Source organism: Euleptes europaea, chromosome 7, assembly GCF_029931775.1.
Source record: "Euleptes europaea isolate rEulEur1 chromosome 7, rEulEur1.hap1, whole genome shotgun sequence".
NCBI classification, from domain to species: Eukaryota; Metazoa; Chordata; class Lepidosauria; order Squamata; family Sphaerodactylidae; genus Euleptes; species Euleptes europaea.
The window spans coordinates 8,799,190-9,087,547 of NC_079318.1; the positions used below are offsets into that span (position 1 = coordinate 8,799,190).

The 288,358-nt window shown below is 42.9% G+C and overlaps 1 protein-coding gene and 1 non-coding gene across 2 annotated transcripts; one reads left to right on the plus strand and one right to left on the minus strand.

Moving 5' to 3' along the window:
* The first annotated feature begins 858 nt into the window (after positions 1-858).
* On the plus strand, positions 859-166,886 carry SAMD5 (sterile alpha motif domain containing 5). Its single transcript, XM_056852615.1, has 3 exons — positions 859-1,323; positions 28,854-28,862; positions 166,779-166,886. Exons 1-3 carry the CDS (start codon positions 859-861, stop codon positions 166,884-166,886), a joined length of 582 nt encoding a protein of 193 aa, XP_056708593.1.
* Positions 166,887-199,107: 32,221 nt separating this feature from the next.
* On the minus strand, positions 199,108-199,209 carry LOC130481269 (U6 spliceosomal RNA). Its single transcript, XR_008933455.1, has one exon. It is a non-coding gene; the product is annotated as a U6 spliceosomal RNA (small nuclear RNA).
* Between the last annotated feature and the right edge of the window lie 89,149 nt (positions 199,210-288,358).

Here is a 288,358-nt window from a genome sequence, read left to right on the forward strand (position 1 = left end):
CGCGCGTTCTCGCCCAGGGAGAGCTGCCCCGCAGCCGCCACTCCGGCCCCGCGAAGGGGAGGCGGAGAGTTGGGAGCGCGCGACCCACCCCGGGGGGAGCCCCTTCTCTTCGGCCCCCGCGACCCGTCCCCAGAAATAACCGGCTCCGCGGGCAGAGCGCCCCCCACGCCCGCCCCAGGATTCCTCCCCCCTCCCCCGGCCGCGGAGGGAGGGAGGGAGGGAGGGAGGGGGCGCCCATTCCCCCTGAGGCGTGAGGAGGAGGCGGGTGGGCTTCTCCGACGCGCGTCAGGCGGGAGGCGGCCAAAGTGGGGCACGCCTGGGCTCCGCTTGCCGCCCGCCGCCCGCTTCCCTCGGTTGCGACGGGGTGGTTGGGGGGTCCTGAGGGGAGGGGGGGAGGGGGCGGCCGTCTGGGGCCGAGGAGGGCCCGGGCAGGGGGCGGCGGGGGCGAGGCGGGGCTGAGTCCCGCCGCCTTCCCTCGCGCGGGGCCGCCTGACCCTCCCCGCGCGCCGCGCACCACCCCGGCCAGCTGAGGCGCCGCGCGTGGCCCAGACCCGAGAGGCGGCGCGGGGGCAGCCAGCTGGGAGCCGGCAGGGGCTGCTGGAGGCTGGAGGGCGGCCGAGCCGAAGGCTTCGCGCTCCGATGCCGGAGGAGGACTCCTCTGCCCGCGCTGTGCTGCCGTTGCGGTTGCGGCCGCCGGGGTCTGGGCTGCCTCCCCCTGCCCGGGCGCAGGGGTCTGGCTGACGGCGCGCCCCTCCGCTCCTTTCGCGCCCGGGGAGCTGCCGGGGGGGCTACAAGTGGCCGGTCCTTCTGGATCTCCCCCCACCCCGCCCCCCCCAGCCCGCCTTTCTTCCATCCATCATGTGCGCCAACATCGTCTACGAGTGGCTGAAGACCCTGAAGCTCTCTCAGTACGCCGAGTCCTTTGTGGATAACGGCTACGACGACCTGGAGGTGTGCAAGCAGATTGGGGAGCCGGACCTGGACGCCATCGGGGTCTCGCTGCCCCAGCACCGGCGCCGCATCCACGAAGCCGTCCGAAGGCTGAAGGAGGAGGACGAGACGGCGGCTGGGCTTTACTTCACCTTGGAGCCTCGGCCGCAGGGCTCCCCCGCGCCCGAGATCTACACCAGCCACCTGGTGGAGGAGTACGAGGCCAAGGCTCGCAAGGGGCCACCTGCTCAGCGTCTTCGCGGGTTCCCCGGGAAAACAGACACTCGCAACAAGGGGCTAGTGACTTACCCCAAACTCCGACTGAAAATTATGATTAGGGATAAAGTCATCCGGGACGGGATCAACCTCAGCAAGCCGCCGTACTCCAACAAGGTAAGGTGGTGGTGTGCCTCTTTTACCATAAACTGTCATGTCTTCCTTGCTCCGAGACTCCGGTTGAGGTGTAAGATGCACCCTGAACTGATGAAGTTTTGCAAAAATGAACTAGAACTTTCTGTATAGTCACTGGCTGGAGTTTGCTTGCTCTGAGTTTGTCTGCAGCTCAAGGGATTTTGCTGCCCCAAGAACCCTCCTCCCTTGCTACCCTGCCAGGTGCGAGGCTTGGTGCAAAAGCAGCTCCCTTCCGGGGAGCTAGGCAGGGGTGCAGGGAGGGAGAGTGTTTGTGCTGCCCCTGCTGCTGATTTGGCAGTTACTTAGTCCTCAAACTGGCTTTTTTTTGGTGGGCTTTGAAAGTGTAACTTTGTCTTGATCTTGTGCTGCGAATTCTGTTTTTTGTGTATCCTGATGATGGTGGCGGTAATTAGATAAGTGAGGTTTGAACTTTTCTTCCATGGTGAGTTAAAGTTTGGAGTCTTTTTCAAAACTTGTAAGCATACTGTTTTCCATGTAGAGCCTTTTCTCCTCTGAGAGTTACTCAGTATGCCTTACCCACATTGGTTGGATGACGTTTGGTGGCCAGTGTTGGAACATTTGTGGAACAAGATGACAGCTTGATGGAAATGGTGATTTCTGTCTTACTACTTGCATCCCTGTCCTCTAAGACTTAAATGAATCTGTGAAGAAATTAGGCCCTCAGAGAAATTTCATCTTAAATCTATGATCCACTAGAGATGTCAGATTACAGATAGTCCTAGAGGTGTGAAATTACTGCAGGAAATCAACAATAATGACAGTACAGGAAAAAATCTGTTTTATGTTTTTCAAGATTTTGGAAAGTCACTTCTGAAAAATGTGAAATAGATATAACTGTGGAAACAAGATTAACATATTGCTATGGAATTTCAGTAGTTCCTTAAATGGATGGTAATTTACAACCTGATGCAGTTCATGTTTACTCAGAAGTCCTACTAAATGCCGTTGAACAAGTGAGTGTGTGTAGGACCCCGACCCAAGTGTAACTGCCTCTGTGTGTTGTCTTATGGGGAAAGAGTGTGTGTTGTCAGGTGCCACAGAGGAAGCTTTAGTGATAGCCAATATCTGCTTTAATTGTTTTTTTTTAAAAAGAAATGCCAAGCACCAGCAACTTTTCTACCCAGTTCAGTAATTGTCTTGAATTCTTAGCCTTCATGCAAGAGTAGACAACAGCTTAATGAGGTTTTCTGATTATCAGAGTAGCATTGTGGAGAAATTTCAGACTAATTTATTTTCACTGTAGGACTGGTTTATGTGGATGACAGGTGGAACTGGTATCTGTAATCTGGTAACTGTAATGTGATTCAATAATAGTCTCAGCTTTTTGTAGATGGGCTTTGAGCTCACAGGAAAATATTTCACAGTCATCATGGACAGCACAGTGGATGATGACTGGCCAGCGTGCAGCAAAAAACAGTTCTAAATGCAAATAGATGATGAATGCATTTGGAAGTAAAAATGTGTAGGAAATAATATACTGTCAACCAGTCAAACAGTAGTAGCGCATAAGGGAGAGTGCTATTTATAACCCCAGTCATTTAATGTTGTGAAAGTTGTAGATTAAATAAAAAGGTGTCAAATAAGGGCCATGTTGGTTGTCAAATATGTATCAAAACTAATACAGATATAACCATAAATAACCAAACTTACTCCCTCAGAAAGTTCTCAAAGACAGGAATTTTTGCAAATATGTCTGAAATTTAGGCAGAACTGTTTTATGTCTATGAAAACTATTTCTAATAGGAATGGGATATCATAATATAAAGGGATGCAGTGGTCCAGGAGCAAAGCATTTTCTTTCATACCATGTAATGTATTGCATAGATTGGTTTTGTCAGGGAGTAGCTACTGGCAGCGGCAATAAACCACATTCAGTGGACTGAGACTCTGATACGAATTGGCAAGGACTGTGTGAAGTCTTCCATCCTCTGCAAATAAATCACCCTCTGAAACAAATTAACAGTTACCTACTGTTACAACAATTTCCTTCCTTTTTTAAAAAAATAGGCATATTTACTGTATATGGCTTTATGGTTTAAACAATACTTCAGCAGCACTTTACCAAAGAAACACAACCTTCTCCTGCAACCAGTTTTGCTGTTGTGCACTCAGAAACGTACTGGAGATCTAAACCGTCCCCTTCCTTGATGACATTTTGCTGGCTGTTATGATTAGAGGTCAGATTTGTATTTTTCAAGCAAATGCCTCTTTCCTGCAATGATAATGATAAATCACTGTGACATATTTGGACAGCATCCGGAAAATTAGAGACACATTGCTGCTGTTGCTTCTTTTAAACACTCTACATTTTCTTAAGCAGAACATTGAATTTAGAATATTAGTAACAAATTTTCCATTTATGCAAGATGTCTAATTATGTCGCTCTGGTAACTAAACCAAGCAGTATTTTGCTTATGTGGAGGAGTATGTTAGCGTGCTGAACATAAATCAAGTTATTGTCGAAGGCTTTCACGGTCAGAGTTCATTGGTTCTTGTAGGTTATCCGGGCTGTGTAACCGTGGTCTTGGAATTTTCTTTCCTGACGTTTCGCCAGCAACTGTAGCCACAGTTGCTGGCGAAACGTCAGGAAAGAAAATTCCAAGACCACGGTTACACAGCCCGGATAACCTACAAGAACCAATAAATCAAGTTACTTTCATATTTCTTCAGTTTAGTGTATGATACTTCTGATATTTTTTGCAGTAATGGATAATAATAATAGGGTACATTCTGAGTGTTCAAAACCCTTCACTTGCTCTATCTCAGCAGTTCTTACTGGTTCACATGTTAATGAGTCTCTTAATTGTTCAGATGGAAAGTTGTTTTCTTGTTGTTTTTAGGAGAAAAATCTTAGTGAGTTACGTGTAATTGGGAAGGAATTTTCTTGCTGCTGCCTGAATCACAAATAGCATGATCAGAAAGACAGAAGATTTGAAACTGTACAGGGACAAGATAAAACCAGGATATCAGTAGGGGTCAAAGCAGATGAGGAATCTAATGTGCTTGGGACCAGGTATAAGGAGAGGGTGGGTTACATTCAGTTGCCTGATGGAAGTAATTATCTAAACCAACTTGCAGGCAAACAGAGGAAGGGTCCAGCCTTTCCCTGGGTTGAGGGATGGTATAGCTTAGTGATTAGAGTGTTGGACTAGGACCTGGTTTGAGTCCCCACCCTGCCATGGAAGCTCACCAGGTCACCTTGTGCCGGTCACAATCTCTCAGCCTAATTTACTTCCTACTAAGTGGATAAATTGGAAAAGGGAAATGATCTGATAGCCATTTTGGGTCCCATTAGGGAGAAGAATGGGATATGAATAATAAATAAATAATATGAAGCATAGAAGGATTGGTTCTGGAGAAGCCTTTTAACACATCACTAGCTGAAGTTGCTAGTCCACAGAATGCTTGTAACTTTTACCTGTGTTCACCTGATGCACACAGGCAGAGCTATTATAATCACATGAACCTTATTTAATGATTATTTTTGAATATGTTGACACAAGACAAAGTCAGAGGCTAGGCATGTACCTCCAGGGAATGGGGCAAAAGTGATTCTGCTGCCTCAGCATACATTGATGGATGCATAGACCTAAGATGCATGGATTTTTGAGTTGTGAAAACATAGCTTGTGAGTTGTAATGTGTCAGTCTTCTATCCAAAATAGACATGTGACTAATCTTAGGTTACATTCCAATGCACCTTACAGCATGGTGTTCACATATCTTCTACAAGTAACACAGAAGACAGCTTTCAGGTATGGGATACCTGGCTAGATTACTTAGAACCCAATACTAAATCCCACCACTCTGGCAACCACTGGAGTCCATAAAAACACTGCCAATAGTAACCAATCACAGATTGACTTGCCAATGACTTCCCCATGTTAGCCATACATGGAAGCAACCAAACAATGCATGGTGGCACCACCTGCCTCTGTGATATCTCTGTGCCCCATCCCATCTACCCACAAAACAGAACAAGGGAAGAAACCAAGCCAGCATAGTACCCTCCACTCTATGGGGGAATTTGTTATACCTCTTATGTGGCCTATGGACACCCAGATCCTGGGATCTCTCTACATGAAGGTTTGAATCTCCTTCTGCAAACAGCTACTCTTTTGACAAGAGGAGGCACATGGTACAAAGGTTAGAAGAGGAAATCTGCAGGAAATTGGCCTCTCCCTATCGGTTCCCACTGGGGGAATAATACCCTTTAGAGTAGATGCAGGCAAGGGGAACAGAGACATTAGGACAAATAAAATATAATTACATATTCGCAGAAGGTATCCCTGTCATTTCACCAATAGCTCACTGGGGGTCAAAAGCACCGAGGCAGGAAGTCGGTGTTACAGGCTTGAATTCTATAAAAAAAAAAGGTGAGCGTAAGGCAAATCTTCTGTCTAGCAGCAATCCTATCAGCAGCAAAATAGGAGGTGGAGCAGTACTAGAATTTACATCTTATATACATCTGTGTTCCCCAGACCACACAGCCAATTGGGCAGACAGAGCAAGGAAGCTTCATGGGGCATTTGGAACCTCCATTAGCTCTAGTGATGAAACCAGCCATGTATTAGGGCTGGAGAGACTAGTGAAAATGTTTGGTATTGTGGAACGAGGCAAGCTTAGCATATCTCAAGTCCCTTGTTCAGTACCTATCTGCAGTTATCTTCCAGAGAGAGCTGGCAAAAATTCTCCACATAGGCACATCTGAGATCCATTACAGCCGAACCCAATCAGTGGGGAAGGGGTGGTCAGGCTAACTGAAGTGTCCTCAGACTAGGTTCACATGGTATAGCATCTTTCCAGGCTTCTTTTCATTGGGATATTGCCTGCTGTGGATCATCCCTACATCCCTTGTTCTTCATTCTTCCTGTGAGTCATACAGCCTGCTTGATTATTGCACCAGGATTGATTGGGGTGGGGGGGCATTGTGAACTGTGAGTTGCCCCTGCCCCCCTGCCCCTTTGGTAAAATACAGCTGCCCAGAGAGTGGAAGATCCTCAGAGCTTCATCTCAGTAAGTCTGCCAACCTTAAGGAAGCTGAGATTAGAGCATTTGTTGCATGTTTTGGTGCTTTTCTATATATGTTTTCAAAAGAAAGGGCAATATAATCTTAGTAAGAGAACAGTGGGCTCTGAGGCACACATATGTTAAACAGAATTAATAGACATCATTTGTGAGAAAACTTTACAAAAGATTTCAGAGGAAGGCTACTCTCTTTCCAAAATACATAAAATTGTAAAATAATGTTTATTTGATAAGCACTTTTAAATGCAAATAATGTTAAAGGTGTAATTTAGGCTATTACTGGGAGTAAGAAATTAGTAGCATTTGCAAGTAACCGGTTTAATATAATCAAAAATATAATTAAAATCACTAAGACTACCCTTTCCCTAAAAACGTCTGCAGGAATGAACATAACCACACTAAGAACAAAGAATATAGATATAAACACAAAAATAAAGGGCTAAAAATAAGAGGGAAATGCCCCCAAAAAGTTTAAACAGGAAATGTTTAATCTCCGATCTGGAGGTTACTGCAGATGTTGCCAATTTTCTAGTGGATGCGATGAAAGCTCAAAAAGCCCAAAGTTTGTAATTTCTACTTTTGGAATTTACTGGCCTATGTTTGTATCTTAATGACTGCATATTTTATGTACCTTCTGTAACAATTGTAATATTACTTATGCCATTAAAGGTTTTTCATTCATTCATTCATTCAGGAAATATTTAAACCCAATATACCAGCATAAGCTAGCTGCTGAGGAAAGCAGACATGTATTTTCTAGGATTAGGATGCAGCTTCTTTTAATTCAGTGAGCGTGGCTCTGTTGGCCTCAGGGACTGACAGATAAATTTAATGGAACCTGTTTTCTCTATTCTGTTAGGCTTTTATGTGGCATCAGATTCAGGCTGTGACAGAAATCTGTTTTGGTTGAGTCATTAGGTTGATAGAGGCACTTGCCTCAGGGGCACTGGCTGGGCCCAAAATGTATTACTAGATTTTCAGTTATGGCTGCGGTCACTTTTGACCAAAATATGACTTTCTCAACATTTCAAGAAACAAATTAGTGGAATAAGGTTCTACTTCAGCAGTATATGGTGAAAGGGAAATGAATGTCTCTTTTTCTGGAACAATGTGAAAAATATGAGAGACAAAGTATCCATATTGAAGAAGATGAGTAGTCAGCCATTTAGGTATGATGAACTCAATTTTATTTTAGACCACAGAGGACTATATTGTATTTGAAAAGTATTAGTAATGGGAATCTGCCCAGCCTAATTAATAATTCATTATACAGCTAATAAAGAATTACCAAAATGGCTGACAAATTGTTAACACTGAATGGAAATGGGGGTTTATAATGTAAATATAAGGAAGTCAGGGTGGCCGAACTGTGGGACATGTCAAGAGGAATTAAGCATTCTATTTATCTCACATTTGGACTAACTGGTATCTAATAGTTTAGTGAAATTTCATTACTGCTACTAATTGAAATAAATGACCTGACCTGACCCATACTTGAGGAACTTTATTCAATTTTTTTCCCACTGAGAATTGTGCAGAGTGCTGTACGAGCAAAATAAAATCATTAAAGCACACACATACACATTAAAGAAACTCATCTCAATTAAGTTTATTTGCTTGACTTCAGTAAACATAAACTAATAGAGATTTCTGTATTTATAAAGACATATCCCGTAAACATGTGTGCTGTGACATAGGCATATGAGAGATTTTACTTACATTCACAGCATTGTTCACAAATGGTTATGATCAGGTAGCTATGATCCAGGTATCTGCATTCCCAGCATACTCTACTCAATGTGTCCAGTAGTATTTATACCATGTGTGTTACAATATCAAGTTTGACATTCTGGCCAAAAACGCATGGTCCCTTAACCCACTTTATTCCCCGTTTTAGCCAGGATCAAATTGACCCGGGCTGGGGGGAAACTGTATGCGAATCCATCCATGTAAACAGAAAGTGCGGGAGACGTGCACAGTTCCTGTTTAGCTTGCAACACCCCCGCCCCCGGTGATTGGTTATTTCCCGGGGCAGGGAAGGCCCTCATTGCTCAGGTTGAAACGACCAATCACCGGGGGTGTGGGGGGGGTGTCAAACTAAACAGGAACTGCATGTCTCCCGCACTTTCTGTTTACATGGATCCATTGGCACAGTTTCGTCCCTGCTTTTCAAGGTAATGGGTACAGTTTCCCCCCAAGCCCGGGTAAATTTGTTCCTGGCTGAAACGGGGGATAAAGTAAGTTAAGGGACCATGTGTTTTTGGCCTCTGTGTGATGAATTTCTTGACTTGCTTCTCTATTCTTATTCTATGTCGAGCAAAGGATTTTTTTGAAACATAAAATTTCAGATATATAGGAGGCTCCTGCCAACAATGCATTAATGTATTTTACCTTAATTTCTTTGGTCTAGAAAACAAAACATTTCTGTATTTTGTTGTAAGTAAAATATAGATTCTAGTATGCTGCTCTGCAGAACTTCCTTTCAGACCTGGCCCAAGTATAAATATGTTCAAATATATCTTGTGGAAGGCTTCGCATTGAAAAAAGTAGTTGTACATAAAAGTAGCTGTACAGTCTAGATCTCTCCTAGCACATTATTAGGAAAATATTATATTGTTACTGTTATCTTAATAATATGCTAGGAGAGATCCAGGCTGTGTTTGCTCAGTGAAAAAACAATTACGAACATTTCCTTAGCATATCTTTTGTGATAGTGCAGTCTTTTGCAGGTTTACAAATGGGCTTAGACTTGGAGTCACTCTGCATACGATTGCACTATAAGTAGCTCCGTTCCTTCAGTTTTGCTTCTACATTTTATTAAACATAGCATCTTTCTCTGAGGATTCATGTTGATTAACTGGGATATCAGCAGACATCGATCTTGTCTACCCTCACTAGTACTTGCATGCTGTTTGTATTTCCATAATTTGATTGCAAGGTTAGAGTTTATTTTGTGGCTTCTTGGTGCTCAAGACAAAATTGTGGTCTGAATTTTAACATCAGTCTGAATTTCATTATTTTGGCTGGAGTGAAAATTCACAACTATTTTCTGTATAAATGTCAAAACGTGGTTAAAAGGGAAAATCTGCCTGTCTCTCTCTGTGTGTGTATGTGTGTGTGTGCTTTAAACAGAGCTTCTAAATGCTTCCAAATACATCTAAGGATTAAAGATGCCATTGACATGAGAGGCTTGAATTTCTTGTATTAACATAATTTTACCTGCTCATTTGTAAGCTACACTGAAAGCATTTCTGTCTATGAAATTAGAGTTCCATTTGAGGTTTATTATTTAGTAATAAGTGGCTAAGTCATGTATTATGGCTATTTGGGAAATACATTTGGCATATGCTGCTCCAGATAATAATTCAACTTCACATTGCCCATAAGAGGAGCATGGAAAAGACAGTTATGTCCTATTTTTTAAAGTCTGACAGTTACTGGGGGGGTGGGGGGCGCTATGGCTCAGTGATAGAGTACCAAGGCATTGAAAGCTGAGCAGTATTGCCTAGCAATCTCTAAAATAGCCACTGAGAACTCAGTGAGCATTCTTAAACCTACAGGCGTTGTTCCTATTATTTTGGGGAGTTTTAATCATCATCATCATCATCCAAACCTTTATTGGCATAGAGACAATATTAACAATCATAAGCAAGGATTCATATTTACAAAAGACACATAAAATCAGTTAGATACCATTAGGAAAGTATATAAATAAATGAAACCGGCCCATCCACTAAGGGGAGGTCCAGACGATGTTCAAAATTTTAGGACAGTTCTCAGAAATCTGGCAACCTCCGCTGTGGTGTGCGAGCTAAAATCATTCATCAAATGGCGGACCATCCCCTCATCAGTTCCAGTAGTGAGTTTCTTCAAAAGCGGCTCAATAAATTGCTCACGAGGGTGGAATCCAAATTCACAGTGGAGCAGAACATGTGCTACAGATTCTACTTGTTTAGCAGAACAAGAGCATAGTCTCTTTTCATAGGGAAGCTTGATGTATCTGCCCCTGGTCACCGCTGTGGGTAGTAAATTGAGACGGGCCAGCATGACGTATCGTCTCAACTGCGGACAGGTCAGCAAGGAAAAATAGCTTAGGAGGGAGCCTGGAGAAGGGTAAATGCCAAAAGATAGAGGTGAGCAAGTTGTGTGTGTCCTGGCAAGGAGCAGCTGTCTTTCAGTGTCCATGATGTTTTGTTTTATGACTCTGAAGGCCTGGGTCTCCTCAAGAAGGAGGAGCGATTCCAAGGTGATTCCAAGAGATTCAATTTTCTTGCCCCAGGGAGAGATGAAGTGATCAGAAAGCATATGCCATGTGAGGCAAAGAGGAGTTGTTCTATAACAAAGCCGAAGCCAAAATTTGAAGATGAGTAACCAGGCTTTGGATTCAAGTAAACTTTGGCCAGTTTCCAGGCATAAAGCAGAATAGGAAACGCAATTAGGAATTCCCAGAAGTCTGCGCAAAAAGGTGGCTTGAGCTATCTCTATCTTCTGGCTAGCTTCTACTCCCCATAGGGGAATTCCATAAAGTAACTGGGGAAGTAGCTTCGCTGTAAAAAGTCTAATGGCTGCTGGCACATATCGTCCACCTTGTGTGTAGAAGAATCTAATAATAGCGTCGGATTTGTGTCTCAAGGAGTTTACTGCCTGCTTCACCTGGCTGGACCATTTGAGATTATATTGAAAATTTATGCCTAGATAATACCCCAATGTTTTTGTTTTGTTTGTTTTAGATTTCAGATTTTTCTGCAAACCTCATAAATCATAAAGAAATTTGCACTGGACCCAGACGAGATGAATAACTATTGTCCAGTCTCAAATGTAACATTCTTGAGTAAGGTGACTGAATGAGTGGTAGCTGGCTAACTTCAGAGGTTCCTGAATGAAGCGGATTGTATAGATCCATCCCAATATGGTTTGAGGCCTGTTATGGAACTGAAATGGCCTTGTTCGCCTTAGTGGATGACATGCACCAGGACAATGGGCAGAGGGAGTATGATCCAATTAATTCTACTGGACCTCTTGACAGCTTTAGATCATGGTATTTTTCTGGATCACTTTTTGGCCCTCCTAGTGCTGCTTGTTTATGTGTTTTTCATTTAATTTTAAAATTTAAAGTGTATTTTTAATTATTTGAATGTTTTAATGATTTTTTCTTCACTTGTGGATCCTGATAGGATGGAAAGGCAGCATTAAAAAGTTTTAAATAAATAAATATCCTCTAAGGTATGGGTTGCCCTGACCTGGATGGCCCAGGCTAGCCTGATGTCTTCAGATTTCAGAAGCTAAGCAGGGTCAGCCCTGGTTAGTATTTGGATGGGAGACCACCAAGGAAGTCCAGGGTTGCTGTGCAGAGGAAGGCACTGGCAAACCACCTCTGTTAATCTGTTGCCATGAACACCCCAAAAAGGGGTCGCCATAAGTCGGCTGCAACTTGACGGTATGGGTTGGACTTAGATAAATGGTATTCCTATGTATACTATAGACATACAGATCATTTTCAAGATTTCGTTTGTTTGAATGTAAATAGTTTTTTTAAAGTAGAGTTAAAGAGAATGAAAATAATAAGAGAAGAAATGTGTAAAGGTATAGAGTTAGTCTAAAAATAAAAGCCTGATAATTATGTCCTTGATTCCACTGGGTAATTCCCCACCTCCCAGATAACATTCTTCTTAAAACAGGAAGGAAGAATGTCATTATTATTTCAGTTTGATGATTTTTTTTTTTTTTGGTGCCTGAAGCAGGGGACATATTATCTCATGTGAAACTGAGAATATCTAAATACAGAGAAATCTGCTCTAGTTAAGCTTACTTAATTTCCACTTCTCTAGTTATGATTTGTTGTAAAATAAATGATGTAGCAGTCAACTAGCAGGCACGTTGATCTATGAATAGAGTTGTCTTCTCATTTCTTTGAAGTATGTTAGGGGCCAAAGGTCTTCTAGTAAAACGGATTAAAGATCTGCCCATTGCAAATCAATGCATGCAATTCAAATTAAGTGATATATTACAAACACAATGGCTGCATGGAAAAAGTAAAGCTATTTGAAGGAACTTGTCTTCTACAGATTGGGTTGATTTCACCCCAAAGAGAATCGGGCAAAACCCAAACTAGGCAAGAACTATTTCTGGAGAAGATCTAATATTTGCTGATTTCTGTGCCTGTTCCAGAGATAAAACGAGATGGGTGTAGCGTGTCCTATGGGCACTCCTTGTCCAGTCTGTGATCACCTTACATACCTAGAGGCTTCTAAGGAAAGTGAGGGACTGTTTTGTCAATTTGTTTTTGTTGCACTAGTAGCATGGGAACATAAGGTGAAGCTAGAATAGTCCAGGGCAAAGGCATTCCCAGGCTTGCATTATTTCCAAAAGCAGACTAGGTTGATGAGTGCTATTCTCCTTCATTTGACATTTCTTTAAGTACACATTGATACTCCTTTCCTACTACTTCAACAATTTTTTCCGCTCCTTTGCTATCTTCCAGTTTCTGATTTTTCTTTTCCATTCTGACTCCCCTCATACTATCCACCATGGAGTTCCACCACAGTAGCCTTTTATAAGAAATTGCCATCAAAATGTCCCACAAAGCTCCTTGTCTAGCCAGTGACAGCACAAAAATTACTGAGTGATGGAGCAAAATGAGATTAAGCAGGCTAAGACAAGCTCTTTCTCACATATTAAAGTTTCCCAAATGGAAACATCTCTGTATTTCACATTAATGCTCTGATTATAAATACATTTACTCAGAAGTAAGTTACACTGATTTCAATCCGAGTGAGCCTGTTAAGGATTTGCAGCCTTTATTAAAATGCTAATTTAAGATTCAATTAATTTTTTCATTTAGTTTTAGCCTCTAGGTGCTGCTAAAATTTCAAAGGGTTTTATGAATAGAGAGCAATAATAGGAACTCTCTCTTGTAGCAGATCTTTTCTGGTGAAAAGATTATTTTTAACAACTGCATGACAGAAATTCAACAAGAAAAGTCTTTCCAAGAATGGAGAAGCAGTAATAGAATGCTTCAGCTACTGAATATTTGCCTGCTTTGCAGCTGCAATGGTCCAGAAGCCTTGGCAGGAAAAAAAATGTCAACTAAAGGTACACACTTGGTGGGCATTGCCAATCGATTTAGTAAAACAATTCAGGTGGCTCAACTGAGCCACTCAAAACACCTCAGGTCAGTGAGGGAAATGAATCTTATAAGGTAACCCTGGAAACCAGTGAAGACCTTCCAGGTGAAAAGGAGACATACAGGAAGGAGAAAGGTTTTGGTGTGCTTTTCCACCTGTTTGCAGCTGCTTCTTTCCATGATGTGCAGCTCTTCCACTTCATTAAAAAAAAAAAACACCAGTAATTTCTTCCTAAAGTAAACCCAGCCAATCAGAGATCATATATGCAGTGTTTGAGCATCCAGTCAGATCTGGCTACAAGACAGTGCTGTCTTTGACCATGAACTGCTCTGGAAAGTTGCAAGCTCTAAACGTCTATATGACAAACTATTAAGGAGGAAAAGAAGAAGTAGAAGAATTGGTTTCTATACCCCACTTTTTCTCTACTTTTAAGGGGTCTCAAAGCGGCTTACAATCACCTTCCCTTCCTCTTCCCACAACAGACACCTTGTGAGGCAGGTGGGGCTGACAAAGTTCTGAGAGAACTATGACTAGCCCAAGGTCACCCAGCAGGTTTTATGTGGAAGAGTGGGGAAACCAACCTGGTTCACCAGATTAGAGTCTTCCACGCCTGACCAGTACACCACAGAAGCAACAAGCAGAAATCAGAAGCAACAAGTGGGAAGTTTGAACAGCAGATGCAATGGAGAAAGCAGTTCCTGGAGTCTGAACCAGAGATGAGATTAACTTCGGAGAAGCAGGCTTCTGTTTCTTGAGACCTTTCCAGGTGCCTTACTTGCTTGCTGTCTCTAAGTAATCCATACTTTCCCCCCCTCTCTCTGTCCAAGTGGTTTCCCATTCCGCTGATATTATTCTTTAAATTTTCTTCCTGAACCCCAGTAGTACCTGAAGCGCCCAACTGAACATCTGAAACTGTTTCATTCATTGTACCAAATAGTTTATCAGGAAGAAGGTGAACCACTTGCTCATAAACCACTTAGTACATAGTATCCGAGTTTCAGCTAGCAGCCAGATAAACAGCATGATTGGGAATGGAAGTCTGCCATGGCCCTTTGCCCTTGTGGTAACACTAGGGTTGCCAACCTCCAGGTACTGGCTGGCGATCTCCTGCTATTGCAACTGATCCCCAGCCAATAGAGATCAGTTCACCTGAAGAAAATGGCTGCTTTAGCAATTGGACTCTTTGGCATTGAAGTCCCTCCCCTCCCCAAATGCTGCCCTCCCCAGGCTCTGCCCCCAAAACCTCCCATTGGTGGCGAAGAGGGCCCTGGCAACCCTAGGTACCACCAGTGTTTCTATGCCAGTATAATCTCTTCTTCAAGGTACGGCCCTTATAGTTCTACCCAAGTATAACCTGTCTCAAAATCAACTGCATTCACCTTTTAAAATATATTAATGAAATATTAAGTGTCCTGATACGTGTGTTTCTAGAAATTCTAGTGAAACTATCCAGTGAAATCTGACCATCGCCTTTTCAGCTATTAACCATCTGACATGTAACCCATGGGGTCTTAACCTTTCAGTGGCAGTGACTGCTGAATAATGTGTTAATTTTTTCATGCCTTATTATAAAAATGTAGTCTAGATTTCTTCTGATGTCTTTTAAACTGCAACACAAAAAGGCTTTGCAGCAAATATACAGGGCTCTGAAAATTTGTATTGGTTCTGTCACAAACCTGAGAGAAATGTAAAGTAAACTCACTCAGTCATGTTAAACATAAGCTTAGACACAAATCACCAAGGTTATTTGTGCAATTTCAGCTTATCAAAACATGAAAATGGAATACGGGTCCTGTTGCCACAACCACTTTGCAAGGCAAAGTAAATATTTTCAAAGTCATTTCTGTATAACTGCAACTCTCAGTATCAAAATAACTTTGAATATTGGTAAGGAAATTTATGGATTTCAATTACAGCTTGTACTGCATCATAATTCCAGCTTTATATCCTATGCAGCTCAGTGTTTTGGATTTTTAATAGGTCTTGAGCAGTAACCATAAAAATGATTCAAAATGCACCCAGTAATTATACAGATTTGCTGTTGCTTTTGCATTAAAAGTGATGATGATTTACATTTTTTTAAAAGTGTGATCTATGGTAGTAGTTATGGTATTTTTTTGAAAATACACTGTTTATTACATATGGTCAAGTGATTTAAAGCTTAAGAGATGCACATTACAATACTATAAAATTATTTATTCTTCAATAGACAATAAATTGGAAACAGACACTATATTAATTACAGTCTTGTACGTTAAAGAATACATATGTATGCTTTTGCAACTCCTTTTGTTATTTTAAATTAATTAAAAGTTAAGTGATGGGATTATAATAACTAGAACAGTATACATAATATTTTTTCATGAATTATTTCCACTTTTAAAATGTCAGCATTGCCAAAAACAGTAGTTTTTGTAGCAAGTGCATTTTCATGGGTTTATGTTCCTTCCTGCTGCCCCGTTTCTCCAAAATTCTGGATATTGTTTTTGAAGTCAACATAATACATTTGCCCAGGGCCCCAGAATCAATAAGACCACCCCTCAGTACGTGGCAAATATTTCAAAGTGCAGAGAGGACACCCACGTCACTATATGGCCCCCATCGCATCCTCCCATGACTGGCTACAGTGTCATTGCAGCTTCCCCCTTCTCTAGCTGCTGGGTCTTAGTTTGCCTCTCTCCTCCAGACATAAACCCACATCGTCCTACTCAAAGAGAAGAGCCCTGACACTGCACTGAAATGTACTTATCCTCCGGTGTTAAAGTAGTGCTGATGCCCATGCTGTTCCCACTGGCCCACATATGTCAGCCATGCATTTCATAGAGCACAGAAAGCTACATTTGGAAACGTTTTGTGAATACAGCTGCATTCGCAGCACATAAGATCCATCCCATTGTAATCTGCCACCATCTAATCTTAAAATTCATGCTTTTAACCAAAGTGCCTGTTGGTTATTATGAAACATGAAAAAAATAGAATAGAATCTAGCAGTTCACCTATCTGCTCTAGAAAATGTTTACATCACAGTGTCAGCTTTGACTAATTTCCCCTCTAAATCAATGGGAACTCAGTATGGTGTTTATCTTGTGTTCACAGTTGTACTATATAGTCATGTCAACCTATTAACTTCTGAAAGTCATCATGCAGTTTATGATATTGTTTGTTTGAAGACAGCAGCTGCCACACTAGCTAAGCAAATAGTATCTGTACAGGGAGGCTGAATGCTAACGTGTGCTTAACTTCAGCATCCATTCTCTTACTAAAGCCATTTTCTTCAAACATTAAAATGCAATGGAAAGAGTACTTGTCATAACATTTTTATTTGGATTATGTTGTTTTGAAGTAGGATTATTTCTTTAAATTATCTTCTGAGAACTGAGAGTTACTAGACCATCAAAAAATGGCAGTAGCTATTTTTGGGGCTAATTTTTTAATTGTTATTTGTCAAGTAAATTTAATATATTCATCTGTAAAGATATTTCCTTTTGTTTTCTATTTTTAAAAATCAAGACTATATCAAAAATCAAAAATATAAATATGTACACAGTTTAGCCACCTTTTCAGTAATGTTGGAAGAATATAAACTTGTTCTTAAAACTTATTGAACAATGTAGAAGCAAGACACACCGCACAGGGGGGGAAATCTTTTAAAAAATCATCAAATTACTCTTGCATATTTTAGTTTATCTTCAGATTATATAAATCTTTTACCTTTTAGAAACCATGGTCATGAGAACCTGTGAGGTTCGTGTCAATTGCTGAGGTACATTTACTTCCCTGGTACTTGCTTCTAAGTACAAGGTCTCTGGATATGGTTGGATGGTACATAGTAATGCAACCTTGCTGAAGTTAGGCAGGTATAAATCTCATCAGTGCTGGATGGGAACCTTAAATTACATGACAGAAGACATGTGGGATATGAAATATACTTGTGTGCAGGATAAAAGATCTAACCTCTGCATTTATTATTTCATATTCATATTATTTCAAATGTTGTCATATAAATATTTTGGGATAGTTGTTTACGATGTGAGAATAAACTTTATCAGCCTGGCTTCTATGAGTGGAAATCTTGTACATAAGTTACAAGTATCACCTGTATCTCATATGGGTGCAGAAGAATAGCTGAAAGTCCAAATAATTTATTACCATCAACTGAAATTGTTCCTTTTCAGCCCAGGCTAGCCTGATCTCGTCAGATCTCAGAAGCTAAGCGGATCTTGTCAGATCTCAGAAGCTAAGCAGGGTCAGCCCTGTTTAGTATGTGGATGGGAATACCAGGGTTGCTGTGCAGAGGAAGGCACTGGCAAACCACCTCTGTAAGCCTCTTGCCATGAAAACCCCAAAAGGGGTCGCCATAAGTTGACTGCGACTTGAAGGCACTTCACACACACACACACACACACACACACACACACACACACACACACACGTGCAGTAAATAGGAAATGAAAAATAAATCCATACTTGAATAAGTGCTCAGATATATGGTTTGCTGCAAAAACTGTTCTAACGTTCACAAAGATTGGTGATCATTCTCAAGGACTAACAAAAACATTGCTAGTATAGATTAAAGATTCTTACGTGTAGTTTATTTAGGCATAGAAAGGTAGTTGATACTAGGGATGTGCATTCAGATATTCCCAGTCTGAAAATATATCAGAAAAATACCTTATGGACATTTTAAGATATATTGGGATAGTGCAAAAATGGGTACTAAAAATCCCGGAAATATTTGGGATTAACTAGGAATATCAGGAGCTGGTGTTTCCAGGCTCCCAGGACTTTTTCCTAAATAAAAGTGAATTACCTTTAGATGAAATTATCAGTCTCAAAGAACTATATAGAAATAACTATCAGCTTCTTCTTTGGAGTGGCATAGGATGGCACCTAACCCTATGCTAGTGTATCTTGTACTTATACCCATACCAAGCCATGCTGGTACCCTGCTGCTATATCTTTGGCACTGTTATAAAAATTGATTACATCAGAGGCATATAGGGGGTAGAACAGGACTTAGCTGGCATCCTAAGGCTCCTCAGCCTTAGTCACACCCTTGGACTATGATGTTACACTGGCAATAACCCTAGCCTATCTTTTTAAAAGTCCCATAGGGTATGTTTAGAATGAAAATAGAAGTGCCCCACCCACTCTTCCTCCATGCCCCCAAATTTTGGTAGTCAGTTACTGACTAGTCCTGCAGCCAAACACAGCTTTTGTAATCACTGTATGAACCCCAGCCAGGTCACACATAATACAGATGCTATGGGGCGGGGGCGGGGGGCGGGGAGAGAGAGACTTTGCACAAAAAGGGAGGGATTTTCAGCAACACCCAAGGGAAAGAACAAATGCTGTGGCATATGTCTAACATGGTGCTATTCAGAATAATTAAAGGTACCTCACCTCAGGACACAAATATGGCACTGGATCATTCACTCCCCCAACTGGGAATGCAAGGATAGTGCACCCCACACAGGTAAGTAATGGGGGGGGGGGGCTTACCTGAGTATTGGCTCAGTGAGTACGCTATGTCCCATTAATAGGGTAAGGCATGGGGAAGGGACTGCATGTCCATGTAAAGCCCACTTTCTGTAGCTGCTGCCCATGAATATTACTCATTAGTACTTGGTGCCCCTTTTGGCTCTTTGCAGAGCCATTCAACAGGAGTAAAGGCCAGAGTGGACTCCTTTCACTGTGCAGTGCCAACCACCTGCTGACACTGCAACACAGCTAACAGCTTCAGGGACCAGCATGCATCAAGCTGCTGGAGTTGCCAACTCACTTGTCTTAGCTGGGTTCTCATATCATATCATGGTCTGTATGGCTAGTATTAATGCCAGGGCTTCTGGGGTATTCCTGTCCATGCCAGGGCTTCTACCCATCACACCAGCCTATAGTGGAGGGTTTGTGTTCCCTCCTATGTTGTGTTCTGTATAAGGTGGTGGTGTCTAATGTCAGGGAATTGAGACAACATCAGCATGCACTGATTGGCTACTTTCCTGTCTTCCTGATATAGGGAGTATCATTGGCATACTGTGATTGGAGGGATTGGGGTTGAAATGAACTCTAGTGCAATTGTTAGACTCTACACCTTCCCTTGGTTGTGTGTGTGTGTGTGTGTGTGCGTGTGTGTGTTTGTTTCTCTTCTGCAAAGTGGGCATAGGCTAATGGTGCCAGCTCTGCATGAGGATCAGTGATGAACTGATGTCATTTTCTTAGGATGGAGCTGTCATCATCCTTTGCAGTTAAAATGTTGGAATGGTTAGGATATGGAAGGTTCAGAAAAATTGAGGGAGTCTTTTATGAGGTGCAGTCAAACTTTATTCATGTTCATTATTATATCATTCATTTTTATTTATTAATTTACCATTACCATATTTACCATATTTCTCATTACCATATTGAGAGCCAGCATGGTGTAGTGGTTAAGATCAATGGTTTGGAGCAGTGGACTCTGATCTGGAGAACCGGGTTTGATTCCCCACTCCTCCACATGAGTGGCAGAGGCTAATCTGGTGAACTGGGTTGGTTTCCCCACTCCTCCACATGAAACCAGCTGGGTGACCTTAGGCTAGTCACAGCTCTCTTAGAGCTTTCTCAGCCCCACCTACCTTACAGGGTGTCTCTTGTGGGGAGGGGAAGGGAAGGGATTGTAAACTGGTTTGATTCTGCCTTGGTAGAGAAAGTCGGTATATGAAAACCAACTTTTATTTTTCTTCCTCTTCCTCTTCTTTCTCTTCCTCCTCCTCTTCTTCCCCTTCCTCCTCCTAGTTTTTCTCTCCACGTAAGGGGAGCTTGCATGTCAGTTACATTATTTCTTTTTCCATCCCTTTGACCTCCATAGACTATAAGCCAGACAGCCAGGTTCTAGAATAATGATGAAATGTGAATATTAACTAATATTAATGGAGATTAACTCATTGCCATGATATTAATGTTAACAAAATGGTTTTTTGTTTCACTAGCTGAATACTTAATAGCTGAATAGTTAATAAACCCCCAGTGTGCATGTGTCAAAAAATCAGTAAAGGCACAGCTAAGTTCCCTGAGTCTGTGAGAAAGGCAGACTATAAATAACATAAATAAATAAAAGGTTAGACATGATGGCATATAGATGTGGATTGAGGCTTATAAGAAACATCTGTTTAAAGAAGAAATGGACTGAAGTTATACTGAATTTTCCATCGAAATTCCATTTTTAAAAAATGCCTAGTATTGCAGTATTCCACAGAAAATATTTGTTTCTCATGCCAGTTCTGCAGACCAGTGGCATAGAACAAGAACCATGGACCCAGAAATCCTGTTGTTTCTAAAACCTGGCAACCCTGGAGACCAGTAATGTCATTCAGAATCATTGTTTAATCTCCCTGCAGACCGAGACAAGCATCACAGTATTCTTGTTCGGTTGCCTCTGTAACAATTACAGCTTGAATAACAGTGTTAAGAATGACTGAATGCATGAAAACAAAAGGAATATATGGAGAATCTTTCCAGCTCTTCTAAAATCCCGCCATGGACTATGGGAGAATTGCATCTCCTGCTTAGTAGCACTTTATTCAGAATAACTGTAAACTCTTGTCCTCCTTGAATGGTTTTATTTTCACTTAAGGGGAACCCCCCCCCCTCAAATTTAGTATTCATTTTTTATTTTAATCTTTCTTGATAGATAGACTATGCCTCTGAAGAAGCTGTATTCGTGTACAATCAGTAATTGGTGTCCCTGTTTTTCCCCTAGTCATTCCACAAACCATGAAGATGCAGTACTTTGAAAAAAACTTTTTCTGTTCTGTACTGCATATATCTACAATGCCATCCTAAAGAGGTCTACTCAGAATCCTATTCAAGTCTACTCAATGCTGCTGTTCTCAGGAAATTGTCTTTAGGTTTGAAGTGCTAACCTGTAACATTAATTTCTCCAGCAAGGTGGGTGGAGGGGCTGTATCCAACTCCATCTGAATGTCTTCTTTAGCCTCTCCTGTGTGTGCTTTAAGCTGTATGTGTACTAAAGACCAACTAAGGTGTTTTGGCTTTTAAATAATGTTGAATATAATTTAGTGGCAGCATAAGAGAAGCCTAAACTGTTACGCTGCATCTGTGTATATAAATCACTCGTATTTTAAGGTGTTCTGTGGGCAGTGGTTTAATAGTGTCTCCCAGGGCATAAAAAATTAACATCTTGCAGGATGTAATTATATGCTACTTTGCCTGGATTCTTGGTCATCACAAATTATGGGTTCATTTCTGATAAAAACTGGGTGTTTTTTTTAAGGCTACTGTAGTACTTGGAAACCATGGCTTCAAAGTAGTATTTAATGTTAAAGTGGTCACATTTCAAGAGATTTGAGAAAGAGGCTGTTATAAGTTAATTAGTTTCTTGGCTTTACATTCTCCCCATCATGTTTTTGAAGCTCAAAGATACACAAATTGCTGCAATTACTTTTCTATTTGGCCTGATACAAATGAATTGTTTTTTTCCAGACAAGATACAAATAGGTTAGAAATGGCACTGTTAACAACAATAAAATCGAACTTTTCTAAATTTGAGGTTTTTAATAGTAGTAGTTTGTTTTAAAATAATTATACCAGGAATTATTCTCCCAGAGGCTCATAGAATGCTCTTCATTATTTCTTCTATACCACTGGTTGAATTGCTGAACCAATTAAGAAGAGGCATTAGACTCTTTCACTCTGTTTGCCTCTAATATATGAATAGTAAGGGTGTCAGTCTTCCAATATTTTTGTAATGACTATATAACTGCATCTAAAATTAAGGCTCTGCGTGTGTGCATGTGTGTGAGCAACTTGTTAATGCCAAAGTATCTTCATAAACATTTATCATCTCTCCCTTCAAGGCTGAGGTAATTACCACAAATATATGTTAAAAGTCTGCAAATGTTAACAGAGAAAATGTGTTGCGCGCCAGTTTACAACGTAAACAAAACTTAACACGTGTATATTTATGTACTCTTTATTTTATTTTTTAAATACAGGTAGAACTTCCCCCATCAGTCATGGTCAAGACTCCACTGATGTATTGAGGAGGATGCAACTTGTGTATCTAGCTACCTTCCATGTTAGCCAACTGCCAGGGAATTAGAGGCAGAATCTATATCTGGATAAACAAATAGTGCTGGGCCAACACCTCTTTCCTTTCCCCAGTAGAAGTGGTTGTGGAAGGCAGTCAGCTTCAGTCTATTATATTTTCCATCCATATACAGCCAACATATGGAGGGGCAGTAGTGCTGGCACACAGCATGCATACATGGTGTTGCATTGTACCTTTCTGGTAAAAAGAACTAAGGACAAATGTAATCCACTCTGAATGACCACAGTAAGACTTGCACGTGTTTCTTCTTTGACAGTAAATGCTGGCAGAACTGAAAGAGTAGTCAGGACAAACTTCCAACAGTAACATATTTAAATTAATTGGAGTGCTAGTACTGGTTTTCCCCCCCTCCTTGTTAGTGTGTTGCAGACTGCCTTTCCCTGGTATGATGCAGAGAGAAGTGAGCAGGTGATGACTTGATAAGATCCTTTTGGGTTTTAAGCGATCACTGTAAACTTAGCTCCACTGCTCTTTCGAGTTGATGTCTCTGGTACTGCTCCAAGTTCAGTTCTTTTGTACCAAACCAGAGCTTCAGGGTGCTGCAAATTTTAAAAAGGAGTGTCTTTTGCAATTGCACATCAGTATCTTTTCCCTTGTGTGAATTGTGCCACCAACACAGCCTGCTGTATTATGCATTCATCTGGAAAACCAATAAATGTGATAGCCTGACCAAGACTTAAGACCACACCTGAGCCTCTGGGTTTGAATGCTGTCTTTGTGTTTCTGGCTCAGCTGTCTAAAGCTCCACACATGCTGTAGCCTCTTTACAAAGAACCCCAGATTGTGCGGGTATAGAGTGGGCTATTTGCCTTATTATCATAGGTGCAGCACAAGGATCCTTCTGAGCATCAGTAACTGTGCTGGGGCTGAGAACCCACACTGTTCTCTGTATCATTTTTAGTTGGTTCAAGCCTCTATTTGAAAAATGGCAATGAGATTGGATTTCAGGTCAGGGCTTTTGTAAGGATTTCTCTAATAATGTTGAGAGTGTTTGTTCCTCTTCAAATTGTGGAGTTGCTGCAGTGATATATATTTATGAAGTGACCATGAGAATACCGTCTTGGACTTGTATTAAATCATCCAGAGCCACAAATTATAATTTAACCTATATGTCATTGCCATTAATACCGCTATTCAATCTGTCACCACCAAACCCCACCTCATGACATCAACAGGCCCTTGTGAATCTTAGAGCCTGAAATGCTGATACCTCATCAGCCCTAGATGTGGGTGAGCTGAATGTAGATGTAATGTAACTTGCTGCTGTCTAGAGAGCTGAATAACCACAGTAAAGGTGAAAAACCATAGTGTTACCGCGCTGAAGTGGTCAGAAAACTGATATTAGAATTGAACCCACAGTAGCCAGGATGGCATGGTTAGTGTTGACCTAGAATCTGGTAGACCTGGCTTTGAATTTCCACTGTGCCATTGAACCTTCCTGGTGATGTTAGGCTAGTTGCCTAACCTACCTCACAGGGTTTTTGTGAAGATAAAATAGAGGAGAGGAGAACAATGTAAGCCACTTTGGTTCCCCATTGGGGAGAAAGTATAAAGAAAGTAAATAAATGAATGGTATTGATTTTTTCCCCCAAGGTTGTAGGATTGTAGGACTCATTTTCAAAAATAGTTAATGTCCTGGCTGTCTTGTATGCTGCAGATCTGCTGGAGTTCAACATCATAATTAAAAATACTGCTCAGTTTGATGCTACAGTACCTTAATGGTATATAAAAGCAACAGATTCACTCAATGAATTACTGCCTAATAGAATGCTGGCTCCAGCAAGTGATTTTTCCTCTGAATTTTTTTTTTGCCTGACTTTTAGAGTATTGATTTTATTAGAACTGCAATGGTACATGGAAAGAGCTGCAAAGAAATGCTTACTTCAAATATAACTGAGGTTAATTTTCTGAAATTAATGTTCCCTATAAACAAATGCTAGTGCTTCAGAGGAAAAATATTAAGAGCTGTGTGTTACACTGTAGCACAAGGAGCATTTAATTATATGCCATGGTGGGATGGCATCACCACTTTCCATCTGAATTCTTTGAAATAAGCATTATTCCCTGTTATTCCTGTGGATTTTTCTTTGTAATGTATGATTCCTATTTAAATTCTTGTCATCAACTGCTTTAATGCTGCTCAAGTCATAAACATCTGTGAATCTCATACAGAAGTAAAAGCATTTTTTTCCTAAGCACAATTGGCAGAGGCCAATCTTAATATGTTTGCCACGTGTCTTTGTTTTGCTGGTGCTTTCTCCCCCTTTTCATCCATCTCTCATGAAAATGTCAAGGGGTACCACAACAAAGATATTTCTTAAGGACTGGTTTTCAGACTTGACAGATGGGCAGTACAAGTCATACTCTTGTTAGCATTCATTTTAGCAGGGATCATGGTTCCAATAAAGATGGTTAAAACTATCACCACCACTAAAGTGAGAAGACCAGTGCCAAGATTGACTTTCACTACAGTGCAGATGAAATCCCCTGGCTGTCCGCATTTCAAGAAATCCTCTTAATCCTGTTGAGACCTTTAAAACACAGCATGATATTTATTTATTTAAAAGGCTTCTAAGGCATATTTATAATTAGTGGTGAGCGTCTGTACAAAAAAAATGATTAACAAAGTAGTTAAAATCTAAGAAAATATGTCTTCCTGCTGTTCATTATTCTTGCCTTTGCTGTTTTAGCTATTATGGGAATGAAATCCTCCTTTAATAAAATCAGTCTTTCACTGGCTGTAGTAGAGAACACAAGTTAGTCCTATGCAGCATCCCTTTGAATCCTTAAGAGCAGAGACAGAATGCTTTAGCCATCTTCTTTTCTTATTAGAATGAACTAGTTACAGAGAGCAGCCATGTTGGTCTGCAGTAGAACAGCTAGATTCGAGTCCAGTAGCACCATAGAAACCAACAAGATTTGTGGGGTATAAGGTTTCAAGTGTCAAAGTTCCCTTCACCAGGAGTCCCTTCACCAGGAGTCTCTAAGCACAGACCCAGTCCTCTATGAGAAAGCAGGACTTTTTCCCCCCTGTCAAGTTGCAGTCAGCTTATGGTGACCCCACAGGGTTTTCAAGGCAAAGACATGTTCAGAGGTGGTTTCCCATTGCCTGCCTCTGTGTAGCAACCCTTGTATTCTTTGGTGGTCTCCTATCCAAATACTGACCAGGACTGACCCTGCTTAGATTCCGAGATCTGATGAGATCGGGCTAGCCTGGGATATCCAGGTCTGAGTGAAAGCAGAACTAGAAGTCATAAAATCTGACAGGATTAAAGAATATACACGCAGCTGCTGAGTGCTGTAAATCTGCTCCTCTTGGCTTTCTCCTGAGTTATTCTAAGGCCCCAATCCATGCCACCATTACTAAATATATTATTATCACAAAAGATATGACAGGGATAACAGATCACTTTGAGGAATAAAACACTATTTTTCTAATACGTCTGTAATATTTGCATAGGTACTTGATACTACAAACTGGAATACTAAATTCTGTTCTGATGAGATGAGCTGAAGGCTGAATGCTTTGTGAATATTTTCAGGAACTTCAGATTTGAAAGCACGAAACTGAGACATTTCCCCAAAAACATTCCAATTCAGATCAGGAATCTATGTTGAAAAATCTGTAAATTGCAGGAAAATAGTCTTCTCATTGTTTATCAACAGCATCTGTCAAATAGTACCTTATTAATACCCAGTTCAAAAGTAACAATATTTGGAAATGAGTCCTGCATTTTACTAATTGAAACTTACATCCAAGAAATGAGCAGAACCATTCTTCCGTAGCCTTGCAGTGATGTGGTTCTTTATGTACATCAGTGTTTTATACAACATTAATTTGTAATTTAGTTTTTCCAAAGTGTACCTTTTAAAATTATGTCACATAGCTAGCTACTGGCATTTTCTTAAATTCAAACAGCATAGGCAGTGTTCTAGATTTTAGTAAGCTGGAACTCCTCAGGGGAAAAATTAATTATCTAAAGTTTCTCTAGGGAATGTTTCAAGGACTTAAACTTGGAAGAGGGGTTGTGGATTTCATTGTTCAGCAAGAAAAATTAAAATGCGACAATTGTATCTAGAGTTTGTATTAAAAACAAGCCCTTGATGTAAAATATATCAGGGCCACACAAATACATGAAGGATGCTCTAATTTTTTAGGAACACACTAAGAGGAAATGCCTCTCTTTCCTTTGCATTCTCAGACAACCAAGTTGGCACATATAAACTTCTCTTCTGATGTCCTTGCTACATTACTTAAAAAAATTCTGAACACTTGAGGGTTCGGAAATAATATAGAGACCTATATACAATAAGGATATCCAAGAAGAAAAAGACTAGAGGGGCATACTTCCAGTGTTCATGGGAGCTCATGGGGCCTAGTAAGGTGATATGTTTTTATATGGTATTTAGGTTGGGTCTGGGTGTTGTGAGAAGGATGTTCCCAGAAGGAATATATGTCTGGGGTCTTCTGGTGATTCTTGGCAGCCTTGTGTCTAACCACACATTCTAAAAACATAAGTTGTCTTATGTTTTTAACAACTTATGTGGTAATTTCTGTTGACCCCCCCCCTTCCTAGTTTGCCACCCCCATGCTAGTCCTTTATGTTGTTCGTGAGGGTCTGCTGACCCCGAGAACAAAACCTGGGGGTGGGTGGAGGTTGAAGTTAAAGGAGGTTAAGAAAACACAAGTGCCCTTAAGCCTTCAGAAAAGCACTGTTGTATAGAGGACCAGGAGTGGCACATATATCACATTCATTATCTGAGAAATCTTTACAAGAGCCCTGTAAAGAAGGTCACTGTTAAGCAGACATTGGGAAATGAAGTCAGAGGCTGAGAAAACAGTGTACTATCTCAGACTGCTTTGTGATTTAATTTCTGATGTAAGATTTAAACTGAGCACTTTGCTCTTACTCTTAATCGTTATATTAAAGAAGGTCTCAGAAAACAATGTATAATTTCTCTCTAGATGAAGAGGATAATGCTGAAATAGAAAATAAACATTATTTTACAGACCCACATGTGTTTTAAATTTAAAATCTACTGTAAAAGACAATTCACATTATAGTCTTACAGTAATCTGAACAGCAATATTTATTTCAAAAGATTATCATAGAATAAACACCCAGATGAAAGTAATTTATGGTTGGATCATAGTACTGATGAACTAAGTGTAGAGCCCTCTTCTGGTGGTATTTTTTTTGGATAGGAGCAAGGGGCTATTATGCATGCTGCCATTAGTCCTTATTTTGTGGTGGCCGATCTGCAGTGATGAAGATTGGCTTGGTTACGAAAGCTCTGCCCCTCCCTGTTTCTCACAAAATTGACGATGAAGTGGATTCGGGGCTTTCCTGTTGAGCAGTCAACCTGTTGAAGAAAACATTACCGACAGCGTCACTGATGTCGTAGTTGGTGGCATCAAAAAGCTCCCCCCCTTTTTTTTGTTTGCGTAGGTGGCTGGCCAGCATTCCTGGGTCCAATGGAAAGATTCTGCAGGGAGTGGGGAGGACTCTTTGGGGAAAGGAATCTGAACAGCAAAGGCAGCACCCCAATTCACACCCAGTTGCCCAACCTCCTGTCAATTTAGTGCAGGCTTGTGCCCTCAGTACCCAGGAGGAAGCAGGGAGAGAGCTGGGGCAGATTAAAGTGCAAATGCATGCAGTATGGCTCATTTCATGGGAAGAAAAAAACCCAGTAGTTTTATATGTTGAAAACACAGGTAAGACAGGAGGGAGATGATTTGCCATGGGGCATCATTTGCTTGTTGGCTGAAGCTTTAGGACCATTGATGAAAATCTCAGTGCTTGCTGTTGGGGCTAAAATTGCTTCATTTGGGGGAAAAAACCATTTTTTGTGGCCACCCCGCTTGCATTAACAAAGTGTCACCAGTGCTTCTTGTAATTAAAAAAATTGCTGCGAACAATGTAGGGTGAGGAGAGGGGGAGGGGAAGGAACATGTAGGGTGCTGTGAGGGCTGGATTCTGGCGGTCCACATCAGGGGGTGTGGATTTTCAGAGAAAACAAATTCAGAAAAAAGATTGTGCACTGAAAGTCATGCCAATTCACTGACACTTTAAATGGAAGGATCACCATATAAGCACTTGGGAAAAAGCAGGAAAAATACAGAGCCCAAACTAGCCCTGGGATGGAGCCACACAGTTGCAGAATGTAAAAACAAACAAACTTGGTTACATGACAATAGAACAAGCAAAAATGTGACATGCAAAACAACCCAAGGCTCTGAAAGTAGCTGTAAAAATTGGTAGGATCCAATCTTATATGTTCACTGAAAAAAACCCTATTGCATTCATTTAAATCTCTGTTATTAGTTTTCAAAAGAATCCCAATGGAATCAGCTTGTCGTTAACTTTCCCCCCTTCAAAATAACTATCAGGCTCTCCTCCCCCTCTTTTCTCCATCTTCAGTTGAAAGGCAATGCACATGTGCTTTATTGGCTTTTACTAAGCAACCTTTTATTTTCGTATTAATACATTTTCTCACACTGGATGTCACAGTGAAACAGATACTGCTGTAATTGAATGAATAGTCACTAACTTTTATTTTTCTGTTGGTTTCTTTGACATGAAAAGTAAAAAGAGACCTTAAGCCTTATTGAATTCACGCCATTTCAGTCCTCATTTAGTGATGCATCCTGTCAGTGCTGGATTTACAGAAATCTTAAGAAATCGTTTCTAAATTTTAGAAATAATAATGAAGCTTTATTTGGGCACAGTCAGGGAAGTTAAGACAACGTGTTTCATGTTTCTGTTGTGATAAATAACAGCTTCTTTGCTGTGGCTAGACCATCCATGGTCTCAAAAAGGTCAGGGACCCCTGGTGTACATTATCCTACTAAGCTGATGGAATTCAATAACCTGACCCTAGTACATCACTAGTCAAAAGAGCATGTCAGATTCATTAAGATGTGGTATGAAATCACTAGGGATTTATGAATATATGTTCTGTCATTTCTTTTACTTTTCATTCCACCTATTTTCTTGAGCAAATTTTATGTTTTCATTTGTTTCTTTTACACCATTTATATGCAACTGAGGCAAAAACAGACATCAGTTTTGTGTGTGTGTGTGTGTGTATCATCAAGTCATTTCTGACTTATGGTGACCTGATGAATTCATGACTTCCTGCAATATTTCTATTTAATTTTGTTAATATGGTCTGGGAACAGGATTTGGAAAAATGGAATAGGTTGTAAATATTGTGGCTTGGTCGGATTGCAACCATTAAGATGAACGTACTGCCTAAAATAAACTTTCTATTTCAGACACTGCCAATTTGCATCAAGACATCTACCATCAGAAAGTGGCAACAAAAGATAAATTAATATGGAAAGGGAAGAAACCAAGAATCAGATTTAGCGTATTGCAGGATGGGGGAAAAAAAGAGGTGGATTGGCGTTACCAAATGTTAAACTATACTATCAGGTGGCTTCTTTAGTATCATTAACAGATTGGATATTATACCCAGAGGATAGGAAGATCAAATTGGAAAAAGCCAGAATGAATCGAGGCTTTCACTACCTTTTATGGAAAAAGAAAGACACTAAGACTATTGACTCCATATGATAAGAAGGTAATGCAAGAGGACATCTTCTGAAGATATGTTGAGTGGCTGTGGGGAATGGGAAATCCAGGGCAGGATTCCTGGCTTCCCTCTGAAATATTGCTCATCTGATCAAGAAGGAAGAGTAGGTTTGAAAAACAGATTACAGAAATATCTTGCCTACATTTAAAAAACAACTAAATATTCAACAAGCAGTTACAAATATTTTGTACTATCTCCTCCTGAAATCAGAAAGAAATCAATGAGGTCTAAAGCTCAACACAAGATGTTTTACATCTGCATTTTTACCAAGTCAGTAATACACCTGGAACATGAGCAGAATTAAGGAGAGATTGATTGTGACTGCTTTGCATATTTCTGCTCTTTGCCCATCCTGAAGAACCACACAGCTGAATGCATTCTATGTGAAATAATCTCTAGCAATCACGCTTGCGGTGTCCCGGTCTTCTTCTCCCCCCACCTTTTTTTTTCTTTTTACGCATCTTCAGCTTCTTAAATGGATCCTGAATTTTTGCATTAAATCAAAGGCCTCTATTCCTAATCAAAATAGTAACTGCCATTTAGACTATATTGTAATAAACAATAATGAGTTTATTGTGATTTTAGTTCTGTGTACCATATTTGCAGTGAATCAAATCATGCCATTTTTATTTTCTATATTTTCTTATAAAGGTAAGTAATGAGTTGTGGTATGAAATACAATAATAATATTTATTGGTACAGTCAATCTGACCAGTAAAGACTATACAACAATAAACCTCGCATGAACAATATAAAAAAAGTGTTAAAAAAATGAGACATGAAATACAGTAAAAAAAAAAAGTATCACCTTCTGTTGAAACAACGTTGTCAGGAGCGGGCCTGTTCTCGACGCTTCTCGACTCTCTGGGTTGTTTTGAATTTCTCGCAGCTTCTCACAGCTGCTTTGCTTTGCTCGTCTCAGCCAAGGATTGTTGATCTAACGGACATTTTATCTCGGACATTCCTTCAGGCTCTTCTCCCGTGGGAGAAGGGGTTGCCATGCCAACCTACACTATCTGCTATGCCAATATATATTACTGAATTGAACCAGCCAGCCATTCCTGGCTTAGTTATATGCAAGCCCTGTTTACCTGCATGATTTCCAATAAAGTCAACTTGCCTTAGGACCACCTGCCTGGGTTGTTGCTTTTGAGGATTCTACGGACCAAGGGCTTACAATTGTCACATTTAACTGAAAAAGTTGAACAAGTGTAGTCATTTTGTAGAACTTCCAGGAAGCAGTGTGTACTTACAAACTTATTAACACTTACTGAAAACTCTCTAAATCAAAATACCTCAGATTATTTAATTGCTGTTGTCTGAGCCTGGCAACTGTGTAAAGAAAAGTCCACGTTCCCTAATTACATGTAATTTATCACAAAACTGCAAGGAAGCTGTGTTGAATTTTTTTTTCTTGCAAAGGAAGTTCAAGTAATCGAGTATTTGGGAAACTTTTCACTTCATTTTCTGCTCTATGCTCCCCTGCCCCGCTCCAGTTGTAATCTTAGCATGCTTATTAATTCTTATAGAATTTAGTGGAGTTTGATCACTTGACTTGCACTTGTGTAAAGCGCCATCAAGTCGCAGCTGACTTATGGCAACCCCAGCAAGGGGCTTTTAAGGCCAGTGAGAAGCAGAAATGGATTGCCATTGCCTTCTTCAGAGTGTTCCTTGCTGGTCTCCCTTACAACTACTGAACTGCTTAGCTTCTGAGATCTGATGAGATTGGGCTACAACATGCCGCCTTCCCTCCTTGATCACTTGACTTACTTGAGACATAATAACCTGCTGTCCTGCTGACCATATGAATGGTGGTTTCACTGTTTCCAGACGAGAAAACTCATCCACAAACTTGTTGGCTCTAATCCAGATACAGTTATACTTAATGGAGCAAGTTAGATGCAACTAACTTTCTCTGGTTATGTGCCATTGACTTCAGTGAGATGTAAGCATAGAAGTACAGTGGTACCTTTCTGTAGAAATGCACACCATAATTTTGATATAAAGAGTTATTACTTTCAAAAGGAAAGCAATTCAGATGCATTGCCGAAAGGTAATACAAGGAAAATGAAATGTAGGTATACAAGAAAAACATTCCAATAATGCAAATAGTTCCAGGGTAAGTATATAAAAACTAAAATAGGTTAAACCTGTAGATCCCCTCCCCGTTTCACTCTGTTGAAATTTACAGCATGAACTCCATGCTCATGTTACTCTGTAAAGTTCCAGTATATTGATGTTTTACTAAATAATAACAGTAAGTAAGTAAAAAGATTTTGTATGTGGCCATAGGCCTTCACAAAACATCATCCTCAGAATAACACATTATAAACAAAAGGAAGAATTTATAAAAAAAATCTGAAAGGGACTACATAATAATAGTATAATATTAAGTAACATTAAATAATACTACATAATAGTATATCAATACATTGGGGTGGGACTGCTTGGCATGCAGAAAGTCTCAGGTGCAATCCCTGGTAACTCTAGTTTTTTAAAAAACAGAACTGGTCATAGGTGATGTGAAAGACCTTCCTGAGACCTTTGGAGACCCACTGCCAGCCTGGTTAGACAATACTGACATGATGGACCAGTGGTCTGATTCAGTGTAAGGCAGGTTCATATGATCAAGGAAGGATATGTAAACTCGATGACCACAACCTCAGCTTGAGGCCAAAGACACTCATATCCTTGTCTTTGCTTGGACTAGTTAGCAAGTTTTTGCCCATGGGGAGGAGCCATGGCTTTGTGATTGAGGATCTGCTTGGTTTGCTTCAACCCTTGACATCTCCAAGTAAAAGAATCCGGTAGTAGGTAATATGAAAGAACTCTGCCTGAAACCCTGGAGAGCCACTGCCAGTCTGAGTAGACAATATGGACCTTGATGGACTGATGGTCTGATTCAGTATAAGGCAACTTCATGACCACAATAAAAACAGAACCAGCAGAGTGAGCTGTATCATGATTAACCTTGTAACATTTACTGATTATAATGATAACTGCTGCAGAGAGAAACAGGACCTTGCTCAGTACATAGTTATTGGTTCTTTAATCAATGCCTCTGAGATATTCATCAGGACACTTAACCACAAAAGCGTATGTAAGCTATGTAAATATTTTGCCAGGGAAAGAACTATACCCACATTAGAATTCCTCACTAAAGGGTTTTTGATTTCAGATTCCCCCCAGCCCCCTCTTCTCAGAATACCTCCCTCCTAAGAACACCTGTGCCTGGCAATCCTGGGAGTTCTTGGGAGCAGGACATGAGGAGGAGAGTGTGGCACAATGTGGTTTCATCACTTCTGGGTGAAGACTGGAAGTGACATCACAACATTGAGCGATATGCTAAAGGCTAGAGAGTTTCTTGGTGTTGTGAATGTCACTTCTGGGTAGGTCTGTGCACATCTATAAACCTGAACCAAAAATAAACTCAAAATTAGTTGTTTCAGCAATATTCAGATTTTGTTTTGGCTGAATACCAAAACCTGGGAATCTACCCAAAGCCTAATAGATGATTCCCAAAAAGCTGAATAGATATTCGGCTTTTTAGGTTTCAGCTATTCACCTTTGCTCTGATGCACGACACTGTTCTTTCTCCCATTTTTCTATCTTTGACTGGTTTGGTAAGGGCCCCATAGTTGGGGCCATTTGAGGTAGGGGTCATGTAATCGGAGCCAACCATCAAACAAAACTATCCATCACCCTTCAGTGGATTAATCTGGATGACAGAAGGGTTGCTTTAAAAGAGGGGGCTTACCCAGTCCCGTCTGGAGGGACTGGGACTCCAACTAAAAGTACCAGCTTCAACAGCTGCTGATCCAGCTTCTGAAGAAGACTCCTCATTGTGAGGGTCTGTATGCCTTTGTCTGTAAGCCTTTGTGATCCCCCCCCCCCCTGGACTCGTAAAAGCAGTCCAGGCCTTGGTTCAGGTGCCGAGTCTGACAGGCCCCAGGTTGGAATGTCTCTTCCCACGTCCACCTCCCTTGCTCTCTCTGACTCCCTCCTGCTAGCAGTGGCCTTGGTGGGTAGATAGCCTTAACAAGCTCCCTGAGGTCTTTGATGTTCTGTACCATGCACAATTATCTGTAGTTCTCCCATAACATAGGTTTGACATCTGCTTTCCTGTAGGGGTTATAATTCTGTCTTTGTGAAACAGTAAGCACTTGCAACTTTACCAGTGTGTGGCTTGTACTACCTGAAGCTTCCAATAAAGTTCCTTGTTTCTGCATGACCGTCTGAGCAAGTGATTTTATGGAGTTTGCACAGGAAGGTTGGGAACCCTCACATTCATGAGCAATCTCCTTCAGAAGAGCTGCCTTGGTCATGACTGGCTGGCTCCAATGTCACCCCCCCCCCCATAAAAATCTGCTCTCAAACTGAAGGTTGCCCTGAGTTGTGGCTTCATTTCCCCACACTGTGACCATCTCTTGAAATCACATTTTTGATGACTATATTAAAGGACAGTTTACAGGGAGACATTTGCCACCAAAAGAAATGTTTTCCGTGCCTTATTTTTCTTGCATTTAAGCCATTTTCCTCAGTTTGGAAGCTAATTTGAATGGACATCATGCAAAGCAACACAGATACGAATGGTGCCCCAGACTCTTAGGTGCCAGCCTGCCAATCAGCTCTTTCTGCCAGTCCTCGGTGTGGGTATTTCGCTTATTTCAGGTTTACCAAAAAAATTCATGACCAATAAATTTACCGATTTTTTTTTTTTGCACACCCCTACGTCTGGGTGGTCACTGAAAGTAATGTAACCATGTATAATATTCCTTCACCCCATTTACCCCTTGTGGCTCCATTGAGCAACCTGCAAGGGAATGGAGAGCAGGGGTGGAAGTTTTCCCATAGAGGCCAGGCAAATGATAAGGCTACCTCCATGGGCTAGCTGAGCTCCAGCAGCTGCAAATTTGCTTGCTGATAAAGTTCCTGGGGATCTACGCCTGCCAAAACTATCTCCATTGGTACCCCGGATTGTGATGCAGTGGTATGACTTTAATGAGGTGCTGCTGCTATGGTGGCACCCTCAGGTGATGCTGGAAAGTGATGCCAGAAAGCTTTTCCTCTCATATTTAGGTACCTTTGTGTGGTTTGTTTTGGCCTTCTGAGGATATATTTGTTTTAGGGAGGGGAAATTTGGAGGAGGGAGTTTTTTGTGTGATGGGTGTGGAGGTGTGGAGGTCTTAGTTGCTATCTGTTTTCACTGGTCATTTCAGTTGGGTTCTGGGATGGGGCCTAGTATGTATGAGTACTGTATGAATTTGGGGAGGAACAAAGGCGAGAACGAAATGGGTATTGGAATGTAGATGGGCTGACATGTTGGGCTTGCTAGTTGTACAAGCTGAAGGGATGTGAGTGAAAAGGTTGTTTAACTCCCACTTCAACCTTGGTGTTGTGCAGTGCCAAATAAAATAAATTTGTTTATACATGATCCAGTGCTAGTGCAGAAGGCTCCAACCTCATTGGATCTAGGATTGTCAAATCTGTCTTGGGAAATTCCTGGAGATTTGGTGGTGGAGCCTGGGAAGAGCAGGGTTTGGGGAGGGGAGGAACTTCAGCAGGGTATAATGCTACACAGTCTACCCTCCAAAGCTGACATTTTCTCGAGGGGGACTGATCTCTGTAGTCTGGAAATCAGAATTCTGGAAGATATCCATGCCTTACCTGGAGAATGGTAACTCTAATTGGGTCTGTGGTTGGATTGCCACCCTCCACGTGGAGCCTTGAGTTCTCTTAGAATTATAAGTGATCTCCAGGCTACAGAGATCAATTCCCCTGGGGAAAATGGCAGCTTTTGAGGCTGAGCTCTGTACATCCCTGTTGAACTCGTTCCCCATCCCAAACTCTTCCCTTCAGTTCCTGAGGTAACTTCCAGTGCAATCCTAACCACGTTTATAACCTTTGTTGTCCATTGAAGGATTAGAATGGTACAACTCTGCTTAGGATTGCATTGTTCAGCTGTCTCCAAATATGCTTCTCTCCCACTGGAAACCTCCTTTCTCATTATGTATTTGCATTATCTGTTGTTTTGTAAGTCATTTCAAAACAGAGGGAAATTTTATTTAAACAACTGCAGCTGTCTTGGATAAACCTACCGGTTTATTATTTAATGTTTTATTAAAAGATAAACAATATATTAGTAGAACTTGCCTAAATTTGACTTGCAGGCTGCAAGGATAAGGGCTTGATAAGTAAACTGTAAATATACTGATTGGGCATATGGTCAGTATGTTTAATGGAGTTATTCTTTTTCTTTATAGTTTATATTGTCCAGAATGGTGTTCATGCTGCTAAATTCTGCTAATTGCAATGGTGGATAGCTGAAAAAGTTGTAATGATCTGTTTATCTATTTCCTTAACTGGGAATATTCCAAGGACCCTGTTTTGTCCCCTTCAGCCAATCAGGTTGTGTACCAGTTTATTCTACCTGGTCCCCTTCCCTTGTTCCTTCCCTGGAAAGAAAATCAGTCTTTGTTTATAACTTCAACCCCTTTCCCTATAATTGGGGACAAAATCCTTCACTAAATTAGACTGAGTTCTTGCAAAGCATGCCTTTGAGCAGCTCCACACCACCCATGTCTAGGGATGCAAAGTCTCTCTTCGCCACCGGTGGGAGGTTTTTGGGGCAGAGCCTGAGGAGGGTGGGGTTTTGGGGGGGCGGGACTTCAATGCCAATTGCCAAAGCAGCCATTTTTCTTCAGGCGAACTGATCTCTATCGGCTGGAGATCAGTTGTAATGGCAAGAGATCCCCAGCTACTACCGTACATCATTGAAACACCTGTTTGTGGATAAATCGCTATATTAGAATAATCATTGGGCTTTGTATTAACGGACATAAGAGTCAGACTCCATGAACTGCAAAGTTGCGGTCAGGTGAGTAGAAATTGCAAGAAGAAATATTGATGTTAGTTTCATTGTTTTGCTGAGAGAAGTGGATATTATTTTATTTTATTATTGTTTTAGATAAAAGGAAATATATAGTCTGAAGAAGCCAGCGAAACAAGATAAAAACCGGGGTCTTGTCATATTATATTTGGCAACGCTTAAGCTGTCCACAGCAGCAACAGCAACGCTTAGCTGGACACAGCAGCGCTATCTCTAAGGAACCTTGCCCGATTGGCCAGCAATGATCAGCTGACTACAGGAGCAAGTGCATCTCTTTGGCATTCGCAGCACGAAGGATCCACGCAGCTGCATTGAATTTAATGTTTAAAAATCCCTGGTGAACCACATTACTATACAGTGGATTACAATACAGTTAAGATTTTGATCTGCAAACGGCATGGGACTGCAACGGTATAGGATCTCGTTGATCTCAGGGGACTCTGTGTGTACTGTGTACAATCAATACCCGTTATATACTGTGTAACTGTATGAGAAATAGCTCACTGTATCATTATTTTGTACGTTGGCACTATTGTTTTGTATACATAAGAAAGTACCTCAAGAGTAGTAACACTAATTAGCATTCTAGTGGCTGCGTACTGATGATTTTTCCTTAGGGATTTTTGCATAACTGCCTGGAGGTTGGCAAACCTACCCATGTCTGTTCAATAGATTAATAATGCAATCCTACACAGTTACTCCAGCCTAAACCCATTGATTTCAGTGGGCTTGGACTGGTGTAACTTTGTTTAGAATCGCACTGTAAGCCCCCAGCGGCCATGATGTTAGTTGAGCTTGCATTTATTTTGAATTTCCAGTTATTGGCTGCCTAGATGTCAGACACCTGCCCTGCCTAAGTCAGTCAAATGTCTGCCAGACCTCCATTAATAGATGTTATATCCCCTGTTTTACCCTATTGCTCTATCTCTTGCTCTCTTGACTCCCCTTTCTTAGGTGGAGTACATTATAACTGTTTATGTGGTGATTGGGGGCTGGTGTAGAACCTAAACCAATAGCTGTTTTAACATGGGGTGAAACCTGATTAAAAGAAATTTTCCTCCTTTAATCTCAGGTTGCTTTTGTGTGGATTTGGGCTACAAATTAGATGAGCTACAATCAAATGTACTGTAAACTCTTCTTCTTCTAGGTTGCACTTCTTAATCTGTTTGATCTGGGGTCATCCTAACATATTCAGTGGGGCTTCCCTTTAGTAAGTGATTTGTGGCCTTAATTTATCACTTCCTGGGTTAGTTTATTTTAGTATTCTGCTGAAACTGAATACCAAATAATATAGCTGAGTAATTAGGACAATATTTCACTTCACATTGCATTATAATTTACACTTTGTTATTAAAGAGATCATTTCAGACTTCCTTTAAAAAAAACAATTTGGTCTGTTCCAGATAAAATTATAAAGAATGTTAATTAAGAAGATTAGAATGGTGTTAACTGATTAATATGATAATCTCGTGATTTGATTGCGGTCAGCAGCCACAGCGGAATAACCCAGCTGGTGATTCCTGCCTGATTCGTTTAATAAAGACAGATATGGTAATAGTGAGTCCTACTTCAGATAGTTTTGAGGATCTGTTTGCCAGGGATGTCTTTGAACTTCATAAATTAATTTATAAATGGAAAAATTCAAATAGGAGTATGGCAAGGGAAAAAGTCACAAAGTTTGTCACCTTCACAGGATCTCTTTAAATAATACAATAAGAATTGGTACTGAATTAAAGCTGATAAACATTGAACAGACATTCTAGTTGTATCTGAAGAAGTGAGCTGTGACTCACGAAAGCTCATACCCTGCCAGAAATTTTGTTTGTCTTTAAGGTGCTACTGGACTCTTGCTCTTTTCTACTGCTACTGACAGACTAACGCAGCTACCCATAGTAAAACACTGAACAGGCATGATACCCCAAAGTTTTAAGTTGCAGTGATTTGAACAGAAAATGAAACATATACTTATCTCTGTTCTGTTTATGTCAACATTAGAAGGATGCATTCTGAGTACATGCATACTCTAATGCCATCATATTTAAAGTACCTTTGCATCTTTTTCACTTCAGGTACACATTGGAAACACACTCATGCAGGTGTGGGGCTGTGACTAAGTTGGTAGAACATCTGCTTTGCAATGCAGGAGGTCCCACATTCAATCCCTGACATCTCCAGCAGATGATGTGAAAGACCTTTACTTGAGACCCTGGAGAGCTGCTGTCACTCAGAGTAATTAGACAGTGCTGACCTTGATAGCCCAATGCCCTGACTCTGTGAACGGCAGCTTCGTATATGTATTGGAGAACTGGAGCTATTTTGAGGATATCTGCCCCATTCTGTGTGGAAATGCTTTTGAAAAATTCTCAAAAACTTCAGCTGTTTTAAAGCACCCATTCACATATATCTCTATTGGTTCCCAGTTTGTTTCCAGTTCAAAGTGCTGTTTTTTTATACACCAAATTAATTCCTGCAGGCTAAAGAGATACAGCTTTTATTTTGCAGAAATCAGCTTGGCTTTTCTTAACACCATATGTTTATTTATAAGTTTAACAATTCTGGTCTTAAGAGGGCTTTATGCTGGTTTCTCTAGGACAGGGGCACCATGTCATCTACTGACACCTTGCCTGGCATCCACCATGTATTTTAGAAAGTGGGTGGACCTGGGTGGGACCCTTGCTCATCAGGGCTTCTGATTGGCCAGTGGAGAGGTAATTGCCTGTGCAGATTAAAATAATGTTTGGGTGGCAGTTGCAACCACAGCACTGATTTTGTTTGCCTTCCTCTTTCCTGGTATATTTTTAAATTACTGCTTTTCTCTTGTTTGTATCTGTGGCTCCACCTCTAGCAGTAGTCATTTTGTGGTTGGCTCTACGTTCTGTGGCAGCCATTTGTGGTTGTGTCCACCACTCTGAGTCAGATTCCAAAGGTGTCCACAAACTCAAAAAGGCTGGGGTCCCCTGGTCTAGGACATGTTTCACTGATAGATATGTACTTCTCTGGATCTTCCTGGTATTGCATTGGTTCCCTCCATCTGACTAGGAAGAGACTGATATCGATATATTACATATTTCATTAGATAGGCTTTCAATTTAACAATTGAATTATTTGATATTTTGAAGTGAATTCAAGCCACTCTCTGTCACTTATTTTTTAGTTCTAAGGTCTTTTCCTTTTCACATCTATTTGATAAGTTACCTTTAAAAAGGTTCATCTACTGTAATGATGAAGACTTATGCAAAGCAATTTCTGTGTTTTTCCAGTGCTGCTTTTACATTATTATAACCTTATGGTCACATAGGGCAGAGAAGCTTCAAGTATCTGAAGTAGCAAAATGACAGCAGAATACTTTATTTATTAAATGTTAACTTTACTACTGTGTAAAGTAATAGAAGAGAAATGCATTCAGTGAGACATTAGTCTGACATGATTGTGTAGATCAATCAAGATGAGATCAATTCAAGTAATTCACTGAGTTTTCGATTGATTAACAGGAGTATAGAACTCACCAGAGATCAAAGTAGGACAGCAAAACTCAAGAACTATGTCATATCAATCACTGTTAGATGTCAGAAAGAGATAAATTGGGTACCAAGAGGAAGGTGGTTGAGGGCAAATGGGAACATGGGAGTCATTATCAGTCAGCTAAGAAGACACTGTACATAAATTGAAGGGGATATTATTCCAAGTACATTGACCCGAATCTTAGTCTTTGCTCTAATATTATATTTCAATTTATGTTGGGGGGGGGGGTTAATTTGAATAACATGGAGGAAGAAGATCTGAATCCCCCTGACTAAATGGGAGGTGCTGGTGATTGGGTGGAGGCGGTTGCTGAGAAAATTATGCATATTTCTTTTGTGTTCTGATTTCTGTGTGAAGGGTTTAAAACTCCCTTCTCTAAAAATTTAGAGAAGGGAGTTTTCAAGTGAATCAGAATAATTAATGAACACTTAATCACTCAGAAAGTATAGCAAAGCTTGTTGCTGTGTCACAGTTTAAAATCCTGGCAGACAAATTTATCCTAAGCCTTAGAAGAAATTAAAAGGAAGTCAGCACTCACTAAGAATGTTCTTGAAACATATTTTTTTACCTTAGGACTATTATAAGAATCGTTCAAAAAGGGAAAATAGCCTATCCCTCTTTAAACTAAATGAAAAGTCTGTAACAAATGGAATACTTGATTAGAAATATCCTCTGAGGAGTTAGGCAGAGTACAGCAAACTGTATACCTTTAATGAAAAATCTATGAATCCTTCTCTTTGCACATAAAAATGCATCAGAATGACCAGCAGGAAGAAGGCTTAAAATTAATAAATAAAGTTAAATTACCTTTCAAGGTGACTGGTGTGGAAAAGTATTTCTTATGCCTGACTTAATCCTTTAAATACACTTACTATTGTGTAAGATTAATTTAAGTATCACTTTAACAATTATTTTTATCAGTACACATTTACAGGTAAATGACTACGGGTATGGCACTATGTTGTGCAACCGACAGCCTGATTTGAAACATATTTCCATGAAGTTGAGATCTGCTGAGAACAATTTTTTTTAGTTTGGTCTGTCAGACTGCCCATCTCTATTTAGTAACCTTGGAGCAATCCTTTGCATAGGCTGGAGTGCTGGATAGGGCCAAAGGTAAACTAAGTGGTGATCATTTAATGATGGAAGCACTGAAGTCCTTTGTCTCTGGAGGGCAGGAAACATATAACTTCCCTATTAATTGAGACTGCTAAGCTGTCAGTCAGTTGGTTATAAGCTGACTGTGTTAGAAAGGGTAGATGCTCTGGCTGTTTTGCCACAGTGATCATACAAATGCAGCTACTGCTCTTTCACAACCGCTGTTGGCAGCACTTGACATGCTGGCATGCCTCCATAATTCTGGGCAACCCGCCCATTTTTCTTCTCAACTCTGAGGTGAAGGAAGATAAGACATTCATTTCCCAAAGCAAATTCAAACAAAAAAGTGGTGCATTTTTAAAATATCTTTGAAAATGAATGATCCAGTACATTTCTATACTTTTTGTCTTATGTTGTCATGAAAGCTGTAACATAAAATATAAAAGATGAATATTTTTACATAAATCTAGAAGGTTATGGGAACATTGGAGCAACGTTATAGGTACACAAACAATGTGCTATACTGTCCATAGCTTCCATAATGACAATTGGGTTGTTGATGTACATCTCAACAAATTTTATATTTAGATGTTTACGCAATCCTTATGGTACAGATAACCCTGCCACATTGCTCTACACTTCTACAACATTAGCAGTGATATTGAATGACTATTGAACAACTATTGCATTTAACTTTCTTTGCAAACGATCTAGTTAGCTTGTCAATCCAATGGTATGTTAAAATAATTTTTTTGTTAATCATTGGTTCTATTTAGGCAGTGATATAGCTATTGAATTATTTGCACACACTTGAGATAAAAGAAGGGTATTTACATGCCAAAGCCTTTGTCTGTGTGAAGGATTAGCTGACTTCCAGAGTGTAGCAATGCATATAGATATTTTGTTCGATTTTGCTTCATGGGAATTTAAAGTTGGAACTCTTACAGAATTTTAAATGTGGTTGATTAGAGATGCAAAATGAACATTTCCTCATTCTGAAACAACAGCCCATATAGATGTTTCAGAGTGCACTTTTAATACCTGAGTTCTGTGCTTCAATTTTCACAGGGCATGAAATCTCTATATAAAATGCATGGTAAAGGATATGAAGGAACATTCAGCACAAGGCTGTATTTCTAGAAGGCTTAGCGACATGTTCTATGTCTTCTTGTTGCCAGACAAATTATGTAAAATTGCTAAAAGTTAATGTAGAATTTTACTTTTAGCCATGGCTGGTATCTTACCCTTAGCCATGGTAAAATGTAACTCTCTTAGCATGTGAAACAGAGTAAATTGCAGCTAAACACTGCCAAAATGTGAGCCATTTCTACATGGGTTATCTGCCCGGTGTCAATGCTGTTGGGAAGTGGGTTCTTTCCTGCTTCCCTACCGCATCATGGTGCACTTGTGCACCTCTGGGGTTTCTCCAGCTTTTCTCCAATCTTTCTCAAACCTGCTTTGTTGTGATGTTTTTGGAACAGTTGCAGTAAATCCTGGATGGCTGTCATGTGGGTGGGAAAGTTTATATTTTCCCTGCCCTGTAGTGGCCCCTTTCTCCCCCTACCACCAGGAAGCATCTTTTTTAAATCACCAATTTCATGATATTACATCTGTTTACTTTTATAACAATAATTGTAATAGGGTAGGGTTGCCAAAGCAGCCATTTTCTCCAGGTGAACTGATCTCTGTTGGCTTGAGATCAGTTCTAATAGCAGGAGATCTCCAGCTAGTACCTGGAGGTTGACAACCCTCGTAACAGGTTCTGCAGATTCCCAGCTTTCATTTTTTTTGAAAAAGTAAGTCACTGGTCCTTTCTGTTGTGGAGTTACAAGAGCAAAGGCATATCTCTGCAGCAGAAGTCTCTGCTAGAGGGATTTTTAAAATTGAAAGCTGGGAATCTGAAGAACCCATTACAGTTATTGTTATAATGGTTTATTGATATGTGAAATTGAAAAAGCCCCAGTGAACAAGAAGAAAGAAATGTCTCTTAATTCTGAAACAACATAAATATGCTTTATCAGCTAATGAGATCCAGTGTGGTGTAGGGTTAGAGTGTTGGACTAGGATCTAGAAGACCCAGGTTCGAATTTCCACTGTGCCAAGGAAGTTCACTGGGTGACCATGGGCCTGTCACTATCAGCCTAACCTTCCCTCACAGAGGATAAAATGGAGGAGAGGCAAATGATGGAATCTGCTTTGGTCCTTACTGGGGAGAAAAGCAAGGTATAAATATCTAAACAAATAATGGGCTTGAAGCCTGGCCTAGACCCCTGGGCTCCCAGATCCTGGTAAATGACACCCAAGTTTCCTCCTCCTAATCTTGGTCTTAGATTACGTGTAAATAGTAAACAGTACAAAACCCTGAAGTCTGTACATAACCGAACGGATTGGATGCCTGTAGTACCTTCCATAACCAGAGATACTAGTGATACAGTAATTTTCATTTGCAAACACTCCAAAATCCCTTGAAGATGAAGAGAGGCTGCTGCACAGCTGATCTAAAGTCCTTGTACAAAAATTAATTAATTCAGGTTTCCAACTTGGTCTTTAGGGTTTAAGAGATAAACTTTTAGAAATGAGAGGAAAAGATTAAATATGATGATTATTATGTATACTGAAAAACTATAATTAACAACAAATTCGTTAGGTACCTTCAGAAGTTAAAACGTGTAAATGGAAGCATACAATACTCTTTGGAGCAATCGAGCATTGCTAACCTGTTTTCCTAGCAATTAAGTAACTTCTCAGTCAGTGTTTCCAAAATTTGTAGTGATTCCCTTCTTTCCCAAACAGCCAAAGCAATCCTATGCAGTCTAACTAAGGTTGCCAACCTCCAGGTAGTTAAGGGAAAAAAGACTAGCGCAACTCACTATATTCAACAATTCATTAACAATGTGCTAACAGTGAAAAAAACCACAAAGTGTACAAGTATATACAGTATTTACAATAATAATCACAAGCCTAATAGCAAAGTCCAATAATCAATCCAAGGCAAGTATTCTTCTAATCCAAACGTGGTCGACAATATCAAATAGTTGGCACGAAGTCCGAAAAGAATCCAAAGGAGGAGGAAACGCTATTCCGGATACTCTGTAGCGCTTTCACCAAAGCATAGCTTCATCAGCCTATAAAATTTGTATATAAGAAGGAGGAAACGCTATTCCGGATACTCTGTAGCGCTTTCACCAAAGCATAGCTTCATCAGCCTATAAAATTTGTATATAGGTAAGCTGGTATTGTCCAATTTTTTACCAATTTTTAAAGTAATTTTTGTGATGTTTAGTAAATATACGATGGAGGCTAGAAGTATGTTGTAATATTTATACAAATTTTATAGGCTGATGAAGCTATGCTTTGGTGAAAGCAATACAGAGTATCCGGAATAGCGTTTCCTCCTTCTTTGGATTCTTTTCGGACTTCGTGCCAACTATTGTCGACCACGTTTGGATTAGAAGAATACTTTCCTTGGATTGGTTATTGGACTTTGCTATTAGGCTTGTGATTATTATTGTAAATACTGTATATACTTGTACACTTTGTGTTTTTTTTCACTGTTAGCACGTTGTTAATGAATTGTTGAATATAGTGAGTTGTGCTAGTCTTTTTCCCCTTAGCTTTTTGTTACTAGTAATGTGAGTATTTCCTACAACAACCTCCAGGTAGTAGCTGGAGATCTCCTGCTATTACAACTGATCTCCAGCCAATAGAGATCAGTTCACCAGGATAAAATGGCCGCTTTGGCAATTGGACTCTATGGCATTGAAGTCCCTCCCCTCCCAAAATCCCGACCTCCTCAGGCTCCACCCCAAAAACCTCCTGCCGGTAGTGAGCAGGAACCTGGCAGCCCTAAGTGTTATCCCATGGTAAATTGTACGTTTGTGCTTGATTATTCCATTTTCATTAAATTATTGGTGATGCATTGTTAACAGGTCAGGTATTAACGTTTGCTTTTAGTTTACTTAACTAGAAAATTCATTATTTCCATGTGATAGACAGAAACTATAAAAATGACTTTTAGCTTGATAAAAATGGTTTGTTTGTTTAGATAATTTATATGTGGCCTCTCCAGAGACCTGTTTAAAGCTGCTCAGAAGTAACACTAATGCCATACAATTATAAAAACAACATTCATTGTCAGTACTGAAAATAAGCCATAGGCATAAAAACAGCATGAAACACTGATCAGTCTAAAAAAAGAAAACCTAGAACAGTCCTCAGACTAGAAGCAGACCACAGAACAGTTATGAAGATTTTTTTAAAAAACCATTCGTTAAAAGTCTGGGTAAAAAGAAATGTTTTGGCCCAGCATGGGCATCAGGTGAGCCTCAATATGGAGGACATTATGAAGATGAGATGCCACCAGTGAAAAAGCCCTGTCTTTAGTTGCCACTCACCTCAGCAAGTGGGAGCAAAGAAAACAGTGCTTGGGAGGTATATCTTAGGAGATGGGCTGGACAGTATAGGAGGAAGTGGTCGTGCAGGTACTCTGGCCCCAAGCTGTTCAGGGCTTTAAAGGGAAGAGCCAGCACTTAGAATTGTTATTGGAAACAGACGAAAAGCCAATGTAGATGTTTTGACATAGGATGATATGATCCCTGTATATAGCCCCCAACAATAGCCTGGTTGCCATATTTTTGACCAGTTTAAGTTTCTGGGAAGTTTTTAATGTCAACTTAATGTAGAGTGCATTGCAGTAACATGACGGATGTTGTCAAAGCATGAATCATCTTGACCAATTCATACTTTTCAAGGAATGGCTGTAGCTAATGTATCACACTGGTTAAGTGCCTCCAATATAATAAAGGACTAAATCAAAACAGCTCAGAAGACAGCGGCAAATATAAATTTTGCTAGGCACTGGCACTGATGACTGGATACAGCTGGATGTAGCTATCACCAAGTTTTCTTCCCCTAATTACAGGAGACCTTGGCAAGAGGCTTAGAGATAACACCAGTATGGATCCCACATAATTGTAAACAGGCTGAGTTCATAAAACAGCAACTTACAATGAATTAGATTGCCTTCTTTCTCCTTTTAGACAGGAATCTTCTCACGGAGTCACCACAGCGAGTGTTAGATGTTTTTCGGGATGGAGCTCCATGTATTAGCATCCGCCTTCCTCATTGCCATCTTCAACACAGTGTTTATAAATTCTGGTTGCCTGACTAGTTTGCTCAGTCTTCAAACAGCTGGTGTCACATACTGACGATGATGGGGGTGACACCAGGACTCCCACTGCAGTTGTCAGCCCTGGGTTGGGAAATTCCTGAAGATTTTGGGGTGGGGTCTGGGGAGCTAGCCAATGTATCAGCCAAGGCTGATAAAAGAGGTTATGTGCCATGGAGAAGATCTGAGCCTCCAGCCACAGACCCGGGACCCAGCAGCATCCACAAAGTATGAACCTGTTTCTTCAGGTGGAATTCAAGCCCCTCCAGGACACGCTGAGTCCTTAGTCCTAAAGTGGCTTTGTCACTGATCAACAGCGCCTCAGTTTTACAGTGACTATAACTATTTCCTCAGAAGAGAAATTCCGCAACAGCTCTAAACACTAAGGCACGTATGGAACACTAAAGAGATCTTACAAAAAAGTTCCCCGTGGGATCAGCTACACTACTTTTTTGTCCATATCTCACTATATATGACAAATCTTGTTGCTTGTAAGCTCAGTCCATTTTGCAAATATAAAGGCTAAAGTATGTGACAACAAATAACTATAACAATATCATAATTAAATCAGAATATAATTTTGACCAATTTATTTTGTGAATTGAAAATTTCAAAATCATTAGTGAAGAAGCCCCCTTAACAAAATCAGATTCGGATGTTCTTTTTTCCACTCATCATACTGGAAAAGTGATCAGGAGTGGGAACTTATCCGCATTTTTTTTGTTTATTGATGCTATTGGAAAGTAGCTTTTTTCCCTACTTCCCCTCCACATCATGGTACATTTGTGCACCTCTGAGTTTATCCTATTTTTCTCTGATCTTTCCCAAAGCTTCTTGTTTTCTGACTTTTCTTTGATCTTTTTCAAAGCCAGGGTTGCTATCATGTGGGTAGGAAAATCCAGATTTTCACAGTCCCTCCCCCTGGGAGAGCCAGCATGGTGTAGTGGTTAAGAGTAGTGGTTTGGAGCAGTGGATTCTAATCTGGAGATTCGGGTTTGATTCCCCACTCCTACACATGGGTGACCTTGGGTTAGTCACAGCTCTCTTAGAACTCTCTCAGCCCCACCTACCTCACAGGATGTCTGTTGTGGGGAGGGAAAGGGAAGGTGATTGTAAGCCGGTTTGATTCTTCCTTAAGTGGTAGAGAAAGTCGACATATAATAACCAATTCTTCTCCTTCCCTAATCTCCCTCAGGGAGCTTTTTGATGTTTTTAAAGAAATTGACAATTAACATTCCATCATAACAATATAATGGTATATCACTATTAGCACTGGTGAACTGGGAGTGGAAAAATGTGGGAAAACCCACCATCTGGAAGCCCCAATGCCGAGGTGTTTCATTGGCAGGCACAGGGACAACAAGGCTTCCAGGAAAGATTGCTGGGTGGAAAAACACACAGACTTGTACTGACAGTGGAGAAAAATAAATAGCCATTATTAGAAATCCCACATTTATGTTAATAATGAGATCTTACTTGGTCTTGCGAGATTAAACCAAATAATTGTTTGTATGTGGTACACCCTTTATATTCAGAGGTGTTCATTTTATATTCATAATTTGAGAACAGGATAGATGAAGAAACTGAAGTTCTGTGTGACTGGTAACTAACCTTGCTTGCCCAGTTTTCAAAATGTGGGGAATTGCTTATTACAACCAGTTAGCATTTCAAAAGTTTCAGTGTTTATATACAATAGCATAATCACTTTATTATATCCGTTACAGAACTGCTAGAAGTATTCAGTTTTCAGTTGACATATTGCTAAGCACAGCAGTACTACTTTATCCTTCCTTATTGTGGTAATTAACTTGTTTCATATGCCATTGAAAGCCCTTGGCATTGCCTTGCACTCCTGTTCAACAGACCAGTTATCATCTCCTAATACTGACCAATTACTCATGCTGTAATGAATTCAATTTAAGTGAACATTTTTCCTTGAGAGTATTAACAAATACATCAGCACTTGAACATGCCTTTCCTGCGCCATTTTGCAATGACATACAGTCTTGTATAGTGTAAGCCTATGGCTAACTGCCTGTTGGTTTTCAGGCCGTGAATCTTACAGTGTATTGTCGAAGGCTTTCACGGTCAGAGTTCATTGGTTCTTGTAGGTTATCCGGGCTGTGTAACCGTGGTCTTGGGATTTTCTTTCCTGACGTTTCGCCAGCAGCTGTGGCCGGCATCTTCAGAGGAGTAACACTGAAGGACAGTGTCTCCTTCAGTGTGACTCCTCTGAAGATGCTTGCCACAGTTGCTGGCGAAACGTCAGGAAAGAAAATACCAAGACCACGGTTACACAGCCCGGATAACCTACAAGAACCAATCTTACAGTGTCTTATATACATAATGTACTTGATTTTTAAAATAAAGGTACAAAAGAGTTGAAATGTAATATAAAAAATACATAGGTCCCTAGGAATGAATGCCCTTCATTTACTGTTCGTATCTGACTTTTCAGTATCATGATTATCCATTACCTTCTGAGAGAACCTTGATTTAAGCATCAAATCCAAGACCCAGTTAAACAGACTTTTAACATTTCACAGATAGCAGTTTCTCTGTGAGGTGTCTCTTGTGTCTATTTTTATTTTATTGTATTTTATTGAAAACATTTCTATGCTGCCTTTCCACCCAAGGCGGTGAACATCAAACATTAAAGCCTGTCAACATTAAAAACATTAAAAATATACAAGTATATATACAATAACTCAATAAAAATATATAAACACACAGCACCAAAAACCAGAGAGGAGGCCAATAAAAGTTATAGGGGGTTTGCCCAACAGAAGAAAAAAGTCTTCACCTGCTAGTGGAAGACAACAACAGAGCGATAACAAGATTATGGCTGTGTAGGGTTGCCAGCTCCAGGTTGGGAAATACTAGATTTTGAGGGTGGAGCCTGAGGAGGATGGGGTTTGGAGAGGGGAGGGACTTCAATGCCATAGAGTCCAATTGCCAAAGCAGCCACTTTCTCCAGGGGAACTGATCTCTGTTGCCTCAAGATCAGTTGTAAGAGCAGGAGATCTCCAGCCACCACCTGGAGGTTGGCAACTGTATGGCTGTGTGATTTGATGCTCATTAAGGACTGGCAAACGGTCTAGATAAGGGGTCCCCAGTGTAGTGCCATGACTCCCACTGACACCTTTTCTGGTACCCACCCTCCAAAGCAACCATTTTCTCCAGGGGAACTGATATCTGTTGCCTGGAGATCAATTGTAATCCCAGGAGATCTCCAGCTACCACTTGGAGGTTGGCAGCCCTAGTTTAACAGAATGCCTTTAAAAATGAATATATTGTTTAAAAATATTTTCGTGTATAAACAGATTACCTGCAGTTACACAGAGAAGATCTTTGTGGTGTGATGGCACCTGCTGCCAAAGCAACTTAAAAAAAAATTGCACAGCCAATCAAAAGCCCTGCTGAGCAAAAGGCTTACCTGGCCCCACCCACTTTCTCTTTCACTCATCTGAGGATTCAGATTGAAAATCTGGATCTGATTAATTCCATGAATCATATTGTATGTGTGTGAGCAGAAGCAGCTCCTGCAAGATTTTCTCAGCCTTCTTTTCCCCTGAGCAACTCTTTGTTCACTGAAACCTCCCAGCTAAGGGTATGTAGATTCTCTATAAGCAAAATGCATATGAATCAGGGGGCTACAGTAAGGAGAAAGAATCAAGCGAACTCCCCACCCCTCATTCATCTAGCAGTGTAAGATTCAATTCTGTGGTAGAGAAATCGCTTGTTCTCCCACAATGCTGTAGTGATTGGCACTGTTAGGGTGTTCTCCTTGTTTTTGGAAGAAAACAGCCAGGCAAAGCCCTGTGAGAGCCACAAACTCTATTATACTGAGATACTGAGATGTAAGCATGGTGTGGGGGAGGGCAACAATATACAGATGTCACGCCTGGCTATCTGTCATAATGATCTGACACATGTCCACCCAGAGGGAATCAAAGAAAAATTCCTCTGGCCTCACACCCATTAATTCCTGTCTAAACCCAATCCTCTTCTTTTGCACTTTGTGCTGTTAAATCCCATGTGCAAACAACCACATGATACCAGTGAGATAATTTATTGGCCAGATGCTCATATAGAGTGAAGTTGGAATGAGCACCCCACTTTGTTATGGGCCAAGAAAAACTGTTTCTGAGAGGGGTGGGTACTTCAAATATTTTGGTATTAATTTTGGATCTGTATTTTGAGAAGGGCACTTCTTTCATTATCCCATATTTTTGCGGGTGCCATCATTATTTGTTTGGGTTTTTTTTCAGTCCCAAAATTTTAAGATCATTATTTTTATCATTTTTATCACTTCACAGGCAGCAGTAGGAGGGGAAAGGGAAGGAGGGAAAGAGAGGAAACCATCCCCAGACTTACCACAGCAGCATTGTCTCCCAGAGGATTCTCCCTGCCGTCAGCATCAGAACTGGAAGAGCCCATCTCACAACCAGAAAGTGGTGGGTGGGCTCCTGGATTTGCAAGTCTTAGCTGCCACAGTGGCCACCTCCTCCCCACCCCAGACTTTTTTTTTGTTAAAAAAAAATTGGCAATTGAATAATGTTATATCAAAACACCAGTATAGTGATATGTCTATCAGGTCCTCTGAATTCCCATCTTTTGTTTATTTTTTAAAGAGTCTCTAGCCACTTGAAGAGTATTAATATACTTATAATCTCAGTGTGGTGGAAAAAGTGACACTAAAGGTTATTTTGGGGTCCAGCAGAGTGGACTGTCCATATCACTCTTCATATGTACATTCTTAGCAAATCCAGAAAATGGGTAACCGTAGGCACTTTACAGCCTAATCGATTCCTGTGTTTTTAGTTTTGTTACCTTTCTGTACATCTGGTGTGTTGGTTTGGGACTGGAAATTCTTTGGTGATGAAACTGATTATTGCTTGGTTTCTGTACAGGGCCTTGCACACTAAACACCCACTTTGTGTTGGACTTCCAGTTCAATTGCAATTGCAATAAACATGATTGATAACATGATACAAGTATAAAAGAGAGCCCAACTTAAGTTAGGAGTTAAGGGAATCTATTTTTAAAAGAGCTGTATCATTGATTTATTTTTACCCACCTGGCCTATCTTTCTGAGTTTCAGTCAGTGGTCAATCTAATGCAGGCAATAAATCATTCTGTTTTCTCTTAATTCTTTTTATGCTTGTCAAAAACATTTCTGCAGGGATATTTGCTATTGCAAGAGTAGTGATGAAATGCATTTATTGACTGGACTCACAAGACTCTAAGTAGGTTCTATGTTTGTTCTGTTAAGCAATAATAAGACATTGGGGAAGGCATCCTTGAAATAACTCTTGCATCAATTTTCCTAAACCAAATCTGAAATTTTCAATTTCAGAATATTGGCAAAGGCAGCAAAGATCATTCCTCATACAATGACATTTTCTATCTCGCTTTTCATTTATTTCGGTGGTGTACAGTTTCTTCGGTTATTGATCCTAAGTGAAGAATACATACTGTAGATTCTTTGGATTAATTGTTTGTCCTTTGTTTTCCAATACAGTTGTTTCCCAATGAGACAAAAAGGAAATCAGCCCAAAGCTGGTATTTCAAATCTCATTTATCCCTGCAGTGTGAAACATGATTTCCTTGGTATTGTGTATTTATATATCTTTCTGATTTGCTTCTTTCAAACCATCTTGAAAATCAATCTATCTTAATATTCAGATAGTTCTCCTTGATGGTTCAAAATGTTTCACATCCATGTTCTCAGTAATCCTTCTGTCACCTTCTCATGTAAATAAGCATGATGTCCTTCACATATTACTTGAGCCACATGGGAATCCTTATGAAGACCCCTATATGAATGGATTAAGAATTGAATTACTTGGCTGTATGGGAAGGAGAAATCCTATACTACTTTTACCCAGAATCATCATGATTGGAAAGATCCAAATTATAAGCCCTTCCAATGTGGTTGGGCTTTTAACGTTACTCCTGCTTACAGATAAAGGGGTAATGTGTAAAGGATATAAATTATTAACACCATATTACAGAAGGTGGCCGTGAGGCTGTTCTGTACACTATCCAGTCCCTCCTGCCAAATATCACTCAAAATGTCTGTAGGCTATAATATGAAATGTGAAGTTGTGACATGGAATAATAGTTGATGTAAGTTTATGTTTGATTGTTTATATACTACTGCCCCTTTAAGACTGAACAATGTGGCATTCTGGGGAAAATGGAGATGGCAGTTAGCACACTTCAGTGCTGACATGATTTAGGTTCTGAAAGTGTTGCGCAGAGCAATCCTGAGGGGCGCCTGCACCATTGCAGCCAACCATGGCCCAGCTATGGCACCGCTAGTCAGGCTAGTCATGTCCCTATAGGGTTTAGTTACACAGTGGCTGGCAGGAAAACAGTGGGTTTGTGAGGCTTTCTTTGGGTGCAGCTGCATTAGCCTCCCCAGCAGCCATGCTGCTGCGTTCCGTGGAGGTGTTGGGGTGAGGTGGTGGGGCTCTGATGGACTGGGCAGCCAGAACCAATCAGGGGTCACTAGGCACAGGTGTTAAGCTAAGCACCCGTCAAAGTTCAGGGCTGGAGAGGAGCAGGCGCAAGGAGGCTTGCTTGCTGTCAGTGACACCCCTCCCTTAAAGAGACCAAGTTCAGTCTCAATGCCCTGGGCACCTGACAGTGGTGCAGGGGCCCGAGAATTCCTCCCTAGCACACCCCACATTGAGTGTGCGCGGGAGCACATCTGGTGAAGGAGGTGCCCTGCCTCCCAGGCTGACTTTTCAGGTCCTATACCCTCTGGCGCCCTTGGGGAGGGATGACCTGGCAAGCACAGAGTGATCATGGCCCCTTTGTCATTCTGCCATTTGCTGGTTTTTTTCACCATCCAAACACTCCTCTGCCCCCCCAATCCCATTCCAAAAGCATGCTCCACCCACATGTTTGGGAACATTCAGCATTAGCAGGGTAGCCAGATTACAGAAGACATCCCCATCAATGTCTCCTTGGCTTGCCACCCACACAGCTTGGCTGCAGGCATGTGTGCAAGAGTTTGGAGGAAAGAAGATGTCAGTATGCAAAATATCATATAATATGCAATAAGGTCAATGGTTTCTGCAAAGAAGTCAGACCCAGAGCCCTTTCAAGATAGCAAGTTAATAACAGATCAACAGAAGGCTGATATCTGGGGGTGGGGCAGGTCTCTTGGGTCAAGGAGTTACATAATCTGAGACAGTGCTTGACATGGATATGGTTGCCAAAAGCATGACAAAAAATGTTCTGTCCCTTTAATAAAAATTGAATGTGATGTTATTTATCAGGTGATTGTTATTTACCTCCATGTCATGGAAAGCTTCAACTGCCCATTCCCACAAATTAAGCAGAAAACAGAACCTTTATTGGCATTTACAGTAACAAAACAAACAAGGTAAAGCAGCTAGATATGGATCTAAAAAACGAATGAATACACAGTTCATCAGTAAATTTTATAATGAACAATTAAATGAGGGTTCCCCTCCTTCTTTCTCCCTCCTTTAGGACCTTGGCCAGGAACTCTGCTACCTGAGTGGTAACTTCGAAGCTTTTGTCATTAATTAAGCCTGGATTAAACAGATGGAACATTTCCCGTCAGTTTGTTGGGAGATTAAAAGAAGTTGGATGGCAATATTTCAAATTATGCTCGATTAAATTTAGCCTGTTGTCCATATAGGTATATAACTGGTGTGTGAACTATTTGCTAAGTAGCTTAAACGTTTACACATTGACATAATTACAGTGAGTTATCAATCATTGCCAAGAACAGAGTTAGTATTTATGAAGTAAAAAATGCTAATAAACATGGTATAGTATTAGGCATGGGGTGTGCACCATTTTTTTTTCCGGGTTTGGGTTTATTAGACCTGGAAATTTTAGAAAAAACTAGGAAAAGCCGAATACTTATTTTGGCTTTTTCTGAAAAATAGAAAATGTTTAGGTTAATAAACCCGAACCTGAAACATACGAAGCACAGAACTGAAGGCTGGGCTCCACGTGGAGTTCGGCTGCAGTGGAGAAGAACTGCGGGCCGGGCTCCCTCCCAGCTGGGAGCGAATGCAGCCTTCAGTTTAGTGTTGCTGCGGGTTCCGAAGTCCTGGATTTCGAAGCAGGTGGCAACGCTGAACTGAAGGCTGTGCTGCAGCCCTCAGTTTTGCGTCCCCGTCAGCTCCAAAGTGTCTTTCTTGGTTGATACTGATATGTACACTTTGAATGTAATGCCAGCTCGTTCCAGAAAGAAATATTTAAACTACATTCCTTGGAGCGATGCTTTTACAATTCAAAACATATTTTAGTAACATAGGCACAAAGTCCACTTGGAATACATCTTATGATACCTACCCAGGCTGACACAAAATCGTTCTCTTTGTTAATGAAAGTTTACGTTTGCATAATATGTTGTATTAGACCACTGAAGAAGACCTGGGGGCCAAAACATGTTTGGCATGTGGTTTTAGATGATCAACCTTGTGTTTGTTGCCATATGGGTTTGTTTTTTATACATGAGTGCTTTATGATAAATATATTTTATTGTTTAATTGAGTTTTATTTCACCCAACCTTTTGGGTACCCAACTTTGCTTTAGGTTGGGTCATTTCCCCTTCCGTTTTGTTCACTTAATTTTTGCAGGCCTTTGTGACACACTCAGAAAGAGATGTGAATTTCGCTTGTTAAGCATGCGGCTCCCCCATCATTAGCTATGATAGGAAACGGCAATTCTAGGGCTGTGGGATAAGAATTAATAGACATTTGCACCAAAAAGTAATAGATTGGTGCAAAAACAAAAAGAAGAATTGCATGAAAATACCTCCTTAAAAAAAGATCATCTTCAAACAATGTTACAGCCCATTCCTGAGCCGCGTTGGCGTCCGCGCCCAAAGGCCTTGGGAGGCCGGTGACGGCCCATGCCGGCGCAAGGACCCACAGTGCTGCCGTCAGGGAGGTGCACGCTGGTGTTTGTGGCCCCAGTGCCGGCGTGCCGAACTGGACGCTGGTCTCCAGCCGCTGGCGCAGCAGCACCAGGCCCAAACGGTGACGGAGCCTGCCGCCAGCATCCAGATGCCGGCAAAGGCCGCAGCGGCAACCCAGGAGGCATTCCCGGGGTGTTATGGCAGCCTCTTGTCCCGTTTTGCCTCAGGAACGCCCCCTTCCCTCCCCCCCGAGATACACCACCTTTTAGGTTTTTTTGCACCAGGCTGTGTTGCCTCCTAAGCCCGGCGCACGCATTCCTCTCAGGAATGCGCTGTTAGTTTCCATGAGTCCTATTTGGTGGGGAGAGAGGAGAGAGGTGGGTTATAAACATTTTAAATACATATGGAAAAACATTTTACCTATGTGGGGTTCTGTAATAAAGAGAACGCTTAAATGGGATGAAAATAAGGGAAACATGCCATGTGCATCTTTGTGTGTGCTGGTGTATTATTGTTGGTGTTGACTGTTATTTGATCACCAATATTTATTTATAAAATTATCACTTTCTCTTGGTGTTGTGTTCTTATATTTTTACACTATTGGAATATAGGTTATATACTCCACAGAAAAAAAAATTTGTTTCCCCAAGTTCACACATGGCTACATTTCTCTAAAAGCTTTACACACCCGAGACAGAATCATTGCACAGTTGTCATGGGGCTGTTCCTGTGTGTTCAGGAGACAAGGGTCATGATCCCTTTTAACAGGGTTCTGCAACAGTGTTCCCATATCACATATGGTGCTGTAAGTCACTCTATAGTTTCCTAGTATGCTTCCAAATAATGATGTTAATTACACAGATGGGCATTTAGGAAGTCAGCATTTTCTCAGCTATAAAGTTGTTAATTTTCTTTAGCATTAATTAGTAGGGTTATTAATCCAACAATTAAATTCTTTTCTAACAGTACAGCTGTCTAATTAATGATTCTATTAATTAATTAGTGAGTTTTCCAGATGTCTATTGAGGTATGGTCCCTTGAGAAGCAACATTAGTTGTTGGTCTTTTATGTTAAAAACAGCAGCAACAACATTATCCATTTAGTGAGTCGGTGTGATATTTGCTTCAGTTTAGAAAGTTGCATTATAGCATTTTATCTGAGCAATACTCTGTTTAAATTATAGTAATTACAATCCCATTCATGCTAACATGGCTGTAAACACATTGTGATAAAATCTAAACAGTTATTTATTTAGAGATGTTCCTGTTCACATTCAAAAAAATAGCTTGCAAAAATTGTAAAATGTAATGATTTTGTTTTATTTCATAAGACCTGCTGAAACTTGTGACATTCTCAGTGGCCCAGAATAGGCAAGTCAGTACCTTTTATTTGATGTACTAATTAAAAATATAAGTTTTAAAAATTACTCAGGATTCTTTGTCAAGACAGAGCACACCATAAAGCCCATTTGCAGGCTTATGAGGTGGTGGTTATGGCAGTGAAAGAGGCTTTTTTTTTCTTCACCACCATTGCCTCATCAGAATCTTGTTTAGCCCATTTATTTAAAGTGGTTTATGACATGGTAACACCTAAGTGTAGGGCTGCCAGCTCCCTCTTCACAACCAGCAGGAGGTTTTTGGGGCAGAACCTGAGGAGGGCAGGGTTTGGGGAGAGGAGGGACTTCAATGCAATAGAGTCCAATTGCCAAAGCTGCCATTTTCTCCTGGTGAACTGATCTCTATCAGCTGGAGATCAGTTGTAATAGCAGGAGATCTCCAGCTAGTACATGGAGGTTGGCAATCCTAACTAAGTCTGACCTTATCAGTGATGTTAATTTGGCTCTTAGCCGTGATGATTGTTGCTGACAAAATCTCTCTCATCCATTCCAATTTGGAGGTCAAGTTGAGAGCATATGCAGTTCCCGACATCTTAGTGGCAGACATGTCAGCCAGCTAAATGGATTCCCAGTGTTCAGAGACAGTCTAGCTCTGACTACCATATCAGAAATGTAAGAAGACAGAAGTAGTGTGAACTGAATAAGTAATAATTGGGTAACTGCAATCTTCATACATTACTTTTGAGCTTTCAGTGGGATCTAGCAGGAAGATACTAGAAATAGTATTGTGAAGTTAGCTCTGATTTTGCAGCTCTTATGGCTGGGGAAACTCTAAATGAATCAACAATATCTTCTTTTAGTTGCCTTGAGATGACAAGTGTAATTCTGTTTAGGATTGTACAGTTAGTGAAGTTTTGCTGAAGTCTGAAATGAAATCAATATGATTTTTCAAAGGAATTATAAATTGTTCTGTCACAATTTATTGTATGATTTTAGAATACAGTTAGAAGGACTGCATCAGACTCTATGTCATATGTCCAAACTATTCACTGTATACCTTCCTCCCCCAGAGAAGATGAAAATTTTGAAGGCTTGTTAAGTGCAAGCAGAATCTTAATCTCAGGGAAGAATTGCGCAACTGAATGAATTAATGAATGGTTTATTATGGTTAAAGACTAGTCAAAGCAATTATTTGTTTTTCCTAAGTGATTGTATCATGTCAAATTTAGAATTCTGTATCATTAAAGCAGTGATAGTTTGTGAAGTTCTAGTTTGTGGACTAGCGGTTAATAATCTGTTGGGTTCTGTTACTGTATCCTTTCTAGAGGATCTAGTTCCTCCTGCCCCAAACGGACCACACTGTCCGGACTTTTTGTACATGTGAATGATGAAGACTTGCATGAGTACATGAGGATTATATGATTCATTCCTGAACTAAATCAAATTGCTTGTCTTTCCACCCATGTGTACCAGTACCACACCACACCCTCCCCGAATGCTGTTAAATAAAATGACCTATAATCATATTTTGGAGTGATCCTCACCACAAATCTTTCAGAGATCAATCTGTCTGCCTGTCTTTTGTGGATGGAAGACATTTGCCTCTGTTTCTACTGTGCCTACATTCAAGAGAGTAGAAGGAAAACATAATGTCTGCCTCTATCCTTGCAGGCATGTCACCTCTTGTGGGCGTGTGTATGTGTGAGAAAATATATCCTCTGCCCTTCCCAACTACAGGCAAAGCTTTGCCATTTTGGCTGCTCACTTAGTGCAGCAGAGGACAGGGTAGCAAGCAAACAAGATCCACTGCTTTATACAGAAGCAGGAAGGCTTGCTTCAGATAGTGCAATGTTTGACAGAAAGATGAAATTCCTTGCATAAAAATGGCTATTGGAATGATTTATTGCTGCAGAAACATTTGGTAACTCTAATGGTTGGAAGCCACTCTTGTCAGTTAGTCTGCTGACTCTTCCCTTGCTGGCTCTCCCATTGCCCTCATCTTTGCAGCTGTGAAAAGCAGACAGGGACACTCTAGAATATTAGTGATTACTTATTTACATCCCACTTTTCTTCTGTCACAAGAGCTCCGGATGTTTCCATTCAAGGGCAGTGATCATACTTACAAATGCTTAGTTTCATCAAAGTTACTGTATCATGTGCCTTTCATATTTTGGAATAGTTTGTGGAGGGTATCAACTGTCATTGGTTTTAGCAATCAGATTTGGTAAATCTGATTCTCGATCAAGCAGGTGATTCCTTCATGAACCTTTGTACACAAATTGCCTTAGAACAATGATACTCATGCGGTGGCTCAGGAGCCACATGTGGTTGTTTGACATGCTACTTGTGGATCTTGTGAGCACTGTTTCCCAATGTGGCACATGCATGCCCCATGTTTCAGAAAATTGCGGGGGCCCTTGCCCAGTGGGGCTTATATTTGGCAAGTGGTTTGAATCTTGAAACAGCTGCTGCTGGAGGAATGAGTAAACAGCAAGTAAATGTGATCTTTTGGTTGATGGAAATTGAAAATGTGTCTCTCCGCAAATCGTGAAGTGAGTACCACTGCCTTAAAGTCTCCCCTAACTGTTCCATATAAGATTATTTAAATGGAAATTTTTCCAGCGCTTTTCCTATGTTCAATGTTTCATTGTATCAGAGTTTAATTTTCTACCTTGTGTGTGCGTGTAAAGTGCCTTCAAGTCGCAGCCGACTTATGGCGACTCCTTTTGGGGTTTTCATGGCAAGAGACTAACAGAGGTGGTTTGCCAGGGCCTTCCTCTGTATAGCAACCCTGGTATTCCTTGGTGGTCTCCCATCCAAATACTAACCAGGGCTGACCCTGCTTAGCTTCTGAGATCTGATGAGATCAGGCTAGCCTGGGCCATCCAGGTCAGGGTAATTTTCTACCTTAGCTGGTGATAAATTCTCCATTATGGAACGAAGCAGACTCTATTAAATGTTTGCATTTACAATATGTTATTAGCCAAAGAATTATTATATTGATGAGAGCAATTCATTACCTTCCATAACATTTTAGTAAGTTTATTTAGAGAACGTCATGTTAGTGGTTTAATACACACTACAGCTCACACATGTTGCTTAGCTAAAGGAGGAAAGGGGAATTCCACAACTGAACAAGAATATATCACACACATGATGGCATAAATTGTTGACTTTGCGTGGTACTGATGTTTGTGTAATTTTTGTCATTTGATATGTTGGTTAGAAAACCAAGGTTTAAATAGCTGTTTTTGTTGGTGATGTCAGGTTTTTCTTTAAGCTTAAATTACATAGAATGTGGACATTTGTATAGCTGCTGAAAAATATCTACAATACTGTGTCAATTTAGCCTTTTTATTAATTTTGTCTTAAGGATTTGATGGACAAAAAAGAGATCTTTACAACATAATTCATGAAAATATATAAATCGTTATTTTAAAAATTCACATTCCTCACTTGCAACATTACAGTTCCCAGGACTGCCTCAGAGGAGGTCATATTGGGATCTTGTATAAGTAATGCATCTTTAGAAAATAAAATTAGGTCACATGCACAAATTTAAAATTGACTTGATTCAAGCTGAGAAACTGGATCAGCTTCTTTTTACATCCTCTGATTTGGTCTTTAGAGCCCTAAGGATTTACTTTTGAATTTTCATTTTAGACTGTAAGTCATGATTACTACCCTTCCAGTTGAAGATGATTAGATTTAACTTCCTACAGAAGTAGAGTATTTGCTTCTGCTTCTCATGGGAGCATTATTTTGGTCTTGCTTTGAATAAACATGGACACTGTGCTAAACATGAGACTTCAGTAAGACCCCTTAATGCAACCAGCAATGTTGTATATCCCTTTCAATATTACTGATACCAATTCCTGTTCATTGTGAATAATAGCAACATTTAATATCGTAAGAGAAACTTTCTAATGTTTCACATAAGTGTATCTAGATTGTTTCAGAGTACGTAAGAACATAAGAAAAGCCCTGCTGGATCAGACCAAGGCCCATCAAGTCCAGCAGTCTGCTGACACAGTGGCCAACCAGGTGCCTCTAGGAAGCCCCCAAACTACAGCAGCACCATCCTGCTTGTGTTCCACAGCACCCAAGATAATAGGCATGCTCCTCTGATCCTGGAGAGGATTAGGGTTGCCACGTTCCTCTTTACCACTGGTGGGAGGTTTTTGGGGCGGAGCCTGAGGAAGGCAGGGTTTGGTGAGGGAAGGGACTTCAATGCCATAGAGTCCAATTGCCAAAGCGGCCATTTTCTCCAGATGAACTGATCTCTATCGGCTGTAGATCAGTTGTAATAGCAGGAGATCTCCAGCTAGTACCTGGAGGTTGGCAACCCTATTTCAGAGTTTTACCCTAAATCTGGTATGTGATGGGAGGAGTTAAACTTGAATGTTTCTGAATAATAGACAATATGAGTATAATTATTTAAATATCAAACTATTTATCCAAGTTTTCTTTTATTAAATACAATGTAATCCAATGCCTCTTATCCACTGCCAAGCAATTTCCTAGTGTCCAGGGTTGATAGAATGTGTTCTTGCATTAATGCATAGTTGCTAGTCTGTAATTTGTACCAGTATAACCCATTTCCTGCACAAGAAACGTCTCCTGCCAATAGGTTTTCCCTTCTGCACCCATTTTAGTGTCACTGTATTTGGCTACAGCACAGCATACTCTTGTATAGTTTTGTGTATTGTGATTTGCTGTACTGTGATTTGTAATATATGTGAGCTTTATTGTTAATAACTCTCTTTCCTTTTGTATGAGAATGATATATTCTAATACATTTGTTTTCTGTATGCCTCTGTTTTAGCAAAGGGGTTAGGGTTTGTTTTTTTAAACACCAATTAGAAATGTCATTCAGGTAAAATGGTGATGGCTGTTGGTGGAATTTCATGATGACTATATTGTCATAGTACTTCAATTGAAGCTAATTCCATAGCAACAGAACTGAATTAGGCCGTTAATGCTATTTTCATATATGATCACATATTTAATATGTAGATTTTGACAAGGAAATTGCTAAGTATAAAACTGCTTAATACAACTTTGTCTCAACAGAATTTTTCAGCACAGTTCATGAAATACTGCAGAATAGTATGATTCTGCCTCACAGGCTTGTTGTGAGGACAACATGGAGGAGAAAAGAATGATGTAAGCAGCTTTTGGTCCCCATTGTGGAGAAAGGCAGGGTATAAATGTAGTAAGTCAATAAATATAGTGGAAGATGAAGAAGGAAGATTTGTGGGTAGGCATGATGGAGAAAAGGAAGCAGGGAAAGGTGAGGATATGAGGGCTGCCAGGAAGAGGGAAAGAGAAAATAGTGTGCGGAGAGGATACATGGGAAAGTGAGGTGCCCCCCACAACTCCTTGCAGGTTCCCCACTGGGCAACTGGGCCATAGTTTTCCTGGGTAGACCCCTGCAGTGGGAGGGAAAGCTGAAGATAAGGGCAGATGGGAAGGAGAAAAGAAAGCAGGAAAAGGAGAGAGGGTGTGGGATCCTTCAGGAAAGGGAAAGATACACAACTGTGTCCTGACCATTACAGCAGAAGAAAAGATGTGTGTGGGTGGAGGAGGGCAGGTTAAGAAGAGAGGAATCTGCAGCTGCCCCTCAGTGGGTTGATGATACTGCAGGTGGGTGGGGAAAGAGAAACAGGATACTCAGGAACCACTGCCTTCCCTCCTGCTGCTGAAATGATGGCCCTGCAGGTAGGGAGGAGAAGAGAATGAAGTTTGGGAGCTGCCACCACATACCCTTCTACCACCAAGGTGGGCAGGCATAGCAGCAGCAGGGGGCAAACAGGCACAGCAGCACAGAGGGGGAGAGCATGCATAATGGATGGGCAAGCAAGTAAGCAAATGGGGCACCACTGGGATTGCCCATCCCACACAAGCTCCTTGTGAGTCCCTAAATGTAGCAGGTATAATTTTTTCAGCTAAAAGCATCACAAGACTGGACTTTCATATCTTTAGAAATGGTGAACAAAGAAGTGTGCCATACTACTGCCATACTTCACTTTGGCATTGGAATAGAAATGTGAAAGCCAGGGGAGGGGGGGACAGAATAAATGGGGAAAACATTGTTTTTCAGTTTTTTTTAACTAGGACCTTTCAGTTTTTTTATTTATTATGTTTTTACTCTGCCTTTCCTGACTAAAGTTGTCTCAGGGCAGCTAACAGCATAAAATTATTGCAGTTTAAACCATTAATAACATACATAATTAAAACATTAAATTATTACTGTATATACTCGCGTATAAGCCGGGTTTTTCAGCCCAAAAAAAGGGCTGAAAAAGCCGGCCTCGGCTTATACGCGGGTCAATACGGTAGGGGAGGGGGGAGGGAGGAGGGAGGAGGGAGGGGGCAACTTACCGCCCTGGGAGGGCCTCCTGTGGCCGCTGAAAGGGCTTGCCGCCGCCCCCGCCGGGCGCAGCACGGCTCCTGCCGGCCGGCACCGGCCTGGAAGGGCCTCTGGAGGCCCCGTCACCGCCCCCGCCGGGCGCAGCGCGGCTCCTGCCGGCCGGCACCGGCCTGGGAGGGCCTCCAGAGGCCTCTGGAGGCCCCGTCGCCGCCCCCGCCGGGCGCAGCGCGGCTCCTGCTGGCCAGCACCGGCCTGGGAGGGCCTCCGGAGGCCCCGTCGCCGCCCCCGCCGGGCGCAGCGCGGCTCCGGAGGCCTCTGGAGGCCCCGTCGCCCCCCCTGCCGGGCGCAGCGCGGCTCCTGCTGGCCAGCACCGGCCAGGGAGGGCCTCTGGAGGCCTCTGGAGGCCCTGTCGCCGCCTGTCAGGCTGTTATCTCGGTTCAGTTGTTTTCTTTCGTTTCTCTGCTGAACCGTCTAGACCTCAAGGACGGCTTCACATACCAAAGCCTGGGAACGCCACTCCTGGGAAATAACGCTCTGTTTATGCTTTGTAATCTCCCGCCATTTCTCTGCCTTATATTTCTGAATACTGAGCAAGACAGCTCATAGCTGTCATCTTATCCTTAATGCACTGTAATGCCTATTTGACCAGTAAAGCCATCTGCTTGGATTCTGACTGTCTCTGTGGTGATTTCTGGTTCAATGGGTCAAGAGCTGACACCGCCTCATCGCTGCCCCTGCTGGGCGTGCGCGGCTCCCCCCAGCCAGGAGCACCCGGGGGGGCCCTCCTGCGGCCGTGGGGGTGGCCGCTGCCGCCTTCGCCGGGCCTGGAGCGGCATAGGAGCGGTCTACGGGGCCTCCTGGGCCCCGGGGGGGGGGGCGCCGCCTGCCTGCGCACCTGGATTAAGGTAAACCTGCTGGGGGGGGAGGGGTTATAAGCCGACCCTCAGCTTATACACGGGTGCCTAATTTTTCCCAATTTTGGGGGAGAAATTAGGCACCTCGGCTTATACACGGGTATATATGGTAATAAACAATAACGATGTCCTGATCATTGGTCCCAGATGGTATGATTTCTGATTCATACCCAGTGTGGGGAGTATAAGGTGTTAATGAATGGGAAGCGCCTTTGGTGCAAGCTAAAGATCATGGGAATTGACCCACACCTGCTCTTCCTCATTCAGAGACTATGTACTGCTACCAGCTGCCAGATAAAATGTAAAAAAACAAGCCTACTCCCCGCATTATTTCCAACAAAGGAGTCAAGCAGGGCTGCGTTCTAGCTCCACCTTCTTTTCAATCTATACTTAGCTGTCCTTGCTTCCTACACCTAACACCAGCGAATGGCTACCCTCTAAAACTTGGCATCCGGCAATTTCCCTTGCTTCTTTATGTGGACGATGCAGTGATTTTATCTTGCACGGGGGTTGGGTCAAATCGTCTTCTGCAGGCTTTTGTGACCTTTTGCATTGAAAATGCCCTTGAGATAAATTATAATAAATCAGAAGTTTTGGCCTTTTCCAAATCCTGGAAGCCATTAACTTGGGAAATAAATGGACATCAAATTGAACAAGTCAAAGTCTTCAGCTATCTAGGCATAAATTTTCAATATAATCTAAAATGGTCCAGCCAGGTGAAGCAGGTAGTAAACTCCTTGAGACACAAATCCGACGCTGTTATTACATTCTTCTACACACAAGGTGGACGATATTTGCCAGCAGCCATTAGTCTTTTTACAGCGAAGCTACTTCCCCAGTTACTTTATGGAATTCCCCTATGGGGAGTAGAAGCTAGCCAGAAGATATAGATAGCTCAAGCCACCTTTTTGCGCAGACTTCTGGGAATTCCTAATTGCATTTCCTATTCTGCTTTATGCCTGGAAACTGGCCAAAGTTTACTTGAATCCAAAGCCTGGTTACTCATCTTCAAATTTTGGCTTCGACTTTGTTATAGAACAACTCCTCTTTGCCTCACATGGCATATGCTTTTTGATCACCATCTCTCCCTGGGGCAAGGCTATAGTTAAGAAAATTGAATCTCTTGGAATCACCTTGGGCGAGGGTTTGCATAAAGATGTTAAAGAGCGTAGGGTAGAGGATAGCCCTCTGAGGGACTCCATATACCAGAGGCAAGATCCTCCCCCTCTGTCCAAAGTTACAGATGTAAAAAAGATTGAAACAGATGAATTAACTATAATAACTTCATTAAAGAAAGTTAATACAAAATATTTTAAAAAATGAATCAAAAACTAGCTGAATAAAATTTCCGTGCACATCTCTAGTATTAATAACGCCAATAAATTAAGCTTATTTCAATTCATGTATTTTTCACATTCTTTAGTATTTATGTGTCATTAATATCAGGCTATATCTAGAATAGGGCTGTTGATTCGGTTTGTCCCAAACCAAAAAACAGCCAAATTTCCCCCTATTCGGCGGTTTTTAGTTCGGATGGAACCAAATTCAAAAAAAGGCGGGAAAACAATGAGCTGAATTTGGTGAGTTCAGGGCAATCGCTGAATAAATTTGGCAAATTCGGGGGCTCTGAATCAGCACCATAACCGTCAGTTAGTAAGCAACTAGCAGCATTCTCCTGCAGCCAATTGGTGGCCAAGCTGGGTCTTCTTCTGGCCAATCAGTCATGGTTGAGTGCATGAGCCCAGCTGCTGCGCGGCCTGGGGAGAGAAAGAGAGAGCATCTGTTTGTGTGTGAGAGAGATCTCCATGGGGGGGGTGTGCGTGTGCACATTCACGGATTTCCAGGGCTCCGGGGGGCATTTTTGGACGTAGACATCCCAAACTTTCAGGGTAGCTTGAGGGGTTCTTGCAAGAACCCCCAAGTTTTGTGAAGATTGATCAGAGGGTCCAGAGATATGGGGCCCGGAAGGGGTTCCCCCCAAAATCGCCCAAAGGAATAAAGCCATTTCAAGCAAATTGGTGCCATTCTGCAGCTCGGGGGGGGGCATTTTTGGAGGCAGACATCCCAAACTTTCAGGGTAGCTTGAGGGGACCCTTCTTGCAAGAACCCCCAAGTTTTGTGAAGATTGGATTAGAGGGTCCCGAGATATGGGGTCCCCCCAACTGCCCATTGGGATGAATGGGATCAGGCGATCCTGAATGTGCATCTCTACAGAGCGGCAAATCCAAGGCAAAACCTCCCGTGCATAAATGGCCAGAGAGTTGTGCATCCACAGTTCGTCTGGAGTTAACTGTGGGTCGGTGAGTCTCTTTTTGGCTGGCTGCTATTGTTTCCAGTGGACTGTGCAGCCGCTCCTGTTGTTTCTAATTGCTAGCCTGTCATTCGTTTTAGTGCATCCCTTGTAATGTATTTTCAATGGAGTCAATGCAAGTCAACCGACATTCCCCTCTCCCATTATCTTCAATGGGCTGGGCAGCCTCTCCCATTGTTTCCAATGGGCTGACTTGTCATTCCTTTTAATACATTTAATAAAGCCATTAAAAACATGTGTTTTTAATGGCTTTATTCGGCCAAATTTTTCCCCGAACTCGGAACTTGGCACCGAATTCCACGGATCCGAATCGGGGGAGTTCGGACTTCGGCATTTCCCAAATTAAAATGGGTTGAATTTTGCCGAATCTGAATTTTACCGAATTTTACCGAATTTCAACAGCCCTAATCTAGAATATGGTTTTTACAACCCAATTTGACACCAGTGCATGTTATCAGAAATCTCATGCAATACACGTATCAGTGTTTACTTATTCAGATTTTTATATCCTGCATTCCCTATGCAACATTGTTTTCCCCTCCTGTATTTCATCCCCACATCAACAACCCTGTAAGGTAGGTTAGGCTGAGAGAGAGAGCTACTGACTCAAGGTCACTCATAATGCAGACCTAAGCAGAGCTATACCCTTCTAAGACCAATGGTTTCAGCTCATTTAGAAGGGTGTAACTCCATAGGGTTAAACTGCCAGTGAGATTCTGTGGCTGAATGGGAATCTGAATCTGGGTCTCCTGAATTCTATACCAGTACTTTAGGCTGTAACACACTGGCTGTCAGTGCTAAATAACTAGCTATGTAAGCGGTATTGCCCAAGGCTTCCATTTGAGAATCAGTCTTTTAGTTTCCTTTTTCTTTCCCCATGAAAAATGAGGCACATGCCCATTTCTGTAATATTAATCTGTATGGACAATATAAAAATGTTATCAGATTACTGTATAAAATCATTCACCGAACACAATTGCATTATGGAATTTCCCCCATTTTTCAGATTGCCAAATTAAGAATAAAATGAGAATCAGTAGTAGCAATATTGACAGGCCAGCTTGTAAATTCATTATAACCTTCATGGGGAAAAATAACAATATTCCCTAATTATATTTGACCTGTCATGGTTGGACTGAGTTTGACACTTTCATATTTTTTGTGAAGATGGATCTTTACTTCTGTTTAAAGAAATAACATATCCTCATTGCTTCACATTTTTCTTCCAATTATTCATGGATTTCCATTGTATTTGTGCTGAATAGTAAAGTTGATGTGTATAAATACTATAAAAGTTGTATATATACATACAATAATATACTATGAAAAATATTGTATATAAACTTTTCACAGAGCGTGCTTTTGTTCTAAGCATTTTTGCATACAACTGAGTGCCACTGGTTTTGAAATATGTTCGATCAATTTCAGAACATGGCAGTAATTGTGAGGAGAGCCATTTCCATTAGTTTAACTTTTTTGTGGCAACATGCGTACATTTGAGAAAGTTTTCATTGAATTTCTAGTTCATACATGCTAGGGGATGACATCTGAGGTTTAAATTCCAGAAATGGTTTATAGCGCACATTTTTTTCACTCTGAGAAATGTGGAATTGAAAGGAAAATGATCTTGATGCTGCATGGTCCCATGGCCCGGGAGAGGTTGGTCCCTGCTGGGTGTCTGAGGCAGGGAAACTGTGTGAAAATTTGTTGTTACACAATATTGGTGTCTGCACCAACAATGGGGAAACTGCACAATCCTGTTCCTGTGTGGAAACTTCCAGACTCTTGCCCTTCATGCTGTTAAGTTCTATGTGAAACAACTTGAACAGGTTATCTAGAGCTTTGGCTGATGTGTCATCAATATGCTGATGACACACAGCTGGATTTTTCTTTTCCAGCAGATCCTGGGAGAGCATTAGAAGCCTTGACTCAGTGCCTGAAATTATTGATAGCTTGGATGGAGGTAAACAAATCTAGATTAGATGGAGGTACTGTTGGTTGGAAACTTTTCTCATTGCACCTACTCTTAAGATTGAGGTTCACACTTTGGAAGTACTACTGAAACTGCTGCTAATTTCAGAAGACCAAGTAGCTGTGTTGGTCACAATGCCTTTTTCTATCATTGGCATCCTTTGTGACAGTAACATTCTGACTGGATGACTGCAACACATTACATGTTTCTGCCACTCTCTCCAGCATTTATTTGTACTAATAGATAAACTCCCCTTTATTTTTATTTTTTCCCTTGTCACAGTAATGTACTCAAAGGTCTACATTATTTTGTTTCCTTTTCTCTTCCCTCCTCCTTCCTTATCCTTAAAGAACCTTTTATCTTAGTAGTCTCTTTTTATGTCTACATTATAGTGTCATCTTGACTTTCACTGTAACAAACATTGAGCCACTGTTTTAGTTCAATTATGTTACTCTAGTAATAGGCAGAACGTGGAAATGTTCTGTTTTACAAGTTTTTACATTGATTTCTATAGACCTTTTAAATCATGCCAGCACACCCATACCATACCTCTGGTAGCCCCTACTTAGCTATGTAAGACATGTACTATTCAGAATATATTATAGCAGAGCATTTCTGTCCTTTGAAATCTAAGTTAACCAGTACTAAATGTGAACACACATGAAACTGCCTTCTGCAGAATCAAACTATTGGTCTATCAAGGTCAGTATTGTCTGCTCAGACTGGCAGCAGTTCTCCAGGGTCTCAGGTAGAGGTCTTTCACATCACCTGGTCCTTTTAACTGGAGATGTGAAGTCTCACAGAAGTGAATGCAATTTAAATGAGCACTATTTATTTATTTTTTGCCTGAGTTGCAGGAAAAATATACTGCTATCAGATAGAAGACAGATATCTCTGGTCAGACTGGAATACAAGGAATTCACTAGACTACACAAACATTGTTACTAGTAAATTTACCTATTTGGCTTTCTGTAAGCCTCAGTTTTTTTCAGATGATATTCCTAATGATTTTCCATTGTGATAAGTTTCACAAAATATCCACTGTGCCTGCATTCAGACTGTTAAAATATTTTTGCACCATCTAAATGAAACCTTTACAAACGATACATTACACCAATTTATTCCATAGGTGGATAAATTGCAAATAAAATACAATTTCATTCTCTTGTGTCAAAATTGTATAAGAAAAAACTGCCACATTTTAACAAGTATGAGAGATTTCAGCTCAAGGCTATATTTATAGGATGTTAGAAGTATTGAAACTAGGATTTTGTAGTGCAAACCCTTTCCCAACCATAACATTGCCTAGAGAAGCTATCCATAAGTCCACCCATTACTAGATACACACAAGAATCTGGGCTCTGTTTTTTTGTGCTACTGCAACTCCGCTATCACTAGTCATCCTTAATGCCGTTTACTATAGCAGTTAGTTTGCTTCCTGGCCAAAGTGCTGACTTCAAACACCAATGTTTCTAACAAATAGATTATTTTTGCTGTTTAGGTTTGAAAAAATTAAACAAGATTTGCAGTTTCAGATACAATCTTTGCGAGCAGTGTTTCTATGTCCAAGTAAAATCTGAATAATGAGCGTGCCATTACATGATAACATATTATTGGGCAGTACCTGCTGATGCTGAGCCAAATTAATCCACTAGTTTTTTTTTTCTTTGGAGGGGACAGTGGTGGCTGTTTCATCAGTGTTGAATGCAGCTCATTATGCTTTTGTTACTACATTTTTTCCAGGCACAGATACCGGAAGGAATAGGGTGGATATACAGTCATTGATAACTTTCCTTTCTTACTTACTTTTTTTTGGGGTGTGTGTGTGCTGTTCCAATGATTCATTTTCCTATTTGACTACTTTCATTGAAGGAAATTATATAGTTTAGCAGATCCTTGGCACCATTCTCTTTACAAACTACATTGTGGAACAAAAAAAAAAGTTTTGTCCATTATACTTCTGATAACTGACAACATTGTGTTCACTTCAGTAGCCATGTCTGATATCCAAAAACATAATGGGCCCACTATGACTGAAAAGGGCAGAGTGGAGGGTGACACTTTCAAAAAAGGACAGCATTGACCAAACCACTGACAGTACCTAATAGCCTGCTTTTTTGTATATAGCTGAAGGGGTTCATGGAACAGTCTTCAAAATCATCATCCAAGAGAACAACCACTTTCCATAATAACCATGCTGAATATTTTTGGACTAATGTACATGAATTTTGGGCTCTTGTGGGAAGGCAATGAAACAAACAGTCTAATTTTGATTTACATCATAATCTTCGTAGAATGATAGAGTAGCATTTAGGTTTTTCTTGACTGTAAATCTAGGGAAACTGCAGCAAGAAAAAAAAATTAGATAAAGATTGCAAGCCTTCATAATCCAACCTACAGATGAGCTTAGTCCACTGAATCTCTGCAATATCACTTTACTGGTTGTGCCTCTTTCCTATTAGGATTTTCTGAGGGTGGAATAATTCTGTTCCATCTCTGCACCAGAAGTAATTTAATGATCACACCAGTTCCAATACCAGTTCTCAGAGAAGGCTTCTTATTTCTTCTCTGTTATAGTTCTGGACATTTTCCTTCTTATCAGGACACCCATTCAGTGTATGGTTCCTGCAGAGATAGCAGTATGTTGCCCCTAGGATTGCTAAGTTTTCTGCTGACTCTGTGGCCTTTTATGCAAGGATGTTTCCATCACGGTCAGCCCCCTGACTGCTTTGGGGCTTTGCTTTAATTATGCATGTCTTTTCCAACCATCAGAGGTCACCTCACTTTCCTTGCACGTTTCCACACATTTTGCCTGTGTTTTCTGGATGCTGTTTCAGCCAGCATCCAGAAAACTTGGGCAGAATGCCCAGAAACACACGGGGAGAGGGAGGTGACCTCTGACAGTGAGAAAAGGCATGCATAATCAAGCAAAGCCCTGAAGCAGTGGGGGGAGGAGTGACCGCGGGGAAACAGCCATGCATAAAAGACCTGTTCATCATGGCACAGAGGGAAGTGGCCAAATATTTTCTCTGGTTTGTTTCAACACTGGAGCAAGACAAGTTAAAACAACAGCAACAACTCAACCCGTCTAGAGAAGTAAATTCTTGTCACCTCAGGAGTATTCTAAGTGTGAACTGGGATGGGGGCAAGAGTAAACAGTGTGGCCAATTATTCACGCCTGAGTTTGCTGCTCTCTTGCGGCGGAGTGGGGAAAAAAGCGAATGTAAAAGGTTATTCATGGACGCGAATCATCGCCGTTAAGCCCGATGTTCTTTTGGTTATTCATGAAACAAAGCCCGCAGTATTCGACAACGGTTGGGTTTGTCCCCTGTTGTTGCAACCCTCCCCCTACCTGCCCCACTTCCGCCTCAACTCAGCCCCAACTCCGCCCATCGGATTACCACAGGCAGGGAGAAAGGTTCACCTCTGTGGATACGGCAATCATATTACAATGGTTTTTCCAATGTTCATAAATCACAATCTTGAACAGCTCACCTGGTGCTCTCCCCTTCTTTTCCCAGACTTTGCAAGGCGCTCCTTGGTGGGTTACCCCCCTGTACTTTGGCGGGGCATTACTCGGTTTCCCCCCGCTGCCCGTGCTTTGCCCCTTTTCCCTGCTCTGCAACTCCCATTAACCTAAACTGGGATGTACTAAAACGAATGACAGGCTAGCCCATTAGAAACAACGGGAGAGGCTGCACAGCCCATTTGAAATAATAGGCGCCTGGATTGTCCATAGACTTGCATTGGCTACATTGAAATACATTTGTGAGGGTCTCTGTCTTTGTGTCTCTGCTTTCCATCACCTGCGGTGTTATCAGTGAACTCGTAAAAGCAGTTCACACCTTCTGGTCTCAGGCGCCAGGCCTGATGGCCCATGTATCTTCCCCCCCGCTGTTCTTCCTGCCAGTACTCCCTCAGGCCGGTGCGGCCTTGGAAGTGTGATAGCCGCACCAGACTTCCTGGGATCCGTCTGATGTTTTGTATTATGCCAAGCTTGTAACTTCCCATAACAATAAGTGTGAACCCCAGTGCCCCAGTGCCCTGGAGTCAATATATTCTGTAAACCCGTATAGCCCCTCACTTGCAACTTTCTACCTGTGCCTGTCTCATCTCCTGAAGGCTTCAATAAATCTATTGTTTCTGTAGCAACGTCTGAGCAACTGATTTGGAGAAGCAAACTCAGAGAGGGGGATCTCTCACATTAAGTTGCAAGTCTTTGCCTCTCGGACTGCAGCTGTACCGCTTTGGACAGAATGTCAGCCGACGAGGACACCACCCCTAACCCCGATGCCCCCAAGGAACCGGACGAGCCGGAGAAGCCGGACCCGAAGGAGGAGGGAGCCAAGCCAAAGAAACCGAAGGGTCGCGCCCCCGACCAAGATCGGGACGGACGTCCCCGGGGGCTTACTTATTGGCTGGACTCTCCCAAGGGCTGGTCGCTCTCGCGGACTGCGGCGAAGGATCGCCGGTTGGCCTTCCCCAGCACGGGACTCGAAGGGGACCCGGCCCGCAAAGAGGCCCTCATGGAGGAAGAACGAAAGCAGTGGCAGGAAGACCGCCGGGCTATGCAGGAGCAGATGGAGATCATGCAACGCGTAATGGGTGAGATGGCCACGACCCTAGATGCGCTGAAGTTGCAACCTCCAGCCGGTGCTCCCCCAGACGGGGCGCCGGTAGTTCCGCCCGCAACCCCTGCCCCCCCGGCCCGTCGGGACCTGAAAGTCACGTATGACGGGTCGGGAGACCAGTTGACCTTTTTTATGGTCCAAGTAGACATTTTTATGCGGGAACAAGGCCGAACCTTCGTTTCTGAGGAGTCCCGGGTGCAGTACGTGGCTTCCTTACTGCAAGGGGAGGCGGCTGCCTGGATGGTGTTGCAGTATGAACTCCGCTCGCCGGTGCTGCGAACCCTGGACGAGTTCATGGTAGCACTCCGAAACCGTTTTGAGGACCCGACTCTGGGTGAGCGGGCTAAAGCCTCCCTGATGCAACTGCGCCAAGGGACTAAGTCGGTGGCGCAGTATGCAAGTGCGTTCCAGTCACTGGCTAGCCGAATTCTGGACTGGAGTGAAGCTACCTTGGTACAATGTTTCAGGGAGGGTCTCAACCCAGACCTCCAACATTGGGCCTTCATGCAAGGGAACCCCCCGGATGTGGAAGGTTGGGTTCGCCATGCTGCTGACATCGAGAATCGCAAACAACTCCTGAACTTGTCCAAGCAACGGCTTGGGCGAGACCCCAGGCCCCGAGGTGACCGTGGCCGGGAACTCCGGCAAGGGGGTGACGGGGGTCTCTCGGCCGCGGAACGCCGCAAGCGGTTCGAGGCCGGCGTCTGCCTGATCTGCGGGGGAAAGGGTCACTTTGCATCGCAATGCCCCTCTCGCTCAGGCCGTCCGACCCCCCCCCGCCGAACCCAGGCCGAGCCGACGAAACCGGCCGCCGACAGCCAGCCTCGCCGCAGAAGTGGACCACTGAGCCGGCGCTCCGGCGCACCCTCCGCTCTCCACGCGCGCCCCCAGGATGGGGCATCCGACTCTACGGTCCCATCGGGGTCCCGGATTACAAATACCGTCTTTGATTCGGACGGCTCCCCGGAAGCCACCACCCCGTCCCCCTCTTCCAGCGAGGAGGAAGAGTGGGAACAGCCGGCAAAAAACGCCGTCGGTCTGCTGTAGAGGGGGCTCCGCAGCAGACCGTCCCTATCGTTGTGCAAGGAGCTCCACCGATGGTAAGCGCCCAAGAGGACAATGTATTTGTGCGTGTTCATCTGTCCCTACCCAAAGGGGGTCCCCCGTTAGAGGTCCCCGCGTTGGTCGACTCGGGGTGTGCCCGCACCATGATAAATGAGGAAACTGCCAAGAAGTTGGGTGTCCGGCGCAAGCGGCTTCCGGGACCCCTCCGTTTTTCCCAAATGGACGGGAGTGACTTTAAACGGGGCCCTGTGACCCACAGAACTGCAGCCGTGATTATGTCCGTGGGGGAACATTGGGAACGGTTGTATTTCACCATCGCCCCTATTGTAACCCCTGTGGTGTTAGGGATGAACTGGTTAAGGGGACACAATCCCTCCATTGATTGGGTTAAACGGGTGCTTTCCTTCCCCGAAAACCCCTGTGAGTTGCATGACAAGGAACGGGTACTCAGAACTCCAGCCGCCGCACTGGTAGGGTCCCCCGCCCCAGTCTCTCCTCAATTACCCTCTGAGTACTCGCAGTTTACTGATGTTTTCGATGTTAGAGAGTGCGACGAACTGCCTCCCCACAGAGAAACGGACTGTGCCATCGAGATTGTAGGGGAAGGCAAACTGTCTAAGGGAAAGGTTTACCCCATGAGCCCTAGTGAAAAGACTGTATTGCGAGACTATCTGGATGTCAATCTGGCGAGGGGTTTCATACGCCCCTCCAAGGCTCCTTATTCAGCCCCAGCTTTCTTTGTAAAGAAAAAGACGGGAGATTTAAGACTGTGTATTGACTTTCGCAGACTGAACGCAGTCACCCAGTCTAATGCTTACCCCCTCCCTCTTATTCCTGACCTTCTAGCACAATTAAAGGAGGGCCGAATCTTCACCAAACTGGACTTGGTAGAAGCCTACCACCGCATTCGCATCAAAGAAGGAGACGAACCCAAAACGGCCTTTTCCAGTTGTTTTGGGATGTTTGAGTACCTGGTCATGCCGTTCGGACTTTCGGGGGCTCCGAGTGTCTTTATGCAATTAATTAATGAAGTTTTGCATGATTTACTGTTTCGGGGGGTGGTGGTATTTCTCGATGACATTCTTATTTACTCTGAGACCATGGAAGAACATGTGCGCCTAGTGCGAGAAGTGCTCCAGCGGCTGCGGGAGCACAAACTGTATGCTAAGGTGTCCAAGTGTGAATTCCACCAACCTTCTATTACATTTCTGGGGTATGTGATTTCCCACCAAGGGTTGGAAATGGACCCCGCCAAGGTCCAGGCGGTGCGGGACTGGGAAACCCCCACTACCCGCCGCCAACTTCAACAGTTTTTGGGGTTTGCCAACTTTTACCGGAATTTCATTCCCAACTTTGCCCAAGTTGCGCTTCCCCTCACTGCCCTGTTGCGTACCAAGGACAGGGGGGCTAGCGCCGCACTCCCCTCAGCCCGTCTGCAATGGTCTCCCCAGTGCCAGCAAGCTTTTGAACGTTTAAAGCTACTTTTTTCATCCGAACCCGTTTTGGCTCACCCGGATTGCACCAAGCCCTTCGTGGTGCAGGTGGATGCCTCGGATGTAGCCATGGGCGGGGCCCTATTGCAGAGGGATGAGGGGGGACGGTTGAGGCCATGCGCCTACTTCTCCAAGAAGTTTTCCCAGTCCGAAATCAACTGGGCCATTTGGGAGAAGGAGGCAGCAGCGGTCAAACATGCCCTTACCATATGGAGACACTTCTTGGAGGGGGCCGAGCTGCCGTTCGAAGTGTGCACAGATCACAAGAATCTTGAGGCTCTCAAGGGAGCTAGAAAACTCAATGCCAAACAAATTCGGTGGGCCCAATTTTTTGCAAAATTCCGGTTCACCCTCAAACATGTCCCTGGCAAAGAAAATGCCCTAGCTGATGCTTTGTCACGACTTCCCCAGTATCGCAACGATTTCGATCGCCCCGTCGACTCCCTGTTCACTCCCGAACAGCGAGGGGAAGTCCCTGGCTTGGCCGTCACCACCCGATCCCAAGCCCGCCAACCGGAGACCCCCCCTACGCTCAAAGGTATCCCGGAAGCATTCCAACAGCGACTCCGGGACGCCTCCTTACAGGAGGAGGAGCACCATCTCCTCCCCACTGGCTTGGAACGAACCAACACTTGGTGGGTGCAAGGGGGGAAACTATATGTCCCATCTTCCCTTCGCAAAGAAGTATTGGGACTTGTACATGGGGCCAGGCTAGCGGGTCATTTTGGTTTCATAAAAACGCTTCACCTGGTTCGAAGGCAATTCTGGTGGCCCGGTATGAGATCTGATGTAGAGTTGTATGTGCGCAGCTGCCCCACCTGCGCCACAGCCAAGAAACGGATGGGAAAACCCCCGGGGCTTCTCAAACCGCTTGAGAACCCCTCCCGTCCCTGGGAAGTCATCGCCATGGATTTTATCACCGACCTACCTCCAAGTCGGGGGAAAACGGTTCTCTGGGTTATCACAGACCTCTTTTCCAAACAGGTTCATTTCGTTCCATGTGCAGGTCTTCCTTCAGCCCAGGGCTTAGCTAAACTGTTCATCACGCACGTCCTCAGGCTACACTCGATCCCGAGGAAGGTCCTCTCCGACCGGGGGGTCCAGTTTGTTGCCAAATTCTGGCGGGCTTTCCTAAAGTTAATGGGAGTGGAGGAACAGGGCCTTTCTTCCGCCTATCACCCCCAGACGGATGGTCAAACGGAACGAGTAAATGCGGTAGTAGAATGTTATTTGCGTTGCTATGTAAATTTCCACCAGGACGACTGGGTCGACCTGCTGCCATTTGCCGAATATGCGTACAACAATGCGCCTCATTCCTCTACCGGCTTTAGTCCCTTCCAAGTTATATACGGGACGGATTTTGGCCCTTTCGGTTCTGCCCCCGTCTCGCCAGAGCTCCAGTCTACCCCTGATCTTCAGGAGTGGATTCAGATGGTTAAATCCACCTGGCCATGGTTGCTCAAAAATCTGGAAAGGGCAAAAAGCAAGTACAAGGAACAAGCAGACAAACACCGGTCTCCGGGATGGGAACTCAAGGTGGGGGAGCAAGTCTATCTGTCCACCAAAAACCTCCGCTCTCTTCGCCCCTGCAAAAAACTGAGCGACCGTTATGTAGGACCTTTCCCCATTACCAGAGTAATCAACGAGGTTACCGTGGAACTGAGTCTCCCTAAGACTCTCAAGGGAGTTCATCCAGTCTTCCATATAAGCCTCCTCAAACCTTATGTAGCAGCTCCCCAGTTCCACCCCCCTCCCGCTCATGAGATTCCTACCGTAGTAGGAGGGGATACCCATTTGGAAATATCCAAGGTTTTAGATTCCAAATGGAAGAAAGGGAAACTGTTTTACTTTGTTCGCTGGAAAAACCTTGGCTCCGCTCATGACGAATGGGTGGCCGCACCCCACATGGCAGCTCCTCGCTTGGTCCGAGAATTCCACCTCGCTTATCCCGATAAGCCTCGTCCTCTCGGAGGGGGGCCTTAAGGGGGGCAGAATGTGAGGGTCTCTGTCTTTGTGTCTCTGCTTTCCATCACCTGCGGTGTTATCAGTGAACTCGTAAAAGCAGTTCACACCTTCTGGTCTCAGGCGCCAGGCCTGATGGCCCATGTATCTTCCCCCCCGCTGTTCTTCCTGCCAGTACTCCCTCAGGCCGGTGCGGCCTTGGAAGTGTGATAGCCGCACCAGACTTCCTGGGATCCGTCTGATGTTTTGTATTATGCCAAGCTTGTAACTTCCCATAACAATAAGTGTGAACCCCAGTGCCCCAGTGCCCTGGAGTCAATATATTCTGTAAACCCGTATAGCCCCTCACTTGCAACTTTCTACCTGTGCCTGTCTCATCTCCTGAAGGCTTCAATAAATCTATTGTTTCTGTAGCAACGTCTGAGCAACTGATTTGGAGAAGCAAACTCAGAGAGGGGGATCTCTCACAACATTACAGCAAAAAAAGTTGCACATAAAATGTGGATTGGATTTTCCAAGGTCTCTAAACCCAGATACAATACTCTGGGACTGGATTGACAGCCCCTCCCCCAGTGGATTGACAGCCCCTGGGATGGGCACAAGTGTTTTAGGGGAGGATTGACAGCCCCCCAAGTGGATTGACAGCCCCTGTCAATCCTGCGCTAAAACACTTGTGCTTGTCCCATGGGCTGTCTGCCAAGCTTCATATGAGGCCTTTACAGAAGATATTGTACATTAATGTGTCCTGTTATCCTGTGGCAATGGTCAGTTTACATGGAAAAGACTGAAGTATTTTCTTTTTTTATCTGAGATTCTACTGAGTCTATTTTATAAATGACTGTATAAAAGAGATTAGGGGGTCACCAGTATCAGGGCAGATCATATATTGTAAGGGGGATACCAATACTTTCATAAGATCTTTATGAAATAACAGATTTTGCAGGAGTTGAAACAGAAAAAAAAGAGAGCTTAACTGTGATAAGGGCAAAGCTGGCTATTGTAATGAATTGGTCCTCCGCGAAATAAAAGAGCCGAATATATAGGCATAGACAGATAAACAGGGATACTTGCCTGAAATATCAGTCTTGCAAAGGGTTTGCTGTTATGGCTATAGCAGCCACCCACTAGCCTCTTGGGGAAAGGGAGAACAACATAGTCTTCATCTCCTGAGTAGGTTAATGTTTAGACCATCCTGAGTACTCTTGGGAAGTATGACGGTACATTTTCCCTGTGCACAGCCCCACCAGCCTGGTAAGGCAAAATATTAATGAGAGCAGTGCTAAACTGGTGAGGCAATGACAACCATTTATGGATGATGAGTGAATATTTCACTGTAGTGGCTAAAATTGCTTTAGCATCTGCACCAGCCACATTTTTTTATCCAGCAGGTGGGCTGCTGAGTGACGGGGCACAGAATTTGATTATGAATGTGCATTTGGGATTATCACTGGTGAGAAGTCTCAATTAATAAGGGGATTCCTTATTAATCAATTAACAAATCAATTAACAAAGTACCATGCAGCAGATATTTTCCCCATCTGCTTGTTAACACTACTAGTCCATGTTATTTAACATATTTACTTCAGGGAAGTCTGGTTAACTCTTAATAACAGGATTTGTGGACAATTTTTGCAGTAATTTTTCAGTATGTTTTATTGTTTCTAAGTGGTAGTTTTTGTGTTCATCTTAAAACATTTAATGTTCTGCAGATGAAATTTCATGTATATATAAAGACCCTTGATTCTCAGCTACTCAGCCAGCATGGTGTAGAGGTTAAAAGCGGTGGTTTGGAGCGGTGGACGCTAATCTGGAGACCTGGGTTTGATTCCCCGCTCCACCACATGAAGCCAGCTGGGTAACCTTGGGCTAGTCACAGCTTTCTTAGAGCTTTCTCAGCCCCACCTATCTCACAGGGTGCCTGTTGTGGGGAGTGGAAGGGAAAGTGATGGTAAGCAAGTTTGATTCTTCCTTAAGTGGTAGAGAAAGTCGGCATATAAAAACCAACTCTTCTTCTTCTTCTTCTTCTTCTTCTTTTCTTCTTCTTCTGTCTCTACATTAAACAAACAGGGTAGCCCCTGCACAAAAGAATAAATGGATATAAATCTGACATTAAAAATTGCAATACTCAGAAAACAGTGGGAGAACATTTTAATTTTCGAGGACATTCCATTGCTGACATAAGAGTGTCAGAAAAAGTTTCTACAGAAAGTTTCAAAGGAAGATTACAACACAAGACTGCTGAACAAGTTCATTAAAAAGTTCAGGACGATGGAACCCCCAGGGCTGAATAGAGACATAGAATTCATATCTCAATATAAATGCTAATTTTCTGCATTTACCACCTTCATGCATACTCATAGCTCTGATCAAGCTGATTACATTTTGAATTGTACCTGTACATCCTGACTTCAACTGGCCTGTCTTTATAATACACCTGTCACCTTCTGACCTGGATATAAGTCCTGCTGGATTTTCATTCTCCTTTATATCTGATGAAGTCAACTTAGACTTACTAACAGCCCAATCCTAATGGGGGAAGGCAAAAGGAGTTTGGAGCTGGTGTGAACCCAGCGCTGGTGTTAGTGCTACTTGCGCTGGCTAAAGTGGTACCAACACAGGTGCTGGGGCACTTACGCTGGCCCTGTGGAGCTCCACAGCAGCACAAGACTCAGGCGTCAGCACAGCCCCACCGGCAGCATTTTCCCAGTACAGAGGCTCGCTCTGGTGTCAAAGGGGGTGTACCTGGGGGCAGTACACCCTTTTTGCAGGCATCAGTTTATGGCTGCAAAAAGGCAGGCATAGCCCCATGCAACTCTATGGAGAGTTCCATCATGCGGTTTTCCTGAAAAAGGCATCTTTGGCTTGCTGCTCTTGGCCAAAAGCTGGTCAGGAGGCAGCGTGGCTACGCCACTCCTGGGGTAAGTATCCCCCTCATTAGGATTGCCCTCATAAGCTTATACCCTGGAAATGTTGTTGGTCTTTAGGGTGCTACTGCATTCAAATTTTGTTCTCCTACTACAGATTAACACAGCTATCTACCTGAAACTATCTTAATAAATTAGAATTTAGATTAAATTAGATTTAGATTTGAACTGGATTAATTTATACATCCAGCTGTCCCTTGTTCAGTTCAGGTACCTTTATTGGCATAACAAACATTTCACTAAATACAGTAAAACTGTCCCTAGTTCATCAACCTGAATATACTCTTCAGTTTGTGCCTGAAGGCTTTCCCTTATATCTATAAATATATTTGAATCACTTATATGTAACATAGCTGTTTGTCAATATTTACACGTCACAACTGCAAGTCTTATTTATCACTATTGCTCTGTTGAAATGTTTCTCCAGGCCTCATCCTTTGGGTTTCTATATTATAATACTCTTCCAAAAGCTAAAAAAGGTGATTAAAATTAGCTGATTGAAGGACGAAGGATTGCCTAAATTACACAAGTGTTTTAACTGTAGCAGTATAAAGACTGTATATCGTTTCGCAATTTTAGTTAATACATGAAACTATTATCCTAATCCGAAGTCCCATTGAGATCAGTAGGGTTTCTAGGATACACAGGTTTAAGATAAGGATTTCACTTTCTCCTGCTACTGACCCTAAGGTACTGAGTCCAAAAAAGAAAAAGGCTCCTGTTATTTACTCGTAAGTTCTGTGCAGCTTCATGACTTGTGATATGTACTGGGATGACAAAATGGTTTTACACCTCTGAAAACAACTACTGCTGTTGCTGAATTAGTTTTGTGTGATTAATACAAAGCAGTAAAGCACCATTAATCATTAAAAATTAGATAGGAACCTGATTAACAAGATGTGATCAACATTAGACCCATCTACATGCCATCATTCATTATTCAGGATTTTATGCTGGCATAGATTTGTAAACTCAATATGTGGCCCCCCCACAAAACTCATGGTGGGGGGAATGCACAGAGAATGCTTTTTTTATTTTGGGGTGGGAATTAAAACTCTCTGTTATTGTTTTTTAGTTTTCATATTTTTCTGCTAACTTGTGGAATACCCCAGGTTTGACAAAACATCTGTTTGGGGTAAGTGTGCTTCCTATCTGTGGATTTAAGTATCCGCAGATAGGGGGCACAGTTGGGAATTAGATATATAGATAACATATTAATGGGATTAGATTAGGGATGCCATGAATTTTGCAACAGATATGTTCAACAGTTGGATTTACTTGGTTCAACTGTGATATTGGACATGATCTGATCACCAAGTCAGTTTGGTGGGGCACCAAATGACCTGACTGCCTACCAAACAGATAAGCATCAAGTTTATTCAAAACTGCATATGTACCACAACACTACCAATCCGAACAGATTGGTAGCCATTAACAGTGCCAAGGATTACTTAGACAAACACTCAATGGTGAGATTTTTTTTAATATTGTGTTTAAGACTGATTTGTAGGATTTATGACTGATTTAACTGCCTGTGGTTGCTTCCACATGGGGACAGTTCTCCATGTAGCTTGGTGCAGAGGCATTTGTAGCAGCAAAGCAGTGTCCACACTGCAACTTTCCTTGCCTCAGCCCCCTGAATCACCATTCCCCACATACACCAGAAGGCTTTCTTGAGTTTAAAAACAAAACAGCAGTTGCTATTGGGCAAATGCATATTAACATTCAAATGATTTACTGCCATGCTGGGCTAGTTTCTCTGAGTTCCCAGTGGCTTTTAAAAAAATTAAATATCAATTCAGACCAAGGTTTTTCAAAAGTCTCTAGCCAGAGACTTACTTTTAGTAGATCATGGCGATAGATAGATGGAATGTTAGTGTGTACTAACACAGTAGCAATTATCAATTTGGGGGGGGGGAAAGCACACAGGGATGGGAGGGCAACCAATTTAAAAAGCCAGGTAGAGCAATAGTGCAGCAAGGGGGGAAAGCAGGCTTTGTGAGAAGACACATGCCAATGAAGAGCCAATTGCACTGGTCTGTACTGGAAGGAATATGGTGAAGCAATGTGCTGAACATGGGTTGGCAAACAGATGAACATTCCAGAGGCAGCTGTGTTAGTCTATTGTAGCAAAACAGAACAGAAGTCCAGTGGCACCTTAAAGACCAGCAGTATTTATTCCAGCACGAGCATTTATGAGTCAGATCTCATTTCCCCAGGTGCAATGAAAGAAAGAAAACAATTTTCCTCATTTTTATGCAGAAAACTACAGAAAAAGTAACTGCTGGTTCATGACTGGTGAACAAGATGTGAGCTGAACCAGTGGGTATTTGACCAGTCCTAGATCAGATGGCTGTGCAACATGGCACAACAGACTTCTCTATTTGTTTGCAGAGGCTGTTTCTAGGCGTTTATTAGATGAGAATGCTAAAAGACCTATTTATTTTTCAGCGGGATATTCAGAAAGAAGGTTTAACCATGCAATCCTGAAGGGTGGGCGGAGCTGCATAGGAGGCAGCATGACCCCTATGCTGGTATAAGTGCCACTTACGATGGCTACGTGGGCACGAATGCCGGCGCAAGTGCGATCCTGTGTGTGTGTGTTGGGGGGGCATCCTGAGAGCGGCAAATCCAAGCCAAAACTCCCACCACCCTTCTGAAGGGGGGCAGCCAGTCTGCCCTGGGTCTCCCTCCTGCCTGTGCGATCCTGTGTATGTTGGGGGGGGGGCATCCTGACAGCGGCAAATCAAAGCCAAAACTCCCGCCACCTTCTGAAGAGGGGCAGCAGGTCTGCTCTGGGTCTCCCTTCTCTATCTGGATGGAAGTTCCTGGCAATGGATGGCTGGAGCTGTACGGGGCAGGGGCACAATGATGACCCTCTGTCAAAGTCTAGGAAAGGGGGGGGTGGCCAAGTATGGGGGGAACAGGGAGCATAGTAAATAGAAAAGTTATATAAGGAAACCGGAGGGACTGGTGTTTTTTTTTTTGGCTGGGGCTGTGTCCACAGAGGTGAACTGCACTGGCTAATCCGCTGGGCGGAGTTGGGGCAGAGTTGGGGGCAGGCATAAACCATGAGCTTTTCAGAAGGGGACAGACCAAACCGTTGTAGAATACTGCTTGCTTTGTTCCCATGAAAAACCGAAACTACTTCTGGATTGACAGGGATATAAAAACATGAATTTAAATAGCCCCCATGAAAAATAAATTTAAATCGCTTTTTTTTTGCTCCGCAGCAAGAGAGCATCAAAATCTTCCGTGAAAAGTGGGCCACCGTGTTGTGCTTTACTAATCCTTTTGTTTTATTTTCTGTGCCTTTTGTATTAGTCTACAGTGTGAGTAGGTTATCGAAGCCCCATTATAATTTTCTTCATCACGCAGAACAGCAATGCAAAGAATTTCTGTTCAATTTATTTAGTTTAACTTTCATGCATTTCTGAAGTACATTAGCTAATCTGTATTAATGCACTTTGAAGGGTGGAAATGTTCTTTTAGAGGAACATTCTATTTTAATACAATTTATTTGTCTTCCTTTTATGCCTGTCTGTTTTAAAGGCTGTAAAGACACAAAAAGCAGTTGTAATGGTCTTCAAATGAGAATGATTTTATGGTGCCTTGACCTTTTCCTGGGAAAGCTTGACTTAAGAAGGGGGGAAATGTGGTGTGAAATATCCTTTTTCTTTACTATTTTAAAGATCCCAGCAATCAGCAATCATGAAATGCTCCTTCCTGCTCAATTTGTTGTCAGGTTCCAGTTAGAAGAGCAGCATTTGGGAGGCATACCACATGTATGTCCTGGACTACCAGGTATATTTTAAACACATTTTTAACCCTCTATTGGTTGACTTTTTGTAATGTTATTTTCTTTGAGATATGCAGGAGAAGTAATGACTGAATTATATTCTGCTCCACTTTGTAATCAAATATACTTGATTGTTCTGCAGTTAATAATATTGCACTGAAACATGTTTCAGACAAGCACAGCAAACACAAAGCAGTTCAATTTTTAATAGCATCTTTCACATAAATCTAGATTAGATTATTTTATAAACCCACTTAGATCCAGTTGATGTCAAACAATGAGCATACATACATGTCATCTGGGTAGAAAAGAAATTCTTCAAGTGTTAATCTTTGTGATACTAAATGAGAATTAGCAGTACCTGATTATCGCCATCACAACATTTATATAATTTGTTAATTGCAGTTCTGGTTCTCCTTTCCAGTTGTTGTATCAGATAAGCAAGAGTATTTTCAAACACCTACACATCATGTATCAAAATAAATTATTTTGCATTGTGCTCTAGCAGCAGGAATTAGTGAAAGGTGATCAAAATAAATATTAGCAACCTGTCTGTTAAAGACTGAGTAGGTGTACGTAGCAAGTGGGGGTTTTATACATGTGTTGACTAAATGCTTATATGTATCAAATATCAATAAGGTTGCTGAACAATGATTTATAGGGAGTAATCAGGACCTTTGACATCAAAGATTTGTGGTACAGTAAAGATGGATATTTATTACTTGAAATTATATCTGTGTTAAATATACAACAATAAACAGTGCACTCCTCATGCATGGGGTATTATCTCCCTCCCCAGCTGGCTTCCTTCCCACCCTATATGGTGCTTTTAAGAGATCTCAGCTGGTGAGGTGGAGGTCCAGGTGTGGATCAAGTACGGGAAAGCTTCTTTCCTTAGACCAGGGGTGTCGAACTCATTTGTTAGGAGGGCCGGGTATGACATAAATGTAACTTGGTCGGGCCGGGCCATGTGTACGTAAATAAATAAATAATAGGGATGGATGGATGGATGGATGGATGGATGGATGGATGGATGGATGGAAGGAAGGAAGGAAGGAAGGAAGGAAGGAAGGAAGGAAGGAAGGAAGGAAGGAAGGAAGGAAAAGAGGGAGGGAGAGCGGGAGAGAGAGAGAGAGGGAGAGAGAAAGAAACGACATCAACACACTTTCTCTTACTCTGCCCATGAACAAAAATCTCTTTGTGCATGAACATGGAAGGAAGGGGGGGAGGAAGAAGGGGGGGAGAAAGAAAGACATCAACACACTGTCTGCTACTCTGCCCATGAACGAAAATCTCTTTGCCCATGAACATGGACGGAAGGAACGAAGGAAAAAAGAAAGGAAGAAGGGGGGAAGAAGGGGGAGAGAAAGAGGGGGAAGGAAGGAAGAAGGGGGGAAGAAAGAAAGAAGGGGGAAGGAGGGAAGAAGGGGGGAAGGAAGTAAGGAAGGAAGGGGGGAAGGAAGGAAGAAGGGGAGGAAAGAAAGAAGGGGGAAGGAAGAAAGAAGGGGGGAGAAAGAAAGAAGACATCAACACACTGTGTGCTACTCTGCCCATGAACAAAAATCTCTTTGCCCATGATCATAGAAGGAAGGAAGGAAGGAAGGAAGGAAGGAAGGAAGGAAGGAAGGAAGGAAGGAAGGAAGGAAGGAAGGAAGGGGGAAGGAGGGAAGGAAGGAAGGAAGGAAGGAAGGAAGGAAGGGGGGAAGAAAGAAAGAAGGGGGAAGGAAGGAAGAAGGGAAGGAAGGAAGGAAGGAAGGAAGGAAGGAAGGAAGGAAGGAAGGAAGGAAGGAAGGAAGGAAGGAAGGGGGAAGAAAGAAGGGGGAAGAAAGAAAGAAGGAGGAAGTAAGTAAGGGGGGACAAAGAAATAAAGGGGGAGAAAGAAAGGAGGAGAAAGGAAGAAGGGGGAGAGAAAGTAAGAGGGGGAGAAAGAAGGGGGAAGGAAGAATAAAGGGGAAGAAAGAAGGGGTAAAGAAGGAGAGGGGGAGAAAGAGGGGAAGAAAAAAAGAGGGGGAGAAAGGAAGAGGGGAAGAAAGAAGAGGAAAAAGAAGGAGGGGAGAAAGGGAGGGAAGAAAGGAAGAAGGGAAGGAAGGAAAAGGAGGCAGAGGGACAGAAAAAGAGGATAAAAGAGAGAAAGAGCGATAAAGAGAGAGAGAAAGAGGGAGGGACAGTGAGAAGAGAGAAAGAGAAAGAGGGAAGGGGGAAGAATCTTGGCTGTGCTTGCAGGTGCGCCCGGGGTGGGGTGGGGTAAGGCTTCCTGCTGGCACGCAGGGCCATATCAGGCAGCACGAGCATGCCGGGTAGGGGGGAGGCGGTTTCCCGCCAACGTGAAGGGCCTCAGCAGGCGGCACGAGCACACCCAGGGAAGAGAGAGAAGGCTTCCCGCTGGCGCACAGGCCTCAGTGGGTGGCCTGAGCACACCAGGGGAGGGGGGAGGTGGCCTCCTGCCAGAGTGCGGGGCCAGAGCGGCTGGCCAGAGTGTGCCCGGGGAGCAGGGAGGTGGTTTCCCGCCGGCGCGAGGGGCCTCAGTGGGCGACCCGCTCATACTCGGGGAGGGAGAGGGAAGGCTTCCCGACTGCGTGTAGCGGCTCCAGGAAGTTCAGAAAAGGTCAGGGGAGGGGGCGAAGGGGGACTGGCTGCCTGGGCTCCCCGGACCTGTGAAAAGCCTTCCACGGGCTGGATCCTGTCAGACCCAGGCGTCTGCCTCTAGTATCCCTCAAGCAAACTCATCCAGACAGGTAGATCTGAAGCAGTAATACTTTATAACAGTGGTTCCCAACCTTTTTTTGACCAGGGACCACTAGGACTTTTTTGTTCGGGGCAGGGACCCCAAGGTTCAAAATAAAAATTCCGAGAATTTGAAAATAAACTTTAATCATAACTGTTAGTTAAACGTTAAACTTAGAATAATATTTGAATATATATATATATATAATAATAGAGAACTTTTAATTGAAAATTTTAATTTATTATGGGTTTATAATTTTGTTTGGCGGACCTTAATTTAGTTCTCGCGGACCCCTGGGGGTCCACGGACCCCCAGTTGGGAACCAGTGCTTTAAAAGGAACTAATTAAAGAACTGACCGCTCACAGGCAAGCAAGGTTAGCATTAGAGATCTCTAGAAGGTTACTTGCTTAAAAACACTAGTGCAGAAGAATAAGATAAACATTGCTAGGCAACATCGTGATAGTGGTTCTCATGAGTGGAGACACTATGCAGCTGTGGCACAAACAAAAGTATACACAGGAGCTTCAAAACCCTGAAAACCAAGGACTTGACTTGTGGCCAGAACTTGGCCTGAACTTATGTCAAGAGCCTGACTGGACCTTGCATTCATTTAGGAACCTGACAGATCCGGCCCAAGGGCCGCACGTTTGACACCCCTGCCTTAGCGCATCCGAGACTGTCACTTTCTTCTTACCCATTCTTTGGAGGGATTGGCAGTAAAAAAGTGTAAGGCATACCATGTATTTTCTCCACCTTTCTTTCCTGCCTTTCTTCAGTGGGGGAATATGAATGTGGAAGGGGGCACTAAATTTGCATTCAGAAGGACCCAGGTATCACCAGTTAAAAGGATCAGGTAGGCAGTGATGTGGAAGACATTTGCCTGAAACTGTAGAGCTGCTGTCAGTTGATCTTGATAGACCAATAGTCTGACTTCATGTGTTTGTGAACTAAGACATCTGAGCTCTGGGAAGAATAGAAGGATTCTTCTTCCTCTTTGCATGAAGTAGTTTGTCCATTCTTTTGCTTTGAGGAACCATGATAAGCAAGAAGAAAGCTGAGACTACAACTGGGATACTTCTTTCCTTTCTGAGATATACCCAATATGTATCCTTTACCTCCCTTCTAGCCAAGTAGAATAGCAACACCAATAAGAAAGGAAGACCAAAACACACTAACAGCGTATTCCTGAGCCTCCAGGGCGAAATCCCTTAGGAGGCCAGGAAGGCACTGCGCCGGCATTCGAGGCCCACGTGCCGGCATCCAGGCTACTTAAGCCGGTGTTAGTGGCCCGAACACCAGCGGGAAGGCCCGGAGCCAGGAGCTGCCGCAGTAGCACCAGCCTGGGACACCAATGGAGCCTTCCACCGGTGTCCCACTGGCGTAAAAGCCCACACCGGCATCCCGAGAGGCATTCCAGTGTCCCAGGAGGCATTCCTAGGGTGGGGGGAGGAGCTGCCGTTAGGCAGAGAAGAGCAAAGCTGCACCTGCTTTTTAGCAGGGGTTGGCTCTCTTTTCTCTATGGGGTGAAAAGGCCCCATTTTACAAAAAAAAGCCACTAAAAGGCTTTTTTTGTGTGTTTTGGTGTGCAATGAACGGCTTTAGGAGGAGGTGCAGCCATGCCTCCTCCCCACCGTTCCCCCATGTTGAATCTCAGGAATGCGCTGTAAGAATTTCTTTTATCTGGAATTTCCTGATCTTTCTTTCTGATGGGGACATAGAAGCTCCTCCTCCTCCTGGTTCTTCCTTGCTACTCATTTTCTGATTCCTCCTTTCCTATTCACAAATATCAGGTTGCAAGTAAAGGATAGTAATAAACAGTAATGTCCCCAGTAATAACTGCTTGGGACAAACTACTACCAGTTTTGTCTTCTTGAAACAGGTTTCTATAATGGAACATGCACAATAAGGTGCAATGCACCAGAAAATCTTGCCCTATTTCTCTTTTTCATTTTCTGGAACACAGTAGCACCAACACTAAATAAATAGGCTATATTCTGCTTAACAGTAGAATTATTATTTTTTTAAGCAGCTTATGGGAGTACTATCAGTTATAGAGGCAAGTATGGCACTTGCCTGGCGGAACTAGTTTTGCAAATGTCTGTGGTAGATACTGCAGAAAGAAAATAGAACACGGTTTTCATGATGGATTTTGGTGCTTCCATGTATTATGGCCATCTTCCTTCATCCAAATGTTGAATGAAAAATTATCAGATCAGCTTCTACATATTTCCTGCCTTTAAAATGAAAATTGTCTTTGATTGTTTGCCTGAAGGAGAACTTGCATCTGAAGTCTGCCAATTCCATACCCACGCTTGATATCCCAGTGCAAGCTCTTATTCTGAATCTGATATTACAGTGTAGAAGTGTGAGGAGGCACTTACACATGGACTTGTCAACCAACTCTGGCTAATAAAGATATCTACTTGAAATTAATAACAGGTTTTATTAAAGCAAATTAATGTTCAAGTTTGAATTTATACCTGTTTTATTTTTCTGTTTTAACCATTAAAGAGGTGTGGGGATATCACTTCTATGTATGAATACATTAGGGCAGGGATGGGGAATCTCAGGCCCGGGGGCCGGATCTGGCCCGCGAGACCATTTTCCCTGGCTCTTGAGCTGATTCCAGGAGCTCCAGGGCCTGCCCTGCCACTCGAGCTCTCCCTATTTAGGCTCTCCCCTCGGCACTTCGGGCATTGCTGGCAGGCAGGCAGGCAGGCACGTGTGTAAAATTGATGCTGATTGGGTAATTGTTGGGCCGTTTCTCCCAACTCTCCCCACTTCCTGCTCCTGGAGAGACACACAACTTCCACTCAAAACGTGCGCCTGGCCGGAAGCCCCCCAATGTCAGGCTGCTATCTCGGTTTCGTTATTGCCTCTGTCTCTGCGCTGTATTGTCTGCCCCCCAAGGTCGCATACCTAGGCCTGGGAACTCAGCTCCTGGGAAACTGTATTCAGCCTGTGCGTGTAATCTCCCGCCTTTCCTGCCTTATAATATCTCCCAGCTAGTGAGCCTCTCATAGCTGTCATTTTATTCGTTTGCACTGTATGCCTGTTTGACCAGTCGCCCTTCGAATGCCCCAAACTCGGCCCCCGCGTTTTTCGTCCGGAAAAAAGAGGGCGACCTTCGCCTGCGCATTGACTTCAGAAAGCTCAATGCGGTTACCCAGACCAACGCCTATCCTATCCCATTAATATCCGACATTTTGGGACAATTACAGGAAGGCCGTGTGTTCTCTAAATTAGACTTGGTGGAAGCTTACTACCGAGTCCGTATCCGCGAAGGGGATGAGCACCTCACTGCCTTCTCTAGCTGTTTCGGAATGTATGAATTCCTTGTGATGCCGTTCGGATTAAAAGGGGCCCCGGGGGTCTTCATGCAACTCATCAATGAAATCCTACATGACCTTCTATATCGTGGGGTGGTGGTCTACTTAGATGACATTCTCATTTATTCGAAAACTATGGACGAGCATGTAGCTCTGGTCAGGGAAGTTCTGCAACGCCTGCGTAACCATCAACTTTTCGCAAAACTAGCTAAGTGCGAATTTCACCAAAGCAAACTCACGTTTTTGGGATACATCATCTCCCACCAAGGTCTTCGCATGGACCCCGCCAAAGTCCAAGCCGTCCTCGATTGGACTCCCCCCACCAACCGGAAGCAAGTACAGCAATTTCTGGGATTTGCAAACTTCTATCGAGGATTCATCCCTAACTTCGCCCAGGTGGCTCTACCCATTACGGACCTACTGAAAACTAAGGGAAAAGTAAGCTCGGCTGCCTTGCCCTCCGCGAAAATCCTATGGACTGAGCAATGCCAAGCCGCCTTTCTGGCCCTCAAACGCCTCTTCACTTCGGAGCCGGTGCTACAGCACCCAGACCCAAATCAAATGTTCATTGTGGAAGTCGATGCTTCCGATGTAGCCATGGGAGGGGCTCTCCTCCAGCAAGGACCAGATGGTCTTCTTCACCCTTGCGCTTACTTTTCAAAAAAATTTGCGCACGCTCAATTAAACTGGCCCATCTGGGAGAAAGAGGCCTCAGCAGTTCATCATGCACTGACTCTATGGCGACAATTCTTGGAAGGGTCTAAAGTCCCCTTTGAGGTTTGGACCGATCACAAAAATCTAGCTGCCCTCACGGGGTCCCATAAGCTATCGGCGAAACAACAACGGTGGGCGGAGTTCTTTGCGCAGTTCCGTTTCACCCTGAAGCACGTCCCTGGGAAGCAGAACGTTCTTGCGGATGCCCTCTCCCGTTTACCACAATATCCGGTAAAACTCGAAAGACCCACCAACTCTCTGTTCACCCCTATGCAACGTGGGGCTCTACCTATGCTGGCTGTGCAAACTCGATCCCAGCATCAGCACACCTTACCCAACGTACAAGCTCCGCCAGCCCAACCGGCTGCCCAGCCGCCACCGCAACAAACCGGAGTTCCCGCCCTTCCTACCCCTCCGACCGCCCAGCCGCCTGCAGTCTGCGCACCGCCGCACGTAAGCACTAGCCCCATAACTGTTTCTAAGATCTCCATGGCCGACGGGGGGGCCCCCTCCAAAATCCCCATCTCCGAGTCCTTTTTAACTGTCCTTCGGGACCAGTGCCTTTTAGAACGTTCCGCTCATACCCTACCTCCTGGTGTTTTGGAACAAGGAGGATCCTGGTACAAGGACTCGAAATTGTATGTCCCCAAGGCTCTCCGGAAGGACGTTTTACATTTAGCCCATGGAGCCAAAACAGCTGGGCACTTTGGGTTTCTGAAAACCCTTCACTTATTGCGCAGACAGTTCTGGTGGGGGGGAATGCGTTCCGACATTGACTCCTTCATCCGCAGCTGCCCCGTTTGTGCCGCTGCGAAACGATCGCAGGGCAAACCCCCGGGACTGCTACAACCTCTTGAAACGCCCAGCAAACCTTGGGAAGTGATTGCTATGGACTTCATGACTGATCTCCCTCTCAGTGGGGGTAAAACTGTGTTGTGGGTTGTTACTGATTTGTTTTCTAAGCAAATACATTTGATTCCATGCGCAGGGATCCCCTCTGCTCAGAAACTGGCCCGCCTCTTCGTGACGCATATCTTTCGTTTACATTCGTTTCCGCGTAAGATAATTTGTGACCGCGGAAGTGGTTTCGTTTCTAAGTTTTGGAAAGCTTTCCTCAAGTTGGTGGGAGTGGAACAAGGGTTGTCTAGTGCATACCATCCTCAAACTGATGGTCAAACTGAACGTGTCAATGCTGTACTTGAATGTTATTTACGCTGTTATGTTAACTACCACCAGGATAACTGGGTGGAACTGTTACCTTTAGCAGAATATGCCTACAATAATGCCATGCATCAATCCACAGGTTTTAGCCCATTTTTTGCTGTGTATGGACAAGATTTCAGTCCCATCGCTCCTGCAGATGATATAGAGGGGGAGGGGAACCCCGACATTGCCTCCTGGGCACACGCCCTCCGTACCACTTGGCCCTGGCTCGTTAGCAACCTCGACCGGGCCAAACGTAAATACAAAGCGCAAGCTGACAAACATCGCTCCCCCGGGGGTGATCTGCAAGTGGGTACTTTGGTTTACCTTTCCACCAAAAATCTCCGTTCCACCCAACCGTGCCATAAGCTCAGTGCTAAATACATTGGCCCTTTCCCCATCACCCGGGTCATAAACCCTGTCACGGTGGAACTGGCTCTCCCCAAATCCTTGAGGCGTGTGCATCCTGTTTTCCACATTAGCCTCCTCAAACCCCATGTTGCTTCTCCACAGTGGCATCCGGACCCACCTCCTGCGCAACCCATCATGGTGGGGGGGGAGGAACACTTCGAAGTCTCCAAGATCCTTGACTCCCGTGTTCACCATGGCAACCTGCAATATTTGGTCCGTTGGAAACATTTCCCCCCTGCCTATGACGAATGGGTACGCGCACGGGATGTCTCCGCCCCCGACCTCGTCGACGCCTTTCACATTGCTTACCCAGATAGGCCAGCCCCCTTGCGAACTGGGAGGGGGCCTTGAGGGGAGCAGAATGTCAGGCTGCTATCTCGGTTTCGTTATTGCCTCTGTCTCTGCGCTGTATTGTCTGCCCCCCAAGGTCGCATACCTAGGCCTGGGAACTCAGCTCCTGGGAAACTGTATTCAGCCTGTGCGTGTAATCTCCCGCCTTTCCTGCCTTATAATATCTCCCAGCTAGTGAGCCTCTCATAGCTGTCATTTTATTCGTTTGCACTGTATGCCTGTTTGACCAGTAAAAGCCATCTGTTTGGACTCTATACGACTTTGTGGTGATTTCTGGTTCTGTGGGCCAAGGGCTGACACCCTCCCCTTTCTCTCCCCGGCTGTTTCCAGATGAGTGGGTGGCGTGCCATGCCCTCTCTTCGCTCTCCAGCTTGAAACTGGGCGCCTGGAGCTTGTGTCACCATCTCCCCCTCGCCTGCCTGCCGTTGGCTTCTCCCTCCCCTCGCTCACCCCTGTAGATGTGTGTGTGGAAATGGGGCATTCCCCCGATTTCCCACTAGCATTCCCACTAGCATGGCCCGGTGAGTGCCTGTGTGAAAGTATGGAAGGGGGAGGGGAGCCGAAAAGCTTCCCCCAATCGTGTGTGTGTGGAGTGGGGGGGGGAGCTGAGAAGGTTTCCCCGCCGGGCTGCTAGCGCGGCCCGGTTAGTGCGTATATGAAAGTGGGGAGGGGGGAAGCTGAGAGAAGGCTTCCCCAATTGTGTGTGTGTGTGTGTGTGTTTGAAAGTGGGGAAGGGGTGGGAAGCGTGTGTGAGTGCATGTGTGAAAGTGGAGACGGGGGAGAAGCTGAGAAGGCTTCCCCCAATGGCGTGTTTGTGTGTGAAAGTGGGGAGGGGAGAGAAGCCAGGAAGGCTTCTCCCAATCGTGTGTGTTCATGTGTGTGTGTGGGAAGCCTCCCTCCCTTTCCTTCCTTCCCTCTCTCCCTCCTCTGCATAGCCTCTCCTAGGGTTCATAGAATCATAGAGTTGGAAGGGACCACCAGGGTCATCTAGTTCAACTCCCTGCACAATGCAGGAAATTAACAACTACCTCCCCCCACATCCCCAACCCCCCCCCCGCCATGCGGGATCCCACAATCAAAGTATTCCCGACAGATGGCCATCCAGCCTCTGCTTAAAGACCTCCAAAGAAGGGGACTCCACCACCCTCCAGGTGGTGGCTGGAGACCTGGCAACCCTAGCCTTCCTTCCCTCCTCTGCATAGCCTCTACTAGAGTTGCCAACCTCCAGGTGGTGGCTGGACACCTAGCAACCCTTAGCCTCCCCCTCCCCACCCGCCAGGAGATCTACACCTGGTATGGCCCCTGAATGATGTTATAAATGGGCAAATGGTCCTTGGCAGGAAAAAGGTTCCCCACCCCTGCATTGGGGTATCTTAGTAGATATGCTTGGGCATTCTATATATGGACACATACCATAACATGAAACTCAAAATAAGCAGGAGGAAAGGCAGGAAATCAACAGCATCACTTTTCTCATGGGGAAATGAGAAGTAATAACAGTTTTCTCGGAGTTCTGCCTTCAATTTCATTACATCTTATGAAGCCACTTCAGAGAAAGAAAACCCCAGGGGATTGTGCCTTGGTTCTTTAAAGTGAAAAACATGACATTTGTTAACAGCATCATTTTTTTTGTTCCTGTTAAAAGGTTTAAACAAAGTGTGGTGAATGTCTGCGCCAAGTGAAATGTATTGCAAGCTTTCACACTGCATTGTGTTTTCCCCTGCAACCATTTGTTTTTTTTCTTAGTGCTCTCAGTTCAGTTTGTTGCAATCCTCTTGAATTGCCTTTGGGTGTTCATGGGTTGTTGTTTTAAGAACTAGAAAAGGCCATGTTAGTTTACAGAAATAACCCTTAAGCAAGGGTAATGGAAAAGACAGGGTTCGCCCTTTTCATTACAATAATGACACTTGATTTCAGGGTTGTCATGAACTGACAAGTGGCTTTGTATTTTATGTAGCACCTGCTCATTGTGACCAGAAGGATTTAGTTGAATAGGGTACTGTGGCCAATGAAGAGGCAGAGGGCTGAAGTGTAATACTTGATAAATCTGGATGAGATAGATATTAGAACTCAGCACACAGGATAATCCAGAAGATGTGAGAAACAGCATCACCGACAGAACAGACGCTACATATTCTCTGCACTTCCTTTGGAATAGCCACAAACAGCAGATCTTGTGGGTGACCTGAATTTGTCCCTTTGTATTTAGCAAAATACATAACATTATAATTATTGTGCCTTCAAATATGCGACATGTTACAAAATAAAAAGCAAAAAAGAACTGCTACTTGCCCTAAGGAGCTCACAGCTCAGCTTTTTCAACAGTGGGACAGACAACATTGGGGCAGACAACAGAAAGGAGAGAGGGCAAAGGAAGAAAGGATAATGCATTATCCTCTCCTCCATTCAATACAGTTCCCATATAATTCCTGATGCCCTACATCTAGGGCCAAACTAAATGAGTTGGGCACCATGGACCCAACTCATGTTCCAAGCAACCACACTGCAGCTATGGGGAACAGCTTCTTCTTTGTTTTTAGAAAAGGAGAGCCCAAACATTCTTGGAACAGTTCCACAGAGGAGAAAGGGCTCCTGCCTCCCCCCAGCCATTTCCCCATGTGCATGAAAACCATGCAGGTAGGGGATTACTTTCCTGATCTTGTTGTGGGGAAATCCGAGATTCAACTCTTTAAAAACCGTAACATTTAGTTCGGCTCTTAGATGGTAATGTCAGTGCAGCAGGAACCATGAGAAAAGTTTGCACAATTCTTAATGTTCTGGATACTGTATGAATAATGGGAAGAGTTTGAAACGTCTCCATTAGACCCTCAAGTACATTTGAATAGGAAAGGGACAGAGGCAGGGTCTAAACTTGGAAGGTCCAATTTGTAATAGACTCTGAAGGGTTGCCAGGTCCCTCTTCACCATTGGTGGGAGATTTTTGGGGGCGGAGCCTGAGGAGGGTGGGGTTTGAGGAGGAGAGGGACTTCAATGCCATCGAGTCCAATGGCCAAAGCGGCCATTTTCTCCAGGTGAGCTGATATCTATCAGCTGGAGATCAGTCGTAATAGCAGGAGATCTGCTGTAACCTGGAAGTTGGCAGCCCTACTCTGAAAGGTTTGAACCTGGGTTCATTTCAGACCTTTCTGTTCAAAACATTGTCGCCATAATTACACTGACTTTTTCCTCACTTTGGCAATCAACTTACCTGAATTTTTGTGTGTGCATGTAATTACCTCCAAAATATCCTATCATTAACAGCCTTTCTCAGGTCTTACAAACAGGGCTGTGGCTTCCTTTAGAGAGTCAATCCATCTCATGTTGCATTTTCCTCTTTTCCTGCTGCCTTCCACTTTTCCTAGCATGGTTGTCTTTTCCAGTGACTCTTGTCTTGTCATGATGTGACCAAAGTATGACACCCATTTAGCTTCTAGGGAGAGTTCATTTGATCTAGAATCCAGTGATTTGTCTTTTGGGCGGTCTGCAATATCTGTGAAACTTTCCGCCAACAGTACACTTCAAATGAATCAACTTCCTTTCCTGTCAGATTTCTTCATTGTCTAACTTTCATACCCATATATAGTAATGGGGAATACTGTGGTAGGAATTATCTTGATCTTGGTCACCAGTGACACATCCTTACACTTAAGGATCTTTTCTAGCTCCTTCATGGCTGTCTGTCAGGCTGCTATCTCGGTTTCGTTATTGCCTCTGTCTCTGCGCTGTATTGTCTGCCCCCCAAGGTCGCATACCTAGGCCTGGGAACTCAGCTCCTGGGAAACTGTATTCAGCCTATGCGTGTAATCTCCCGCCTTTCCTGCCTTATAATATCTCCCAGCTAGTGAGTCTCTCATAGCTGTCATTTTATTCGTTTGCACTGTATGCCTATTTGACCAGTAAAAGCCATCTGTTTGGACTCTATATGACTTTGTGGTGATTTCTGGTTCTGTGGGCCAAGGGCTGACATTATGACAGCTATCTCTCTTCACCATTCTACTAGCCAGGCTGGAGCCCAGGGGGGTTCGCCTGCCACTTGGATGGGAGCTGTGCAGCTCTCCAGGTGATCTACTACCCTGGAGCCCTTCTCTGAGGATCCTACTCTGTTACAAGACGTAATCGCTGAACTTTTCCGGACGACCCGAGAGGTTTGCCGCTTGAGGGGACTGGTACAGGAACAGTGGCAATCTCTTACAGGACGTCTCTGGATGTTAACGTCGGAGGATACTGATGCTCGTTTAGATCTTCAGGACTTGGATCAATTACTGGACGATGCCCGATTGGCGACTGAGGATTTACAAATATTAACTGGACTTTTGGATAATCTTATTTCTCGAGAAACTCTTTCTACCATGGCGGGAGCCCCACCGGAGGGTTTTTCCCTGATCCCAGATGCAGCCAGCTGTCAGGCTGAGGCCAAGCGAGTCGCTATTAGCACCGCTCTTCTCCTTGTGGAATGTACAAAGGACACCCCGGTAGCCACCTTGGCTCAAGTTTTGACCTCGACCTTTGGAGCCGAGGCACCCGCACTGGCGGTTCGAGTACAACCTCTGCTGGGCGGGGAACCCGACCCCATACTCTCACTCCTGGAGACAGAACTTTTGCCGCGCATTACGGCAGAGACTGCCCTGAGACTTGAGAACGCCAAAGTTCTTGCGGATCAGCAAGCCGCCGAAGCGGCTAAGGTCGCAAGAGAGAGAGAGGCTGCGGAAGCAGCCAGGGCGGCTGCAGCAAGGATTAGGAATCAGGCGAACGTGGACACGCGCCCTAAGGGCAATGTACTAGGGCTATCAGGTCTGTCCTTTTCCCCGGCGTTTGTCCCGTCGCGCGCGACCCAACGCGCACGCCGTTTGGCTGACCGACGTCGAGACTCAGGAGAGTCTGAAGACGAGGATTTATATGGGGATAGCTCTCAATGGGCCACAAGCTTCCGGACCAGTAAGCCTCATCTTACTGGTGGCCCAAGTGAGGAGGTTCATCTCTTACGAGCCCAGAATCGGGAGCTCTCCGACCGTGTTGATCAACTCCAGGAAGTAATGGAACGTATGCTTCAGGAGAACAGGCAATTACAACAAACCCTGATAGCTCAGAGACAGCCCGTTCCGATACCGGGTCAGGGGGTACCCGTACAGCCACCCGCTAATGTGCCTGCTCCGCCCTTGCCTCCTGGAGCTCCTGTTGTCCCTCCGCCCGGACCACCCGTGCAACCGGGTCAACCTGCGCCCGGCCCTTGGAAGCAACTCAAATTGAGGACTACGTATGACGGATCTCTCGAGACTTTGCCTTGTTTCTTGCATCAAGTGGACAGTTATATGCGAGAACAAGGACAACTTTTCCCCACGGAAGATAGCCGGGTGCGTTACGTAGCTTCCCTTCTGACAGGTAAAGCGGCTGACTGGATGGTCCTCCAGTTTGACACCCGCTCTCGTGCTATTCGTTCCCTCAACAACTTCATGACTGCCCTGAGAAGAAGGTTTGAGGACCCCTTCCTGGGGGAAAGAGCCAAAACGGAACTCTTACAATTAAAACAAGGCTCTGCTACAGTACGAGAATTTGCCGATGAATTTCAACGACTGGCAAGTAAAATTGTAGGTTGGCCCGAGACCACCCTGATCCATCATTTCAGGGAAGCCTTGCATCCTGACATTCTGAACTGGTCTTACATGCGGGGCGATCCCGATACCCTCGAAGACTGGATCCTATTAGCCGAGGAAGTGGAAAGCCGCCGACGCTTTATTTCTCTCGTCCGTCAAAAGCACAAGGAAAAAGGCACCCAAAAGCCTCAACCCAAGGCACCACTGCTCATCCCACGAAATCCCCCACGTCCGCCCCAGGAACGTGAAGCCCGATTTCAGAGGGGTGCCTGTCTTACTTGCGGAGAAATGGGCCACTTTGCAGCCGTTTGCCCGCGCCGCCAGGAATTATTTCGTCCCAGCACGACAACCCGCGCCCGAGGTCGTCCACCACGCAGAGGCACCGCGGCCACCCGCAGCGCAGCTCCGGGAAGACCCACACCCTCTGCACTCCATGCCGGGGACCCAGCCTCCCTGCCTACTACCAACGACCCCGCCGGGTCTCGGATTACAAGTGCCCCATTGGGGGACAACTTTCCCTCTTCGGATGAGGAAAATCCTTGGATTTCTCCAGCCTTAAACCTGGAATCTCCCCTCGACTTGTCAAAAAACGGCTCCGGTCTGTGGTGAATGGAGCGTCTCCACAGACCTCTCAGGATCTTCCTATCAAACCGAATGCTCCTACCAAAATCAAAGAAGTGGACTCCACCGTCTACGTGGATGCAGTTTTACAACAACTTAACGGTGGCCCAAAAATCCCCGTCAAAGCACTAATTGACTCCGGTTGCTGTCGCACTCTCATAAGCGAAGCCACTTTTGCTGCACTCAGAGCCGACTCTGAGGCTTTACCCGCCCCCGTCCAATTTGCCCAAATGGACGGAAGCCATTTCCAGGGGGGTCCAGTTGATCACCGCACCATAGGGGTGGCAATGGGAATTGGTTCCCACTGGGAACAAATAGACTTCACTATAGCCCCTATCCGATTTGAAGTGGTCTTGGGAATTAACTGGATTAAAGGACATAGTCCCAGTATTGATTGGGAAACAAACACTATCTCCTTCGCTAGTCCCACCTGCGACCAGCATCGGCAAAACTTTGCTCTGCTATATCCGCCCGTTCCAGCATTAACCTCTACCGCCCCAACACCACCGGCTCTACCCGCTGTATACCGGGACTTTGAAGATGTCTTCGACCTTAGGGAATGTGATGCCTTACCCCCCCACCGGGCCTCAGACTGTGCGATTGAAGTGGTAAAGGACTGCACATTGACCAAGAGTAAGATTTACCCTATGAGCGCTTCCGAGCGCACTGTCCTCCAGGACTTTTTGGACAAAAACCTCGCCAGAGGGTTCATTCGCCCTTCGAATGCCCCAAACTCGGCCCCCGCGTTTTTCGTCCGGAAAAAAGAGGGCGACCTTCGCCTGTGCATTGACTTCAGAAAGCTCAATGCGGTTACCCAGACCAACGCCTATCCTATCCCATTAATATCCGATATTTTGGGACAATTACAGGAAGGCCGTGTGTTCTCTAAATTAGACTTGGTGGAAGCTTACTACCGAGTCCGTATCCGCGAAGGGGATGAGCACCTCACTGCCTTCTCTAGCTGTTTCGGAATGTATGAATTCCTTGTGATGCCGTTCGGATTAAAAGGGGCCCCGGGGGTCTTCATGCAACTCATCAATGAAATCCTACATGACCTTCTATATCGTGGGGTGGTGGTCTACTTAGATGACATTCTCATTTATTCGAAAACTATGGACGAGCATGTGGCTCTGGTCAGGGAAGTTCTGCAACGCCTGCGTAACCATCAACTTTTCGCAAAACTAGCTAAGTGCGAATTTCACCAAAGCAAACTCACGTTTTTGGGATACATCATCTCCCACCAAGGTCTTCGCATGGACCCCGCCAAAGTCCAAGCCGTCCTCGATTGGACTCCCCCCACCAACCGTAAGCAAGTACAGCAATTTCTGGGATTTGCAAACTTCTATCGAGGATTCATCCCTAACTTCGCCCAGGTGGCTCTACCCATTACGGACCTACTGAAAACTAAGGGAAAAGTAAGCTCGGCTGCCTTGCCCTCCGCAAAAATCCTATGGACTGAGCAATGCCAAGCCGCCTTTCTGGCCCTCAAACGCCTCTTCACTTCGGAGCCGGTGCTACAGCACCCAGACCCAAATCAAATGTTCATTGTGCAAGTCGATGCTTCCAATGTAGCCATGGGAGGGGCTCTCCTCCAGCAAGGACCGGATGGTCTTCTTCACCCTTGCGCTTACTTTTCAAAGAAATTTGCGCACGCTCAATTAAACTGGCCCATCTGGGAGAAAGAGGCCTCAGCAGTTCATCATGCACTGACTCTATGGCGACAATTCTTGGAAGGGTCTAAAGTCCCCTTTGAGGTTTGGACCGATCACAAAAATCTAGCTGCCCTCACGGGGTCCCATAAGCTATCGGCGAAACAACAACGGTGGGCGGAGTTCTTTGCTCAGTTCCGTTTCACCCTGAAGCACGTCCCTGGGAAGCAGAACGTTCTCGCGGATGCCCTCTCCCGTTTACCACAATATCCGGTAAAACTCGAGAGACCCACCAACTCTCTGTTCACCCCTATGCAACGTGGGGCCCTACCTATGCTGGCTGTGCAAACTCGATCCCAGCATCAGCACACCTTACCCAACTTACAAGCTCCGCCAGCCCAACCGGCTGCCCAGCCACCACCGCAACAAACCGGAGTTCCCGCCCTTCCTACCCCTCCGACCGCCCAGCCGCCTGCAGTCTGCGCGCCGCCGCACGTAAGCACTAGCCCCATAACTGTTTCTAAGATCTCCACGGCCGACGGGGGGGCCCCCTCCAAAATCCCCATCTCCGAGTTCTTTTTAACTGTCCTTCGGGACCAGTGCCTTTTAGAACGTTCCGCTCATACCCTACCTCCTGGTGTTTTGGAACAAGGAGGATCCTGGTACAAGGACTCGAAATTGTATGTCCCCAAGGCTCTCCGGAAGGACGTTTTACATTTAGCCCATGGAGCCAAAACAGCTGGGCACTTTGGGTTTCTGAAAACCCTTCACTTATTGCGCAGACAGTTCTGGTGGGGGGGAATGCGTTCCGACATTGACTCCTTCATCCGCAGCTGTCCCGTTTGTGCCGCTGCGAAACGATCGCAGGGCAAACCCCCGGGACTGCTACAACCTCTTGAAACGCCCAGCAAACCTTGGGAAGTGATTGCTATGGACTTCATGACTGATCTCCCTCTCAGTGGGGGTAAAACTGTGTTGTGGGTTGTTACTGATTTGTTTTCTAAGCAAATACATTTGATTCCATGCGCAGGGATCCCCTCTGCTCAGAAACTGGCCCGCCTCTTCGTGACGCATATCTTTCGTTTACATTCGTTTCCGCGTAAGATAATTTGTGACCGCGGAAGTGGTTTCGTTTCTAAGTTTTGGAAAGCTTTCCTCAAGTTGGTGGGAGTGGAACAAGGGTTGTCTAGTGCATACCATCCTCAAACTGATGGTCAAACTGAACGTGTCAATGCTGTACTTGAATGTTATTTACGCTGTTATGTTAACTACCACCAGGATAACTGGGTGGAACTGTTACCTTTAGCAGAATATGCCTACAATAATGCCATGCATCAATCCACAGGTTTTAGCCCATTTTTTGCTGTGTATGGGCAAGATTTCAGTCCCATCGCTCCTGCAGATGATGTAGTGGGGGAGGGGAACCCCGACATTGCCTCCTGGGCACACGCCCTCCGTACCACTTGGCCCTGGCTCGTTAGCAACCTCGACCGGGCCAAACGTAAATACAAAGCGCAAGCTGACAAACATCGCTCCCCCGGGGGTGATCTGCAAGTGGGTGCTTTGGTTTACCTTTCCACCAAAAATCTCCGTTCCACCCAACCGTGCCATAAGCTCAGTGCTAAATTTATTGGCCCTTTCCCCATCACCCGGGTCATAAACCCTGTCACGGTGGAACTGGCTCTCCCCAAATCCTTGAGGCGTGTGCATCCTGTCTTCCACATTAGCCTCCTCAAACCCCATGTTGCTTCTCCACAGTGGCATCCGGACCCACCTCCTGCGCAACCCATCATGGTGGGGGGGGGAGGAACACTTCGAAGTCTCCAAGATCCTTGACTCCCGTGTTCACCATGGCAACCTGCAATATTTAGTCCGTTGGAAACATTTCCCCCCTGCCTATGACGAATGGGTGCGCGCACGGGATGTCTCCGCCCCCGACCTCGTCGACGCCTTTCACATTGCTTACCCGGATAGGCCAGCCCCCTTGCGAACTGGGAGGGGGCCTTAAGGGGAGCAGAATGTCAGGCTGCTATCTCGGTTTCGTTATTGCCTCTGTCTCTGCGCTGTATTGTCTGCCCCCCAAGGTCGCATACCTAGGCCTGGGAACTCAGCTCCTGGGAAACTGTATTCAGCCTATGCGTGTAATCTCCCGCCTTTCCTGCCTTATAATATCTCCCAGCTAGTGAGTCTCTCATAGCTGTCATTTTATTCGTTTGCACTGTATGCCTATTTGACCAGTAAAAGCCATCTGTTTGGACTCTATATGACTTTGTGGTGATTTCTGGTTCTGTGGGCCAAGGGCTGACACTGTCCTTCCCGGGGTCAATCTCCTTCTGATTTCTTGGTTACATTCTCCATTTAGGTTGATGATGAAGCCAAGGAATAGAAAATTTTGAACAATTCCAATTTCTTCATCGTCAGCCTTAAAACTGTGTAATTCCCCAGTACTCATTACTTTTGTGTTCTTGATGATCAGCTGTAATCCTATTTTGGCACTTTCTGCTTTAACCTTCAGCAGTAGTAATCTCAAGTCTTCACTATTTTCTGCCAGTAATATGGTGTTATCTGCATATCTCTAATTGTTAAACTTCCTTCCACCAATTTTCACTCCATCTTCCTCTAAATCTAATCCAGTTTTCCTTATGATATGTTCTGCATACAGATTGAAGAGATAGGGAGATAAAAATACATCCTTGTCTAATACCTTTGCCAATTGGAAATCATTCCATTTCTCCATATTCTGACCTAAGCCTCTTGTTCAGAGTACAGGTTGCGCATCAAGACAATCAGATGCTGTGGTACATCCTTGTCCCTTAAAACTAGCCACAGCTTTTCATGATCCACACAGTCAAAAGCTTTGCTGTAATCTATGAAACACACACTGATTTTCTTCTGAAATTCTCTCGTATGCTCCAGGAACCAACATAAATTTGCAATATGATCTCCAGCTTGATCATCTGGCATTTTTTTGTTCCATATATGATAACAGTCTTTGTTGTAAGGTTTTGAGCATCAAAAATTAAAGCTATGGTAGACTTCCGGTGACTGAGCTGGTCCTGGCACCAGTCTCCTAGGGGAGCTCCTAGGAGATTCCAAGATACACTCTAAATTGGCGTGCTTTTAGCACACCAACCCGGTCCAAAAAAGTGGACTGGGATGCAGGAATTCCTCTGCAGCCTGAAGATAGCAATGTGACTCCCATACTCTCAAAGGGAGCTTTTTAAGTCCCCCGGAGGTATGGATGCAGTCCTGCTTTGGCACTGAGGGGAGAAGGCATCGCCACGAGCGTTTTTCTTGGCTACCGGCCGGGACCTCCAGCACCTATTACCATCTTAAGAAACATTTAAAGGAAAAATACCTCACTCTCCGAAGTCTAAGTGAGTACAAGAATTCTTTTGATCTTACCAGGCACAGAAAGTTAACCGGGCTGAAAGCAACTACTGGGAACTCCGCATGCCTCCCCCCCCCCATCGTATAAAGCCTTTTTTGTTAAGATAAATCATCAGATAAAGTGGCAAGGACTTTATCAAATTGATCTGTGGGTAGACAAAACAATCGAACTTCCTGATTGATGTGAAAGGGACCAATCAGTTTCTGTGACGTTTGAGGGGAAAGGAGAATTGAAACCCTCCCTCTCCTTGGTTACGCTACCTTTTCCCGGCTGGGGAAGGTCCTCCATCCACGTCCTTAAGTTTCGTTTTCAAGAACCGGAAGACATCTAGGAATTGCTGTGATCTGCAGAAGCATGTTTGCCGATTGAGGGGAGAAGGGAAGTGAAAGAAGCGTGCAGGACTGAAAGAAGTCCCCTCGGTGCATCATCTAAAGGCGTCTCTTTGAAAAACTACAAAAAGGGGACATCGGAAAGTTATACTGTTTCCTGTCAACTTCCTACTTCCTGTCTACTGCCGATCTAGAGCGTCTGCAAAAAACTTGTTGGTTTTTTAAAAAAATTTAAACTTCAATTTCTACTTCAAATTAAGGACTTTTTGAAAACAATTTTTAGTGATTATGCTTAACAAAGCTTATTAATCTACCCACACTCATTAAAATCTTTAATCTTGGACCTGCCAAAATCGCTGTTAAGAAGGGCATTCTGGCAAGAAACCGCTATGGAAAAGTTAATTCAGGATATGTTCAATCTACAAAATGAGACAAATGCAAGGTATTACGAATGACTGCTAAATCAACAAATGCAGATGTCAGCACTGCTGGAGCAGATGATGACCAAATTTAATATCTTCACCCTGTCAGTAACTCAAAACAGGAATGAATTTATAGAAGATTCTGAAGATGTATCTCCAAATACTGCAATGCTAGAGAGCTCTTTAGCTGAGGAAGAAGAGGAAGAACATACAACAAACCAAACTCCAACAGCTTTGCTGATACCAATGGATTGAATGTAAGTGATCTCTTCAATTTGTTTGATGAACGGTTCAGTACCTACTTGGACAGGAAAATTCGACTTGTTGGGATCTCCCTCTTAGAATTGGATGTGGAAAATACTGTAACTAAGATACACTTGAAGACTACTCATTTGTGGAAGAGAGCTTGCTAACAATTTTCAAGGATCATCTTCGGTGTTTAATGAAAATGATGAAAAGAAGGAGGCGTTGGAAAACCCGGATAAAGGGACTAACCTAAATGGCTCTAGTGTCTTATGTGGTGAAGATTAACAAATGGAATTGGTTAAAAGGACAGGCTTTAAATGGATATGGATTTTATTTGATAATAAATTTACTAGTAATATTTCATTGAATTGGTGTTAGGGAGGAATGGAAAATTTAAAACAAATTATATTTCTTAATGGAAGTAATTAATGCTACTTTGTTCTACTAATCCTTTTATTATTATTGTCCTTTTTTGATTTTATTATATTATAAGATAGAATTAATTATTAACCATTTTTTCTTGTTTCTTTTTGTTTTCCTTTTTGTTTTAGTAAGAGATAGATAAATAATGGAAATAAATATTAGGATTAGAAATTTTTATGCAAAACAATATATAAATTTATTTTGAGATGGAGGAGGGTGTAGGGGGAGTTAACCTATGATTGAATGCAACAATCTTGGCGAATGTTTTTTATCTATTTTGATGTTTATTGTTTATTTGTATTTTCTGAAATATGCGTTTAATAGTTTTGAAAATAAAAAAAATATTCAAAAAAAATTAAAGCTATGGTCCAATAGTTGCTGCAGTCTTTGATGTCTCTTTTTTTCAAAACTGGAATGTAGATTGAGCATTTCCAGTCTGTGGGCCATTGTTTTGTTTTCCATATTTGCTGGCATATTCTTATTAAGATTTTAATGGACTCCATTTCTGCGGCTTGGAATAACTGGATTGATATCCCATCTACTCTTGGTAATTTGTTTCTCCCAATTCCTCTCAATGCAGCTTTCACTTCACTTTCTAAAACTGTAGGTTCCTTTTCAAAAGATTCTTCTTGGAAAGAATCAGTCATTCTTTCATCTTTTCTGTACATTTATTCAGTGTATTGTTCTCATAATTTTTTCATTTTGTCCTGTTCAGTTAATGTGTTTCCATGTTGATCTTTCAGCATGCTTAACTGTGCTTTAAATTTTCCTTTGTTTTCTTGGATCTTGTGGAACAGGTCTCTTGTTCTCCCTTTTTTTGTTATTCTCTTCTATTTCTTTACACTGGTTACCATAATAGTTCTCTTTGTCTCTGTGCCAATCAATGGGACATTGTATTTAGACTTCTGATTCTATTTGTGCCATCTTTTGCTTCTTGTCTGTCTTAAGCTTAAGAGTTTCTTCAGTCATCCATCAAGGATTTTCATTACTTTAGGCTACAGGAATAGTCTTTGCACATTCTTCCATGATAACATCTCTGGTTTCAACCCAAAGTTCTTCCAGATCATGTTCACTTGAATTTAGTAATGCTGAAGAATTTATAGGATTTTATACCCACACACATATAAAGATTTTCTATGCTTTGTCCATTCTGCTCTGCAGAGTCTTTGAATCAGGTCAGGTTATAATGGAATGCCAGTGCAGGCCATCCCCTGCCCCAGTGACCCAAGAACTTTCTTTGGTTGGCATTTTGAAGTGGCCTAGAGGGGTGCCTCCTTTATTGCTCCTTGTTCGGCTGTGTACTCAACTGAAGGCTCCACTGTTTAACAGGCAAAGCCTTGGCAACCATGGGAAGGGGCTCTGCCTCCATCTGTAATGCAGGATGCTCATCTGCCATGGGTTGGCTCAGCCTGAACTTGAGACATTACAATCACTGGTGGGGGTGGGGAAGAATAATATGGGGCTCCACAATCACAGCCACATTGATGGTTGCAGCTCCACTTGGCCAATGCTTTTAGTGACAGCAGCAGCTGTCAGACTACCAGAAATTAATCTATTTACTCAGGGCTACTTATAGAACAGATTTTGAGGACCACATCTTGCCTATATTTGTTAAACAGTAATCAAATGCTGGGTTCTGTGTTGTAAATATAGAGGAAGATCATGTCCATCCAACAAAACACATCAAAAGTTTTGTTTTTAAGTGTGTGACGTTTGTTCTGGTTTTTATTATTATCTTTTGTGGTATATGGAATGAATAATAACAGCCTCATGTCATTAAAAATATGCTGAGGCACAGCTAAAGGAAAAGCATATGGGTATGTTGATATAACATATGGCCATCCATATGTAAAAATAACTATGAATTTGTGGTTAGTGCTCTGAGGTTCAGCATATGCAAAAAAAGGTTCAGTGGAGTGTTCCCAGTGAGATGAACATTTCATAAATAAGAGGAAAACCATGATGATGTACTTACCCTGACACTCTTTTTAACATGTTCTTATATTAGTTTTGTTCTAGGAGTAAGGAAGGTTTTAGTCACCTGTTTTACTCAACAGCCTCCCTGACAGGTTCATTGTTGCACATATTCAGTTGATTCAATTCAGAGAAAGATTGATTCATTCAACCATGAATATTCTCAGCCCACAAAGTTTCCCTAAAAACCAATTAAGCAGAATCCTGACTCCTTTTAATAAAGACTTTTTTCCTTCCAAGATGTTGTTTGCAAATCTTCTCACTACAGTGATTTCATTGTTGTGTGTGCATGCGTGCATGTACTGTTTCTCTAGCCTCCACAGAATATCTTGGCTATATTATATTTCTTAAACAGTGGGAAGTTCCTCTGTGTTACTCTTCAAGAAATCTGTTACTGAATTTTTAAAAGAAATATAATAATACAGAATGCAGAAATTTCTTTATTTCAGTCAACATATTATGCATATGACACTAAATAAATCTTGAAGGTGTCTACAACTAGTGCTTCTGAAAATAATTGCTTGAGTAACTAACTAATATTTGTATGTTTTAAATTTTCAGCACTAATTTTACACCCTTCTTTTAGATCTCTTGTGCCCTTATGTCAGTTTAAAGTTAGAATTCTGATTCAAGAGCTACTGTCAAAATATATATTAGCAGTAACCACCTGGTAGGTGGCTGCACCATATTATTCTCGACAGCAAACATGTTTGCAACTGCTTGCATGTATGGCAAGCTGGAACAGCCAGTCTTGGATTCTTGGTGAATTTTCTTGAATATCAGTTTTACACATACATATTAAATCATACCATTTATCTAGATACAGAAATATGAGTGTATCTTCACATAAATGTTGAAATGGTTGATGGCCTATCAGTCGAGGTTATTCACAAAGAGACTCATGAAACATCTCCCTGAAGCAGACAGGCATAATTTGTGACTGAGTCATAATGGGACATGGCATATTTTGTGAATCTTCTATGTTTTATTTTCATTATTTAAATATTCTTATATTGTTCTCTCAGCCAAAACTGGTTTGTGAGGTTGCTTAGAATAAAACCAGTGAGTACTACAATGGGGCTGAGGTGGTTCAGGGCCTGAGTCTGAAGGCAGCACTGTTTCCCATGGTGAGTAGGCTGGCTCAGAGTCTTGGGGCTCCTCCTGAACATGAAAGGGGGCTTCTGGGTGTGTTCCAACTGCCTCACTCTGCGGTGGTGTTAAGTGCCCAGTTTCATAGGGCGAAAACGCATGGTCACTTTATCCTCCTTTAATCCCTGTTTTAGCCAGGATCGAACGCCCGTTCGGCAAAACGCATGCGTTCGATCCTGGTTGAATCCTGGCTGAAACAGGGATTAAAGGAGGATAAAGTAACCATGCGTTTTCGCCCACAGTCTTCCTCCCCCTCATCTGAGGGTGAGTCTGCATGCTGGTCCATGACAAGCTGTCATTCGTGCCCATGAGAGCGAAAACTATGCTTGTTGAACAACAGTGCAGGAGCTGTAGCAGAGTAGCTTGATATCTACTCTGCAGCTGTTGGTTGTGTTACAAACTTAGCAGGTGGTTGGCATTGTAACATGGGGGGGGGCCATCTTGGCTTCTACCCCAGTGCTGTCTGCAAAAAATATAAACAGATACCTTGGCAGCAGTACTGAGTAATATTCTACTGCAGCAGCATACAGCAAGGTACCCTTGGGGCTTTCACAATTATGGGCCACTACTTACCCATCCCTTATAGGGAATTTCATTGGAACCATGTCTGGTTTTGCTGGGGCTGCTCCCTGGGATCTAATCCTACAAGGGAACATGCCAGTGTGTGTCAATTCAAAAAGGCTGAGAAGCAAAAATATAAATAAAATAAAGTCCACACTTTGGAATCAATGCAATATAAACTGATTAAATATTCTTTAATAAATAACACACCTATAATCTGATAAACGTCCCCATTGTAAACTAATGTAAACAGATTTCAATGTATTGTCTTTGTCAGTGTTCCCTTAACAAAATTTTATACATACAGTTTTTATTATCTATTTATTTACTTCACTTATGCCCCATCTTTCTTTCCAATGGGGACCCAAAGAGGTTTACATTGTTTTTTCTCTCCTTCATTTTATCCCCACAACAACCCTATGAGGTAGACCAGGCCGAGAGAGTATGACTGGCCCAAGGTCAACCAGCAAGCTTCCATGGCCAAGTAGGGATCCTGAGCAGCGTCTCCCAGATTCTAGTCTGACTCTCTAAACACTACACGACACTGTTCCATAATACATAATGCATAGAATTAAAATATAAGAAGTGCAGATAAAATGTCAGTATTTATTGAACCATTCCCATCCAGTCATCTCTACCAGCTTATTTCCACAACCTAAACAAAACACAACGTAATATATAATTATTCTATATTTTTATAAATATTTAATAAATGAATTATATCCAGACTAAAAAAATTAACAAGCCACAGCATAATGATTACACTGAATTTCATTGGGTAATATATCTTGATAAAAAAATTAGTAGTTTCCAATAAAAGAAAATAATTAAGCAGCGTATGATGTGGGAGCAGGAGATGTACACAAGATCTCATCCAATCCCTTTTGCAAACAGAATGACACGAAGGCTGAAATCCTGAGGGGTGGGGGGCGAAGCTTCCTTAGGAGCCAGTGTGACCCTGCTCCAGCATTAGTGCCCCTTTAACCCAGGATAAGGGGAACTTACATCTTTCCGGGGGCAAACATGGCAGCATTGGGGAGCCACAGGGCTGCGCTGCCCCCCGCCGCCAGCATGGCCATGCCAGCAGGGAATTCCCAGAAGGGAAAGCCCACGGCGGCATGGAGGGGGCATTGCCGGGGGCAGAGCTGCCTTTAGGCAGCTTCCTAACCTCTTTTGCCCCAGGAACTCCCCCTCACACTGCAGTGTAGCTATGCCACTTTGTTTGGTGTTGTAGCCTTGCTGTTTTCAATGGGGGCATTGTCCTTCCTTTAAATTTAAAATTCCTTTTGAGCTAGCTTGGGCTGTTCAGTTCAGGGCAAAGGCATCTATACAGGGTGTTGTTTTTTTAAGTTACAGCAAGGTCATCACTGGCATAACTTTATGCCGGCACTGACGATGTCACTGAGGCTGGGCAATCCTCAGAAGTGTGAACAGACTGCTGGACTTGATGGGCCTTGATCTGATCCAGCAGGGCCTTTCTTATGTTCTAAGCTCACTAACCCCTGGTTTGTTCATACTTCCCTGCGCAGCAATTTGGTATTTGGGTGCCGCAGTATCTCTAGAGTCTAGACAAACTGTATATGTTTGAATTACACTGGTGTATACATGCCAGATTTAGCCATCAACTGTTTGGAAACAGGGATTAGGATGATACTGTTAATCTTTCTGGGCAACCCAATTTTAAAATTCTCTGATCTACCCTACTGAGAAGGAGGGGAGAGTCTTTTTTGCCCTCTGAAAGAGAACTCTAGCATTGATTGTATTTATTTGTTATAATTTGATTTAGAACTTTCAGCAAATTGTTGTCCATTGATCTTCAATATGAGGGCAATCTTTTTAGAGTTAGAGAAAACTTTTGAATTATTCAGAAAACTAAGAAATATAAAATAAATGCCTGTTTTGTTGTCCAGTTCTCATGGTGAATATAATGTTTTGACATGCAAGGCAGTTTTTATCTATACTTACTACAGGAGAGATCCATTTCTTCCTGTTTGTATAGAGCCTCCATTTTGTTTGCAGGGAAGGTTTGTAAATTATGCTGTCAAACATCGCTTATTAGGAAGGCAGCTTACCATGCAAAAGTGTGTCCAACTGTTAGTGTGAAACAAATAGGCAAATGACACTTTGCCCCAGCCCGTGACTGAAAAGCAATTGGGCAGTGTAAACTTCATGTCACAATTTGTTTTGCCATTTGTTGGATTTAATTAAGCTAATATAGAGAAATTGTTTTTGTGCTCCTCCTTTTTCTCCTGAATTGGAAACAAAATATAAATTCCAAGCCCTGGGCTGCATCCCTAATGTTGTTTTCACATTTAAGTCCTTTCTGTTGTTGGTTGAAAACAAGACAGAAATATTATTCTTGGAGGCAATTCCTACCTTGACTTGCTCATCTTGATATATTCTGTGTAATTTATTCCAGTTTAATTTCCCACCTATAGGGAGCAATTCCTGTTGAATTTAATGGGACCTCTACTGTTGAATAAATGCATATTGGATTTGGTTGAAAATGTTGCAATAACTTTTGTCCTTATTATACGTTACTGTCACTGTAGTTACTAGTTGATCATTTTTCTGCTACTCCCTTTTTAAATCAAAGGTCTGATTTGTCCAGAATGAATCAATGCTATTTCTGCATAGCAAAATTTTCTGTAAGATTTGAAAAGATGAATTTATAAATATTTGCAACTGGCAAATTGCTTTGGAGAAGCATGTTCTCATGATGCATGACCCTGGAGTAACTGAGAAATTGAAATCTGGCCAAAAAGGTAAGCAAGCAATCAGCTCTGTTGCTTGTGCATATGCAGATAGAACTGTCAAAAGCAGTTTGGAAGGGGGGGGGAATCCAGTGTGAAAATAAGCTTTTAGTTCACATGATTTATTTTTTTAAAATTCTACTTCCAAAACATGAGGAGGTCTGGGAAAAGTCAGGGAGGAGAGAATCATTTTGATATTCAGGATCAGTATGTGAGAACAAAGTGGATGCATTAATGCTTTCTAATATTAAACTTTCATGCGCACACAGAGAAATCTTGAATTATGCATATTAATCAAGACTAAAATGCATTAAGAAAAATAACAGGATACTCCACAAGAGAAATGAAGTGTGAGTCAGCAAAAAAAAGTGGAAACTTGAATTGGTAGAATATATAATCAGTTCCAACATTTGACATGTTCCCAGTAGAACTATAATTTATGATGTGCTGGCATTCCTTGTTCTAATAACTCCGTTAGAAAGCCTCTGACAGGCCCCTTTACATAAGCAGTGTGTTTTGCTGCCACTTGAGAGGGCTTAGAAAACAGTGCCTATCAATTCTCTTCATCTTTGTTGGCCTATAAGTGCATTACAGTGATTGTCAGTTTTATTTAAAAGAAAGTTTATCATGTATGCCACACACAAAGGCAGTCTTGTATATAATTTTAAGGGATATTCAGAAATATGCAATAGTTTGCAGTGTGGTTTTTGTTGTTAAAAAGTTTTCCGTGTTCCCATATATTGTACGAAAAAACCTATATACTTTGTTGAAGAGTAACTCATCACAGTTTCTGGGTAGGGTAGAGGTGTATGACAGATTGTTCTGAGGGCTTCCTTAAGAATCACAGTGGAGCAGTATTGTAACATAACTGTGATGATTCTAAATGACCAGCATATTTAATATATTTTAGTTGTTCTAGGATGTTGACCTTCCTAAAGTTTCATTTGCTTGTGTAGTGAAGTGAAAGCTAGATAACTGCTACTGAAATGCATCCAGAATATCTATTTTTGCACCACAGTTTTTCCAGCAAAAATTGCCTACTGTTATTATGTGTAATAGATATGGCTTTAGTAAACTGTGGAAGGCAACAAAACTGTCTAACGTTTGGCATACTGTACTAAGGAGAGGGTTAAAAGGTAGAAGACATTGCATTGCAGTAAAAAAAGGAGTGATGTTTACAATTAAAATTGCATTCTACTATAGTTAACTATTTTATAGGCAATGAAAGGCAAGGCAGAATATATGACCTGTACATGCAGGGATATGCTAGCATAGTGGGGGCATCTAGTTTGCATGGATATGTTAAAGTCCTGAGCTGCATCCAGCAATGTGGTCCCAGTATGAATCTGAAGTTTTGTAAAGTATTTCCAAGACCATCATTCCACAAATACTGCATCTATAAAGGCACCTGATAGCTATATAAATATAAGAGGAAAATGGGGGATTAATTTACTACAGACATTTATGAAAATCTTTTACTATGCAAAATTATCTTGTTTGCATTTTATGTTTGAACTCAGAAAACGGTAGTCAAGTATGCACTAAAAGAGAATGTATTTTTAAATTTTTGTCTTAAGCTGTGTAATGCTAAGCTTTTTTTCTTCTAGAAAAAAGCAACAGGAATTTTTAGCTAAAAGGATAAAGCAGTGCTCTGTTGTAACATCATTTTAACTATTTATTATAAAAAATTTACAGCAATGTAAAATATATGGAGGTTTACAGCCCTATGCTATAAAAGAACAAAACACTTTACAATAACTGGTAAAAGTATATCTTTTTATAGTTAGTAGATTAACTGTGTTTTATTCCCCAGCTAAACATTTTGCTACAATGTAATTCATAAATCTTATCCATTTTTTTCCTTTTTAGGATTATATGGGACAAGTAGGGACCTGCAAGAAACTTGCAGGAGGAGCTACCCCATTCCCCCCATACCTGTGCTTCCTCCCCTCTCCCCTACTTCTCTCAGTATCATTTATTCTCCCTCCTGCCACCCCCTTTTTTACACTCTCTCTTCTATGCCTGTCACTTTCTTTCTGACCCCCATCGCTCTCTCTTTCTGACCCCCATCCCTCTCTGTTTCTGACCCCCATCACCCTCAAAGCCGCCTACCTGCTTCCCCTCATGCACACAGCAGCAGTGGTGGCAGCAGATCGGAATTACAATGGATCTCCCAACTACAGAGATCACTCCCCCTTAGGATTGCCAGCTCCAGGCTGGGAAATTCCTGGAGATATGGGGGTGGAGCCTTGGGAGGGTGAGATTTGGGGAAGGAAGTGACCTGAGCAGAGTATGATACTATAGACCACCCTCAAAAGCAGCCTTTTGCTCAAGGGGAACTGATCTCTGTCATCTGGAGATTTGTAATTCTGAATGAACTAGCCCTACCTGAAGGTTGGCAACACCAGATTGGAGGGTGGAGTCTGTGGCATTATACCCCTCTGAAGTTCCTCCCCTCCTCAAACCCCACCCTCCCAAGGTTCCACCACTCATATCTCCAGGAATTTCCTAACCTATAGTTGGCAGCCCTATCTCCTTCCCACCCAGTAGCCAACCTACCATTACCTGCCCCTCAGTCACAAGGTTTCCATCTCCTCCCCCCACCCCCAGCCTCTACCTTGGAAAATTATAGTCTTTCTCCACAGTGAGGGCTAAAGCAGCTTACATTACTCTCATCTTCTCTGTTTTATCCATACAACAACTCTGTGAGGTAAATTATGCTGAAAGTATGTGACTGGTCCATAATCTCACGGTGGGCTTCCACAGCAAAATGGGGATTTGAACCTGGGTCTTCCAGACCCTGCTCTGAAGCTCTAACTACTACATAACACTGGCATTCATAGGATGGCTGCTGTTGAACAATAGCAAGCAGCCAGGCCTAGTTGAGTCATGCAAGTCTGGTGGTATCAAGTCACCCAGAGGTTGCTGCCAGGCCTAGGGTAACCAACCTCCCGGTGGGAGCTGGAAATTCCCTGGAATTACAACTGAACTCCTGATGACAAATATGAGTTCCCCTGGATAAAATGGCTGGTCTATGGCATTATATCCAGCTGAGACATGTTCCCTCCCTAAACCCTGCCCTCCTCAGATTCCACCACAAAATCTTGAGGAATTTCCCAACTTAATCAGGCCTGGTCCTGATGAGTGCTCCCTCAAAGGCCTCCTACCCTTGCCTTTGACTTACAGAAACTCCAAGCCGGGAATCTGTGGTTGCCTAGCAACAGCCACTGAGGGAATCCATTGCTTAAAGCTACAAGTGCTCATTTTATCATTTTTGGCTTTTTAAAACTCGCCAATGTATTTTTTAAAGATTCCCCCCCCTTTTTTTTTTGCAAACCTGGGGCCCTTTTCAGGTTTGTAGCAAGATCTGTCTTGCCTGTTCACAGTTACAGTCACTGTATTTAAGTATCCAAAGATTTGCTGACTATTAGAATATTATATATTATGCTTTTTAGAGATTTTTCTTTTTGTAATAATGAACCTAGCTTTTATTTCTTCTCCTCCTCCTGTCACTGCAGCCTGTGGCATATAATGTCCTCCCTTTTAGAATAAACACTCAAACATCTGTGGCATATAATGTCTTCCCTGTAACAATACAATCCTAAGGAAACTCCAAACCCATTCATTTCAATGCGATTAGACTGGAGTAAAGAGGATTGAACTCCAAGTAGTAGTGTGCTCCATACTCATCTGCCTGTCCCACACAATTCTGCCAAGATATTCCCAGGATCATAAGTTTAGTATTGTCAGGTTCTCCAGCCAACCTGGGCAATTCCCAAAAAGCCACTCGCTCAGACAGCCAAGTGAGAAGCAGGTAAACTTTATTGTAGAAGCATCAGGTACAGCTAAGGTAACTTGCAGGTTTCAAGGCTGCTAATGGCGGGCCAGGTTACAGGATAATACTTAAAGCATGGTTACATGATTACATCACAGGTGCAGGTGCGAATACTAACAGGCTTGGGAAAGGGATAGGTAACGGGAAAGGGATTGATAACAATGTATGGTGGAGAGGAGAGCGAAGCAACCCAAAACAGACTACAGCTTGTTAGCCGCCCAAGGCCAAGGCAGAGGGCGGGGGGAAACCGGGAGTGAGAACAGCAGAGCAACAATGTAGGGCCCTAATTCATGTCAAGAGCCTGACCGCTTGTACGAGCCAGCTCCACCACGGCTAGTATGGGCAACACAGACATCAGTGAAGAAGAAACCAAAGGCCACCTCTGACAAGTATAGGAGTGCAGTGTGAGTCTGAAAATGTTGTCACAAAAATCAGTGTGGTAACTACTTTTAGTGCACTTTAACCAAATTGCCTTCTAGAATGATCATCAGAGAGTTTATGTGATTGTCTCTCTTATCTTGGTTTTTCTTCCCTTGTCCTTCGTTCACGTCTCTCTATTGCAATGGAAATTCAGTGAGGGATAAGAGGATGGTGGTGTACAATCTTTCACCTCTGACAACATATACTGTAAGCTGCACACAGCTGTCATGATAATGACAAGTCTAGTGCACCAGGATAATTGGGTACTTGAGGAAGATTCATAAGCCAATATGCTGCACAGCAATGTGTTAAGCCCTGGGGCAAGGGGGAAAGGAGAGAGGGTACCAGATAGGGTCGAAAATCTGCTCTTGATAAATAATAATCTAGGTATATGATGTAGTGATGTGATTTTGTTTGTCTGCAAAGTAGCTTCCCCTGTACTCTTTTTTGTTGCAGATTTATTTTTAAAGGTTCCAGAGCTATCTTGTACTACATATAAAATCAGATTCCATTTTACAAGCAATGGAATCAAATATCCCAGTGGAATGACTCTCGTATCTATTAGATGCCTTCAGAGATGAAGAAGTTTGACATCTGAGCAAACTCTGTAAGGCTACCATCTGACAGCTCATTATTAAGAAACTGGAAGGGCTGTGTGGCATGCTGTTGTCTCATCTGCAAATTAGTGTCTTTTGTTCATGTGTCAAAAGTTCAGCCTGATTTTGAGGAATCTGTCATGAGAAGCTAAAGAGGATCACACTTGGTGAGTGTCATGTGATCCCTTTTCCTCTTAGGCACTGCGTAGCTTTGTTAAAGATATTTGTTACAAACAACAGAATTTTCAAAATCATGTTTTTTTTTCCCTTTATGGTTACCAATAATTTCTAAAAGAGTACCTTTTTTTTTTTAAAGGAAGGATTGCCAAATCTCTAAAGAAGTATTGAGAAATGTACACTTTTATTATAAGCAGACTTAAATCAACAAAGCACTAAAATATGGCTCGGATGTAAAGAACCATAAGCTTAGTTTGCTGAAGAAATCATTTGCCGCAGCTCCCTGTATTGTGTTATATGTGGCAAGGGAAGGAAGCCTGGAAGAAATACTTAGCAAAAATCACTACTGATCTTATGTGAGTGGAATTAGTTTTTAAGTATTTTTTAAAGATATAATGTATTATTCAATTCAACTCATCATTCCTCTGTAGTAAATCCTGTGCTTTCATAGCATGTAATTAAACTGGTCCTCCTAAGTGTATGAAGAAAATGGTATTTTTTTTAACAGCAAAACTGAAGATATATAGCAATGGTAGCAGTTGAAGCAGGAGGCCATTTACTGTTACCTAAGAAAATGTTGTATGCTTGAGTAGCTATTCTAGCATTACAGATTTGCAGTATTAAAGAAATGAAACTGTATCAATGCAGTCTGTTCCCCTTGAGACGAATGAGGTTGACATGCTCCATAAACTACAGGGAACACTTTTAAAAACATCTAAATGGTGAAGTGGACCATTCTGTCTTTAACCTTCATAAAAGGTACAAGCACATCTACAGCTGACTGTGCAAAAATGAACCATCTTTTTGCAACTGAGTTACAATAGGAGGTAGAAATGGTTCATGTTAAATTATGGTTTTCAAGCAAATTAGGTCATAGCTATTTTGCTAATTTTATCTGTTGTATTCTCTGTCTGTACTGTTTTCCCTCAGTAAATGGGAAGGAGTCACTGATGTTCATGTTCATGGGGAAATATATTTTTATGAGTCCTAGGGCATTAGATATTTCTTGGCACTTCAGATAAAAGATAAATTCATGAATCTGTGTCAATCAGATAAAAGATAAATTCCTGAATGGGTGTGATGTGACTGCAACATCATATGGTCTGCAATATCATAAGATATGTGTAAAAGGTAAAGGTCCCCTGTGCAAGCACCAGATCATTCCTGACGCATGGGGTGATGTCACATCCCGATGTTTACTAGGCAGACTTTGTTTACCGGGTGGTTTGCCAGTGCCTTCCCCAGTCATCTTCCCTTTACCCCCAGCAAGCTGGGTACTCATTTGACTGACCTCGGAAGGATGGAAGGCTGAGTCAGCCTTGAGCCGGCTACCTGAAACCAACTTCCGTTGGGATCGAACTCAGGTCGTGAGCAGAGCTTGGACTGCAGTACTGCAGTTTACCACTCTGCACCATGGGGCTTATAAGATATGTGTAAAATAGTCTTAATCTTTAATGAAACGTTTGTCTTTAATGAAATGTATCTTGTAAAATGTTTTTGTGGTAGGTATCTTAGCTAATATATTACCATAAATATACTGTGCAATAATTTCTAGACCTACGGGACTAAATGTATATCGTAGTAATTAAAGTATTTATGGTTCTGCTGTAGAAATAATTATTTCTAATTAGTATGACAGCATTACAAAATACCTAAATAACTAAAATAACTACAAAATACCTGTCTGCAGTAGTAGAAAAGGGCAAGAGTCCAGTAGCACCTTAAAGACTAACAAAAATATTTTCTGGCAGGGTATGAGCTTTCGTGAGCCACAGCTCACTTCTTCAGATACAGCTAGAATGTGAATCCATCTGTCTTTAAGTAGAGGAGAGTGAATTCAGACAAGCATTAGTATGTAAATGTTAACAGTATATAAATGTGAATAGCAGGCGAGATGGGATTAGGTCCCATCACGCCTGCTATTCACATTTACATACTGTGGCTCACGAAAGCTCATACCCTACCAGAAAATATTTTTGTTAGTCTTTAAGGTGCTACTGGACTCTTGCCCTTTTCTACTACTACAAAATACCTAAATGGCTAAACTAATATAGCTTTTAATCCTAAATGTTAACACAAAGATATCACTTTGCTCCTTGGCCTTCCTTGTTCATTATGCTACATTCTTAACCCTCTATTACAGTTCTGCTTTCTGATAATCTTGTTACTTGTGAATGCAGTTGTCTCAATTTTTTTATGTGGGCAGAAAAAAACAATCCTTTCTCTAGAAGAAGTCAATAACCAAACTGGCCAAAAGCCTCCCCTATGCAAACAGAACCTACAAGCCCAACAGAAGCAATGTCAGACCAGAAAATCCCAGCAGAACCATTGGCCAGTGGGGCATGCCCAACACAACCAATGTCATCCTCCCAAACCAAGGCAGCCAGCCAGACCTGGCAAGACATGCACACACACATGCGTGCACAGACACACAACTCTAACATCACTTCCCCAAAGAAGTAAGAGGGAGAGGGTTTGGGGCACCCAGGTTCTCTTCTATCTGCAGTCTGTAGTCTATACTACCACTGGCTCACAGGAGGAGCTTCAGGAGCTGCAGCTGCTTTTCATCACTGGCACTCCTGTTCCTTCCGTACCCTGTAAAGAAGGAACACAACAGCAATGCAACATGCATGAGTGTTATTTTAGGTGCATCTTTGGGTTCTGCTTGTTTTAGTTGAGATACTTGTTTACTTTCCTAAAATCTCTGGGTCCAATTATATTTATGGGTTTTATGAGAGTGGCAACAATACTTTTGACACTATATTGATTTATTTTCTACATAAAATTGTGTCAAGAGTTGCTGAGCTCTATCAGTCTTCCAGTACATTATAGGCTAGTATTATTGTGGCACAGAGTGGTAAGCTGCAGTACTGTAGTCCAAGCTCTGCTCACGACCTGAGTTTGATCCCGATGGAAGTTGGATTTCAGGTAGCCGGCTCAAGGTTGACTGAGCCTTCGAACCTTCCGAGGTCGGTAAAATGAGTACCCAGCTTGCTGGGGGTAAAGGGAAGATGACTGGGGAAGGCACTGGCAAACCACCCGGTAAACAAAGTCTGCCTAGTTAACATCGGGATGTGACATCACCCCATGGGTCAGGAATGACCCGGTGCTTGCACAGGGGACCTTTACCTTTAGTACTGTGCTGCAACTAACTTCAAAATCACTTGGGATGCTGGATGAATATGTGGCTGATGGGGCAGAAACTATAAAAGGGAAGCATTTATTTGGAGTTCGGAATTTACTTCAATGGGAGGTTTCAGCTCCATTACACGGACAGAATAGGTGGTGCTACACTGGTATTATTTTATTTATAGTCTGCCTTTCTTATTAAGGCTCAAGGCGATTAAAACAATTGTTTATTACAGCTGGCATTCACATCTGAGCATATTTGAGTATAAGGCAGGTCTTTCCAGGTGTTTAAATAGCTATTGTGCCCTGTACAAATCCCTTATTGTGGGACTGAAACCAGACTTCAGCCTCACACAAATGGATTCAGACTAATTGAACGCCTACCAGTTTGGCTCATGTCCTGTTCACTGTGTACCGTTGATGACACATTCATGGCTGTTCAACAGGCTGCTTCACTGTGCACCTTTCTAACCATGCAGTACTTCACAACTGGTTTTTCATGCATGAGCATTTCTTACACAGCCTGATTGTGTTCTGTTACCCTCATCAATGCAATGTAACAGCTCTGCTCGGCAGCCAGATGTTTAAGTAGGACACTTAGGTCAGTCACAGATCGTATAAATCGTTCATAAAGAAATGCTTCATTTTCATAGAATCCTACGCTTTGGTGTTCATCTAAGGAGTCTTCAGTGACACTAACTGCTACCTGTTGGTTTGAATCAGTGATGGCTTTCTGTGCAGGCCATTTTGCTAAATCCAGATTCAAACTTGTTCAGCACAAACCAAACAATCTGGGTGACTGGCTTACATCTGATTGACACCTTCAAACATGCTGGGTTTGACTGTTGTACACGTTTGTGGCAAATTTCACAGCATCCCTTGTATTGAGTCTTTAGCTGAGCATAACACTGGGAAACTGAAGGCTGATTTAAATGTTATGGTGCTTATGTGGAAGACATGTGAAGCCCTGGAAAAATACTGAGCTCTTATTGCTCAACACAGCAGGTATGTTGGCCCTTATGCATGCAGTATATGCATGGCAGCTGTGTAGATTCCAGATAGCGACCACACAGGTGCACATATTATACATATGTATGTGATACTGCACTAGACGTTAATGGCTTTTTAAACACTGCTCTTTCCATGAGGACAGCCAGCACAGCCAAACATTTTGGAACAGGTTCCACGGGTGGGTCATAATATCATGCAGGCCTTCTGAAGAGTTTGCCTTGAGCTTGGTAATTTTTACAGTTCATGTGCAAATCTTTTATAGTATGCTCAGCAGACTCTTCATCTAGTCTTTAAAAAAAAACTAAGATAACTATCTGGTTTAGCTTCCCAATATAATAAGGCTGTACTGGTACTGACTAGACAGCATGCATCTCCCTTCAATTTAGGCTATGGTATCCTACCCTCGTCAGATCTCGGAAGATAAGCAGGGTCAGCCCTGGTTAGTATTTGGATGGGAGACCACCAAGGAATACCAGGGTTGCTGTGCAGAGGAAGGCACTGGCAAACCACCTGCGTTAGTCTCTTGCCGTGAAAACCCCAAAAAGGGGTCGCCATAAATCGGCTGCGACTTGATGGCACTTTACCCACACATATTCTACTCTACAAGATCTAGAATGCAATATGGACACGTTTTAAGATGATCATCTGTTTCAGCCTTCTGTTACACTAGCAGGAGAAATGAACTATTTATTTCTTGTTTTAGGAAGGACTAGAACCACTGCTGCAAAATAATAGAAGGCTGATTGTAAGTGAGACAGAAGATGACAATCTGTTTCATCATGTTGGCACTAGATGGAGGAGTAGTTATAAGTGAGACAAAATGAAGCATTTTGAGAAGTAATATTTTTGGAAATGATTGTGATAAATATGGTTTCCTGGTGGTAAATTGAAATAACTGATTACATTATGTTACATCTCTGGCTAATAGATTCACTAAGAACAGTCCAGCAGGTTGTGAGAACAGAACAGCCCTAAGGCATAAATAAAAGTTATATAATAGATGAGTAGGATAAAAAGGGATTGGAAGCAAGTAGATTGCTAATTTGTTTGAGAGAGATAGTTTCCAGCTTGTGGGGAAAGTACCTTGACTTTCCTCTGCTCTGCTGCATGAAGTGAGCTTGAATTTGGATTCCTTTACCAATCAAAATGTGTTGTCTTACTAATACGTATAAGTGAATTGCAAGAATCAATAAATGGGATTTTTGCATTATACAAAACCATATGCAAACTGCTTCTTTATATCTGATAATGTTAGACTTAAAGGAATTCTCTAAAAGCCCCCTAAGCCATATTGGCTCAGGAAAATCCACAGAAACACAGGTTACAACTGCCAGAGCCTAAACAACCCCTTCTGCTAGCTGAGGGGAATTCTTACAGGAATCTGCAAAATAGCAAGGTGAAAAAAAATAAAGCTTCTCTTTGCTTCCCTTCAGGGGGCCATCTGAGGACCCTGGAGTGGTTTCACAAAATTTAAAGCATCTTGTGGGTCTGCATGAATAGGAGATAGATAAGACATATTAGCCTTTTTTAAAGTATTGTTGCTATGACTGAATGTTGGTGGATTGTTTCCAAAATTAATATGCACCCTGGACTTGCCAGTGGCAAGTTTTCACATTCGTCCACACACTCAAATGGCTTTCAAGAGTTATAAAACAGTTAACATGGCACAAATGCAGAATCTGTTTTTTGTTGAATATGTGAAATGGCCCTTACACTTGTAAGCAGCATGCATTTGCAAACAATATTCCTTTATTGAAAACATTTGTATGTTACCTTTCCACCCAACTTAGGATACCCAAGGTGGCAAAACAATCAAAACATTAAAACAGTGTTTCAAAGACAGATGATAGATAGATAAAATAAACAAACCATATAAACACATAAATGCAGAGACACACAAACAGGGAGGAGAGCCAATAAGACTAATAGCCCATTCCTGAGAATTGGGCTGAAACTCTTTAGGAGGTGGCATGACCTCGCTGCCAGCGTAAGTATGTGTAATCGTGTGATTACATGTACTTACGCTGGCGGCGAGGCCAGTACCGGCAGCGGCTGAGCACTGTGGGACCACTCCTTTCCCCTCCGCTGGTGCGGCCTCTCTGTGGAGAGGCCACGCCAGCGCAGGGGGGCGTTCCGGGGGTGGGGCAAGGGGAGGAGCTGCCGGTTGGGCAGCTCCCTATCCCCTTTCGGCCACTTCCGCCGGCGCCAGGAATGGCGGTGCTGCACCTGCTTTTTAGCAGGCGCAGCCTCGCTATTCCCTATGGGGCAGCGGAGAGCGGCTTAGGAAGAGGCGCCACTGCGCCACTGCGCCTCTTCCCCGCCTTTTCCGTACGCCTCAGCTCAGGAATGGGCTGTTAGTGAGGGAATGCCGAACAAAATAGGTAGACATCTTCGCTTCACTGGTACCCTGAACTACCGAATGCTCTTAAACATAGAACAAAGGGGTGTGTTAAGAGCCGGGGTGGACTAGGAGGAAAAAAAATGTCCCTGAAAAAGGACCCCATCCTTTGACCCGCTCAGGCCCTGCCCCACAAACGAGGGAGGGAAGAAAAATGAGCCAGCTAGCCCTGTACCTCACATGGCTTGGCTGGGTGTTTCTCACAGCTCTGCTGGGCCCAGGTGTGGCCATCTGCATGCAGCATCCAACCCTACTGCGCTGGACGCATATGATTGCAGCTCACCCGGTCTGGACATCACCTGTTCCTGCAGCTGGCATGGCCCTTCTACCCTATAGACCAGTCTGCTCTGTGTAAACTGAGAGTGCACTCAAGAACATATCTAGGACTCCCTTCTAGTTATGCATTTTAGGGAATATAAGTAGCAGTGGCCAAGATGTCTTTCAGGGAATCTTGCCCATGATTTCTGATTTTAAAAAAAAAATCAAAGGGCCCTGGCAATACTCTAAGAAGTCTCAGGAGTGAATGGAATACAGATTGAAGACTTCTGTGGTATATAGCCAGAATATTCATTGATGCACCTTGTGAGCTTTAAGCTGAAAATGCAGGGTAGAAATATTTTAAATAATGCAAAGTAGGCACTCCTTGCACTGAATGTGGAGCTTTCCTCATTCCTTTCCATTCCTGCAGCCCTTCTGAACCCTGGAAAGATCATTTCCAGTGTTGCAGGAACTGTACAGAGGAAAGACATACCTAAAACTTTGCAATCTAAGTCAGTGAGCAGTTTCATCACAGCAACACAAACATACAACATATGTTAAAAAATAAACGAGTATCCAAAGTATTTCTCATCTGTAATTAAAGTCAGGAAGAAGCTTTGTGGACATGATGGATGTGATCTCATTGCACTAGTTCAAAGTCTTACGTTTTTGGCCTTTGTATTTGCATCCATTCTGGAAAGCAACTGCAGTTACAAAATACAAGATAACTGGCATTTATTGAAACAAAGAGTATGTTAATTATATAAAAACACTTATTGAAACAAATTGCATATTAATGATATAAAAACCTACAAATGCTATCACACTGTTCTGCAATTTCTGTAGTTATATTTTCATTTTGGATCTAGAAACTCTAGATCACTTGATAGTGAGAGAATTCTGGCTTGTTGAGCCAGATTTCTGACTGCAACTATGACCTCTGATATCCAGGAGGAACTCAGCAATCCTCGTTTATACAGAACATAGCAGTATTTAATAATAAAAAATAAAGTAAAAATTGATTAATGTTTTCTCTGGTAAAGAATAAGAATACTTATTAAAACACTATTTTAGCTTAAAATGGTTGCTACAGTTGTTTTATTATTAATACTAGTAGTCTGGATCCAAGTCATGGGGTTGGATCTAAGGTGACCTTCCACAAGAAGATACCTTTCCTCAGCTAAAGAGCAACTTTAGACCCAACCCAACATTTATACCCCACTTTTCAAAAGTTATACTCAAAACAGCTAAAAAATAATCATAATACAATAGAAAAGCAGTCAAAGGAGTAATATACAAAAGCATCATTAAACTTACCAGAATAAGATGCAAAATAAACATCAGCCACAATGAAACAAAATTATTAAAGAGGAGTTACAAGACGTTGAATTAAAATAAAAATATCTTAACCTTGCAGTTTTATCTTGAATGTTTAATATGGCTGCATGACAAAGAGAGAAATCCTGAACAGTTCTGTTCATAAACCTACTAAGATCTATTCAATAGGGCTTACTAGGTTTTTTGTGTTCATAATTATATGTCCTTGTTAGCAGTTTTGCCACAGCGTTTTCCCCATGAAGGGTAACTGAGCTCAAATTTTGATAGAATGTGGCCTGGAGGGTGAGAAAACTAAAGCAGTTTAGATATTCTTAACGCAAAATGTAAAATTCATTAATTTGGTCATTTGTTTTGGTGTCTCCATCCGTAAATCTCTTAGATGATCGCCCCAAACAAAGCATATAGCGCTGTTATTTTGGATTTGGGTGAATATTCCAAATACCCCTTGCTCTTTTGCTATTTTTTTTTTATTCATGGTCTTTCTGTAGATTAAACTTCGCACATAAATATTAATGTTTGGAAATGCTGCTACAAGCTTAGTTCAGGTTCAGCAGTAATCTCTGTAGAGTTTGTATTTTCATTGCACTTAAATCAGCACACAGTCAGCCGCATGTCCCATATAAATCACAATGAGAAAAAATGGTTATTGCAATAATTGTTGTATTTGAAGAAAGTAACAAATAGTGCTACCGATGATACTGACAGACCGTGAATAGCGCCATGTTCAGATTTGGCCTTTGGCTTTTCACGCTCTGAGGCAGCTGGAAGCACTGAACAAGAAAGGAGAGGCCTCCTTGTCCCGAGAAGCTGAAATGGCAGAGGTTTGGCAGGAAATGAAGAAAAGCAAGCAAACAAGCTTTCTTTTCTCTCTTTCAGTGCACAGTCTTTTACTGAGACAGCTATGCCCACCGCCCTTGGGAGTGACTGCCTGAAGTATCAAGATAACCTTCTGGAGTCACTTCACCCACCTTATTGAACTTGGCACATCTGCTAAACAGATTCTGGTCAGCACTTCTGGGATCCTCACCAAGTGTGCTTAGCTTTTGGCTTTGACAGGTCTGTAATAGACATGTCCCCTGGTGCCTGCATGCTACTGTTTATTGGATTCCCTTCTGATTATCATCAGACTTCCAATGGAATCAAAATTTTGCACCTTGGTTTGGAGAAGGGTGGGAGATAAAAGCAATACTTATATTACTAAAATATTAAAGGAACAGAAATAATTGGTTTATATCCTTTGCATTGCAAGTAGCAGGTACACCAAGATTAATTTTGTGTTAATCACTCAAAATGGAAAAACACAAATAAATCCAAAACAAAACATATTCCTGTGGGGTAGTCTGTGAAATTGCCTGGTTTTGATGCTGCATAATACAGCTGCCTAGTTATTGATTGAAGTTTAATTATATGCTGTCAGTTGTTTTAATTTGCACCTGCATGTGAATGATTTTAGAACTTAGTGAAGATGACTAGGGTCATAATTCAGGGAAGAATTTGATTTTATCAGTGAAATTGGGGGTGATAAGAAAGACACTGGTTCTATGCACTTTATTATGCTACAGTCTTTTAGTGTGACTTAACCCCTCTATCATAAAAGGGCTTCAACAATAGACACTGAAAGCAGTGTTACAAAAAGATGTTGAACTGTGTTAAACTATTAAGATGTTAATAGTGTGAAGGGAAGAGTGCTGCCGTTGCTGTGGAGCTCATCCCAGGCTCAGCAACTTCACTAGATGTGGTGTCTATCCAAGAAAAATGTGATAACATTGTGATGCTGGACCCTTACATTTAAGACTTTCTCCTGGCTTGATTTGGGCAGTTAGCTGTTGGCAGTGGAACTGAGAGGAGTTCCAGACCTCTGAAATGAAAAGTTTGGAGCAATTGCTATAGAAGAAACTCCTCACACAGCCAAGAAAAGAAAAACTCAAGTAATCAAAGAAGGAGAGTTGGTTTTTATATGCCGACTTTCTCTACCACTTAAGGAAGAATCAAACCGGCTTACAATCACCTTCCCCTCCCCACAACAGACACCCTGTGAGGTAGGTGGGGCCGGGAGATCTCGAAGGGAGCTGTGACTAGCCCAAGGTCACCCAGCTGGCTTCATGTGTAGGAGTGGGGAAACCAACCCAGTTGATCAGATTAGCATCCACCGCTCATGTGGAGGAGTGGGGGAATCAAACCCGGTTCTCCAGATTAGAGTCTACCACTCTTAACCACTCGAGAGGTATCATTCTCACTGGCACCTCAGTGTCAGGCAACCAAGGTGTCAAAACTCCAAAGCCCTATGTGGGAAGACATAACACATCTGGAGATCTGGATCTTGGGGATGTTTCTTGTCTGTTATGAGGACATAAATTATCTGACCTCCAATAGGAGGAATTTGTGCCCAGCAGGTCACATGCCAAATGCTATAAGGCTGGTTTGTTGTAACTTGTAGGCCACAAGGAGCTCACCATTAGGAGATCTTCCTTTTAGATAGATAGATAGATAGATAGATAGATAGATAGATAGATAGATAATTTATTTACAGCCCTTAGCCAGATAAAACAAAATAAAACAGAAAACATGGGCTAATAAATTCTTACAAACAAAGAATTACAGTCCGAGTCTTATAACACTTAAAAAGAAAATTACAGCTGGGACACATCTGTCAATTGCGCTAAGAGGCTGTTCTATGGTGTCGAATTTTCATTGCTGCCATGCAAAATTTCGCAACCTGAAGAGTGATTGAAGGATTATCCCCTTGTGGGAGCATCTCGATCCTTTCTCCTGCCTTGTCAGGTCCCATTCTCGATAAGAGGGGCTCAATAAACTTCGAACGGGGTAATGTATAAAAATTGCAGTTCAGGAGGGCATGCTCAACAGTTTCTAAGTCCCCTGATTTGCAGGGGCAGAATCTCTCCTCCCAGGGTATCTTCTTAAATTTCCCCTCTAGCATAGCAGAAGGTAAGGCTGCACATCTGGCCAGGGTAAAGGCCCTTCTATAATTATTAATCTCTAAATAGTGGAGCTTCCTTTTCAATTTCATGTTTAGACAGGTATATTTTGATTTTAGGGTACACATAGGCCTAATCTCTTAGCTATACACATATATCACATGCCAAAATATTGTTTTATATTTGTTAACTTATTTAAAATATTTATAGATCTCATTACCACTTGTGAAATCAGTGCCATTTCCTATATGGAAATAATGTATATTATTTTAAAAGCCAAACAACATGTTATAAAATTAAAACAGAACAAAAAATCAGTACAGTAGAACCAGCTAACATTAGACCCTGGTCCCAAAAAAATTTCCCTGATGTTTCATGATGTCATAGCCAGCTTGAAACTAAGTAGGTCCAAGTGCTGATCTCACTACCAAAGGAAACCATCTGGGAACTTCATATATGCTGCTGTGTGCTCCAAGGAACATCTGTGTATTTTTTTGATATGCTCCTTTCCTCCCCGGTAAAGACCCAATATGGCTTACAATAAAAAATTAATGTGAATAAACAAACAGCAAGGGGGGGAATGCTTTTGGACAGCCCCTCTCTCCCCTCACTCCCCTGCTCCCCGGCACTGGATCTTCCTCCCAAATTCAGGTTATGTGTCTCAGGTGAAGAGCCAAACACTAACTTCCTAATTTTTCTTTAAAAAACAAAAACAAACTTTAGCCATCACACTTGAGAACCCTGCTGTGTGTGTCGGAGTCAGCAGAAGAGTTTGTGGGAGGTGTTGGTGAAGCAGATCTTCTCCTGCTTTCCTCTTCCACTTGTCATGAAATTCAAGCAGGTCTCTGGACAGCCAGCATGTATATTTTCTGTATATGTAAATTAATAAGTTCTGCTGCTGCCCTGTCAGGTACAGAGGAAGAGAAAGGACAGCGAACCCATGCATGCATCCTAGAGGAGTTGTTTTTTATTGAGAGAGACATTTTTTTACTTGATAGAGTTTGCATTTTGGGCTACCCAAGTTGAATTTTTTAAGCTTTACCAACTGCAAACATGCACAATCATTAAAATGCCTCACTTACTTTCCTATAATGTCATCTTCATCATCTAAGACCTATAAATTCTAAACATGCACCTCAAATTAATAACAAAACATTTCAGAATATGTGGATATTGCGCAGTTCCAGAACATTTAGGGCACTTTGCTTTGAAATTGCTTACACATTTTATTAAAAGTGTAATTACTGTTTCTGGAATATCTTGCTGCAATTACCGTTCAAGTTATTAATTAGAAAGAAAGGCAGATGTAAGCACTAAAAGATAATTTCACAGTGAAAACCTCTCTCAAGCTTCTTGAGAAGGGCAGTCAGGCAAGAAGTCATTTATGAGAAATCTCTTCTGACACACTGAACAGAAAACATGAACACATCCATACTAGTACCAGCGTCATGTTTTGCTTCAGTTTTGTGCTGCAGTGCCGTCCACCACAATTCTGGAACGAATGTTTACACATTTCCCATAAATGCACACTTTTTCAACTCAAGTGCAAGTTGATTTGATTTTCCCTTTCTCTTAAATAGTACTGGATTTGTGCAACTGTACTGATGCATCCATACATACCCAAATAAATCTCATTGAATGTGTTGTTCCAAACTTGGAATGAATCTATAAAGGAGGTAGCTTTTGTTTCTATGAAGTTTAAAGTTGTCAGCAGGCCTGGAGAAAAATGTAATGTCTCTTTAACAGATGTTTAATGCGTGGAAATGGGCAGCTGAAGATTTTCATGGCATGGGGGTAAATAACAAACCTTTAAGCCTCTTTTAAAGAGACAGGACTTCTTCATGTGGAGGCCTCACCGATAAAATTACATTGAACAATAATGTGAAGCAAGGTTGCATTCTCGCTCCTCTTCTTTTTAACCTGTTTTTGTCAGACTTGGCCCGTTCCTTAAACTCTATCAACGGACACCCTCCAAAATTAGGTGGTAAACCAGTTCCCAACCTTTTACATGCTGATGACACTGTCATCCTATCTTACTCTAAAATTGGACTCAAGCGCTATTTAATAGCATTTGAGAAATACTGTCAGCTGAACCTTCTCAAAATAAATTACTCAAAGTCCAATGTTCTTGTTTTCTCGAAGAAGTGGTTGCCCTCTAGCTGGCGTATTGGAAAGGCTAAAATCCAACAAGTAAAGAGTTTCAAATACCTGGGTATGACCTTTAATTATAACCTTAAATGGGCGGTGCATAGAATTAGAACCATCAAACTTGGGAAAATATCTTTAAGCCAACTGAAGTCCTTTTTTTCTGTAAGGGCAACCAATACGTCCCTGCCGCAGTTAAGGTTTTTAACTCTAAAATCTTACCCCAGATTCTGTATGGCATCCCTATTTGGATAAACGCCTTTAATCGCGACCTAGAAGTGCTCCAAGTTAATTTTCTTAGACAAATTTTGGGTTTTCCTTGTTGTGTATCTTATTTTGCAACCACCTCTGAACTTGGCCAAAGTCTGTGCGAAACCAAGGCTTGGTTATCAACTATTCGCTACTGGATCAAATTACATTTTAGAACGGAGCAGGGCTCCCTTTTATCTTTACTGTTAAAGGAACTCCACAATACTTCCTGGGACAACATGATTCTGACCAAAATAGGATCAATTGGAGTCTCTCTTCACCATCTAGATCTATCTTCTGAGGTCCACATCTTTAAAATTATCAAACAACGACTATTGGATATGGAATTTCAGTGGTTACATCCCAATCAACCTTTTGTCTGTTCATCAGCAATGCTGGGTCTTTCGATTAAAACCGAAGGTATCCCCCATTATTTTTATAATTTGGATACTCCTTCCCTTCGGAGAGCATTTTCTCTTGCCAGGGTTAATGCCTTCCCATCTCGAATTTTGTATGGAAGGTTTCGCCAAATTCCGATTCAGGATCGAATTTGCCCATGTGACTCTCCCTGGATACACTTGAACACTGGTCTTGACTGGTCTTTATATGTATCACCACGTGAGAAATGGTTAGGAAATAGGCTACATGCCAGGTCTCACTTGCCTAATAAAGTAAAATGCCAATTCTTAATGAATGATGTAACTCCAGAGATCACTGTGGATGTAGCCAAGTTTTTGGTTGAAGTGATTAAAATCCAAAATCTTAAAATCTTTGATATTTATGGTTCTTAGTTTGATCTTATCGTACCGATTTTAAGATGTATGCTTTCTGTTTGTGATATTTGTCATAATGTCTATGCCATTAAAGGTTTATGGAATGGAATGGAAGAGACAGGACCTTTTCCCCCAGGTAGTTGGCCACCCTATGATTATTAGCAGAAGTTACTAGCAAACTGAGTTATAGTAAGCACTCACAAGAATGTCAAAAAAGAGTGGGTATAAAATCACAGTCACCCAACCCATCCACTTCCACTAAACATGGATGCAATGTTGAAAATATAAAGCCATCACAGGTCACAATATGCTAACCAGATTGTATTGATGAATGATCTAAAGTAGTAATAGCCCTCTGCAGATACTCATTTTGTTAGGCTGAGAAGGTTGTCTGTATGAAAGGCACCACCTGCACTAACTTACAATTTGTCTTGTAATGAGCCATGGTTAATAGCTTATCCTGCTTATAATAAATTGGGTTAGCATTAGCAGCGTCAGGCCTAAATCATAATGGGGCTATACCACAAATACCCTTATATCATGATAAATCCATTCTTTTAACTTGCTACAGAGTCATATTTTGTATATAGGCTATAATTTACTAAGCACTAGGTCTCCACACAAAAGACAGGTCTGAATACTCCAGTGCTTCCAAATCCTGTACAATTAATTTTAGCTTATACAGCTCATATTACTTTTAACATGAAATATACAGTTCTTCTTGATGGATTATGCCAATTTCCTCATTTATTTATTCTAAATATTCATATCTTGCCTTTCTCTCATGCCAAAGTGGAACTCAACATGGGTAACAGTATAGCTTAAAACAAAGCTACAATAAAATCAAACATACAATTCTTTAGAAACACAGTAGGGAGGGGAGGGCAACATGACATTGCTTACCACCCTTATAGATACTGGAACTGACTTTAGGCTAGCTTAGCAGTCACAGATAGCAATAGATGGTGGCTTTAATCAAATACCCACAGTTGTATTTCATCATAGGAGTGTATATTTGAGCATAACCAAGTCAAAATTATACCTGAAATTAGCTGTTTCAGGTTGGCTTGGTAATACCCCAAATGACCCAAAACATTCTCAAAGTGCCAGGAATAATGAAAAATTATCTCCTGGAATTTCAGGAGTGTTTGGGGGTTATCATTAATTCCCTATGGGGAGACTATATCAGGGGGGAGTGGCTGGAGTGGCTGTTTTTCAACCCAGTGACACCAAAACTGCAAAGGGCCTACACTTCTCTATCCACTAAATACCCACCAAGTTTCAAGCATTTTGGATCAAGGGGTCCAATTCTAAAGGGCCTCTGAACAATGTGCCCCCAGTCATCCTACTTGTCTCCATTGTTTCCTGTGTTTTGGAGGGAGGGGAATCCATGCTTTCTCCAGGCAAGGAAGCCACTAAGCAAACATACACAAACAACCACTGGCCAAAATCAAACAGAACCAATAAGCCCAATCATAGCCAACATCAAATGAGAGAATCCCCACAGCACCACAGGCAATGTAGCAAGCACAACTCAACCAATGTCAGACCTCAGAATCCAAGTCAAACCAACTGAAGCAAGGGACATAGGTACAAGCCCAACAAAACCAATGTCAAGCAAGAGAAGCTAAGCAGAACCCAAGGACTATGTGGCAAGCTCTGAGAATCCAAGCCAACCCATCCTAGCAAGTCACTAACAAGCCAGCCAGACCTGGCAAGACACTGACACACACACATGCACACACACACAAAAGCTATAATCACTTCCCCAAGGAAAGCCTCAGAAAGTGAGAGGGCTTAGGGCACCTGAGTTCTCTCTTCAGTCTGCAGCCCGGCTTGGAGGATCCTAGAGACAGAGCTGCAACTGCCCTTCTTCACTGGTGCTCTTCTTCCCTCCCACCTCTGTAGAGAAGAAACATGACCGCAATATGGCCTCCATGAGCTTCATTTTGGGTGTTTCTGTGGTTTCTGCTTGTTTTGTCTACCATCTCTTGTACGAATGATATTTGGGTGTGTGTTTTTCCTTATGAGAGTGGCTACAACATTTTTGGCACTGTATTTTTTTTTATTTTCTGCACAAAATTGCCAAGAGGCGCTGAGTTCCACCAACACTCTGCCATGATGCACAGCAACTAGGGTTTAGTTGAGGGGATTTTTAGTTCTTTTCCAACACAATTTGGAATGTGGATTTTAATTAGTGTCAATCACATTAGATAACTTACCTGCTGTTTCTTTCTACTTCTGAGTTTTAAGTTTTTGGAAGAATGTTTTTCCCCGACTCTCCAACACAAACCGTGAATATGCAGGCACCAGCATATGCTCACTTCACTCACTCTCAAAGTCCAGGAATGGGTAGTTGAAGAGTACCAAGTTGATCTTCAGGACAATCAATTGATCAGCCCTCCAGGAGAACAGACTGACAATGTCACCCATCTGGGGAAAAACACTCACTGTGCACACTTTCTTGCTTACTTCAGCAAACTGTTGGAACACAACTCAGGCTCAGACTGGTAGTCCCTCACCATTGCATTAATCTAAGACTGGCTTGTGTACTTAACATTCCCACTGGGGTCAATTGCCTCCCTGATGGCTTCCATCTCTATGGACATCTTGGAAGTGGCCATGGGAGACTCTCCTCATCTTCTGGATGCAGTATGCCATACTCACCAAGAGAGCTTATCTCTCCAGCTAATAAGCTGGCCAGCCTGCAAATGAGCTTTCTGCACTGTGCATATTTACTGCTACAACTGTTGAAAGAAAGAGGGTTGTTGAGGTAATGCACAGAGAAGGTTCTGGTGGGAGACATGGGGGGAAATTTGAAGCAACTGTGCCTTGAGGCTAGGGATCTCTTTCCCTCGCTTATCTCTTTGAGGTGTATTGTCCTTGCATCCCCGGGTGGAGGAATAGAGAATCCAGTTTTGTGTGTGTCCTGAGATGGGGCTTCTTTAAGGGTTCTGAGGAAAGCAATGTCAATTTATGTTGGATCTTGAGGGTGTTGTTATGCCCAAACCCTTGTTAATTTAGCAGAGTGCACAAAGGCTGTTGTGTGCAGAGAAGCCCGTACTAGGATCAAAATTGCTAGTGAGCCTTTTGTCTATTCAGCTAATATACTTCATTTATTGTAGGAAATCCATTTCTGGATAGGATAGAGTAAAATATAGTTCCCTATCTATTCTAACTAACTAGTATGGAGGGAGATCCAGGACTTGCGTCCTCCCCTCATGGTGTCAAGATGGAGAAGAGGTGTGTGAGAGTGTGAAGAGGTGAGGAAGAATCAAGAGGGAAGGACGTTTCCCTAAGAGTTGTAATCTACACATCAAAGGGATAGTTCAAAGCAGTAGAGAAAGGATGCCCAGTGTCCTCACCCATCTGTCTCTCTGACTCTCCAGTCTTGTCCCCCTCTGGAGTCTGAGGTAAGAGATTGCACAAAGTCCTTCACTTCCAACAATTTAGATATATGTTATAACATATTTGGGCTGTTTGTGCTAAGTGCTCTTTCGCTACGGTCCCCATGTGTGCGGTCCCCTAAATGTGCGGTCCCCTAAACGGTCCCCTAAATGTGCCCATCATAAGGCCAGAAAGATATAGCCACATGTACTACTATCTGAGCTATGGATGTCATAACTAGAGGTTACATGGTGTTAAGGAAAGCTATGATTATCTGCAAACTTAGTATCCTTCCTAAGCTGTTCTGTGGCTTGGAGGCATGGTGGGAAGCTGCTGGGGGTGTTTTCCCCTGCCTTTGACATCTCTGGGAGTTTTACGATATAATTACCCTACTGGTGTGTGGTAAGGTTTAAGATACCAGCTAAGCCCTGTTCCTCCCTCATCAAGTCCCTGATGCCACCCATTTCTGTACTGGCACAGGGGTTGCACTGGTGTCACACTGGCCAACTGTGACACTAGTGTATTACACCATTTACACCAGCATATCTCAGAATTATGCTAGCACTTTGGTTAGTTGCTTTGAGCTATGCTATAAAAACTGCCCAGGAATTTTGCAGGAAGTCTATATGCTATACATGCCAGAAAAGAGATGGAGAAAAGGCTTTTTGTGCTGTTAGCCTGGTAAATGTCTGGTCTTTTGTAATGGTTGTGGGCTTTCAGGATTACAGAAGTTAATTTGAATTTTCTAGTTAGACATGATTTTAACAGGTACACTTGAAGAGCATTTTATTTGAAAAACTTAATAAAACAATGCTAAGGTAAATCCTGAAGAAAGATGAATGTGAAATTATGGCAATCAGATAGAAAGTGATTATTTGAACTCCCGTGGAATGTAATATTGCTGAAAGCAATATTGGATTCAAGGGGGTGGGGGAGCTTGTAGCAGATGTAGCCTGTTTTGCTTTGTAATTGAAATTTCCGGAGCATCTGAACCGATTCTGAACCCTTTAGAAGAGAATTAGTGATTGCAATCATATCCAGCTAATCAAACCTCCTGTAATGAACAGTATTTGAAAATCTTCCATGTATGCAGGATGTTTCAGTTGGGTTCTAAAATCTTCTTGCACATTCCCACACAATGGCTTAGGATAACAGGTTTGCTAATATCACTAATCTCATTAAATGGAGCATAACAATTTGGAAGAGCGAGGTCACTAGGAATGGAATGATATTGCAGAGTTTCAAGAGTCACAATAATGTTTAGGTGAACTGGATTCTATGTGTTGCTCTGACATAAGAAACAAACAAACAATTTATGAGCCAATAACTTATTGCAGCTTTTGAGCTGGTACCCTAAACAGAGTATTTACAGATATACTCACAGAAGAGAATTTCACATTAGATAGAAATGTTTTTTTTTATGAGTTTCCTATGTGGGATGTAATAATTCTAATTTTTTACAACTAATTCTCTTCATAATCGTGGGAAAATCAGATGGAAGCCCAGATGGAAAAATCACCTTTGAATAGCCTAAAGAAAGTTAAAGAACAGTAAATAATTCACTCCTAAACAGTGGTTTGTGATCCAGTGAAAGTGCACTTGGTAGAAATTTAGGAAAACTTAGAAAAATCAAGAACTTTCAAAGCAGTTATATCTCAGCTTCTTGTGCACTCTAATACAGCTGACTTGGAGAAGCCAGATGAAAGGAGAGGAGGGAGATATGTAATGGGTAATATGTAACATTGCTAGGATCACACATTTTCTTTATTGCTGAGGATCTATCAATCAAAACAATGGGCAGAGGATAATAGCATCATGGCTGACAAATCCTATGTGAATCCTATGTGAATAAGTATCATGTTCCTGCTACTTACTAGTGCTGCCCCTTTCCTTTTATCTTGTAATTAATTATTTTGAATGGAGTGCATTGTAGAGGTTCACTTTGGGAAACTTCAGAAGGAATTTCAGGAGTTAATCCAGACCTTGTCTTATCCTCACATGGTAAAAACTCCAAGGTAAGAAAACGTAGTGGCCTGCAGACAATGTATGCCAGAACAATGATTCACAATGTATCAAAGATAGGGTTACCAAGATCCCACTGGGGTGTGGGGGATCTTCCGCCCCCTGCAGGCCCCTCCAGCAGCCCACTCAGCTGAACAGGAGAAAAAATCAGAGGGAAATAGGTGAGAGATTACCTGCATCCTAACACACTGAAATAACTTCCAGCGTGACTGGAAGTGATGTCAGCGCATTGCCAGCGATGCTCTGGCATTCGGTCAAAAATCTATGATTAAACCATAGAGTGTTAGCAGAATTCTGGAGTGTTGCTGGTGACATCCTTACATCATCAGCAAGCCCCCCCTTCCCTGCAGTCTCTTGAGGTATTCCTTTCTCTTTAACCAAAGGTATCCTGAAATACACCGTGTCAAATAGCTTGCTCAACTGATATCGCATAGTAGTATATATACAAAATGATTCGGTTGAAATGGGGTTTTTTATTATTTAAATAATGGAACACATTTCCTGGGGGGGGGGATACTTTACTAACTCTAATTTTTAACTGCTGTTATTTGAATTCCCATACCCTAGTCCTGTTTAGATATGGTAAGATCTTTATTTCTGACACATTTGTATCTAAGCCATAAACAGTTTCCCATGGCTGCTTTATTATCCAAGCCTTTCCAGATCTTTTTTCCCAACAGGTGTATATTTCATTGTCTATCCGACTCGGTCTAAATATCCCTAGACTTATCAAAAGTCCACCAATTAGGTGTCCAGTTTACCAATCCAAATAGTCACACTCAAATCCAGGAGTAGCACATTCCTTGTCCATTGCAAACCTCCTCCTTCTAAATTCATTTACTCCCTGATTTTTTTTGGTCTTTCTTTAATGCAAGCCCAATAAATGAGAAGTTTACAGTTTACAGAATAATCAATTAAAAACATGGCTGAACATGGGCCTTAGACACAGGTCACAGGTGTACTACCAAGGTGTGGCCCCTTGCTTCTCCTAATGTAGAAAACATACAGTGATGGAAATAGTGACAGTCAACACACACAAGTCCCTTCTGAAAAAAATCTACTAGCTGAACTAAAGGTAGGCTGATAGACATATATCTTCTGGGATATTTTACTTATACTTATCCTCCTTGGGCCATATGGCAATCCTTTTGAATTGAATGCAATTAAGAAGGCTAATATTAGTTGAATACAAATCAATATGTGAAGAATTTGACTATCTTTGATATGGAGTAAGAAGAATGCTTGTGCGTGTGTATGTTAGGATGAATTAATTCTTGAAAACTGCTGGAGGTAAAGAATTCACAGTTCTCTTGTTAGGCTTACTTTAATTGTCACTACCACTTCCCATCAACGAATCAAATATAATTAGCAGGTATCCACGACACCGTTCTCACATTATGTTTTATGGGTAATTTAAAATATTTTCATTACACATCTAAAACACAACAGTGAAAATTTGACAGTCCTGTATAGTGTACAGGTACACTTATCAGGGACAATATTTTAGCTGAGATTTCCTGTTGTGTATATACTCTGTGACAATCTGTGTGAAACAGCTATCTGTATTGTAAATATTACAAACAGAATCATCAATATTGGCAATATGAAGCATGTTCTGTGTGTATATGGAGTGTGTACAGTCATGAAATATATAGGCACTATCATCATTTGGTGTGATCATTTTATTTGCAGTCATAGACCATCAAACAAATTGAATTTACATGAAATATATAGGCAAATTAACGCAGGTACACTTCATTTCCAAATTGTTTGGTTTTTTTCAACTGTTCCATTTTGGGAACTGTCTTTAACAGGGCTACTCAAAACTAAGTCCAATGTAACTTTATATATCTCCTGTTCTCATTCCATCACCTAGGTGCATCCCTCACTAGAACATACATGAATTGTCTCAAGTTGATTGTCCTCTCCAGGTCCATGCTCAGTCTACCCGGTTCCAGTCTATTTCAGCAGATTTCCATGCTGGTCTCTCTCCACTGATTTGATCAATAGAACCTACCCTGCCCTGCTCTGAGGTCTCTCCTTTTGCTTGTCTTGGTCCTTATATTGAGTTATCTGGTGGCAGCAGAGAGAGGACTGAGGGAAGGTTCTGGCCATTCCACACAAACCAGAAAAAGGGCGGGAAATCAAGGTATGTTGGGGTTGAGGAATGCCTCAAACTTTCTTTAGAGCTCTAGAAGCTTCCCCCAAAGCAGGCCTGCACATGTACAGTACTCATATATGACTGCACTGGTGACTACTTGATAATAGTTTCAGCCAAACCATTCCATAATGTAAGAGCCACCCTTGTGAATGCTCAATGTTGCCTTTTTGCAAGGTGGCACCTGCAGAAGGCCTTGCTCAGAGGAATAAAGCTATTGTAGAGGTACATACAGGAATGGTGGTTTTGCAGGTATGTGGCTCTTTAATGCCTTTGTAGTTCACAGCTAGAACATTGAATTGAACTGGGTATCTGCAGAAAGCTGATTCCTCATAGCTCCCAACAGTAGCCAGGCCATTATGTACTGTACCAATCATAGTTTTCAAGTTGTCTTTAAAGGAAGACCCATTTGTTTGTTTACTTATTTATTTATTGAAGCATTTATATCTTGCCTTTCCTCATGGTTCAAGGCAGCTGACAATAATAGTTAAAAGCATTTCTGCTTAAAACTGAAAATAAGATAGCAAACCCAAGATCTCGCCCCCCCCTTCCCCCTTAAAAGATTCCTGCCATTCAGGCCCCCTCAAAAACCCTGACAAACATGCAGGCCCTAGAGTCCCCGCTGAAGATCTCCCGGGAAGGCCTTTTCTCACCTCTTCAGGGATCCCATCCCACAGAGCCAGAGCCATGATGGAAAAGGTCCAAGTTCTGGTTGATGCCAGATGGGCCACCCTAAGTGGTGGGACAGCCAACGGATGACTGCTTGATTACCATAGCTGGCACACAAGGAGATATAGAAGGAGACAGTCCTTCAAATACAGATAGAGTATCCCTTATCCGGACATTCCATATGTGGACTGATTAAAAAAGCAGACCCTTTGAGCTGGCATGCCAGCAGATCTGTTCTGCCTGCTTTCAATGTTTTCTCTCACCTAAAAAAAATAAAATACAGTATACACTGCATCATAGATGGAGACTGAAAGCTTGCCATTGTTTGTTGTTTGTTGTTGCTCTTGTTTGCACCTTGGCTTTCTGATGGTTCAGTGTACACACAATTATGAAAAATATTGTTTAAAATTACATTCAGGCTATGTGTATAAAGTGTATATAAAACATAAATGAATTGGGGTTCCATCCTCAAGATATTTCATTATGTATATGCAAAAATTCCAAAATACTCCAATATATAGAAAGAAATATGGACCACTTCTGGTCCCAAGCAGTCCAGATAAGGGATACTCAACCTGTAGGTAGGTTCCAGGTCATGAAGGGCTTTAAAGGGTGACATATGTTCCCACTGACTAGCCCTGACCAGTTGTAGTTTCTGGATTGGCTTCAGGGGCGGCCCAATGTAGAACATGTTGCAGGAATCCACCCATAAGGTTACAGAAGCATGAATCAGCATTGCCAGATCAGCTGAGTCTAGGTAATAAGAGAGCAACTGGCCTCTCTTATCCCCTGCCCCTGTCTCCACTCCCTTGAAGACTGACATTAGATTAGACCTATAGCCCTCTGCTATGACCCTAATGGGTTCTTCTTATCTTAAGAACACCTTTAATTGCAGCAAGTGATATTAGATGACCTTCTTAGATTGTACGTATTTTAATTCTGAGTTTTAATCTATGTTTTAATTATTGTATACATATGTTGTTGGAAGCTGCCCCAAGCCAAACTTGGGTTGGGAAGGGGTGGAGTACAAATGGAATGAAATAAAATAAAATAATTGGCAATTCAGATGCAGCTAATAGAAGGCACTCCTGCCCACCATGTCAACCTGCTTTTCAAACAGCAAGGCTGTGTCCACGAGCACCCCAAGCTCTTAACCTACTCTGAAAAAGCCAACATCACTCCATCTAGGAAAAGTGGATGGAGTCCCTCTAGAATATCATCCTTCCCAATCACCATTGCCTCTGTCTTGCCTGGATTCAGATTCAGCTTGTTCTGCCTTAACCATCTGACCATCTGGTTCAGAACCAAGACAGATGCATCTGGAGGCTTGGACAATGAAATATAGAGTTGGGTGTCATCTGCATATTGATGACATCCAACCCCAAAGCTCCAAACAATCTCATTCAGCAGCCTCATTAAAGATAAGTGGTGAAAGAATAGAACCCTACATAAGACAAATTCCACCCATTTGATTCTGCACCTCTAGTGGAGACTTTTTGAGTCCTCTCAGAGAAACCACCATTAATAATAATTCTTTATGCACAGCAAGTGGATAAAAACAGAGTGGTGAACTGTGTCAAAAGCTGTTGTGAGGTCCAACAATATCAGCAGGGAAGATTGTCCCCTATTCAACTTTAAACAAAGATCATCCACCAGTGCAACTAAAGTCTTGGTACCAAACCCAGGCTCAAAACCAGATTGAGATAGATGAAGTGCAGATGTGTCCTCCTGGAAGCCTGGAGCTGCTCTACCACCACATGCTGTATCATCTTTTATAGAAAAGGTAAATTGGAAACTAGCCAATACTGGCCACCTCATCCCTAACCAGTGAAGGTTTAATATCTATATTATTTGACCACTGAAGAAAGCCTTAATAATTTTGGTTCTTGCATTTCTTTTATTTTTTAAAATTAAAAAATGTACTCTCTTGCTGCCTGCCTTGAGGACTTTGTAACGTGTGAATTGTCACAGAACTATGGAGAAACGTCTAAGTTGGGCAAACCATATTTACTAGAGCCCTTAGACTGACTCCAGACTAACATTGGAAACTATTATTTCAAATTAATTTCTAAATCTAATTTAGTAGTAACCCTAGGTTGTCTCATTCACACGTCATGGCGAGCTAGGGGGGGAGGAGAAGGAGAGAGAGCCCCAAGGTACTGCCCCAACAACCAAACTATGGCTTGGCCATCATATCTACAGCATGCTTCTGCATCAAAATTGTTGGAAAGATCATTAAAATCATGATATTAGAATGGGTATTAAGCAACAAATGCAGAAAAAGCAAGCTATTTTATTTAATATAATGTCAGGAGCAGGCCATGAGGATGGTATGCGGTAGTGCGATTGTGCTGCTTCCAGGTGCTTCTGTGCTATTCTGTCCAAGGCCAGTCTATGCCCCGTGTTTAGTCTTCATAGATTCCCATACTGTGGGAATCGCCAAGTACTCCTTCCTGCCTCCTGGAGGGGGGGGGGTTGCCTGGGTAACCGGTTATCTCCTTTTGCTCTTCCATATATGCTGTGTACCTTGCCTTTGACCCTTACTAGCGTCCTTTTGAATATGGCTTCTGAAACCTGTCGATTCTACCCAATAAAACTGCTTTTGTGGATTGGTTGTCTGCTGAAGTCTGTTTAATGGGGCCGCAGGACTAGAGCTTACATATTAATGTGTTAATTAGGGCTGTCAATTCGGTTCGGCCCGAACTGAAAATCAGCCGAATTTCCCTTGATTCGGCAGTTTTTAGTTCGGGAGGAACCGAACTCAAAACTGGCGGGCAACCGGGGGGGGGGCGAATTCAGCGAATTCGGGAGTTCGCGAATAAATTCGGCCAATTCGGGGCCGTCAGTAAGCAGCATAACCTTCAGTAAGCAGCATTCTCCTCCCCCGGCCAATCGGTGGCCAAGCTGGGTCTTCTTCTGGCCAATCAGCCAGGATTGAGTACTGGAGGAATCAGCTGATGTGCGGCCGGCCGGGGAAAGAGATAGAGAGAGGGAAATCCTCATGTGTGTGTGAGGGGGTGCTTGTGCACATTCGCTCCTTTCCGTGGCTGCAGGGGGCGCATTTTTTGGGGTACAGACCCCAAACTTTCAGGGGATATTCAGACAAGTTTTCTTAAGAGACCACCCAAGTTTTGTAAACATTGGGTCAGGGGGTCCCGAGATATGGGCTCCCCCCTTTTTCTTTCCATGGCTGCAGAGGGCGCATTTTTGGGTGTGCCGACCCCAAACTTTCAGCGGAGCATCAGACAAGGCTTCTTAAGATATCCCCCAAGTTTTGTAAACATTGGGTCAGGGGGTCCCGAGATATGGGCTCCACCCCTTTTTCCTCTCCCCCCTTTTCCATTTTCGTGGCTGCAGGGGGCGCTTTTTTGGGGGTGCAGCCCCCAAACTTTTATCATAGCTTCAGACAATCCCTCTTAAGAGACCACCCAAGTTTTGTAAAGATGGGTTCAGTGGGGGCTGAAATATTGGCTCCCCCCCTTTTCTCTTTCCGTGGCTGCAGGGGGCACATTTTTGGGTGTGCCGACCCCAAACTTTCAGCGGAGCTTCAGACAAGGCTTTTTAAGAGACCACCCAAGTTTTGTAAACATTGGGTCAGGGCCCCTCGAGATATGGGCTTTCCCCTTTTCCCTATTGGGATAAATGGATCACCCTCGAGAGATGCATACATATGGATCTTATATTGGATACAAATGGAATCATATTGGATTACCCAGCCTCCCAGCCCCTCCTGTTGGAACAGAAGACAGCCACAGTAAGACCCCTTTGGGGGCTTTAATCTATATTTTTTCTTTTCTGTGTGTGTGTGGGGGGGAAAGCAGAGTCTGTGTGTGTGTGTGGGGAGGGAGCAGTTTCTGTGGGTGGGGGGGGGAAGCCAAAGGGGGCTTTTGCCGGTTCTGCCTGGGGTGTGTGTTCCCCCTCCAGTCTCTCTCTCCCTGGTTTGAGGGGGGGCTTCATTTTTATTCTTCAGGTTTTTCCTCATTCATAACATCAGTTAGGTTATTTTGATGCTTGCTCAAAACTGGTTTTCAAATGGTGACTTAAAGAATGCATCTGCCTGGTCCCAAGTCCAATGCAAAAGGAGAAATTCCACCCCCTCCTGCTCATTATGCATAGCTAGCTGCCTCTGTCCCTTTCCATGGTATGCAAACTCCCAGGTGTCAGGTGTTGCTTTGCACTGTTGCAAAGGTGTTGCATTGCGTGCTTGTGTTGCTTTGCAGTTGTATTGTTTTGCAAAATTCTTCACACCTGCCCCGCCCTTTGCATGTTTGCAAAGGTGTTGCTTTTCAGTTGTGTTGCTTTGCAAAGTTCTTAGCACCTGCCCCTCCCTTGCTCTCATCAGCTGTTTGTCGGGGCTGGGAGCTTTGTGCGTGGGCGGCAAGCTCTGCTGAGAGATGCACATTAAGGGTGGGGGGGACCCCTTTCAGGGCCCATATCTCAGCCCCCCCTGACCCAATCTTTACAAAACTTGGGGAGTCTTTCAATATACGTCCTTTGAAGCTCTGCTGAAAGTTGGGACCTCTAAGCCCAAAAATGCTCCCCCCAGAGCCGCGGAAAAGCGCGATTGTGTTTTTAATGGCTTTATTCGGCCGAATTTTTTTTCCGAACTTTGAATTCCCGCCGAATTGAACAGATCCGAAGTGGGGGAGTTCGGACTTCGGCACATACCGAACCCACAAGGGCCAAATTCGGCCGAATCCAAACTGTACCGGATTTTTTTTTTGACAGCCCTAGTGTTAATGAAACATTACTTCCTCTCTGACAAGATACATAACCATTGAATCCTCCATAGAAATTAGCACCCAGCAGGTTTAAGATGTACAAAAGAAATTATTGCTCCACGAAACATATAATTTTTGAGTGGATGTTTTGTGGTGTGATGTTATGATTGCCACTGTGGTTTTGAAAAATAATTCACGTAATAACAGGGAAAACAGGTTTATTGGTGGCCATTAGCCTTCAGAGCAACTTCCATGCTCCCTCTCAGTCATGGATACTGGGCACCAGCTCTATGTGTGTGAAGTGCCATCAAGTCACAACCAACTTATGGTGACCCCAACAAGGGGCTTTTAAGGCAAATGAGACGCAGAGGTGGTTTGTCATTGCCTGCTCTGCACAGTCTTCCTTGCTGGTCTCCCTTCCAAATAATGACCCTGCTTAGCTTCCAAGATCTGACGAGATCAGGCTATACTGTGCCGTCTTCCCTCTCTTGGTCACTCACTACAAGAGGTTGTATACTATATTCAACAAACTAACCACAGAAGGTACAGGTGGATTCATATTCCCCTATATTCCTCTTATCATATCAGTCCCTTTTGACCTATGGAAAATAATGCTTGGAGTTATGGAATTTGATGGACAAAACCATGCAGGTCAGGGGTTGCAGTGAGCAGGAGGGATCAGTCAAAGTCACACCTTGTTCCATAAGAAGAGTTTCATGACTGGAACAGGGAGGCAGTTTCATCTGACTTCCTCTCCCCAGTGAACTCCCCAACTGGTGTGGGAGTCACTTTGCATGTGGGCCCATTTTTTGGAAAGTTACAATGGGGTATCTTTCTGGAGGGAAGACCTTTTGCTCGAGGCAGAACTTCAGGTGCACTCTGATGCAGCTGGGGCCCACGGGTTTGGCGCTTACTTCCGGGGCAGGTGGTGTGCCGAGCGGTGGTCAGCAGAATGGAAGGCCAGTGACATTATAAGGGACCTCACTTTCCTAGCATTTTTCCCAATGGTTGTGGCAGTTCACATCTGGCCGGAGGCTCTAGCCAATCATTCAGTGCGTTTCTGGTGTGACAATCAGGCTGTGGTCCACATCATTAACACACTGTCCTCCCAATCCCCTAGTGTCATGTCCTTGGTGCGGGCTTTTGTACTATAGTGCCTCGAATATAACATCCTCTTTTCAGCTCGCCATGTTCCTGGAATAACAAATAATTGCGCTGATGCACTATCCTGTTTTCAGATAGAGCACTTCAGGAGCCTGGCCCCTCTAGCCCAGGAACCACCAGAGGAAATGCCCATGGCACTGTGGAGTCTTGGAGGGGTGAGGCCTGGTGTGCCATAAACAACTCTTTGGCCCCGCGTACTCGGAATGGCTATGCCAGGAGTTTCCAGGCTTTTGAGGATTTTAGGGGGAAGGAGCAGCTGCAGCCGGTTTGGCCTGGTGGACCACCGGTGGACCACCTCATGCAGTACTGCGTCCAGCTGCACAACACAGGGTACACGATTTCCACTATATCTGGCCGCCTGTCAGCTTTGGCATTCTACGCAAAGGCCGCCGGGAAGGCAGACATGACAGGCGACTTTACGGTGAGGAGGATGCTGGAGGGGTGGGCCAGAGCAGAGCCAAGGAAGCCAGATGCCAGGGCCCCTGTGTCCCCCGAGTTGCTAGCAGGTTTGTCTCTGGCCTTAGAAATACACTGCGCCTCAGCTTTTGAGGTCAAACTGTATCATCCAGCTGCCCTCCTGGCCTTCTTTGGGGCCCTGCGGATTAGTGAATTGTTAGTACGATCCAAATGGGACCAATCAGGCAGAGCCGCAGGGCAGCCACAGGGGGTTTCGGCACGCAGCTGGGTTTAAGCGAAACGATGCTGATTGCATGGCTGGACAGAAGGGGCACGCGGTGGGAACAGTTATTGCCAACCCTCCATAACCACCTGAAGGCGTCTCACCCACCTCAAGTAATTGTCATCCACTTGGGCGAGAATGACATGGGAAAGCGGCCTGGAAAGTCTATTGTTTTGCAAGCCCTGGTGGACTTTGAGCACCTGAGGGCCCTGGTGCCCGGCGTACGGTTGGCTTGGTCAGACATGCTCCAGAGATGGGTCAGAAAGGGCACATTGGCCCCAGGGCACCTGGAAAGGGCTCGGGCAAAGGTGAATGGTGAAATACGGCATGCGGTAGTCTCGGAGGATGGCTTGCGTATTGCTCATCTGGAAATCAAGCATTGCTTTCCACACCTATACAGACCTGATGGGGTCCATCTTTCAGATGCAGGCTATGACATCTTCTTGGGGGATCTGCAGCGGGGCCTCCTGGCAGCCTAGAGGGCAAGTGGGGGCTTGGGGCAGACCAAGCATTAGGCTGATCTGCCCCCCCCCGTGGCGCGAGCAGTGCGGGAAAAAGATGGCTTCAGGGTTCATGTTACAACTCCGGTGAGCACCCTGAGGCATCACTTGGGAAGATGAAGGAGTAACCCTCAAACCAGGACTGGGGCTCTGTGCCTGGCAGGGACCTGGGACAGGAACTCCTTGAGGGGTGCCGCTATCCTTTACCTATAGACCTCGCAGCTAGGGTGGATTGGACGCGGCACACTTCCCTCGAGCACTAAAAAGGCTTGGCAAGGAAGAGCAGGAGCCGTACCACATCTGACGGCTCGGAGCTCAGAGCCAGGGTGGGTCTTGCCCTTAGAACGGGGATGCAAAAGCAAGAGGAGGCCTGACTCTTCAGCATCCCCGCAATGGCCCGCACTGCAGTCAGTTATTGGGGATGTTTTGGTTTTGTGCGCTGCAGATCCCTCTTGAACGATTAAATAAAGTTGGCCCTTTTATTATCCCAGCTCTGGTGTCAGCTCTCATTATTTACGCATCCGCGGACAAAGACTACGTTGCTGTCAGTTGAAAGAACCAGAATCAGTAGAACATATTCTCCTATATTGTCTCTTGTACTATAAACAAAGTCTAGAACTAATTAACCCTCACCTTATGTTCTTAAAAGATTTAGCATATAATGGTACCAAAATTTTATTAACAGATAGGATTCCTGCTGTTTCCAAACAGTTTTGGCTATATTGTTGTACGTGTGACTCTTTTGAGCGAGTATGGAGTTTTACGTATTCCTGTTACTATGATTACTATTATCATGCCAATAAAGGTGTCTGAAACTGAACTGAGCCAGGATGAATGGTTTAATTCGGGCCAGAAGAGGAATGGGAAAAGCTGGGTTCGTTTTGCACTGAAACAGCATTGAGCTTCCAAGGAATGAGATATCGTGCATACTGAAAAATTTGATCTTGGCTGAAATGGGGAATAAAGGAGGTTAAAACTACCATGCATAAAACACCAATGTTAGATACCTCTTTACAGGAACTGAGGAACAGCCATGTGGGAAATCTGTTTAAAGTAAAGTGAACACACATGCCCTTCAGGAAATTGCTAAGCATTACTGAAACAGGCTTCCGTCATTTACCTTAGAATCGTTAAAGGTTTTAGAGTGATTTTAAGAGATTTGATTATTTGTAAGTTGACAAACTGTGATCAATACTCAATTATTACTTTGTTAATTAGCAGATGATTGTTTGTCTCTATAATTAGCATAGGCAGTACACTGATGTCTTTCTGTTTTGTTTTACTTGACATGAGTGACTGCAGAAATATTTCCTTTTGGAACATACTTTGGTTATTATTTGAATAGTTAGAATCAATACATGTTTTTCCTCAATTAAAAATGTAGTTAATATCCAGTGAGATTCAAGGAATTGCTTGAAGTATGTCCAAGGGTTTAGGTACTCCCAGTGAGATTTTGTAACGTTTACCCTTTAAACAAACCTATTCCATTCTGTTAACTGCTTTTCTGAAGCTGTTTGCTGTGTGGCATAGAGGGAGGCTGCTGTCTGAGCAAACACAACACTGGAGATTCCTTGGGTGCACAGAAGTATTTGTATTTTTTGGATCCTGGCCATTGTGTGTGAATGAGTCTGTTATCACCTGGAGTGAATGCAACAATAGCCTGAAATGTTTGTCTGTATTAACATATGATAATAAAAATATTAGAGGTAGTGTAGCATTTTTGTTACGGTTGATTGCCACGATCCTGGTGCTTCCTTCTTTCCCATATCGCTCCTGAGTTGATTGATCTTGTTCCTATCTGAGTCCACCGTAATGCTCTAGGATTTCATTAACATTAGATTCTGTTCTTGAAAGCTCAATTACGTAGGGCAACGATACATTAATGAAAAGTTCAGTGACTTGAGTCAAAGATTATTGATAGATGCAATACTTAACCTATTAAAATCTCATTTTAATTTCTCCAGATAATATATTACATGAGTAAACAGTGTACCAGAATTCTCTTCATCCATCTGTGAAGAACATAACCTTTTGTTTTTAAAAGTACTGTTTGTAAATGTCTTTGAAGCTATGAAGGAAACTTTGCAAGTAAACCAGCACAATCTTCTCTGACCCATTCTGCTGACGGGCAGTCTGAAATAATAGCTTTGAGGAATCTCCAGAAGTGCAGATAGATTATGCTTGCAGTGTTAAAAATACTACAGCTACTCATTTTAATAGAAACTCATCTCTGTAGCAGAGTTTGAATAATGCCAGTTTCTTTCATCCAGCCTTCCTCCCAACCTTAATCCATTGTGAATCCATCCAGTTTTGCCTGTCATCTTTGTTCCCTGGTGGGAGCCATTCCTATTTTATAATAATAATAATTTATTATTAGGTCTATGACCGCAGTCTTGGACCAAGAGAGGAGGAAAGGAAGGGAAGGGAAGACGAGGGAGGGTAGGAAGCATAATACATAGTAAACATAATAAGGATAATACAATCTTAAGTTAACAGTGCTAAAAATTAGGCATCAGCCCAATAAGTAAAATTCCCAGCTAAAATAAACTGGGGGCGGAGCAAAGTGACTAAAAGTTGCCAGAGGAAGGTGTTGGGAGTTCTTTCTTCTTAAGAGCAGCCACTCTGGCCAAAAAGCGGGCAACATTCAATGTTGCTGCACCATTGGTTGAGTCGCCAAGCAAAAAAGGCAACACCCAGGCATGTGGAGGGAGGTTCAAGCTGGTGAGGATTGGAGCAATAAGAGCATCTCTATCTTGAGACCAGGGAGGACAGCGGAGCATCAGATGGTCCAATGTTTCAATTTCGCCCGTGTTACATGGGCAGAGACGGTCCGGAAAAGGTATCCCGGTATATCTGCCCAACATGACCATGGATGGAAAAGCATTTAAACGTGCTAAAGAGAAAGCCCGACAATGTGAGAAGATTGAAACAGTAAAGTGGAACTCTGGAAGCTTCTCTGGTGGAGGGAGACCCAAGACCAGACCGGAGCAAGTACGTCTGGCCCTCCCAACCGTACTGGCCCAATCTAATTCCTTCAATCTCTTCAAGATTGCTGCTAAATGAGATGGAACCAGGTTGTCAGAGGGAGTCCATTCCTATTTTAATAAAAACTTATTATGTTATTGCTTTGTAGTATTGACATACCAAGTATGAATTAGGGTGATTCAATCCCGTCCTTCTCATTTTACTTCTTTGTTATTATGGGTTTTGTCCATTTCCCCCCTTTTTTACACACACACACAAAGAGGCTCCCTTGTCTGATATAGTCTGCATGTTGAACAAGGGAGGGTTACTGTGAGAAGGTGAACAGGGAGATAAAAGGAATGCATTTACTCATCAGAAAGCTGCTGATGTGTGATCCACAGAAGCTGCAGCACATTTTCAGACAGCTTTTTTACACAGTCACTTGTACAAAAGTAGCCTCTTCTGTGTTCTCCCCACTAATTTTTCCCCAGTGTGATTTAACTGGGCAACACTTAATTAAACTCAATTTCCTCTCTTTATGCTCCAGGTATTATTACGCAGCTCTTTTCAAAAGGTAATTTGTGTGCTGTTTATTGAAGCTGTGAATTTCATTCCAGCCTGATACTACTGGATTCTACCTGTAAAAAGATGTCTTGATATGTCCTATGAACAGATCCCCCCTCACTGCTGCTATTTAAGCACATTGCATCACCAGTGAATGGGCAGAGGCAATGGTATCATGTGCTTTTTAAAGAAAAAAACCATAATGATATATAGCAAGATTGTTACACTATTCTGCCTCTTTCCTTGACACATGGATACATAGGTACATAGAAAATAATGACATTGTATTAAAATTCTGTTCTGTAACAGATGTGAAAAACTAATTGCATGTTTCCAGAAACATTATATTTTGATCCATGCAGAATAAAAACATCCTGTTGCATGAAAACATCCTGTTCAGGCAAACAGATGAGGTTTGCCCAACAAGTCAGTCTCTTGAAATGAGCTGTTCTGTGCAACTGCACAAAGCACAGAGCAGCTGGTTGGCAGGCACTGGGAAGCTGGAATGCTGCATCTCTTGGACTGGACTTGTGTGTGCTCAACAGAGACAAGTGAGATTTGGCCAAAAAGCAAACAAACAAGCACTAATACAGGTTCAAAGTTGCTAGGAAAGGAAAAGCAATAAAAGATTCCCTGAAGTCTGTCCTGGATGGCCCAGGGTAGCTGATCTTTTTAGATCTCAGAAGTTAAGCAGGGTTGGCCCTGGTTAGTATATGGATGGGAGACTACCAAGGAAGTTGAGGGTCACAACATAGAGGCAGGCAATGGCAAACCACCTCTGAACATCTCTTGCCTTGAAAACCCTACTGGGTCGCCATAAGTCAGCTGTGACTTGATAGCGTTTTCCACCACCAATGCATCTAAACTGACCACTTCCCAATGGATGCCTCTTGGTCCTCCCCTGGAACAGGCTGGCATGACCCATGCTTCCCCAGCATGAGGCTCCATTTCCCACTTGCTGCAGCTACTCTGATGACTGGTTCCAAGGATATGTACACCTGATGTCCTGGAAGGAGATATTTATAGATTCTTACAAAATCCCTGACTCTCTGCATGAACCCGGCAAATCTGATTTGCTGTCTGGTCAAGAGCCAATCCCGACACTTGAATTTTACACAGGAGACCAAGGACAGGAAGAGAAGGATTAGCTTCTCCTTCAAAAATCTCTATTAAGCACATGGCCACTCACTCCTGGCTCAAATGGCAGAAAGGGATGCTTTGTGCCCAAGAAGGTCTTTTTGTCAAGAAAAGGTCATAGAAGCTTAACATTTAGTGAGAGACTAGGAAAATTATAAGAAATTCATGGCCTTCATGTAAAAGAATAAGATATGTGTACAAATAATATGTTTACATGGACAGTTCTTAATCACGCATAGGGATTTTGGTACTATGAAAAATTTTGTTTGAAGTCTTTTTGCCTCATAAGAACATAAGAAAGGCCCTTCTGGATCAGACCAAGGCCCATCAAGTCCAGCAGTCTGTTCACACAGTGGCCAACCAGGTGCCTCTAGGAAGCCCTTGAACGAGACGACTGCAGCAGCACCATCCTGCCTCTTACCTTACTTTGCTGTGACTGCTGCACGCACAATGATACTTAAGAGAGGATTTATTAAACCAGCTTCTGGGTGTCTCTGGACGTGTTGAGTCCAATGGTGCCTTAGTAGTGTCACTAATTTTTGCTACATGAAGATGGAAAAGTACACCCGTCTGCTTTCTCAAGTTTTTCCCCAATAACTTTGTTTGTGACCTATGGTCTGCAGCTCCTGTTCCACTGAAGTATAGAATTATCAGCAGGCCCAATTGGTATATAATGCGACCCTGCCATAAATCAGTGCAAATTTTGTAGTATACTGTTTAGCATTAGTTATTTTCTTTCATTCAAGAGCCATAACAGAGTTCGTATCACAAACTTTTCTTTCCACACTTTGAACTTCTTATGTGTCTGATCATGAGAAAGAAACACCAAATTTTGCTGAGACAGAAATGTTTTAGCCTATGATAAATCCATATCAAGTGAACAATTTGAGTGAGTTAATTTTCACCTTCAGCTCCACTGACCCTGTAAGATAACTATGATGACCCCAGAATAAAATATGACACCAGAGGCTTCTTACCTCAGAATAAAATAAAATTTTATTTTAGTTAAAATAAAATAAAATAAAATTTTATTTAAAAAAATAAAATTTAAATAAAATTTACCTCAGAATAAAATATGACACCAGAGGCTTCTTAAAGTTAACAAAGAAAACAGAGAAATTTATTAACTAATATTCAAAAGATGGATTTTGAGGGAAAACTGTATTGAGGGGAAACCATAAAACCATATATATATTTACAAGATTCCCTTTAGAGAAAGCTTGTTTCATATTTGGCTTAGATGTTACACAAGTTACATCCCTTAAGTTTTTTGTTCACAAACTTTCTGTTCCCCAGAACTCCTATAGATGTAGTTACACAGACTCTGCCTCCCAGCTATTAGGGAAGGGAGAGACCATTCAATCTCTATTCCCCAGAGAAACACAAAAGTATGGAGATTTACCTAAATCTCTCTTCCCGTTCTCACTACTGAACTACCCCACACCAGTGGTAGTAATCCTTTCACATTATCTGGGATAGCTCCTTCCCAGAGCCTATTCCTTCTTTGTGACCTGAGAAAGGGCCCCTTTCCTCCCAATCTCAATCCTGTCACTCCACAGGTTGTGTGTTTCACTAGCTTAGGCCAAATTGAACCCTCAGGTTCTCAGAATCATTCACAGCTTCTTCACACGCAGGTTACCAATCTTCGAAATCCTTTCTTTCTCTCAGAACTCAAAGAATGTGCCCCTTGGCTCTGCCCACTCCTTGTCTTTTAGCTTCTACTGAAGATTAACCCTTCGTCAGTCACACCGAGGTCTTACTGGCAAGTGTCATGGCTCAGCCAGATCCAGGGGACACCGATGACACCTCTGATGAAGAGTCAGCCAGCAGCCCTGGCTTCTGTACACAGCTGGCACCGGAAGAAGCACAGGAAGAAGCAGCCCCTGTGGGGTCGGACCCAAACCCACAGCCAGGGACCAGCTCAGCAACTCCTCAGCCCTCCAGCTCTGAGCTGGCTGCAGAAAGCCAGCTGCCTGTCTGCTCACCTCCCTCATCACCAGAGCCTCAGGAATGGTGCAGGAAGTGGACACGTAGGATTGTGCAGGAACGAAGATGAAGTGCTTGATTGGCAGCTCAATACCGACCCTGCATGGCAGTGGGGATGAGTGTTCGCAGAAGCAGGTCTGAGGTGGCTGGCAGGTGCATAGCATTACAGGCTGCCTGGATGGCATGCTGTTGATAAGCAGCTGGGAAGAGTGTAGATGTGTGGAAGCAACATGGCTCTTTACTCCTGACCTTGCTGTGAACTGCTTGGACCTCAGCTTGAACCCTTGGGCTTGGATTTTGGCTTATCTTTGGACTTGCCCTTGTGAGTGTTGATGCTGTTTGGTGTGTGTGTGTGCGGGGAAACCATGGCAGCAGGGGATTTAAATGCCAGAATAGGGCCAGACAATCCTTCATTGTATGCCAAGTTTAAGTGGAGTCCAAGTGATTTGGAGGATGAACCAACGAATAATCTTTGGCCATGACTATCTAAAGACTTGTGGTCAAACATTCTGGGTTCTGTCTTGCAAAAATGGCAAACAGGCTAAACTTATATCTTTTGAATGGCTCTACTAACAGAGACTATGCTGGTGAATTTATGGCAGTTACTGCATCAACTGTGGGGGGGAGGTACATGTGAATTTCCTGCATTGTCCAAGGGATTGGACTAGATGACCCTGGTGATCCCTTCCAACTCTATGATTCTATTATATGATTCTATGACTATATGCTGGTCTGTGAGTCTTTATTGCCCTTGGTCAAAAGCTTTCAAGTTTTACCTTACTTAGAGGGAGATCATTTCCCCTTCTTATTGCAATCTATCCCACTACCATGGCAAACTCATTATAAATCCTGTCATCCAATCCTTGTCACACCAACAGAACAAATGGGCTGCCATGCTAAATGGACCCCAGAGCTTGACTAAAGGTTAAAGAAGGCTCTATCGCTTGAAAACATACAGGAACATACTGCAGTCTTCTCGGGTTCGAACCCGGGACTGGATCCCCTGATCATTTATGAAAATTTATTACATAATCTCAAACCCCTCCTAGTGCGTGCCAGTGGCCCAAGGGCACAAAAAAGAGAAAATTCTCTCAACCATGGTATGACAAGGAGTGCCTAGATGCCAAAAGGGCTCTAATCACTGATTGCCATTTATACAGAAATGCTGATAGTGAGGAAAGACAGGTAGCTCAACTCTCTCTACTTTCCTTGAAGAAATCTTATAAACAACTTGTCCCTTGCAAAAAGAAAGAGAACATTCGAGTACTATGGAGGAGTCTTATACTGACAGCTAAAGATAGGAATTCTACACTTTTTTGGAAGTTGTCATCAAGGTACACTTTTAAGGAGACATTTCGCTTAGAATCACATATTCCCACAGATACCTGGGCAACATTCTTTCAAAATATGTATTGGGACTCTCCTCAGGTTCCTTCCTTATAAAAGATTGAGGACCGGCCCTTATGGCCCCCTGTTTCTTTAGGGGAGGCTGAATCCTTAATTGGTCAACTCAGAGGAGGGAAAGCTTCTGGAGCAGACTGTATTCCACCTGAATTCCTGAAAAATAACAAAGACGGGTGGGCCCCTTTCCTGACATCATGTTTTACCTATATTCAGTCAGTCAAGTCTTTATTCGGTACATAACCAGCAACGTTGCAAACCTATATTGATAGGACTGGACTTATACCCAAGGACTGGGGTATGGTGATAGTGGTGCTGTTTTTTAAGACGGGAAGGAGAGATGACCCTGCAAGTTATAGGCCTATTAGTCTTCTTAGTGTCATTAGTAAACTGTATGCTAAACATCTCCATGATAAATTCTCAAGTTGCCTGGACCAGGAGACCATAACTGCTGAATGGCAAGCTGGCTTTACAGAGGGCAGGTCCACTATAGATCATTGTCTGATCCTCCAGCACTTAAATACTTCTCTAAGGGTCCAGTTTCCTTGTATGCTGCCTTCACAGATTTAAAGGCAGCATTCGATTCTATTTCAAGGACCAAACTTTGGGAGAAGCTAGAATGCTCATCTATTGATCATAGGCTTTTGCATTTGATTTGTGTCTTATATGATAATACTGTTTTAAGGGTTAGGTGAAGCAGGCTAGGGCATCTCTCAAGTGTAATTCACACCTTCAAAGGAGTTAAGCAAAGCTGTATTTTGGCACCTAAGCTGTTCATCTTTTATATTAATAACATGGTCATCAGTTTAAAGGATCCTGATTTTCACCCTCCAAAACTAGCTCATCGTAGAAAAGAGCAAGATTCCAGTATCACCTTAAAGACTGACAAAAATATTTTCTGGCAGCGTATGAGCTTTCGTGAGCCACAGCTCACTTTTTCAGATAGCTCATCGTAATATTTCTGTCCTGCTCTATGCTGATGATGTGGTTTTGTTATCTAGAACCCCGGTTGGCCTTAAAAGAGCCTTGAGGAGGTTATCACAATATTGCTCAGATTAACATCTAGAGATAAACTATTCAAAGACTAAAATAATGGCCTTTGATGGGCATCCTAAAGTTCGTGCATGGAGCATTAACGGCCACAAAATAGAACAAGTGGCCAAATGTAAGTATCTTGGAGTAGTTCTGCATGCCTCTGGTTCAAGGGAAGCTCACTGAGAGGACTTCCCATAGCTACTCCATCAATTTGTTCATAAAAATTATTTTCTATGGGATAAAGAATTTTATGAACAAATTGATGGAGTAGCTATGGGAAGTCCTCTCAGTCCAGTAGTAGCAAACTTTTACATGGAATATTTCGAAAAGGCAGCATTAAAATCAGCACCTTACAAACATGTCATGAAACATTTACTATTTGGAGCCATGGTGAAGAAAAATTAATGGACTCTCTAAACCATCTCAATAATATCCATCCAAACATTCAGTTTACCATGGAAAAGGAAATTGAGGGTAAACTCCCATTTCTTGATACCCTTGTCATCCGTAAAACAAACTTTCAATTAGGTCACAAGGTCTACCGGAAACCAACTCACACAGATCGCTACTTACACAAAAACTCCAACCACCACCCCCGACAGAAAAGAGGAATAATCAAAACATTAATGGACCGTGCAAGACGGATCTGTGAACCACAGTTTCTCACGGAAGAAATTAATCATCTAAATCACGCACTGCTAGCAAACGGCTATTCCAGAAATGAAATCAGAAGGGCCATTAAACAAAAAAAAAAATCAGAAAACTCAGGAAAAACAGTCTCCCATAGGAAACGTATTCTTGCCATTTATTAAAGGAGTCACTGATAGGATGGAGAAACTTTTGAAAAAACATAACCTACAAACAGTGTTTAAAGAAAATACAACAGATGCTACGATCAGCAAAAGACAAAAGAGACCCCCTTACTTCTGCAGGAGTATATCGTATACCTTGCAGTTGTGGACAAGTTTACATTGGGACCACACAACGCAGCATACAAACAAGGATAAAAGAACATGAAAGATCCTGCAGACTTGGCCAACCTGAGAAATCAGCAGTGGCTGAACATGGACTGACCCAAACAGGACACAGGGTCTTATTCCAAAACACTGAAATACTGGACAATTCTACCAACTATTTTGTCAGATTGCACAGAGAAGCCGTTGAAATTCATAAACATCAGCACAACTTTAACAGAAAAGAAGAGAGTTTAAGAATGAATAAGGCTTGACTTCCTGTCCTGAAAACCTCCAGACTAACAAAGACTACAGTCCACAATAGCCATGCGGATTAGCTTTGGATTCCACATGTTAACAGATCACTTCAGGATACAATGGTTCCACATTAACATACCACACCCTCATTAGCACATTATCTTGATACTTACAGGACAATGATTAGCACATTACCTTTGATACTTTTTGCAGAACAATGACTCAGCTCAAACCCAGCCCTTTTCTGACTATATATTACTCTTCCTACACACTTGACACTGAGAGACACTGTCCTTTAGTGTTACTCCTCTGAAGATGCCTGCCACAGCTGCTGGCGAAACATCAGGAAAGAAAATACCAAGACCACGGTCACACAGCCTGGATAACCTACAAGAACCAAAGTAAACAAACAACCATCTAAGGCATGATATGCACAGCAGAAAGTAGATGACAATATAGTAAAAGCAAGATGATCCAAAAAATAAACATTCAATGGTTTATATTTTGGCTCTTAAAGACCAAATCTGAAACTTGGAATGAAACAGAAGTTGTTTCTGGACAATTTATGGCATGTTATTCTTCCCCCAAGCATCAGTTCTGCATCTCATGCAATACAAAATCTTATCAATGCAGACATGAGTGAGCTCCCATAAACACACACCTGGAATCACTCATCTAATTTTCACTCTGTATGTGTCTGTCTGTATGTACGCATATCTGACCCCCTCTGTGCTATTTCAGTGATGTATGTCACTAAATATACAGACCAATTCTTAATAGTGACCTATATCCCTACACATTCTGAAGATTTAAGGGCAATTTCCCCTTCCCATTAACCCCCCACTATACCTTTCCAACAAAATTTCAGCAGAAGTCATTGCCCCATCTTAAGAAAGCATGAGGTGTTAAGTTTTCTTAACTGTGTGCTTAGATGCAGGTTAGCATCCTCATTATACATTAACAAAATAAGCATACTAAACTTTACAAGCCATTTAAATTAAAATTTGTAATTCAATGCTTCTAAATCCTTACATCAAATTTAGAAGGTTCTTTTTTCTGGCTGTGGCATAAGTAATTCCTCCTATTTATAAATAATATATTATTAATAAACTTCCTTCTTTCATTTTAGAGACAAAAACTGAATTACCACACACTAATTTATTGTAATAATTTCATCCTTTTTCAAGTGCACCATCAACTAAAATAAAGACATCTTATTCTAGACATCATGGCTGTGGAGTATCTCTTATATTGATAATTCCATCATGATGAGTAACCCTATTTAGAAACTATCTTTCAGACTAGAAATGGTTATAAGGATTTAGAAGATGGGGATTTAATAGGGGTATTGACCAAAAACGGTAAGGAACATTAAAACTGTGATGGAATGATAAATATTAATCTTCATTGCAATAATGATTATCACAATTTGGTGTCAATTGGCAAGCAGAAGAGAAAAAATATTTGGTTTAAGCGTCTGCTCTTTGGGAGGAAGATTTTGAAGGAATAGTATATTTGGTTGTGAAGTGATTTATAACGTCTTGGCTAGGATGTTCAGGGTTTATATGGAGCTAGCAGAACTGTATACAAAGCGTGAGGAAAATCTGCATAAGAAATAAAATTCAAGAAAGGAAGTAAGTTGTTTTTAATATTGTCGAAGGCTTTCACAGTCAGAGTTCATTGGTTCTTGTAGGTTATCCGGGCTGTGTGACCGTGGTCTTGGTATGAAACGTGGTCTTGGTATGAAACGTCAGGAAAGAAAATACCAAGACCACGGTCACACAGCACGGATAACCTACAAGAACCAATAAGTTGTTTTTATTTTGACCATCTGCTTGATTTCTGCATCTCTAATTGCATGCACTGCACCAGACTTTTATATTCTAGGCATGTTTAACTGCCTAAAAATTAATTACCCAGCTCTGCAAACATTCACTTGTTTAAATTTGATAAAACATACAGTGGGAATAAAATTAATGTAGAGAAATAGCTTTTTTAGTTATATCATTAAGTGATATGATTTAGTTCTGGATTGCTTGAAATGGAAGTCCATTCTTTTATTCAAAGATAAGGATAATTTTTCAGTTTAATTAAATGTATTGATAATAGTGTAGAATATGTATGTATTTCTCAATAGAAATTTCCTAATACTGAGAGAGAGAAAGGCATGGCATCCCTTCCAGTTTTTCTTGGAAGGGGCATCACACAATTGCCAACAGCTGTTTCTTTGTGTGTGTGTGTCCCCCAGTCTCCTGCTGGTTGCCAGGCCTAGACGGGAAATCCTATATGGAGGCAGTTCCATGTGGTTTTGTCATTACAGCAGGGTGCAGCAGTTACTGTTAGACAGATACTTCACGTGGTTTCTTTTCATGGCAGTTTCAGGAAGAAGTTTCAGTGCTATAAATGTTGCCATATTAAGACACCAAGTCGCAGTGCTCAGAGTATAGTTATGGCCTGGTGATAGGTCATAGGAAACTGTTTCCATGCCAACTTTTCCATCCTCCCATCAGGAGCCTGGACTGCATTATAACGCTGTAAAGCTTTTGTTTTCCTAATATACAATAGATCATTGTGGAGGATGTTCTTCAGGATCTCTGAAGTCTAGTCCACCCAGCCTACAATGCTCTCCTTAGAAAAACTTACAGTGCTCTCCTAATGTTCTCCTTAGAAGAAGCATCCGGAATGTGCTACAGCGGGTGGGATCTGCTAATGGGTGAGGCTTAGGCAGGGCATATAGAGCCACCATTTCTGAAGAGCACCTGCTACCCCTGATTTCATATACTTTCCTTATTGCTAGCTGACATTAATGACATACTGGATGTCCCAGGCTAGCCTGATCTCGTCAGATCTCAGAAGCTAAGCAGGGTCAGCCCTGGTTAGTATTTGGATGGGAGACCACCAAGGAAGTCCAGGGTTGCTGTGCAGAGGAAGGCACTGGCAAACCACCTCTGTTAGCCTCTTGCCATGAAACCCCCCCAAAAGGGGGTCGCCATAAGTCGGCTTCAACTTGACGGCACTTTACACACACACACACACACACACACACACACACAGTCTTAGAACACTTGGTTTCAAATTCTTGCACCTAACACCAAACTAGGCCCTTGTCTGCAAAAAGTGAATAATAGCAACCTATATCATAGGGCTGTGCTGAGGGAAGGCCTGATGCAGATGTTGAGGCACTCTGTGAGGCCAGATTGAGAAGCCCGTCATGAATGAAAATGCATTAGATTCTACGGAGCTTGAATCTCATTCACTATCTGCAAAGTTTGAGAGAACCTTTGGTAGCAGTGTGTCCTCATTAAGCTTTTCTAAAATGATAATTTTAAAAATAAATAATTTTGTTTTAACAATGATACAGTATGCTTCTAATTCTTTCTTCCCTCACCCTCTGTTGCTCTGAACCTGTTTTCTAAACAACAATGGCAGTATTGTTGGTGAACAGGGAAAATGATAATTATAGCATTGGACAAATTATAGTCTAAAGTATGTTCTTTGGAAAATATGTAAATTATGGTTCTGAAATTGCTTCATCGTAACACTCTCATTAAATTATCATTTACCCCCAAAAAAGTTTTATTTCTGATTGCAGTAGATTAAATGCTAAAATTTAACTGTATAGCATTCCTTTTGCCGTGAGGCAATATTGGCCTTGGCAAATAGTGGCACTTGTGGTAAACCTCACTACCAAAGTACTTATCCTGGAAAAGGCTTGATTCAGTGGAAGATATATTTTACAACATTTATTTAGCATGTAGACTTGTTCTATGTCTGGTAGAGGTAATGATGATATTCTGCAGGCCGTAAGCATAACTAGTTTGTTCACTCAAAAATAGGACTGTTGAAAAAAAAATTCGGTAAAATTCAGATTCGAACCCCGAACTAGCTGAATTCGGCTCCCCATTTTCCCGCCTTTTTTGAGTTTGGTTCCATCCGAACTAAAAACCGCCGAATCAGGGAAAATTCGGCTGTTTTTCAGTTCGGGACAAACTGAATCGACAGCCCTACTCAAAAACAACCAACAACAGAGATCAGGAACTCTGGCCCATTTCAACCACTCCCCCAAACTACAGTGGCTGAAGAGGTCCAAACAGTCCCATCTAAAAGGCACAATTCCCTCCTGACATACATAACAGCTTGTTGTAATAATAAACTGTGTGCACAAGAAATCCCTTCGAGTAGTTTGCCTGCCAAAGTGCATTGACTAAAATAATGCTGGAATGCCTTCCTTTGGCCTTTAAAGAGGACTACAGGTTCTTAAAGAAATAATTTAGTTGTTGCTAAGAGAACTAGAGTTAAGACTTGTTTATTTGCTGCCAACATAATAAAACATTCTGTGCCAGACTGAAGATGACCTAAGGGAACTTGTATGTCACCATAAACTATGTTGTCATTCCCTGCTCAAAGCAATAGGTAATTCTAGGATGATAAGGCCGTTGTGATTACACTTATGAATTCAAAGAGGTAAGAATTCAGAGAGAGGGAATAGGAAATTCTGCTGTTCCAAGAACCATGACCTTATCAGTACTACTGAGAGCACTGTAAGTATATCTTTTGCCTCATAATCATTTGATCAGACTCTTTTATTTAACTGTTCAGTTTGATGGAAAGGATAATTAATGTTTTCATGAATAAAGGCTTGTATGAATCAACAAAAACATTATCAGAATGGGTCATCCATGCAAAACTAATGTCAACCCAACAAACTATATCAATCTTGGAATTTAAATAGGGTTGCCAGGTCCCTCCTAGCAACTGATGGGAGCTTTGTGGAGGGTGGGGGTGGGGCAGCGATCCATGCACCCAGTGCAATGGTTTCCATAGTTTTGGGGAGAAAGTGCTAGAGCATCCCTGGCCAGGTGCCTGGATCTCTCCCTTCAGCAGGCCTGCTTCTGTCTGCTATTGCCCACCAATACCAGGAACATGTGAGCCATATGTTGACATATGAGCAAGATGTGTTTCCTTTTTATTTTGGAGCTTGCACTTTGATACAGAATCTGCAGAAGAAAAGGTGATTTGGTAGTCCCTATGAGCAGTGAGTGTCTCGTAGGGAAATGGATAATACTTAAACGCGACAAACATAGAATTGTATTTTTATATATACTAACTTCATGGATGGGGAAAACAGTGATTTTCATCATATTCAAGATGTTTGTTTCTTCCTGTGAAAAATATTGTAATTGCTTTGTACCTAATAATGAACATTTTCTTATGTTTTAGAAAACGATTAGTCCATACATTACAGCATGAATGCCAGTCAAATTTCTTTTGCATTGAACCAGAAATGTAACAAGAAAACCCAGAAAAGAGGGAATTATGGATTTTGTACAGCATGATGTGTTATCAGGGCTTCCTCGTGGCAGCCCCAGACCCCACCCCCACTTGGTAGGGGCTCAGGGAAATGTGTCCAAAATTGCCGATGTCATGCCATCAACACAGCCCACTAGCATTCACTGGAGACTGTGTGGCAACCTTAGAGTTTCTGATGATTGCTAGAACATTGTGTTGATGGTGTGTCACATCCAGGTTCATCTCTGTCTATGATATCATGCTGTTGACATGATGTTGCCCCCAGTCTCCTGCTGGGTATTGGCTGCTGGCTGACAATCCCATGTGCCATCCATACCAGCCCCATAGCTTCTATCATGAGTACTAACTTCAGTGTAATTGTAGAGTCTGGCACACAGGATTGGTACACCTGAAAACATCTTGCAGACATTCCTTTGTGTGCCAATCCTAACCATGCTACAAGGCAAAGGCTAGTTTAAGGTATTTTGCACATGAGGGTGGGGTAGTATGGTTTCCTCATTGTTGCTGTGGCTGCCAATACAGTACTGTGGCAACAGCACTTTCACATGGCTAGCAGCTTCCTACACTTTCCCTTCCCCAGTCCCGCACAGTGGCCATTCCCCCTCCTTACCAATGAAAGCTTTTTCAGTTTTTTTCAAAATCAGCAAGTGACATCATTATAGTATTATAACATTATAACAATCTATACGGTTTTCTGAGTTCCCAGTTTTCATTTTTTTAAATGTAAGTCTCTAGTCCTCTTCATTGGAGAGATATAATGGGGAAAGCAAATCTCCACAATAAAAGGGATCTGAGACTTACCATTGTTGTTTCTTTAAATGAAACCGAGGAATTCAGAGAACCTGATTTACAATGCTATAATGACATGTCAATTGCTTTTTTTTCAAACATAGCCCTCCACTGGTGGTGGGAGGAAATGGCTACTACAGGGGGCTGGGGCAAGGAAAATGGCACTGATTTGCGTGGATCTGGATTTTCCTGTTCATGTGGGTGCCATCCTAGCTTTGCTGTGATCTTTCCTGAAACATTGCATCAAATCAGGTCTGGGACAGTTTGCCGTAAAGAAAGTAAAAACTCAGGAGGCACTATGCATGGAAAGACCATGATGCTGTGAGGAAGCTGTGGGGGGAATTTCCCAAAAGCTTCCAGTCCAGGACAAATAACTCATGTGTAAGTGACCCAAGTTTCATGTGTGAAAATGTCCTTAAACTACATATTAAACATCATGGAAATGTCCAGTATAGCATAGTCCTTAAAAACAGCCATTAAAAAAACCTAATTAATTAACTAAACCTAATTACCTAACTAAACTAAAACCAACTGACTAAAATGAAAATTGGAAGTTTTTTAAAATCTGCATCTTAAACCATTTCTATTTTATAGTGTTTTATTAATAGTATAAATTTTATGCAACGACTCTCATCACTTTCTATGATACTGTGTTTTTCAGGAGTCTTGCTCTGTGATAGGTTTATATAACAGTCATAATTTACAGTCATTAATATGAAGATGTTATATCTATTACCTAAGCAGCAATACCCTGCAGAAATTTATGTCCTTTAGTTATTAAAAAGTGGTGACTATCTTAAATTAGTTATTGAAATAAAGGAATTCAACAATGGAAATTAATCACTGTCACGTCCCAGTTGAGTGGCTGAAGGATGAAATGCATTTGTTTTGAAAAGGAAAAGTACTGTTATGGTTTCCTTAATAGAAACAGACAATCATAGAAATCTTAATTTAAAAGATACCAAGAAGTCATAAATCACATTGGCACTTGTGCTATAAAGCAAGTAAAGCTTCACAACTGTGGCTTAGGGAGGATATGCCATGTTATGGTTTGGCATCAAGTTTATTTATTTATTTATTTATTCATGGCACCATTGTGTAATTGAGTGGGGTAAAGAAAAATATTTATACTGTTCTTTATCATATTTATGTTTTACCTTTTTTGTAAATATCACTCCTTTTGAGTAACTGTTAGCATTTTAAATACATAATAACATTATGTATAATAGTACACAACAGTGTACAAATAGTATTTGATCTTACCAAAACTGTTAAGTTTAGGAAAGTTCTTGCTGTTTTGAGAGATCGGTGGTGGTGGAGGGACCAATTAATATATAATTCTTTGTTGCATAAGGGTGGCTGTAACCTCATATGAAATGGCAGGTGGCAGAGAGGGAGCCATCACGACTCCATCCTGTAAAAAGGCAACCCTTTTGTTCATTACACAAGCAACCCCCCCCCAACCATCTGAGGCAAGTGTTGTTTTTAAGTAATAGATTTTTTTATTTTTATTTTTGCTCTGCTGCTACACAACTTACTGGAAATAACTGAGAAATCTGAACTATTAGGTTGGCATTCTTTAAGAGAAAAGCACTTCAGTCCAATATGCAGAAGGATCTAAATATAATAAAAAAATGTTTTCAAGCTACAATCCAGCTTTGAGCAGCCTCATTTCTACAACGTTCAACCCAAAAGAAGATGAAAGGCTTTCCCCAAAAGTATATGGATCCCCTCACAGATACTTTTAGATAATGTTGCATTATTTGTCATTGGGATTTCATCATCATCACTACCACCATTATTTTCATTTTAGAAGGCACTATAAAAAATTCTACTGTAGTCCAATGGATTGTAGTCCAATAGTGAATGACTGAAGGATGGATATAAATTAAGTAGACTGGAATGAGCTGTAATAAGGTTGTGACTGAGGTCTAATTTTCATGTTACTTTTGGTAAACAAGTGTAATGTAATGTGAGAAATGCTTTGTTAAATTGATTTCTGTTTGTATACTTAGGCTTTTTATTGACTTCCCAGTTGGTATACTATGAAGCACTCTTATGGAATCACTCTTACATTATTTATTTTTGTATGTACATATAAAAAGTAAAAGTAAAGGTAGTCCCCTGTGCAAGCACCGGGTCATTACTGACCCATGGGGTGACCTCACATCCCAACATCTACTAGGCAGATTTTGTTTACAGGGTGGTTTGCCATTGCCTTCCCCAGTTGTCTACACTTTACCCCCAGCAAGCTTGGTACTCATTTTACCGACCTCAGAAGAATAAAAGGCTTGAGCTGGCAGAGACCATTAAAAAATTTTTAAAGTGAGTTTATATAGCATTTGATTACCCTAGAATATTTACTGTAGGTATCTTTAGAATATAGTGAAGGTTAGCATGAATAGTATGGGGGGAGTGGAAGGATAAACAATGCAGGCAGTTGAACTGTCAGCTGGAAAGGTGGTGTGCATGAATGAGAGAGAAATAGTGCACTTGCATGTAAGGTAGCACATGAGAGATTGATATACAAACAAGAGAAGGTCAGGGAGAAGAAATGGGCAGTATTGGGATTATGCATCATGGATGTGGTGTGTGTGAAGGTTGTGCATATTGGAATTTACTGGCCAAATTATTAGATGCCAGCCTCTCCTGTTCCAATAACATCAAGTACCCTCATGAGAAAATCAGGCAATTCACAGTGGGACATGTATATTTTCCTGAACCTGTTGTGAAGATGGCAGGAAGCCTTCTAAACATTCATTCTGAAATAAGTGAAAGATTATAGAGTCAATTAAATTTGTTCCCATGTTGAGAATCTGCAGATATCCCAGACAGGATAAGTAACTGGGAAACTCTCTTCACTTCTAGTGCAATAGCATGACACTATTGATGTCCATGGCCAGAAAGATGGCTTTCTGCTCACCTTGCTCCAAAGTTCAGCAGTCTGGTGTTGTAATACAACTTCTCTATAGCTCTGAATCTGAGCTTCCCCGAAAGGTGATCTGGAATCCACTAATGCAGGAGAGGTTGCATTTTTTTCATCCCCTGACCTTATTTTCACTTCTCATTCCAACATTCTTAACTCTTAGAGGCCTTATCCCCTCTGCAGCTTGAAGAGTCCTTGAAAAGGAGGGAGTGTGATTAATTAGTACTAAAGGGCGATCTTTTCCTCCATTTCTAATTAATTGTCCCAACTGGACTATTTTACTTGCAAAGTAGTTAAACACTTTAAAGGCTTATATCATCTTGAAGCGGGGAGGAGTGGAGAATTAAGGTTAGAGGGAGGATCGATCACAATGTGCATCACCTTAATCTTCATTTGCTCCCCAAGATATTGGGCTATTCCGCATGCACAACTTGATTCTGATTTTCTTGGCAATTGAGCCACAAACATTTAAATCGGCTTGGGGAAATTGTTCTGTACTCTTGCTCTTTCCTCTGAATACTTTCTGCTGTGGAGTCGGCGTATTTCTTCCACACACGGCCAAATAAACAAGAATATCCAGTAAAGATGCTATGGCTCCTTCTTCAGCTTCCACACCACCAGCTATTTTGTGGCAGCATGCTGGCTGCCCATCTGAGTCCCTGCCCCACTGGGGAAGCCCCTGAACCTTGTGCCAGCTCCCAACCCTCCCCAGCGCATGCCAGAAAACTGGGCTTGTAAGTAAGTCTACTCCTTGCTTGTCACTAGTGATCTCTATTTACTGATTGGGCAATCAGCACATATGTGGAAGGGTTGGAGAAGAGAATGCTTAACAAAATGGCTCCTAACCATGCATTAACCAAAGCCAGTTCAAATAATATGTGAATCAAAACTCTTTCAACAAATTAACAGAAGGAGTCTCCCTACAGAGTGGCCAGGACAAGCAACTTTCCCAACCATTTTTGATAAAAAAACAAGTTTAGTGTTAGAATGCTGAGGGAAAGGCGAACACAATAAAATATTGCTAGATTGCTGGAGCATTAAAGCAATAGTCTTAACATGTTCTCAGAATTCCCACCTTGCTTTGCTTGCTTGCTTGCTTTAAAGAAAGACTGTAGCACCTTACCTTGCAGAGATATGCCCTTTTATCTCTGCTAGGGAAGGGGTTATTTACCTCTTTTTTTAAATGAAAGCTAGGAATTCAGAAAACCTGGTAAGACTATTAGCTTAACTCTCTGGTGATCAAGCAATATTTTATTGCCACTTTAAAAAAAAAAACTGACCAGAAAGCAATGCAATCATGAAACTGATCATATTGCAGGGGAGATGGTGGGAAAATGTCTGTACTATCTACTTGCGGCTCCAGCCCTACGGGGGTGGGGGGGAGTGGTGGGGGCACTTGTTACTCCAAGGGGAAAACCCATACCCTGGTGACTGACCCCGCATGGTCCTATCCAATAATGACTAGTACACCGTAGCTGGAGTGAAAAAGGCCACAACTTTATTGATTACAGCGTTAGGCATTGGCAAGCATGCAGGGCAGGATCCAGGGATCAGCTGACCCATCTGTCAGCTGATAGCACCCTGCACCCAACCCGTCTGCTGGGCGCAGCCTGAGATGGCAGTATGCTGGGTCCCCAAGTGGGCGGAAGCCAACTGTGTGGTTCATTGCCACTTGGGAAGAGGCCAAACCGCAGCCCCCGAGCCAGGCTTCACCATTCCTGGTCTCCCCCCAAAACCCCTTATTAGGTCCCCAGAGTGGGAAGTGAGGCACGCAGGCCGTCTTTCCCCCAAACTTGATCCGGCCCTATGCCCAAACCGCCACAAGAGGCGACCAGAGATGCCTACCCCCGCCTCTCCTGGCGTCTCCCGCCAATGCCTAATGCTGCCACCACTGGCAGAGCCAATGACGTATGTCCTGTAGCCATATGCCCCATGATGACAGGTGCACCCTGTCCGGGCAGAACAAGGCCCTCCTCCGATAAGATAGGTCTGGGTGATGGATCACGGCTGCTCCCGTGGCCATCACCGCCTTACCCACAACCACCGTGACCTTCCGCCTGGCCCGGTCCACCTTTTTAGGGTACTGCACACCCGACCAGCACCTCCGCTCCAGCATGTCCGACCACACCAAGGTCATCCTGGGCAGCCGCACGGCTAGGATCCCCAGGTCCGCCGCTGCCACCTCCCACAGATCGCGGACCCTCCGTCTTGCAAAGGCATTCTCATCCTTCTGATTACCAAGATATCCAGTGTCCCATGTTGATACCCACTGCGCCGCACCGGCGGCACCAAGAACTCCCAGCGCATGCCGACCCCGGTGTCAGCCAGCTGCTCCGCCTAGGCCCTTGGGGCCTCTCACACCACTGGATGACCAGAGCATCTGGGGGTTCATGAAGCTTTGATCCCCGTCAAAGTGTAGGTGCCAAGGCACGTACACCCAAATATGAGAAGTCCAGTGAACCAGCTGATGCTGTACATTCCCCGTTCCAGGGCACTATATTGTGCCCACAAATCAAAACTCCCTTCCTCCGAGGGGCTGCAAATCCAGCAGAACCACTTAGATTTTGCCTTCCTGTGGCCTGGCGTACCCCTTACACTCTACAGATCTCTCCCTGGAGAAAGGCCAAACTCCGTAGTTGGGGGAACAAGTTCAGTCCCCCCCATACGCAAACTGCTGTCAATTTGCCGTAAGTTAGTGGGCCTCCAATCCCAACCCACTTACAAATGTCATCAGCCCTGGGAGAGCTGGCCCATAGGCACCACTCTCCTTACCTGAACCCATCCTAGTGACCATACCACTGCTGATGTAGCAAAGCAGTAGAGCGCAGAGCAAAGGACTGAAGGGCCATCCTGTCCCACCCTGTGCACACTGCAGGGAACTTTTGCCCAAATGGTGACTCCTGCTCTATGCCCAGAGGAAGGCGAAAAACCTCCAGGACCCCTGGCCAATCTGGCCTAGAGGAAAATTCCTTCCTGACCCCAATTCGGCGATCGGCACATGGCTCCAGTTGTAAAACCTGCTTGCAGCACTGTTGGCATGCTACCCCACCTATGGGGGGGGGTAACTGACCTTGTCATTGATAACCCCACAAATAACGTTCCGAAAGTGTTGGTCATAAGGGCAGTAACCATATGGCATGGCTGTGTGCCCTTGTAGCTTAGCCCGATAACAAGTGCATGGGAAGCAATGCCAGCTCCTCTAACTGCATCTAGTAGATGCACTGAATATGAAGACAAGTAAGATGCATGGCCACTGCTATCTAATGACTCAGTCATACAGACTGCCAGTTTGTGAACTCATGCATAAACCAAAGTCTAGGACAACTGGCAACAGGAGAAATCCATCCCCACCTGCCGAAATTGCCACATAATAGCCGGCTCTTTCTTTGTTGGGTGAGCCTCTGAAGTCCTGCGAATGGGTCTAGATTACCTATGCAGAGCACGTAGCCATGGGGTGATACGCCATAAAAGGCAAGCCTCATGGCATAGCATCAATGCTTCCATATGATTATGGTACAGGAACGTGTTGCCCCCATGAAAACTGAGGTAAAACCACCGATCAGCACGTCCCAGCTTAAACGTCAGATTGTGCAGGCTACTTGGACTGTAGTGAAGATGCCAAAACCATATTTCACACGAGCCCAGTTTCCCAGAGCGAGTGGGCTATAAGTGCAATAAATAATTAGATAGATACCAAGTATACTTGAGTCCGATGTCTAACCTACGTATACGTGTGCCCTGTGCCGGATTCATGTCTGTGGCGACTGGCAACCGGCGATTGTAAGTTTAGCCCCAGCCGGCGAACCCCAACTGGCAGCACCTACTCCCTGAGGACTGTGGTCCAGACAGAAGCGGCTTCCTCTAAGGACAGGGTCTACCCGTATCTGGAGTCACATACTTTTGCATCTTGCCCTCACCATTAACCCACAGGGCCATGATTTTTGCCCCCAGGAATCCCTGCTTTCTGAGTCAGGTGCCCATAGTAGGCAGAAGAAGAGTTTTTATATATGCCAACTTTCTATACCACTTGCGGTAGAATCGAACCGGCCTGCAATCTCCCTCCCTTCCCCGCAACAACCAACCGTGAAGGTAGGTGGGGCCGAGAGAGCTGTGACCAGCCCAAGGTCACCCAGCTGGCCTCGCGTGTAGGAGTGGGAAAACAAATCCAGTTTGCCCAATTAGCCCCCACCGCTCATGTGGAGGAGTGGGGAATCAAACCCAGTCGACCGGATCAGCCTCCACCGCTCCAAGCCACTGCTCTTAACCACTATGCCATGCTGGCCCAAGGAGAGATGGTTCAAGGAGAGATGAGGTTGAACCCTGAAGGTAACAAGATGAAGATGCTCAAGGCTGCCTCCTTATTCCCTGGTACTGCGTGGCTGAGGAGTTGGAAAACCTCTTCTGCCAGCAGCCTTTTCTTGTGGGATTACAGTCCTATGTCCCATGGGGAACAGCCTATAACGATGTTTCATAAACCTCAACTGGCAGCAAGTGCCAAAGAACAAACTGTCAATGGGGGACTGCCTCAATTAACACCTCCCCTGTTCCACCAAGCAGAGGTTAGCTGAAAGCTGCAGAGAGGCCATATCAGCCGCCTGGACGATACAACTCCTTCCCCCAGCCGTTTTGGGGAGAGCTCATGGCCTGACACTGGAGTTTCATTTTATTTTATGTTTTAAGTCCTTGAATGTGTATGCCATGTCTCTATATGCATGATTTAGCATTGCAAACTACCTGGCCATCCGGGTACTACCATTGCCACCCTTAGTTCTTATTGAAATAAGAACTGCACAGGTGTACAATAGTCACATGGCTTAGAAAGCATGGATGGAATTAATCTCTTCTTTAAAACGAAACCTCACAAGGCTCAGAATGGGAACATTAATGAATATCTTATCCTGTGCGTATCCAAAACAAAACACCGTAGGCAGCAAAATTGGCATAATCTATATGAACCCCCAACCCCTTAACCGAGCATGATAAGGAACAGCCACCGATGAGAAAGTTATACTTACAATGTATGCCAAGCCAGCATTTTTTGTAACCACAGAAAGGCTCTCCCGCTGGAGGGGGAGGGGATACCCTGGAGCAAGTATCTAGTTAACAAAACAAAAGAACTTGCTGAGAAAGAAACTTCAGTGAAGAGCCTGGGGTTGCCAAACAACGCTTGTGTGCCCGAGTCCTTGCCATCCAAAAGCTTGTTGCAACAATCTGCTAGAGCATGCCTATCCCCATCCCCCTGCCACCGCCTCTTATGGATCCCGTTTACCAGTTGGTGTCCAGAGAAGCGGTTCTCAACAGGGTATCTTCGAGGGCGGCCGGGAATTGATGTTAAGACCCCTTTGTTTTTCCATCTCCTTCCCCAGGAGTGGTTGCAAAACTTCCCTGGGTGTTGAAAGTGAAACCAAAGGGGTGACAAAAGAGGGAGCAGGAGCAAAAGCACCCAGCCCTTAACCTCTTATCTGCCGGTTCAACCCAGCTCCTTGAGCCCCGTTGCACAAACTGCCTTTATTTACAGCCGCCATTGGCGTCCTCTTTCAGCAGCAGCTGACAAAGAAAACTGGGGGGGCAAGCCTCTCTGCTCCCTCCCCCCACACCCATGGGAAGGAAGCCACTTACCTTTGGGAGGGTACCTACCCAGCTGAGCGCCGCAGGCCTGGCAATCCTCAGCTCCCCCCCACCCCAATCAGGGGGAGGGTGAATTCCCAACCGAACTAAAGTCGCCTCCATGCTAAGCAAGCAAGGGAAACGAGCGCTTCCCTGAGAAGTACAACAAGCGGCGTGGTGGGGAAGAACGGCCGAGGCCAGGGGCGGGGCTGCGTTTTATCCCCCCCCCGGTGCACCGCCCGACCCCGATCTCATTGGAGCTGGCCCCGTGACAGCCTTGAAAGGGCCCGCCAAGTCCACCCGGGGGGCGGGGCGACAGCCGCGTGGGCGGCCGGGAGCAGGCGGCCGGCGGGAGCAGGCTCCCGGCCGCCATTGCCCCCCTTGGCCGCCCCACATAGAACACGGGCTCATCCCCCACCCCCAAAGGGGGGGCGCCATCGCCCCGCCGACCCAGCACAGCCGTGGCAGCCATTAAGCCAGGACCCAGACTCCTGCCCCCCCTGTTCCCACCCCTGCGGGTCCGCAAACCCGGATCCCCCCAGAGGGATCCGATGCTTCTGGTCAGTTTCATAGCAGCAAAGCTCACCAAAAGAGCCTCGCTGCGTGCAGGCAGATTCCTCAGCATTCGCACGCTAATCTTGCATGTTCAAAATTTTTGTTTAAAAAAGAAGTGAGTAAGCTCCAGGTGAGGGAGATGGGGAAGATGGGATGGGGGCATACAATCAATTGGGGAGTTTGAATGTAAGCATGGGTGGGCACCAATGGGTAGTGGGGGGGGGGGAAACCCGAACAGAGCATTTCTACACGTTGAGTGAAGCTAACTCAGAATCGGCTTGAGAAAAAACCTCGCTGTAAAAGTGCTCGTAAAAAAGCTGGAGAAAAGCTGAGGAAAAATCAAAGCTACTTCTTTAGGGAGTAAAACACCTATGGAAAAGAGTGGGGGGAGTGGAAGTAATTTTGGACCCAAATCCACAAAAACCACAAGTGCAGAATAGCCTACTATCAGTATTTAGGGAGTTCAAGCAGACCTGTTTATCCCTCCTGTCCATCAATTTAAATTTTATTTTTTACTGATGCTCACCTGTTCTCGACAAACAATACCTCCTAGAAAGCATTCAGACCATTGTATGTGGTGGTGGTGGGGGGGGGGGTCAATTGAAAAACTAAAAACTACATAGTCCCCATATTTTGCATATATTGGGAAGCTGAAGTCCTGGGTATTGCTTCTCATTTGAATGGCTTACTTGTTAGAAATGCTGTTTTTATTATTTTTATAAATAGAAATGATTTTAAATATGTTTGTAAGAAACCCAAAGTACAGGATGACACATTTTACAAATACTTTTCTTCTCTGTTATTCAAAAATTTATTTTACATCATACCTTATGAAAATTAAGTAAAATAATCAAATTATTTTCAATATATAAATGGTATATAAATATTTTAAATAAATAGAAAGTAAAATATGCATCCATTTATTGTATTTCACAGGCATATTTTTGAATAGATCACAAGTGATGAAAGGAATTATACAGTTTGTACCTACAGTTAAAAGAAAATGCATTTGTTCCTCGAATGAGACTCTTGTTGCAAGACTTTGGATTAATAAAATATGGCAGTGGGGCAGGCTGCATGAGATATTTCAAGGAGAGAGACAGTGGAGTTTCTGATTTAGGTTTACCACTGACTGAAACACCATAGGGGGATTTCTGAAACAGTGATGTGCCCTAATCATTGAGTTGAGGGCAGCAGTCATTTAGATTTCCAGAGTTCATGAGATGTGTGTACCAAAATATATCTAAAATATAGCTTTTTGCTGGCAGATGAAGGGGCCAGAGGAAAGAATCTGAGGGGGGAAAGAAAGTAAAAAAGTTAGATTACATCAAGGCTCAGTGAAACACAATAACAGCTTAATGGTCCTCTAAACAGCGGCCCCCTGGACAGTACTTTCTTAGACTTAAGACAGGCAGGGGAGCTTACTATAGATTTTCTCTCTTTACTGCCATTCTCGTTTTTATTTACAACAGTGCTTAGTAAAACACAGCAGGCAACATTTTTTACTTGAATCATTATTCTATCCTTATGATGGATCCAGTAAAGCCACAGCAAGCAGCACAGTTTTCTTGTAAGGTTTTATTTATATTGGCCCAAAAATAAATAAATCCAGTCTTAAAGTAATATGCAAGAAAGCTTTGTCATGGTGAAACGTCAGGGGCCCTATTTTATTCCGGATTGTTTTACTGTTTGTCATTTCTTCTTTTGTAGAGTTCTCTAGCTGATAAATAATTTTACTGGATCATTTACAGAAATGTACAATTGCTAATCTGTTTCCATAATTTTGAGTTTACAGGTAGTTTTGTGTATATACTGCAATGAACATGCCACATCTGTAGAATATAACATGGATGAGAGTAAAAATTCTCAATTAAGGACTTCTGTGTCTTTAAAGTTCGCACATTGTTTTGCCATGTGCAATCTCTCCCTCTGCTGAAGCATTTCTTGTTAGAGAAAGTTTGTATTCCAATATTCACGTTAAACAACTCCTGGACCAAAAACTGTTGACAAATATTAAGATATTAAACGAATTACAGAATAACATGTAAATTGAATAAATAAATATGGTTTAAAATATACGCAGTTTTTTGTGAGTGCTGATCAAATTCGATAAAGTACATTGTACACTGCCTTGTGTTTTTTATTAATGTACACGTAATATTTTTAAAACAACTGCAGCTCCGAAGATAATTAACCATGGGATAGATTTTTAAAAATTAAAATAAAATGCAATAAATATGCATCAGTATATAGGTAGAAATAACTGAAATTGGCAGGCAAAATGACATTTAAAAAGCAAGCAAAATGACATTTAAAAAGCAAGCAAAATTCCAGTTCATCAAAGACTACTAATTATCACAAATTCATCAGAGAGAAATGACTCGACCAAACACCTAGAACCTACAGTAATAGATATTAGCAGTAGCATGAGGTGCCCATGGTGATTTATAAAAGAATCCTATTAATGTTAATGACACTAAGAATGGCTCATAATTGTTGTTTTTTGCCATTAAGTCACATCTGACTTGATGGCAAAAAAACAGGCTGTGGGCATTCGGAGGCAGGCTGGGCATTCGGAGCTGTTTGCTAAGATAGCAGGGACATGATCACTTTTCTATAGTGCAATCAGACAGCAAGGATTAATTTTAACACTTATGGAAGGATTGTTGCAAATGTGGAAATCTTCCATGGCATTCAACTCTACATCTTATTTGCATTATAGAAATACAGGAAAATCCACAGTTTATAGATAAAAAGAAATGCAATCCAAACCAAATCTCTAACTCATCTGGATGTCATGTGCATTTAAATTTTTTTTAAAAGGTTGGTTGACACATATATTCGCATCAGTTGAGGACAATATATTACTCAAGGTATATCTAATTTGCCAACTGTTATCCTTTCTTTCACAACTGAAGTACATGTTTGCTAATTATTTGGGCTATGTATTATTTACTATAACAAAATTTGGTGCAGTGATACGATTTGAAACTTAGTATAACAGTTTGATGATATGTCATGGTCGAGAGCATTTGAACTTATTACTGAGTAGTGAAATCTTCAATAATTTATATGGAATTCTGAGTCATTATGAGTTGGAACCAGATGAGGTAAATTGTGGAAATGTCACGTTTCATTCACACTCCTTGGCTAATGGGTCATTTCTAACTGCATTCTTACTGCAGGACAATATGTTCTGTGTTGCTCTTCAGAGAGTGTAGAATTGTGCTAAATTAAGGCCACAGACATCCTTACTTCCTTCTGCTTCAACAGAAAGCAATTCAATCATGTTAGGTCTTCCTTCCAATTATTTTACTGATTGCTTGTGATTTGGAAAATGGGCTGTTATCTTCCACTTTTGAGATGCTTCGTGGTTTGAGTTTATCATTCATTTTACAGTTGTGTACTCTTTACAGATTGAAACTGCTTCAGTTCTGCAAGCCATGTCTCCTTTGGGGTACTTGCCTGAGGGAAAACCATAACTGTCACATTTCCCTGTTGCAATTGACTTGTTCTGTGAGTCAGCAGGTGTGTGGTGTGTCTCTATGTGTTTTTATGGTGTACTACAACAAAATCCTCAGCTTTCCTACCTAGAAATGTTTTTTATAATTTTGAAAATATAAAATAGCTATTTATGAATTATTTCTTATGGCTATCAGTGCAATCCTAAGAATATTTTCCTAGGAGTAAGCCCCACTGAGTACACTTAACTAGCATTCTGAGTAGACCTGTTTAAAATTGCACTGTACATATCTGATAAGGATTCAGTCCAGTGCTGTGCTCTAACTTGCACAGAAAATCTAACTTGTACAGAAAATCCCTTCCAGTACTCTTGACATTTGCATTTCTAATCAAATGTTCTCTGTTGGTTTTCAGATTTGTAAGTGGACAAAAAGAAGGATCACTTAACATGGATTAGTTACCCATGACACTAATTAACTATATGTGTTACTGGAGGTTAAAATTTGTTGGAAAGGCAGATTTCCTACGTGCATTTTAGTATAAGCTAGTGGATGAATTTGAAAATTTAATCAGTGTTATTTATTTTGGCGATAGTTTGAGAGGATTCCGCTTGTTCTGGAATAATTACATGGATTACAAAAGAACAACCTGGCTTGTTTAATTATTCATTCTAACGATTTATATACTGCTTCTCTAAAAACAGTAATTACTCAAAAGTAGCTTCCATACGTATCTTTAGTATAAAAAAGAGATATTGAAAGCTTCACAATTGGCAACAGAATAACATAAACCACTGTCACCAGGGCCAGCAAACAGCTGCAGCATTAAACAACAGTGAGCTACCAAAGGTGTTATAAACAATGTAGCCTTGCACCATTTTTAAAGCACTGACAAAGATGGTGTGGATCTTTTGGCAGCCCATTCTGAAAGACTGGGACCACCAAACAGAGCCCACATTCAGGCAGAAACAGTCTTCACCCCCTTGATGCTGGGACTATTAGCCCTTGTTACTATGTGCATAGCACTTTCAAGTACTTATACTTATAAGGAACAATACTTATACTGCCAAAATGGTGCCAGTGTTATCGATTATTTTCTGGTTTCATTAGATCTCTTACCTCTAATCAGTAATATGGAAGTCGGCGATTACATGGGCAGTGACCATCTCCCTATCTCTCTTTCGATCAACCAATTATGTGTTCAACACTTAATACCGTTCTACCTTTCCTTTTTTCCTTTCCTTTTATCCCTTAGAAGCTCCTTGATCAATTGATCTTGAGCAGCATATATCTAGTGTTGGAGGGATATAAGGACTGAAACAAATCTTGCCACTGACAATGTAGCCTTGGGGTCCCTATCCCTTAGTAAAAAAGGCATTATGTCAGTCACAGAGGCATTGGATTTGTTTATTAAAAGGGGGGAAATATAGTGCGATCGAAGTTCCTCGTAAAAGCGGCATTCCAAAAGGGCATGGGCTAATGTGTCAATAGAGCCAGAAGAGCAAGGGCAGATCCTGTCTGAGTATGGTATATTCAGAATTCTGCCCTGCATTACCATAGAAGGGTTAGCATTCAATCTAGCCAAGCAAAAAGCTCTACAGAGACGAGGAGTTGTCAGATAATATGTATAGGCAGGCAGACCACGTGGGGGGGGGGGTATTCCGAAGAACTGGGATGAACAGACACGACGAGCACGAAAAGTAGTGCTGTTATAATCGAGCTCTTTAATGCGCTTTTTAATTTTGGCAAAAGCTTCAGTTTTCCCAAGATCTGATAACATATCCTGCGAGAAGCCCAGGAACGCCAGTTTCTCATCTAAGATTTTTTGCCATGAGGATTTAAAAGGGTCATGCTTCAGAGAAGCTAGGAACCCCTCGGTGCTAAAGCACAGTTTAAGATGTAGTTTAAAGGCGGCCAACCACGCCCTAGCTTCAAGTGACATTTGGCCAAACTCGGAACGAAGAGTAACGCCAGCAACACATCGAGGGGCATTTAGGAGTTTTCGTAAGAACTGAAGCAGTGGACGATCTATAGATTCATTGATGACTGTAATCCAGATGGCAACACCAAAGAGGATAATTGGGGTAATTTTAGGTTAAAAACCTGAATAGCCCCTGGAATATATTTGCCACCTTTGGTGTGAAAAAAATTGACAATAGCACCAACCCCAGGTTTAATTTTGTTGGACACTGCTTTTTGATGGGCATTCCAATTTAGGTTATGGGAAAACAGAATGCCAAGGTAAACAAACTCCTTGACTTGGTCAACCTCAAAGCCATCTAATACCCAGCGAAAAAGAGGCATTTTTCTCCTCTTAGTGAAGATCATAATCTTAGATTTATGATGGTTTATTTTAAGACCTTCCCTAGAGCAGTACTCAGAAAAAGTTTGCAAAGATCTTTTCAAACCAATTCTTGTGCAGGACAGGAGAACTGCATCGTCAGCATAGAGTAGAATTGAGGTGGGATGACTTGCAAGCTTTGGGGGGTGGCAAAACTCTGAGAAATTGGTTGCCATATCATTCAGGTATAGATGAAACAAGAGAGGAGCAAGGAGGCAACCTTGTCTAACTCCCTTGACCAGCTCAAAGGGCTCGGTTAGTTCTCCTTGGTTGCCACAGTGAACCTGAGCTGTGAGGTCAGTATGAAATTGCTGAATAAGCCATAGTAACCTCCTATCCATAGTAGAATGTGATAGTTTCAACCATAGCCTCTCCCTCGGGATGGTATCAAAAGCTCCCTTAAGATCCATAAAACCCGCATAAAGGGTGCCATTTCTGGGGGAGGAATATTTCTCGGCTAGATGGGAGAGCACTAAACAGTGGTCTGTGACAGACCAACCCCTTCTAAAGCCAATCTGTTCCCAGCCAAGGATGTCATTACTCTCAACCCAGTCCAACAGCCTCTTTAATAAGTAGGAGGAATACAATTTGCCTAAGCAAGACAAAAGGCTGATTGGAATACCGTCCTACCATCAAATATTGCACCAATCCCAAAAAGCCCTAGCTCGTGTTTACTGGAGCCCTGAGCTTGATTCCTTGGTGTGTGGTAAAATGCAGCTTTTGGAGGTGACTTCGTTGAAAGCTGCCCTCTTTGAGCAAGAGTCTGCAGCTACTGTCTTAAATGTTTTTTTTTCAGATTAATTTATTTATTTAAACCTTTATTTACTAAAGAAATCACCTCAAGCTTGCATGCTTTATACAAACGAAATTCTTGGTTTAACCGCGAGTGTAGACTACTCAAACGAGCAATAACCAGGAAACATAGAGAATTCAGAAGGAACAATACTATTTCAGTATTGAAGGAATTGTTAACTATTAAAAAGAACTACAAGGACTTGGTAAACTGGAGGAAAAAAGAGGCCCTATATAAAAACTGGAGGAGCTTGATTACAGCTATAAACAACAATGATAATTCAACTTTCTGGCGGAGTGTGAATTCTTTAAGTAATGGCTATGCCAGAGTCCCCGCATGTATCCAGTCTTTGGTCTGGGTAGCTTACTTCAAGAGCCTCTTCTCCTACTCTGTGGAAAACCAGGGACTTATACCTGTAGCACCTTCTATTTTGTTGAATTCCTGGCCAGATGTGTCTCCTAAGGAAATTAAACCGCTCATTGATCGCCTACGCTCAGGCAAAGCCCCAGATCCTGATCTAATTCCCTACGAACTTTTTACAGTCAACAGTGAATGGTGGGCCAACATTCTGGTTCCTGTATTCACACAAATTAATGCATCAGGAGCCATTCCAAAATCTTGGAGACATACTATTATCGTCCCAATCTTTAAAAAGGGTCAGCGCTCTGACCCAAGCTGTTATCGCCCAATCAGCCTTTTGTCTTGCTTAGGCAAATTGTATTCCTCCTACTTATTAAAGAGGCTGTTGGACTGGGTTGAGAGCAATGACATCCTTGGCTGGGAACAGATTGGCTTTAGAAGGGGTTGGTCTGTCACAGACCACTGTTTAGTGCTCTCCCATCTAGCCGAGAAATATTCCTCCCCCAGAAATGGCACCCTTTATGCGGGTTTTATGGATCTTAAGGGAGCTTTTGATACCATCCCGAGGGAGAGACTATGGTTGAAACTATCACATTCTACTATGGATAGGAGGTTACTATGGCTGATTCAGCAATTTCATACTGACCTCACAGCTCAGGTTCGCTGTGGCAACCAAGGAGAACTAACCGAGCCCTTTGAGCTGGTCAAGGGAGTTAGACAAGGTTGCCTCCTTGCTCCTCTCTTGTTTCATCTATACCTGAATGATATGGCAACCAATTTCTCAGAGTTTTGCACCCCCCAAAGCTTGCAAGTCATCCCACCTCAATTCTACTCTATGCTGACGATGCAGTTCTCCTGTCGTGCACAAGAATTGGTTTGAAAAGGTCTTTGCAAACTTTTTCTGAGTACTGCTCTAGGGAAGGTCTTAAAATAAACTATCATAAATCTAAGATTATGATCTTCACTAAGAGGAGAAAAATGCCTCTTTTTCGCTGGGTATTAGATGGCTTTGAGGTTGACCAAGTCAAGGAGTTTGTTTACCTTGGCATTCTGTTTTCCCATAACCTAAATTGGAATGCCCATCAAAAAGCAGTGTCCAACAAAATTAAACCTGGGGTTGGTGCTATTGTCAATTTTTTTCACACCAAAGGTGGCAGATATATTCCAGGGGCTATTCAGGTTTTTAACCTAAAATTACCCCAATTATCCTCTTTGGTGTTGCCATCTGGATTACAGTCATCAATGAATCTATAGATCGTCCACTGCTTCAGTTCTTACGAAAACTCCTAAATGCCCCTCGATGTGTTGCTGGCGTTACCCTTCGTTCCGAATTTGGCCAAATGTCACTTGAAGCTAGGGCGTGGTTGGCCACCTTTAAACTACACCTTAAACTGTGCTTTAGCACTGAGGGGTTCCTAGCTTCTCTGAAGCATGACCCTTTTAAATCCTCATGGCAAAAAATCTTAGATGAGAAACTGGCGTTGCTGGGCTTCTCGCAGAATATGTTATTAGATCTTGGGAAAACTGAAGCTTTTACCAAAATTAAAAAGCGCATTAAAGAGCTCGATTATAACAGCACTACTTTTCGTGCTCGTCGCGTCTGTTCATCCCAGTTCTTCGGAATACCCCCTCCACGTGGTGCCTGCCTATACATATTATCTGACAACTCCTCGTCTCTGTAGAGCTTTTTGCTTGGCTAGATTGAATGCTAACCCTTCTATGGTAATGCAGGGCAGAATTCTGAATATACCATACTCAGACAGGCTCTGCCCTTGCTCTTCTGGCTCTATTGACTCATTAGCCCATGCCCTTTTGGAATGCCGCTTTTACGAGGAACTTCGATCGCACTATATTTCCCCCCTTTTAATAAACAAATCCAATGCCTCTGTGACTGACATAATGCCTTTTTTACTAAGGGATAGGGACCCCAAGACTACATTGTCAGTGGCAAGATTTGTTTGTCCTTATATCCTTCCAACACTAGATATATGCTGCTCAAGATCAATTGATCAAGGAGCTTCTAAGGGATAAAAGGAAATGAAAGTACTTATACTGGGAGAGAATGTCCAACAAGTATGTGGGTACCAGGCTGTTAAGGGCTTAAAACAGGGGTGGGGAACCTTTTTCCTGGCAAGGGCTATTTGCATATTTATAACATCATTCGGGGGCCATACCAGGTGTAGATCTCCTGGCGGGGGGGGGTGATGCTAGGGTTGCCAGGTCTCCAGCCACCACCTGGAGGTTAGCAAATACAAAATAGCAGAAAAGCAAGCATTCAATAAATGCAAAGTATGTCTTTGTTCAATTTAGGCATACAGTTAACATACAATTATATAATCATTGTCTGTGCAATATTGCGCAGGATAAATCATAAACAACTTGTAATTACAAATGTCTGAATCCCATTCAAAGAGTCTTTGTGCGAATATCTCGCCAAACTTGCACCAAGGAGACGTGGATATACTCTCAATAACGTCCAGACTTGGTAGTGGAAATAGCAGGTATCTTCTGTTGCTGCTGTTTGGAGTATGTTGACTCCTAAGTAAAACAAGTGGCAATAGTAGATCACGTATATATAATACAGGGTGCCAGATATTCCTTGTTTCGACCACTAGAGGGGGTGGTCTTCTTCAGCTGCCACTGTTAAAAAATCATTTTCATGTTGCCATCAATTGATATATTTTTTATAATTATACATACTAGACCTAATGTAACATTTACATTTTATAAGGTCTTGTATACCATAAGGACAATTGATCCCACCCAACAGAGGAGCGTGTTATTATACAGCCCGAGTGTGAGTAACTTATAATATATTGATATGATATTATATATTGTTTGAAATGCATTGATTCTATCCATTTGGCAAATATATTGTAACACAATACATATTTATGGTATTGCTGCTGGCCTCCCCGCCACCTGTCAGCTGTTGGGGGGGGGGCGAGAGAGAGGGAGGGAGGGGGGGAAGAGGAAGAAGCCAGCCGCGTGCATGCGAGGCAGGAAGCCTTCAGCACTGCTGACGCGCACCCACACAAGCAGGGGGGAGGAGAGAAAGGTGCTGTGTTGGCGCTCTTCCCTGCCGCCCCCCTCAAAGGCCCCCACCAGTGGCAGTGGCACTGAGGCCAACCTGGGGGATGACAGTGGGGGCGGCGAGGCCAGAGGCAATGAGGCCGGGCCTCCAGGCTCCAGCAACAGCTCCTCCTGGCCGCCTTCCTCCTCCTCGTCCCCCTCAGGCGGCTCCCAAAAGTCCAGCTCCACGCTGCCGCCACCACCGCTGTCATCCTCTGGGCTGGGCTCGGTGCTGCTGGCAGAGGCCTTCGAGGGGGGCGGCAGGGAAGAGCGCCAACACAGCACCTTCTCCCCACCCACCCCATGTGCACACACGGGGCCCAGCAGGGCTGAAGGCTTTGTGCCTCACGCAGGCACGCCCACGGCTGGCTTCTTCCTTTCCCCCCCTCCCTCACCGCCCCACAGCTGACAGGTGGCGAGAGGAGGTTGAAAGGGCGCCGCAGCGTTCCTGCATGCTGCGGCTTCCAGAACAGTTTCGGGGAGAGCCGTGCTGGTCCGTGTTTCAATGGAAGGGCCCTGGAGCTCCCGTGGGCCACTGAAAATGTCCTCGCGGGCCGTTTATGGCCCGGGGGCCTGAGGTTCCCCATCCCTGGCTTAAAAGGTCAAAACCAGCATTTGACTAGAACTTAGAAATAAGCTGGCAGCCAGTGCGGATGTTCCAGAATCTCAGTAAATGGTGGGATTTACCCCCTCCCAGAAACAACCAAGTGGCTGCATTCTACACTGATTGAAGCTTCGGAGATCTCTTCTACATAAATTCATATGTTATATTCAAGCTATTTCTGAGATGAGACTAACCCTACTTGAACGTAGTTGTCACACAGAACCTGCAGAACATTGTTAAATAAGATACTAGTTACTGCCTAACAAACAGTCTTGGTAGATCAAGTCTAAAGGGATAGTCATCACATCATCAGACAAAATTACTGAAAACTCTGCTTACAATGTAGAAATTTGTCAATCCAGTCATTGAAAAAATAAAAGGTAACATTAAAAAAAAATCACAGGCTATCCCGGGGGCGGGGGGATCATGTTATTAAACAATACCAGATAGTTTTATCCTAAATCTGTAAGTACTTAATGAATTTATGGCACTAGAGTTATCCTGGAATAGACCAGTGCTACATGATTATCTTCAGTTTAATTAAAGTTGCTTGAATTAAATTGTTATTAAAATAATATTATTGTCTATAGTATTTTCTAGTGTACAAAATGCTTTGTAATCCTTGACTATTTTAAATCCCAACTGAGAGAATATCATCATTTACAGTATATCAATCGAGGTTTTTCTCATTAATGATTTTACTTTTGCTAAGAACGTGCGCTGTAATTTCTGAAAAAAGGTGGCCAAGGGTAGGAAATTTCTTTCAAAAGTGATTTGTTGCATTCCTTTGTCATGACTGTCCCAACATGCAAAGTGTGTGGATATGCTTAAAAGTGCAGTTGGAAGTGAAAGATGCTATAGTAAGAATGGCACGTCCAGATTTAACTACAGTATGGATTATAGCACAATAAAGCAGTAATCCATCTCCCCTCTGATGGTTCTAATTTTAATTCCAACTGTGGCGTGCCTTATGATGCTGTTTATCTTGTGCTTTCATGTTGTCATGAATGTGATAGTTGTAAAATTGGCAGACGGCATCTGTTGCTTTACCAGTAATCATAATATCAATCCTAGTGATTAAAATAACTGCTGATTTGCTTATGTGAAAAGTTTAAGAGCAGGCAGCAGAGGCTTTGTTTTAAAAAAATCCATGACGCATAATTCAGTAAGAATAGAAAAAGGTGGACTCGAACTAATCCAGTGTTAAGACTGCCTTTTACTGTGTTTTCCTGATTCAGCAATTGCTCACTTCCTGATAGGAGTCTGAAGCAGCAAATAAACTGCTACATCACACACACTGTTTTATTGGTCACTCTGTAAAAGAGACTGCAAAGAAAGCAAAATCTTCTCACAATTATGCAGTTTAATCCCACTGAAGTCATTACGAATGGATCCATTTAAATCCTGTTATTTCTGCTTAACTTGGTTTGTGAATTGGCATGATATAAGGATATTAATAGACTTTCAAATTATGGAGATTTTGAGGATTTTCCAATGATATATTAGAGCACACATTAGAGCATGTTCACACATGGTTGCCTTGCGAATATGTTGTGCTATTCCCAAGGCCACACTGAGGGTTTGCATTCATGGAGGTGACAGTAGTGTGGTACAGTAGATTTTAAGAGGGTAGTAGGTACACAGCACTTGAGATTTCCAGGATGGTAGCTGCACACTTGATTCACTATGATTGCATAAGTTTGGGTGGCTGTGTATTTAAGTCATGTTAAGTGCTGGTTTAAACAAATATCACCTTCACTCAAGCGTGGACCCTTCGTAATCCCAGCTGTCCTCTCATGTGCCCCTTAAGGGATCACATGAGGGCAGCTGTGCGTGAAGTAGTCTATGAATTCTGACCGTGAATTCAGTCCAAAGCTATTAGCCTTTTTATGTTGCTTAATCAAATCGTTGCTGTCTTTGGAAGTACCTTAGACACATTTATGGCAATGCATTAAAGATGTATTGAATCTGAAATAACACATTTTCAAAGATAAATAAATTATAACGGGAGATCAACAATGCATCTGTTCATGTAATAAGAATATATTGTGTCAGGACATTCCCCTACTTCACACACACACACACACACACACACACACACACACACACACACACTATAATCAACGCTGGAACAGGAATGGGGGAGATGGTGCAGTGTAATTTATTTATTAGAAAATATATATTGTCTCCTCTCCAGAGACCTGAATAAGATGGCTTACAATTAAAAAAAAAAACCAAGCAAGTTCCTCTCCTAACTGTTCACTTGCCATGGCTGTCCTTCATTGGTAGGTCAGGCTTTCTACCCCAACATGGACTTCACCTCTCTGGTGGTATACAAACCAGGGACTGGAGGAAACCAGACTACAAACAAGCCTAGGAGTATCTTGACTTCTTCCCAGTTCCGCTCACGTCTGGTAGTAGCAGCCTGGTCTAAACATTTCCAGTGAGAGAACAGACCTCTGTCGCCCACCTGCCACTGCAGTCCAAATGCCTACTGAAATGCTGCTCCTGGGGGACGGGTCTGCCTTGGGACGGGAGAAATTACCAAAACTTGCCTCCCCCCTTCCACCAGCAGAAGTCTTTCTTGGATGGCTTACTTGAAAATGCTGTCATAGTGTATGATACTTGTGATAGTGCACCCATGGTTTTACAGAGAAAAGCAATCCTTGCTGACCATGTATGCTGTGTGTGACAGAATGTTATAAGCGTTCTTGAGAGGAAAAATAATAAACAATATAGTGGCAGTTGTCCTAAATAGTTTGCTTTCTGGTGGTTCATTCATTCGTGAAGTGGACATACAATCATCTTGGAGGGTTTTTGCATGGGGTCTGATCCAAGAAGGGAAGATGGGTGTTTCCTTCACGTTTGTGAGGACCCCCATAAGGGGTCTTGGGATGGAGCTCAACAGCGTTGCCCGGCTCGGGGACCTGTTTGGGAGCTACAATCCCAGGTGGCGCTGGCTCCACATAGATATGTGCGTCCGGTGGGGCCACCTAAGCGCTACTCCGGTGTGGTACCCCCCACGGGTGTTGGGGGGGGTGTTTATCGAGTGGTTCAATACTATCGGGTTACAGGGTGGTGACCCGATATCTTGGATCCGCCCCCATGATTTTCCGTCAACGCTCCATTCTGGTTTGATCAATAAAACTGTGGCCATTTATTTTCCAAATAATACAGTGTATGTGTGTTTATTGATTTTCTTACTCCCCTACTTCCTTGGAGCCACTTGCCCGTGGGTCCACAATAGTGCTTCAAAAAAACAAAAACAAAAAGCTACACACACACACTACTCAGGCAACTGTGTAGTATCTGTCTCATGTGATAACCAGCTCTGGGTTGAAGCATGACTCTTCTCCTGAAAGGTAGAATTAACTGTCTTAATTTCATAGAGAGGGAGAGAGATTGAAGGGTTCCTCCATCTTTATAGTTGAGTATCTAGAAATAAATTGAATTGTTTCAGAGAATGCCTTCAGGTTCATAGCTATAAACAATGATGGCTGGTGATATTTACTGAGCTTACAAAACAAGCAAATATATACTTTCTGACAGAAAAGATAAGATTCTGTTCTCTATAGGCTGTTGACAAGAACCAGCCATCTAGTGACCTAAGTAACACCTGGGCAATGAATGAACGTTGTTGTTGCCCTTGCATGTACTTCAGATGTAATTTATGACATCATGGAAGCAATATATTTTCCTTTTAGTTAATACTTTATGCTGTAAGTAAGGTGCTCTGCCAGTAGGTAGTCAGTCATTGCCCCATCCATTTTACAGTTGACTCAAAAGAAGCGTGTTGATAGTATTTAGGAACAAGCATCCACACTAAAGAAAGCAATAACATATGGAAGGGCAAGCAGTTGAAACCCAGAGGAAAAACTAATTTGCTTCTTCTGTCATTATCAGAGGCAGAGAAGAATTGAAACACAACAGTCCTGGTATTTGCACTATAATGGCTTGATGTAATGCAACATTTAATTAACCTTCTGTGGGAGGCATCCATCTAGTATAAACAGCGTATGCTATATAGTTATTTTCCAAAAGCCAAGATATATAATTGTACTAGCATGATTTGGGTGCGCTCAAACACAAATGCAACATGTTCCTTACGAAAATGAATCTGTGCATATTAAATCCTGCTTAGTGACAGAAAGCTGCGAAATTTATGGACTAAATTTATGGCCTAATCAGTTTGTAAATATGGCAATAATAGCAGTGAATTAAATTGGATTAGAAAGTAAACACACACATCCCTTACAAGCAATACATCTTTTGTGTTTTTGACATCAGGTACAATCTACTCGAGTTAGATTCTTTGTAACTTCCAGCCATGCAATCCCCTTTGTCTGCACAGAGGCGTTGAAGTATTAGAGCTAGGGTTGCCAGGTCCCTCTTTGCCACGGGCAGGAGGTTTTTGGGGTGGAGCCTAAGGAGGGTGGGATTTGGGGAGGGGAGGGACTTCAATGCCATAGAGTCCAATTGCCAAAGCGGCCATTTTCTACAGGTGAACTGATCTCTGTTGGCTAGAGATCAATTGTAATAGCAATATGTATTTAAAGTTTGTGTATTTAAAGTTTGTTTACCACCTTGTGAACCCTAAATTGCATTAAAAGGTAGCATAAAAATGTTTTAAATAAATAAAATAAAAACAATATAGCAACAAAATGCCCAGGTGAGAAATCATACTTTTACCTGATACTTTTCAGTTTGGTCACCAGGCATAGAGGTCCCATGAACATTACCATGGATATCACCACTCCATGGGAATCACTGTGGGGACTTGAGAATCAGCTCCATTTATGTGTATGCTTTTGCACCTGTGCAAATCAGTAGCTTTCATTGTGCTGGCATGTGCTCACAACTGATCAGATCAAATTAATTTTTTAAAAAAAATTGTTCTTCCTTCCTACTGTGAGGGTCTCTGTCTTTGTGTCTCTGCTTTCCATCACCTGCTGTGTTATCAGTGAACTCGTAAAAGCAGTTCACACCTTCTGGTCTCAGGCGCCAGGCCTGATGGCCCATGTATCTTCCCCCCCCCCGCTGTTCTTCCTGCCAGTACTCCCTCAGGCCGATGCGGCCTTGGAAGTGTGATAGCCGCCCAGACTTCCTGGGATCTGTCTGATGTTTTGTATTATGCCAAGCTTGTAACTTCCCATAACAATAAGTGTGAACCCCAGTGCCCCAGTGCCCTGGAGTCAATATATTCTGTAAACCCGTATAGCCCCTCACTTGCAACTTTCTACCTGTGCCTGTCTCATCTCCTGAAGGCTTCAATAAATCGATTGTTTCTGTATCAACGTCTGAGCAACTGATTTGGAGAAGCAAACTCAGAGAGGGGGATCTCTCACATTAAGTTGCAAGTCCTTGCCTCTCGGACTGCAGCTGTACCGCTTTGGACAGAATGTCAGCCGACGAGGACACCACCCCTAACCCCGATGTCCCCAAGGAACCGGACGAGCCGGAGAAGCCGGACCCTAAAGAGGAGGGAGCCAAGCCAAAGAAACCGAAGGGTCGCGCCCCCGACCAAGATCGGGACGGACGTCCCCGGGGGCTCACTTATTGGCTGGACTCTCCCAAGGGCTGGTCGCTCTCGCGGACTGCGGCGAAGGATCGCCGGTTGGCCTTCCCCAGCACGGGACTCGAAGGGGACCCGGCCCGCAAAGAGGCCCTCATGGAGGAAGAACGAAAACAGTGGCAGGAAGACCGCCGGGCTATGCAGGAGCAGATGGAGATCATGCAACGCGTAATGGGTGAGATGGCCACGACCCTAGATGCGCTGAAATTGCAACCTCCAGCCGGTGCTCCCCCAGACGGGGCGCCAGTAGTTCCGCCCGCAACCCCTGCCCCCCCGGCCCGTCGGGACCTGAAAGTCACGTATGACGGGTCGGGAGACCAGTTGACCTTTTTTATGGTCCAAGTAGACATTTTTATGCGGGAACAAGGCCGAACCTTCGTTTCTGAGGAGTCCCGGGTGCAGTACGTGGCTTCCTTACTGCAAGGGGAGGCGGCTGCCTGGATGGTGTTGCAGTATGAACTCCGCTCGCCGGTGCTGCGAACCCTGGACGAGTTCATGGTAGCACTCCGAAACCGTTTTGAGGACCCGACTCTAGGTGAGCGGGCTAAAGCCTCCCTGATGCAACTGCGCCAAGGGACTAAGTCGGTGGCGCAGTATGCAAGTGAGTTCCAGTCACTGGCTAGCCGAATTCTGGACTGGAGTGAGGCTACCTTGGTACAATGTTTCAGGGAGGGTCTCAACCCAGACCTCCAACATTGGGCCTTCATGCAAGGGAACCCCCCGGATGTGGAAGGTTGGGTTCGCCATGCTGCTGACATCGAGAATCGCAAACAACTCCTGAACTTGTCCAAGCAACGGATTGGGCGAGACCCCAGGCCCCGGGGTGACCGTGGCCGGGAACTCCGGCAAGGGGGTGGCGGGGTCCTCTCGGCCGCGGAACGCCGCAAGCGGTTCGAGGCCGGCGTCTGCCTGATCTGCGGGGGAAAGGGTCACTTTGCATCGCAATGCCCCTCTCGCTCAGGCCGTCCGACCCCTCCCCGCCAAACCCAGGCCGAGCCGACGAAACCGGCCGCCGACAGCCAGCCTCGCCGCAGAAGTGGACCACTGAGCCGGCGCTCCGGCGCACCCTCCGCTCTCCACGCACGTCCCCAGGATGGGGCATCCGACTCTACGGTCCCATCGGGGTCCCGGATTACAAATACCGTCTTTGATTCGGACGGCTCCCCGGAGGCCACTACCCCGTCCCCCTCTTCCAGCGAGGAGGAAGAGTGGGAACAGCCGGCAAAAAACGCCGTCGGTCTGCTGTAGAGGGGGCTCCGCAGCAGACCGTCCCTATCGTTGTGCAAGGAGCTCCACCGATGGTAAGCGCCCAAGAGGACAATGTATTTGTGCGTGTCCATCTGTCCCTACCCAAAGGGGGCCCCCCGTTAGAGGTCCCCGCGTTGGTCGACTCGGGGTGTGCCCGCACCATGATAAATGAGGAAACTGCCAAGAAGTTGGGTGTCCGGCGCAAGCGGCTTCCGGGACCCCTCCGTTTTTCCCAAATGGACGGGAGTGACTTTAAACGGGGCCCGGTGACCCACAGAACTGCAGCCGTGATTATGTCCGTGGGGGAACATTGGGAACGGTTGTATTTCACTATCGCCCCTATTGTAACCCCTGTGGTGTTAGGGATGAATTGGTTAAGGGGGCACAATCCCTCCATTGATTGGGTTAAACGGGTGCTTTCCTTCCCCGAAAACCCCTGTGGGTTGCATGACAAGGAACGGGTACTCAGGACTCCAGCCGCCGCACTGGTAGGGTCCCCCGCCCCAGTCTCTCCTCAATTACCCTCTGAGAACTCGCAATTTACTGATGTTTTTGATGTTAGAGAGTGCGACGAACTGCCTCCCCACAGAGAAACGGACTGTGCCATCGAGATTGTAGGGGAAGGCAAACTGTCTAAGGGAAAGGTTTACCCCATGAGCCCTAGTGAAAAGACAGTGTTGCGAGACTATCTGGATGTCAATCTGGCGAGGGGTTTCATACGCCCCTCCAAGGCTCCTTATTCAGCCCCAGCTTTCTTTGTAAAGAAAAAGACGGGAGATTTAAGACTGTGTATTGACTTTCGCAGACTGAACGCAGTCACCCAGTCTAATGCTTACCCCCTCCCTCTTATTCCTGACCTTCTAGCACAATTAAAGGAGGGCCGAATCTTCACCAAACTGGACTTGGTAGAAGCCTACCACCGCATTCGCATCAAAGAAGGAGACGAACCCAAAACGGCCTTTTCCAGTTGTTTTGGGATGTTTGAGTACCTAGTCATGCCGTTCGGACTTTCGGGGGCTCCGAGTGTCTTTATGCAATTAATTAATGAGGTTTTGCATGATTTGCTGTTTCGGGGGGTGGTGGTATTTCTCGATGACATCCTTATTTACTCTGAAACCATGGAAGACCATGTGCGCCTAGTGCGAGAGGTGCTCCAGCGGCTGCGGGAGCACAAACTGTATGCTAAGGTGTCCAAATGTGAATTCCACCAACCCTCCATTACGTTTCTGGGGTATGTGATCTCCCACCAAGGGTTGGAAATGGACCCCGCCAAGGTCCAGGCAGTGCGGGACTGGGAACCCCCCACTACCCGCCGCCAACTTCAGCAGTTTTTGGGGTTTGCCAATTTTTACCGGAACTTCATTCCTAACTTTGCCCAAGTTGCGCTTCCCCTCACTGCCCTGTTGCGTACCAAGGACAAGGGGGCTAGCGCCGCGCTTCCCTCAGCCCGTTTGCAATGGTCCCCCCAGTGCCAGCTAGCTTTTGAACGTTTGAAGCTACTTTTTTCATCCGAACCCGTTTTGGCTCACCCAGATTGCACCAAGCCTTTTGTGGTGCAAGTGGATGCCTCGGATGTAGCCATGGGCGGGGCCCTATTGCAGAGGGATGAGGGGGGACGGTTGAGACCATGCGCCTACTTCTCCAAGAAGTTTTCCCAGTCTGAAATCAACTGGGCCATTTGGGAGAAGGAGGCAGCAGCGGTCAAACATGCCCTTACCATATGGCGACACTTCTTGGAAGGGGCCGAACTGCCATTCGAAGTGTGTACCGATCACAAGAATCTTGAGGCCCTCAAGGGGGCTAGAAAACTCAATGCCAAACAGGTTCGGTGGGCCCAATTTTTCGCTAAGTTCCGGTTCACTCTCAGACATGTCCCTGGCAAAGAAAATGCCCTAGCCGACGCTTTGTCACGACTTCCCCAGTATCGCAACGATTTCGATCGCCCAGTCGACTCCCTGTTCACTCCCGAGCAGCGAGGGGAAGTTCCTAGCTTAGCCGTCACCACCCGGTCCCAAGCCCGACCACCGGAGACCCCCCCTACACTCAAAGGCATCCCGGAAGCCTTCCAACAGCGACTCCGGGACGCCTCCTTGCAGGAGGAGGAGCATCATCTCCTCCCCACTGGTCTGGAACGTACCAACACTTGGTGGGTGCAAGGGGGGAAACTGTACGTCCCCTCCTCTCTTCGCAAGGAAGTATTGGGACTTGTACATGGTGCCAGGCTAGCGGGTCATTTTGGTTTCATAAAAACGCTTCACCTGGTTCGAAGACAATTCTGGTGGCCCGGTATGAGATCTGATGTAGAGTTGTATGTGCGCAGCTGCCCCACCTGCGCCACAGCCAAGAAACGGATGGGAAAACCCCCAGGGCTTCTCAAACCGCTTGAGAGCCCCTCCCGTCCCTGGGAAGTCATCGCCATGGATTTTATCACCGACCTACCTCCGAGTCGGGGAAAAACGGTTCTTTGGGTTATCACAGACCTCTTTTCCAAACAGGTTCACTTCGTTCCATGTGCAGGCCTTCCTTCAGCCCAGGGCTTAGCTAAACTGTTCATCACACACGTCCTCAGGCTACACTCGATCCCGAGGAAGGTCCTCTCCGACCGGGGGGTCCAGTTTGTTGCCAAATTCTGGCGGGCCTTCCTAAAGTTAATGGGAGTGGAAGAGCAGGGCCTTTCTTCCGCCTATCACCCCCAAACGGATGGTCAAACAGAACGAGTAAATGCGGTGGTAGAATGTTATTTGCGTTGCTATGTAAATTTCCACCAGGACGACTGGGTCGACCTGCTGCCATTTGCCGAATATGCGTATAACAATGCGCCTCATTCCTCTACCGGCTTTAGTCCCTTCCAAGTTATATACGGGACGGATTTCGGCCCTTTCGGTTCTGCCCCCGTCTCGCCAGAGCTCCAGTCTACCCCTGACCTTCAGGAGTGGATTCAGGTGGTTAAATCCACCTGGCCATGGTTGCTCAAAAATCTGGAAAGGGCAAAAAGCAAGTACAAGGAACAAGCAGACAAACACCGGTCTCCGGGATGGGAACTCAAGGTGGGGGAGCAAGTCTATCTGTCCACCAAAAACCTCCGCTCTCTTCGCCCCTGCAAAAAACTGAGCGACCGTTATGTGGGACCTTTCCCCATTACCAGAGTAATCAACGAGGTTACTGTGGAACTGGACCTCCCAAAAACTCTGAAAGGAGTCCATCCAGTCTTTCATATAAGCCTCCTCAAACCCTATGTGGCAGCCCCCCAGTTCCACCCCCCTCCCGCACACGAGATTCCTACCGTAGTAGGAGGGGACACCCATTTGGAAATATCCAAGGTTTTAGACTCCAAATGGAAGAAAGGGAAACTGTTTTACTTTGTTCGCTGGAAAAACCTTGGCTCCGCTCATGACGAATGGGTGGCCGCACCCCACATGGCGGCTCCTCGCTCCTCGCTTAGTCCGTGAACCCTTTAACTCACCATCTTGAATGAATAACTTTTAGATTCAGGGAAAGAGTGTTGTCCTTATCACTAATTTAATGTTTTCTCAGTGATTGTTAGACAATTTTTGCACAGCTATATATTTTTTTCTTTTGTCAACCAGTGATTTTAATCTCAAGCAGAACAAGGTGTGTGTTCTGGCACAGTGATAGTCAAGGGAAATGTCTTTTTGAAAATCAATGTTTTGTTTTCCTGTTGGGTTAATTGGGCAAACAGGAAGGGGAGGGAGGATTGCCACAGCAGTGTTATGCGCAATTTGAGTCAAATACCCAAAATATAGCAGACTACAAGAGAAAGAGAAACTGTGTGTGTGTGTAAAGTGCTGTCAAGTCGCAATGACTTACGGCGACCCTAGCAAAGGGGCTTTCAAGGGAAGTGGTTTGCCTTCCTCTGCAGAGTCATCCTTGGTGGTCTCCCTTCCAAGTACTGACCCTGCTTAGCTTCCGAGATCTGACAAGATCAGGCTATACCATGCCACCTTTCTTCCCAAAAGAGAATCTACGCCACAGGATTTTTAACACTTCTTATTGGTGAACAAATTGCAATCCAGATGGAGGGGCAATTGAGCATCCAGGCTTTCATGCATAACATTTGCTAATAGGTGTACCCCTCTGTTCTGATTGCATGCCTGCTCCTTTGTCCCACTGCAAATGCAAATCTTGATGCTCTCTGCCTCTAAGCCCTGAAGGAGAATCAGCCTTGTAACATTTGAACTTCACATGAAATGCATGTACGAACAGAAAAAAATGCATTTATACCCCATTGCTGATTTAAATAAAGAAAAGCTGCCTTGGAAAGCTCAGGTTTTGAGCACAGAAGTGGGAGTAGAAAAGGATGCTAAAGTTTTCTGCTCTGCTATTTGTTTTTTGTCCCAAATTGATCCTCATGCATGTTTATAAGCATAAATAATGCCACAGGGGCGAAAGCAATCTAAAAAAGGCAATTTGGAGCAGAAAAATGGCCAGTGGGGGTATAGTTAAGCACAGCCCCTGAAAACTGCAGCACCTCAAAGCTTATCTTCCTTATTAAAGCCAAATATTGGGTTTTTAAAATGTGTATGATTCTAGTTAATCTTTCAGTCTGCTCTTCCTCTCTGTTTGGCTTATTAATAGAAAGGCAGCGAATGGGGAGGACCCTATGCGTCTTGGCACAGAAAATATAATGTGGCAGCAAAAGAGCAAGAAAAAGTAGTCTGCCATTTGGTTGTTGCTCTGGGTTCATTACTGGAATTATACCTACACCAGTAACAAATGTGCACTTGAGGAACAACACTGCTTTTTTCCCTCCTGGCTCCTCCTAGCAAAATTTATGTTTTTAGTTATTTTTTTTACAGTTGCTATTCCTGGATGACATAGCTTCAGTTGACTGATTTTTGGATTATTGCCACTATTTGTTGAAATTTTGGCCTCAGACTAACATCTGTAGTATATTTCTACTTGTTTTATGGAATATGGTGGTAAAACAGAGAGAGAAACTCTTTATAACATGGATGGAAGCCATATTAATTATACAGTTGACAGCTTAACATACTGTTGTCATGCATTCCATAGCATTATACTTACAAGCAACAGAAAGCCAGTGTGGTGTAGCAGTGGTTAGGAGTGGTTGACTCTAATCTGGAGAACTGGGTTTGATTCCCCACTCCTCCACATGAGCGGCGGACTCTAATCTGGTGAACCGGGTTGGTTTCCCCACTCCTACACATGAAGCCACCTGGGTGATCTTGGGCTAGTCACAGTTCTCTTAGAGCTCTCTCAGCCTCACCTACCTCACAGGGTGTCTGTTGAGGGAGGGGAAGGGAAAGTGATTGTAAGCTGGCTTGATTCTTCCTTAAGTGGTGGAGAAAGTCTGCATATAAAAACCAACTCTTCTTCAACAGAAACACAGGATCGAGGAGATGTCACAAAGACTTTAGATTTATCTGCTATGGATGTACATATCTTGCATCTGTTAAACTGAGTTCTGACTCACAGAAGCTTATGTCCAAATAAATTTGTTTAGTCTTTGAGGTGCGCCTCTGGACTTCTGTTTAATTTTTCTACAACCGTTATCTCTCCAAAATGAGTGCATCCAAGATAGGGTTGCCAACTTCAGCTTGGGAACTTCCTGGAGATTTGAGGGCAGAGCCTGGGGAGGACAGAGTTTGAGAAGAAGAGATAGCTGAGCAGGTAGAGCTGACCCACCAAAGCTGCCATTTCCTCCAAACGAACTGATCTCTGTAGTCTAGGGATCAGTTGTAAGTCCAGGAGAACTCCAGGCCCCAACTGGAGGATGACGACCCTATTCCAATGCTTTCCCAAAGGCAGGCCTGAAGCCAAACTGTAGAGGGTCAAAGGGCAGACATGTCATCCAGATAGCCCTGCAGTTGTTCTGTAGTAATGCATTCAATGAGTTTCCCCAGAATGCAAATTGGAGATAGGTTGGCTAGCACTTGTGAGTCCCTAAAGGCTTTATAAACAGAAATCTGATGACTGCCACTTTTAATGGGCTTAGGGAAGACCCATCCATCAAAGAGACATCAAGAATTTCTAATACTGGAGTCCTCATTTCTTCCTAGCAATGTTTCAGTAGCTCGGAAGGACATGGATCTAAACTGCAGATAGTGGCTTTCATATTTTCGAGGAACCTGTCGACATCACACAGAGGGATATCAAGCTGAAATGAACCAAACAACTGTGACCAGATGGTGCTGCAGACACCTCTACCACATGATTTATTGATAAATTATTATTAAAGTTGCAGAATATCTGAGAAACTGTCTTGGAAAAGAAACCTGCAAAAACAGCTAAAAGCAATACTTGGAGTCAAAATAGCATTTCTGTGGATCCAAAGAGCCCAATTTTCCTGCCTCTCCCTCCCACAGCATCTCAAAAGGCCCCCTGAAATCTTGTTTTTTTGCGGGGCCATTGGGAGAGGGTAGTGCTGTGAAATAATAATATGTAAAATAATATGTAAAATAAAGTAGTGCTGTGAAATAATAATATGTAAAATAATAAAATGAGAGAAAGAACCTGTGTTTGTGTGTGTTAAGTGCCGTCAAGTCGCTTTTGACTTATATATGGGGGTGAAAGTTGGTGGATGAAGAAAGCACACAGGATGAAGAAAGCACACAGGAAGAAAACTGATTAATTTGAAATGTAGTGTTGGAGGAGAGGTTTACAGATACCATGGACTGCCAAAAAGACAAATCAGTGAGTTGTAGATCAAATCAAGCCTGAACTCTCTTTAGAAGCTAAAATGACTAAACTGATGCTGTTGTACTTTAGTCACATGAGAACACAAGAGTCTCTGGAAAAGACAATAATGCTGTGAAAAGTTAAATTCAGCAGGAAAAGAGGATGACCCCAATATGAGATTGATTGATTCAATAAAGGAAGCATAGCCTCAGTTTGCAAGACCTGAGCAGGGCTGTTAATGATAGGATGCTTTGGATATCATTAATTCGTAGGATGACTAAAAAATGTATTTCAGACATTTGGGATTAACAGCTGATGAGTTCTAACACCTCTCACTTTGAAAATTAAGGGGTACGTCGCTACCATGCGCCCTACCCTGACAAGCTCGCGCCCGTAGCTGCGTGGGAAGGGGGGCAAAATGTCAGGCCTGGCCTGGCCTGAGAACGGAGTACTGTGGTTTAGCCAGGTGCTTACCCAAGGTCGCAACTGTTATGCTGTCATGCTATTGTTTTGAAAGTAGTTTGTGTAGTCTAACTTCTGTGGGAACTGAAGGGTTGCCCTAGCAAGCAGAGGTGGCCTGATTTTGTAGCCTTTCTTCTATATATACACGATCCTCTGTAGAATGCACCCCTCATTAGAGTCATTTAGTTTCCTGGCTTCTGCAACTTGTTGTATATTTCCAAATAAACCAGCTTCCTTAGGATTTCCTGCCTATGGAGTCTGTTTATGGATTGGTCAACGAGCATAGAGCTCACACATACATATAGTAGTAAATGAAACACAAGTTTCTGTTGCACACTTAAACATTGGTTTAAGCCTCTAGATTCCAACACCACAGGTTCTATATAAGGACTGGGAACAAGGTGAAACCCAAGCTTTTTCCTCTGACTTTAATAAGAATTAGATTGTTAAGTTAAAGTGTGGCTGTTCCAGATGAAGTTTTATAGTGTAGTAATAAAAATATGTGATCATAAACCCTACAGATTTATTTTCCTGTAAATAAAATGCTATTGCCATTTGATATTTGAGCTTCAGATGTGAACAGGCCTTTTAAAAGAAGGGTATAGTATAGGTAGATTAAACTGCTTTATTTCTGTCAGACATTCCTGATGAAAATGAATTAACATAATGCTTAAGAGCCTACCCAAAGGAACTGGATTGTAAGCAAGTTCATATTATTCAACAGCAAAGCAAACAATATACCCTTTCCTCAGCTAAAAAAGTAACATTGTAAGGATTTCTAAAAAGTATGGTATAAATTCTGCGTTCTGGTGATTTCCAAAATTGAATTCAGTTGAGCTGTAGCCTTCATTATAGAGAAAGGTTGACGGGAGCCAAGAACAAATAAACATGAATAAGAGTTAAAGAGATGTGAGAAGATAGCACTAATATTATATATAAGAAGCACAGCCCTTAGATCCCACAGTTAGATTGAGTCCTGAATTGTCATTGATGGTTTTCTCAATCTGGTCAGTAATGATGGTCTCCCACAGTGCCTGCAAACTGCAAACAATTTTCTGCAGTAGCTGTTGCAACCAGATTGTATTAAGATGAACTGTTGTCTTGAGACAAATTCTCCTTGGCTCTTGTCACATGCAAGCAGTTTGAAGAAAAAACCTTTTCCCTTGATGAAGCAGAGAGCTCATTCCTTGAAACTGTACTAGAAGCAAAGTTTTTTTGGTGTTTTAGCTGGTGACTATTTATTGTTCCTTTTTCAGCTATGTAATGTTTATCCTATTTTTCCTCCAAGAAGGTAAGGGAGCAAAACAGGATAATTGCCACTCTGATCATTTTCAGAGGCATTGCATTGGTTGCCCCCACCATATGAAGCTCAACAGGTGGCAACCCAAGAAAGGGCCTTCTCAAGCACCTGGAGAAGAGTAAGCTGATCATGGAGAAAGGGGATAAAACCATCACCACCCCACTGTGGCCATCTTGCTCTTTACTGGGGAGGCTGCCATGGTGGCAGTTTTACTTCTCTGCAGCCAGCTTGGTCTCCTCTGAGAAGCTGCCTGCGTGCTGGGATGACAGTGCAGAGTCTGCAGAAGGGAGGACAGGCCACTTACTTCCATCTCCGGCATGAGACCTGCAGCTCTGGGAGGTTCACAACTTACCCGTCTTCCAGTCCATGCAGCAGTGGCTGCTTCAAGGGGGGAACCTCTTGTCACCCAAAAGCCGCACAGGCCAATGTCCTTGCTCGCTTTCCAGGAAAATAGGTCAGGTGCCACATTGGTAAGGCTGCCAACCTTCAGGTACTAGATGGAGATCTCCTGCTATTACGACTGATCTCCAGCCGATAGAGATCAGTTCACCTGGATAAAATGGCCACTGTGTCATTGAAGTCCCTCCCCAAACCCCACCCTCCTCAGGCTCCACCCACCGGTGGTGAAGCGGGACCTGGCAACCCTACACATTGGGGAACAGTACCCCAAAAAGTGGCAAGTCAAACAGCCACATGTTGCTCCCGAGCCACTATCACTGGATTGGCCATTGAGAAACAGACCTATTGTCCATGAAAGTATAGAATGCCTACAAAATTGTTTGTCATAATTGCTCAGGAGCCATGTTAATTTTCTCTGTATTGTTCCAGCTTTAGTATGTCTATTGCTAACAAAGAATTAAGTTTGGGCTGCGACGATATATTACAAAGCAAGCTATTTTAGGTGCCTATACTACAAGTATGGAACATCCTTGCCCTGAAGTATTGAAACACCTTTTTATTTTGGCAGGCTTTTGGTTGCTGAAGTTAAGCTGATGATTTAATCTTTACTGTAATATATTTTATAAATGGGGGATGTGGAATGGTATAGTATAGCTCAATCTCGACAGATCTCAGAAGCTAAACTGGGTTGGTACTTGGAAGGGAGACCTCCAAGGAAAGCTGCAGAGGAAGGCAATGGCAAACCCCCTCTGCTTCATCACTTGACTTGAAAACCCTACCGGGCTCGCTATAAATCGGCTGTGACTTGACGGCACTTTACACACACACACATTTTATATATGATTTCAAGTATTGACACTTCTCCTCCGTCTTCCAGTTGGTACCTTACAGTTTACATTTTAAAATATTTTTTAAAATGTGCTTGCACTACATGCCAGCATTTGCATAGGTGGTGTTAGCAACATTTTCTTCAGCGAGGAAGCAGATCTTTTGCAGAGTTGCATACCCTAACCACTATCATTGGGTTCCAAAAGGGCCTTCACTGACTCTTACACAGTTTACATTATTTGAGATTAATTTGACAAAAGTTCCCTTCACAACTATATTTATCCTAACGGGATTAGATCCCTGGTCATTTTGTATCAGTAACTATTCCATTGACACAGTATAGGTAAAACAGACATACTTAAGAAACTCATGGCAAATTCCTTCACTGTGCTTGGACTTCTGACACATACCCACAGCCATCTTTCTATACGCTTTCCTTCCACTGCCCCCTTCTCTTTCGATCTTTTCCCTTTCACAACCTATCTTCCCTACCTCCCCTTTGCCATCCCTCTGCCTTCTCTTTTCTCAGTCTGCCCTCCCTGTCTTCCTCACCGCTCTGCCTACCCACCCATCCCCCTCCTCACTGCTCTGCCCAGCCATCAATCCCCTTTGTCACCATTTTACCTGCCTGGCTGCCTCCCTTATCAGAGCTCTGACTGCCTGCCTTCCTGTTGCCCTCTCTGCCATTCTGTTTGCCCACCCATCCTCCCCCTTTGTTTGGCTAGCCAATGACTCACCAGCCATCCCGGCCAGCTACTGCTCCCTGCCTTATATTGCTCCCCTCCTGCTGCCTCAAGTGCCATTCTGTCCTCCCATCCACCTGCCATCCTGCCACTTTACCCGCCCACCCCTTTCCCTACTCACCTGTAGCACTGCTGCCTATGCCATGAGGCAGCAGCTCCAATGGAGGAGCGTTGGTGCACATGGACTGATAAATGCTCCTCTGTTTGGGGCCGGGGCTGAGGGGTGGGACAGGGAGAAGGGCCTCTCCTATATAAGCCCACTCAGTCGCCGAGGCCGGGGAGGTGTCTGTAGCTGCAAGCACGGACTCTCAGACTAACCCAGGAGCTGCGGGGATAGCTCTTCCCCTAGACTCTGTTTCTGAGGCCGAGGAAGTGACTATTGGACTTGGGAGGGCGAAGGTGGAGAGCCCTGGTGCAGGAGCAGAAAGGTGGGGTGCTCACACATGCATTTAGCGCTATGTGTGCTACTCTGTGTGTGCTACTATGTGGAGCTACTGGAGAGCAGCCAAATGTATATTCCAGTAAAGGTCAACTTTACAGATAGATTTAAAATACATTTGTAGGAATAAGCTTGGGTAAATAGATTAAAATTGCAGGCCAGAGAAGAAACAAATATAGAAATTGGTTTGCTGAAAGATAATGAACTGAATGACAGATGTCTCCTATAGAAGTATGCAGGTTGTGTTAAAACCATTACAATTTTTTAAATCTTCCGGACACTCAAGTTTACAGCAGGACAACTCCTGTGCAGGAGTTTTAGCTGTTTTGAATCATAATGAAATGCAGCCTTAATTATTTTTAAATCTCAAGGCAAAAGTCTTCCTTTAAGGCCAATTAAGTTAAAATTAAAGTGCTCCACAAGGAAGTTGCTTAACATCCCTGGTGGAAGTGTTTATTTCGGGGGGGGGGGGGATGAAAGAAGTTACCAGGCTTGAAGAATTTGTGTTTAATTTGTTTTCTCAATTCCTTTTCTTGGAAAGCCCACCACTATTTTAGGAATATTTTTTTTAAAAAAAATTATTTACATAGTGATTAGAGATTGATGGAATAGTTTAAATGTGAACTCTCCTAACTCCATTTTCTGTTATTGATTTAAATTCTCATGGTCGGTTTTATGGGGTCTGCTTTCAAGCTACTTTATTGCTTTTGTGTTGTAACCCTGGGGTGGGGTGTAAATATTAAAATTAGTAAATAAATTTTTAAGAAGGATTTCCTCCCAATATCATTCTCTCTTCTTTTTCTTTATTTTTATCCTGTTTTTCTCCCCAGTAAGGACCCAAAGTGGCTTACAGTATAAAATACAAAAACAACAATAAAAAACAATCAGAAAGACGAAGATTACAATAACCACATCCAGGGCTAATCCTGAATCTGCTGGCCTGCCCCATTCAGGGCTACAGGCTGCAAACCATGAACTAAGAGCCGAGGGCCAAAACCCATTTGGCTCATGGCTCTGGTCACGCTCAGGATAAATCATGTTGAGTCTCAGTGAGAAAGGCAGACTAGAAATCAATTATATAAACAAACAAATAATAAACACCTGAAACATTGGAAGAACAGGAGCTTGGCCCAGCCCAAACTGCTGTGGGCAATGTTTTGGGATCCTTCCTCCTTTGGAGAAGGGAAGTTGGGAGGAGAAAGACAGCTGAGACAGTTTGAGCCCAACCAAATAGACTATTGTATACATGGACACCACCAGATGGCCAGTATAGAAATCAAATAGATTACATGATTGGAAGCAGAAGAAGGAGAAGCTCTATTCTCTCAGCCAAAATAAGACCAGGAGATTACTGTCAGAAAATAGCGAGGACTTGAAACGACTACTGCTAAAAGTTAAAAGAGAACGTGCCAAAGCAGGACTGCAGCTGAACACCAAGAAGACAAAAGTAATGACTACAGGAGAATTACACAACTTTAACGTTGACAATGAGGAAATTGAAATTGTTAAAGACTTTCGATTCCTTGGTATCTGAAGAAGTGAGCTGTGGCTCAGGAAAGCTCATACCCTAGGAGAAAATATTTTTGTTAGTCTTTAAGGTGCTACTGGACTCTTGCCCTTTTCTACTACTGCAGAAAGACTAACACGGCTACCCACTGTGAATTATCTTCATGGGGAGACTTAGAGAGGTATATCTCATCCCTGACGCTTGAACATCCAATGGCCAGAACTTTATTAATGGGTGATTTTAATACACGCATGGGGCCAAATAATGCCAATTTAGAAAAGAAATATAAGACCTCTCATATAAGACTCGCTCATAGAGTGGGCCTCGGAAACTTAAATGAATATTAATCTTTTAACTTCTCGCTATGTAAGGAATTTTATATTGCTATTATGAGTATGCCAGGTGCCTTACAACTTTGTATTTTATAAGAGTATATATTTATTGTTATCTGGCTGGTGCCGTATCAATCAACATTTACATAATGTTTTGTGTTTGTATTTATTTATAATTTAAACTGAAACACTTTTGAGTACTACTCAATTTTATTTGTAAGCATGAGCATGCCTGCCTTGTGTGCTCCTGATTTAATCAATGGTCTGGTATGCCCAAGAAAAGTGGGGTATGGCTGTGGTTTCCTGGGCCACCAGGGCTGCCAGGAAGATGGGCTGGCAGCCGCTTTGTCCCTATTCACAGAGCTGCTTCTGAAGAATTGCTAAAAGGGGAGCCCTTTTTATAGTCCACGAATAGGGCAAATTTGGGAAGGCTTTTTCAGCTCATCCCTAGAACAACTCTTATTTGTACTGGTGTCTAGTTCTGAACTAATGAACGATATTATACAGTAATCAATTTTTATTAGGGTTCCTATCATAGGACTATTCCTTTAGTGTTTCTTAAAGTAATACAGCAATTACTCAATCACATGAATAAGCCCAGAATTTCCTGTTGGAAGAATAGGCTGAAAGCTCAAACATTATTTCCCATCACTAAACATCTAGAATGTTGAATCTTAAGGACAGGTAGATGTAAAAATGATTGACTGAGAGATAAAACCTGTCTGCGGGATGTTAAAAAGATAGAATCTGTCCAACATTTAAAATATCACCTGCCATAACCTCTCAAAATATTACAATCGAAGGAATTTGATGTTGACAGAGGAAAAGTACTTTCTTTTTAGCCTAAACAGGAAAAAGTAACCAATGTGGTAAATAAATTCTGCAGTGATGTTGTATGAAGCGTTTTTTATTTAAAGAGATTCTCCTTTGCAAATTAAGTACTTGATTAACATGTAGGGAAATGTAAAAGGAATATTAAATCGGTTTTAAAATATTTGCAGTAAATTCCACACTAATCCATTTCATTATACTTTTCTTATTGGCATATTTTAATTAGGAAGTGCAAATTCGCCCAATCATTTACCCATATGCAACTACTTCAATTAACCTACAAGAGTTATCTATGAAGTTTTCTTTCTAAAATTAGATGGCTTTTGTTGTGACCATCACTGAAGTCCAGAAATCAGTGTATGTTTTGAAAGTTCTTTTTCACTTTGAACAGTGGGTTCTCCATTTATTTCAAAGTAAGGAGCTATATATCTCTCTCCATTTAAATGGAAGGGAAAACCAGTCCAGGCCAAAGGCTTTTGTGCAGTCATTCACACTCCCATGCCTGGTACACAAAGGTGGAACTGGTTACAGGGGAGGAAGGTGAGAACATCTTGCTAATGGCTCCTGAATAAGATCCAGACTAAGGTTGTTTCTCCTCTGCTTGCAGGCATAAAAGCCTGGGCATGGAGGATAAAAGTGGGATGAAAATACACCTTAAATATATGAATGAATGCCTTCACATGAGTGACAGATTGCTTGATCCTATTAATCCTCTTCAGTTTCATCATCATATAGAGGAAGGATCCCTGCAATTTTGATTACCTGCCTCCTCTATCCCTGGCCAGAACTATCAAAAAAGGGGGGAAAGGGGATCAAAACTTCCCTTTTGCTGGGGGTCAATAAAACAGAGACAGTCCATGTCTCATTATTCTCATGTTTTCAACTGGCATGATCTCCAGGTTTCAGCAACAGCTGAAACTTCTCTAGAATCTTAGAGAGGTTTTTTAAATTACAGCAAGTGCTTTCCTACCTGCCCTGAGCCTGGCTTCAGCTGGGTAGGGCAGGATATATAAATCAAAGATAATATAAGATCAGTGGCTATGTCTTCAGGGTAAAGGGTTCATTTTATTTGTTTAAAACATTTTAAAGCTGCTTTTCTACCTGATCAGGGTCCCCAAGGCAGCATACAAAAAAACATTTGAACAATTAAAACAATTGAAATTATAAAACAATTCAGTAAAAACACATAAACAAACAATACCAGAATCAGGGAGGAGGAGGGCCAATAACGGTTATTGGGGGTATGCCAAATGAAACAAAAAAATATATGGTTATGATTCCAAAAGAGGCTTTTTTGCCCTCTGAACAATTAAGAATTGGTATATTCCCTTTTCTGTGTGTGTGAATGTGTGTTTAAATATATTGGGGGTAAGCTTGGAATATTTTTCTATGGACCCATGATGCCTTTAGACAGCCCTTTCCCTGGCAAGCAGAACAAAATCCTTCACCAATAAAGCTACTTTTAACTATTCAATATGAGACAAGATATTTTACACGGTTGTATTAGATGTGCTGAGTTGCCACCTGCTCCTTGTTCACTAGGAGTATTATGCTCTACTTCATCTACCAGTGCTATGAAAAACCATGTCATGTAGTTTGGACATTTATACAAAACAGGGTATAGTTTGGAAAGCATGACTATATATATTTACAATGAATTTTTATAAAGAGACTGTTGGGTGGGCCAGGGAATAGGGCAGATGAGAGGCCCTAGTCTTGACAGTGCTGAAAGACAGAGCTCGGGAAAACTTCTGAGCACCTACTCTTTGGAGTTATAGCAAGCACCACCATTCTAAACAAATTAATCAAGATGTATTTCCTTATATTGCTATTATGAGTCAGAAATCATTGTGGGATTTTGTGTGTCCAGATTTGGATATTGATGTATCATGTATTCTCTGTACAGCTGTTCTGTAGCTTGTCTTCCCATATATTATCATATAGTCGCAGAGCAATTTACAACATAAATTGAGTACTTCAACTACTTAGCCTGCTGTGATGAATTTGCTGCATGGCCTTGTCCTTGAATCTCAGGCAATCAATGAAGCGCAGTAGTGCGAGATGATACTAGCCAAGAAGAAAAAAAGACTTGGGAAAGGGATCTTTTTAGCCATTTGTTTTTATAAGGAGAAATATGATAATTAGAACTGCAGGTCTTGAAACTAGGAACTGATCTAGCTCCATGCCATTATGATTACAACAAATAGTGTTTATGCAAATAAAGGTGACCACCATCATGCACATTTGTCAGGGTTATTCAGGAGTGACCTCTACACAGTATAGCACAGTCTTAAAAGTGTGTTTACTCAGAACAAAATCCCATTGAGTTCAGTAGAGCTTATCCCTAGTGAGTGAGTTTAGGTCCACGGCCTAAATGCCCTTCTTTTGTTCTGTCAACATAATCTTTAATGCAATGAAACAGTTGCCTAGGTTGTCTGTCCTAACAAGTTTGCTTCCTAGAAATGAGGCGTCACTTTTCTAGGATAAACAAAACCATCTTGAGAATGGATAGAGAAAGTCCTACTCTGGTAATATTCTCATAAGCAGATTTTTTTACTTTTAAAATTATAGACACAGACACGAGTCTGTTTCTTACATGCGGATACATAGTCAAGGTACATTGTAAACACAGTGTTCTCCTATGTTTTATTACCTCCTTTGTAAAGGACTTATGATCGTATGCTTTGACGATGAACAATGAGCTGGAAATAGGAGAACTTTATTTTTGCAGAACTATCTGGGTGAGGTGAGCTTGCTAGTTGTTGATGGGGTCATAGAAGAACATTAGCGGAGCAGAGAGTTATTCTGAATCCAAATTGTAACTGTTGCCTAGAATTCCTTTTATCAGGTACATGAGTGACAACCTTCATACATCTGGTTCATCTTTTTGGAGAATGGGGAACTCGTTATTGTTATCCCTGCCCTAATATCCTCATGGATCGATGAGGGTAAAATGTTTTATGTTCTACTGGCTAAGCAGACAGATCAAAAGATATTATTTCTGCAACTGCCCGAGGCTTTGTGCAGAGAGACAACATAACATCAGTGTTTTTGTAGTTACACTGGTTGTCAGTTTGTTTTTATGTCATTTCACGATGCTAATTTTGGCCTTTCAAGCCCTACATGGCCTGAGTTCTGCATGTCTGAGGCACAAACACATGTCAAAATTCAGATATTTACAGTGCCATCCTAAGCAGAGTTACACCCTTTTAAGCCCTTAGACTTCAGTACACTTAAAGGAGTATAACTCTGCTTAGGATGCCTCTGTTAGATGCATTACTGCTCTTGAGTTCTTTTAAGGAAGTTGTGTGTGTGTGTGTGTGTGTGTGTGTTAGGTGCCGTCAAGTTGCTTCTGACTCATGGCGACCCTATGAATCAATGTCCTCCAAAGTGTCCTATCTTTGACAGTCTTGCTCAGATTTTGTAAATTGAGGGCTGTGGCTTCCTTTATTGAGTCAATCCATCTCTTGTTGGGTCTTCCTCTTTTCCTGCTGCCCTCAACTTTTCCTAGCATTAAGGAAGTTAGATAATGGAAAGTTGAAGGCCTAGAAAAAAATCAGGGGATTAAAAAAAGAACAAGACCTGAACAGGTCTGGAAATTTTTGATAAGCACTAAAATAAATAAATATCATATGGAATATTTTCTCTTTTGTAATTAATGAAATGCTTTTTAAGACAAGATTTTACCCACAATGTGTGCAGTATGAACACTTTAAGTAAGGCAATCTAGATTACATCATGAGCATCATGAGGATACATTTACCGGTATTGTTTATATGTGACTAATTTTGTCCATAGTCACAATTTGTGATTGCTGCTTTCTGTGCAGTTCTCTCACACACCCCTTCATTTATATGGCACTTAAGCAGGGGGAGTATTTGTACCTAAAACATACTATGCTCACAAGCAGAGTCACCTGGATCAAACTGGTCTTCTGGTGCTATCCAGCGCCCTAAATGCCAATCCCAGAAGCAAAAGAAGTATGAGAATGAACAGTTTCTGTGCTGAGTGGACTTGGTAGCAGGCATATTGGGGGATCAGATGGGAAACTTATACCCCTGTCCCTATCTCCACTACTGTATCATTGGCCTTTTAATTGCAAACTATGGCAGTATAATTCCAGGAGATTTCCAGGCCTTACCTGGAGGTGGAGAATCCTAGCTGTATAATACCAAATTCACATATATTCTCAATCGCAAAGGCAGACTATAAACAAATATTCTTTTACGGTGGGAAAAAATCACATGAGTATTCATTTGTCTAAGAAAATGTGAAACCGATTTCTGTGAGAAATACTGCAGGATACCATTAATTTGCCACAAGAATAATATTTTCGTTTTCTTTCAATCCTTTTTGTCAGTATCACAAAGTATAGCTTAACATCTGTCTGGAAATGCATTAAAAGCCAACAGCTCAATGTCATTTTGGTCTGACTTTATGGTATTGCCTGCTTAGTATACTTCTTGCTGGGAGAGCAGAACGTTTTGATATCATCTAACCCCCCTGAGAACAATTCAGACCAGCTGGTTTACTATATATTACATAATTACTCAGCACATGGAGCAGTTTGGAATCCTTAAGAGGCACTGGGGGCCTACTTCTCAAAATATTTACAGCCTTTTATACTTCTCAAAACAATCATTTACATATTAAGCCTGGTATATGTAGATTTACTTTATTTTTACTTCATTAAAAAAAAAAAAACTTATCCCCAAACAGATTATTTTCAGTAGTTAACAGGCCGAAGAAAAATGTCATCAGCAAAGGAAGTCTCACATGCTGTGAACAAATGTTGTGTTTCTCCTGGACAGAGAAACATAAGAATATTTATAAATGCAGAAGTAATAATCTCAAAACAATTTGAGCTTCTTCAATAATATCCCAGTGCACTTTGGATCAGGTCAAGCTAGGACTACACACGCATGAAAACAGATCCCATATTGTTCCCCTCCTGTGTTCCACCTGCCAGGAGTGGGGGCTGCACATGGAGCCTTTTACAAAGGCAAACCGATTGGTTGTTTGGGAGAGTGAGCAGAGCACTGCATTTGCTCCCTGCTTATATTTTTCCCCTTTAGCTTATACCCACAGCTCCTCTCCATAATCTAGGAAGGATAAGAGCCAATAAATCTGCACAATATGCTTAAATCACAGTGGAAATCTTGATACAAACTTCTATTTTATTTATTTTTGGATGGAGGCTCTAATCCTTGAGAAACTTCAATTTGTCTTTAAAGGTGGCATTTGCCTTGAGCCCAAAGAATAAGAAAGTCTAGAAATCTAAATGAATCAGTGTATAAAAATTACTCTCAAAAGACATCCTTGTCAATGCATGCCTAATCTGATTGTTAGGTTAGGATATCTGAGTAATAGATGTCTTCTCTTAATATTACTATAGGGCCAGTATACTGCTGGAACTCAATAAATATTAAATTGTGGTTGCAGTACCTGTAGTACTAGGGTTACCAGGTCCCTTCTTGCAACCAGCGGGAGGTTTAAGGAGGCAAGGTTGGGGGGTGCAACCAGCGTAATCTATGTGATGACGTCAGGTTTGTTGGGGCAGCCCGTCCCCCCTGCCTCCCCGCCAAACAGCTGATTGAAAAAACAGCTGATCAGAGGGCAGATTCTGGGGCGAGTGGGAAGGGTCTACGGAGAGGAGAAAACAAGGTGGCCATGGCAGCAGCCGCAGGGAAAGCCTGAAGAGCTGGCCCAGACCTGTGTCTTCCTCCCAGGGAGAGATCCAAGCCTTCCTGAAACCCTACCTGCAGCAAAACAAACAAACACCTGGAGGGAGCTCTGCTTGCCGCTGAGGAAGGAGAGCCGGAGTGGAGTCTTCAGATGCTGGTGATTTATTTCACCCTTTCGCATCGCACTGGGGGGACTCTCCAGCACTTGCAAAAAACCTCGTGGGCAAGGAGAACAATGGGCGGTAGATTGTCCGCCAGAAGCGGGCTCTTGGGAAGCCTATGTAGTACATATCACAGTATTACTGTATTCTTTGCTAATGAATGTGAACTTTTCTTAAAACATTTTTAATAGAGGTGACATTATTGGCTTGTAGAAATTGTGGTATGAGAATGGTGAAGCAATTGTGCTAAGAACCATTATAGAGAGAGTTAGAAGAAAAGTAGCAAAGGAGAATTACAAAATTAATATGAAGTTTTGTGGAAAGGAATGATACCACTCTGAAATACAGTGTTGATTGGGGAGGGATGTCATAGTTTCAGACACCGGCTTGTTTTGTGGTATTGCGTTTTACTGCATTGAGAATACTTTACAAGCCTTGTCTGAAAGGACAGCTATGCTTGCAACAATCACAGAAAGCCAAAGGGGTTGCCAATGCTATTGGTTCTAGCACAATATTCTCTCAGGAACTATCTTATGATTCTGTATGAACTTCATGCTTGGACACTGTAGGCTAATAGTGATGCCTCTGTCCGTAACCACCTCCAAGGATTACTTGGGCTGAGACCGGGGAAGATGTGAATACAATATTTCCTTCTCGGGCATCTTCCTGTGGTTGATTCTGTGTTCATATCTGAATAGGAAACATAGAAGCTTTGCAAACTGTATGCATTCCAAATGCAGGTACTTTTGCTCTTTGCCACGTGGACTGCATTACCCATTCTTATCCTGTGCTCAGTGGCATAGCATTGACAACAGTGAGGGACAGACACATACTTTCCTTTTTAGCTAAACATTAAGGTTTAGCACCAGGACCTCACAATGGTCTACATAGGTGTTGGGGGGGGGGGGGCTGAATCCAGTTAATGTTTCTGGCCATCAGGCAACTGTAGCCAGGATTTTGCGAGGACACTTTGTGAGTAGATTCTTAGGCCATGAGAGATAGAAATGAGAATAGGGGTCATTGTGCCACCTTTGCTTGGGAATTCATTACTTCTTTTCATTATTTCACAATAAAGGTATAAGAGTGGTTCACCTGGGAGCACACAAGGAAAGGAAGCATGCTAACAGCCTGGAGAGACTCCAGATGGTAGTACAAGATATGATGATGATAAAATATGCCAAGAAACTGAAGGCTGGCAAAAAGAAAAAGAGATGCGCCTGATGTCTTGATTCAGGCAATGTCTGGTTTCATAGTAGACAGAATCATGGGAGAACCTTTCAAGCCTGTACTATAAAACCAAGGAATGCTTTGCGAAAAGGATCAAATTTGTTATGAACATCTCTGGCAAGAGGCAAGAAGCTTTGTAGGCTACTCTGAGAAGGAGTTGTAGTTCAAGCAAAAGTAAATTTGAGGTGACAGAGTGGTGATGGTAGGGCAGCCAAATTATCCAGCCATACTAGGGGCAATTTGTAAAGACAAACTAAATGTCAGTTCCCGAGTAACTCATGCTGAAACGGTGATTGAGGGTTTATGCCATTCCCCAGAGAAAGAACGTTAGAAGTTAGCCCTTGCCAGAGTAGAGTGTAAGCAGCTGTTCCTGAAAAGTAGGGCACAGAAGGTTATGGATGAAGAAAGGCTATAAAAAATGAGGATCAGTCCTTTCTTCAGCTGCACTGTAAGCCTTTCTTCACAACTGAGCTGACAGATGAGCATGAATCAAATACCCGTTCAATCCACCAGTCTTGCTCCTCCCCCTTCCCTCCCTTGATCCTCTTCCTCCAACTGGGAAAAACTGACAAAGCACCTTGCAGCTGGGTGCCTGGGGCAGGACATTCCCCCCCCCCCAATTTAGGCCTCCTCTTGAGATATTTTGCTAATTTTCCCCAGCAGGAGGAAGCAGTAGAACCCACTGTGAATTATCACTCTGCCTGGACCATAGAGTAAGAGCTGAGTGATCAAATGCCCACTGCTATTATGTCCTCTTAGAAATATTCATGACCACAAAACCAACTATACAATTGTTATAACCATACAAAATGATATGTTGAAACATTAACAGTTGGACCCAGTGCACAAAGGAGTGGAGTGCGACTTCCGTGCTTCCTCCTGCCCACTGCATCCCAAAATGACTAACAAAATACTGCTGCTTAGGAACAGGGGATCCACAAGAAGCGTATAAGGGGAAACATTTTCGTCTGCAGCAGGAGGGAAGAATTGGGGGAAATTTCTGCTGGATCAGCCCATTTGCTAGTATTTTACTCTGTCAGTCCTAAGAAATGACTTATTAACAAACTGAGATTTGCCTCTGGCATTTGAACAAAATATTGCTATTTCAATCTAAGTGTGTGTTCTCCAAAGTTTTAATTTCAGATTTTTCAACAAAAATACTGGACGTACTTGATATACATTTGCTGACCATACACGCATTCACATTTGCAAGATATGGGAAGTTTATAGATGACAATCTACATTACATCTTGTATTTTACATTAGATTGTGCAGCTTTTATCATTTTTTTTATTTTTCAGTAAAGAAAGGAAGCTTTAACAACTTTCCATAGAGACATGGAGACGCCCTGAGCCTTGTCTCAGAAAATGCATAGTTTGTTATCAAAACAGGAAACTTTTCATAATATTGAGGGAATCTGCATCTGACCCGCAGAGCTCCTAATTTGAGATCATGGGTACTTGACAACCATAAGAAGGACCCACAGTTTATGTTATATAGGTTGGGGGCCCAAAAGAAATCAAAGAACAGTGGACTTGCAGCTGGGAGATTCCCCCCCCCCAATAGTGTAAGAGAACTGAGATGCTTCCTGCTCATCTAACCTCACCTAAACTTTGCTCACCTAAACATTGCCCTACACGTCTTTTGCTCTAGAGGGAGATGAGCAGGAACAGGGCATTGGCTTAGGGTTGCCAGGTCCCTCTTCTCCACTGGCAGGAGGTTTTTGGGGTGGAGCCTAAGGAGGGGAGGGTTTGGGTAGGGGAGGGACTTCAGTGCCAGAGAGTCCAATTACCAAAGCGGCCATTTTCTCCAGGTGAACTGATCTCTATCAGCTGGAGATCAGTTGTAATAGCAGGAGATCTCCAGCTAGTACCTGGGGGCTGGCAACCCTACATTGACTACAGGCATGTTTAAGGAAGGACAGGGATTATTTGGGGTTTTATGGTATTTTGTATGTTTTAAATTTGGATTTGTATACCCTCTTAAGCCATGGGGAATGGCCGGGTAGAAATATTTTAATAAATAAGTACATATATACATCAGCTGCCCCTTTTTAACCCTCCGTTCCTCCATTTAGCTTATGGCAGCATACACATGCTTCCTCCTCTCTGCTTTTCTAGCTCCAGATTGGAGTTAACCAATGTGCATGGCATGCTTGTCAGGTCCTCAACTGAATGGAAGGTCCCTGGCTCCTTCACTGGAGTCAGGCTGTTGACATGAGTTCAGGCCAAGTTCTGGCCATGAGTCAAGTCCTTGGTTCTCAGGGCTTTGAAGCTCCTGTGTATACTTTTGTTTGTACTGATTCTCACAGCTGCAGTGTGTTTTGTCTTCACTCATGGGAATCGCTTATCTCGCTGTTGCCTAGCAATGTTTATCTTACTCTCTTGGACTAGTGTTTTTAAGCAAGTAACCTGTATGGGGTCTCTATTGCTAACCTCGCCTGCCTGTGTGCAGTCAGTTCTTTTATTTGCCTTTTAGTTCCTAATAAAGCATCACTGCTTCAGATCTACCTGTCTGGATGAGTCTGCTTGAGGGATACTAGAGGCAGACAGCTGAGTCTCACAATGCTGTCCATTTTTACTGTCAGCAAAAATGAAAAAGGAGTCCAGTGGCACCATAAAGTGGAGCCTTGCATGGTTCAGAGCTGACTTCACCAGATGCATCTGATGAAAGCTATGGATAGACATTTCATGCAGCTGATGGAGTCAGCTCTGGCTCCCGATGTGCCTGACAGTATCCCCTTCTCCTGCATTTTAATTTCACAACACCCCTGTGAGGCATGTTAGACTGAGAGAGAGCAGTCCCAACTATTACCAAAAAACAAAAGTTCTTGTCTTCACACAAAAAAAACCAAACTCATGAATGGCAAATTGAAGACCACAACATCGAACAAACCAAAGCCTTTAAATACGTTGTCTTTCAGTCAACCGGACTCTGGAGAGCACAAGCGACTCACGTAGCAGATGCTGCTTATAAATCATCCTCCGCAATACTAAAATTTCATTTTACGAAAGGAGCTTCCTACATTCCAGCAGCACTGAAAGCCTTTCAAGGCAAAGTCGTCCCTCAGCTTCTATATGGGTCTCAGCTTTGCATTTACAAAGATACTCGCTTACTGGAAACGATCCAATCTAAGTTCCTGCAGAAGATACTTGGGAGTCCCGAGATGCATTCCAAATGCCCTCCTCTAATTAGAAACTGGAATGATCCCTTTGGAGTCCAACATGTGGGCCCATGCATTTAACTATTGGCTGAAACTCATATTTAACTCTACTGGCCTAACTCCTCTGATTCTTACTGATAACTATCTCTCAACTTGGCAAGGTGCAATTGAGAAGATGCTTCAGAGACACGGCCTTTCCCCACAAGCCATACTGCCAAGGAAATGATCAAACAAAGACTCTGGGACCATGCCGTTCAATCAGATAGGGTTCAGATTCATAAATACTCACCCATCCTGCCATACATCAAACCCTTTCATTCTGCAGACTATCTTGGATCCCTGGAAGTATGTAAATACTGAAGGGCCTTTACTCTTGCACGGTTCAATGTCTTACCTTCAGCCCTCCTAGAAGGCAGGTATCACCGTATTCCTTTTTCATGCCTATGCAAAACAGAGAAAGTGGAAACCATAGAACATGTTCTGCTGCAATGCCCTTTTTACAACTGCTGTATATTCTCCCCATATTGTCAACCTTTCCTGGGAGATCTGAAGAAGCTAAAGTTTCCCTTCTCTTAGCAGACTCTTCTTGGGAGATAACCACCCAAGTGGCCAAATTTTGCCTTCAGTCTTGTGGGATACGAAAACGGCTGACTGAAAATCAATCAATCTCAATCTCCCTCTCCCTCTCCCTCTCCCTCTCCCTCTCTCTTTCTCTCTCTTTCTCTCTCTCTCTCCCTCTCTCCCTCTCCCTCTCTCCCTCTCTCCCTCTCTCTCCCTCTCCCTCTCCCTAAATATCTAAAGAAAGAAAGATATCTCTGTTTATCTTTAATTCCACAGGGAGGTAGTAAATATAAAATAAAGACAATGAAGCACTTTACACTCTTTTTGCACACTTGCTTGGAAGTTTGTTCTATTAAAATCATAGAATAAATACCTTAAGACTGACATGGGGGACGTGTTACAGAAGTATTGTTATAATAATAAAAGTAACTCATATTCCAGGACAAAAGTTACTAACAGTGCATTCCTGAGTGGAATGCCTGTGCCAGGCTTAGGAGGCAATGCAGCTTCGCTGCCTCCTCCCGGCGCAAAAAATTAGTGCAACCCTCATAGTGTTGCACGGGAGATACGCCATCTTAAAAGCTGGTGTATCTCTTCAAAAATAAAAAGGGGCATTCCCGGGCCAAAATGGCTTTGGAGGCTGCCTAAAGGCAGCCCCGCTTCCAGCCTGGTGCCAGGACGCCCCAGGAACACCTCTCGGGATGCCTCCAGGGATGCCTCCGGGAATGCTGGCACGGCGTTTGCTGGTGTTCGGCGCTGGCAGAAGGCTCCATTGGCGTCCCGGGCCAGCCCTGACATGGCAGCACCCTGCAACCGGCATCCGGGCCTTCCTGCCAGTGCGGGCGGCCTGGACGCCAATGTGGTGCCTTCCTGGCCTCCTAAGGGCTTTCGCCCTGGAGGCTCAGGAATGCACTGTAACAGTCTTTCTGATGTCCCAGTGATATACTCGAACATTCATTATTTCATAAAAGCTCCTGCAAAAGGCAATAGGGGATTAGAAATTAACTTTCATTTTATCATTTGAGCTACTGAAGATCATGTTCAGTTAAATAATAGCTTTCCCTCTAAAACAAATGAAAGGATGACCCAAATTGAAATAGGCCAGGCTTTCCCCCTCCAAGTCATCCATTGATGTCAACTTCCATTTATAGCTTTGCCTGCACAAGCAGCACCATTCTTGACCTGCAATAAATAATTTTTGTCTATCGTCATTGTTTTATTACTGTACTTTCAGCCTTTATATTTATTCCCATCTATCAGTGAGTGTTCTATTCCTGCTGCCAGGTATCCGGACACATTATTACTTCCAAGCATTGGTTCCTGGCTCTGTACCAGCCACTGTTGTTGCTAGCAGTATGAATGCTGGCTGCATTATAGGTTATTATTAATGTCTTGTCAATCTTTTTCAGCTTTCTAAAAGTACAAAAGTACAAAAGAAATATTTCGTGAGCACCATGTGGCTTGTACAGGAGTTATGATCAGATTATCTTTCCCAGGCAAAAAGAATGCCATGGCTAGAAGAATTAGAGCAAATAAATACATTCTTAATGCAGTCTTGTGACTGATTTTTATTATTGTACTAAATTTATCAGAAGTTTGAAATGCTGAAATAAAATCACGGAGTTAGGTTGTGCTGGCCCACACAAGCAGAACTGTGAGAAGCTCTCCCGTGGAAGCTAGTACAGTTCTCTCCTCTTTGCTACGTAATTGTCATGAGTCAGCCTGCAGAGACCTCCTCTGACGAAGAGGAAATAGAAGCCAGAACAGAGGGACATCCTCAGGCAGAAGTCCCACAGGAACAACCACAGGGCCTACAGCCTGCCAGAATAGAGGATCAGCTGAAGTCAGGAGATGACTCACCATGCCTGCAGCCTGCCAGCTCAAGGACTCCAGTTGGACTTGACACCTTGCAACATGCAGTGTCTCCAGAGGCCTCGCCAAGGCCACTGGAGCAGAGAAGAAAACAGGTTCGTCTGGCAATGCAGCAGAGACGGCAGAGTACTAGACTGAAGGCTTTACACAGGAACCTCCCCGGTAGCAGTGATGAGGAAGAGCAGGGCTGAAGCACCACCTGTGAACTCAGCCTCATCAGCATCAGCTGGCTCTGCTACAGCAGCAGGGGAAGGGATTTAAGCCATCAGTTAGGCTTGGCTGTTGTGCAAGCGACTTGTCACCAACCTCCTGGTGTACCGGCCTTGTTTCCCTGCTATCCTTTGGATTCCTGGTATCCTGAAATAAAATATATTTTATTTAGTTTACTTTGTTTATACAACACCTTTCTTTCTCCCCTATGGGGACCCAAGCGGCGGAAATCCTTCATCTCTCCTCCATTTTATCCTCATAACAACCCTGTGAGTTAGGTTAGACTGAGAGTTGTGTGACGGGCCTGAGGACATCAAGCAAGTTTCTATGGCAGATTGGAGACTTGAACCTGGGTCTCTCAGAGCCTACTCTGAAATTCTGACAGAAAATAACATCTTTAGCATGTTTAGTTTTGCAATGTTAACATCAGTATGATATACATTTGCTTTAGGTAGAAGTATTAGCTTAACTTTGCCAATTGCATTTTACATTGTCTTTGGTTCTATTCGGGCAGCCCAATCCTGGGGTGGGGGGTGGTAGATCTAAAATAAACTAAAAGAAAAATAAAACACCCATAACTGCCCCTTATCCTGGGTTAAATGGACACGTACACTGCCACGGGGTCACGCTGGCTCCTTAGGAGCCAGCGTGACCACCCCCCTTTAGGATTGCAGCCTTAGCCAGAATCAAAGAGCTTTTCAGCCTACAGCTTGGTCATGTGGGAGTTACACTACTGACATTTTTTTTCATTTATACAGAAAGGTGGATTCTTACTGATATTGCATTGGTGCTAGTCTGATATCTCCAGTGGCTTTGTTTATCCACAAAGCAAGGTAGCACAGGCATTGCCATAAAAATGTACTAGTATAGTGATCCCAGTGTATCTTAAATGATTTTTTTTCAGGATTAGAAATGCTGCCAGTTGCAAGATGTAAATATTTATAAATTGCTAATCACTTAATACTACTACTAACGACAGCAACACTCTGGATTTTAGCTCTTAATAATTGCTCTTTGGTTTTGAGATGCTTTGCCTTACTTACCCTATTCATTGCTGCTTTAGATAGTTTTTGGTTATAATATTTTCTTTCTCCTGTAAACTGATATATATTTGCAACTGGCTGAATCTTTCGTCTCTCTTTCATGTAGGTTGCTAAATAACATTCAGTATGTTTTTTAGCTACCATCTAACTAGATTGTATTAGGTGGTGGAAAAATCTATAGTTCATTACCAGACTAGTGATACTTCTTTAAATTATTTTCCTCTTACTGTGGGCACAATCGAAAATGATCTTCTCCTATACATGCTCCATTGCAATGAATGGTAGTTGTAGATGAGCATGATTTAACACTAATACAATGCTATTCATTTTAATGGAACTTGAGCAGGAAAAGTACTCTGTGAATTATACACTTACATAACATGATTTGGAAAAGAGCAAGAGTACAGTAGCACCTTAAAGAGTAACAAAATTTCTGGCAGGGTATGAGCTTTCGTGAGCCACAGCTCACTTCTTCAGATACAGCTAGAATGTGATTCCATCTATCCTTAAGTAGAAAAGAGTGAATTAGACACACAATGGCAGTGCAAATGTCAAAAGCAATTAAATTATATTAGTGTGATTAGATTAGGTATGATATGCAGAAAGGTAGTAGGTGTGGAGAAATTAGCATTGGTGATGAGACATCCCAGATGTCTAAGTCTAGGAGAATGCATTTTCTTGAGCTTCATTATTAGTTGTAATTCAGCAGTCTCTCTTTCTAATCTCCCTTTGAAATCCCTTTGTAAGAGAACTACTCTTAAATCAGCAATTGAATGTGCTGGAAGGTTAAAATGTTTCCCCACTGGTTTCTGAATGTTGTGGTTTCTGATGTCAGATTTATGTCCATTTAATTTTTTTGCAGGGACTGGCCTGTTTGTCCAATGTAGAGAGCGGAAGGGCATTGCTGGCATGTGATGGCATAAATCATATTAGAAGATGAACAGGAGTATGAACCTGAGATAGTATGGCTGACGTTGCTGGGCCCAGTGATGGTGTTGCTAGGATCTATATGAGATATGGCACCTTGGTTTGTTGCAGGCCTTGGTGCTGGAGTCCATGCTTCTGTTAAGTAGTTTATCATTGCAGGTGAGAAGTTGTTTTAGATTAGCAGGCTGTCTGTAAGGCCCTCTAGTAACATGATTTATATTTCTAGATGGTAATCTGACTGCTACCAGGATTTTTATGCAAAATGTAATGAATTCAATGTATAAACACTAGCATCTAAACAACCATGCAATTAGTTCCACGCATCCAAGGAGACTTATGATTGTTTTTCTCAAGCAGTAGCCCCTGTTAGCCGAATTGCTCCTTAATATGGGGAAATTAGCTGAGCAGTCGGTAACTATGTATTTATAAAGCGGGGTCGCACTCAGCTATACCAGAATCCGTTTAATGAGACCTTGAATAAAGACAGACAATGGATTCCAAATTAAATAATGTTCATGTCTTTTTCATTCAGTTCAGTGATGCACACAAACATACAGAGAATCTAGGAATATCAAGAGAGGAGTACAAGCACAGATGCCAACGTGGCAGGAGGTCGTTTGTGGGGTATATTTACAGTATCTAGATGAGGTGTTGTCCAAATTCACGTAGACTAAAACAGATTGAAAAGTAAAAGCCGAGATGGGGGCAGAGGGTTCCCGTATACTTGACCAGCAAGGTGGGAGGGAGCGTGGTTAGGCTGCGCAAAACCAAACCAACAGAGTAACAGCAAAGGTGCCAGGAAAGACCTAAGGTGAGAGAGTGGGCTGGGGGCACCCCAGATATACTGTTTTTCTGGGGGTGGATAGAGGGGTTTCACCCCTCCTAGGTTCCCAGGTGACAAAAAGGTGACAAAGGACTAAGCTGCGGCTACCGGGGTGGGGTAGTGAGAATTTGGAAATCTATTCTGATTCCGATGGCTTTTGCAACCTGGAGGAACTGAAAATTCTCTGCTGACGAGATTAACATACTGGAACAATGAGTGCAATCTGTGCAAACGTCCTGAGATCGCTGCTGCTGAGCTGGAGGAACAACTCATCTTGATATCAGGATCGCTGCTGACGACCCATTAAGCGGTGGATGTTGCAAGAGGGGTGTGTGTTTGGCACTGACTATGTGACAGTCTGCTTCTCATGACATGGCTGCGGCTGGAACAGAGTCTGTACAGGAACATGGCTTCTCTCAGGTTCATCGAAGGCTGCCCCTGCATCTGCTTCCTGGTTGCTAACTGCACGGCGCTCGCAGGAGCGGCCGAGTCCATTACCGTCCCGTTGCATTTGGGGCGGGCACGCGGCCAGCACAGTAGTCAAGTGCTTGCATAGCGGGTTGCCAGGTCCCGTCCGGGAGGTTTAGGCAGGCCCGTATGCTATCACCCCATCCCCTGTGTAACCTGGACACAATTCGTCTAGCAGTTTTGACCCCACACACACACACACTTATTAGGAGTTAATTTGAGTTAGGATTTACCATGGCTCACACCTAACTGAAGCCATTTGAACTCAGCCATTATCCAGTATCAGACTGGCAGTATCTCCCCAGGTTCTCAGGCAGAGGTCTTTCATATCACTTGCTGTATGGTGTTTTCACTGAAGATGCTGGGGATTGAATCTGGGACTTTCTACACATCAAGCAGATGCTCTGCCACTAAGCCACGGCCCCTTCTAGAATTTCAGCCCAGTGCTACCTTTGGTATTCTGACAGACTCCTATTGCCCACTGTTGTGAGGATGACATCCAATTAAGTCTTGGACAAGAATGCTTCTGACCACATGCTACTATAGCCACTTCCAAGTATCCTGGGGTCTTTTAACACCTTTAATAGGTTGTGGCTTTCAAGCAGGTTTGACTCTTCTAGTCCATCTCTAGGGTCGCCAGGTCTCTCTTCAACACCAGTGGGAGATTTTTGGGGCGGAGTCTGAGGAGGGCGGGGTTTGGGGATAGAGTCCAATGCCATAGAGTCCAATTGCCAAAGTGGCCATTTTCTCCAGGTGAACTGATCTCTATCGGCTGGATATCAGTTCACAAGTTCACAAGGTTGGAAGAGACCACAAGGGCCATTCAGTCCAACCCCCTGCCATGCAGGATCCCACAATGAAAGCTCTCCCAACAGATGGCCATCCAGCCTCTGCTTAAAGACCTCCAAAGACGGGGACTCCACCACCCTCCGAGGCAGTGCATTCCACCATCGAACAGCCCTCTCCGTCAGAAAGTTCTTCCTAATGTTTAGGTAGAATTGCTTTTCTCTTAGTTTAAATCCATTACTCTGTGTCCTAGTCTCTGGAGCAACAGAGAACAAGCTAGTTCCCTCATCAACATGACATCCCTTCACTTGTAATAGCAGGAGATCTCCAGCCACCACCTGGAGGTTGGCAACCCTATCCATCTCTCTTTAGAAATGAACCACAACTGCTTGAGTAATGTTAAAGGAATTTGCTGGCTACTTCTACAGTCCATAAAAATAAGCTCCAAAGGCAGGAAGTATCATTACTTTTATCTTAAGAGCAAAGTAAATTAGAGCAATATATGAATGATCCAAGTTTATTACTTTTTTGCTGTGCCAGGTTTGTTAAAATAAAAGCTGGCAGGAAGATCCCCTTAAAACTGAAATAGCAGTCACTGGAAATAGCAATAAAAGGAAACAAGTTATATCAACAGTGAATTAGTATTATATTTCTTTTTTCCATTTCCAAACCCAAATGTTAATACATATTGCTTCTTATTTTAATTGAATTTTTAAATGATTTTACCTATTGGATACTTATATGTTCTGTATAAGTCATGTTTTGTTTTGTTTTCAAATAGACTGAAGATTTTAAATAGTGCTTAGGGTTAGATCATTATTTTTCGTGCCCTTTGCATGTGCCACTTCCTCTATGATCCCTCTGACCATGGAGTTTTTGTTGGGATTTGTACTAGAAGATTAAACATTACATCCCACATCGTACAGTCTTCTGATTGCCCTCTGTCTATCATCCTTATGTACTACAACCAAGGTTAGAGATTTTATTTTTGTAAAGGCTATTACTCTGTGAGTTTTATATTAGTTAACATTAAATAAAAAGTTTAAAAATCTTACTGCCTTTTTATAATAAGAGCTACATATTTTCAGACCCTCTCCATCACATAATTTACAGCATAATCCTGAGGGCCACTGCAGCATTGGCGGGCAGCCACCAATGGGAAAAGGCACCGCTGGTCCATTCCCTATGGACAGTCCACATGGGGAAATAACACACACCTCTCTGCAAGGCACACATAGCATAGCAAGCATGCTGGAGTCCATAGCAACCCCAGCAACATCCATCAATCAGACAATGGCAGTTGATAATGCCCCTATTATCAGCACACACAGGTGCAGCCAATCACTGGCCATTGATCTGGCCACTGCCCCTCGACGCCAGTCCCACCCCCAGAGAGCCATCTGACAGGGAGACCCAGCAACAGTACAATCCCAACAGAGGCAAGTGGCCCAAATAGCCCCCCCCCAGCCCATGGGGGCAGGCACACGTGTGGCAGACATGACATCCTCCCCTTCCCCAGAAAGGGCCTGACTGGAAGCAGAAGTGCTGCCCACATACAGCCATTCTTGCTCTGAGCCACACACATCCTTCTCCTGAAAAAAGTAAAAATGGAAAAGAAAAAAAACAAACCACACAGCCCATGCAAGAACCCTCTCTCTCTCTCTCACACACACACACATACGGTCAGCCTTCTAACTGCTGGGCCAAGAGGCTGGGTCTAAAGGGGGCATGGCATCGGGCATTACGCACTCCTCTGCAGCCCTGACAGCACCAGCAGCCACATGGAGCCAAGCAGAGGCTATTGCAGAGACAGGCCTGGCATAGTGGAAAGGCACTGGGGCAGCATAGTCAGGGCTCCTGGTTCAGTCCCCACAAGGGGATGTGTGAAGTGGCAGCTATAAGAGGAAGTCACAGATGGGGGGAGGAGATGAGCCAGGGAGAGGTGTGGAGCTGATCTCATCCACTCACAAACAAAAAGACAGCAGCAGAGTTGTAAAACACCCTAGACTTTATTGAATAGCAAACCACAAAGAGGTCCAATGAATTGGGTTGCCAACTGTCTCCAGTATAGCACCTATGCCTTTGCAAGCTACTCCCAGCAGCTATGGGGAGACAGGCTGAGCTGTCCTTGGCACCACATGCATCTGAGTGAGGTGGATTTGCTGGTCAGAAAGTTGCCTAAGACTGGAGCTGGACTGGAACCGTGACTGAGCAGAGTGGCAGGAACTGTATCAGTCATGCTTCAAAGTCTCTCTGTTGAGTCACCACCTGTGCAGATCCTAAACAGAAAACGTGCTGTGATGGAAAACAGCACAGATGCCATGCCACCCACAGCTGTGCCAGTGGGGCCCTGGCAGGGTCTGCAATTCCACCCCTATGGGGGGCACCATATGCCAGGGAACCCCCTGAGGTGCATGCTGTAGCCATCCAAATAACACTTACTGCTATGATGAAGTGTTCTGCAACTGTAACTGCTCTTGCTGCTGCTGCTGCTGCTGCTGTTGTGTAGGCCCTGATCCTGTAAGGCAATGTGTACCATGGTTGCTTGGCCAGCTGATCCACAGAGAACAGGCTGGGAGGCCTGGCTTGGGTTGCCCAAAGAGACACACACCGCTTGTTAAGTCCGCGTGGGAAGGACACACGAGGTCGGAGATGGAGTTCCAACAAGTTCCCTTTGGGTTGAAGACTATGGAGATGAGGTACTTGTTAGGATTCTAAAATGTGGCATGTTCTCCCCTTTGGGTGTTAGTGCCAAGTGTTCCCTCAACGACACTAACTGCCCTCTCTGTGACTCTTCTACCACCAAGGCGCACTGCTGTGCACTCAAAGTGTGCATGGCAGAGACCTCTGAGACAGAGTCCTGTGCTGCATGCCCTACCTACTGAACTATGAACTGACCTTGCTGGAGTTTATATAGTGCTGGTGGGGGGTGGGGCTGTGATTGGGTGCAGGGGAAGGCTGACTGCCTTTTGGGGGGGGGTTATTGGTTGTGACTGTAGCCAGCATCCTGTGCTCCAGTGCGGCTTCTGGGTGGGGCACTTGGCCTTTTCCGTTGTGCAGGGGGTGCATTCCTGAGCTGTGGCGGCTTAAGAAGTGGACCAGTCACTGCCCCATGCCCCTGGGCCTGCCCCTTTCCCCACCAGTACAGGGGCTTATGGCAGTGTTGCTCTGCTGGCTCCTGGCTGGGGTGCTCTGCCAGCACATCTCATGTGTCTCAGAGATACACTCCCTACCTCCCCCCCCATTGCTCTGTTAATTTACATATGTCTTTCCATTTTTAAAGATTGTGTTTAATAATTAAAACAATTCTAGGTTACAATATACTGGGTGTCTCTCTATGTATTTTGTGCCTTTGCTGTACATAAAAGCTACAGGTGAGTTCCAAGAAAGTAATTTCCCAACTTTTTTCTATAGTACAGAAGAGCAGTGGGCAGCTTAATACGGTCAATTTCATGCTGTCAATGCAATCCAGGATCTGCCTCCTCAGTATAGGCTATACATCATTTTTCTTATTACTCAAGCAATTTGGGGGAGTGTTGGCTAGTAGTAAAGCTTGACTGAGCAGATGATCTCAGTAGGCATACAGAGGCTAACATGTGAACTGGTTTTGAAAACAAGAGGGGGCAGGGACACTTCACCGATAGGCATGGGCTCAGTTGCCATGATCACCTGTTGCATTCTGCCTTATTTATTTCATTTATATCCTGCCTTTCTCGCCAATGGGGCCCCAAAGTGGCTTCCATCATTTGCCTCTCCTCCATTTTATCCTCACAACAACCCTGTGAGGTAGCTTAGTCTGAGAATGTGTGACTAGCTCAAGGCCAGTGAGCTTCCATGGCAGAGCAGAGATTCTAACTTGAATCTCCCAGACCCTAGTCCGACACTCTACCATACTGGCCAAACTGCAGTTGCAATGTGAAGGAAGGACAAAATCTGTGGCCCCTTCCAAGAAACAACCACCAGAGTAAGGCATAGTCTCCACCCAGATATGTTTTATTTTCTCTGGTATCAGTGAATAGGAGGCAAAATAAATTTTATACTTGAAGAAACTGACACAATGAGCCAAAATCTTTCCCTTGGAAATTCTAATACGTTTCTTTGTGCATGGGCCCTTGCTGTTTTGAGGCCTTCTGTCGCCTCAGCCCATCATAATGGTAAGCAAGTTTTAATTATCAAGAATTATCAAGTAATTATCTTGGGGACTTGTAGGAAATAAGACATACTTACACCATAGGATCTGTTGCATCTGTCTGATGCATTTTCCAATGGGAAAAAATAGTCAAAGACATTATATGACATCTACACAAAATTAATCATGATTTAAGGAGACAAAATATCTGCAAATGTAAATATATACTTTTCATCTGTTTTCACTTTTTGTCTTCCTGGTGTTATGTCTATAGTTATTGTAACGTATGTGTTTGGCAAGAAGATGTATTTACAAATATTGTGACAATATGCATTAAATGAAAAGGTTTTCTAGTTTTTCCTGCGTGGCTTGTAAAGTTTTATTCCGAACAGCAGTTAAATGTTTTGCTTTAAGGCCTTGTTAGTCAGTAATTGCTCGCATTATTTACCTACATATTACTTCATTCAAGTATAGCAGGAGAGCAAACTGTATAAGATTGCATTATGATTTATTGTTTTCTTTTGTTTTTGCCATCAAGTCCTATGACTTATGGCGAACGTGTAGGGTTTTCAAGGCAGGAGACGATTGGAGGTGGTTTGCCATTGTCTGCCTCCGCATCATAACCCTTGGAGGTCTCCCATCCAAATACTAGCCAGGGTCAGGGCTGAGAGGGTGTGACTAGCCCATGGTTACCAAGCAAGCTTCCATGGCGCAAGTGGGGATTTGAACCTGGATTTCCCAGGTCATAGTCTGACACCTTCACCACTGCACCACACTGGCTTGTAGATTCATTGTTCAACATTTATCAACTGAAAAGTAATAGTCGCATAAATATGAATTCATTTAGAGTTAAGAGGCAGTGAGTAGGAGTATATGAATCAAGATCCTGTCCAAGTCTATGGGTTTATAGTTAGTCTTTTACAAACACATCAAGATAATAATGACTAATAGTTCTATTTATTTTTCTGGGGAAATATTGTTATTAGACCATTAACAATGATTAAAAGGGAACAAGGTTTCTACTTCATAGTAATTACATGAAATATAAAGCCTCCAATTGCTTGGAAGTAATATTCTGGCTGACGTCAAAGGAAAAGTATGTACTTACGATCTTCAAAGTAACCGTTAAATACACAAAGCAGTACACTTTTTTTACTTTCAACAAACAACATGTGTTTAATAGAGAAACCAGGGAAAGAAGTCATTATTTTTACTGGACAACTAAGCATTACACTGTTGGATAGGTAACATGTATTTTGCTCCAGTTAGCTATGTTATATCTTAAAATATTCTGGCTTCAGCAAGTGCATTTTCTGCTGAACATTATAAAATTTAATACAAAGGTAATGTTTTATTGACGCCTATTTTTGGTGACCTTTTACGTCTTGTGTTAGTGACATATTGGTCCTCAGTCTCCAATACTATGTGATTCTAATGGCTAGAATAGAATGGGTCAGATAATGAAAGTCTCTGGTACATTAACTTTCAATTTCATGAATGTCTGAATACTGTATGGAAGATAAATAACAGGCATTTTTTTGCTTGTACGTGTACATTTTATAAGCTGGTTATATACTTTATTGTATTACAAAACAACAGGCTGTATGTTATGATAGTAAAATGAGCGTGTATAGTCACGACAAGGATAAGATTGCATAATAGCTTGTAACTTTTACAAGAAGTTGTCACTGGCAGAATATGCTGAGTAAGACATTCTAAGAATGTGTGTTACATTTTGCTTCATGGGTGTAAACTGTCCTTTGATCTATTCATCTTCACAAGGTTTTTTCTTCAGTTAGGCTTTTTGATCTTACCATAATGGTTCAGAAGAATAAGTCTGATTGAACTTAGTAGGTTTAGTTATGAACCGGCATAGGGTTGGGCTGTAAATGGGTTTTGCCACTTTCCATGGTACATTTGAAGCTAATCCTAGCAAAAAAATTTTTAAAGATAATGTTGTTGGGTCTACTGGAACCAGTCATAAAAATGGTAAATTAATGCTGTATGAATGTTTGCCTTTAGGCAGAGTATTAAAAAGACAAATTATTTTGGGAGAGACTATGGAGTTTTTTCTGGTCATACAAGAAACTCTTAAAGTCTAAATAACTCTCAGCACTGTCCTGAGACACTGGGCACTGGCAACATCCTCAGTGCTGACAGAGCGCTCGTGTGCTGTTGCTCGATATAGTATGCTCACCTCATGGAGAGGAAATAAGTGAGTGATAGATTTTTTTTTTCATAGGACCCAACTTGGACTCTACATCAACTCCAGAGGCACTTTATTATCCTACTTGTCAGGTTTCTGTGGATTCCTTTCATTAATTCAACATGAACGAGTGGACAAAAATGCTTGGAGGTACGAGGGCTACTTGACCCCTGGTCATATGCTCACCCTGGGTTGCATCCACACTGGATGTGGGGCAATCACTGTGCTATAGCAATATTTGTAACTGGATTTTCTTGTGCATATCAGGAAAATTCAGTTGCAAATGATTGCTAGAGTATCCAGTGATGATGAGTGGATGCAGCCCTAATTGGTAAAATTGGAGATAAAAAGAGGAGTACGAGCCCCATGGCGCAGAGTGTTAAGCTGCAGTACTGCAGTCAAAAGCTCTGCTCACGACCTGAGTTCGATCCCAACGGAAGTCGGTTTCAGGTAGCCGGCTCAAGGTTGACTCAGCCTTCCATCCTTCCGAGGTCGGTGAAATGAGTACCCAGCTTGCTGGGGGTAAAGGGAAGATGACTGGGGAAGGCACTGGCAAACCACCCCGCAAACAAAGTCTGCCTTGGAAACGTCAGGATGTGACGTCACCCCATGGGTCAGGAATGACCCGGTGATTGCACAGGGGACCTTTACCTTTTAAAAAGAGGAGTACTACTCAAATCAAGTTATCAATGCATCACTGTTAAAAGGACCTGGGCCTCTGGTTTTAAACGAGGTGGTGTTGTGGCCTTATCTGAAAAAGACTTCCTCGGATGTGTTAGATGTGAATAATTATTGACTGTCACCCAGTGTCCAACAACCCTGTTAAGTGAGCTCCTTAATGTACATTCCTAGTTTTATGAGATGTACATAATGGCTCAACTACAGTACACATTGGCACTTGCGACTGGATCCCCAACACGTAAAAAGCCAACATGGGTGGATGTCGCACATGTTATGTTGGGAGTGTGCCACTAGGAAAAATAGTGGGCAAGTCTCCACCAGCAGCCTTTCCCTGATGGATATCAGGCTCCCACTTACCTCCGTTAGCTTAGTGGTAAAGCACATCCAGATCAGATTCAGATTCAGACACTTTATTGGCATAGTAAAATAGCAACAAGGGAGCATAAATACAGGCACCCGCAAGGATTCACAAACAACAACTGACCCAAACTCAGCCATCAAGTTAAAACACTTCAATCTAAATACCATAACAATACATTCATCCAGCCAGGGGATATGAACTGCAGCGAACACCAGCACCCTTCCAGTTGATGTTGCCCACAGCCTACAAATTTCCTTGGTTGGTTTTAAGCTGTTTATTTATTCTTTACCCTCTTATTTTTATTTTTGAATGCAATCATCAGAAACTCTGCCACATGTTAGGTGACAGCAGGTGTCTTGTCCTCTAATAAAAATTTGATGCCATCGTGTATTAAATTTTTTAAGGGCATAATGTGAGGATTGATTAATTCTAGACGTTGTTTATGATACAGGAGACAGTACAAAAGGATATGCTCAACTGATTCTAGTTCTGTCATTTGACAGCTGCAAATTCTTTTGTTCCAGGGGATACCCCTGTATCAGCCAGAAACTATAGCTGATGGGAATGTGTTTAATCTAGCTAACATAAAGGCTCTGCGCTGGGAGGGGTGGGTTAAGTTGAAAAAATAATCGGCCATTGATCTTTTTAGAAAGGAAAGGCCGAAAGATGTAGGTGATCAGATCTTGTTTGCTTCAGCATTTATTTTCTGCAATTCCATATCCCAAAATTTCCCTGTAATCGTCTGAAGAATATAAGCATCCCCGGAGTTTGCCAACCCCTCTATATCAATGCCCAAAGTATTCATTTTCCTTAGTATGAATTCAGACCATTTAAATACATAAGGGTCAGCAACCAAACTAGCTATAAGGCTGTTTGAGGGGGCACGAAAGTGTAAGCGCAGCCAGAACTTAATAGTAGAGATCCAGGCTCTACTTTCAATAAGATGAAGGCCTAACTCCACGCAAAGTATATGGTAACCAACTGAGTTGGGTATACCAAGTATGCGCTGCAAGAAAGACATATTTATCTGTTCCACCCCCTTGTTAAAAGCCTGGATCCACACCGGGGCGCCATACAATAAATGCGGAATTATTGTGGCCTAAAAGATTCTTATAGCGGCAGGGACAAATTGGTTTCCTTTTCTGTAGAAAAATTGGGTAATAGCTGAAAGCTTACTCTTAGTTGAGACAAGGGCTCGCTCCCTATGTAAAGACCAGTTCAAATTGTGGGGGAAAAGCAACCCCAAATATCTAAATGTTTTAACTTGTTCAATTTCCCTATCCCCAATTCTCCAGATCTCTCGTTTCCATGATCTGGAGAAAACTAAAATTTTAGTTTTGGTATAATTATGTTTAGAAAATTTTTATTGCAGTAAGAAGCAAAAGTTAAAGCTCGCTTCATGCCTAGTCTAGTATAAGAAAGCACCACTGCGTCATCTGCATACAGCAAAATGGGAACATGGTAGGAGTTCAATTTTGGGGGGTAAAGCACATACTTTATATGCAGAAAGCTGCAGATTCAGTCCCTGGTATCTCCAACTAAAACGTCTCTGATACCAAGTGGCAGTAAATCTCTTTCTTTGCCAGAAACACTGGTGAGCCACTGCTAATACCAACAAACATAGACCAATAAATTGACTCGGTATACAGTTTGTTTATATACATGACTGTTATTATCAGTAGTAAGAAAACCACTGACCTGGATGGCCCAAGCTAGCTCTATCTCATCAGATTTCAGAAGCTAAACAGCGTCAGCCCTGGTTAGTATTTGGTTGGGAAACCACAAAGGAAGACCAGGCAGGCAATGGCCAACCACCTCTGAATGCCTCTTGCCTTGAAAACCCTACAGGGTTGCCATAGGTCAAACCCTACAGGGTTGCCGTAGTGCCTTGATGGCATTTTACACACACACAGTAAGAAGATGGGGTATCCACTCTTTACCAATCTTTTCACCAACCTTGGAAGCCCCAAAGCTGGTTTTGGTCAGAGAAGTGGCATGGGAGTGAAAGAGTTAAACTCCTGTGCAATGAAAAGTCCCTTACACTCCTAGGCATTTTCTCATTTTTAGACATATTTTTCCCTTCTCCTTTGAGTAAACTCCCCAGAAATGTTCATCACATTCTGCCAATATTTCTGCCCAGAAACTGTCATTTGCGCCTTTGAGAAAGTCTTTGTCTGGGAAGGTGCAAAAACACACCCTCCTGTTTCTCAAAACTGATCGCTATCGATTCCACAAATGGGAAATGCCAACTGCCCACCAAAGTGACCCTCCCCTAATCCCAGGTTGGGGGTATGAGCTCAAATAGCACCTTAAAATCTTAGGACAAAGGAACCTCTGTTCTTGTATCATTTAGAGCACACAAAAGTACTGGGGTGGTGCGTTTGCAAAGGGCATCCATCCAGACCATGGAGAAAGGCTGTTGGATTTGTCAGAACTCAGATCCACTGCATTAATGGAAGGCTTACTAAAGATCAGTATGGTTGGCCATATTAGGACTTATTTTTGTTTTACGTTGCTGGCCCTGGGTTACATGTTTTCTCCTGTAGCTTCCTCCTCTCTATATCCCATGGATTTTCTTTCACATCCTTTCTCTTATTTGTTTTCCAATAAAGTTGTTTTCTTCTGTATAACTCTTGTCTGGCACCTCTTATTTCTGCTCAGAACATTTGCATAAGTAATGTTTGGTAATCAGTGCTGTCTGGGGAGGGGAGACATCTCCTTTTGACAGAGTGGTGTGCAGAAGCACTCCTCCTCCTCCTCCTGTTGCATTAGTCTCACAGAAGCATGCATCAGTGAGAGAGGTTCCAGGAAAACAGGGACCAGCTCAAGTTAACACTGGCTCAGAAGCCTCCGGGGAAAACAATTATTTCCTTTCCCCTATTGTTACAGTCCCTTTCCCAGCACCATGGCCTTAGTGCAATTAATTATGACAGTGCAATCCTAAACAACAGTTACACCCTTCTAACTTTACTGGAGTCAACTCTGTTTAAGATTGCATCATAAGGTTATTCTGCTTGAGTAGCTTATTTCTCAATGTCAGTGTGAGCTTCAACATTATCAGTATTCCCCATAAATAAGCAAACAGCATACTTATTTTCCCCCTGACGAATACCACTCAAAACTTAGCTTTAAGTATTTTAATTCAATCACCTTTACCTGGTGTTGTCGTGCGCATTTTCCCTGCATGGCCTACATCAGGGATGGGGAACCTCAGGCCCGGGGGCCGGATCCGGCCCGCGAGACCATTTTCCCTGGCCCTTGAGCCGATTCCGGGAGCTCCAGGGCCTGCCCTGCCACTCGAGCTCTCCCTATTTAGGCTCTCCCCTCGGCACTTCGGGCATTGCTGGCAGGCAGGCAGGCAGGCAGGCACGTGTGTAAAATTGATGCTGATTGGTAATTGTTGGGCCGTTTCTCCCAACTCTCCCCACTTCCTGCTCCTGGAGAGACACACAACTTCCACCCAAAACGTGCGCCTGGCCGGAAGCCCCCCTCCCCTTTCTCTCCCCGGCTGTTTCCAGATGAGTGGGTGGCGTGCCATGCCCTCTCTTCGCTCTCCAGCTTGAAACTGGGCGCCTGGAGCTTGTGTCACCATCTCCCCCTCGCCTGCCTGCCGTTGGCTTCTCCCTCCCCTCGCTCACCCCTGTAGATGTGTGTGTGGAAATGGGGCATTCCCCCGATTGTCGGGCCACTAGCATGGCCCGGTGAGTGCCTGTGTGAAAGTATGGAAGGGGGAGGGGAGCCGAAAAGCTTCCCCCAATCGTGTGTGTGTGGAGTGGGGGGGGGAGCTGAGAAGGTTTCCCCGCCGGGCTGCTAGCGCGGCCCGGTTAGTGCGTATATGAAAGTGGGGAGGGGGGAAGCTGAGAGAAGGCTTCCCCAATTGTGTGTGTGTGTGTGTGTGTTTGAAAGTGGGGAAGGGGTGGGAAGCGTGTGTGAGTGCATGTGTGAAAGTGGAGAGGGGGGAGAAGCTGAGAAGGCTTCCCCCAATGGCGTGTTTGTGTGTGAAAGTGGGGAGGGGGAAAGCATGTGTGAGTGCATGTGTGAAAGTGGGGAGGGGAGAGAAGCCAGGAAGGCTTCTCCCAATCGCGTGTGTTCATGTGTGTGTGTGGGAAGCCTCCCTCCCTTTCCTTTCTTCCCTCTCTCCCTCCTCTGCATAGCCTCTCCTAGGGTTCATAGAATCATAGAGTTGGAAGGGACCACCAGGGTCATCTAGTTCAACTCCCTGCACAATGCAGGAAATTAACAACTACCTCCCCCCACATCCCCAACCCACCCACCCCCGGGCATGCGGGATCGCCACAATCAAAGCACTCCCGACAGATGGCCATCCAGCCTCTGCTTAAAGACCTCCAAAGAAGGGGACTCCACCACCCTCCAGGTGGTGGCTGGAGACCTGGCAACCCTAGCCTTCCTTCCTTCCCTCCTCTGCATAGCCTCTACTAGAGTTGCCAACCTCCAGGTGGTGGCTGGACACCTAGCAACCTTTAGCTTCCCCCCCCCCCCCGGTCAGGAGATCTACACCTGGTATGGCCCCTGAATGATGTTATAAATGGGCAAATGGCCCTTGGCAGGAAAAAGGTTCCCCACCCCTGGCCTACATAGTCACGAGTGCTAGCCATGCCATAGTACAGCTTTGGGGGTTGGGAGGAGTGGTGCACAGCTAGGACTAAGTACCTGTTCCATGATTGTGTATGTGTGCCATCAAGACACAGCTGATTTATGGTGACCCTGTAGGGTTTTCAAGGCAAGAAATGCTCAGAGGTGGTTTGCCATTGCCTGCCTCTGCGTGGGCTGAGAGAGTTTTGAGAGAATTGTGACTAGCCCAAGGTCAGGCTTCATGAAGAGGAAAGGGGAATCAAACCTGATTCTCTGGATTAGAGTCCGCCACTCTTAACCAATACACCATGCTAGCTCCATGGTTACACATCAATTATTGTCTAGCAGTTAATCATGCAAAAATGTTTGCCCAATTAAATTATTCTATTACTTTACAATTAGTGGTCAGAAAGATTCGGCGGGGGGAAGCAAATTTTGAGAAACCACATCTGGAGACAGGAACTGTGCCCCTTTCTCTTTTGATTTTTTTCCTTTTTATCCAGCACCAAACAGACAGTCAATAAAAAAATATTATCGTTGCAGAGTCATCAAAATATTCCTCCTCAAAACAAATTTGTACGAAGATGAGAAGTCAAATTGTATGAAAAATAAAGTTGTGCTGCATTCATTATAGCTTCATTCAGTAGTTGCATCTGAAAAAAATATTACACTGTATGGAAAGTGATTAGCGTCAGCACTGGTTTCATCCTTTGAGACTGATGGATCTGAATGAATAGGATATTTAACAAGCTGGGAATTTGGCCAACATGTAGAGTCTAAATAGAAATTGGAGTTGACTTCCTTATTACAGGGAGGACTTAGGTTTCTTTTGCATATTCTGAAACAGATCCAACATGAAGAAGTTTAACCCACCCCAAATCAAATTTCTAGGATATTTTTTTAAAAAGCAACCTCAAAAAGATTTATATGAAATGAGATTTTTTTTTCTGGAAGAAAGTATGAAACATGATTCCAACAGCAGGGTCATTCACTTTAGGAATATGACATCATTTTACAGTGGCAGCCACTGAGTCAGTTTGCTGTGCATCTTCGAGACAAATGTTATGTCAGATTTTGTCAATTCACAGTTTTCAGCATTATTTATGAGGCTGTATGCGAGTTCCTGACATTCTGATGCTGACATTCTGATGCTGGGTGGAATCTGATACTCCTAGCGGCTCTTTTTAGAGGGTTTTTTCTTTGCATAGGCAAAATATTTTAGAAATATATATGACATAAGAAGGGTGTGTTCGTATAGTGAGTAAAATTGTCAAACTGATTTTTGTGGTGTTGCTGCTGCAAAGCAGTAGGAATAGGGAAGCAAATACAAATTAAGACAAGATAATGCATATACCTAGCTGTACTTTTTAAGAAAACCTGGTGTGATGATATCCAATTAATATCAAGCAATGCAATGTACAATGCAATCCTAAACAGAGTTATCCTAAACAGAGTTACACCCTTGTAATTCCATTGATGTTAATGGGCTTAGAAGGGTGTAACTCTGTTTAGGATTGCACTGTAGGAGACATAGATTCAAATTGTACCTCAGTGGTAAATGTACTGTGATGCCTGGAGCTGCTATAATACAATCCTCTGATCGTATTTTTAAAACTTTTTTTAAAAAAACTTTTTAAAACTGGATTTTTAAAACTTAACTTTGTAAGATGTCTTGAAGACTTTTCCTTATACTCGAGTATTAATTTAAAACAAATAAATGAACTTGGAGCCAGTGTGGCATAGTGATTAAGTGTGGCAGACTCTAATCCGGAGAACCGGATTTGATTCCCCTCTCCTCCACATGAAGCCTGCTGAGTGGGCTAGTCACAGCTCTCTCAGAACTCTCTCTGCCCCACCTCCTCACAAGGTTCCTATTGTGCGTGGGGGAATTATAAGTAGGGTTGCCAACTGCCAGGTAGTAGCAGGAGATCTCCTGCTAATTCAACTGATCTCCAGCCGATGGAGATCAGTTCACCTGGAGAAAAATGGCCGCTTTGGCAATTGAACTCTATGGCATTAAAGTCCTTCCCCTCCCCAAACCCCACCCTCCTCAGGCTCCCCCCAAAAAATCTCCCGCCAGTTGAGAAGAGGGACCTGGCAACCCTAATTATAAGTCACTTTGGAGACTCCTTATGGTAGATAAAAGTGGGGTATAAAAACTAAGTCTTCTTCACAGTTCTGAATCTGTAAAATGGAAGCAGTAATTCCTTCTTTGGAGGTTTTTAAACAGCTGCTAGATGGCCATCTGACAGCAATGCTGATTCTGTGAACTTAGGCAGATCATGAGAGGAAGGGCAGGAAAGCTTGCCAGCTTCTGGGCATGAAGCAGACTGGGTGTGTGTGGCGGGGGGGGGAGTTGTGAATTTCCTGCATTGTGCAGGGGGTAGGACTAAATGACCCTGGAGGTCCCTTCCAACTCTATGATTCTATGATTTTAATTACTGACATTACAGGATTTTAACTGAGGATAAGCCCAGTAAAAACACAACTAGCACAAAATTATTGCACAAATAATAATTAGTAGTTTATTCAAAACTTGTTACTGCAAAGCAGAGAAAACTGCATTGCTGTACTAAAATTGCCAAAGAATGGCCATTATTGGTTTCATTTGATTATTTTTTAAAATGTTTTTAAAAGAGCCATTATCCCAGAAAGCTATATGTTCAGATAAGGGATATGTGTATAACCAATCAGCCATGTTTTGAATGTCTTTTACAGCAATTAGTCACCCATCTCAATAGGCAAGCAGGTTTTAAATGAAAAACTGGCTTCCCTGTTCTGCGAGGCCATTGGCTGCGGTGAAAGCTTTTAAAACACTTTAGCTATGTGCAGAGTTCTCCACTGCTTGGCCTTATGGCTACCTGGGATTGCAATGTAGATATGAGTCATTAGAAAGAATTGCAAACTTCAGCAACTAGGTCTGCAAATCAGAAGATCCCTGCCCACTCCTCTTAACAAACTGAAAAGGATAACTAATGCCATTATTCGTGACTGATGGCATTTCACACAGACCGGAATTCAAATTCCCATCAAATGAAATGAGAACTGTAGCATCACCTGCAGAGAATTTGATCCTATTTGCATTTAAACTGCTGAGTGTCACACATTACATTACTCAGCTTTGACCTATTCTTGGCATTTGTAAGGAACATAAATTATATTTAACATATTGAACACACATATACAGGAAGTTGTCAATACTGAGTCAGACCATTGATCTGTCAAGGTCAGTAGTGTCTACTCTGACTGGCACCAATTCTCCATTGTCTCAGTTAGTGGTATTTCATTTTAACCACAGCCTGATCCAATTTAAATGACAATACCAGGGGTTGAATCTGGGACATTGTGCATGCAAAACAGATGCTCTACCACTAACACACAACCCCTCTTTCCTTTCATTCGTAATATCATTGGGATTTGGAGTTGACATGATCAACATCTCATCAGCACTTAGCTCACTCCCTGTGCCTTCCCACCATTGTCCTGGGCCTGAGCCATACCACTGAAAAGATGGGATGCCACTGAAAAGGCCATCCAAACCAGACCAGACTTCAAGGTAGCGTGCCAGCACCAGAGCATCTCCAGTTATGAATTTTCATGGTCCGAAGACTGGGAGAGATGGCCTCAGGCCGGCCTATTTGGTAATGTGTGTGTGACGGCAGCCTTGTTTCTTTTCTCTCTCCTTTGTCTTTTCCCTGCCCCATGGGATGGAGCTGTCTTTTAGGATTGTCAGTAGCCTTGCATAGCAAATGTGGTCTTTAGGCAGGAGCCTTCTGTCCAAAAAATCCCCCTCTTCTAAGGATCAGTCACTTTGGGTCACTAAAAGAAATTCATTTCACTAAACCTCAATTTAAATAGGAGGCACAGACAGTTAGGAAGTAACATAGCAAAAAGAAAATAAAGCTGGATTCACCAGTGAAACAAACATAAAAAACAGCGCTGTCTACAGTCAACTTACGCTCTGCTGAGTGTAAGTCCTCCTTGGTCATTTATGCATGGGTACTTGGACTCACGTTCACCCCCTGTCTGACTCAGTTGTTCCTTGGAGTTCTGCATGAGTTTTACGTCCATTAGAGATGACCTCGCTGCCAGCCCTTGCAATGTCCGGGTCTTCCCATTCCTCTGTTAACCTGAACTCTTTTCCTTCCCCCTGAGCTCAGCCCAGCTGAAATCTCCATGCAGAAGGCAAAGCACTGGACAGAGAAGCTTGCTTTATCTCACAGCCAATCACAAAGCAGAGTGTAAAGAGGCAGGAATTCAAATGCTTCCAGTTTACTTGGAGCGCTTTCTAAGCAAAAGAAAGGCTTTTTAAAACCTTTGGATTTTTCCAAAGTTTGGATTCCCCCCCCCTCCTTTCAAATTGCTCAATTTTTTTGTTTTTTGTGCAACAATTTTTATGCAACAATTGGGTTTTTTATGCAACAATTGGGTTTGGGGGGGATTCTCTCACAGGGAGCACTGCGAAGTAAGCCAATTACAAAGTAGCATTTAAAGGGGCAGGACTTGATTTGAGCTTGGAGACTGCTGGTGCAGAGATTCCCAACTGGAAAGTGTGGGTCCAGCCAGCAATGAACCTCAGGTAAAACTCCCTTGCATAAATGACCCTTGTCTGAGGGGAGATAGGCCAACCTTTGTTGTTCGGACTTACTGAGACCTCATTCTCACAAGGGTTCCAGGACTAGACAAAAGGCACATGGTTGCATGTGCTCGTTCACTTTTTCAGACTGGGAATTTCTCTATGTTAGAACCAATGACAGTGTGCCAGTTCCTGCCACAAGCCTATTCACCAATAATATTACCAGTTATAGATCAAAATTTTGCTAGCTTCACTCACCCCCAACCCCCCCCCCAATTTGGTATTGGAGCAATTCTGGATCTTGGCTCCAAGATGAGAGCAGAATCTTCCATCAGTGAAAAGATGATAGCTGGCAGATGCTTCATTGCTGGCACCCTGGTTTTTCTAGGTCACACCTCAAACGAAACTAGTCACTCTTATCCTGTAATGCAGTTGCGGACTTTACCGTTTCCAGCAAATAAACTTGTATTATTTTAGAATCACAGTACCTCCCATTCATAACTGGAGTCATGAAACATTCTACTATATAATCTCTCCTAAATCATTGTAAAGAATTACTAAAATATGTTAAATATTTGATAGTTTGATTTCATTGATTTTAACAGTGTTTTTTTAATCAAGAGGGTAGAAAACATCATATTTGTTTATGTACTGTATTTCTCTTTTCTGGTCATAGACAGTGACCCCCAGGCAGTTTACAGAGCCAGCCAAAGCTAGCATTTAAGACTTTAAAACTACAACATTCACAAAATTTAAAACATCAAAAATAGCCCACTATATCCACACAAAAAATCTGCCACCCAACCTAGTCCCTATCAAAGATCCACCTGAAAAGAACAGATTTACATTGACTGAGGAATTGGGTCGGGGCGGGGGGGCTTTGCTTTTTCATGGAACCTGGAGCTGCTGCTTTACAGGAGCCAGGCTAGGAAGTGGCCAAATGGGTCGATTTTAAAGAGGGCTCTGCTAGCAGGAAAGACTGGGAGGATCTGAGGTGTTGCAGAGGTTCCTATCAGGAGATGCAGTCCTTCAAGTAGGCAGGCCCGAGGTCATAAAAGGCTTTAAAGGTCAATACAAGCACATTCAATTGTATTCTGAAGCAATAGGTAACCAGGATGGGAGTAAAATGTTCCACCTTCTAGGATCTCACTAACAGACGGATATCCATATCTGAACCAACTAATGCTTCAAATATTTTTAAGGGCAGTCCCTTGCAATAATCCCACCTTGAATTTCAGAGGATTTAGAAATATTTAATAACTCTGAATATAAATGTGGAAAGACAGGAAAAGTAGTTGTGTTACACTCTATATGCATCACACTATGTTTTTAAAAGCTGGGATTGCAGAAAGATATTTTGAAGACTGATTTGTCCTTCATGCCATAAATAAATGTGGCATGTGGCTACCCAGTTTTGCCCTTTAATTAAGGTGTGTTAAATTGAGAAGTTAACTGCTTTTTTCTCATGTTGTTTAGAGGTTCTACTTGACTGTATTAATGTGTCAACCTAATTGGGATGGCTACCATAAATGAGGCCATCAAGAAATAACGATAAAATGAGACAGAACAGTTTAGATACACTGAAGAAAATTTACAGTGGAAGGATAATCAATGTTTTCAGCATTTATTGATTTATTGTAATAATTACTTATGAGGTCCCTGTTCATGAAATTGTCAAAACAAGCAATTATTTATGATATAAAACTGCTAAATATACCTAGAAATTATTTATTTACCTTGGCAAGATTCAGTGTGATAGTGATAACTCCAAGTAAAGTACATTGTGCAGCTCCCTTGATAGCTATCATCAATTTATTTAATATGTCCAGAGGTGAATTAGAAAAGGGGATAAGCTATTCCAGCTGGACAGAAACACTTGGTTTGAATTAACAGGATGGTGCTTCAGAACCGGGCTATAGTTAAAGCCTCCCGTAGTCCAGTATTAAATTTATCTGAATAGGGTTTCCCCCGTTTTTTTAAAGAACATTGTATGTGAAGTTTGTGTACTTGAGTATGTGTATTTGCCTAACCAGACACTTTCTTTTTAAAATATCTTGATGATCTTTAATGAAAACATATTCCTGGTAGTGCTTACTTCTCTTGGAATTTAAATTGATGCTGTATTATGCCATATTTTGCGACAGACAAGTTACAATATAGGTTGGCTACAGAGTATGAGAGCATGGAAGGTAACAGCATCTAACAGATACAATTTAGAAAATTATGAGAAATTGATGTTGCAAGTTTATCATCTCAGTACACTCCAGGAAAACATTAGCATGGCTGAAGCCGATCAAATCATACAACATGTAGCACAGACCATTTGATGGGGGGGGGGGGCATAGATGTTCAGCCAATAGCTTGCCTGCAGCAGCACTTACATGGTATGCTACTCACAAAGATCTTGGAATTGTGGATTCTATATTCATTAGATGTCAACAGAGCCAGCATCAGCGTTTAGCATGACTGGGCAGATGCCAGGGCCTCCGGAGGATTCATTGCTGACCCTATCTAAGAGGAGAGAGCTTTAATGAGTGCGTGCTGAAATGGACTGTGACACCACTGTCCATCCCAGCCACTTTTTATTTTATTTTATTAGAAAAAAACCAATGACAATAACAACAACTAAAAAAGCAGAATTACTGACAGTCTTCGTAATTTAAAATACAATATATACTATATATATATATATTAATAATAAAATAAGATCAAGTCTCCCATGGTACAGCCACTTTTTTTGGTCATAATAACTGTGGTTGCAATCTGCTTAAAGAAACATTACTCCATTAAAGTTTAAGTCCATTAATTAAATTTGCATACATTTGTATATCAGTAAAATCAAGATTTCAAATAAATAGCTAGCAAATAAAAAGATGCACCTCCAAGATTATAAAGAGTACTTTTTTGTATTATTAATCCAGTGTCAATGTGGTATGGTGGCTAAAATGCTGGACAATGTCAGGGGGGGACCTGGGATCAAATCCCCAGTTACCATGAAACTTACTGGGTACTGTTAGACCATTCTCTCTCACAGGGTGTGAGCACTTGTCCCCGTGGTAAACCCACAAACAGCATCCAGAGACGAGAAGTCCAAAAGAGAGCTGATTTATTAGAAAACCACAGGTATACAGAGCAAACAGGTAAATTGGCACGAATGGAAACTGGGAGCACTGTGCTGGGCCTATAAGGGAAAGTATTAGTCACAACGGGTCATGGCGGCCCCCCTCTAACGAGGAGCCGTTCCCACGGGAGATAGCGCTGGAACAGGAATTCAACAGTTAGCAGGCTCGGCCTTGAAACGCATCTGGTGGAACCGGAACCGAAACATTCCCAGTCTGACAGGCTGCTGAGAGCAGTGGGAAGCAGGCCTGACATCCTGCCCTCCTTTAGCCCCCTCCTGTTCCTCCATCGTTCCCTCCGGAGGTGCTGGTTTGTGAGGGTAGGCAATATGGAATTGGCGGACCAAACGGGGTGCAGACACATCACATGCGCGTACCCACTCATCGTGAGCGGAGCCGAAATGTTTCCAACGGTCTAGGTAGTGGAGAGACCCATGACGGATGCGTGAGTCCAAGATCTTTGCAATCTCAAAATGTTCCTCCCCCCCAACCATCACCGGTATATCAGGAAGTGGTTCAGGATGCCACTCGGGGGAAGGCACATGTGGTTTCAGCAAACTGATATGAAAGACAGGATGGATTTGCCTGAGTGATTTTGGGAGTGAAAGTTCCACAGTAACTGGGTCAATGATACGAGCAATGGGGAAGGGACCCACTGTCGTGAGCAGCAGGGATCTAGATACTGAACAGACACAGATCCCCGCTGAGTTGGTAACAGAGGCAGAGGCTGGGCCCTCTGTCTCCTCTGAAGTTGGCAGTTTGCCTCCGTCTGAGTCAGAAGTTCCCACTCCTCTCATGATTAACGATGAGGAGAGTCAGCTGGCAAGGATAGAAGATTCACCCCCACGGATAGATAGGCTTCGGGAAACATTACGCAAAGACTTAGCTACCCGTCGCAAGCAGGCGCTGGAGTATAGACGGACACAAAGCCCTGAATACTGAGAGGAGCCAGGCTAGATAATTGATGGGGTGAATGAGCACACTACCGGAGGGTCATATAATCCCAGGCTGTTGGAAGGTTTCTCCGTGGAAGCAACGGTTCAGTTTCCGGACTGCTTTGCATCCACTCCTGATTCTCTCTCTGACCGGCTTGAATTTCTGGCACTCTGACCCTCGGCTTGATTAACGACTCTTCTTCTGGACACCTTGGGACTCCTGTTTTTATCTCCATTAACTCGACCTTGGACCGCACGACTGCCCAGCCTCCTAGCCCAGCCCGGGACCTGACACCCACGTACTTGGCACAGAGTTTGTTACACGGGCGGTTGGACCGTAGATTCTTGGTGGACAAATAAACCATATCTCCCACTGAGTAGTCCTTGCCCGGTGAGCGATGCTTATCAGCTTGATCTTTGTATTTACATTTAGCTCGCTCCAGATTTCGTACCAGCCAAGGCCAGGTTGTCTGAATCTTGTGCACCCAGTCAGCAACACTTTCTCCCCCCTCCACCCTGGAGACATCGTTATGGCTTATGGGACCAAAGGGGCTAAATCCAGTGGACTGATGCACGGCGTTATTGTACGCATATTCAGCAAAGGGTAACAATTCAACCCAATCATCCGGATGATAGTTAACATAACAGTGTAAATAGCATTCTAGTAGAGCATTTACCCGTTCCGTCTGGCCATCGGTTTGGGGGTGGAAAGCACTTGAGAGACCTTGTTCCACCCCTACTAATTTTAAGAAAGCTTTCCAAAACTTAGCCACGTAGTTACTTCCGCGGTCGCTTATGATCTTGCGGGAAAGGAATGTAGACGGAAGACATGTGACACAAAGAGGTGGGCCAGTTTTGGGGTGGACGGGATACCTGCGCAAGGGACGAGATGTACCTGTTTAGAGAACAGGTCAGTGATTACCCAAAGTACTGTTTTTCCCTCGCTTAGGGGGAGGTCAGTCATAAAATCCATAGCAATAACTTCCCAAGGTCTAGTGGGGGTTTCCAACGGTTGCAACAATCCGGGAGGCTTCCTTTGAGCCCTCTTAACAGTAGCACAGATTGGGCAACTGCGGATGAACAAATCCATGTCAGTTCGCATGCCCGCCCACCAAAACTGCCTCCACAACAAATGCAATGTTTTTAGAAACCCAAAGTGTCCATGGTCTTGGCTCCATGGACTAGCTGCAGGACATCCTTCCGTAGTCCTTTAGGCACATACAGCTTAGAGTCTTTGTACCCAAACCCGCAATGTTCAGTCAGAGCGGAGGGGAGGGTTTGCGCAGAGAGTTTGGCTTGGCAAGCGGAACGAAGCGAGTCCGAAAGAGTCTGTGAGCTCTAACCTATCTGGTGGTATGGGCTCCGTGTTGGAAGGAGGGGATGTCCCGGAGGGGGGTTGGGTGGCTGGACTGTCAGAGCGATCGGGTACCGGCGGAGCTGGCAAAGGAGGTGAGGGGGGTGGAGTGGTCGGGGTGACCGGCGTGGTTGGGCTTGAAGTGCCCCCACCCTGCGGAGGCTGTGGCGGGAGCTGGGTTTGCGATCAGGTTTGGACTGCTAGGGTGGGCAGCAAACCTCTTTGTTATGAAGATAAATGGAGGAGGGGTGAACCATGTGTGCTTTAGAGGAAGGTAACTAACACAAATAGACATTTTTCTAGTTAATGAAAGGTATTTTCACTGGCACAGCCATTTTAAAGTCTCTTGAAAACTATATAGTTTATTCTTTGTCTTTCTTTCTATTTCTCTGTAACACTGTTTCATTTCTGCTTCCGTTATGCCCTATTCTTGTCTTTACACACACATGCCCTTCTTCTATTTCCATTTCTGCCTTCTCCAAAACTGCCATTGCAGGTAGAATAGGAATATTTTCCAGTGCCTATCGGTGCAGCAGCAATTCCAGTGGTGGGCAGAGGATAGTGAAAGGGAGGAATGTAGGATTAGCTGCTGGGCCATTTCTGGGGATGTTTTGTACTTTTCCTGCAGAGGGAGGGGAAGATGGAATCACAAAGAAAGTGTTAACATTCCATACTCCACCCTACTGCTGACCCAGTCATACTATTGTATGACTACACTTATTCAATTCCTACACAGGTAGATTGTGTGGTAGGAATATGAATGGAACCAGCTCTGAAACCATGAATAAATGCTATGCAACATCAGCAGGAGGGGTGAACGCATACAATGACTCTAATGGCACATCATCACCCCCATGCTATTTTATCTCTGTTGGCTAGGTAAGGGAGCAAGTGTGGGATGGGCTGCACAAAAATTGCAAAAGTGAATCAAAAGGCAACAGTAGAAGGAAAAGATACATTGCCCAATTTTAAGGGCACTAATTTTAATCAAGCCCAAGAATATTTATCAATTAATTGGATTGTTATATTGATTTAAAGTGGCAAAGTTCTAGGGACAGCACTATTAGTTACTGTATTTTCTGGCGTATAAGACTACTTTTTAACCCAGGAAAATCTTCTCAAAAATTGGGGGTCGTCTTATACGCTGGGTGTCGTCTTATACGCCGGATGCTGAATTCCGAGCCGGACTGGAGAATCTGCCTGGGGAGCCGCCTCCGCTCCGTCCATGTCCGCTGGAGGAGGGAGGGGAGGTGAGCCCGGTGAGGGCGCTCACTTCCCGGCTCGGAGTCGGAGCCAGGCGCGCCGGGGTGCACGGAGGGAAGTGCTCGGCTGCGCTCCAGCGGCAGCGCAAGGCAGGCAGGCGGCTGGCTGGCCGGCTGGCCAGGGTGGCCACTCTCTTCTCCCGGCACAGGGTGTTTTGGCTGCCACCTAGCACACCCAACATGCCCCCTTTACTCCCCGGCCTTCGCTTCAGCTTCTGTCTTTATGGGCTTCCCTCCGCTCCAAACCCTCCTTTAGCCCCGCCCTCCGTGGGCCGTCGGCTCAGTCCTCCCCTCGCCTTTAGCCTCGCCCTTCTTGAGGGCCCTTACTCTCACCCCCGTCCCCCTCTTCTTCCCCGCTCCCTTCTCCCCTCGCCGACTCCCCCCGAGAGCCACGTCCCACCGCTTCGGGCTCCCACCCTCCCGCCGGACCCCGGGGCTGAGCCTTGGCTACAGCCGGCGTCTCTGGCTGCAGGGCTCCCGCTGCCCGGGGAGGCTCCCTCCCCGCCTCGCCTCCAGGATTTGCTCCGGCCGGGCTGGGTCGGCACACACTGTTCCATGCCGGGAGGTCAGCCCCTGGCCTCCTCCTGTTCCTCCCGCCAGCCCCACCTCCCGGCGCGCTGCCAGCTCGTCCGGCCGCCCCCGCTTTCTCCCGCTCCAGTAAGTGGTGTTGTTTCCCCGGGGGTTGAGCCGTCCCAGGAGGACCGGGGGTGGCCGCGGGGTTGGGGCACAGTCCCGAGGGCCGGCCCCAGGCTGCGGACTCAGGTTGGGCCGCTCCAGGAGGTCTGGGGGCGGCCGCGGGGTTGGGGCGCAGTCCCGAGGGCCGGCCCTAGGCCGCGGACTCGGGACAATCCCAAACTCTATATTTTAACTGTAAAAATGGGGGGTCATCTTATACGCCCAGTCGTCTTGTACCCCAGAAAATACGGTAATTTTCCTTTCAGTGATAGAATACTGGAGATGGTGTGTGTGTGTGTGTGTGTGTGTGTTTATGCAATACATTTTTTAATTTACAAATATACCAGTGGAATGAAAGTGGATGCAAAGAGGTGCTTTTCCAAGGCAGCAGATATGCTAACCACATTACATCTCCAGAGTAAGGCCCTACACTTCAGGTAATTCACAGCTATCTTTGTCTGTCTCTGTCTCTCTCTTACAAAACCGCCTTGCTGCCTTTTTGTTCACACACACATACTCCTAATTATCCTCTACCTCTGGATAAGTGTGTTACCTATTCCAAATTGTAGGGGGGAAATCATCAAGCATACAGATTCTCAGCCTGACATGAAAACAACTACTACTATTTAGTTCTCATAGTGAGATATTTAGTGTCCATTCTGGACTAAAGCAAACAAAGAATAGTTCACAGCTGCAAAGTTATTATTTATTGATTACCCTAAAGCTGTAGCTCCAAACTTTGAGAACTCTTTCCTCAAATACCTTTTTGTATATTGGAGTTTTACAGAAAATAATTAAGCTACTTCAAAGAGATAAAAGAGAAAAAGAAATCATTTTCATTTCTCATTTCCAAGCCAATGCAGCTTATAATTAACATTCCATCAATGAAAAATAATTCTTAGGAGACTCTAAGTGATCGAAGAGAGCATTAAGGTTGCTTCAGTGATCAGCAGTTTCTCCTACATGTCTCTGAATAAGATTCTGCTTGATAAAGGATAGTCCCCCACTGAAGGGAAATGTAATAAGATTTTAAGCTGTCATATCCCAATAAGATGTTTGAAGTTCCATTTGTTCACAAGAAACATAAGACAGCAGTTCCTTTCAGGAGGGAAAAAACCACATTTGTTTCATCTATCATCTGCCCTTCCCAAAATAAAACAAATAGAAATGCAGAAAATGATGTGGTAGCTAAAAAGGCAAATGCTATCTTGGGCTGCATCAACAGAAGTATATTGTCCAGATCATGCGAAGTGATGGTATCGCTTTACTCTGCTCTAGTTAGACCTCACCTAGAGTATTGTGTTTGGTTTTGGCCACCACAATTTAAGAAGGATGTAGACAAGCTGGAATGTGTCCAGAGGAGGGCAACAAAGATGGTGAGGGGTCTGGAGACCAAGTCCTATGAGGAAAGGTTGAAGGAGCTGGGTATGTTTAGTCTGAAGAGGAGAAGACTGAGAGGGGATATGATAACCATCTTCAAGTACTTGAAGGGCTGTCATATGGAGGGTGGTGCCGAGTTGTTTTCTGTTGCCCCAGAAGGTCGGACCAGAACCAACGGGTTGAAATTAAATCAAAAGAGTTTCCATCTAGACATTAGGAAGAATTTTCTATCAGTTAGAGCGATTCCTCAGTGGAACAGACTTCCTCAAGAGGTGGTAAGTGCTCCTTCCCTGGAGGTTTTTAAGCAGAGGCTAGATGGCCATCTGGCAGCAATGCTGATTCTATGACCTTAGGCAATTCATGAGAGGGAGGGCATCTTGGCCATCTTCTGGGCATGAAGTATGGGTCACTGGAAGTGTGTGGGGAAGTAGTTGTGAATTTCCTGCATTGTGCAGGGGGGTGGACTAGATGATCCTGGTGGTCCCTTCCAACTCTATGATTCTGAGAAAAGGAAGATCACCAACAGTGGTGGGGGACAGCTATCATGAGAGTTCTTTGTTTTAATAGTCAAGCCTTTTTTCTGCCACTGAGGTTAGCCCTTGGTGGACCAGGCTGCTGCCCTGGAGAACTACTGCAGTCAGGAGCAAGCAAAGCCAAGCTACTGGAACAGAGGCCTAGCCAGCTGAGACCTAGCCAGAGCCAGCATCAATGGGCATTAGCTCACTCATTGCACCACCACTGTTAGAGGATGCAACAGTTGAACCAGCACCCATCTTTGGCGTCACTAGCCTGGTTTGGGCCAGATGGCCTCTGCAGCAGTGGCCTAGCTCGTGAGTCATTTGAACTTCAGCATTCACCCCAACTTGATGTCTTTTAGCTCCCTGTTAATCTGTACAGCTGCTTTTCCTGCTGGGGTTTCATATCCTCTCAGAGACCCCTGTACATGATGTTGTGGATCAATAATCCCCAACACCATTTTCATGACAGAAATTGTCATCTGATGAATAGGGGGGAAATAGCAAGTTCTATTCTCCCCCCCCCCCAACTACAGCCAGTAGCAGCCCTGCCTTGCCTTGTGTTTGACCAATTGTATTTCCTAGAAGGTAAGTTGTGCTTCTTTTGAGAACTACCTTTCACGACAGTAGCCTGAAGCTCAGATTAATTGATTTGTTCTTTTTTTGTATTTTGAACAATCTACAGTTCAAACACAGTTTTATAATTAAGTTTGTAAAAGCCACACACCAGGTTATGTAGTTTTAGTTGGGAACTGTCACATATTAAGAACTAAGCAGCAAAGTGTAGACATTGAGGGAAATGAAGTCCTTGTTTCAGACCACAGGTAATTAATTATTCTTCAGGAGTAGTGTGTCTCTGGCTATTATACAATGTACAAAAGCACAAACAATACTCTTAAAATGCAGAACTATTTTGCAGTTCAGTCGTGAATGCCTCCAACAAGTATGGAAAATACTTGTTGGAGTATTTTCCAACAAATCCTGCCCCCCTCCCTCTACTGAATCTCTCTGTATACCACACTTTGAAGTCTTAAATAGCACATAACTGCTTGCTAGGCTCAATGGCCAGGAAGTTTCTCATTGTAGCTGATTTAAATGATATTTTGAGGTAGATCCTGTGTCAGGGCATTTTGGTAACCCTTGTTAGAGTTCTATGGATAGTTTGCTGGAAGAGACAGCAAGGTATAGTGGTTAAGAGCGGTGGACTCTAATCTGGAGAACTGGGTTTGATTTCCCACTCCTCCACATGAGTGGCATACTCTAATCTGGTGAACCGGGTTTGATTCCCCTCTCCTCCACATGAAGGCTGCTGGGTGACCTTGGTCTAGTCATAGTTCTCTCAGAACTCTTTTTTTTTTTTAGAGTTTCAGTCATCTTTAATGGCATGATAATGAAATAGTAATAACAAAAATACATGAATCTCCATACTCCATACTCAATATTCAACAGTATAACTAAAACTCAACCATCAATTTAAAACTCATCAGCGTTAGATGCTGTAATAATACGTTCTCCCAAGTGACAAGTGGAAAAGACCAAGACTTAATGTCCAGCACAGCCGTCACCAGCACCCATTTATGTATTCTTTCCCAGTATCTATAGGTTGCCTCGGTTGATTTTATTATTTATTTGTTTCTTTACCCTTTATTTTGTTTTTGATAACAATCGCCAGGAATTCTGCCACATGTTCGGACACAGAAGGTATCCTATCTGCTAGAAAAATTTGATGCCATCACATGATGAGTCTTTTAAAGACATACGGTGAGGGTTAATTAGTTCAAATCATTGTTTGTAATACAAGGGACAGTATAAGAGAATATGCTCTACTGATTCTGGTTCTTTCAAATGACAGCTGCATAGTCTTTTATTCTGGGGAATACCTCTATATCTACCAGAAACCATAGCTGATGGGAATATATTCAGTCTGGCCAGCATAAAGGCTCTGCACTGGGAGGGCTGGGCTGAATTAGAAACATATTCGGCCATTGTTCTTTTTGGAAAGGAAAGGCCAAAAAAAGTAGATGAACAGATCCTATTTGCTCCGGCAATTATTCCCTGCAATTCCATGTCCCAGATTCTCCCTGTAATTGTCCGAAGGATATAGGCTTCCCCGGAAGTTAGCAACGTCCCTATATCAATACCAAGACAGCTGATTTTCCTTTCTATGAATTGGGGCCATTTGGATACATAAGGGTCAGCAACTAGGCTGGCTATAAGGCTGTTTGGAGGAGCACAAAAGTGTAGGCCCAACCAGAACTTAATAGTGGCAATCCAGGCTCTGGATTCAATAAGATGAAGGCCCAACTCCATGCATAGTGTAAAGTATCCAACTGAGTTGGGAATACCAAGTATGCGTCGCAAAAAAGTCATTTATCTGTTCCACGTCATTGTTAAAAGCTTGGATCCACACAGGGATATCATACAGTAAGTGTGAGATTATTATGGCCTTATAGCCACTGGTACAAAATGGTTTCCCTTTTGATAGAAGAACCAGATAATAACTGACATCTTGCTTTTGGGTGATATAAGAGAGTGTTCCCTATGAATAGCCCAGTTCAGGTTATACAAAACCAGTATCCCCAAATACCTAAATAATTTAACTTGTTCGATTTCCCTGTTGCCAATTTTGCATACTCCTTGTTTCCAGGATCTTGAAAAAACTAAAATTTTAGTTCTCTCAGAACTCTCTCAGCCCCACCTAACTCACAAGGTGTCTGTTGTGGGGAGAGTAAGGGAAGGTGATTGTAAGCTGGTTTAAGACTCCTTGAAGGTAGATATAAAAACCAACTCTTCTTCTTCTCTGATAAATGTTGACAGAATGCTTACGATTGTAAAGGCCACCTCCCACAAATTGGATCTTTGTCCATCATGACTATTAAAATCATGCTGGAAGAACATGGAAACTCCATTGTGAAAGATAATTAATATGTCCCTTTTACAAAGAAGCTATGATAAGACCTCTTCTTGAGGCCATCTTTAAATAAGATGGATGTGGGCATTTATCAACCTGTATCCAGTCTCCCTTTCTGGGGCAAGGCAATTGAGTAGATTGTGGCAGATCATTTGCAGGCTTTTCTGGATGAAACATCTGCTGCTAACCCATTTCATTCTGGCTTTAGACCTGGATTTGTGATTGAAACAACACTATTAGCCTTAGTTGATTGCATCTGGCTATAATTGGATAAGGGCAACTATATTGATATTGTTAACCAGCAGCATTTGTTATGGTCAGCCATGATATTTTAATCGCAGCATTTGATATGGTCAAGCATGATATGTTAGTCGATCAACTTCAAAATGTGTGGGATAAAAGGGACAGCCTTCTATTGGTTTTATTCTTTTTTTGTTGGGAGTTTCCACAGGAGAGGCAGAGTCAGCTAGTTGAGGCCTGACGTGCGGGATGACCAGGGTCCATTTCATCCTTTTGTTTTAAACTTTTATGTTAAACCTTTGGCTGAGATCATCGTGCTTTGGAGCGCATTTACATATATCAGTATCTGAGCCTCCAGAAGCAGCTGTAAGTGTCCTGAGGATGTGGTCAAGTAGTTGAAGGTGAACAAACAGCAGCAAGACAGAGGTAATGCTAGTTGGCAAGACAGAGTGTTTGACTGGTATTATTTTGCCAGCTTTAGGTGGGGTTAAGCTCTCTTTAACTGATCAAATTAACAGTTAGGGAACGCTCTTGTACCTAGCCTTGTCAACAGATAAACAAAGTGGGGCTGTTGCTAGGAGCTCCTTCTTTTAATTACATATATCTTGCAAGCTGTCCCTCTATTTAAACTCTGCAGACCTAGCCACACTGATCCATGTTACCAGGATCTCCCGACTGGACTACTGTAATGTGATTTAAATAGGTCTGTCTTTGAAAACATCTCAGAAGTTCAGTTGGCATAAAATGCAGCAACAAGTCTCCTGTTAGCTGTTTGGAACATATAAAACATTGGTTGAGGAAAAGCCACCTGAAGCTGAATCCAGCAAAGACAGAGGTATTGTGGCTTGGTCAGGGTGGCTTGGGGGTGGGGTGCCGGCTCACAACTCTTGACGGCATGCAATTAACATCTGCACCTGCCATCAAGAGTCTGGTTGTGGTCCTGGATGCCTCCTTATGTATGGAGGCTCAGGTCACAGACGTGGTCAAGGCGGCGTTTGTCCATCTCCTCTGGGCCCGGCAGCTGGTGCCTTACTTTTCCTGCCCAGATCTAGACATGGTTATCCATGTGACGGTCACCTCTAGGCTGGATTACTGTAACTCGCACTACGTAGGTCTGCCCTTGAGACTGATCCGACAACTCCAGCTGGTACAGAATGCGGTGGCGAGGCTCCTTATGGGGACCTTACCCTGAGACCATATACAGCCCGTGCTCCGTCAACTGCACTGGCTCCAGCTGGAGTACCGGATTAGGTTCAAGGTGCTGGTTTTGACATTTAAAGCCTTACATGTTCCACAAAGGAAAAAAATGCAGGAATAATGATTGCATGTAAATTAACTGTGGATAAAATTGGTAGCTAGGAAAAAAGATAAGGATCTGGAGTTGAACAGCTTTATAAATATTCATTATCTTAAATATTCACTAATTGTGCTAAACAAGGAAAGCATTAATTTATAATCAATAATACAATATCCTTGAGAATATTGTACACATTAATAGTTCATTTAAGTCCCAGCATATGCTGGCCTCTTGGATGATATGTGTTAATTAGTTTAGATTTTCAAAAGCAGTGCTGGGAATTACTATTTGGAGAATATTATACCGTTAGGAGCACAGACCTCTCATGTGTATAGCAACTAGCAAACTGTTATGTTGAGAGAATTGTTAACTGGTAGTTGAAGTTGTACTAAGAAATATTTCCACACAAGTCAGGGAATGTTGCTGCTGTTATAGTTGTTGAACAGATAAGAGGACCTTTTAAGTTTTGAAAGGCTTCGACAGACATAGTAATGTTTGCAGACAGCTTGTTAGAGGTTGGCCAGTAATGCTATTTCTATGAAACAGATGAGGGGCTAAGGCTGAAAGTACAAAGACTTGCTTAAAATAACCTACTGAGTTCATGGCTCAAGTGAGATTTGAACCCAAGTGAGATTTGAGATTTGAACCCTTCATTACACTGTTAACTGTACTACCGTATATACTCAGGTATAAGCCAACCCGAGAATAAGCCGAGGTGCCTAATTTCACCCCAAAAATGGGGGGAAATTAGGCAACCACGTATAAGCCAAGGAGGAAATGCATCCCCTCCCCCCCCCCCCGCAGGCTTACCTGACCGGGCTCCAGGCGCGCAGGCAGGCGGTGGCTGTGGCGGCCCCCTCCCTGTGTGCAGGAGGCCCCGCAGGCCGCTCCCAAGCCGCAGGGAAGGTGCGCGGGCAGGCGGCGGCGGCCCCCTCCCTGCGTGCAGGAGGCCCCGCAGGGTCAGCTGGCAAGCGGGACGACCGGACTGGGGGAGGTGGGGGTGGGGGAGGTGGGGGGTAAGAAACTGCCGCCACCCAGAAGGCGGGGTGGGGTGGGGTGCGGGGTGAAGAAACCGCCGCCGCAGAAGGCGCGATCGGTTGGGGTGGTGGGAGAAGGCGGGACAGCCCGCCCATCAGCTGGCCGGCAGGAGCGCGCTGGGAGAGGGCCCGGCAGGCGAATTACCATATTGACCCGAGTATAAACTGAGGTGAGTTTTTTAAGCCAAAAATCATGGCTAAAAAACTCGGCTTATACTCGAGTATATGCGGTATTTCTTTTAGAAAACTGTTTGCTAATAAGGAAGCTTTTAAAACATTCTACTGCCAGTAAAATAATGTCCATGTCAAATGTTCCAAATTTTCTGAGTGATTTCTTTACTGACTAACGGCATTTTAAATACATAGGAAGATTCTTTTAAAGGCCAATAGATTTATTCCAGCAAGCTATCAGTTGCTTTGAAGCCCTGGGAATTAGCCCTGAGGCTGAGGAGGGGAAATTGAGGAGGAAATAATAAATTAATTGTGGGCAAAGGATATGGGGATCTGTAGTTCCTTTGGACAGGCCTGCGATGAATCCTGAAGCTCAGTGCAGAGTCTCATTAGCCATGTGCCCATCACTTTCAATCATCAGAAAAGAAGTTTGATGCGATTGCCTCCAGCACAGTGCAGAAGGTCATCTTGGGCCAATACCCTCAGCTAACAGAAATGTTAAAAAGTTCAGAGCGCTGCATGGCAGCCAGCTCCAATAATCCATTTGTGACTCCTGCATCCAGATGAGTTGCGTCTGTGGGACAAGGCTTATTGTCAGCTGCTGCCTCAGGCACTTGCCATTTCAACTCCTAGAGTGATCTGATTTGATTATTAGCCGACATTTCTGTGATATCCTACATGACTTAGCATTATTTAAGGGGAAAGTAAGATTCAATTACAAGATTTTAAAGCAAGTGGGTAGCGTGTGAGGGTATGAGAATTCTGTTATGAGTCTCTGAATGCATTGTTACTCTTTATACTTTCATGTAATTTCATTTATTCCTGCATAGAAGGGAACAGAATTATGCCATAGTCAACTAGAACGATTTTATCAGAACCGAATATATTATAATATTTATTTCCTTTTGAAGTCAGTATTACAGATATAGTACAAATGTAGTTCTGAATGATTTTATATATATACACTCACACTCACACTCACACATACACACACACAGAGAGAGAGAGAGAGAGAGAGAGAGATGGATGTCTGAGCTGAGATCTGGAGAATCTTGTATGTGCACTGGACTCCTCTGGGTGGCTAGAGGAGGCAGCACTGTCCAGTGCATGGCACTTCCCATTTTAGCTGCTGACAGTATTTATTTTTTTACTTGATTTATACCCTGCCTTTCTCCCCAGTGGGGATCTAAACCAGCCTGCATCATTCTCCTCTCCTCCATTCTATCCTCCCAAACAACCAAGTAAGTTTGTGAGTGTTTGGCTGACCCACGGTCACTGAGTAAACTTCCATAACTGAGAAGGGAATTGAACCTGCATCTCCCAGATCCTAGTCCAACACTTTAACCACTGCACTACACTGGCCACTGGTTAATTTCTTTTTGTAGCAGCAGTTTAGTTTTGAACTAGTAGACTGCAGGGAGGCGTTTCTTCTATTACATGGTTGTAGAGGACAATTTGAACATCTGGAAATTGACAAAAAGGTGTGCATGTAATGTGATACATCACATCTTTATTTCACAGTTCATAAGATTGTACACCACAGCTGGTTGATGCAAAGTATTGTAATGCAAAGTCACTCCCTGCCCTCTCATTTTGGATTATTCCCCAGCTTTGACTTTCATCACAACTTCTCTCTTGTACTTTTGTCAGTTACAATCTAGTTTTTGATCTCTAAGACATAGGTTTTTTTTTTAGTGTAATTTTTTTATTTTTATAATATTAAACAAAACAAACATATACAATAATAACAAAAAACATAAAAAGAAAATACAAAAGAGTATCAATTATAGTTATACAAAGTTATAAAGTTCAACAAAGCAAAAATACCCTTTTGACCCTCCACCCACCTTAAAAAAGTGACCCATCACCTGACTTCCGCAGAAGTGTCTAAACAGTTTTGAAAATTATTAATAGTATTAATAAAAAAGCAAATAAACTTGTTTCTATAACTCACTAACTAAAAAAGTAAAATCCATTTTTGCCAGTTTGTCCCAATATGTGATGGCCTTTATCCAAGTTTTTTTGAATGCTTCCATATCGTTTCCATGTAGGAATTCTGTTAATTTGGCCATCCTCATATACATCCATAATTTCTCGCTCCAGTCATGAATTGAAGGTTTATTCACTTGCTTCCAAACTTTAGCTATTACAATTCTTGCAGCAGCAAAACTATATTGACAAACGACCCTATCATTACTTCCCATTTTTTCTTGTGGGATTCCCAATAAACACAATGCAGGTTTTCTTTTAACTCTCATATTAATCATATTATTAGTTTCTATAATAACTTTTTTTCCAAAAACGTTTAATTTTTTTACATATCCACCATGCATGCATAAATGTTCCTCTTTCTTTTCCACATTTCCAGCATAAGCCCATATCTCTTTTTTTCTAGGTTTACCAAGTCCCTCGATCGCATCACTTCCGGTTTATACCCGGAAGTGCTGCATCACAAGGGGCCTTTATCACTCACACTCCCAGTTTAAGTGGTAAACGGCCCCTTGTGATGTGGCGCTTCTGAGTGTAAACCAGAAGTGATGTGGTGCCGTGGGTAGGTGCACGTGCACACGTTGCCCGCCGACCTTCAGCTGGTTGGCAGGCAGCCCGGTGGATTGGCGGGGGTTTGACTGCCACCACCTGGCACTTGGCAACCCTACTAAGACAGCACTAAGATCTGGATTTTGTTTGTTTGTTTGTTTTATTTCTACCCTGCACTTTTCCCCAGCAAAGTTGGGCGCAGGGTGGCTTCCAACAAGCAATACATACAATATAAAACAATACATATGTTTAAAACCATTGTTCCGAATTTTATTAGTTTTTTAAACACACGTGTCCCATTGAGCAGTTACACTATAGCAGTGACACTGATGGAAGGGTCCACTGGAGTTGAAACACGGGGGAAGGAGACAGCCAATTATGCAATTTGTTTCTCAGTTCTTCATCCTGATGGGAAATTGTGAGTAATCACACAGTCCTCTCAAGTCACATGGGCACACTATATCAATGTCAATAGGATTGCTGTGGGAGCAGTCATGGATCTACAATGCTTACAACCCTCCAGAAAACAAAAATGAGGCTGGAGGTATAATTTCAGACAATTTTCACATCGTACAGTTGGTCTCCCATGTGTGACTGTTAATGGCAGAGAAAAATGGAGTATCTTATATTCATAATATATGGAGCAACTGAAGCTCAGAATAAATTAAGCTTCACATGTAGAAACCCCATTAATTCTGACCCCAAAGTGGTTTGAATCTTCATGAACCTGGATATTTTTAATGCCATGTTAATATGAAATGGAAAGGAGTAAGTAGATGAATAAATGCCTTTTCCACCAGGTCAATGAAAATGTACTTGGCTTCTGATCTATTTTGAATAAAATCTATATTGTTAGGATTATTAAGCATTTTTTATATTGTAATAGAAGCTTAAGGTTTCTTAAGGTCAGATATTATTTTTGTGTCAGATTTCCCTCTAGAATGTTTTTTGTGAATGTCTTGTGGTCTGCTGCCATAAAAGTTCATGCATTGCCTCTGGGACTATGAGATTTTGCGAGCAGTGAACGCCACAGTTAGATTACACATTGTATGGCTGTAATTTAAACTTGCCTTGCTTTGCTAGGAACCTCAGGTCATTGCTTTTTGGATGAAATGGCCACCCTCTCTTCCCAACTACTAGCATTTTAAATTGCAGCTACCCTCTCTCTTCTTCTATGATAATTAAATTTAATATCATCTGTCAGTACAACAAAGCATTCCTGAAAATATTTTCAGTTTTTATACATGATAGAGTGGCTTCAGCTTTTATTTTATGTTGTAAGATCTATTCTTTCTTCTTAAGAAACAACACTTCTTCAGACTTTTTATTCAAATTTTTCATTGTAAAGGACAGGAGTTTTCTGCTATTCTGACATTCAGCTTGAATCTAGCATTACCTCTCTCCCCATATTTCATATAGCAAGATTTAAAATATAAACCCTTTCTAGAATCTTTCCACTTAATCTGTAGACTTAAAATACAAACTCTTTCTAGAATATTTCCACTTAACCTATTGTCAGGAGCAGGCCCTGAAGACAGTTCATGGCTGCGCTCCCAGGTGTTGTTTTGCAAGTTCTCTCCAAGGCCAGATTAGATCACCACTCCATGCCCCGTGTTTAGACTTCAAAGATTCCTTCAGTGTGGGAATTGCCAAGTTCTCCTTCCTGCCACTGGGAGGGGGGTTGCCAGGGTTACTGGTTATCTCTTATTGCTTTGTATATATGCCAAATGCTTTCGCTTAGCCTTTCACTAGTAACATCTTAAATGTTGACTTCTGTAACCTGTCGTGCTTAATCAATAAAACTGCTTTTGTGGACTTGCCGTCTGCTGGAGTCTGTTTATGGGTTTGCCGCAGGACTAGAGCTCACACCTATAGACTTACACACTAATGAGCAAAAGAAATGCTGCATACAGTCCAGGTACTCTCTAGATCATTACAGCACATGTGCTTGGCCATTAGGGTTGAGCCCTGGCTTAAGATAGCCCTGCTTGGTGACTTTCTGTTCAACTGTGAAATTATTTGAGGAAAGATAATTATACAAAATTCAGTCTGCAAAATAATATGTCATCAAATAGGTACTGTTAGCTTTTATGGAAATAGCCTTTGTTTGTTTAGAGTTGGAATCCAAGCCTTTTCAAGCAACTTCCCGTTATGGAATGACTGCAACAGCTCACTTCACAGTGCAAAACAGTTGTGGTTAGCACAACCCCCCTGATTGATGAAGCCTTGATCACTAAGGGATTTAGGTAATGATTTGATCACTAGCTTGCATCTTCTGAATATGTATGTCTTATAATTTGTTTCTCAGCATTTTGATGGTTTTGCAGTTCTTTTACTCCTCCAGTTGTTGTCTTGCCTGAGTTACCTTTATTTTGGGACCACATTTCATAGAAAGTGAAAACCACCTGTGTTGTGCATCAGGAAGGAGAGCACACAAAAGCCACTGCCTAATATTCACAGACGTTTAAAAGTAAAAGGCAAGCAAACACTGATTCTTTTTTTAGTATTTTCAAAGTCAGAACATTTATCCCTCTCAAGCTATCAAAGGAATCCATAAGATAAAGGGAACACTTTGGAATAACAGCACTTTGAGACTTCTTTGTGCTTCTGATCTTAACATTCTGTTGTCATATTGATCAAACTGAAATTTCCATTATATATAAAAAAGACTTCTTCAATGCACAAAACTCTAAGCAAACTTTTCTTCACTTTGAGAGCATGACCTTGAATTTCCAAATTACTAGTATAAATTGCTATAAATTATACTTTAAACTTTATTTTATTGACAACTTAAAGAAATCTTACACTTTTGGGGCTTTATTATGGCTAACTACTGAGGGTGTTTTTCAAAACTGACCTCTTGAATAAGTTAGATCTAATCCTTACATGCAATTATAAAGTGCCATTTAGATTAAATTTAGCCTGCTGTATAGGATGCCCTGACCTGGTTAGCCCCAGGCTAGCCTGATCTTCTCAAATCTCAGAAACTCCAAGGAACACCAGTCATGATGTAGAGTCAGGCAATGGCAAAGCACCTCAGAACATCTCTTGCCTAGAAAACCCTATGAAGTCACCAGACGTCAGCTGTGACTTGACAGTACAAAAAACCATCCATCTATCAATGTGCCTCCTCCAACAGTCTGCTGGTTTTGAGTGTGTGCTTCTGAAGGTGGGTGACCAGAACAGGGTAGGATGGTGTACCATCTCTTCCTAAACTGGCTGAGCTGATCTCAGGTGTGCTGATGGAGACCCTAATACTGGTGATCCTGTGACTTCGACATCCAGCAAGCTGTCACAAGTGGCTCAGTATTTTACAGCCATTATAATCATGAGCCTGTTCCAAGTAATGACAGGCCCCACACTTTTAGCAGAGCACATGTTGGATTTGTTTTATTGTGCTGATAGGGAGGGTGAGCTGGAGGTGGAGTAGTTAAGATTACCCTCTTGTTATGGACAGGTCATTACCCAATAGAATTTAGACTCATTGCTTCCTCATTATGGATGGTCCACTCCAGGTGCTTGGTGGAACATGATTACTTTCTGACTGCTCTTGGGGATTTTGCCTCCTCGGCTGCTGCTGATTCTGTCAATGCCTTGACCACTCTCTGAAAGAGGGGAATGGCCTGTACTGATGCCACAATTGTCCCTAACCTCCCCCCACCCCCGCCAACAGAAGCAAGCAGTCTCCCTGGTTTACAGGGGAATTGATGGCAATGAAATGGGAGGGACAACATCTAGAGCATTGCTGGTGGAAAACTCAAGGTGAGGCTGACTGTACACAGCATAGAGCCCGTTTTAGAGTCTATTCCATGGTGGTGATGGTAGCAAAAAGGCAATATTTTTCCACCACCATTGCATCTGCACATAATCATCCAGTGGAGCTGTTCTGTGTGGATGGGGGGGGGGGCGCTTACATCATAGCCTAAAGAACTGGACTCTGACCACACAATGACCCTCTGTGATCAGTTTGCTACTTACTTTGCAGACAAAATCATCCAGATCTGCTCTGCATTAGATGCTGGCATGAATGCATGTTCAGATGAGGTGTAGTGATTAAGAACGGTAGTTTGGAGTGGTGGACTCTGATCTGGAGAACCGGGTTTAATTCCCCACTCCTCCACACGAGTGGCAGAGGCTAATCTGGTGAACTGGATTTGTTTCCCCACTCCTACGCATGAAGCCAGCTGGGTGACCTTGGGCTAGTCACACTCTCTCAGCCCCACCTACCTCACAGGATATCTATTGTGGGGAGGGGAAGGGAGGGTGATTGTAAGTCGGTTTGATTCTCCCTTAAGTGGTAGAGAAAGTCAGAATATAAAAACCAACTCCTTCTTCTACCTTTGGCATCTGCCTGTCCAATTTATTGGATACCTTTCAGCTTGTGGCACCCGATGATATGGACAGGATCCTTGGAGAGATTAACCCTACCACCTTTGTCCTTGACCCTTGCCCTTCCTGGCTGAGAAAAGCTGGGACTGGCTGAGTGGGTAAGGGGAGCTTCCCTGAGAGAGGGATTTGTGCTGCCTGAGCTCAAGGAGGAAGTGATTAGACCTGAGCCCTACCATATTGGAAAACCTCCAGCCAGTCTCCACTCTTCCATTTTTGGGCAAGGTGCTAGAGTGAGTGGTTGCTACTCAGCTCCAGCGGCTCTTGTAAGAGACCAATTTTATAGGCCTATTTTAATCTGGGTTTGGTTCAGGGTTTGGAACAGTGACTGCTTTGGTTGCCTTGGTTGCTTACCTCTACTGAGAACTAGACAAGGGGCATGTGACCTTGCTAGTTTTGCTGGATTTCTCAGCAGCCTTTGATACCATTGATCATGGTATCCTGCTTGGCCTCCTCTCAGCACTGGCACTTAGGGGCACCATGTTAACAGTGGTTCAAGTCCTATCTGGGAGGCCAGTCCCAGAAGATGGTACTGAATTATTCCTGCTTTGCCCCATGGCCGTTTGACTGTGGTGTTCTGTGCTATTTAATATCTACATGAACCACAGGAGAGGTCATCTGAAGGTTTGGGCTGTGGTATCACTAATACATAAATGATACCCAACTCTAACTTTCTTTTCCACCTAATTCTGAGGAAGCTCTTGATGTTCCAAATTGGTGCTTGGAATCAGTAATGGACCAGATGAGGGTGAACAAGCTGAAATTTAATCCTGACAAGACAGAGGTGCTCTGGGTTAGTAGAAAGGCAGACTAGGGACTTGAGATCTCTGCTGTCTTGAACAGGGTTATACTCCCCTTGAAAAGTCAGATTCGTAGCTTGGGAATGCTGCTCAACACAGCAGCCACCTTAGCAAATCAGGTGGCTGCTGTGCTTTGGGATTCTTTTGCCCAACTTTGGCTGGTGTGCCAGCTGTGTCCATTCTTGATTCAGTCATATCTAGCCATAGCGATCCATGCCTTAGTTACCTCTAGACCAGACTACTGCAATGCACTGTATTTGGGGCTACCCTTGAAGAGTGTTTGGAAGCTGCAGCTAATGCAGAATACTGTGGCTAGACTGCTGCAGTTATCAGTATGTCATCCCAATACTATAGCAATTATACTGTTCCTTATCTCTATTAAAGATGTTACTTTTGACCTTTAAAGCCCTACATGGCTTGGGACTGGGGTATCTAAAGGACCATCTTCTTCTATATGTTCCTGCCTGGGAACTAAGAACACACCTTGAAATTATTACTTCCTGCTGTACCATCCCAGATGACATGCTCCATCCCACAGGGAATAATTTAGACCTATGAGAATGGATTTACAAGGAAGATGCTCTAATTGATAGCCATCTAATTGCCCAAATGAAATCAGCACCATGGTATAAAATGATTAAAAAAAAAATTATGCCAATAAAGGTGTTTCTGACTTCTGACTGATTAAAAAAAGACCATCTCAGATCTTTGTATCTGGTAGATATAACAACTTAGAGCAGCTCTCAGATCACTGTGATTTCAAACTGCCCACAGAGCTTCTTGCCAGTCATTTTTCGGAAAAAAAAAACCTGGGTTCAATGTATATGCAGTAGCTCAGTGGAAGATCGACTCCATTACATCCTGGCCTGCCCTCTCTACATCAAGCCTTGGAATAAGTTCCTGGCAAATATTCTTTCCACTTTCAACTTATTATCTGATGCTGATAAACTAATTTTCTTGCTTTCCGATAACTGACCCTTTTGTTTCCCAGAAAATGGCACTTTATGGCCTTGCGGCCAGGAAAATCAGGGCAAAGAAAGCCATTGAATGAAGAAAGGAGCCAAATTGGTGTGTTTTAATTTTACGACTTTTAATGGTTTTATATATTTTTTAAGTTGTCGCAATATTGTAAAGGCCTATATTGTAAAGTCTTAATTGTAAAGGCCATGCACAATAAACATGACTGACTGACCAAGAACACAGGAAGAGGCCCTCTTGACTGTCCTGTCAACCAAATAAACTCATTTGGTGAGTACATAAGAGAAGGCCTTTTCAGTGGCAGCCGCATGGATGTGGAACAACCTCCCTAGGGAGGTGCTTCTGGCCCCCTCATTCTCAATCTTTAGGAGGCAGCTGAAGACAGTTCTATTCATGATGGCATGTGATTAGTTATGCCTACTGGCAGTTTTAACCTATTGATTTTAACTAGTGGTTTTAATGTATTCTATGTATTTTATTATTACTTATATCATAAGCCACCTGGAGATCATATAAGGTAGAAAGGCGGCTAATAAATGTTTAAATAAATAGTAATAAATATTAAGTTCTATGATTTTAACATGGGCTAATTTTTAAGTACTTCTGGAAATTAGAGGTTTTCGTGTCTACAGGTTAAAATTTAGGATTGAACTTCATAATTGTAGCCAAATTTCAACACAGAGTGAAACAAGTTGTATCTGGACATGATGCAAATGTGTAACAGTTAAGGTTGCCAACTGCCAGGTAGTAGCAGGAGATCGCCTGCTAATACAACTGATCTCCAGTCGATAGAGATCAGATCACCTGGAGGAAAATGGCCGCTTTGGCAATTGAACTCTATGGCATTGAAGTCCCTCCCCTCCCCAAACCCCGCCCTCCTCAGGCTCCGCCCCCCAAAATCTCCCTCCAGTGGCAAAGAGGGACCTGGCAACCTTAACAGTGCTATCCTAAACTGAGTTACATCCTACTAGAATCAGAATCAGATAACCTTTATTGGCATAATTAAATTGGTGGTCACAAGGTCAGAGATAAACAGATAATACATATTTAGATTAAAATTGAGTTTGAATCTTAACCTTAACAACTTCTGCCAAAAACTCCACCACCTTCACCGTAACATCAGTTGTAATGTCGTTCAGCAAGAATTGGCAAGTGGATGTTCTATAAGGGGCCATCCATTTGCTGATTAAGGGTAATATAAATTTTTTACAGGGTTCTTCATGTAAATGACAATCAAAAATGATGTGATGTAGGGCGTCTGGCTGGCCCGTTCCGCATGGACATACCCTCTTGTTAAAGGGAGTCTTAGTAAATCTCCTGTATAAAACCTTAGATGGAAAGGAATTGAGTAGAGCTAGCATAAATGTTCTCCATTGAAGAGGTTCCTCAAGTGTACTAAAATATTGCTGCATCCTTCCGGGTAATATTGACAAACCCATTTTAAGTGGGGAACATACTGGCGGAGTGAGCGGGCATATTTTCTGGTATTCGTGATCTAAGAGTTGTTGTTTGATTATATAAAAAGCTTCTTTTTCCTCTAGCATTAATAATTCATCCAGGTTAATTTCAATTTGATTAAGTTTGGCTAAAATTGCCGAGAACCAGCTGGCCCTGTATGGATCCTTCAGAAGATGGAACATTAGATCTTTCAAGTTGGCTCTAAAGTGGATTTTAATCCAGTATTTAAAAGTCAATATCCAGGCTTTTGTCTCTATTAAATTGTGGCCAATTTCCAGAGAGATGGTTGAATATGAGACACATTTTGGGATTCCTAGTATTTGTCTTATAAAAATTGCCTGAAGGCTCTCTACATTGCTGTTAAAAGCCCTTATCCAAATTGGAATACCATAGAGTATTTGGCTACATATTTTGAGGTCGAAAATCTTAATAGCCGCGGTAACGTTCTGATTGCCCTTGGAGAAAAAGAAGTGTTTTAATTGTGCTGTTGAATGTCTAGCCAAATTTAGCACCCTTTTCCTGTGCCCTGTCCAAGATAGACGATAATTGAATGTGATGCCTAAATATTTGTAGTTTTTAACTTGTTCTATTGGGGTGCTATCAATACTTTATTTCACTGGATGCCAGCTTTTTTACAAAGATCATCACTTTGGTTTTAGAGTAATTAATTTGCAATTTATTTTTCTGACAATATTGATTGAAAGTTATGAGATATCTTTGGAGGCCAATCCTTGTATAAGACAGGATGACTGTGCCTACATCCTACTAAGTTCGTTGAAGTCAATGGGCTTAGAACAACATAATGCGACTTAGGATGGCACTGTACAAGTTCCTTCTGCAAGTGCCCAAACCAGCATCAAATTGCTTATAGGAGATTTGCAGCAGCAGCCAGGAACTCATGTTAGGGAACAGTAAGGTTTACAAGTTTCTGGATCACACAGTTTTCTTGGATTGGGTAGATTAGGAATTTATCTGTGTTTATGGAGTGAATGTTTGTGGTACTGATTTACACTGCATAATCCGCCTTGAGTCTCAGTGAGAAGGTGAACTATAAATAACGTACATAAACATTAATATTTACTAGTCCTATAACACTGTACATAATGTGGTTGCTTTTATTTTACATATTAATATGACTCTCCCTGAGTATTCCCTGATACTCTGTGTAATTCAGAATATTATATTATTATATTCAGAATATTATGAATTCTTGGACCATGATTCCCTGTCTACATATAGCTTGTCTTTCTTTGTGCTGTAATGTTGGCTGCTATTAAGAAGTTCACTTTGTGTCCTAAATTTCAACAGTTAGACATAAAAACTCCTTTTAATTTTTAAAATCCAGTCATGTCAGTATGTAGCAAGGTGTTTCATTATTCTTGGTGAAGCTGAACAGAGGTGACAACTAGCCAGAGGCCAAAGTAGATGAATCACTGGAAAATGTGTGATCAGGTCTCCTATTTGTTTTGTTTTGTTTGTTTTAAAAAGGTCAAGCAGTTGCATTGGGCCACAATCATATTCTGAAAGGGATGCTGTAAGACAAGGTGCATAAGCTTGTGCCATTTATGCAATCTAAATTGTCCTCACAAGCTGATATTAGGTCTATAGGGGAAAACATAAAGGTATCTATCTTGTGCCTGCATGTTGTTTTCTTTAGGCAAAGAGCTTAGAAGCAGGGCCGTATAGATTGTGAAAATAGCAGGAAAAGGGTAACCCCCTGCATGACTGCTTGTGACCTTTAAAGATGTATACAAGATTGAGTAATGAATCTCCCTATCTCATGAGTAAATTCGGCCCTTACAATAATCTGGAACTGTATCCATTGCTAATATTACTATTTAGTAAATCTTGGGACCAGAAGAAAGGAGTGGAAATGTTGAGAAAATGATTGGCAGTAATCAGGAAGTTTTTAGTTTACTAATAATCCTTGGGATGTGGAGGATAAAACCCAAGCAACATAATTAATACAAATTAATTGTTGCTTAATCCTTTCTCAAGCCATTATATAATCAAAAAATAAAATGTGTGGACCAATTTTTGCACTGAGAGCTGATAAATGTCCCTTGGTGTATAATTTATAATTTGACACTAATACATTTTTTTTACTTTAAATGATGTGCCATAATTAATATTGAGAATATAATAAACTATTGAAACCCGTTTTGTATATCCATATACATACATTTTTTGATACTATAAATTTGCTTTGAGGTCATTAGATGGATAATTTGTTACTTAGTAAAGTAGTTTGTCAGGTTACGAGACATTAATCCACCAATAGGTTTTTAATTAGTACAGATGAACTAAATAATTCATAGCACGACTTGGCCTGAAAACATTTATAATACTCAATTATACAATTTTACATGCAATGACAAATTGTTTTTTGTGTAGTGTGAAACAGTGGGACTTAATTAATTACCTTCAAGGTTCTGGACATCTGCTGTGGTTGTTTTAAATGCATTAGGTTGGACAGTCAGAATGGCTAAAAATAGAATTTAGACCCTCAGGATTGAAAAGGGGGAAGAGCTGTTCTAAGAAGGAAATTTATGCCATTCAAGGGGGGGGGGGTCATAAAGCAGCTAAGCAGAAAATAATGTGCCCTGCTTTTCTCATCTGTTGCACAAACCAGAGGGTGGAAGAGGTCTAGCGACACTTGATGTAATTAGGAAAATTATTAGTTAGATTTTTTTCAACCAGCTGATGCACATTTACAGTTCTATTTAGAGGGTCTGGTTCATCAGGTCAGTGAGATGAAGGTTGTAGTTCATAAATAAATACTGAATAAGAATGACACAACAGGAAACAGGTCAAGTTTGCAGAGTAAAACAAGTGAATGGAGGTAAATCATACGAATAAAGTAAATGTGCAACATATTTATGCTAATGGGAAAGAAAATAGTCCATTCTCAAATGTGAGAAAAATTCAGGGCCGGCTGGTAATACCAGTACAAGGCCAATCCTACCTGCCCTCACTTTATTAACCCCAACTTGTTAATGGAAGCCTTATATAAACTGTGACAGCTACATTAACCAATCATACTTGTACATAGGATACTTCTGAATACAAGGTCAAAGTGGGTCTGAGCGCAAACATTCCTAACAATTTCTTTGATTCTTCAACAGAACAATCATTTAACAAAAGGCAAACTAATTAAGCTAAAAGAGCAGTGGTTGATCAACACCTCAAACTGAATACAAGGAAGAGAACGTAAGGAAAGCCCTGCTGGATCAGACCAAGGCCCATCAAGTCCAGCAGTCTGTTCACACAGTGGCCAACCAGGTGCCTCTCGGAAGCCCACACACAGGATGACTGCAGCAGCATCCTGCCTGTGTTTCACAGCACCTAATATAATGGACACATTCCTCTGTTACTAGAGAGAATAGGTATGCATCATGACACTAGTAGGGTTGTGCATATCAATCAATTGTTTATTTGCAGGCATAGACCATCAAATAAAAGAAATTTACATGGTTAAAAAGTACAGGATAAAAACAGATACAAATAGATTTGCTATTAAAATGATTAAGTAGTTAAAATAGTTAAAATGGCTAAAAATGGCAAGATTATCAAAGTGCATAGCTAATTAATATCCAAACGAATACTAAATATGAATAAAATTAGAGTGCATGATAATAACCTAAAATTACAAAGACTAAAACTAGGAAGATAAATAAATAAATAAACATGCATTCAACCTGTGTAGTCAAACAGTATTCGTTCTCTATTTCGTTGGCTATTGTATGTTCTTAAGAAAACTGCCTAATTTTAATTGCTAGCCAAGCAAACCTAGCCATGCTTGCAGAGAAGTTAGCCACTGAATCCGATAAAAGGAGCTCTAAACGTCGCTTTCTTAAAGGTCCGGGGCAGTCCACTAATAATGGGACCAATGAGCCTATACAAATGTGATTCTAAAGATTACACTCAAATAGCACGTGTTCGGTGGTTTCAAGTGCATCCTGTTTACATATGCAATTAAGTGATTCTAATGGGCATTTATTATGTAACCCATCCAAAACCGTGGAAGGCAGGGTATTATGCCGAAGAAGCATAAAAGCTCTGCGATATTGTGCTTATCAATATGTGCATATCCAAAGGCCTTTGGTCCCGGCCGCCAGCTCATGTCAGGAATGCACTGTTAGACTATATGATGATTTCCCTGACAGGAGTAAAGGTGGGGGATATGCCATTCTGTCTAGTTAGTCAGTGTGGGGAAGGATCCCTTAATGGAATATGGATGAGACAGGTGTATCAGGAAGAAGGACCCTCTGGGTCATTTGATGTTTGACATGTGATTTTTGATATTCAATATTTGTAATTTTTCAATATCAGATTGAAGCTTTATTGTTAAATCTGCAGTATGTTGTTAGTTGGGTTTTCAGTTGATATTATTAAATGTTACTATGCTGAGTACTATTTTACCGTATTTTTCGCTCCATAACACGCACTTTTTTTCTCCTCAAAAGTGAGGGAAAATGTCTGTGCGTGTTATGGAGTGAATACCCCCGGCCGCAGCAGCGGGGCACCGAGCCGGGCCGCTCCGGTAGCAAGCTAGGACGCCGCCAGCCAGCTGGGGGGCGGGAAGCCTCTCCCAGCCACCATCCAAGCACAGCGGCACAGATCCGGGCCGCCCCGGGAGCCAGCCAGCTGGGGGGGGAGCCTCTCCCAGCCACAATCCAAGGGCAGCGGCGCAAAGCCGGGCCGCCCCGGGAGCCGGCCAGCTGGGGGGGGAGCCTCTCCCAGCCACCATCCAAGCACAGCGGCGCAGAGCTGGGCCGCCCCAGGAGCTGGCCAGCTGGGGGGCGGGAGGCCCCTCCCAGCCGCCCAGCGCGGGAGCGCCGTCCGCGTGCTCGGGAACGCCCCTTTTTGTTTTCACTTTTGTTTTTTTGCTGGCCTATCTCTTTCTGAGGGTTACTAATACTGCCTTATTAGTACTAGACCAGTTTAGGGCACATATTAGCGAAGCTACAAAAAAGTGCTTTAGAGAAGTGAAGACTCATCTAGCTGTAATTCCTGGAGGTCTTACCAGCCAGTTGCAACCTCTCGACGTTTCCATCAACAAACCATTTAAGGTCTTTATGCGAGAAGAGTGGAACAAATGGATGGCTGCTGGTAATCATGATCTGACACCTACTGGACGAATGAAGAGGACTACTATCAGTCAAGTTTGTGAATGGGTGAAAACATCATGGCACTCGGTGAAGGAGGAAATCGTTGTCCAGTCATTCAAAAAATGTGGCATTAGCTGTCAGGCTGCTATCTCGGTTTCAGTATTGTTTCTGTGTCGGTACTGTACTGTCTAGCCTCAAGGCCGACCACACATACCAAGGCCTGGGAATACTGCTCCTGGGAAAGTTGACTCTGTCTGTGTATGCTGATGTTGTATAATCTCCCGCCATTTACTGCCTTATATTATCGTTCGGCTAGTAAGACTCTCATAGCTGCCATAGTTCCCTGTATGCACTGTATTGCCTTTTTGACCAGTAAAAGCCATCTGCTTGGATTCTATACGACTCTGTGGTGATTTCTGGTTCGAAGGGTCAGGAGCTTACATTATGGCAGCTATCCCTCATCTTCTTTATTATACTACTAGTCAGGCTGGAGCCCAGGGGGGTTCGCCTGCCGCTTGGATGGGAGCTGAGAAGCTCTCCGAGTGACCTACTATCCTGGATTCCTCTCGGAAGGATCCCACCCTGTTACAGGACATAGTCGCTGAACTCTTCAGAACTACCCTGGAGGTTTGCCGCTTGAGGGAACTGGTACAGGAGCAGTGGCAATCTCTTAAAGGGACTCTCTGGATGTTGACGTCGGAGGATACTGATACTCGTTTAGATCTTCAGGTCTTGGATCAATTACTGGACGATGCCCGGTTGGCAACTGAAGATTTACAAGTACTAACTGGACTTTTGGATAATCTTATTTCTCGAGAGACTCTTTCCTCTAGTTCTATCATGGCAGGAGCCCCGCCGGAGGGTTTTTCCCTGATCCCGGATGCGGCCAGCTGTCAGGCTGAAGCCAAGCGAATCGCTATTCACACCGCTCTTCTCCTTGTGGAATGTACAAAGGACACCCCGGTCGCCACCTTGGCGCAGGCTTTGACCTCGACTTTTGGAGCCGATGCACCTGCACTGGCGGTTCGAATACAACCCTTGCTGGGCGGGGAATCCGACCCCATACTCTCACTCCTGGAAACAGAACTTTTACCGCGCATTACGGCGGAGGCTGCCCTAAGACTTGAGAACGCCAAAGTTCTTGCGGATAAGGATGCCGCCGAAGCGGCTAAGGTCGCCAGAGAGAGAGAAGCTGCTGACGCAGCCAAGGCGGCAGCAGCAAGGGTTAGGGATCGGGCGAGAACGGATACGCGCCCCAAGGGCACTGTACAAGGGCTATCAGGTCTGTCTTTTTCCCCGGCGTTTGTCCCGTCGCGCGCGACCCAACGCGCACGCCGTTTGGCTGACCGACGTCTAGACTCAGGAGAGTCTGAAGACGAGGATCTTTATGGAGATAGCTCTCAATGGGCCACGAGCTTCCGGACCAGTAAGCCTCATCTCACTGGTGGCCCAAGTGAGGAGGTTCACCTCTTACGAGCCCAGAATCAGGAGCTCTCCGACCATGTTGATCAACTCCAAGAACTAATGGAACGTATGCTTCAGGATAACAGGCAATTACAACAAACCCTGATAGCCCAAGCACAGCCTGTTCCGATACCGGGTCAGGGGGTGCCCATCCAGCCACCCCAACCACCCGCTAATGTGCCTGCTCCACCCTTGCCTCCCGGAGCTCCCGTTGTTCCTCCGCCCGGACCACCCGTGCAACCGGGCCAACCTGCGCCCGGCCCTTGGAAGCAACTTAAATTGAGGACTACGTACGACGGATCTCTCGAGACTTTGCCTTGTTTCTTGCATCAAGTGGACAGTTATATGCGAGAACAAGGACAACTTTTCCCCACGGAAGATAGCCGGGTGCGTTATGTAGCTTCCCTTCTGACAGGTAAAGCAGCTGACTGGATGGTCCTCCAGTTTGACACCCGCTCTCGAGCTATTCGTTCCCTCAACAACTTCATGACTGCTCTAAGAAGGAGGTTTGAAGACCCCTTCCTGGGGGAAAGAGCCAAAACGGAACTCTTACAACTCAAACAAGGCTCTGCTACAGTTCGAGAATTTGCCGATGAATTTCAACGACTGGCAAGCAAAATTGTAGGCTGGCCCGAAACCACTCTAATTCATCATTTCAGGGAAGCCTTGCACCCTGACGTTCTGAACTGGTCATACATGCGGGGCGATCCCGATACCCTTGAAGACTGGATTCTATTGGCCGAGGAAGTGGAAAGCCGCCGACGCTTTATTTCTCTAGTCCGTCAAAAGCACAAGGAAAAAGGCACCCAAAAGCCCCAATCCAAGGCACCACCGCCCGTCCCACGAAATCCTCCACGTCCGCCCCAGGAACGTGAAGTCCGATTTCAGAGGGGTGCCTGTCTTACTTGCGGAGAAATGGGCCACTTTGCAGCTGTTTGCCCGCACCGCCATGAATTATTTCGTCCCAGCACGACGACCCGCGCCAGAGGTCGTCCACCACGCAGAGGCACCACGGCCACCCGCAGCGCAGCTCCGGGAAGACCCACACCCTCTGCACTCCATGCCGGAGACCCAGCCTCCCTACCTACTACCAACGACCCCGCCGGGTCTCGGATTACAAGTGCCCCATTGGGGGACAACTTTCCCTCTTCGGATGAGGAAAATCCTTGGAATTCTCTAGCCTTAAACCTGGAATCTCCCCTCGACTTATCAAAAAACGGCTCCGGTCTGTGGTGAATGGAGCGTCTCCACAGACCTCTCAGGATCCTCCTGTTAAACCGAATGCTCCTACCAAAATCAAAGAAGTGGACTCCACCGTCTACGTAGATGCAGTTTTACAACACATTAACGGTGGCCCACAACTACCCGTCAAAGCACTAATCGACTCCGGTTGCTGTCGCACTCTCATAAGCGAAGCCACTTTTGCTGCACTCAGAGCCGAATCTGAGGCTCTACCCGCCCCCATCCAATTTGCCCAAATGGACGGGAGCCATTTCCAGGGGGGTCCAGTTGATCACCGCACCGTAGGGGTAGCAATGGGAATTGGCTCCCACTGGGAGCAAATAGACTTCACTATAGCCCCTATCCGTTTTGAAGTGGTCTTGGGTATTAACTGGATTAAAGGACATAGTCCCAGTATTAACTGGGAAACAAACACTATCTCCTTCGCCAGCCCCATGTGCAATCAGCACCGGCAGAACTTTGCACTGTTATATCCGCCCGTACCAGCACTGGCCTCCGATGTCCCAGCACTTCCAGTCCTACCTAATGTATATCGAGACTTTGCGGATGTCTTCGACCTTAAAGAATGTGATACCTTACCCCCCCACTGGGCCTCCGACTGTACAATTGAGGTGGTCAAGGACTGCACCTTAACCAAAAGTAAGATTTACCCTATGAGCGCTTCCGAGCGCACTGTTCTCCGGGACTTCCTTGACAAAAACCTCGCCAGAGGGTTCATTCGCCCATCGAATGCCCCAAACTCGGCCCCCGCGTTTTTTGTCCGGAAAAAAGAGGGCGACCTTCGTTTATGCATTGACTTCAGAAAACTCAATGCGGTTACCCAAACCAACGCCTATCCTATCCCATTAATATCTGATATTTTGGGACAGTTACAGGAGGGCCGGGTGTTCTCCAAGTTGGACTTGGTGGAAGCCTACTACCGAGTCCGCATCCGCGAAGGAGATGAGCACCTCACTGCCTTCTCTAGCTGTTTCGGTATGTATGAATTCCTCGTGATGCCGTTCGGATTGAAAGGGGCCCCGGGGGTCTTTATGCAACTCATCAACGAAATCCTTCATGACTTGCTGTATCGCGGGGTGGTGGTTTACTTAGACGACATTCTTATTTATTCAAAAACCATGGAAGAGCATGTAACTCTAGTCCGAGAAGTTCTGCAGCGCCTGCGCGACCACCAACTCTTTGCAAAACTGGCTAAATGCGAGTTTCATCAAAGCCAGCTCACATTTTTAGGATACATAATCTCCCACCAAGGTCTTCGCATGGACCCTGTCAAAGTCCAAGCCGTTCTCGATTGGACTCCTCCCACCAACCGCAAGCAAGTACAACAGTTTTTGGGATTTGCAAACTTTTATCGGGGATTCATTCCTAACTTCGCACAAGTGGCCCTACCCATTACTGATCTACTAAAAACCAAAGGGAAAGCAAACACAGCTACCTTACCCTCCGCAAAAATCCTGTGGACTGATCAATGCCAAGCCGCATTTGTGGCTCTCAAACGCCTCTTCACATCCGAACCCGTACTACAGCACCCGGACCCAAACCAAATGTTTATTGTGCAAGTTGATGCCTCCGATGTAGCTATGGGAGGGGCCCTCCTCCAAAAAGGTCCGGATGGCCTCCTTCACCCGTGCGCTTACTTTTCGAGAAAATTTGCGCACGCACAATTGAACTGGCCCATTTGGGAAAAAGAGGCAGCGGCCGTTCACCATGCCCTGACTCTATGGAGACAATTCTTAGAGGGGTCCAATATCCCCTTCGAGGTTTGGACCGATCACAAGAATCTAGCTGCCCTCACGGGGTCCCATAAACTATCAGCAAAACAACAACGTTGGGCTGAATTCTTCGCTCAGTTTCGTTTCGTCCTAAAACATGTTCCTGGGAAACAAAACGTTCTCGCAGATGCCCTCTCCCGGTTGCCACAATACCCGGTAAAACTCGAGAGACCAACTGACTCTCTGTTCACCCCTACGCAAAGGGGAACCCTTCCTGTACTGGCCGTGCAAACCCGATCTCAGCAACAGCACCCCAGATCCAGTTCTCCAGCACCTCCAACCCGAGCAGCTACCCAACCGCCCTCGCAACAACAACGAACCGACGGTTCCACTCCTCCAACCCCACCGGCTGCCCTACCGCCTACAATCTGCGCACCACCGCACGTAAGCACTACCCCCATAGCTGGTCCTCAGACTACTATAGCCGGGGGGGGGGGTTCCCGCCAAGGTTCCCATCTCCGAATCCTTTTTAAATACCCTTCGGAACCACTGCCTCTCTGAACGCTCCACTCACACCCTACCCCCTGGGGTAATAGAACAAGGAGGCTCATGGTACAAAGACTCTAAATTGTATGTACCCAAGGCACTTCGAAAAGAAGTCTTACACTTAGCTCATGGAGTAAAAACAGCTGGACACTTTGGATTCCTAAAAACTCTCCACTTATTGCGCAGACAATTTTGGTGGGGGGGAATGCGTTCCGACGTTGACTCTTTTATTCGCAGCTGCCCTGTTTGCGCCACAGTGAAACGATCACAAGGCAAACCCCCGGGGCTACTGCAACCTCTAGAAACACCCACCAGACCATGGGAAGTGATTGCTATGGACTTTATGACTGATCTCCCTCTCAGCGGGGGAAAAACTGTGTTATGGGTTGTTACTGATTTGTTTTCCAAGCAAATCCATTTAGTTCCATGCGCAGGGATCCCCTCTGCTCAAAAAATGGCCCGCCTCTTCGTTACACATATCTTCAAATTACATTCGTTTCCGCGCAAAATAATCTGTGACCGCAGCAGTGGCTTTGTTTCCAAGTTTTGGAAAGCATTCCTCAAGTTGGTGGGGGTTGAACAAGGATTGTCTACTGCATACCATCCTCAAACTGATGGTCAAACTGAACGTGTAAATGCTGTCCTTGAATGTTATTTACGCTGTTATGTAAACTACCACCAAGATAACTGGGTAGAACTGTTACCTATTGTAACTGGGTAGAACTGTTACCTAACTGTTACATATTGCAGAATATGCCTACAATAATGCTGTACATCATTACAGGTTTTAGCCCATTCTATGCAGTGTATGGACAGGATTTCGGTCCTGTTACGCCCAAAAATAATGTGGAGGGGGAGGGAGATCCTGACGTTGCTTCCTGGGCACACACCCTCCGTACCACTTGGCCTTGGCTCGTTAGCAATCTCGATCGAGCCAAGCGCAAATACAAAGCACAAGCTGATAAGCATCGTTCCCCCGGGGGCGAACTGCGAGTGGGTAAATTGGTCTATCTTTCCACCAAAAACCTACGTTCCACCCGTCCGTGCCTTAAACTCAATGCTAAATTCATTGGCCCTTTCCCAATCACACGGGTCATAAATCCTGTCACGGTGGAATTAGCTCTCCCGAAAACTCTGAGGCGTGTGCATCCCATTTTCCACATTAGCCTCCTGAAGCCCCATACGGCCTCTCCACAATGGCATCCCGATCCGCCCCCCGAACAGCCCATTATGGTGGGGGGGGAAGAGCACTTCGAAGTCTCCAAAATCCTTGACTCCCGTGTTCACCATGGCAACCTACAGTACTTGGTCCGTTGGAAACACTTCCCCCCTGCCTACGACGAGTGGGTTCGCGCACGAGATGTCTCCGCCCCCAAACTAATCGATGCCTTTCACACTGCCTACCCGGACAGACCATCCCCCTTGCAGACTGGGAGGGGGCCTTAAGGGGAGCAGGTTGTCAGGCTGCTATCTCGGTTTCAGTATTGTTTCTGTGTCGGTACTGTACTGTCTAGCCTCAAGGCCGACCACACATACCAAGGCCTGGGAATACTGCTCCTGGGAAAGTTGACTCTGTCTGTGTATGCTGATGTTGTATAATCTCCCGCCATTTACTGCCTTATATTATCATTCGGCTAGTAAGACTCTCATAGCTGCCATAGTTCCCTGTATGCACTGTATTGCCTTTTTGACCAGTAAAAGCCATCTGCTTGGATTCTATACGACTCTGTGGTGATTTCTGGTTCGAAGGGTCAGGAGCTTACATTAGCAATGCTTTGGATGGTAAAGAAGATGATATCTTATATGAAGATAGCGACGAAAGTGATGTCAGTTGATTGTGAGCAACTGAGCTTCCTAAATTCTGACTCTAGCGATGATGAGTTCTTGGGGTTCACAGAAGACTAGAAGAATACTCGAACCTTAAAGCCTCTCTTCATTTGTTAATGACAGTGATGATGGTTCTTAATGCCACTGTTGACTGCTGTTCACTTTACATGATTGAAATATTATTCTAATATACCGGTAGCTTATTAAATAGTTTAGTACGCTATTTGATTCAGAATATATTTTTTCTTGTTTTCCTCCTCCAAAAACTAGGTGCGTCTTATGGTCAGGTGCGTGTTATGGAGCGAAAAATACGGTAATCTTTGGAAATTTTATTTGTGATTTAAGCATATTTGTATTTTATTTGTTCATTATTTGCTATGTTGGAATTGTATTGTTTGCTATGATGTCTGAGCTAATGCAATGAGGTGAGTTTTTTTCCATACAACTGCAGATGTGTGTTTTTAAGTTGTAGCTTGAAAAAGTTATCTGATTCATGTTGTGAGTTGCTGAACAACTTCCTATGTGGGGATGACAACTGGCACATGGAGCCATTTCAAATGGCCTCTTCACAGCTGTCTTAAGGTTATGCAGTCCTTGAGATGCCAAAATGTATGCTTTGAAATATTATCTTGAACTGTCATTAATAACAGTAAATTAAATTATTCCACTTATGCTGAAGGAAGTAATGCTGCTTCATATAATAATCCTCTCCTCAGTAGAAATCTATTTGGAAGCTGTTATATAGTACAAGTCCTGATAAAACACTGAAAATATTTAGCCAACTCAGGGGAATACAAAAAGGTCATAAAATGGCAAAGGAGATTTAGCCAGCACAAGAATATGAAATATGGGGTATCAGCAGAAGTGGAAAAATCCAAATGCTACAGATGTGTCGAGGGTTATTGATTTTCTCAGCCTTGACTGATAGGTGGTCCATGTTGAGCTGTATGTTGTCTGTCCCGTACAGGCTGGATCAGAATTTCTTATGGTGCAGTGTCTTATGTCAACAACATGCCGTTCTTCAGAGCTCTTTCCTAAAGGAAAAACTACTAGAGATTTCATATAACCTGCCATCTAGTATTGGTCTGATATTTATTGGTAAAAATATATACTCAGCAGCAGAAGTGATGTTTAATTTTGTACCTTATACTTTGAGAACAATACAGCATCAAAACTCCAAATAATAATGATGTAATAGTATAGGATTTTTAAAATGTTATTTATATCAAGATGATACTAAATCTCAAGTTCATTATTCAGGTACTCTGTACAATTTAGATTTTCATGGGTTGTTTATCCAAAATCGTATAAGAGACAAACCATGATATCCCTGCTCATTCCTCCTCCTTACAAACACCAGGGATAGGTGTGTGCTAAAATCTGTATGCAATCAGAAAGCATAAACCAGCCGTTAACAAAAGCTAGAGGGACCAACCTTGAGCTCAGTCTAATTCAATAATGTGAGTTGTCAAATGGGGAGTTGTAATCTCTCTTGCTTTTTAATCCCATCCTTTCCCCAAGAAGCTCAGGCATAGATGGTTCTTCTCTCCCCCCTCACAACAAATATGTGATAAAATTACACTGAGGGAAAGAGAGAGGGGTGCCCAAGCACAGTCAGAGCTTTTAAAAACAGAAAGCCTAAAACAATAGGGTTTTCCCCCATGTTTTTCCTGAAAAGCTTGAGGAAACCAATTACATGGGAAGAACCTCAAAAATGCATTCTCTGCATATGCCTCCTTCAAAATCTGTGCCTTCAACATTTTTGCAACCAGAGTTTCTAGCCCCTAAATTACTCACTGAGGTTGTCTGTGCATTCTATTGATCACCCATTTGTATAACATTTTACAGAAGCTAATAGCAGCCTGACTCAAATTGTTATATAATATTGAAATGTCATGTACATAGCATTTTGGATTGTAAAGGACTGCAAATGGAACAAATCTATAGGAGAGATTGTTTTCACCTTTTCCCTCCTACTGCAACTCCCTGTGTCACTCTGGAGGACATGTGTGGACCCTTGGAAATGTTGTGGGATGCAGCACATCCTGTCTGAAACCAGAAAGGAGAACCAGCAGGAACAACTCTTTCTATTGCCTGAACTCCTCTGCAATATGCACAAAAGAGGCTGGGAGATTTCAGGCAATTCCCCCTTCTAACTACAGGTACCACACCAGAAACTATGCTACTCCTGAGAGCTACCTGATCCTTAGAAATAACTTGGTGGGGGGGGGGAGAAGGGGATGCAGTGGGAAGAGGAAAGACGAAAAATTTATTCTGTGAATAAAAAAGCTTTAAAAATAAAATGTATTTTTTTCAAATTTTTCAAACATTTTTCAAATTTTAGCTGAATAGGATTAATTTTGCTGCTATATACTTTTATACTATATAATCAAAGTTTGCAGCTTTAACAAAAAAAGCTTTAAAAATAAAATGTATTTTCAACATTCTTCAAATTTCAGCTAAATGTGATTAATTATACTTCACCACTAGGACTGAAACTCATCAACGCTCTCATTTCTTTGAAATTAAATAACTCTCTTTTACTTAGCAATCCACTCGCTAATTTCTGGAGCCTCTTTCTGTGACATACCTATACCACTCATCAGGCCTTGCAGTATGCAAGAACTTCTCATACACATACACACAATTCATCATAATAAAGGATATTTTATATAATGATAATTAGTGCCATAATTTAGGAGTGGAACCTAGGTCAAGGTCTAGTATCTTTATCTACACCATAACATTATTTTTGTAATTTATTGGTAGGGAGGAGTTCCTCTGTTGAAAATAAACATGAAGCAGATATCACCTTTTTACTTTTTAAATATCAAAATCACCAGTATTGAAAAATAATTTAGAAATAAAAACTAGTTACCATGTTGGCAGTAAAGAAAGACAACCCTGAATGTAAGAAAAACCCCTAAAATGTTATATGAAAAAGAGGGGTTAGTACTGGATATAACTGCAACTTGTATGCAAATTTAAGATGACCCCCTCTTTTTTTGATGGCATACCTGGAAAAACATTAGTCTTGCATTTGAGTGAGTACTGTACTTTGTTAGAATGAACAAGGCCAACTAAAATTCAGCCAGCTTAGACACATTAAAATGTATGATGATACAAATCAAATTCTACCATATTAGTATTTTATTGAGTGCTAATGCTTTAGGAATTTGTTGAACAACTGAAATCTTTAGGGCTAAGTCAGCTTTAAACTGTCTGAGGTGAATAGACTTGAACTCCATAGAATGACTCCTAATGGGTTGAATTTCTCTCCTGGTGATAATTACACTAGCTAACCTCTCCTGTGTGGATTACATTTTCCAGGGTAATTCTTCCCATTGGGAAAACACTTGCTATACTACTATTTTGTTTTGAGTATGATAAATTAGAAACTGTCTTTAACGAGTTACTCCTTTTCCTGGCTATATATCTTTGTTATTCTCCAGTGGTCACTGAATTGAAAAAAATAATGGCCAGTTTCCAACATGGTGTAATAACATTTTGCTTTTATCTTATTTCCCAGATCACTGATCAGATACATATAGCGATACAGGTATATGATACAAGGCAGTGGCTAAATTTAAAATATTTTATTATAGAGATAAACTACTGTACTTCCCAAATTCACATACAAAAATAACTACTCAGCTGTTCTCCAAAAACTGTTTTCACCTTAAATCTTGCTTCCTTTAAAGTATAGATAAATGTTCAATGTGTTGATAATTTTTGCATATGTAACCACCCCACATGCTAGTTAGTAGGGTTGCCAACCTCCAGGTACTAGCTGGAGATCTCCTGCCATTACAACTGATTTCCAGGCAATGTTTAGTGGCATTCTGCATCAGTGCATTCTGCATTTGGGGCACTGAAATATGTATGAAATATGTGCAATATGTAGTGAAATATGTGTAATATGTAGTGGATTGTGGTTTCAGTCTATCAACCTGCGGCCCTGTGGTGGCGGCTTCCGCAAGAGAGTCTGCGGGCCGCACCAAATGATGTTGTGGGCCTTAAACAGCCTGTGGGCCGGAGGTTCCCTAACCCTGCCATAGAGTCCAATTGCCAAAGCAGCCATTTTCTCCAGGGGAACTGATCTCTGTCGCCTGGAGTTCAATTGTAATAGTGGGAGATCTGCAGCCATCACCTGGAGGCTGGCAACCCTAGTAATATGTAAATTTCCAAACCCAACTGGGGTGGCAAATGCCATACTCTTTTAGCCACATCAATTGTGTAGGGTTGTGTAATATAATTTTTGCAACTGCACTACACTGCAATGCAATGTATTCCTATTACATAAAAATGTTTTAAAATAGATCACAGTCCAGCCAAAGAGAAGAGAGAGAGAACCGTTATTCGACTGATTTCAATGGCCAATTAAGAAAACAATTAATAGGAATAAAATGCTTAATTTTGAGTGGATTGTGCCCTATATTATGCATAATTGTGGTTGCTTCTGTTGTCAAATATGTCATATATGTATAAAGAGATTAGCCTTTTTATTTATCTTTGTGACAAAACCTTGTCTATTTTAAACAGTTTTCCTAAAGTAATTATGGAACTGAGTAGCCTTCTGACCCCATTTGTTCCCAAGAATAACTCACATTACAAAGAATGGACTGACTGATGGATAAGAGATCCCATAACTAATGAAGCATTCAAAAATACACCTAGGCTCTTCGCTTGTGCCAGGCTGTATTACTTCACTATGGAACCAGTAGCTAACAAAGTGTTTACTAAGAAAATTAGGTTTTATCTTGTGAAAAATACCTTTATCTGGATGGAATCCTAAGCAGAGCTACAGCCTTCTAAGTCCAATCAAGGACAGTGGCTTAGAATGGTAAAACTCTGCTTAGCATGGCACGGCAAATTACTCCCATGTCACCATGGGGGTGATTTTGCAGCTATATAAAATAAAAAATAATGATAATATAAAAATAAGAAAACAGGGATTAATATCTGTCCCGAGACGGGGTGACGCCCGGCCGCCTCGGGCCCTCTTCCCCACCCACGACCACTAACCGGGCAGCCCAGGAAGGCAGAAGACAATGCTGTCCCAGGCGACTGCCGTCCGTGCCCCCCGGATACCTCTGGGGTGGCGGCCACCGGAGCATCGACCGCGGCATTAGAGCCCACCATGGAAGGCGAGAGGACGGAGGACGGAGGCAGCCTCCAGCCCAGGCCACGACAACAAAAATGCGGCCCCTCCCAAACTTCTCCTTTTTCCCACAGGGGAAGGAGAAGGAGGAGACCAGCCGCTCTGGAAGAGGTGCAGGAGGGCCAAGCTCCCTTTGGTGTGCTGGCGTGCCGAAACTAAGGCACTCCGCCGAACCAGCCGGCCAGCTGATAGTCAGGTGGGCCTGGCTGGCGAGAGGCCGGGGACACCTGTGTGTCGGCTAGAGAGTGGCCGAGGTGGGTTAAAGCAAGGTCCACCTTGGCCCTTGTATGGACTCAGGGGCAGGGAAAGGGGAGGTGCTAGAAGGCAGGGAGGGGATTTAAGGCAGGGAGGGACGGAGGCTAGGGAGGAAGGAGCCAGTGGTCAGAGAGAGCTGTGGCAAGGAAGACCCTGGCGTCCTCCGAGGGAGAGGGAAGCTCTGACTCTCCCTTGGAGTGGTCCGAGGCCAAGGAAGTCCCCCTGGCCAGACTACCCTCAACCACCAGAGGAAAAGAGGCGGGGTTTATTGGCCCCGTGCCCCCACAATATCTGATTTCAAAAGACCATATGCATGTTATATGCTAAAAAATGAGATATTGTTTACCAATCTCTCATAAAGTGGATTGTACAACTATGAATGTAATTTTTACAGTGAATTGTAGGTGCACCCAAGAAAAATACTGAAATGGCATTAATGTAATGGTTATATATCCTTCATTCCTGGTTAAAAGAAAAATATCAGATTTAAAGTATTAATTCTCTGCATATAAAGTATTTCTCTAGTGAAGACTTCAAATAAGAAAGATTTTAATCTTTTAAATTATATGCAGAAGATCTGTGCTTTCAGCACACATTTCTCCGTCAACAAAAGCTTTGGCTCTATCTCAGAGCATTTTCTCTTCCTAACTGCCACAGCTTCTTTTTTACTTTTTGTTTTGAAAGATAGGCAGGAGTCTTCACATGGCTGTAGAGAAAATCTTGTGTGTGGCTGTGGTTTTCTTCAACATTCAGATGTTGAACAGTAGTGAAAGGAAAATGTGGCTATTTGTGCATTTATGTAATTTTTTGGCTGTGGCTGCAAATGAATTCTAATTAAGAGGAATCAAAAGACAGTTGTACAATTGTTATGTGAATTGTGCTAAACCATATTGTATTAGGCCATACTGTTTGAAAAGCAGCTAGGCCACAACATCTGCAGCTAGGGTTGCTGTGGTGTCCAGACATGCTGCCTATAACCTTTGCATTCACCATGCAACTCAAAGAAGTGAAGAAAATTAAAAACAACCTAGTAATCAGAAATTATAAGTTCAAAAACATCTTGAAATGGCTTTTGTCACACTGTGTAATAGTTTATCTGCCTTTTGCAGTTTGTTTGCAGCTGGTTCTCTTCAGTAAAATAATGGCTTCGAACCCTTTATGATAACCACGAGAGTTAGAATGCATCTTTCAACCCTGTGACTTCCAGGATTCCTTGATATATGGATTGTGACTGTAATTAAGAGTTCACGTATTGTAAATTACTCATTATATAATTGCAGACAGAACTGGAATACAGAAGGGACGATATTTTTCTACATGTATTCTGACCTGCAATCATCCACATGTTATACTATGCTTCCATGCAAATATACTAGAGTTTCAACTTTGTTATTAACGTTACATTATTATTCATGGTATATGAATAGTGAAGGAACATGCATCTTTGCACCTCTGTCCAGAAAGGAATAATTGACTCAAATTCCCATATGCTAAAAAGCATATTTAAATGCAGTGATGTGAAACCACAGCGAGGGAGGGGGTCCTAATGTTATTGGCCCCTAATGTTATTGACAATTTCCTCCCTATTAATATAGTTGCAAAAATATCTATATGCGTGTTAAGAGAGATCCCAAAGGAAATTTTACTGACCACTATAATAATGCTTAATTTCCCAAAGGAGTAAGGAATGCTTTTGAGAAACATCTGGAACATAACATTTACAGATATGGTTATTGCCGTATCCCATTTGTATTTCTTTTATTGCTACCTTTTTCTTTAACAATTTAACATGGTTTTTTAAAAGTCCAGCAAAATGCTATCCCTAGATAAATCTTCCCAGTTCTTCACATGTCCTTGTGCAGTACCTCAGAGCAGAGATTCAATGACAAGATTCTATTTCAAATGTGTGTACGTGTGTGGTTTTTTTTAAAAAAAATCTCCCTCATGGCTTCAGCCCCACTGAACAGGTAATGTTTAGTGGCATTCCGCATCAGTGCATTCTTCATTTGGGGCACTGAAATTGATTTTCACCATCTGGGAATGTGAAAATTCAGTATTCTTTCTGTACAGTCACCTGCAAGTAGTAGCATACTAAACCCAGCAGTAGAGATGGTGAAGGCAGATGCTTTGGGCCTTCAGGAGTGGTGCTGTCAGCATGAGCAGTCTGTGCAAAGTCAGCTGATCCATATGTTGGCTTCAGGAGGCCAAGGATGTTATTATACACTGAGCTATGAGGCATCGTGTACCTTTGGTGATGAATGCCTTGAAGTATAAATCCTATCTTCAGATTGGCCCTGTGCATTTCAGCCCCAAAATAAAGAAAAACCTATGGGACTGTACATGAAAGGAATTCATGCTTAAATACACAGAAGCCTGAGGTTATTCTTACACACCAGAAGCTAGGTACATAGTGCTTGTTATTTTAGCTGCCATCATAAACACTGGGAGATAGCTCCAGCTTTCTTTTGTCAATTCTGTTTATAAAGCTCAGGTGGCCATAAATGACACTAAATTTCATGATTCCTTATAAAGTCAAGAATGGGAAGATGGAAGCCTGTTAAGTGCTCCATTTATTTTGAGTTATCGTGAAATCCAGCATCTCTCCTTCACCTCGTCGGTCTCTCATTTTGAACACTAATGTGTGCTTATTAATGAATATATGTCTATAGTTCACCAAAATACCAGTTGCTATACAGCACACACAAACAAGCTTTGGTCATCATTAAGTTCCTTATATTGCTCTGCTTGACAGTGGAAGCCAGTTATATGGATACAGTAATAATAGTTCTGGGAATCAGAATAGAAACAAAACTATGTTGCTGAATTTCATGAAAGCTCTGGTTTGAGTTGACATTTTAGTTTTCATTTATGGTTTCTCCACATAAGACAAAACTATAGTTGTCTGTTTTCCCACATATATTGAAAACAATATTGCTGTTAAATTTGATGCCTGCAATTGCATCATTTGTGTATAAATGGTGCATAAATGACATATTAAAATGGCATAAGAGAATCAAAGATTTGCCAATGAAGACAAGGCAGAATCAAAAATTGTCTTCCTAACCATTCATAAAAATTAAAAATACCAGGTTCTGATCACATTTTAGAGGTTCATAGCCCTGATCCATCTCTAGTTATGGGCTACTGGTCAACAGCTAGCAGCCCCAGATGGGATGTTATTTCCAAAAGCATTAAAATGATGGGACCCAAATGAGTATTGTGATGCAGATTAAGATGTTCATCATCCACTTATACACCAGCATCTGGACCAGATATGCATGGCTGAATCAGGACTCGTCTTTTCTGTATTGCGTGAAGGAATGATACAGGCATGCAAATATACAGAAAACCCAAGGCATGGAAGCCCTGATTAGTTGAGACTCCCAGACATGTTTTTTCTGTGTCTGAATACTTAACCAACAAATTACAGAAAATGTATGGTTAACATGTTGAGGGATTTTTATTGTTATTAATCTTTTATTTGCAACATGTGACATATTAGTAGTCCTCACTAACAGTTAAAACTTTCAATGCTCTCTCTCCACCACTGCCTGCATTTTTGATAGAAAATGATGTTTAAAAGACATTTTCTTTCTGCTTGAAATGTTTTCTTCTTCTTTCCTGAAACCATGAGAAAGAACCTGAAATGGCAAATATCAAATTGTTCTCTTCTTGAGAACTGCCTTTTTAGGAGCTCAGTCCAAGTTTTGGGCACTGTACCATACGTTCATCTGTTTATTTAAGGAATTCATACAGTCTGCCCCAAACAGAAGGCTTTGGAAAGAAAGCAGTACTTAAAAAAAACAAAAACATTTTAAACCAGTACGTATTAAATACCCATATAATGTTGTTGGGGGATTATTAGAAATACTAATTTATTTTGACCAATTAACTATTAACTGGGACCAGTGGATGGTCAGGCCACTGTTCCTACAGAAGGAGAGGATTGTTTTAGAAGGAACCCAGAGTCCATAACCCATTGTTAACATCTAGAACTTTATTTTAAATCAATAGGGTAAAGTTGCATTTTTATCATCCTATAGCTAAATTCCAATAATATATTACTCAAATGCACAAGATCAGCTGTAGTAGATAATGAGGCAGGCATTCTGACCATTCAGTTGTCGTCTCTGGTGTTACCCTGTTGTTCTCCGCTGAAGTGGGAACTTTTTCACACCTATATAGTTTCCAGTCTTCACAGGCACAGTCTGCCGGCTGTCCAGCTCTACTTCCCTTTTACAGTAGCTGGCCTTTCATCCTTGGCCAGAAACCTCAGAGTCCAGCAAGTTCTCCTGAGAATCAGAAAAAATGGAGCCCTTTTTAATCCCTTAGAAGCTCCTTGATCAATTGATCTTGAGCAGCATATATCTAGTGTTGGAGGGATATAAGGATTGAAACAAATCTTGCCACTGACAATGTAGCCTTGGGGTCTCTATCGCTTAGTAAAAAAGGCATTATGTCAGTTACAGAGGCATTGGATTTGTATATTAAAAGGGGAGAAATATAGTGTGATCGAAGTTCCTCGTAAAAGCGGCATTCCAAAAGGGCATGGGCTAATGAGCCAATAGAGCCAGAAGAGCAAGTTTTTCAGATCCAGTATCCTGTGGACCAGAGGTAGCAGAAACCACGGCTGATCAGCCTGAAATCTGCCTCTTTTATTTTAAAATTGTAACTGACCTTTCTGTTGTCACAGGCTTTGACATATCAGCACATGAACTATAAGATTGTATTGTACATATGCAGCAATTATTCATTGTAAAACTACACATACAAACTACACAAACTGAACTGCAAACAGAATACAGCAGAGGTTTCTAAGGCAGAAAAGCCTGCTTATGTATTGATAGGGATTTGTATTTTTACAATTGCAAAGTCAGCACAGAAGTGACTTTTTTCCTTCTCTATGACTCATTGCCTGCTGGAGAAAGGAAAACAGTTTTCAAGATAACTTTAATTCTCATGAAGGAGTAATTTTTACCAAGCAGTTATCCAGATGGTATAATATGCTGATTGATATATACAGACCAAGACATGAAAATGCAATGTAAGCAATAATTGTGTTTTATGATTTAGATATGTTAACTTGATGCTATTGATTCATAAATAAGTTTAATCAAAGCGTATTTTACTACAGATGAGAATGGTGTTAAAATTGAATATGTAGAATGATTATAAAGCTCACAATTGATTGTTTATAGTTAGACAGAATAACCTGCTAGACAGGATGCCCATATTTGGAGATGGAAAGGAAATTTACCTAACATGAGCAGTAAGAAGGAAATTATTATCCTCTGAAGGATCAGTACTTTTTCATGTGCTTGAAACAGTATAAATACAGGCACAGAAAGGCTAGTTCTTCAGACCTCTCTCAGAGGGTCCCAAGAAGAAGGCTTTTGGTATGTTCTATGCTAATGCTAGAAGCCTCCAAGCAAAAATGGGGGAATTAGAGTGCATGGTTTTAAGAGAAAACATAGATATAGTGAGCATACCAGAAACCTGGTGGAGGGGAGAGAACCAGTGGGATACAGTCATCCCTGGTTACAAACTGTATAGAAATGACAGGGAAGGGCATATTGGAGGGAGTGTTGCTATGTATATCAAGGAAAGCATAGTGTCTAATAAGCTAGAGACCATAAAAAGGGCAGACTTGTCCACAGAATCCTTATGGGTGACGATTCCGGGCCCCAAAGGCGATTTAGTACTGGGGACGTTCTATCGGCCCCCTGACCAAATGGCTCAGGGTGATCTTGAGATGGAGAATGAAATTAGGGAAGCATGTAAAGGTAATGAAGTAGTAATAATGGGAGACTTCAACTTCCCTCATATTGATTGGATAAATGTATGCTCCAGTCAAGCCAAAGAGATAAAATTTTTAGACATCCTAAATGACTGTGCCCTCAAACAGTTGGTCACAGACCCAACCAGAGGGGAGGCGATCCTGGATTTAATACTCTGTGGTGCTTCCAGTGATTTAGTGCGGGATGTGGATGTAGTTGAGCCAGTTGGCAATAGTGAGCACAATGGCATCAAATTTAATTTATATGCAAATGGGAAAGTGACTGGGAAATCTCACACAATTACCTTTGACTTTAAAAGAGGGAACTTCTCTAAAATGAGAAAACTGGTAAAGAGGAAGTTGAAAGGAACAGTCAGGAGGGTTAAATCTCTTGAAAAGGCTTGGGGGTTACTCAAGTCCACATTACTAGAGGCTCAGCTAGCTTGTATACCGCAGGTCAAGAAAGGTAGTGTCATGGGCTGCGACCATATAACCAGGATTTTGATATGAAAGCATGTCCCATTAGGTTTCATAAGGATTAAATGTATTGAAAAGATGTAATCACTTCATAGACTGGGATTGAATAAGCTCAAGGCTTACTTGCTATTTAGAAGTAGCAAGCCAGATTCTGCTGTCATTCATTATAGAAGCAATACAAGGTTCTTGTAAACTAAAATAAACTAAAATACCTCAAGGTTGGTAACCTATTATGCCATTCAAAGTCTTGATATTGTAATCCTTTAATACTACTGTCCCAGCTGAAGGTCATAGCTGTACTCAGAAGCACTAAGTTAGACAACCAATGCAGATGTCAATTAGGTGCATAGTCTAACTATTATTGGCCTGCTGACTGACTGTTGGAGGTAGGCAAGCTCATAGTCGAGTACTGCTTGTAAGCCTACTGTTGATTAGATCAGCATCAATCCAAGGACACTGGGAAGGTATAAATAGAGACCTTTCTCTGACTACAGGGGAGAGAAGATCCTGATGGTCTGAACATGCTGACCTATGGACTTCCTCCATCTACCAGAGATGTAAAACTCTTGGCAGCCTAATTCTTGTGTGAATTGGGAAACTGATTCTTGCGTGAATCAGGACTTCATTTATTCTTGTCTTTTAATTCTGGATAACTCTTACAAAGAGAGTTATTATGCCACACAGTCTGTCTCTCTGAAGACTGATTGTCTGGAGTAACCGTCTGTAAAAATGCTTCATCCTGAATGTGATGAAGGCTTTTATATTCTAAGGATTATAAAAGTATGGATCTTACCATCTTTGAATATGGTGACATTGAGAACTCATTTGTTCTAACGAAACTAATGTCTTCTCATAAGATCTATCTTATATACAGACTTCATAGTTCTGATAGACAAGATGTAAACGCAGCTTCTCTAAAGAAGCCCATTGCCAGGGCATATTTCAGGGGTTTCTCTACACAAGGTGAGAGCACTGAATATGTTCTGCAGTCAGTTCTAAGACTGAGGTCTGGCACAGAACTGTCTGACATACATATGCATACATATACATGCATTATAGCCAACAATGGCTTACACATAGAATTACTCTAATTGGAATACATATAATTGGAAATACATGGATGGAGATGCAAAAAAAGATTTTGAGGGGAATATTGCTAAACACATCAAAACAAACAATAAGAAATTCATTTATGCTTTTATTTGCTTTAAAATCCTACTGTCTCAACTTTCTTCTCCTTCCAAAAATGCCCTTGTTGAATTGTTAAGGAATGATTTAAGGACTACTTTGTTGTTGCTGGTGTTTCTGCTGCTGCTATGACAGTCCCAGAGGACCTTTAACCAAAATGTATTCAGGTTTTCCTATTTCTTTGTCTCACATAAATGTATTCTTGTCAGAGCTACCCACATAGTGACTCTGTGGAATGAAAAATGAGGATGAGAATGAATATAAAATCTGTGGCTGGTCCATGTTTGTTAAAAGCAATGAGAGAGACATTTCCAGCATTGAGTAGGAAAGAAGAAAGGGCAGGCCAAGCTATGATATTGTGAATGGCCTTTTTGGCACCTTACTTATACCCATCATTATCATGATGCTATGAAACTGTTCAAATGGTGGTAATAAAAGGAATGTCTTTTTTATTCTCCCTAGGCTTCTCTGTGAATCACTGATATAAAATTGGGGTGGTGGTTCATGATGACCTGAACATTGGAGATTTCAGAGACTGAAGAAAAGGTTATGATTGATTTGACCTTGGACATATTGCAAAATCAAGTTGAAAAGGAGGCTATTACAATACTACCATATATCCTATTGAAATTCTTTGGGGGGGGGGTTCATCTGTGTTGAAATATGACTAGAATTACAAATACTGCAAAAATGTTATCAAATTCAAGAGAAACTATTAAAAATGCTGGCTGGCATATTGTGACAAATTCAAGAGGGGTAGCCAAAATAATAAATAGTATTGTTGAACAGTACCCACTAATACATTTGTCATGGCATAAGCTTTCAGGAGCTGCTTATTCAGAGATATGGTTCCTCTTAGTTGAATTAGTATTGTGGCCAATACTGTTCCGCAGGGCCTGCAAGATGGAGTTGTTTCACCAGGCACATGGTTGAGAACTTTCAGCTGCTCTATTACATTGACCAATCACTGGGCAGAGCCCCCCCCCCTTCTATATGCTCCCTTTGGTCCCACTCCCCCCTTACTTTGAGGATGGTTTGTTTATTTTGGGCAACCAACTCTGCTGAGAGCTTAGGGTGCCATTTTGTCATTATTTATTATTTCATGGAGTTTAATCTGGTTTAACTCTTTGTGATTTTAAATGTATATCTGACTTGTTGTTACTTGCCCCAAGCCCAACTGTAGCAGGAGACAGGAAATATATAAATCGTGTGTGTGTGTGTGTGTGTGTGTGTGTGTGTGTGTATGAGTATGAGTGTGTGTGTGTGTGACCAAGTATGCAGATGACACAAAATTATTTAGGGTGGTGAAAACCAAGGGTGACTGTGAAGAGCTTCAGGAGGATCTCCACAAATTGGGTGAGTGAGCAACAGTGTGGCAAAAGAAGTTCAGTGTTGGTAGGTGTAAGGTAAGGTGCATTGGAACACAAAATCCCCACTTCAGGTACATGCTAATGACGTCTGAGTTTGCTGTAGCTGAGAAGGCAAGAGATCTTGGGGTCATAGGAGATAGCTCAGTAAAAACTGGTGAAACAACATCTAGATCTCTTACCTAGATCTTGAGCTCCACTCAGAATCAAGTCCAAGATCACTACTCTTCTCATTGATTCTGTGACCAACTGTTCCAGTATGCAGTCATTT

Coding starts and splice junctions, on each gene's coding strand:
- SAMD5 (XM_056852615.1), top strand. CDS start 859: ATGTGCGCCAACATCGTCTACGAGTGGCTGAAGACCCTGAAGCTCTCT.